At 43.2% G+C, this 288358-nt stretch overlaps 1 protein-coding gene across 1 annotated transcript; it reads right to left on the bottom strand.

The window, feature by feature from the left end:
- Window positions 1-131415: 131415 nt before the first annotated feature.
- LOC124712447 (lysocardiolipin acyltransferase 1-like) lies at window positions 131416-267755 on the bottom strand. The gene is made up of 6 exons (XM_047242742.1): window positions 267558-267755; window positions 207716-207920; window positions 180755-180867; window positions 169817-169967; window positions 168969-169086; window positions 131416-132236 (listed from the first exon to the last, which is right to left on the bottom strand). Exons 1-6 carry the CDS (start codon window positions 267753-267755, stop codon window positions 131699-131701), a joined length of 1323 nt encoding a protein of 440 aa, XP_047098698.1. The 3' UTR covers window positions 131416-131698.
- Window positions 267756-288358: the final 20603 nt, after the last annotated feature.

The following is a 288358-nucleotide window of genomic DNA, read 5'->3' as shown; positions in this document are numbered from 1 at the left end:
TCGATGTGTGTAAATGTCTGATCAGGCTGCCCACAGAATTGGGGTTTTGGGAGCTAGGAATATGGGGTAAAATGTTTTTGGCTTAGCCCGGACCAGGCGTCATTGGTATAGCCATTTGAAAATGTGTCTTACTGTGCATATCCTACAGTGTGTTATGCAAGGTCTGAATGGCGAACCGGAACTGGCGGCCAGGCAAATTGTGCAAATCGGTTAATCCCTTTTGCAAAAAATTTTAATTGGGCTGAAATTAATCCTCAGCGAGTGGCATCGTTTGTATGTGCTCCTTCTAGATTTTACGTGCAAAAACATTCACCCTCGTTCAGATTCTACGTGCAAAAACAGTCGTCTTTAAATATCTCCGGATTGGAGTGAGAGTCCACTGGCATATCTACCTTGGTGTAAGGTATGTTTTAAGCATTTGAAAAAATCTTGTTTCGTTTGGATTTTACCTGCAAGAAACACATTTTCTTCTGGGAGGTTTTGAAGCGCGCTGCTTCTGTAATTTTAAACTTGTGCGATTCAGTTCGAACTTTGCACGAAGGTAGATGAATGGATATAGTCGAAACTAATCTCTTTTATCCACTAATCTTTAGTCGTTGTCGAGATACGCTGGTTTAAAGTCGAGCTAAATGTAGCATGTAAAATTCGTTCTTACGTGAACTGAATGGATGGAAACGATTTAAAGTGAATCAGATTTAAAAGATGCATTCTTACCATAAAAATGAACATTCGCTTTCAAAAATCTGGTTTCATTCGTATTTTACGTGCAAAAGACACGTTTTTGTGAGTTTTTTTACGTGTGCCACTTCTGTGTCGCTTCAAAAGGTAAACAAACAAGTGTAATTAATAATGGACTCTTTGTTTGTGAAAGTTTTATCCGTTTCAGTGATATAGCGGTCTTGATGATTCAGATGGCTCTGAGCACTACGGGACTTAACATCTGAGGTCATCAGTCCCCTAGAACTTAGAACTACTTAAACCTAACTATCCTAAGGACATCACACACAACCATGCCCGAGGCAGTATTCGAACCTGCGACCGTAGCAGTCGCGCGGTTCCGGACTGAAGCGCCTAGAACCGCCCGGCCACCGATGCCGGCAATATAGCGTTCTAAAGTACCACATAAAATACATGTAATACCCGGTTTTACGCTGATCGCACGTGCTGAGACGGTGTAGGCCTAGCAGGTCACGGATGATAACAACAAGTGTATCCTGACGGTAATTATAACACGCATTTGCAAAAATCTTTCATCGTTCGGGTTTGCGAAAAATCACGCGTTTGTGCATGAAATTGTGTTTCGTAGAAATATGTTGGTTTTTAAGCGCTGCATTTGGATAATATTTAGAAAATTGATTATTACAGTTGATCATCGTTTCGTTCTTTATATGTTAAAGATGTTATTCACCAGTACCTCAAAATCATTGAAAAATCTTTGGATGTACAAAACAATGTATGTACTAAACCAGAATTATGCCCACCTTGTACAAAATGATATACCGTTTGATCGAGCATTTAAAGCTTTATCGACGAACACGCAGAAAATTAAACTAACCCTAAAATTGCCGTAAAATAATTGTCAGAGAAAAGGTTACTTTACTTCTAACAAACTGAAAATGTTCTACTACGTTTTCTTCAAAAACTACTGTGTTATCTTATAGCAAACTTATTTTCAGACGAAACAAGCGTCCATTCGTCAACCTTTATACAGGAATGAAAAGTTGGTAGTCTTTGGTCGTGCATACTTCTACATTGTTTTGCAGTTCTTTTGCTTATATTTAGACAGACTACGATGCCCAACTCAAGCAATGTGGGTCGAAAGACAATGAAATGTCGGTTTCGGATCACTCGTCGCTTGAGTCAACAAAAATCTACATCGGCTGCCAATCTACGGAGGTCTAATGCCAAAATTATGGTAGAGCAGAAGTTGAGAACCAGAATGGATAATGCTCTTATCACAGCACAAAACAGGCGAATATGTCCTAGGCAGAGATAGGAATGTATAAGAAGGGAACTAGCTCTCCGACGTATCTGGCAGTGTAAGAATTTAAATCAATACATCTTGACATAGTCGCACCTACTTCCACAGTGCAGTAAACGCTCTTACCTGCAAGGTGTTCGCATACCTGCATCTTGCAATGTATAGACTAAAGTCCCTGATCCAGTGCCCAAAATCCAGCAGATTCTCAAGCCACAGTGAACAATATATAATATTACATGTCTGAAGAGCATACATGTATTAGCTAACCAAGTTTTTCTGAGGACATAAAATTTTTGAGCGTGGATTTGTTCTGGAGGGACGCTAAAATAATTTTTTGGTTTCTAGGTTGGCCAAGGTGCTAATTTTTACCTGAGAGTGCCATTTGTCCCATACCAACCCCCTGCTACATGTATGGTGAGGGGTGTCAGAATAAATAAATAGACACAAGTTTATGTGCTTCTAGAGAGTGGGACGCATGAACAACAGTAAGTATCCGAGGGTGCGGATGCCTTTATAATAGGAAATATTGCAGACTGGGACTGCATACATCCTAAACTTTAATGACACATTATGTTATGTTGCACTACATGACGTAGAACTACTTAAACCTAACTAACCTAAGGACATCACACACATCCCATGCCCGAGGCAGGATTCGAACCTGCGACCGTAGCGGTTGCGCGGTTCCAGACTGTAGCGCCTAGAACCGCTCGGCCACTCCGGCCGGCAGCCTTTCATTCTGATAGTATATGAAAGTGTAGGTGCAGTGCAGTGCAATCACTTCTCTATGTTTCTTACCTTTGAATGAAAGCGTTCTTTTATCCTGAACTTCATGACTTCACGTTCAATATTCCACAGGTGTACAATGCAGACACAATATTCACTAAAATCAGCGATCTTATTCTTTCTATCTATAACAACTACCATATTTCATCCAATATACCACCGATTTAGGTCTAGCGGAGCAATTTTACTTCCTGAGTGAACAACTGTTAAACAAATATGGCTACGAAGTCTTTCGCGACGTATTTCTTGAGTAAAAATCTCTCGGTGTACATGCCGCGTCAATTCAGGATAAAACTCCAAGCTTTCGACCACTACCTCCATGGTCGTCGTCAGGGCTAAAACTGACTGTCGTGAACTAGCGAGGTTCCCACTTTTATATGCAAAGGACGGCTTCTGATTGGCTGGAATACGTCATAGCAGCAGCGATGCACTTCGCAACACTTGGAAGAGTGCACTTGATAAAGAAAAATCGCAGAGAAAAACTTCTCGCACTTTACCTCCTGATTCAAGGGATGGCGCTGCAAGCAACGCGGGATAGCAACTACATCTATGGAAGTAGAGGGCACCACTTCACTACGCGCCATATCGCTGCTGCTATGACGTATTCCAGCCAATCAGAAGCCGTCCTTTGCATATAAAAGTGGGAACCTCGCTTGTTCACTACATTCAGTTTTAGACCTGACGACGACCATGGAGGTAGTGGTCGAAAGCTCGGAGATTTATCCTGATTTGACGCGGCATGTACACCGAGAAATTTTTACTCAGGAAATACGTCGCGAAAGACTTGGTAGCCATATTAGTTTCCTCTACGGGGAGGACATAGCGCGCAGCGTTCGTCACCTGGAGAAGCTGCGCCTGAAACAGTCTCAGTTGCTGAGCAATCTGGCTTTTTTACAACGCTGTCGTGACAAGCAGGTAGTACCGAAGTTTGCAGTCGTCAAACACCACATCAGAAGCGCTGCAGTAAACAGAATTTTACGAAAAACCAGCCATGCTATTGTGAAAGAGAGGATACGTCATACCAGGTATGAACTAGACATGAACGCTCGCCTGTTATTTAGTTGCCATTTATTTCTGGCCAGAGTCCTCTCACCATTGGACTGGGAATGGTTGGATGTGACTTTGACGGCACACCAACGAGCCAATTTAAGCAGGACTACGGCGAAACAGGCTGATAAATTTGAGCGGCTTAAGCGTGATCAAGGAACTACTGGGTCCAACGGCATTCACCACACTGTTATCAACTTCTCTGACAAGGAACTTGATGAAGCTACCACCTCAGCTCTCGGTAAAGGATTGAACTTTGCCCCAGCTCCACGTAAGTTACCGGTGGTTGAGATCGTTAGTGGAGTGGAACAAGCAGTTCGTCATCTTCCTCAAGAAGCAGCGGATGACGTAAGTATTGCTACTAGCCGGATTTTAGCGACATCCAAGCCGCTTAAGTCAAACATCAGCAGAGAGGAGAGACAAGGACTGAAATTGTGGCAGAAGGATGAAGATCTAGTTGTTTTACCTGCTGACAAGGGGAACGCCACGGTAATCCTCAATGCTACAGATTACCACAAGAAAGTTGGATTATTACTGGAGGACAGCACATACCGGATTCTCAGACGGGATCCCACATCGGCGCTCAGCAGGAAGACAAGGGAGCTACTAAAAAACTCTGGCCTCTCCGACGAACCGGTGAAGAACTTACGGCCGAGAGCACCTAGGCCACCAAGACTGTATGGTTTGCCAAAGGTTCATAAGGAGAACGTCCCGTTGAGACCGATGGTTAGCGCTATTGGCTCTCCTACGTACAAGCTTGCAAAGCACTTAACTAAATTGTTGGCGCCTATAGTTGGTCACTGCCCACATCATATTAAGAATTCAAAAATATTTGTTGATATCATAAAACAGATGAAGATAGGCCCAAGTGATATCATGGTCAGCCTCGACGTGGTTTCTCTGTTCACCAAAGTACCTGTGGATGACACATTACAACTGTTGGCTGCTCATTTCTTCTCAGAAATTTTGAAGTTGTTCCGGCATACCTTGACGACCACTTATTTTTTATACAGTCGACATTATTATGAAATGACGGATGGAACAGCCATGGGTTCGCCACTGTCACCAGCAATAGCGAATTTTTTCATGGAGGACTTTGAAGAACGAGCCCTGAGCAGTGCTCACCTCCGCCCATCACGCTTCTACAGATACGTCGACGATACTTTTTTAATCTGGCCACACGGCAGCGACACGCTGCAGCAGTTCGTCGAACATCTGAATGGTGTACATCCAAACATAAAATTTACATTGGAGGTAGAGAAGGAAGGGAAGTTGCCTTTTTTAGATGTGTTGGTGGAGCGAAAGCCGGATGGACGACTGGGCCATTCTGTGTACAGGAAGCCAACCCATACAGACTTATATCTGCATAGCCATAGCTTCCGTCATCCGTCTCAGAAGAGAGCTATGCTGAATACTTTAGTACACAGAGCCAGGACTATTTCCGACAAGGACCACCTCGGCCCCGAGATTAACCATTTGACGACTGTTTTCAAGAGGAATGGTTATTCTGCCGGTGAAATTAAATCAGTATTGTCCAAGAAAGTAAGACACGATGCCGGCCACATACAAGAAGAGAACCAACACATAGCGCGGCTTCCTTTTTGCGGTGCTACAACGAGCAAGATAGCCAGAGTCCTGAAGAGGCAAGGAATAAAACCAGTTTTCCGACCACCTAGGAAAATTAAGGAAATGTTGAGACCAGTCAAAGATAGTCTCGGCTTAAGAGTGCCGGGAATTTATACTATTCCCTGCGAATGCGGCAAGAATTACGTGGGCCAGTCTGTAAGAACCGTTGCCGACCGCTGCATCGAGCACCAGCGCCACCTGAAATAACAGGTATTTGGAAAAATCAGCGGTGCCTGAACATAGCCTGCTTAACAAGCATAAGATTTTATTTGAAGAAACCATCGAATTACTGGGACTCTGTGATCCGGGAAGCAGTCGAAATTAGATTTAGCGATAATAACTTTAATAGAGACAACGGCTATGCACTTAGCAACACTTGGAAGAGTGCACTGGATAAAGAAAAATCGCAGAGAAAAACTTCTCGCACTTTACCTCCTGATTCAAGGGATGGCGCTGCAAGCAACGCGGGATAGCAACTACATCTATGGAAGTAGAGGGCACCACTTCACTACGCGCCGTATCGCTGCTGCTATGACGTATTCCAGCCAATCCGAAGCCGTCCTTTGCATATAAAAGTGGGAACCTTGCTAGTTCACGACAGCCAGTTTTAGCCCTGACGACGACCATGGAGGTAGTGGTCGAAAGCTTGGAGTTTTATCCTGAATTGACGCGGCATGTACACCGAGAGATTTTTACTCAACTGTTAAACTAATTGGCACTGCCATTCGAAGAACCTTCAGGAGTGCAACGATCTTTAATTTCGTCGCCGCCGGTGGATTCACAGTGTCACATACAGTGTTTCAGTCGTTTCTAGCCGCACGTCTGCACTATTTAAACAGTAGTCTGAAAGTTCAACCACCATTTTGCACGTGACGTAATCTTCAAGCGTTTTCTGCGAAAGACACCAGCTGGCATCTGTTGTACAGGGCTATTAAAACGATTCATTCTTTTTCAGAACTCTATACCATCCAAAGTATTGCATGTACAAATATGATTACTGCATGAATAGAACAGTTTGAATTTTGCATTTTACAAATGTATGGGTACCCTTTTGGCCGCACGACACATGTCCAAGCAACAGCCAAGTTCGTTCCATACCTTATGTAGCAATATCCTGTCCACCGCTATCAAAGCAGCATCTCTGAGGTTTTCGAGTGTTCTTGGAGGGCGGGGGGTCCTGGATCTACCCCCAACGGATAAAGTGACTAGGCGTTAGGTTAGGCTACCTGGGAACAATCTTCTCCACTACCCCCAACAATTCAGCGATGCGGAAGTTCATCATTTCGGTAGCGCCGAACATCGATGTTACGATCCGGGGTGACCTGTCTTGTCGGAGGATGAAATCGTCGGTGGCAGCAGTCAGTTGTCGAAACAACCAGGACGGAAGCATATCAAAGTATGTGGTACCCGTCACAGACCACAGTCTTCTCACGGAGCAATAGCCGCCCATACAACTTCGTCTGTGACATTGCACAGAAAAAATTAACCTTCGGCAGATCTCGTTCATGTGCCACAATTTCGTGAGGATGTTCAGTGCTCCACACTATCACATGGTGGCTATTAACCTATAACAAATAAAATTTCATTGTGTAATTATGTTTATCCTTGGATGCAATATGTTAGAGTCGATGGAATTATATTAGGTTGTTCTTCTGTATGAAACAAAGAAGGCTCTCTTAAAGTCCTTGTTATCCACTTCTTCTTCCGTCGCTATAAACGTAAGATCGCCATTTTGCACCTATAAGTTAATTGTGAATAGTAATGTTAATACTGAGTTAACATAAGTTGTTATCTTATAGAACATGCGTCTCGATCATCACTAATTTTTCTGTGCAAATTTATTTTATGTTTCATCAGAATTACTGGAAAATATTTACGTAAGTCTGAGTTGTCCGGCTAATCACCCAGTGTTCCAAGTTTTACGACAGATCGAGGTCAGGTCATATACACATGCCAACGCCTGTTATCTTCTCTGTCCATAGATATACTAAGATTCCACGGGATAAGATCGTCAGGTAACAAATCCTCAATTTTCTTTTCCATCCTTCAGTATATTCGTCTTGTCAGCAACTTGATACATTAAGCTACCGCTGCGATAGCTATCGCACTTATCTGCCGTTGCTATCTTAGGAATTATATGGATTACACTTTTCGGAAAGTCTGATGGTATGTCTCCAGACTCATAGATTCTACAAACCAACTTGAATAGTCGTTTGGAGACTACGTTCCGCAATGATTCCAGAATTTTCGAAGAAATTTTATCTATGCCTTCGTCCTTCTTTGAGTACGAGACTTCCAAAGATCTGTCGAACACTTATTCAAATAATGGATACCCTACGTCTTCCACATCGATTTCCATTTCTTCTCCTATCACGCCATCGGTCAGTTCCTTCCTTACATAGAGTCCTGTCTGCTCTGTTCTCTGCGTTTTGCAATGAAATTCCCGTTGCACTTTGAATGCAGACTCCTTTGGTTTTAATTTCACGAGAGTTGTTTTGAATTTTTTTAGGTACTGTGACAGTTCTTCCGACGTCTATATATTTTTCGACTTCTTCGCTTTTTTCAATGCAGCCATTTCGCCTTGCCTCACCTGCGCTTTCTATTTATTTCGTTCCTATGTGACTTGTATTGCTGTATTGATGTGCTTTGCTGTACTTTCTTGTATTTCTCTCTTCCGTCGATCAATTGAAGTATTTGTTCAGTTACTCAAGTTTTCCTTACAAGTATCTTCCTTGTACGTACATTTATCTGTCCATTTTCTGCGATTCACCGTCAACTGAACTGCCTAGTGTGGTACTCACTATCGCAGTATCTACAGCCTTAGAGAATTTCAAACGCACCTCATCATTCCTCACTTTCAGTATCCCCTTTTTTCCACATTGATACTTCCGGACGGTTCTCTTCACTTCCATCATGCTTTTCATCGTTACTAAGTTGTGATGTGAGCCTATATCTGTTCCTGGGCACGCCTTAGAATCAAATATCTGTTTTCGGAATCTCTGTCTGACCATGGCCGCGCGGGGTAGCCGCGTTGTCTAAGGGCGCCTTGCCATGGTTCGCGCAGCTTCCCCCGTCGGAGGTTTGAGTCCTCCCTCGGGCATGGGTGTGTGTGTTGTCCTTAGAGTAACTTAGTTTAAGTTAGATTAAGTAGTGCGTAACCTTAGACCGATGACCTCAGCGGTTTCCAATCTGACCATGATGTAATCCAGCTGGAATTTTCAGGCCCTTTCTAAGTATACCACCTCCTCCCGTGGTTTTTGAAGAGTGTATTCGTTATTACCATCTGAAATTTAGTGCAGAACGCATTTAGTGTTTCTCCTCTCTCATTTCCATTATTGAGCCAACGTAGACACCAAGATGGGTATGTGAATGGTTGGTGGTGCATTCTCTGTGACAGGTAAACTACCACCAAAGTGCACAAGTGTGATTCGTGTTTAGTGTGGCTACCAGGCCTGGTGTCCGCCTGCTTAGCTGAGTGGTAACGTGCTCGCCTCCCACGTAGCGGGCCCTGGTTCGATTCCCGGCCGGGTTGGAGATTTTCTCCGCTCGTAGACTGGGTGTTGTGTTGCCCTCATCATCATTTCATCTTCATTACTGGCACGCAAGTCGCCCAATGTGACGTCGACTGAAATAAGACTTGCACTCAGTGCTCGAACTTCCTCAGATGGGGCCTCCCGGCCTTTTCATACCAAGTCTGGTAGCATATATAAAGGGCGTGAACAGCGCCAAACGTCGAGTGATCGCTGCGAAGGTCACAGAGATGCTGTGTACACGTGTGAGACAGCGCTATCAGCACCAGACAGACTCTGAAAGAGGCCTTGTTGTGGGCCTCTGTTGGGCAAGCTGGTCGAATCGCGCAATTTCCACATTTGTGGGGCATTTGGAGGCGACAGTAGTCCGATTTTGGACTTTATGGTAAAATAAGGGCGCGTATACTCGTCGTCAAGATTCTGGTCGACCACGTGTCAGCACCATAAGCGAGAATCGCCGTATTGTGCGACACGCACATCATAACCACATCTGCGTTTGCCACCCGAGAAGAAGTAATGGTCTCGCTGCAACATTCTGTGTCATCCCGCACACATTCGCCGGCGCTGTTTAAACCCACTCTCGTAACGTATACAGTCGTGACATCCCAGTGAAAGTTGTTAGTGTCTGACAGGTGAAGACACACTAATGTCCATTCCAGAAAGATACCGATTGCTTGGTAAAGTATCAAGAGACTTGGAGTACCATAGTCCGACTAAAATTACTTGAAAGTTGACATCTGTCGCTTGCTGCTGCAACGTTGCCACGTTCGCTGCCGGCAACCGCTCGGTTACAAGTGACACACAAACACAGTGGGTCACTTCACAAATGCTGTTCAATACTATGCCGTCCGGCTACACCACAGTGGTGTTGTGTGCATTGTATCGCTCAGTGACCGGCGACACCACGGTGGTGTCGTGTGCATAGTATCGCTCACTGACCGGCGACACCACAGTGGTGTCGTGTGCATAGTATCGCTCAGTGACCGGCGACACCACAGTGGTGTCGTGAGCATAGTATCGCTCAGTCACCAGCGACACCAAAGTGGTGTCGTGTGCATAGTATCTCTCAGTGACCGGCGACATCACAGTGGTGTCGTGTGCATAGTATCGCTCAGTGACCGGCGACACCACAGTGGTGTCGTGTGCATAGTATCGCTCAGTGACTGGCGACACCACAGTGGTGTAGTGTGTTTAGTATCGCTCAGTGACCGGCGACACCACAGTGGTGTCGTGTGCATAGTATCGCTCAGTGACCGGCGACACCACAGTGGTGTCGTGTGCATAGTATCGCTCAGTGACCGGCGACACCACAGTGGTGTCGTGTGCATAGTATCGCTCAGTGACCGGCGACACCACAGTGGTGTCGTGTGCATAGTATCGCTCAGTGACCGGCGACACCACAGTGGTGTCGTGTGCATAGTATCGCTCACTGACCGGCGACACCACAGTGGTGTCGTGTACATAGTATCGCTCACTGACCGGCGACACCACAATGGTGTCGTGTGCATAGTATCGCTCACTGACCGACGACACCACAGTGGTGTCGTGTGCATAGTATCGCTCACTGACCGGCGACAACACAGTGGTGTCGTGTGCATAGTATCGCTCAGTGACCGGCGACATCACAGTGGTGTCGTGTGCATAGTATCGCTCAGTGACCAGCGACATCACAGTGGCGTCGTGTGCATAGTATCGCTCAGTGACCGGCGACACCACAGTGGTGTCGTGTGTATAGTATTGCTCAGTGACGGCGACACCGCAGTGGTGTTGTGTGCATAGTATCGCTCAGTGACCGGCGACACCACAGTGGTGTCGTGTCCATAGTATCGCTCAGTGACCGGCGACACCACAGTGGTGTCGTGTGCATAGTATCGCTCAGTGACCGGCGACACCACAGTGGTGTCGTGTGTATAGTATCGCTCAATGACCGGCGACATCACAGTGGTGTCGTGTGTATAGTATCCCTCAGTGACCGGAGACGCCACAGTGGTGTCATGTGCATAGTATCGCTCACTGACCGGCGACACCACAGTGGTGTCGTGTGCATAGTATCGCTCAGTGACCGGCGACACCACAGTGGCGTCGTGTGCATAGTATCGCTCAGTGACCGGCGACACCACAGTGGTGTCGTGTGAATAGTATCGCTCAGTGACCGGCGACACCACAGTGGTGTCATGTGCATAGTATCGCTCACTGACCGGCGACACCACAGTGGTGACGTGTGCATAGTATCGCTCAGTGACTGGCGACACCACGGTGGTGTCGTGTGCATAGTATCGCTCACTGACCGGCGACACCACAGTGGTGTAGTGTGCATAGTATCGCACAGTGACCAGCAACATCACAGTGGTGTCGTGTGCATAGTATCGCTCAGTGACCGGCGACACCAGAGTGGTGTCGTGTGCATAGTATCGCTCACTGACCGGCGACACCACAGTGGTGTCGTGTGTATAGTATCGCTCAGTGACCGGCGACACCACAGTCGTGTCGTGTGCATAGTATCGCTCAGTGACCGGCGACACCACAGTGGTGTCGTGTGCATAGTATCGCTCAATGACCGGCGACACCACAGTGGTGTCGTGTGCATAGTATCGCTCAGTGACCGGCGACACCACAGTGGTGACGTGCGCATAGTATCGCTCAGCGACCGGCGACACCACAGTAGTGTCGTGTGCATAGTATCGCACACTGACCGGCGACACCACAGTGGTGTCGTGTGCACAGTATCGCTCACTGACCGGCGACACCACAGTGCTGTCGTGTGCATAGTATCGCTCACTGACCGGCGACAGTACAGTGGTGTCGTGTGCATAGTATCGCTCAGTGACCGGCGACACCACAGTGGTGTCGTGTGCATCGTACCGCTCAGTGACAGGCGACACCACAGTGGTGTCGTGTGCATAGTATCGCTCAGTGACCGGCGACACCACAGTGGTGTCGTGTGCATAGTATCGCTCAGTGACCGGCGATACCACAGTGGTGACGTGCGCATAGTATCGCTCAGTCACTGGCGACACCACAGTGGTGTCGTGTGCATAGTATCGCTCACTGACCGGCGACACCACAGTGGTGTCGTGTGCACAGTATCGCTCACTGACCGGCGACACCACAGTGGTGTCGTGTGCATAGTATCGCTCACTGACCGGCGACACCACAGTGGTGTCATGTGCATAGTATCGCTCAGTGACCGGCGACACCACAGTAATGTCGTGTGCATAGTATCGCTCAGTGACCGGCGACACCACAGTGGTGTCGTGTGCATAGTATCGCTCACTGACCGGTGTCACCACAGTGGTGTCGTGTGCATAGTATAACGCGGTGACCGGCGACACCACAGTGCTGTCGTGTGCATAGTATCGCTCACTGACCGGCGACACCACAGTGGTGTCGTGTGCATAGTATCGCTCAGTGACCGGCGACACCACAGTGGTGTCGTGTGCATAGTATCGCTCAGTGACCGGCGACACCACAGTGGCGTCGTGTGCATAGTATCGCTCAGTGACCGGCGACACCACAGTGGTGTCGTGTGTATAGAATTGCTCAGTGACCGGCGACATCACAATGGTGTCGTGTGCATAGTATCGCTCAGTGACCGGTGTCACCACAGTGGAGTCGTATGCATAGTATCGCTCAAAGACCGGCGACACCACAGTGGTGTCGTGTGCATAGTATCGCTCAGTGACCGGCGACACCACAGTGGTGCCGTGTGCATAGTATCGCTCAGTGACCGGCGACACCACAGTGGTGTCGTGTGCACAGTATCGCTCAGTGACCGGCGAAGCCACAGTGGTGTCGTGTGCATAGTATCGCTCACTGACCGGCGACACCACAGTGGTGTCGTGTGTATAGTATCGCTCAGTGACCGGCGACATCACAATGGTGTCGTGTGCATAGTATCGCTCAGTGACCGGCGACACCACAGTGGTATCGAGTGCATGGTATCGCTCAGTGACCGGCGACACCACAGTGGTGTCGTGTGCATAGTATTGCTCAGTGACCGGCGACACCACAGTGGTGTCGTGCGCATAGTATCGCTCACTGACCGGCGACATCACAGTGGTGTCGTGTGCATAGTATCGCTCAGTGACCGGCGACACCACAGTGGTGTCGTGTGCATAGTATCGCTCAGTGACCGGTGACACCACAGTGGTGTCGTGTGCATAGTATCGCTCACTGACTGGTGTCACCACAGTGGTGTCGTGTGCATAGTATAACGCGGTGACCGGCGACACCACAGTGCTGTCGTGTGCATAGTATCGCTCAGTGACCGGCGACACCACAGTGGTGTCGTGTGCATAGTATCGCTCAGTGACCAGCGAAACCACAGTGGTGTCCTGTGCATAGTATCGCTCAGTGACCGGCGACACCACAGTGGTGTCGTGTGCATAGTATCGCTCAGTGACCGGCGACACCACAGTGGTGTCGTGTGCATAGGATCGCTCAGTGACCGGCGATACCACAGTGGTGTCGTGTGCATAGTATCGCTCAGTGACCGGCGACACCAAGTGGTGTCGTGTGCATAGTATCGCTCAGTGACCGGCGACACCACAGTGGTGTCGTGTGCATAGTATCGCTCAGTGACCAGCGAAACCACAGTGGTGTCGTGTGCATAGTATCGCTCACTGACCGGCGACACCACAGTGGTGTCTTGTGTATAGTATCGCTCAGTGACCGGCGACATCACAGTGGGGTCGTGTGCATAGTATCGCTCAGTGACCGGCGACACCACAGTGGTGTCGTGTGCATAGTATCGCTCAGTGACTGGCGACACCACAGTGGTGTCGTGTGCATAGTATCGCTCAGTGACCAGCAAAACCACAGTGGTGTCGTGTGCATAGTATCGCTCAGTGACCGGCGACACCACAGTGGTGTCGTGTGCATAGTATCGCTCAGTGACCGGCGACACCACAGTGGTGTCGTGTGCATAGGATCGCTCAGTGACCGGCGACACGACAGTGGTATCGTGTGCATAGTATCGCTCAGTGACCGGCGACACCAAGTGCTGTCGTGTGCATAGTATCGCTCAGTGACCGGCGACACCACAGTGGTGTCGTGTGCATAGTATCGCTCAGTGACCGGTGTCACCACAGTGGAGTCGTGTGCATAGTATCGCTCAGTGACCGGCGACACCACAGTGGTGTCGTGTGCATAGTATCGCTCAGTGACCGGCGACACCACAGTGGTGCCGTGTGCATAGTATCGCTCAGTGACCGGCGACACCACAGTGGTGTCGTGTGCACAGTATCGCTCAGTGACCGGCGAAGCCACAGTGGTGTCGTGTGCATAGTATCGCTCACTGACCGGCGACACCACAGTGGTGTCGTGTGTATAGTATCGCTCAGTGACCGGCGACATCACAATGGTGTCGTGTGCATAGTATCGCTCAGTGACCGGCGACACCACAGTGGTATCGAGTGCATAGTATCGCTCAGTGACCGGCGACACCACAGTGGTGTCGTGTGCATAGTATCGCTCAGAGACCGCGACACCACAGTGGTGTCGCGTGCATAGGATCGCTCAGTGACCGGCGACACCACAGTGGTGTCGTGTGCATAGTATCGCTCAGTGACCGGCGACACCAAGTGGTGTCGTGTGCATAGTATCGCTCAGTGACCGGCGACACCACAGTGGTGTCGTGTGCATAGTATCGCTCAGTGACCGGCGACATCACAGTGGTGTCGTGTGCATAGTATCGCTCAGTGACCGGCGACACCACAGTGGTGTCGTGTGCATAGTATCGCTCAGTGACCGGCGACATCACAGTGGTGTCGTGTGCATAGTATCGCTCAGTGACCGGCGACACCACAGTGGTGTCGTGTGCATAGTATCGCTCAGTGACCGGCGACACCACAGTGGTGTCGTGTGCATAGTATCGCTCAGAGACCGGCGACACCACAGTGGTGTCGCGTGCATAGGATCGCTCAGTGACCGGCGACACCACAGTGGTGTCGTGTGCATAGTATCGCTCAGTGACCGGCGACACCAAGTGGTGTCGTGTGCATAGTGTCGCTCAGTGACCGGCGACACCACAGTGGTGTCGTGTGCATAGTATCGCTCAGTGACCGGCGACACCACAGTGGTGTCGTGTGCATAGTATCGCTCAGTGACCGGCGACACCACAGTGGTGTCGTGTGCATAGGATCGCTCAGTGACCGGCGATACCACAGTGGTGTCGTGTGCATAGTATCGCTCAGTGACCGGCGACACCAAGTGGTGTCGTGTGCATAGTATCGCTCAGTGACCGGCGACACCACAGTGGTGTCGTGTGCATAGTATCGCTCAGTGACCAGCGAAACCACAGTGGTGTCGTGTGCATAGTATCGCTCACTGACCGGCGACACCACAGTGGTGTCTTGTGTATAGTATCGCTCAGTGACCGGCGACATCACAGTGGGGTCGTGTGCATAGTATCGCTCAGTGACCGGCGACACCACAGTGGTGTCGTGTGCATAGTATCGCTCAGTGACTGGCGACACCACAGTGGTGTCGTGTGCATAGTATCGCTCAGTGACCAGCAAAACCACAGTGGTGTCGTGTGCATAGTATCGCTCAGTGACCGGCGACACCACAGTGGTGTCGTGTGCATAGTATCGCTCAGTGACCGGCGACACCACAGTGGTGTCGTGTGCATAGGATCGCTCAGTGACCGGCGACACGACAGTGGTATCGTGTGCATAGTATCGCTCAGTGACCGGCGACACCAAGTGCTGTCGTGTGCATAGTATCGCTCAGTGACCGGCGACACCACAGTGGTGTCGTGTGCATAGTATCGCTCAGTGACCGGTGTCACCACAGTGGAGTCGTGTGCATAGTATCGCTCAGTGACCGGCGACACCACAGTGGTGTCGTGTGCATAGTATCGCTCAGTGACCGGCGACACCACAGTGGTGCCGTGTGCATAGTATCGCTCAGTGACCGGCGACACCACAGTGGTGTCGTGTGCACAGTATCGCTCAGTGACCGGCGAAGCCACAGTGGTGTCGTGTGCATAGTATCGCTCACTGACCGGCGACACCACAGTGGTGTCGTGTGTATAGTATCGCTCAGTGACCGGCGACATCACAATGGTGTCGTGTGCATAGTATCGCTCAGTGACCGGCGACACCACAGTGGTATCGAGTGCATAGTATCGCTCAGTGACCGGCGACACCACAGTGGTGTCGTGTGCATAGTATCGCTCAGAGACCGGCGACACCACAGTGGTGTCGCGTGCATAGGATCGCTCAGTGACCGGCGACACCACAGTGGTGTCGTGTGCATAGTATCGCTCAGTGACCGGCGACACCAAGTGGTGTCGTGTGCATAGTATCGCTCAGTGACCGGCGACACCACAGTGGTGTCGTGTGCATAGTATCGCTCAGTGACCGGCGACATCACAGTGGTGTCGTGTGCATAGTATCGCTCAGTGACCGGCGACACCACAGTGGTGTCGTGTGCGTAGTATCGCTCAGTGACCGGCGACATCACAGTGGTGTCGTGTGCATAGTATCGCTCAGTGACCGGCGACACCACAGTGGTGTCGTGTGCATAGTATCGCTCAGTGACCGGCGACACCACAGTGGTGTCGTGTGCATAGTATCGCTCAGAGACCGGCGACACCACAGTGGTGTCGCGTGCATAGGATCGCTCAGTGACCGGCGACACCACAGTGGTGTCGTGTGCATAGTATCGCTCAGTGACCGGCGACACCAAGTGGTGTCGTGTGCATAGTGTCGCTCAGTGACCGGCGACACCACAGTGGTGTCGTGTGCATAGTATCGCTCAGTGACCGGCGACATCACAGTGGTGTCGTGTGCATAGTATCGCTCAGTGACCGGCGACACCACAGTGGTGTCGTGTGCATAGTATCGCTCAGAGACCGGCGACACCACAGTGGTGTCGCGTGCATAGGATCGCTCAGTGACCGGCGACACCACAGTGGTATCGTGTGCATAGTATCGCTCAGTGACCGGCGACACCAAGTGGTGTCGTGTGCATAGTATCGCTCAGTGACCGGCGACACCACAGTGGTGTCGTGCGCATAGTATCGCTCACTGACCGGTGACATCACAGTGGTGTCGTGTGCATAGTATCGCTCAGTGACCGGCGACACCACAGTGGTGTCGTGTGCATAGTATCGCTCAGTGACCGGTGACACCACAGTGGTGTCGTGTGCATAGTATCGCTCACTGACTGGTGTCACCACAGTGGTGTCGTGTGCATAGTATAACGCGGTGACCGGCGACACCACAGTGCTGTCGTGTGCATAGTATCGCTCAGTGACCGGCGACACCACAGTGGTGTCGTGTGCATAGTATCGCTCAGTGACCAGCGAAACCACAGTGGTGTCCTGTGCATAGTATCGCTCAGTGACCGGCGACACCACAGTGGTGTCGTGTGCATAGTATCGCTCAGTGACCGGCGACACCACAGTGGTGTCGTGTGCATAGGATCGCTCAGTGACCGGCGATACCACAGTGGTGTCGTGTGCATAGTATCGCTCAGTGACCGGCGACACCAAGTGGTGTCGTGTGCATAGTATCGCTCAGTGACCGGCGACACCACAGTGGTGTCGTGTGCATAGTATCGCTCAGTGACCAGCGAAACCACAGTGGTGTCGTGTGCATAGTATCGCTCACTGACCGGCGACACCACAGTGGTGTCTTGTGTATAGTATCGCTCAGTGACCGGCGACATCACAGTGGGGTCGTGTGCATAGTATCGCTCAGTGACCGGCGACACCACAGTGGTGTCGTGTGCATAGTATCGCTCAGTGACCGGCGACACCACAGTGGTGTCGTGTGCATAGTATCGCTCAGTGACCAGCAAAACCACAGTGGTGTCGTGTGCATAGTATCGCTCAGTGACCGGCGACACCACAGTGGTGTCGTGTGCATAGTATCGCTCAGTGACCGGCGACACCACAGTGGTGTCGTGTGCATAGGATCGCTCAGTGACCGGCGACACGACAGTGGTGTCGTGTGCATAGTATCGCTCAGTGACCGGCGACACCAAGTGGTGTCGTGTGAATAGTATCGCTCAGTGACCGGCGACACCACAGTGGTGTCGTGTGCATAGTATCGCTCAGTGACCGGTGTCACCACAGTGGAGTCGTGTGCATAGTATCGCTCAGTGACCGGCGACACCACAGTGGTGTCGTGTGCATAGTATCGCTCAGTGACCAGCAAAACCACAGTGGTGTCGTGTGCATAGTATCGCTCAGTGACCGGCGACACCACAGTGGTGTCGTGTGCATAGTATCGCTCAGTGACCGGCGACACCACAGTGGTGTCGTGTGCATAGGATCGCTCAGTGACCGGCGACACGACAGTGGTGTCGTGTGCATAGTATCGCTCAGTGACCGGCGACACCAAGTGGTGTCGTGTGCATAGTATCGCTCAGTGACCGGCGACACCACAGTGGTGTCGTGTGCATAGTATCGCTCAGAGACCGGCGACACCACAGTGGTGTCGTGTGCATAGGATCGCTCAGTGACCGGCGACACCACAGTGGTGTCGTGTGCATAGTATCGCTCAGTGACCGGCGACACCACAGTGGTGTCGTGTGCATAGTATCGCTCAGTGACCGGTGTCACCACAGTGGAGTCGTGTGCATAGTATCGCTCAGTGACCGGCGACACCACAGTGGTGTCGTGTGCATAGTATCGCTCACTGACCGGCGACACCACAGTGGTGTCTTGTGTATAGTATCGCTCAGTGACCGGCGACATCACAGTGGGGTCGTGTGCATAGTATCGCTCAGTGACCGGCGACACCACAGTGGTGTCGTGTGCATAGTATCGCTCAGTGACCGGCGACACCACAGTGGTGTCGTGTGCATAGTATCGCTCAGTGACCAGCAAAACCACAGTGGTGTCGTGTGCATAGTATCGCTCAGTGACCGGCGACACCACAGTGGTGTCGTGTGCATAGTATCGCTCAGTGACCGGCGACACCACAGTGGTGTCGTGTGCATAGGATCGCTCAGTGACCGGCGACACGACAGTGGTGTCGTGTGCATAGTATCGCTCAGTGACCGGCGACACCAAGTGGTGTCGTGTGCATAGTATCGCTCAGTGACCGGCGACACCACAGTGGTGTCGTGTGCATAGTATCGCTCAGAGACCGGCGACACCACAGTGGTGTCGTGTGCATAGGATCGCTCAGTGACCGGCGACACCACAGTGGTGTCGTGTGCATAGTATCGCTCAGTGACCGGCGACACCACAGTGGTGTCGTGTGCATAGTATCGCTCAGTGACCGGTGTCACCACAGTGGAGTCGTGTGCATAGTATCGCTCAGTGACCGGCGACACCACAGTGGTGTCGTGTGCATAGTATCGCTCAGTGACCGGCGACACCACAGTGGTGCCGTGTGCATAGTATCGCTCAGTGACCGGCGACACCACAGTGGTGTCGTGTGCACAGTATCGCTCAGTGACCGGCGAAGCCACAGTGGTGTCGTGTGCATAGTATCGCTCACTGACCGGCGACACCACAGTGGTGTCGTGTGTATAGTATCGCTCAGTGACCGGCGACATCACAATGGTGTCGTGTGCATAGTATCGCTCAGTGACCGGCGACACCACAGTGGTATCGAGTGCATAGTATCGCTCAGTGACCGGCGACACCACAGTGGTGTCGTGTGCATAGTATCGCTCAGAGACCGGCGACACCACAGTGGTGTCGCGTGCATAGGATCGCTCAGTGACCGGCGACACCACAGTGGTGTCGTGTGCATAGTATCGCTCAGTGACCGGCGACACCAAGTGGTGTCGTGTGCATAGTATCGCTCAGTGACCGGCGACACCACAGTGGTGTCGTGTGCATAGTATCGCTCAGTGACCGGCGACATCACAGTGGTGTCGTGTGCATAGTATCGCTCAGTGACCGGCGACACCACAGTGGTGTCGTGTGCATAGTATCGCTCAGTGACCGGCGACATCACAGTGGTGTCGTGTGCATAGTATCGCTCAGTGACCGGCGACACCACAGTGGTGTCGTGTGCATAGTATCGCTCAGTGACCGGCGACACCACAGTGGTGTCGTGTGCATAGTATCGCTCAGAGACCGGCGACACCACAGTGGTGTCGCGTGCATAGGATCGCTCAGTGACCGGCGACACCACAGTGGTGTCGTGTGCATAGTATCGCTCAGTGACCGGCGACACCAAGTGGTGTCGTGTGCATAGTATCGCTCAGTGACCGGCGACACCACAGTGGTGTCGTGTGCATAGTATCGCTCAGTGACCGGCGACATCACAGTGGTGTCGTGTGCATAGTATCGCTCAGTGACCGGCGACACCACAGTGGTGTCGTGTGCATAGTATCGCTCAGAGACCGGCGACACCACAGTGGTGTCGCGTGCATAGGATCGCTCAGTGACCGGCGACACCACAGTGGTATCGTGTGCATAGTATCGCTCAGTGACCGGCGACACCAAGTGGTGTCGTGTGCATAGTATCGCTCAGTGACCGGCGACACCACAGTGGTGTCGTGCGCATAGTATCGCTCACTGACCGGTGACATCACAGTGGTGTCGTGTGCATAGTATCGCTCAGTGACCGGCGACACCACAGTGGTGTCGTGTGCATAGTATCGCTCAGTGACCGGTGACACCACAGTGGTGTCGTGTGCATAGTATCGCTCACTGACTGGTGTCACCACAGTGGTGTCGTGTGCATAGTATAACGCGGTGACCGGCGACACCACAGTGCTGTCGTGTGCATAGTATCGCTCAGTGACCGGCGACACCACAGTGGTGTCGTGTGCATAGTATCGCTCAGTGACCAGCGAAACCACAGTGGTGTCCTGTGCATAGTATCGCTCAGTGACCGGCGACACCACAGTGGTGTCGTGTGCATAGTATCGCTCAGTGACCGGCGACACCACAGTGGTGTCGTGTGCATAGGATCGCTCAGTGACCGGCGATACCACAGTGGTGTCGTGTGCATAGTATCGCTCAGTGACCGGCGACACCAAGTGGTGTCGTGTGCATAGTATCGCTCAGTGACCGGCGACACCACAGTGGTGTCGTGTGCATAGTATCGCTCAGTGACCAGCGAAACCACAGTGGTGTCGTGTGCATAGTATCGCTCACTGACCGGCGACACCACAGTGGTGTCTTGTGTATAGTATCGCTCAGTGACCGGCGACATCACAGTGGGGTCGTGTGCATAGTATCGCTCAGTGACCGGCGACACCACAGTGGTGTCGTGTGCATAGTATCGCTCAGTGACCGGCGACACCACAGTGGTGTCGTGTGCATAGTATCGCTCAGTGACCAGCAAAACCACAGTGGTGTCGTGTGCATAGTATCGCTCAGTGACCGGCGACACCACAGTGGTGTCGTGTGCATAGTATCGCTCAGTGACCGGCGACACCACAGTGGTGTCGTGTGCATAGGATCGCTCAGTGACCGGCGACACGACAGTGGTGTCGTGTGCATAGTATCGCTCAGTGACCGGCGACACCAAGTGGTGTCGTGTGCATAGTATCGCTCAGTGACCGGCGACACCACAGTGGTGTCGTGTGCATAGTATCGCTCAGAGACCGGCGACACCACAGTGGTGTCGTGTGCATAGGATCGCTCAGTGACCGGCGACACCACAGTGGTGTCGTGTGCATAGGATCGCTCAGTGACCGGCGACACCACAGTGGTGTCGTGTGCATAGTATCGCTCAGAGACCGGCGACACCACAGTGGTGTCGTGTGCATAGGATCGCTCAGTGACCGGCGACACCACAGTGGTGTCGTGTGCATAGTATCGCTCAGTGACCGGCGACACCAAGTGGTGTCGTGTGCATAGTATCGCTCAGTGACCGGCGACACCACAGTGGTGTCGTGTGCATAGTATCGCTCAGTGACCGGTGTCACCACAGTGGAGTCGTGTGCATAGTATCGCTCAGTGACCGGCGACACCACAGTGGTGTCGTGTGCATAGTATCGCTCAGTGACCGGCGACACCACAGTGGTGTCTTGTGTATAGTATCGCTCAGTGACCGGTGCGGTGTAACGACGTATTTTTAGTTTGCGTTTGATATATGTATGACCATGTGCAGACTTCGTCACCCACGTCAGTTACACTCACTTCAAAAATGATTTATATTCTTTTTAAATTGTCATAGAATGGTTCTTGAACGAAACTGTAAAACATCAGTTGAGTCGTGTGCAGAGAATTACATCACTTGGGCCAATTGGTTTTCGTAACTTTTTCGAATTTAAATTTCGTTTGTTTCTCCTCAGAAAATTATATCGACACACGTTATCTTGATCTAATCGATATCAGAATCACACATTAAATAAACTTTTTAGATTCAAAGTTTCGGTGAACGACGTAAGAATTACTAATCTTGTCAAATATATTATTAATCCGTTCACACAATTCTTCATAAATAAATCTTCAAGACACGTGTTTCAACTTTAATAGCATACACTATTTTATTAGCTTCCTACACATACAGATGTGAACTTGAGCGTTGACAGACAGTGACTAACTTTTCAATAAGGTTAAGATCATTATGACGTCATTGTTGTACAAAAAGAGTATAAAAATTCATTTTTAATTTTTTAGAAACACGACGCAACAACTCGGTTCCAGGATCTTCTGTTGCTCCTTGGCTGTCGACCCGCGACGTATAGCGGCCAGCAATTTCCTCTCTGGTCGCGGCAACGAAGATGCTGTCCCCGTTCGTTGCGCCGATCTCTCCGTACATGAAACACATAAAAAAAATACAAAACTTTTAGATAATTCACATTTATTACAAATAATAAGAAAACACATAAACAAAAACTAAATTAAACTTATAGTCACCTGCAAACTGGGCTGACTTGGTGGATGGGTGACGTTTAATTTCGTCCCACTACATACCCCACCCACAAGCTCAGTTTGTCAGGTTTTAACCGGAATTAAAACTGTTCAATATACAATATTTAACTGTTAATACATTTTCCTCACATTTTACGTAACCTCAAGTCCTTGCTATTAGATAGATTTAATCCTTTTAACACGATACCGTTGTGACTATTTGTCATTTACTCTTAATTGTGCTCTTATGGTAATTCGTAACCGAATATAGGGAGATTGCTCCTCTTCAGTTAATAGTTGCTAATAAATACTAATTTAGTACGTTCTTTAACGTTGTACATTAGGACAGAGCGTTCAAATTGTGATAGATTAGTTTCAGTTTCATTTATTTACTAGAGTTATTCTTTCCAAGAATGTATATTACTAATACGTTTCTCACAATAACTAATAGTACTATTTACTTTACGTCATTCTTTTCACTAATGCCTTATTTATGCCTGAGGTCAAGAAGAAATCAAGCAAAACTTCCTTTAGAATCTCGGCACGGCTTTCTTTACCTTCGGACACCTTGTTGGGTAATGGCCATTTATTTAGGAGAAACAAGCGAGAGAGCCCCGTTGGGTGTGTTCTATATTAACACTATTGCAAACCTCTATTAAAGGCACTCTGCTATGTTCTCGTGAGCCATATAGCTCTGGACGCCCATGGTCCCTAAAACTATTAACCATCCCCTTTGGTTCCTACTATCCGAGTAAATTTAAAATACGCAAAATTCCTTTAGACCTAAGAGCAAATTTCTTCCATATAAATCCCCCTTTTGGTTATCTTTCTCTTTTTGAAGTACCAGTAGATTATTGTAGAACACATGTTTAAGCTTTCTGTCATTTATTTAAAATAACACGTAACTATCACGAAAATCTTCACATGAATAAACTATGAACGCTCTTCCGTGTGTAACATATACTAAATATTAACTTATTTAGGAATGAAGAGTTTCATTTGATCAACACTATATAATCCTTTAATTACACCTGATGAAGGTTCCATAAGAAGTAATGCTTTGGGATGTACAATCTTATGTACAACATACGGACCTTCAAAGATAAAGAAGAATTTTCTACATTCCTTATCGATCTTAGAACTTTTAGGATGAGATCGTACTAACACAAGATCTCCTACCTGAAATGAGGGTTCTACAGCCTGTTGATTATAACTTTTAATTCTCCGTTCGGCATTTTTTACAATCTGTTCGCAAACTTTTTCGTCTGGAATATCTTGTTGTATCTCATTTACTGGTGGCCAAGGTAAAGCAGCTAGTAAAGGCTCACCTATAATTCGTTTGCCTAAAATTTCTATAGGTGATAATCCCGTCGTTAGGTGAGGCAATTCATTTAATATCTTTTCGAATTCAGGCATTAGTTTGGCCCACCGAGTATGTTTATGTGCACAATAAGTTCTACATAATCGTCCTAATTCTTTCATGACTCTTTCTACTAAATTACTTTGAGGGTGATATTTCGAAATTAAGATATGTTTGATTCCATATTGTCTTATCATATCTTGAAATCTTTGACTAATAAAGGCACTACCGTTGTCAGACATAAGTCGTTTAGGAATGCCCCAGTTAACAAAGTAATTTCGGGTGAGGCAGCGTATAACGCTTGCTGTATTCGCTCGTTTCAAAGTATATAGTTTCACATGTTTGGACCAACATTCCATTACAACAAACACATATGTTAATCCTCCTGAACTCCGAGGCAGAGGGCCGAAAAAATCTAATGACAGTAGATCCCACAAACCTCGAGGAATTACAGCATATAATTTATAACGCTTGGATTTGTTATTAACTTTAACCTTTTGACAGGTTTCACAAGCCCTAATAATACTTCTCACAATACGTGACATATTTTTGAAATAATAATACTTCATTAGATGTTTAATACATTTATGAATTCCGAAATGCCCGTAACCTTCATGAATATAAGTAATTAACTCGTCCACAACAGTTTCCGGAATGCAGATTTTCCATCTCTGGTGTTCCCTCTGTGCTTTCCAATACAACAAGTCGTTAAAATATAACCACACACCCCGGGTGTTAACTGCTTCGTCCCCATTATTAAGGTTTTGTATAATTCGTAGAATAACATTTTTCTTTCCTTTATGTAATACGGTAATCCACTAATTAGTACTCGCATTAGATGACTTTCAATTAATTTAGCACGGTTTAAATTCCATTCAAAATAATTCCTATAACCTCTCCACCGTTTAGAATATGGAGGAGGGGCTATCAACTCTAAAGTTAAGTGTTGTTGTTTTCGTCTTGACCAATAATTTTGTTTAAACTGCTTAACAAAATCATCCCAATCCCTGAATTCAGTTCTATGCAGTACTGCCCACTCCGCAGCTTCTGCTTCTAAATGTCCTATTACAAATTGAATGCGTTTTTCATTACTCCATTTAGGAGATAATGATGTTTCAAAAGCTTTTATAAAGATTATAGGGTGCAGTTCGCCTCCTGGTTTGAATACAGGAAATCGACTTGCTACATTTGAATTTGTTGTTATGTCATCCCGACATTCTGCGAGAGAAATAGTCGGATTTTGTTTAGCTTGCAGAGACGGAGTTGCATCGGATTGGCTTGCCGTGATTGCTTTATTCATATTGTTGTCGTCTGAGCTAGCAAATTCGATGCGACTGTTGTCTCTGATTATGTTATTACCTCTGCTACCTGAAATGTTCTCGTTATTATTTAATTCCGATAACCGTTTAGTAATTTCCTGTATCCGCATTTCTGTATTGGATACGCGATTAGCTAATATCGATTCTTCACTGTGTTCACGATGTGAACGCTCTGTACCTTCGTCAATATTATTATCTTTGGCAGTCTCAAGATTACTGCATATTTCAGTAATTAAAAATTTCATGTTTTCGATTTCGGTATGGTCCTTTTCTACTTCATGAGTTAATGTCTCTAATTCTACATTATCTATTGAAGAAATCTCTACAGGTTTGGTAGAGACCTCTTTAATAGATTTCAATAATTCTCTGCGAACAGTTTCTGTTTGCATAGAAAATTCATCTCGTAACATATCGTTATTTTTCTGTATTTCATTTACAACTAAGATATTGACACTATCTAGTCTCTCGGTTAAGTCAGTGATATCGTTTCGCATGCGAGCTTTTTCCTCGCGCGATTCCTGGATATGTTCTTCTAACCTTTTACAATTATCGGCAATCTTATTACTAAGTCCTACTAATTTTTCTTGCATTTCAACTTTAGAAGACTCTATTTTATCACTTAATTCTCGACTGGTTTCATTAAGATATTCCTGCAACCTGTCTGTTGATTTTGTTAGCTCCCCTTTAAGTCTAGCAGTAGATTCCTCGTTAGACTGTTTTAATTCCTGTTTTAGTTCCTGTTTCAATCTAGCAGTAGATTCCTCATTAGACTGTTTTAATCTAGCCATAGATTCTTCGTTAGACTGTTTTAATCTAGCAGTAGATTCTTCGTTAGACTGTTTTAATTCCTGTTTTAGTTCCTCTTTTAATCTAACAGTAGATTCCTCGTTAGACTGTTTTAATCTAGCCATAGATTCTTCGTTAGACTGTTTTAATTCCTCTTTTAATCTGGCAGTAGATTCCTCGTTAGACTGTTTTAATTCCTGTCTTAGTTCCTCTTTTAATCTAACAGTAGATTCCTCGTTAGACTGTTTTAATTTAGCGATCGCCCTAAAAAGGGCTCTCATGCTCCTATCGGACATAGATTGCTCTTCGTCTGACATTTCACTTCCCGACATTATTGTAAAATATTAACTATTTACACACGCAGATTTGCAATCAACAATCCTATAAAAGCACACTCCCTATGTACAACACTCCACTTCCAACTTGAAACAAACTCACCGGACACTAATATTGTAATTTGTAGTTCTCGATGATCAGTGTGCTGCTATGGGCTGCAGATGTAACAGCCGTCGATGCAGCCGCTGAGATGCTGCGACCCCGCTTCCGCAACCGGCAGGACGCTGAGTCGAACACCGGAAACGTCGCTGGCTGCAACCACGCCCGGCACCGCCGTAGACAGGCGAAGCCCTCAGCAACACCTCTAATACCAGCCGGAGGAACGCCCCGCAGCTGACGTACTGGGCCTATTAGTTTAGGGAGAAAAAAGGTTGTCGAGGTTTGCAGCGTTCAGCTGCTGCCCAACAGATGCGACTTCTCGTGGAACAACCGCGTGACCGTACTGCTTGGCTGCACTCCGTCAGATGCCCACACCCGCGAAGTCGCCGCTGGCTGGTGAAGGCTCCAAGAAACTCGCGTTGACTTCCGAAGGACTCTTGATTTCTTGTTTCGTACCTGTGTGCCTTAGTTGCACACAAGTCCTGTTTCTAAGGTCGCCACGGTGCGGTGTAACGACGTATTAGGTTTTTCGTTTGATATATGTATGACCATGTGCAGACTTCGTCACCCACGTCAGTTACACTCACTTCAAAAATGATTTATATTCTTTTTAAATTGTCATAGAATGGTTCTTGAACGAAACTGTAAAACATCAGTTGAGTCGTGTGCAGAGAATTACATCACTTGGGCCAATTGGTTTTCGTAACTTTTTCGAATTTAAATTTCGTTTGTTTCTCCTCAGAAAATTATATCGACACACGTTATCTTGATCTAATCGATATCAGAATCACACATTAAATAAACTTTTTAGATTCAAAGTTTCGGTGAACGACGTAAGAATTACTAATCTTGTCAAATATATTATTAATCCGTTCACACAATTCTTCATAAATAAATCTTCAAGACACGTGTTTCAACTTTAATAGCATACACTATTTTATTAGCTTCCTACACATACAGATGTGAACTTGAGCGTTGACAGACAGTGACTAACTTTTCAATAAGGTTAAGATCATTATGACGTCATTGTTGTACAAAAAGAGTATAAAAATTCATTTTTAATTTTTTAGAAACACGACGCAACAACTCGGTTCCAGGATCTTCTGTTGCTCCTTGGCTGTCGACCCGCGACGTATAGCGGCCAGCAATTTCCTCTCTGGTCGCGGCAACGAAGATGCTGTCCCCGTTCGTTGCGCCGATCTCTCCGTACATGAAACACATAAAAAAAATACAAAACTTTTAGATAATTCACATTTATTACAAATAATAAGAAAACACATAAACAAAAACTAAATTAAACTTATAGTCACCTGCAAACTGGGCTGACTTGGTGGATGGGTGACGTTTAATTTCGTCCCACTACACCGGCGGCATCACAGTGGGGTCGTGTGCATAGTATCGCTCAGTGACCGGCGACACCACAGTGGTGTCGTGTGCATAGTATCGCTCAGTGACCGGCGACACCACAGTGGTGTCGTGTGCATAGTATCGCTCAGTGACCAGCGAAACCACAGTGGTGTCGTGTGCATAGTATCGCTCAGTGACCGGCGACACCACAGTGGTGTCGTGTGCATAGTATCGCTCAGTGACCGGCGACACCACAGTGGTGTCGTGTGCATAGGATCGCTCAGTGACCGGCGACACCACAGTGGTGTCGTGTGCATAGTATCGCTCAGTGACCGGCGACACCAAGTGGTGTCGTGTGCATAGTATCGCTCAGTGACCGGCGACACCACAGTGGTGTCGTGTGCATAGTATCGCTCAGTGACCGGTGTCACCACAGTGGAGTCGTGTGCACAGTATCGCTCAGTGACCGGCGACACCACAGTGGTGTCGTGTGCATGATATCGCTCAGTGACCGGCGACACCACAGTGGTGCCGTGTGCATAGTATCGCTCAGTGACAGGCGACACCACAGTGGTGTCGTGTGCACAGTATCGCTCAGTGACCGGCGACACCACAGTGGTGTCGTGTGCATAGTATCGCTCACTGACCGGCGACACCACAGTGGTGTCGTGTGTATAGTATCGCTCGGTGACCGGTGTCACCACAGTGGAGTCGTGTGCATAGTATAACGCGGTGACCGGCGACACCACAGTGCTGTCGTGTGCATAGTATCGCTCAGTGACCGGCGACACCACAGTGGTGTCGTGTGCATAGTATCGCTCAGTGACCGGTGTCACCACAGTGGAGTCGTGTGCATAGTATCGCTCAGTGACCGGCGACACCACAGTGGTGTCGTGTGCATAGTATCGCTCAGTGACCGGCGACACCAAGTGGTGTCGTGTGCATAGTATCGCTCAGTGACCGGCGACACCACAGTGGTGTCGTGTGCATAGTATCGCTCAGTGACCGGCGACACCACAGTGGTGTCGTGTGCATAGTATCGCTCAGTGACCAGCGAAACCACAGTGGTGTCGTGCGCATAGTATCGCTCACTGACCGGCGACACCACAGTGGTGTCGTGCGTATAGTATCGCTCACTGACCGGCGACACCACAGTGGTGTCGTGTGCATAGTATCTCTCAGTGACCGGCGACACCACAGTGGTGTCGTGTGCATAGTATCGCCCAGTGACCGGCGACACCACAGTGGTGTCGTGTGCATAGTATCGCTCACTGACCGGGGACACCACAGTGGAGTCGTGTGCATAGTATCGCTCACTGACCGGCGACACCACAGTGGTGTCGTGTGCATAGTATTGCTCACTGACCGCCGACAACACAGTGGTGTCGTGTGCATAGTATCGCTCACTGACCGGCGACACCACAGTGGAGTCGTGTGCATAGTATCGCTCACTGACCGGCGACACCACAGTGGTGTCGTGTGCATAGTATCGCTCACTGACCGCCGACAACACAGTGGTGTCGTGTGCACAGTATCGCTCAGTGACCGGCGACACCACAGTGGTGTCGTGTGCATAGTATCGCTCAGTGATCGGCGACACCACAGTGGTGTCGTGTGCACAGTATTGCTCACTGACCGGCGACACCACAGTGGTGTCGTGTGCATAGTATCGCTCACTGACCGGGGACACCACAGTGGAGTCGTGTGCATAGTATCGCTCACTGACCAGCGACACCACAGTGGTGTCGTGTGCATAGTATTGCTCACTGACCGCCGACAACACAGTTGTGTCGTGTGCATAGTATCGCTCACTGACCGGCGACACCACAGTGGAGTCGTGTGCATAGTATCGCTCACTGACCGGCGACACCACAGTGGTGTCGTGTGCGTAGTATCGCTCACTGACCGCCGACAACACAGTGGTGTCGTGTGCACAGTATCGCTCACTGACCGGCGACACCACAGTGGTGTCGTGTGCATAGTATCGCTCAGTGATCGGCTACACCACAGTGGTGTCGTGCGCATAGTATCGCTCAGTGACCGGCGACACCACAGTGGTGTCGTGCGCATAGTATCGCTCAGTGACCGGCGACATCACAGTGGTGTCGTGTGCATAGTATTGCTCAGTGACCGGCGACACCACAGTGGTGTCGTGTGCATAGTATCGCTCAGTGACCGGCGACACAACAGTGGTGTCGTGTGCATGGTATCGCTCAGTGACCGGTGTCAACACAGTGGTGTCGTGTGCATAGTATAACGCGGTGACCGGCGACACCACAGTGCTGTCGTGTGCATAGTATCGCTCACTGACCGGCGACACTACAGTGGTGTCGTGTGCATAGTATCGCTCAGTGACCGGCGACACAACAGTGGTGTCGTGTGCATGGTATCGCTCAGTGACCGTTGTCAACACAGTGGTGTCGTGTGCATAGTATAACGCGGTGACCGGCGACACCACAGTGCTGTCGTGTGCATAGTATCGCTCACTGACCGGCGACACCACAGTGGTGTCGTGTGCATAGTATCGCTCAGTGACCGGCGACACCACAGTGGTGTCGTGTGAATAGTATCGCTCAGTGACCGGCGACACCACAGTGGCGTCGTGTGCATAGTATCGCTCAGTGACCGGCGACACCACAGTGGTGTCGTGTGCATAGTATTGCTCACTGACCGCCGACAACACAGTGGTGTCGTGTGCATAGTATCGCTCACTGACCGCCGACAACACAGTGGTGTCGTGTGCACAGTATCGCTCAATGACCGGCGACACCACAGTGGTGTCGTGTGCATAGTATCGCTCAGTGACCGGCGACACCACAGTGGTGTCGTGTGCATAGTATCGCTCAGTGACCGGCGACACCACAGTGGTGTCGTGCGCATAGTATCGCTCAGTGACCGGCGACATCACAGTGGTGTCGTGTGCATAGTATTGCTCAGTGACCGGCGACACCACAGTGGTGTCGTGTGCATAGTATCGCTCAGTGACCGGCGACACAACAGTGGTGTCGTGTGCATGGTATCGCTCAGTGACCGGTGTCAACACAGTGGTGTCGTGTGCATAGTATAACGCGGTGACCGGCGACACCACAGTGCTGTCGTGTGCATAGTTTCGCTCACTGACCGGCGACACCACAGTGGTGTCGTGTGCATAGTATCGCTCAGTGACCGGCGACACCACAGTGGTGTCGTGTGCATAGTATCGCTCAGTGACCGGCGACATCACAGTGGTGTCGTGTGCATAGTATCGCTCACTGACCGCCGACAACACAGTGGTGTCGTGTGCACACTAACGCTCAGTGACCGGCGACACCACAGTGGTGTCGTGTGTATAGTATTGCTCACTGACCGCCGACAACACAGTGGTGTCGTGTGCATAGTATCGCTCACTGACCGGCGACACCACAGTGGAGTCGTGTGCATAGTATCGCTCACTGACCGGCGACACCACAGTGGTGTCGTGTGCATAGTATCGCTCACTGACCGCCAACAACACAGTGGTGTCGTGTGCACAGTATCGCTCAGTGACCGGCGACACCACAGTGGTGTCGTGTGCATAGTATCGCTCAGTGACCGGCGACACCACAGTGGTGTCGTGTGCATAGTATCGCTCAGTGACCGGCGACACCACAGTGCTGTCGTGTGCATAGTATCGCTCAGTGACCGGCGACACCACAGTGGTGTCGTGTGTATAGTATCGATCAGTGACCGGCGACACCACAGTGGTGTCGTGTGCATAGTATCGCTCAGTGACCGGCGACACCACAGTGGTGTCGTGTGCATAGTATCGCTCAGTGACCGGCGACACCAGAGTGGTGTCGTGTGCATAGTATCGCTCACTGACCGGCGACACCACAGTGGTGTCGTGTGCATAGTATCGCTCAGTGACCGGTGTCACCACAGTGGAGTCGTGTGCATAGTATCGCTCAGTGACCGGCGACACCTCAGTGATGTCGTGTGCATAGTATCACTCACTGACCGGCGACACCACAGTGGAGTCGTGTGCATAGTATCGCTCACTGACCGGCGACACCACAGTGGTGTCGTGTGCATAGTATCGCTCACTGACCGCCGACAACACAGTGGTGTCGTGTGCACAGTATCGCTCACTGACCGGCGACACCAGAGTGGTGTCGTGTGCAAAGTATCACTCACTGACCGGCGACACCACAGTGGTGTCGTGTGCATAGTATCGCTCACTGACCGGCGACACCACAGTGGTGTCGTGTGCATAGTATCGCTCACTGACCGCCGACAACACAGTGGTGTCGTGTGCATAGTATCGCTCAGGGACCGGCGACACCACAGTGGTGTCGTGTGCATAGTATCGCTGAGTGATCGGCGACACCACACTGGTGTCCTGTGCATAGTATCGCTCAGTGACCGGCGACACCACAGTGCTGTCGTGTGCATAGTATCGCTCAGTGACCGGCCACACCACAGTGGTGTCGTGTGCATAGTATCGCTCAGTGACCGGCGACACCACAGTGCTGTCGTGTGCATAGTATCGCTCAGTGACCGGCGACACCACAGTGGTATCGTGTGCATAGTATCGCTCAGTGACCGGCGACACCACAGTGGTGTCGTGTGTATAGTATCGCTCAGTGACCGGCGACACCACAGTGGTGTCGTGTGCATAGTATCGCTCAGTGACCGGCGACACCACAGTGGTGTCATATGCATAGTATCGCTCAGTGACTGGCGACACCACAGTGGTTTCGTGTGCATAGTATCGCTCAGTGACCGGCGACACCACAGTGGTGTCGTGTGCATAGTATCGCTCAGTGACCGGCGACACCACAGTGGTGTCGTGTGCATAGTATCGCTCAGTGACCGGCGACACCAAGTGGTGGCGTGTGCATAGTATTGCTCAGTGACCGGCGACACCAAGTGGTGTCGTGTGCATAGTATCGCTCAGTGACCGGCGACACCACAGTGGTGTCGTGTGCATAGTATCGCTCAGTGACCGGCGACACCACAGTGGTGTCGTGTGGATAGTATCGCTTAGTGACCGGCGACACCACAGTGGTGTCGTTTGCATAGTATCGCTCAGTGACCGGCGACACCACAGTGGTGTCGTGTGTATAGTATCGCTCAGTGACTGGCGACAGCACAGTGGTGTCGTGTGCATAGTATCGCTCAGTGACCGGTGTCACCACGGTGGTGTCGTGTGCATAGTATAACGCAGAGACTGGCGACACCACAGTGGTGTCGTGTGCATAGTATCGCTCGCTGACCGGCGACACCACAGTGGTGTCGTGTGCATAGTATTGCTCACTGACCGGCGACACCATAGTGGTGTCGTGTGCATAGTATCGCGCAGAGGCCGGCGACAGCAAATAGTATCTTTCACGTTCTGTTGGCGTTTTGTTTTGGTAACAATAAGTTATACACGTCAACAAGTGTTTTGTTTTTATAAGTCTTTGTGCCCTTTCATCATAGCAGACGAAAGAGACATTAGGATTATTTACTATGAGTGCGCGGACGTCTTGTCTGACGTTCTGGAGGACTTGGCCGATTGGGAAGACGACGTTCGATATCAAAAAAATGAAAGTGAAGCAGAATCGTAAGAAGATAGTGGAATACGTCTAAGAAGAATTCGTTGAACGCTATGGTTGTCAGCTGATTCAAATAAATCAGACAAAGAAGACTTTGATTTACCGAGGACCAATAATAAATTTGAAGCACCCCTGGGTCCAAACATATATCCCAAAGATACACAGAGCGTCGAGGATATCGTAGAATTATATATAGGGATCGATCTATTTTAATATTTTAGCAACGAAACCAACGAGTACTACAGTCAAAATTGCAATAGAAGGAAACTGGATTTTAAAAAATGCCAAATTTGTGGACGTTACAGGACCCGAACTTAGAAAATGGTTTGGGCTTGCTATCCATATGCGAAATGTAAAAAAAGCAAGGATCGATGATTATTGGTCAACGAATCCGTTGATAGATACACTGATATTTCGCAAAACGATGTCCCGCAACCGATTCAGACAAATATTATCATTTTTACATTTTTCCGGCAGCAACAATAAACCGGATAATGCCGACCGGCTTGTCAAAGTGCAATTCGTAATTCATTATTTTTCCGAAAAGTTTAAAGAAACGTTTAATCTAAGTCAAAACATCTCAATTGATGAAGGAATGATGCCATGGCGTTGACGGTTAAATTTTAAAGTTTACAGTCCGTCGAAAATTACGAAATACAGCATACTCATTCGGATGCTGTGTGATTCGAGTACGGGATACATTTCCTCATTCAAGATATATTCCGGCGCTGGACAGCCTTTAGCAAAAACAGTGATGGAAATATTGACACCTTCTGATGGAAAGTAGCATCACCTCTGCATGGATAATTATTATAACAGTGTAGAACTTGCAGAAAAGAAAATTCGAGTTTGTGGGACGATACGGCAAAATGGAAGATTTCCGGAAAATTAAAGCGCGCAAAAGTCAATGTGTTTGAAGCCTGTCATCAACGGGAAGTTGACAAGCGGCCGGCGACAAGCCAAGTAATCTGACTTAGCGCTGCCGGCACAAAGCGAATAAATTTGTACGAGACGTGCGGACGGCAAAGTGTTAATGTGTAATGCAGAGCAATGCTGGAAGTGGCCGCCATGAGGTATGACGGATGCTTTGTCAACTGCTAACTCTGAGTGACCAATGAGTGAACGGTAGCACACGACATATTTTGGAGCCCTGCATTTAAACTCGTGTCCTAAACTAAGCATAAACTCGTGATATGTGTTGTATCCGAGGAAATTGCAATGAACAAACTGCAGCAGAAGGTAAATCACGATCCCATTGTTAACTGCGATTAAGGCTAATCTGTACGAGTAAAATCAAGATAGAAAATGTTCAGTTTCAGCGTCATACAACAAACGGTAATTTCTCGCTATCGTTCATCTGTTACCTCATACTGGCTATACGAACTGCCAATTTACTAAACGGTGAGCAGTCCTCTTTGACACTTGGTTATACATTACAGACTATACTGGCAGATTCGGATTGAAAAAAGAATGATAGGAAGAAAAATATGGGCGAATAACAAATATGACAATGAAAATGTTGTGGCAAAGTATTAGAAATTAAAAGACACATTTAAATCGATCAAATGCATAAAAATAATAATGCGTCTTTTGACTGGATTTAGAAATAAAAAAGTTCGTTGTATTTCATGAGTTTCGAACCTACGACTTGTTACACGTCAGGTTTATGGTCTTATCACCGCACTACGATACTATGACACAATAAGCTGTTACGTTTATGAATTGCACCCTTCAAAAATTTCGCTTCACGTAATTTCATGCGATAATTTTCAAAATGTAAGCCGATGTCTGAGATTATAATACGAGGGCGGTTTGAAAAGTTCTCAGAATGGAATAGAAAAAAAATACTTACATCACTGAAACATTTTTTTATTTCTCAAGGTAGTCTCCTTGTACATCAACGCACTTTGTCCAACGATGTTCCAGTGACTTGATCTCATCTCAAAAATGTGTTTCCTCCAGGTCTGCAAAATAGTTGTCAACTCCGGCTATCAGTCCTTCGTTTGGAGTGAATCTTCGTCCACCAAGAAAAATTTTCAGTTTTGGGAAGAGATGGAAGTGTGACGGAGCCATATCAGATGAATAAGGCGGGTGTGGCAACAGTTCATACCTTATTTCGTGTAATTTTGCCATGGCGACGACACATGTGTGCAGGCGTGCATTGTCTTGATGGAAGATGACTTTCTTCCTTGCTAAAAGTGGCGTTTTTTCGCGTATCTTTTGTTGCAATTTGTCCAGGAGGTTAGCATAGTATTCTCCAGTAATTGCCGGCCGGGGTGGCCGAGCGGTTCTAGGCGCTTCAGTCTGGAACCGCGCGATCGCTACGGTCTCATGTTCGAATCCTGCCACGGGCATGGATGTATGTGATGTCCTTAGGTTAGTAAGTAGTTCTAAGTTCTAGGGGACTGATGACCGCACATGTTGTCCCATAGTGCTCAGAGCCATTTGAACCATTTTTTCTCCAGTAATTGTTTGCCCAGTGGGGAGATAATCTACAGAGTCCCCTTCGCATCCCAGAACACTGATACCATCATGACCTTCCCCGCTGAAGGAATTGTCTTTGGTGGCGGAGAATCAGCATGTTTTCACTGATTTGACTGTTGTTTCGTCTCTGGGGTATAGTAGCGCACCCAAGTTTCATCTGTGGTCAAAAACTGGCGCAAATAATCTTGTTCTTTTCTCCTAAAATGGGCCAAACATTGTTCTGATATGTCCATTCTCATGCGTTTTTGATGCAGAGGCAAGAGTCGCGGCACCCATCTTGCAGATAATTTTTTCATTTCTAATTGTTCAGTTAAGATGTGATATACCCTTTCAGATGACATCTGGCAAGCATAAGCAGTTTCACGCACTTTCAATCAGCGATCCTCCATGACCATTTTGTGCACTTTTGGAATGATTTCTGGAGTTGTGACACATCCTGGCCAACCACTCCGCGGCTCTCCCAACCAAATTTAAAATCATTTGTCCTCTTGGCAACAGTTGAATATGAAGGAGTCCCCCAATGTATTCTGGAAATCGGCACGAATGTCCTTTGCTTTGATACCTTTCTTTACGAAGTACTTAATCACTGCTCGAATCTCGATTTTTTCCATCTTCGTAAATCACTACGCGCGAACAACAACAGAGCCACATCACCGCCAAAACTCTCTTCCAAAAGTACTGAAGTGGCACGTGTTTACAGGCAACAGTCCAATGAGTATCATGTGAATGGTGTCGGCCCACACTTAGCCTTGGTGACAGCTTCCACTCTCGCAGGCATATGTTCAATCAGGTGCTGGAAGGTTTCTTGGCGAATGGCAGCCCATTCTTCATGGAGTGCTGCACTGAGGAGAGGTATCGATGTCGGTCAGTGTTCTGTAGGATTCAGGTCAGGACTCTGTGCAGGCCAGTCCATAACAGGGATGTTATTGTCGTGTAAACACTCCGCTACAGGCCGTGCATTATGAACAGGCGCTCGATCGTGCTGAAAGATGCAACCGCCATCCCCGAATTGCTCTTCAACACTGGGAAGCAATAAGGTGCTTAAAACATCAATGTAGGCCTGTAGTACCACGCAAAACAACAAGGGGTGTGTGCCCCCTCCATGAAAAACACGACCACACCATAACACCACCGCCTCCGAATTTACTGTTGGCACTACACACGCTGGCAGACAATGTTTACCGGCATTCGCCATATCCACACCCTACCACCGGCTCGCCACATTGTGTGCCGTGATTCGTCACTCCACACAACGTTTTCCCACTGTTCAATCGTCCAATGTTTACTCTCCTTACACCAAGCGAGGCGTTGTTTGGCATTTACCGGCGTGATGTGTGGCTTATGAGTAGAAGCTCGACCATGAAATCCAAGTTTTCTCACCTCCCATCTGCTGTCATAGTACTAGCAGTGGATCCTGATGCAGTTTGGAATTCCTGTGTGATGGTCTGGATATTACGCATTACGACCATCTTCAACTGTCGGCTGTCTCTGTCAGTCAACCGACGAGGTCGGCCTGTACGCTTTTGTGCCTTACGTGTCCCTTCACGTGTTCACTTTACTATCACATCGCAAACAGTTGACCTAGGAATGTTTAGCAGTGTGGAAATCTCGCGTACAGATGTATGACACAAGTGATACCCAATCACTGGTCCACGTTTGAAGACCGTGAGTTCCGCGGAGCGCCCCATTCTGCTATCTCGAGATGTCTAATGACTACTGAGGTCGCTGACATGGAGTACCTGGCAGTAGGTGGCAGCACAATGTTTGTTTTTGGGGGTGTCCGGATACTTTTGATCATATAGTGTATCTCTTAAATATTAGACGTAGACAGCTTCAAAAAAATTCAAATGTGTGTGAAATCTTACGGGACTTAACTACTAAGGTCATCAGTCCCTAAGCTTACACACTACTTAACCTAAATTATCCTAAGGACAAACACACACACCAATGCCCGAGGGAGGACTCGAACCTCCGCCGGGACCAGCCGCACAGTCCATGTTTGCAGTGCCTCAGACCGCTCGGCTAATCCCGCGCGGCTAGACAGCTTAATCCTCAGTATATTATTTCTGCGTCTCTTTCATTGCATAATAAATCACTCCTTCCATATTAGTGGAATATTTTGAAGACAAGAGGTAACCTAATAGCGCAAGCACATTTCAAAAACGGTTGTGCTTTTATACGGGAGCGAAAATCGATTGTGGAAGTACAAAACTAGCTGCCAGAAGCGGATTTCCAGAATTGATTTTGAAGTGTTTGCGTGACCAACCCAATTTTTATCGGTAAATCGGTCTGCGAAATCCAGTTTTCAGATGGAGATACTGATGTACTGGATCGTTCGCTACTACCGAGCGAGGTGGCGCAGTGGTTAGCACACTGGACTCGCATTCGGGAGGACGACGGTTCAATCCCGTCTCCGGCCATCCTGATTTAGGTTTTCCGTGATTTCCCTAAATCGTTTCAGGCAAATGCCGGGATGGTTCCTTTGAAAGGGCACGGCCGATTTCCTTCCCAATCCTTCCCTAACCCGAGCTTGCGCTCCGTCTCTAATGACCTCGTTGTCGACGGGACGTTAAACACTAACCACCACCACCACCGTTCGCTTACTTGTAAATGTTGAGCAGCGAAGAAGATACTGGGTACATCCTTTATGGATGAAAAAAGGGAAGAAATATGGCACATTCGACGTAATGAAAGAACCAAACGGGTATCCCGAACGTTTCCAGCACTTTTACAGAATATCTGAAAAGCGTTTCTGTATTGTTGAGCCGTGGTAAAAAATTGCTGTTTTGAAGAGCGCGCCGCAGCGCGTAGTGTGAAGCAGTCGCCCTCCGTTTCTGGCGGTGGCGCCGCTGTGGCAATCGCAGCTTTGGTGTCTCCCTCTGGTGGAAAAGGGGAGAGGTTGCCTGTTCACGTGCATTAAGGGGCGCTATGAGCTCGCCAGTGGCAGTTGGTCAGTCGGAGTGAGGCTGGCTCAGTCTCGCGTCACCAGTTGCTGGTCTGTCTCTCGCTCGCATTTGTGCGGCAGTTAGTGTCTGTCTGTCGTTCGGCGTGCTAGTATGTCTGTCGTTCGGATCAAACTTTAAAGCCGGCAAAATTAGAGTCTTGTCACTCCGCCAGTAACAGAACAGCGAGTGGGCGCCCGGTCGGGGCTGAATTCCTGCATCTGAGTCTGCACGTTAGGCCGCCAGTCTGCTCGAGTTGCCCGGGCAACGGTCGCGCACTGACACACAAAATGACTTGTCCGTCTTGAGCGTCGGCGCATGTGAGGTCGCCACGTCAGGCCAGTGGGCCGCGCCGTATAGCAACGGGTAGTGGCTTCGCGGTCGACACGAGAGCAACAGGAGTCAACCGACGACATCGGACTGGCCGGCGCGAGCTGCGACGCCGTGAGACGGGAGATTGGCGCGCCTTCCTGCGTCCGTTGAAGCGGCTGGCAGCGGACGGTTCGGGAGAGCGTTGGGGGTGCTGCGCCAGGTCTTCACCAGAAATCGCAGTTTATTAGAAGTGACTGGAGATATCTTGTTTCATTTACTTGTTAAAGTCTACTTGTTTCCTTGGTGAGGTCACCAGCCGCTTTGGTTTGGGGTTGTCCGACCATTCTTCACCCGCGGGATGGTGATTATTTATGAATTGGGTGGTCCGTTTTTCCCTTGTGGAGCAGGGGCGGGTTAGAGCAACTTGCGGTTCGGGTTTTTCAGTAATCTCCCTGTCAATCTGCCATACGTTAATAGCTGCCTCTGTCATGTATGTCGGATTCGGTGTTAACGAATTTATTGCTTGATGTGTAACGGCCGATTCCTAAAATATATTTTTATCTTGCCTATCATCTTGAGAGCGGTATATGTGTAATGTAGAGCATGTTTGGCTAACCTTGTATATTTTATGTAAGACTGCATTTCATCGGTTTTTATTTAAATGGTTATTTTAGTATATAAAGTTGCCACCCTTCCACCGTAAGAGCTTTTTTTTTCATTAAGTTGCAACTTCGGTGGCAAGTTAGTCTTTTAATGTTAGTGTTTTGTACCATTTCCATCCCTCCTACAGGGTGCATAGTTTATGTGCTTGTGTGAGTTGTTAAAATTTTTAGTTTAAAGTAATCTGGTATGTTGCAGATTTGCACCAGGGTAGTCTTTCAGAAGCGGTCAGCGGTCAGCGGTCGTGACTATGGCCGTGACGAAAGGGAGCGGCTACGTTCTCAGCTGTCAAAAATTTGTTCTTTGGTTCAAATGGCTCTGAGCACTATGGGACTTAACATCTGTGGTCATCTGTCCCCTAGAACTTAGAACTACTTAAACCTAACTAACCTAAGGACATCACACACATCCATGCCCGATTTGTTCTTTCTGCCTCTGAATAAATTGTAACTTGATATTTAGAGGGTGCTTTCTGATTATAATTTTAAATCCGTTAAAAAAAAAAAAAGGTTTTTAGGAATAAAATTTCCATTTGTTGAAAGAAATTTGATTTGTTTTCATCAGTTACCCACTGGCAACTACATCCACGCTCACACAGTGTGATTAAATGTGTTATGTTATTGATGAATCACTAGTAAATAAAATAAATTCTTAAGAAAAAGTTTTGAAAGTAAATTCACGGTTCAATTGTATTAGACAAATTGAAGGTCAGCGTTCGGAGAAAAGAAACGAAACTGGATGTTGTGATCATAATTTCCGTTTCTCAAATTATTTTCATTTGACGTAAGTCTAAATATCGCAAATTTTGTTAGAGATATTCAAAATATTAGAGCATTTTTTTCCAAAATCTGATCGTCCATAAGTATTTCACTCCCGTAGACCAAAAATTCCTCGTTACAGGGCATAATTTCGTACCATGTGATGGAGATTTTGTCCTTAGAGAGAGGAAAAAAAATCCTTTCACACAGACAACAGGATTCGAGTCATGCTAAAGCCAAGGATAACGGATTCCCTCTGGACAAGATGGAACCAGAGGATCTGAGGGATCTTAGAGCACTGCTCCAAGGGTTGCAGAGGCTCATTCAAAATTACTGAGTTTGTCTGGCTATACATTTCATCTGACAGCCTTACTACAACGAGGGGAAGGAAAAGTCAATATTCGGTAATCGTAAATTTGTCGAAGCATTGCAAAGAACCTGAGAGATAGGGGGAAAAGAAATCTGCCGTTAGATAACATTACAGTTTTTAATATCCCGCGTGATAAAATTCTGCGAATAAAAAGTGCATCTTCAAATAGCTTACGGGTTTGCTTTCGGGTGACGTCGTCGAACACCGCCGATATTTCGACAGGAGCACACCTTGCCATTTTCAAGGCACAAATGCAAGAAAGAAAAAATGTGCAAGCAAAGAGGAGAAACAAGGAAGACACCACACACAGAACAAGTGTCAACACAAACAAAGATAACCAACATTAGAAATATCGATAGTTACTATTAATCAACAGGTGAGGTAGCTCTAATTCTGTCCCTTTGTTTTTTGATGAGAGACAGAGCCGGATTCCAAGCAGCATTTAAACAAAATCCACTATCTCTGTTAATAAGGTTGCTTGATAGTCTGATTTCAACAGCTTCCTTAATAACACTATCGCAATAGCTGGACGTGCACGCCAGAATCTCCGTGTTATTCTGTTCCATAGGATGACCGGTGTCAAGGCAATGTTCTGCAATAGCGGATTTGCTCAGGCGTTGTAAGCGTGTGTGACGCTTATGTTCAATACAGCGGTCTTCCACTGTCCTGATTATCTGACCAATATATGACATGCCACAACTGCAAGGAATACGATAGACCCCAGCCTTACGCAAACCAAGATCATCTTTTACGGACGCCAACAAGGCCTTAATCTTAGAAGGTGGTCGAAAAACACATTTCACATCGTATTTCCGCAAAATACGGCCAATCCTGTTGGAAATGCTTCCTGCGTAGGGAAAAAAGGCCGTAGACTTAGGTGCCACTTCGTTGCTATCGTCACTCACTCGTTGCACAGAAGGCTGATGGTGCAACACACGTTTGATCTGCCTCTCACTATAACCATTCTGACGAAAGGTGACTTCGAGATGTGATAGCTCAGCTGCCAAACTTTCAGGGTCTGAGATAACGTGGGCCCTGTGAACCAAGGTGCGAAGTGCTCCCTCACACTGAGCTGGATGGTGGCAACTATCAGCTCGCAGATACAAGTCAGTGTGGGTAGGCTTCCCACAAACAGAATGTCCCAACGTACCATCAGTCTTCCTTTTGACCAACACATCAAGGAAGGGAAGGCATCCATTCTTTTCCACCTCCATAGGGAACTGAATATTCGGCTGGATTGAATTCACAATAGGTGACAACGGGCTTCCCATTGCAACTCCATCAGTCTGTTCGTAGTACTGACCACTGAATAAAAAGTAAGTGGAAGTCCATGTCGAAACAAATTTGTTAACTTTACACCAAACTTAACCTCAATTAGCTGCAACGAATCAGAGAGAGGAACGCGAGTGAAAAGAGAAACCACATCAAAACTGACTAAAATATCAGAATCATGTTCTGTGTGTGGTGTCTTTCATGTTTCTCCTCTGTGAACCGAGGTATTAAATTTGCTTGCACATTTCTTCTTCCTTGCATTTGTGCCTTGAGAATGGCAGGGTGTGCTCCTGTCGAAATATCGGCGGTGTTCGACGACGTCACCCGGCAGCAAATCCTTAAGTTATTTGAACATTCAATTCGCCGGGAAAAGTTAAGGTCTCAAAAAGTGCATTACTTGACATGCGACAGTTTATTCCATTAGAAAAACGGAATTTCTCTGAGCAAGTGCCGCGTAAATATTGTTCTTGCTCGTTTGTCTGACAAAAGTCGTTGATTGTGGGCAGAAAATATCGGCTAATGATGTCTGCACATGTTTAGTGTTAATTGCAAGAGGAGTAGTGTCAAATTTTCCGTATCTTCTGCTGCTACTTGTGCAGATTGTTATTGCAATAAACGTTATGTGTTTTGAATTGTGCCGTTGAACCTTCTCAAAATGAGGTTTCTGTTTCTGCAACAGAAGAACCAGACTGTTTCAGCACTACAACGTTGCAACTGCGCGGATTCAGCGTTGTTCATACAGAAAATTAAAATAAATAGTTCTATTTTTTTAAAAAAAAATGGCCTTAACCACCATGGGACTTAACATCTGAGGTCATCAGTCCCCTAGACTTAGAACTACTTAAACCTAACTGACCTAAGGACATAACACACATTAATGCCCGAGGCAGGATTCGAACCTGCGACCGTCGCAGCAGCGCCGTTCCATACTGAAGCGCCTAGAACCGCTCGGCCACAGAGGCCGGCATCTTTTTCAAAGAATACTTACGTAATTGGGTAACAATTGTTACAAAAATACGCAAATTGGCTTTTTATCTCACCAGTACGCATGCGATAACATGCGCTAGCTAATATACACATCTAAAAAAGTTTTGTATCACCTCGGTTCCGAGAGTTCCGGAACCTGTACAGAAAATTGGAATAGAGATCAACATCATTCCCGCCCTTTTTATTGCTCATGAAAACCACACATTGCCTGTTGTACCACCATACAAAGAGACCTTCAGAGGTGGTGGTCCAGATTGCTGTACACACCTGTACTTCTAACACACAGTAGCACGTCCTCTTGCATTGATACATGCCTGTATTCGTCGTGGAATACTATCCACTAGCTTATCAAGGCACTGTTTGTCCAGATTGTCTCATTGCTCCACGGCGATTCGGCGTAGATCCCTCAGAGTTGAGGGTCATGTCGTCCATAAACAACCCTTTTCAACCTATCCCAGGCATGTTCGATAGTGTTAATGTCTGGAGAACATGCTGGCCACTCTAGTCAAGCGATGTCGTTATCCTGAAGGAAGTCATTGACAAGGTTTGCACGATGGGGGCGCGAATTGTCGTTCATCAAGACGAATGCCTCGCAAATATGCTGCCGATATGATTGCACAATCAGTCGGAGGATGGCATTCACGTATCGTACAGCCGTTACGGCGCCTGCCATGACCACCAGCGGCGTACGTCGGCCCCACGTAATGCCACCCCAAAACAGCAGGGAACCTCCACGTTGCTGCACTCGCTGGGCAGTGTGTCTGAGGCGTTCAGCCTGACCGGGTTGGCTCCAAACACGTCTCAGACGATTCTCTGGTTCAGGGCATATGCGACAGTCATCGGTAAAGAGAACGAGATGCCAATCCTGAGCAGTCCATTCGGCATGTTGTTGGGCCATCTATACTGCGCTGTATGGTGTCGTGGTTGCAAAGATGGACCTCTCCATGGACGTCGGTAGTGCAGTTGCGCATCATGCAGCCTATTGCGCACAGTTTCAGTCATAACATGAAGTTCTGTGGGTGTACGAAAAGCATTATTCAACATGTTGACGTTGCTGTCAGGATTCCTCCGAGCCATAATCCGCAGGTAATGGTCACCCATTGCAGTAGTAGCCCTTGGGCAGCCTGAGCAAGGCATGTCATCGACAGTTCCTGTCTCTCTGTATCTCCTTCATGTCCGAACAAAATCGCTTTGGTTCACTCCGAGACGCCTGGACACTTCCCCTTGTTGAGAGTCCTTCCTGGCACAAAGTAACAATGCGGATGAGATCGAACGGCGGTACTGACCGTCCAGGCATGGTTGAGCTACAGAGAACACGAGCCGTGTACCTCGTTCCTGGTGGAATGACTGGAACTGATCACTGTCGGACCCCCTCCGTCTAATAGGTGCCGCTTATGCATGGTTGTTTACATCTTTTGGCGTGTTTAGTGACATCTCTGAACAGTAAAGGGACAGCGTCTGTGATACAATATCTATAGTCAACGTCTATCTTCAGAGTTCTGGGAACCAGGGTGATGCAAAACTTTTTTTGATGTGTGTGTGTTTCAAAACTCCGGGCACGAAACCGGGATTGTTCCGTGGCTGGTGATACGAAGGTAGGGTCAAATGTCCTGGGATAGGGATAGCCCTTGGGTCAGAGACTATAGGATACCCAACAGATTATTCGTCTTAGTGTCACTATCCTATAGTACAGGGTAAAAGTATGAATATTACACACTTTCTCCTGCCTAGGCAAATGGAGCAAATCGGTTGGTTCTTTTCACGTTTCATGTGGTCTACTACGGTGGAACTAAAGGAGCTTATGGAGGCACTATTGATGCATGTGCCGTTCCTTAGAAACCCCCCTCCCCCTCTCCGACGCCGTCGCCAGAAAAGGGATGTTTTACTGCTTTTCTCGTTTCAAGACCGAACCGCTGATTCAAGACGGCTATGCGTAGCAAACGGGTGAAATTTTTACGGCATATTTATAGAATCACGACCTCGAACAACCTTGAACATTTTCTTGATATCTTTACCAGTTTCTGAGATGCAGAGGTTCAAAGTTACCCAACTTCTGCACGTAGAAATAATTTTGCACCTCAGACCAGGTTCTGCGTGCACAAAAATTTTGCTTGTACTTCGGTATTACAACGTGGGGTTCCCAGAACCCTCGTGATGATAACGGAGACACTTTACATCATATTTCTCCGTATTACCTACCTTTATTAACGACGTTTTCGAGTCACATCGCATATGACGTGCATATTTTACGTGCTCATGAAGGGTAAATTTAAAAGTCTATATTTCGGAAACAGATAAAAATATCAAGAAATGTGTCGACGCTGTTCGGGCCGGAGGTCTTAGGAATACAACGTAAAAATCACACCTATTTGCTAGACTCAGTTTTAGTACGAAAAAATGGCAAAAGGAAGCTTATGCGATTTATAGGCAACCGCCCATGAACTAATAAAGATTTTTCGAAAACAGGAAGATCACACTTCTATGTAAACGCCTAGAGAATATACCGTTAAGATTTGAGCAATTTGCTGCAGTTATTGACTGTTTAGATTTCGCCTTGCACTTCCTGTCGATCTCATTTTTGAGACATTTGTATTACTTTTTGCCTGCTTCATTTACTGCATTACTTATATTTTCTCCTTTCATCAATTAAATTCAATGCATCTTCTGTTGCCCAAGAATTTCTACTAGCCTTCGTCTTTTTAGCTACTTGACCCTCTGCTGCCTTCACTATTTCATCCCTCAAAGCTACTCATTCTTCTTCTGCTGTGTTTGTTTCCGTCATTCCTGTCAATCGTTCGCTAATGTTCTCGCTGAAACTCTCTACGACCTCTGGTTCGTTAAGTTGACCCAGGTCCCATCTCCTTAAATTCCCACCTTTTTGAAGTTTCTTCAGATTTAATCTACAGTTCATGACCAATAGATTGTGGTCAGAGTCCACATTTGCCCCTGGAAATGTCTTACAATTTAAAACCTGGTTCCTAAATCTCTGTCTTACCATTATATAATCTATCTGAATCCTTCCAGTATCCCCAGCCTCTTCCATGTATACAACCTTTTTTCATGATTCACCACGTAACTTAACCACTATGTGCTCATAACCCCATTGACAAAACTTTTATACGCAGAAGTTGCACATCCTACTACTGTTACATAACAAACCATACTCGGAACAACGTGTTTGGGAGAGAGCCTTTCTGCGGTGCATCGTTGAAACTACATATTTTCTGAATATACACGTATAAATATGAAACAACTCAAGAACGGCATATTATATTCAAAGGTAGTGGCTCCTTTTCACGCTAATCAGTGGTGCGAGAAAGAAAATGTTGTCACAAACTTATGTCATTTTTAACTTTTGTAGCATGGCGTTTTCCCCTTGAGCTCACATTCATAAAGCATGTCGCGTAATTTCAGTAACTGATGACATATATAGCTTACTTCCATGAATTCGGCATCCTTTTAATAACAAACGACGCACTGCGGCACTCGCCACCAAATACGGAAACATCGTGGTATCCATCACGTCCTTTGAGATTAAAATCTAACTTCACACATAGAATAGATTCTAACCTAAGCTAATCTCCTTGATCCGGTCAATAACCGTCGGATGAGGCAGGACGCGTGGGACCATGGTGTCGGCGGATATTATCGGGCAACCTTTGGCGACAGCGTGTGACCACGGTTGTCGGTGCCTTCACTAACTCACTCACTCACTATCCTATCATCAGCTCCTACCAAGTGAAATCAGTACTCATCCCATAAGGCCGTGGTTTTCCGGCCGTCTAGGGTCCAACCGACATGGCCACGAGTCCAGGAGAGGCGCTGCAGGCGATGTCGTCCTCTTAGCAAGTCCAGCCACGACGGTCGTCTACCGCCATAACCCATTAACACCAGATTTCATCGTACTGACCTAACGGATACGTTCGTCGTGTGTCCCACTCACATCCTCATTTCGCACCGCTGCAATTCCAAGAACCGTTCCCTGTGATACTCCTCTGTGTTTTGTGGCTGTCCATTGACAGCTTGGCGCAGCCACAGGAGAGAGGCATACACTGAGGTGAAAACGGTCATGGGGTAGCGACGTGTAGAGACAAAGATGGCGGAAGTATCGTGTACACAAAGTACTGTTCCAGACGTTGCCCCTCAGTCTGCAAGATCCGGGCAGTTGCAGAGGGTGGGCTTACTGGTAGTTGGGAGCTCCAACGTCAGGCGCGTAATGGGGCCCCTTAGGGAAATGGCAGCAAGAGAGGGGAAGAAAACCAATGTGCACTCCGTGTGCATACCGGGGGGAGTCATTCCAGATGTAGAAAGGGTCCTTCCGGATGCCATGAAGGGTACAGGGTGCACCCATCTGCAGGTGGTCGCTCATGTCGGCACCAATGATGTGTGTCGCTATGGATCGGAGGAAATCCTCTCTGGCTTCCGGCGGCTATCTGATTTGGTGAAGACTGCCAGTCTCGCCAGCGGGATGAAAGCAGAGCTCACCATCTGCAGCATCGTCGACAGGACTGACTGCGGACCTTTGGTACAGAGCCGAGTGGAGGGTCTGAATCAGAGGCTGAGACGGTTCTGCGACCGTGTGGGCTGCAGATTCCTCGACTCGCGCCATAGGGTGGTGGGGTTTCGGGTTCCGCTGGATAGGTCAGGAGTCCACTACACGCAACAAGCGGCTACACGGGTAGCAGGGGTTGTGTGGCGTGGGCTGGGCGGTTTTTTAGGTTAGATGGCCTTGGGCAAGTACAGAAAGGGCAACAGCCTCAACGGGTGCGGGGCAAAGTCAGGACATGCGGGGACCAAGCAGCAATCGGTATTGTAATTGTCAACTGTCGAAGCTGCGTTGGTAAAGTACCGGAACTTCAAGCGCTGATAGAAAGCACCGAAGCTGAAATCGTTATAGGTACAGAAAGCTGGCTTAAGCCAGAGATAAATTCTGCCGAAATTTTTACAAAGCTACTGACGGTGTTTAGAAAGGATAGATTGCATGCAACCGGTGGTGGAGTGTTCGTCGCTGTTAGTAGTAGCTTATCCTGTAGTGAAGTAGAAGTGGATAGTTCCTGTGAATCATTATGGGTGGAGGTTACACTAAACAACCGAACTAGGTTAATAATTGGCTCCTTTTACCGACCTCCCGACTCAGCAGCATTAGTAGCAGAACAACTGAGAGAAAATTTGGAATACATTTCACATAAATTTTCTCAGCATGTTATACTCTTAGGTGGAGATTTCAATTTACCAGATATAGACTGGGACACTCAGATGTTTAGGACGGGTGGTAGGGACAGAGCATCGAGTGACATTATACTGAGTGCACTATCCGAAAATTACCTCGAGCAATTAAACAGAGAACCGACTCGTGGAGATAACATCTTGGACCTACTGATAACAAACAGACCCGAACTTTTCGACTCTGTATGTACAGAACAGGGAATCAGTGATCATAAGGCCGTTGCAGCATCCCTGAATATGGAAGTTAATAGGAATATAAAAAGGTTTATCTGTTTAGCAAGAGTAATAGAAGGCAGATTTCAGACTACTTAACAGATCAAAACGAAAATTTCTGTTCCGACACTGACAATGTTGAGTGTTTATGGAAAAAGTTCAAGGCAATCGTAAAACGCGTTTTAGACAGGTACGTGCCGAGTAAAACTGTGAGGGACGGGAAAAACCCACCGTGGTACAACAGCAAAGTTAGGAAACTACTGCAAAAGCAAAGAGAGCTCCACTCCAAGTTTAAACGCAGCCAAAACCTCTCAGACAAACAGAAGCTAAACGATGTCAAAGTTAGCGTAAGGAGGGCTATGCGTGAAGCGTTCATTGAATTCGAAAGTAAAATTCTATGTACCGACTTGACAGAAAATCCTAGGAAGTTCTGGTCTTACGTTAAATCAGTAAGTGGCTCGAAACAGCATATCCAGACACTACGGGATGATGATGGCATTGAAACAGAGGATGACACGCGTAAAGCTGAAATACTAAACACCTTTTTCCAAAGCTGTTTCACAGAGGAAGACCGCACTGCAGTTCCTCCTCTAAATCCTCGCACAAACGAAAAAATGGCTGACATCGAAATAAGTGTCCAAGGAATAGAAAAGCAACTGGAATCACTCAATAGAGGAAAGTCCACTGGACCTGATGGGATACCAATTCGATTCTACACAGAGTACGCGAAAGAACTTGCCCCCCTTCTAACAGCCGTGTACCGCAAGTCTCTAGAGGAACGGAGGGTTCCAAATGATTGGAAAAGAGCACAGGTAGTCCCAGTCTTCAAAAAGGGTCGTCGAGCAGATGCGCAAAACTATAGACCTATATCTCTGACGTCGATCTCTTGTAGAATTTTAGAACATGTTTTTTGCTCGCGTATCATGTCATTTCTGGAAACCCAGAATCTACTATGTACGAATCAATATGGATTCCGGAAACAGCGATCGTGTGAGACCCAACTCGCCTTATTTGTTCATGAGACCCAGAAAATATTAGATACAGGCTCCCAGGTAGATGCTATTTTTCTTGACTTCCGGAAGGCGTTCGATACAGTTCCGCACTGTCGCCTGATAAACAAAGTAAGAGCCTACGGAATATCAGACCAGCTGTGTGGCTGGATTGAAGAGTTTTTAGCAAACAGAACACAGCATGTTGTTATCAATGGAGAGACGTCTACAGACGTTAAAGTAACCTCTGGCGTGCCACAGGGGAGTGTTATGGGACCATTGCTTTTCACAATATATATAAATGACCTAGTAGATAGTGTCGGAAGTTCCATGCGGCTTTTCGCGGATGATGCTGTAGTATACAGAGAAGTTGCAGCATTAGAAAATTGTAGCGAAATGCAGGAAGATCTGCAGCGGATAGGCACTTGGTGCAGGGAGTGGCAACTGACCCTTAACATAGACAAATGTAATGTATTGCGAATACATAGAAAGAAGGATCCTTTATTGTATGATTATATGATAGCGGAACAAACATTGGTAGCAGTTACTTCTGTAAAATATCTGGGAGTATGCGTGCGGAACGATTTGAAGTGGAATGATCATATAAAATTAATTGTTGGTAAGGCGGGTACCAGGTTGAGATTCATTGGGAGAGTGCTTAGAAAATGTAGTCCATCAACAAAGGAGGTGGCTTACAAAACACTCGTTCGACCTATACTTGAGTATTGCTCATCAGTGTGGGATCCGTACCAGATCGGTCTGACGGAGGAGATAGAGAAGATCCAAAGAAGAGCGGCGCGTTTCGTCACAGGGTTATTTGGTAACCGTGATAGCGTTACGGAGATGTTTAATAAACTCAAGTGGCAGGCTCTGCAAGAGAGGCGCTCTGCATCGCGGTGTAGCTTGCTCGCCAGGTTTCGAGAGGGTGCGTTTCTGGATGAGGTATCGAATATATTGCTTCCCCCTACTTATACCTCCCGAGGAGATCACGAATGTAAAATTAGAGAGATTAGAGCGCGCACGGAGGCTTTCAGACAGTCGTTCTTCCCGCGAACCATACGCGACTGGAACAGGAAAGGGAGGTAATGACAGTGGCACGTAAAGTGCCCTCCGCCACACACCGTTGGGTGGCTTGCGGAGTATCAATGTAGATGTAGAAAGTATAAAAGAGCAGTGCATTTGTACTCAGGTGATTCATGTGTAAAGGTTTCCAACGTCATTATGGCTTCAAGACAGGCACTATCACTCAAACGCCCAGAGGGGTCAAAATGACCCTTTTCGGTTTTTAAGTGCTAGCTATGTTTTGAAGAATGATTCAAGTGACATTTACTTTCGTGACATTTATTTATTTGGCATGTACTTTCAAAAATGCTCAAATGTTTGTGAAGTCTTAAGGGACCAAACTGCTGAGGTCATCGGTCCCTAAGCCTACACAAAACTTAACCTAACTTAAGCTAAGGCCAACAGAAACACCCTTGCCCGAGGGAAGACTCTAACCTCCGACGGTGGCAGCCGCCCGGACCGTGGCGAGACCCCCCCCCCCCCCCCCCCCTAGACCGCGCGGGGTAGCCGGTAGCCGCGCGACACTTTCATTCTATTAAAAAGCAGTGCATTTCACGTAACTGATTATCACTTTTTTATTGTTTTAGCTTTAGCGCCCAGAGGGGTCATATTGACCCCTGTAGAAAAAAGCTATGATTTTGTTTATAGTTATGACATACCTTTATCTCATGCATTCTCAAGCCTCGGCTACCTTATTGTGTAGTGCAATAGTTTACTTTCGTTCATATTACTGCCGTATGAAATGAAAACAATGGGCTCGGTTCCTGAGCCGTGGTAAAAATTGCTGTTTTGAACAGCGCGCCGCAGCGCGTAGTGTGAAGCAGTCGCCCTCCGTTTCTGGCGGTGGCGCCGCTGTGGCAATCGCAGCTTTGGTGTCTCCGTCTGAGGGAAAAGGGGAGAGGTTGCCTGTTCACGTGCATTTAAGGGGCGTTATGAGCTCGGCAAAGGGATGGCCCACCGCCGCAAATACAGCTCCCGGAACACTTGCTAGCTCAAATTCGACATAAGAACAGAGTAGCAAAAGAGTGGAAGATCACCAGAAATCAGGCCACCAGGAGGCTGCTCAATCGTCTACAGAGAGAACTGAAGGTAGCGCTCAATGAGCACAGAAACCAGCAATGGCAAAACCACCTCACAGCTCTCAAAGTAGACGATCATACACTATGGCAAGCGACAAACAGTTTACAAAAAGACGCGCTAGGATGCCGCCACTGCATGGCGAGCGGGGACTGGTCTACAGCCATGCTGGAAAGGCCAACGCCCTCGCCGACTCCTTCGAGAAGCAGTTCCAAGCGGCAGAACCCCAGGATGAAGAGCATGAAGAGGTAGTCAGTCGTCAACTGACTGTCTTCCTCAATGCCGAGGAGGATCCAGAGGACGAACCCATACTTTTTGCCCCCGAGGACGTGGCAAGAGTAATCAGGTCCCTCCATACAAAAAAGGCACCAGGGCACGACAGTGTCACTAATCAGTTAGTCAAAAATCTCCCACCCACAGAAATCACACACCTCGCGAACGTCCTCAACGAGATTACTCGATCCTGTGTTTTCCCAGCTTGCTGGAAACATGCGGAAGTGGTCGCGATACACAAACCAGGGAAAGACCCTCTATTCCCGCAGCACTACAGGCCGATTAGCCTCTTGCCAACTCTCAGCAAGATCTATGAGCGCCTCCTGCTAAGACCCATACAAGAACATATTACCAGAGAGCAAATTCTGCCAGATTTCCAATTTGGGTTCCGGCAGAACCACTCTGCCCCACAACAGGTCAGAATGGTTGAATCAGCCACAGAGGGCTTCAACCACAGAGGCTACTGCGGGATAGTGCTACTAGACGTAGCCAAAGCCTTTGATTCAGTATGGCATAGAGGGCTACTCTACAAGTTGTACACACAAGGGTTTCCCGGGAGCATAGTTCAGCTGATTAAGAGCTATCTCACGAATAGGACTTTCTCCGTCAAAGTAGAAACTGCCACCTCCACCAGAAGGCGTATTCGTGCTGGGGTGCGACAGGGATCGGACCTGGGGCCCGTATGGTACAGTTTGTACACTGCGGACACTCCAAAGGCCCCCCTGGTGCACACTGCACAGTACGCTGACGACACAGCCTTCTACACGAGAAACGCGAACAAGGACCTGGTCATCCGTAGGCTACAAAAGGTTTTAGATGACACGGAAACTTGGGCCCGTCGCTGGCGCATCACCATCAACTCTGAGAACACGCAGGCAATGCTGATTACCCGCAGGTTCGGAAGGCGCGAACCTCCTCAACGTCCCCCCCTCCACCTTTACCTAAACGGAACCCAACTCCCCTGGCGCAGAACCGCCAAGTACCTTGGCGTAACCTTGAACTCCCGTCTTACGTGGAAACCCCACATAGACGAGGTCCACAGGAAGGTCTGCGCCAGAATGTCCATCCTATACCCTATCCTGAACACAACCAGCTCCCTTCCCTGCCCAGTAGCAGTAAATGTGTACCAGGCCCTGAACCGGCCAGTAATGGAGTATGCGTGCCCTGTCTGGGGATACGCGGCAAAGCAGCACCTGGACAAACTCCAGAGGCTGCAGAACCGCGCCCTCAGAAGGGCACTGCGTCTACCTCTCGGATTCCCCACAGACGACCTGCACGCCGCAGCCGAAATCTCACTCCTGAGAGAGCGTTTCCAGGATCTAGCAAGGGCCTTCTATGAGGGTTCTTCCAGATCCGGAAACGCACTCATTCACTCCCTAGGTCGGTACGACATGTCCCGCGATAAGCACAAGCGCCCTATGACGATCTTCGACGACTAAGTCGAAGAGAAAATCCCAACACCCAATCCCTAATCCTGTTCCTTCCCACATAACACCAATCTTCTCGCCTACCTCAGGCAAGTACCAGACACACTCACAACAATCATCACATTATCACAGACACCAAAAAAAACTATAGAAAAATCACACACACGCGTTCACAGGGGAGTAAAAGCCGAAAGGCTACAAAGTCCCCCTCACACTTCCCCAAAGAGGGGAAAGTTATAGATGAGAGCAGCTCGGCAGTGCGTCAGTCGAGACGAGTCTGGTCAGTTGGTCAGCTGGCTCAGTGTGGGGCAGTCAGTGTCTGTCGTCCAGAGAGCTAGTATGTGTTAGGCCGCCGGTCTGCTCGAGTTTGTTCAGGCAATGGGCATTGGCGGTTGTATCGATCGGTTGGTAGGTCGCGCACTGGGACACAACATGACTTGTCCGTCTTGAGCGTCGACGCATGTGAGGTCGCCACGTCAGTCCAGTGGGCAGCGCCGTATAGCGAGGGGTAGTGGCTTCGCGGCCGACACGAGAGCAACAGGAGTCAACCCACGACATCAGTCTGGCCAGTGCGAGCTGCGACGCCTTGAGACGGGAGATCGGCGCGCCTTCCTGCGTCCGTCTTAAACGGCTGGCAGCGGACGGTTCTGGAGAGCGTTTTGGGGGTGCTGCGCCAGGTCTTCGCCAGAAATCGCAGTTTATTTAAGGTTAAGTGATTTGTGATATGTTGTATCGTTTACTTGTTAAATTCTACTTGTGTTCTTCGTCAGTCTCTCGTCCCCAGCTTGCTCGTCTGTCTCTCGTCCGCATTTGTTAGGCATTTAGTGTCTGTCTGTCGGTCTGCCGTACGTTAATAGCTGCCTCTGTTATTTTTTTCGGATTCGGTGTTAACTAATTTATTGCTTGACGTGTAACGGCCAAATTCCTGAAATACGTTTTTATCTTGCATATCATCTTGACAGGAGGTACATGTGTAATGTAGAGCATGTTTGTATATTTTATGTAAGACTGCATTTCATGGGTTTTTATTTAAATGGTCATTTTAGTATATAAAGTTGCCACCCTTCCACCGTAAGAGTTTTTTAAATCAGGTTGCACCTTCGGTGGCAAGTTAATTTTCTTTTAATCTTAGTGCTTTTACCATTTTCATCCCACCTACGGAGTGCATAGTGTATGTGCTTGTATGAGTTGTTAATTTTTTTTTTGTTTAAAGTAATCTGGTGTGTTGCAGATCTGCACCAGTGTAGTCTTTCAGAGGTTGTTGTGAGCGGTCGTGACTACGGCCGTGTTAAAAGGGAGCTGCAAGGTTCTCAGCCAGAAAGCTCATACTGTCAAAAAAAAAAAAAAAGAAATTATTATTATTTATACCTCTGAATAAATTGTAACTTGATATTTAGTGGGTGCTTTCTGATTATAATTTTTAAATCTGTTTTTTTAAGAAAGTGTTTTTAGGAATAAAATTTCAATTTGTTGAAAGAAATTTGTTCTCATCAGTTACCCACTGGCAACTACTTCCACGCTCACATAGTGTGATTAAATGTTTTAATGTTCTTGATGAATCGCTAGTAAATAAAGTAAATTCTTTAAGAAAAGGTTTTGAAAGTAAATCCACGGTTCAATTCCCTTGCAAGGATCAGGCTTTGAAAGGTGATTGTGAGCTGAAGATTGAAATGAATCGGAAAGAGCATTTACGAGATGAAGAGATTCTTCTATAAAGAGTTACGGAGTGTGATTCAGATGATAGTGAACTTTTTGCTGACGATTCAGAGGAAGAGCTTTTACGGTAGACATTGAGAGAAGATGAATCATATAATACTAATGATTCTGATTCTTCAGATACAGATAATGGAAGTTTACAGTCTAGTAAGTATATTATTAAATGGCTCTAAGCACTATGGGACTTAACAGCTGAGGTCATCTGTCGCCTAAACTTAGAACTACTTAAACCTAATGACATCACACACATCCATGCCCGAGGCAGGATTCGAACCTGCGACCGTAGCAGCAGCGCGGTTCCGGACTGAAGCGCCTAGAACCGCTCGGCCACAGCGGCCGTCAATATACGAGCAGCTCTTCCCAAGAAAAACTAGGCGCCCTTTCACACAACTCATGGCTTCAAAGCCAGACAAGTATCGGCAAAAATACTGCTTAGCTGTAGATGTTGAGAGCAAGTGTATACCCAATGGTTTCCCTTATCTTGGTAAGGATACTGCACGATCCCAAGACGAAAGGGTTCGAGATGTAGTGATGCGTCTTATGGAACCATTTCTGCGTAAAGGCATAAATGTCACTACAGACAATTACTTAACTTCACTCAAACTAGCCAAAAAATTGAAAGAAAAATCAACCTCCATTGTAGGAACAGCAAAAAAGCAAGAAGAGAAATACCACATGCTCTGAAGTCCTTGAAGAGTCCTCTGTATTCCACAATAGTGTTAAAACGTGATGATATTACCTTGGCAGTCTATCAAGGAAAGAAAGCAAAAAATGTGCTAGTAATGTATTCCCTTCGTCCTAGTGTTACCATAAATACAAATGAGAAAAAATCTCCACAAACTGTATGTTATTACAACAAAACAGATTTGGGGTTGACATAGTAGACAAAATGGCGAGCCAGTATTTAGTCAAGGCTTCCTCAAGAAGATGGCCAGTGCAATCCTACAATATCATTGACTTAGAAGGAATAAATGCGTATGTAGAACTTAGAGCTGTTACTGGGAAGAAGATCAAAAAAGACATTTTATTCAGCAGCTTGCAGATGAACTACACTCTGAGTATGTGAAGAGTCGCTTTCGTCGCATGACCACAGACAAGTATGAAAAGCATGAAAATGAAGGTGAAGACGAAATGCCACAGAAGCGCCGTAAATGTCAAATTCTCAAATTCTGCAAAGGTAATAAAGCTATTTCCAAGTGCAGTGTTTGTAAGAAGATGGTTTGTGGAAAATGTACAAAGGAAACTGAATACAAATGTGCCATTTGTGTACAACAATGAAGTACCTGAAATTTCTGTCCTCATGAAAAGTTCAATTTTTTATGAATTTGGAACAAAGAAAAGCCTGTCACTTGCTTACACTTGTCTGGGTGTTAGCAGGTTAGTGAAATTTATTTATACGTTAATAAATAATATAATTTGTGTCTGTTCTCTTTATTCACAACTCTTCGTCTGAAATGGCTATAAATCTTCCAAACATTAAAATATAATAAGTGCTTAAAATTTCGAAATAATAATACAGAACACTTTTTTTAAATGATAGGGGTCAAAATGACCACTCTGGGCGTTCGAGGGGGCAGGCAAAGTCTGCGTGTCCGAGTGTTAACAGACGTTGAACGCAGAATGGTCGATGAGCTAGATGCATGGTACATTCCATCTCCGAAATCATTAGGGAATTCAGTATTCCGAGAGTTACACTGTCAAGAGTCAGCTGAGAATACCAAATTTCGAGCATTACCTCTCAACAAGGACAAAGCAATGTTAGGTTTAAGTAGTTCGAAGTCTAGGGGACTGATAACCTCATATGTTTAAGTCCCATAGTGTTTAGAGCCAGCTCCTGTAGCACGGGGCTGGAACTATTTAAGGAGCGCCAGGCAGAACAATCGGGACAGAAACCAGACTGTCGCCGTGTGTTTTAATTGTGCCTGTCTATTTCCTAAGTGTTTTTAATCAGCATCGCTGATCGCTCTGTTTTTTATGTTTTCTTCACAACTTTTTCGCCATGTACCAGTTTTAAAACCACCGTTTTATCACGTATCTTTATTGTTATATTTCCTCATTATGTTTTTTAACTTTTATCTGTAGGCTGCAGAAAAAGAAAAGAATCGGGCAGTTTCAACTTGAACAGCGATATGCTAAGACGATTATTTCGAAACGTATCACGGACAATGACTGCAACTTGTCTGACATGTTTACTGTGGGTATATAGGGCGTGAAGTGTATAGCGACGCGACTTCGATGACTGAAGTGTTATTGTCGACCGTTTACCGTCTAACAAACTTATGTTATCATAGCATACGAAAATGCCCAAGGATGGAAAGAGAAAGTGCCACTTTTTGGATGATTATACAAAAGCGTGGTCTTTTGTTAAGAAAGGACGTACGGATCAGGAACCGTTGTGTAAGATTTGAATTCTATTAAAACAATTTGTTGACGCCGAAGACAAGTCACCTAAAATTATTTAAGATTTGTTCAGTAGTCCGGTCAGTGAGATTTGCTTCACGTTTCTGCAGTTAAACTTGGAGAAGAGCAAAGCCTCGATAGCTGAAGTAAGAAATATATTAATGAGCACCAAAGATATCTGAAGGAAGGAAAGACTGCCAATTTTATTGGCATTGCAAACCAAGATGTATTTGTACAAATTCAAGAATGAGAACCGTCACCAAGGAACACCTAGCTTGATTTCTAAATTGGAGGAAGAGGCAATGGCTTTCTGTACCGTAGCATTTAATTACTTACAGAAATGAGGTATTTCTATTAATAAATATTAAGTATTTGATAGAATGACGCTATATGAAATCCCGTATTGAATGGTGGTTGAAAACAGTATTGTATATCTGACTAAAAGTGTTGTGAAGTTTTCAGGCGGCAATTGTTTTCAAGAATGTATGTATGTGAAGAGCTTTTTAAAAACTAAGAGTGACTCGGAAGAATGGAAGTGTTAACACTCCGTGGGAAAAAGGTGGATTTACTTTCTTAGGAAAACCGAAAATCGTCAACGGATATGGCAACTGCTAAATTTACGCGAGTATTTGTTTTCTACTCCCGCACGCAACGCCACTTTCGAAGGAGTACTTTCGCTAACATCGGGCCAGTGGTCTGTTGAACGAAATCGACTGCTGCCAGGGACTGTGGAATCAATCTTACAGTGCCAGTTCAACTACAAGCTAACTTGCACATAGCTTTTGCTGAAAAAGGTGAAATCTTCCGAAAAATATGTTGTACCAACTATTTCTGCCGCAACAAGTCCCATGTAATTGTATTCTAAATAAGACGTAATTATTTTACAGAATTTGTTTACTTCATTTCTACGGCCCCATCTCAGAGTGTCCCTATGAGATCCCAACTGTATATGACACCTGTAATCATTCCGCTATTTGGCCATTACGTATAGTCTGTGCTAATGGGTAGAAGGTGAAGTTGGAGAACTTTATTTTTCGTGTCATTTTGTCCGTTTTCAAGCGCTACAAGCATATAAAGGCATGTTATGTAGACACCCCTCCCCCCCCCCCCCCCCATGAACCATGGACCTTGCCTATGGTGGGGAGGCTTGCGTGCCTCAACGATACAGATAGCCGTACCGTAGGTGCAACCACAACGAAGGGGTATCTGTTGAGAGGCCAGACAAACGTGTGGTTCCTGAAGAGGGGCAGCAGCCTTTTCAGTAGTTGCAGGGGCAACAGTCTCGATGATTGACTGATCTGGCCTTGTAACACTGACCAAAACGGCCTTGCTGTGGTGGTACTGCGACGGCTGAAAGCAAGGGGAAACTACAGCCGTAATTTTTCCCGAGGGCAGGTAGGATAGAAAATTTAAAAGGGAAATGGATAGGTTAAAGTTAGATATAGTGGGAATTAGTGAAGTTCAGTGGCAGGAGGAACAAGACTTCTGATCAGGTGAATACAGGGTTATAAAACAAAATCAAATAGGAGTAATGCAGGAGAAGGTTTAACAATGAATAAAAAAGTAGGAGTGACTAGTGAACGCATTATTGTGGCCAAGATAGACACGAAGCCCACGTCTACTACAGTAGTACAAGTTTATATGCCAACTAGCTCTGCAGATGACGAAGAAATTGATGAAATGTATGATGAGATACAAGAAATTATTCAGATAGTGAAGGGAGAGGAAAATTTAATAGTCATGGGAGACTGGAATTCGATAGTAGGAAAAGGGAGAGAAGGAATCATAGTAGGTGAAAATGGTTTGGGGGTAAGAAATGAAAGATGAAGCCGCCTGGTAGAATTTTGCACAGAGCATAACTTAATCATAGCTAACACTTGGTCCAAGAATCATGAAAGAAGGTTGTATACAAGGAAGAATCCTGGAGATACTAGAAGGTATCAGATAGATTATATAATGGTAAGACAGAGATTTCGGAACCAAGTTTCAAAATGTAAGACATTTCCAGGGGCAGATGTGGACTCCGACCGCAATCTATTGGTTATGAACTGTAGATTAAAACTGAAGAAACTGCGAAAAGGTGGGAATTTAAGGAGATGGGTCCTGGATAAACTGACTAAACCAGAGGTTGTACAGAGTTTCAGGGAGAGCATAAGGGAACAATTGACAGGAATGGGGGAAGGAAATATAGTAGAACAAGAATGGGTAGCTTTGAGGGATGAAGTAGTGAAGGCAGCAGAGGATGAAGCATGTAAAAAGACGAGGGCTAGTAGAAATCCTTGGGTAACAGAAGAAATACTGAATTTTATTGATGAAAGGAGAAAATATAAAAATGCAGGCAAAAAGGAATACAAACGTCTCAAAAATGAGATCGACAGAAAGTGCAAAATGGCTAAGCGGGATGGCTAAAATGTAAGGATGTGGAGGCATATATCACTAGGGGTAAGATAGATACTGCCTACAGGAAAATTAAAGAGACCTTTGGAGAAAAGAGAACCACTTGCATGAATATCAAGAGCTCAGATGGAAACCCAGTTCTAAGCAAAGAAGGGAAAGCAGAAAGGTGGAAGGAGTATATAGGGGGTCTATACAAGGGCGATGTACTTGAGGACAATACTATGGAAATGGAAGAGGACGTAGATGAAGATAAAATGGGAGATATGATGCGTGAAGAGTTTGACAGAGCCCTGAATGCCTGAGTCGAAACAAGGCCCCGGGAGTAGACAACATTTCATTAGAATTTCTGACAGCCTTTGGAGAGCCAGTCCTGACAAAACTCTACCAGGCGAAATACCTTCAGACTTCAAGAAGAATATAATAATTCCAATCCAAAAGAAAGCAGGTGTTGACAGATGTGAAAATTACCGAACTACCAGTTTAATAAGTGACAGCTGCAAAATACTAACACGAATTCTTTACAGACGGTTGGAAAAATTGGTAGAAGCCGACCTCGGGGTAGATCACTTTGGATTCCGTAGAAACGTTGGAACACATGAGGCAATACTGGCCCTACGACTTATCTTAGACGATAGATTAACGAAAGGCAAACCTACGTTTCTAGCATTTGTAGACTGAGAGAATGCTTATGACAATGTCGACTGGAATACTATCTTTCAAATTCTGAAGGTGGCAGGTGTAAAATACAGGGAGCGAGAGGCTATTTAGGTTTGTACAGAAACCAGATGGCAGTTATAAGCGTCGAGGGACATGAAAAGGAAGGAGTAGTTGGGAAGGGAGTGAAACAGGGTTGTAGACTCTCCCCGATGTTATTCAATCTGTATGTTGAGCAAGGAGTAAAGGAAACAAAAGAAAAATTCGGATTAGGAATTGAAATCCATGGAGAAGAAACAAAAAGCTTGGAGGTTCGCCGATGACATTGTAATTCTGTCAGATACAGCAAAGGACTTGGAAGAGCAGTTGAACGGAATGGGCAGTGTCTTGAAAGGAGGGTATAAGATGAACATCAACAAAAGCAAAACGTGGATAATGGAATGTAGTCGAATTAAGTCGGTTGATGCTGGGGGAATTAGATTAGGAAATGAGACACTTAAAGTAGTAAAAGAATTTTGCTATTTGGGGACCAAAATAACTGATGATGGTCGAAGTAGAGCGGATATAAAATGTAGGCTGGCAACGGCAAGTAAAGTGTTTCTGAAGAAGAGAAATTTGTTAAGATCGAGTATAGATTTAAGCGTCAGGAAGTCGTTTCTGAAAGTATTTGTATGGAGTGTAGCCATGTATGCAAGTGAAACATGGACGATAAATAGATTGGACAAGAAGAGAATAGAAGCTTTCGAAATATGGTGCTTCAGAAGAATGCTGAAGATCAGATGGGTAGATCACATAACTAATGAGGAGGTACTGAATAGAATTAGGGAGAAGAGGAGTTTGTGGCACAACTTGACTAGAAGAAGGGATCAGTTGGTAGGACATGTTCTGAGGCATCAAGGGATGAGGAATTTAGTATTGGAGGGCAGCGTGGAGGATAAAAATCGGAGACCAAGAAAAGAATACACTAAGCAGATTCAGAAGGATGTAGGTTGCAGTAGGTACTTGGAGATGAAGAAGCTTGTGCAGGATAGTGTAGGATGGAGAGCTGCCTTAAACCAGTCTCTGGACTAAAGACCACAACAACATGTAGACACAGGAAGCAGATGAGCTACCTTCTATTTCTACTGTATATTACGAGTAAATTTCCTTTAATTTCCGTCTATGCCCACAATTTTTTTTTTTTACAGATTACCGGTTTCGGTCTTTAATGACCATCAGCAGATCTGTCTCATAAAATCAAAGTCCCAATGCACTGCAGCCATAGTGGCATAGTGAACTATTAAATGCGGAATCAGATCTGTCTCATAAAATCAAAGTACTATGCCACTATGGCTGCAGTGCATTAGGACTTTGATTTTATGAGACAGATCTGATGATGGTCATTAAAGACCGAAACCGGTAATCTGTTAAACAACAAAAAAGAAAAAAAAATGTGACCATAGACGGAAATTAAAGGAAACTTATTATATATACGGGTTTAAAATGGCTCTGAGAACTATGGGACTTAACATCTGAGGTCATCAGTCCCCTAGAACTTAGAACTACTTAAACCTAACTAACCTAAGGACATCACACACATCCATGCCCGAGGCAGGATTCGAACCTGCGACCGTAGCGGTCGCGCGGTTCCAGACTGAAGTGCCTAGAACCGCTCGGTCACACCGGCCGGCTACATATACGGGTCACTGTGTTTTTTCGCGACGATGTCGCAGCTTGTGATACGAGTAAACTGTTGTTAAGTTTTTAATTTATTACTGTTACCATAATTTTCTTTCTGTTTCCTTATTTCATAGAAATGGCGGTCAAACCGTTCATCTTTTAAAGAAAATGAAGCACTGTACTACGTTACTACTTTACTCCGTAAAAATAGTTGCAGACTAGGGTTGGTGCCAATCTTCAACACGACGGATTTCTGGCGACGCGACGACAGGCAGAGATGGCTGCAGAGGCCAGGTGGGGGCACGTCTTGGACGCTGCAAGTGCACGCATACTTACGTCGTGTGTTTTTTGCTCGTTTCTGTCGCCGCTGCTATTAAAAGAGCACTGATCGTTTCTCCTATTTTCTATAATAACGCAATATTTCAAACCAATGCAAATTGTACGGATATAAATTACTAACTTTTTTATTTAATTATATTTTTTTATTTTTTTTTCTTAAAAAAAAAGGCAACGGCCTTGCCGCAGTGGCTACACCGGTTCCCGTGAGATCACCAGAGTTAAGCGCTGTCGGGCGTGGTCGGCACTTGGATGGGTGACCATCCAGGCCGGCATGCGCTGTTGCCATTTTTCAGGTGCACTCAGCGTCGTGATGCCAACTGAGGAGCTACTCGACCGAATAGTAGCGGCTTTGGCCAAGAATACCATCATAACGACCGGAAGAGCAGTGTGCTGACCCCACGCCCCTCCTATCCGCATCCTCCACTGAGGATGACCTGGCGGTCGGATGGTCCAGGTAGGCCACTTGTGGCCTGAAGACGGAGTGAGTGCTTTTTTTTTTTTAAAAAAAAGGTTTATTTAAAAAGTGAGATTTTAAATCTGCTGCTGCAGCTACGTGATATTTAGTTTTTTTTTTACTCTACCATTAGTAAAAAATAAAACACCTGTTAAAACCGAGACCAAACAAATATCGCAAAAAAGCGGTTATCCGGAACTGAAATACCGGTATCGGTTTTAGGCGGGCGGTTTTTCCCATCCCTACTTCCCCTCCGCTTCTACAGGGCTATTACAAATGATTGAAGCGATTTCATAAATTCACTGTAGCTCCATTCATTGACATATGGTCACGACACACTACAGATACGTAGAAAAGCTCATAAAATTTTGTTCAGCTGAGGCCGCACTTCAAGTTTCTGCCGCCAGAGCGCTCGAGAGCGCAGTGAGACAAAATGGCGACACGAGCCGAGAAAGCGTATGTCGTGCTTGAAATGCACTCACATCAGTCAGTCATAGCAGTGCAACGACACTTCAGGACGAAGTTCAACAAAGATCCACCAACTGCTAACTCCATTCGGCGATGGTATGCACAGTTTAAAGCTTCTGGATGCCTCTGAAAGGGGAAATCAACGGGTCTGCCTGCAGTGAGCGAAAAACGGTTGAACGCGTGCGGGCAAGTTTCACGCGTAGCCCGCGGAAGTCGACGAATAAAGCAAGCAGGGAGCTAAACGTACCACAGCCGACGGTTTGGAAAATCTTACGGAAAAGGCTAAAGCAGAACCCTTACCGTTTACAATTGCTACAAGCCCTGACACCTGATGACAAAGTCAAACGCTTTGAATTTTCGGCGCTGTTGCAACAGCTCATGGAAGAGGATGCGTTCAGAGCGAAACTTGTTTTCAGTGATGAAGCAACATTTTTTCTTAATGGTGAAGTGAACAGACACAATGTGCGAATCTGGGCGGTAGAGAATCCTCACGCATTCGTGCAGCAAATTCGCAATTCACCAAAAGTTAACGTGTTTTGTGCAATCTCACGGTTTAAAGTTTACGGCCCCTTTTTCTTCTGCAAAAAAAATGTTACAGGACACGTGTATCTGGACATGCTGGAAAATTGGCTCATGCCACAACTGGAGACCGACAGCGCCGACTTCTCCTTTCAACAGGATGGTGCTCCACCGCACTTCCATCACGATGTACGACATTTCTTAAACAGGAGATTGGAAAACCGATGGATCGGTCGTGGTGGAGATCATGATCAGCAATTCATGTCGTGGCCTCCACGCTCTCCCGACTTAACCCCAAGCGATTTCTTTCTGTGGGGTTATGTGAAAGATTCAGTGTTTAAACCTCCTCTACCAAGAAACGTGCCAGAACTGCGAGCTCGCATCAACGATGCTTTCGAACTCATTGATGGAGACATGCTGCGCCGAGTGTGGGAGGAACTTGATTATCGGCTTGATGTCTGCCGAATCACTAAAGGGGCACATATCGAACACTTGTGAATGCCTAAAAAAACTTTTTGAGTTTTTGTATGTGTGTGCAAAGCATTGTGAAAATATCTCAAATAATAAAGTTGTTGTAGAGCTGTGAAATCGCTTCAATCATTTGTAATAACCCTGTATATATCTCGTCGCCGACGGGCCGTCGCGTCGAGCCCTTAACCGCGGTCGCTCTTCTGCCAGCGGGCCTGACGCGCGAGTGTCGACACACGGCGGCGGGCTGCGTGGCGCAGCTGCACGTTGGCGCGTGCAGGGTGACCCGAGCACCTGTCAGCGGCCGGCTCCACCAGGGCAGCCTCGTCATCGTACGCGGATGCCCGTTTTTCCCAAACAGTGGAAACTCCAGGTAGGAATGTGAACAGTGTAGGGCAAGACAGACTGCTGCCTACGGTAAAGGAGACACGTCGAGTCGCAGACAGGCGCGGCACAGTCAGTGCCAGCAGAGCTGCGCCCCGTCCAGGAATAGGCGGGGCAGGGGGGCGCAGCGCCAGTAGGCAGGCTCCCTGACTGCGTGGGCGGCAGGCGCGTACGTCGGCCCATCTGCAGTCTTCCTCAAACGAATTAAACTACGCGTTAAAAAATTTGATTGTCGCGCGTCTGATAGCTTTATTCGTCAGTCCCGTGATCAACTGCTTATCATTTCGTTAATGGTTATAGCTACCGCAATATTTCAAAATTGAGCAAGCTACTGGAAGAACAGTTTGCAACAAAAAAAATAGAGGTCGCGATGAATCTGCGTTTGGTCCAAGTTATGTCATAAGTTGCTGCATACCAAATGTACGATGGTCATTGAATAATTAAACAGACAAATTGGTCTGGATAAAAAAACTGTTAGTAGGGCAAGTTTGACACTTTTATGGCTATAAGTTGGCATCACTGGGATGAGCCCTGATCAGCTGACGTATCAACATTGTTTTGTTTACAGCCTCAAAAATACATTTCAAGATGGCGAGTCTGCTTGAAACGTCCACATTAGTTGAACAACGTTCTCTTATTCGTTTTTTACTTGCTGAAGGTGAGAAACCTGTGAACATATACTGCAGAATGTCTCAAGCTTATGGTGAAGGCAGTGTGAATTGTGCAAATTTTCACAAGTCGGTAGAGCAGTTCAAAAATGATCGCGACTCAGTGACTGACGAACATCATTCTAGCTGACCAGCCGCAGATTCAACTCCCTCACTTGAAAGTCGAATTGATGACATTATTTGTGCCGACCACCGTGTGATTGTGGAAATGATAGTTGATAAGGTTCAAGTTAACACTGGTGTAGTTCATAATGTTATCTGTAACAAGCTAAAGAACAGCAAAACATGTGCAACGTGGGACACAAAGGAGTTGACGTGGCTACACAAGGAAACAAGGTTGAGAGTGTGCACAGAGCTGAACGAACGTTATGAAAGATAAAGTGAGCACTTCCTCAACAAAATTTTAACTTGTGATGAAACTTGGGTTCACTGTTATGAGCCAGAATCAGCGGAAGCACACCAACACACCTGTCAAGAAAAAATTCAAAACCCAAGTATCGGCAGTAAAAGCCATGTTCACGGTGTTTTGGGGTGCTGAAGGTCCAGTTTTTTGTGATTATCTCGAAGACCAGCGTACAATAAACAGCCAATACTACTCGGATTTGCTTTTAAACAAGGTGAAGCCACCCATTAGGTATAAATGTCGTCAAGCTCAGGGGTGATTCTTCAGCAAGACAACGCACGTCCTCATATTGCTCAATTAACCCGTGAAAAAATCGACAGATTGGGCCTCATCCCCCTTGCAGTCCTGATTTAGCACCGAGTCATTTCCATTTGTTTGGTGCACTGAAGGAGGCATGACGTGGGAAGAGGTTCCAGGACTACGAGGAAGTGAAAAAGTTTGTGGGAAATTGGTTTAAACGTCAACAAAAAGAGTTCTTTGCAGCCGGAATAAAAAATCTTGCAGCCCGTTGAAACAAGTGCATAAATATTCAAGTAGATTATTTTGAAAAGTAGAAAAAGTATTGTTTTGTAAAAATAAACGCTTTTTCCTCCAGACCAATTTGTCTCTTTAATTATCGAATGACCCTCATAGTTAACATATTGCACTATTCTTAAAACTTGGTGCGAAACCTACAACTCACTCCATTCTCGAGAAAATGGATCACATATACAGCACTCTGTTCCTCTCGTGTGCCCAGATGATAAAGCGAGAATGAAGTATTCGTAGTACCCTAGTATCTCATACGGTTTGAGATATTGGTACGATATTTTGGAAAATGACAGCATGCAAAGAGAAGAGTAGGATGCCATATACTTAATATGCGTAGCTTCCTGATTTAGAGCTATAAAATACAACTAACTACAGATTTTTTCAATGGAAAATTTAATTTTTTAAGGGTCATTGACAGTTGGTGAAACAGGAATTGTTACAGATTCCTAGAAACCAGAACAACTTTTCGACACACGGCTCTGACATCCACAATAGGATTCATAAACATTGTAAGAATTGTGGGATGTCTGTATAGAGTATTTGCTCACGTATCTCCAAGAAAATGGTGAGCACCACTTCATCTACTTTACAGTAGGTGGTGTATCTGTGGATGCCTACTGACCTATATTGAAGAAATACAGAGCAACTGCGGCACGACAAGTGTGAACTACCAAAGTGTTGTGGGATAACCTCCTGCCACGTCTCGTGAGTTAACCGGAGGGTAATTTTCGACACTGTCGGAGATAGTTACAGAATTGATGATGAAAATATAACAATTTCGTACCTCTACCACTTTTCGATCTCATGCTTGAGAAACTAGAGCATATGAATGTAATGTGAATCTATTTCCTAACGTAAAACTTTTTGCTTGTAGTAGGGCTAATATGCCTTTGATATTGGCACTTCGTGACCTATATTATGTCGTGTTATTTGTGTAAATGAGGTAGATGCCAAAACAGTCTCACTTATTTTGCGTGTGTCACTATTGCTACAATGTTAAAAAGGCGTATTTCGTTTTATCTAGCAGACAGTGACAAAATGGACGCAATCAATTCGAGAAACCACATCAATCTCGGGCACTATTCATATTAACAGCTTTTTCAGTATTAGACAACGCCATTTTGATTTTTCACGTAGCAAAACGTTTGACGAACTTTGAGCAGGTACTTCTTTCGCAGAAAGGCAAGCCGTGTAAAGCAGTGACAAGGTTAGAGACAGAAAAAATTGCTGGGACGTAAGGATTGAAGAAATGTATACCGTCTTGCTTGTCTTCACTGGCTTTACGTTTCCTATATTTTATCTTGTCACACAAAAGGGAAAATTACTAGCTAATAGACAATAATGATTGGAAATTTTCTGAAGAATTCTTAGTCTCCCGGTCACATAATCCCATCCAGTATTAGTTGTGAGGTTATTTTAAAAAAAATATATACACGTTTCAATTCTACGGAGCGAAATACAGTGACCTGCGTTAGAAGAATGGCGTGTGAAGAGGCGTGGCATTGCACTTTGGCACACTTAAGTCTACATACATACATTCGGCTTTTGACTTTTCCATCCATTACTGTTCTTTCCATTGCCTCTTTTCTTTGGAATGTGACGATAATATTTTAACAGATTTTGCCTGACAAGTCTTGTTTTGATGGTGAGCTGCCGCAGGAGGGATTCATTAGTTCGATGTGCTGTCCACGGTATTCGAAGTAATCTTCTACAGTATCGTATTTCCAAAGCACCAATCCTGTGATGACCTGCCGTCTTATCGTCCAAGTTCCTGTTGCGTAAGTCACGATAGGAAAGATTAGGACTACGGCGAGCCTTGTCTTAGCAGAGATAGAGGCTCCCTTCCACACGCGAGCAAGTTTTGCTGCAGCATTTCTCGTAATGGATAAGCGCCCGCGAATCTCAGGTTTGCAGTCTCCAGTGTCGGTGACAACACATCCTAAAATACTCGTAGCAACTGAAGACCTGGTAACCAGCGACGTTTGTGACGTCAGATCTGTCGTCATTAGGACCATCTACAATCATCACTTTGGTCTTTACATTGTTGATTTCAAGACCTAACTAACCTTAACATGGTGGTAATCAGTAGATGCTCGTCTGTTAATTATCAGAGAGTCATCTGTTTACCTGAGATTAATTTATCTGCCCTACAAAGATGACATTATACAACCTTCAAGAACATACATTATAATGTGCTCACTATATGCATAGAATAATAGTGGAGAGAGAATACAAACTTGTCTCACACCCGCATTAATAGAAAAGATGTCTGAGAATGTGTTACTGATTCTTACTGCCCCTGTGTTCGTAAAGTGCAGTTGCTGGATCAGGTATTCCATCTCAATGAGGATAGTCCATAGCTTCGACCATTTCACCTTGTCAAAAGCTTCCTTGTAATCCACGACGCACATCATATTGTGTTAGATTCCCTCGCCTTCTATACAAGCTGTTAGAAGTTTAAGATATTCTCGCCGGTTCCCTTGCCTGGAATAAAGCCACTGATACTGATGTAGGTAAGAAGGTATTTAGCTTCTCGTTCAATACTGTATAGTAAGCATGAAAGCACGATTTTACTGCCGTGGGAGATAAGGGCCACCGTTCTATAGTTTGCGCAGTCAAGTGCAGAACCTTTCTTGAACAGTGGTATGAAAATGGAGTTGCACCATTGGTATGGGTAGTTTCCAGACATCCAGAGGATGAAACGTTTACAGATACGTTTAAAATATGTATTTAAAAGATGAATTTTGATGTTGTTCACAAAGCATCTTTGTTTAAATTAAAATCAAACAATTAAGCGAGTAAAGCAATACATACATATAGATTATAATCAAAAATACAAGGAAAAAAGAAAAAGACGTAAAACACAACATAAACATAAATACAAACCATACATGAAACTAACAAACAATGAATGTTAAGCGCAACTTGTTCATTGATGTACTGACAGCAACTAACTCTCTTGCTTGTACTTTCGGTGCCGCATCAACAATTAGTTTCTGACAAAAGGAGACCTATGTTTATTTATTTATTTTTCCCTTATAGAGTCCGCTTTCATTCTCACCTTTTATACATTTACTTACTAGCTGAGAAATCCGGCGTTGCCTGGGTATTTATTTACACAAATCAACCCCTCCTCCCTCATCTCTCTGTCCATATGCTCCTTCCCCCTTTTCTGTCCATCACCTCTTACTTCCTCTCTCTGTCCATCTCCTCCTTTCCCGTCTCTCTATCCACCTACTCCTCCCCTTATCTACCTATCCCTCTGTCTTTATAGTCCATAGCTTTGACCATTTCACCTTGTCAAAAGCTTCCTTGTAATCCACAATGCACATCGTATTATGCTATATTCCCTTGCCTCCTCTTTCTGTCTATCCCTCCCATCCCTGTCTATTACCTCAACCTCTCTCTTTCCATCTCTCTATCAACTTCTTCCATCCCCCACTCTCTGTCCTTCTCCTCCTACCCCTCTCTCTGTGCACCTCCTCCTTTCCTGTCTCTTTCTCAACCTCCTCCTTTCCCCCCTTCTTCTGTCCATCCTCCTTTTCTCTCCACCCCCCCCCTTCCCCTTCCCTGTCCTTTTCCTGCTCCCCCTCTATCTGTTGACCTCCTCCTCCCACATTTCACTGTCTGTCTCTTCCTCCCCCCGTCCCTGTCCATCTCCTACTCTTTCCTTTCTCTGTCCCCCTCTCCGATCTCTCTGTACCCTTCCCCCTCCCCAATCTCTGCCCATCTCCTCCTGTGCACCTTGTCTCTACTACAGGAAGTATGGATCCTCTCATCACTCGTCCACTTGAGTGCGAGTGGCGTGTCAATAGTATGTCTAGGGGTCCTGTACAGGGTAGACAAGGACCAGGGAGGACTCTGGGTGTTATACCGACCCCTCTAACTAATAATTTCAAAGTGCTGGCTTTCACTGAAACTGAAACAGTCAGTGGGACTCACTTCGTCTAATGGGAAACATGCTTTGTCCTCCATCACGAGCAGGCTGACGCAAAATAGTAAGGGGGGGGGGGGGCTCATTAATCATCGCTAGTCCACATGGCGAATAATAGCACCCTTTGGGAAATGGCAGCAAGTGACAGGGAAGGACACCAGATGCACTCAGTGTGTATGGCTGAGGGCCTCATTCAACATTCATTCCAGCAGCCATTGAGGGAACACATGCTGAACGAAGAGAGCAAATGAGTAAAGAGTTCGTTGACTATCATAACAGAATCTTGTAAAACGATCTTTCACAAAACCCAAAGAAATTCTGGTCGTATGTAAAGGTTGTTAGTAGTACCAAAATAAGTGTCGAGTCTCTCATGGATGAGACACGAACTAAAATTTAGTGTAGCAAAGTAAAAGCTAAAATACGACGTTCTAAATGTTCCTTTACAACGGAAAACCCAGGAGAACTGCCCCATTGTAATCCTCAAACCACTAAAAAGACGAATGTATTAAATGTTGGCGTCAGTAGATTGAGAAAAAGTTGAAGTTGCTGAAACTGAACAGAGACCTATGGCCCGATGAAATCCGTATCAGATTCCCTTGTTTTAGCTATAGCCTGTCGAAGATCACTCGAACAGCTGTTGGAAGAAAGCACAGGTCAGATCTGTTAAGAAGAAGGGTAGTAGAAGTGATCCACAAGACTGACGCCCAATGTTCTTGACATCGATTTGTTGTAAAATCTTAGAACGTACTCTGAGTTCAAACGTAATGATACATATCGAACAAAATGATCTGCTCCATGCCAACCAGCATGGCTTTCGAAACTATTGACGACGTGAAATCCAACTTCCATTTTGCTCACGTGATCTAATGGTAGCTCTGGATTAAGGCAGTCAGGTAAATGCAATATTTCTTGATTTCCAGAAAGCATTTGAGTCAGTACTACATGTACGCTTATTATCAAAAGCAACATCGTATGGTGTGTGAAGCGTAACTTGCGATTGGAATGGTGATTTTCTGCTAGAGATCACACAGCATCTTATCTTGAACGAGAAGTCTTCGAGAGATGAAGAGGTAACTCAGGATGCACCCCAGGGATGTATGTTGGGACCCCTGCTGTTTATGTTGCATATTAATCTACATCTACGTGTACGGACATACTCTGCAACCTTCGGTTCATGGCACAAAAACACTAGGGAAAAGCCACTGATAATAAGGCTCCGCATTGGCCCTAATTTCTCGCATCTTATCTTCATGGTGGACACTGGCGGCAGTAGAATCGATCTGCAGTTGGCCTCAAATGCCGGTTCTCATATTTCCTCAATATTGCCTCGCGAGAAGAGCGTCGCCTTCCCTCGACGGATTCGCACTTTGGGTTCACGAAGCATATACGTAATACTTCCGTGTTGGCCGGACCTATCGGTAACAAATCTAGCAACACTCCTTTGAACTGCTTCGATGCCTTCCTTTAATCTGAGTTGGTGGGGATCACAAACATTTGAGCAATACTTACGAATGGGTAGCATTATTCTCCTCTACGCCGTCTCCTTTATAGACGAACTATACTTTCCCAAAGTTCTCCCCAAAAAAGAAAAAAACGAGTTCCCTACTTCCAACCTGACGTGCTGCATCCATTTCATATCGCTTTTCAGCATTACGCCAAAGTGTTTAATCGATGCGACTGTGTCAAGCATAATATGAATAACGCTCTTTTCGAGCGTTGCAGGATTGTTTCTCCTACTAATCTGCATTAACTTACATTCTTCTGCACTTGGAGCAAGCTGCCACTCATCATTCCAACTAGAAACTCTGTACCTCAATTTGTATCCTCCTACAGTCTCTTAACGAAGACACCTTCCTATACATCACGACGTCATCAGTAAACAACGATAAATTGCTGTTAACCCCATCTGTAAGCTCATTTGTGCACAGTCTTATAGTGAATAAGGGCGGTCCTATCAGACTTCCCTGGGGCGTCCCTTGTCTCTGATGAACACTGGTCGTCGAGGACAAAGTGCTGGCTTCTATTACTGAAAACATTTTCGAGCCACTCGCACATGTGGGAAACTAAATCGAATGCTCGGATCTTCGACAACTGTCTGCAGTGCGCCTCCGTGTCAAAACTTCCTGGAAACGTAGGAACGTGGAATTTGCCTATTGCCCTCCATCCATGGTTCGTAGGATATCAGAAGAGAAAAGGGCAAGTTGACTTTAGCACGAGTGGTGCTCTCTCAATTTGTTCTCATTTGTGGACAGAAGCTTTTCTATTTCACGGAAATTTATTATATTCGAACTCAGAATGTGTTCAAGAAATCTGCAGTAAGTTGATGTTATGGATATTGGTCTGTAATCACGCGGGTCCGTTCTTTTACCTTTCTGATATACAGGAGTCAACTGCGCTTTTTTCAGTCGCTTCGGACTTTGCACTGGGCGAGAGATTCGCGATGAACGCAGGTTAAGTAAGGGGCCAATGCCGCAGTATATTCCGTCTGGACTTGGCGACGTACTTTCAGTTGCTACTCTGCGCCACGGATGCGCCACTCCATGCAGGACTGTGTGCGATGGTCAAACGGCGGTATGTCTGTACACTCCTTCTACGTGAATGATTTCTTAAAAGCGAAATCTGAAACTTGAGCTTACCTTGAAAATGGGAAGATAGCTCTTCTACTGCCACCGCAGACTGGTAGGCGAACTGGGTATAAGTCCTCGACCCACTTAATGATTTTGCGTACGATCATAATTTTTTCGGGTTCTCGGCAAGATCTAGGTACGGTATGACGGTGGAGGTTGTTGTAGGCTTCGCGCATTGATCTTCTACTGACTTTTCCCTGTATACATTTGCGCAATCTGTTTTCAACTGAGAGTGTAACAATGTCTGTTTCCTCAGAATTTTCCGAATTTGATTACTATTCCACGGAGGGCCTTTTTCACTCCCAATCCTCTTTCTTCGGACATGCGTCTCCAGAGCGCGATTTACAATCAGTTTATACTTTGCCCGTAATTCCTTTCCGGCCGTCATCTTAGAACTTTATGGCATAACGGACAATATTAATAGTAACCTCACACTTTTTGCAGATGATGCAGTTATCTACAGTAAAGTACTGTCTGAAAGAAGCTCCACAAATATTCAGTTAGATCTTGACAAGACTTTGTGGTATCACCGCCAGACACCACACTTGCTAGGTGGTAGCCTTTAAATCGGCCGCGGTCCGTTAGTAGACGTCGGACCCGCGTGTCGCCACTGTCAGTGATTGCAGACCGAGCGCCGCCACACGGCAGGTCTAGAGAGACTCCCTAGCACTCGCCCCAGTTGTACAGCCGATTTTCCTAGCGTTGGTTCACTGTCTACATACGCTCTCATTTGCAGAGACGACAGTTTAGCATAGCCTTCAGCTATGTCATTTGCTACGACCTAGCAAGGCGCTAAATTGTTACTATAATTCATATCTTCAAGAATGTATTCTGAACAGATAATATTGTGATCATATACCGTCAAGAGCGACGTTCATCATTAATGGATTAAAGTTAAGTATCAAACTAATTACGTCCGCTTTCTGAATTCTCATTCCTTGTCATGTTCCAGACCTCACGTCAGTACAGTTCTTCCCTCCTCACGCTAGCCTGCGTGAGCTAAAACGCGTGCATTTCGGCCTCCCCTCGTAACACGGTGTTGGCTCTTCTGCTAACACAAAGGACTTCAGTGTCAAATATTAAGAAACGTAACATTGTGCACTCCTCAAAAAAAAAAAAAAAAAAAAAGGAAACGCAGTACCCTATCAGTATAATATCAACCAGCAGAGAACTGCTCGTGTCGGAGCACGAAAAAGGTGATTATGTTAGTCTTTAAAAGACTGAAGGAAAACAAGGGAAGCAGCCACCTCAACCCTCATCTCGACCCCCTCACCAAAAATTTTATCACGTGAACCTGTCCGCACTCTTCTAATACAGAACGTTCCACATCCTTTTACCCAGCCTCTCTTTGCAGATAAGCCTTCGTACGTCTCTCACTGTCTCCTTTTTCTGCCACTGATTCACAGTATATACCACTGCTGCTGTCTCCTTTTGTCTTTCTTTCCCATTTCCATTGTCTCCATCATACCTCGGCAGCTGAAAAATCACGGAGGAGAGGTCCAGCTCATCTTTTTCCTTACACCCCCGTATTTAAAATTTCGGTCCAAAATGCGCCCTCCCCTTTAGTTGCATGTTAAAGTTGTCGGTCTGGGAGGGTTAAGCATCCCCGCAGCCCCAAGTGTATGAATGGTCTCCACTCATCTGTACTTTTAATTTCCACTGTCTCCTCTCTCTTTTGCTCCCACAGCTTCTGTCACTATCCATCCGTCTTTCTCTTTTACTGCCACTGTCTCTTGCTGACCTTCAATACACCTTCTCCCTTTGTCTCCCACTGCTGTTGTCCTCGTCTGCCCCTCTGTCTCTTTCACTGCCACTTTCATCATCACCGTTCCTCTTTGTTTTTCTGTCACTGGCACTGTCTCCTCTCTCTTCCACCGTCGCTGTATTCTGCTGCAGCACATAAAAGCGCGAATGTGTTCGCGTGCCAAAATGTTTCGTAAGGAAGGCAGCTGGTTCCCCTGTTCTCTTTCAGTCTCTTCAAGAGACTGTGCTCCGACAGGAGCATTTTTCCGCCGGTTCCCTTCTTTTCCATGTTACAGCAGGGTGTCTTGCTTATTAGAAGGAATTTTACACGATAGTAATGTTTTGACTATTTATATACTTCGACACATTTGTATATTTAGTAGCGCCGACTGTAGTGCGGGAGTACATAAAATGTACTGTCTTACTGAAAATAATCTACCGTATGTGAAACAGTTGATAAATACTGGAGTTGGTCACCTTCCGTCCGACTTTCAAAATAACAAAGCTTGCCAGTGGCAGCGTCGCCATCTCAGACTCTGCAGTGCGCCTACACAATACTCAAAATGTACACACGTCAGCTTCCCCTCCAGAAGCGAGAAACTCCATAATACAGAAATAAAGAGAAATGTCAGTATGTGAGGGTATAACAGTTCCTACGTAGCAACCTTAAAAATCTATAGCAGTATCGCTGACGAAAACACTTTGTAACAAATAAATAAAGAAGTATTATATTGGGGATGTTGCTAGTCTCCAACAGAGCGCGTCCCCAGGTGACGTATAGGGGGATACTCACCAGATATGGTGGGTACAGGGAAAATAAAATACCCAGAGTGGTCCGAAACTAATAACAAGGACACGGCGGATCCACATGTCAGTGGCGGCTGATAAAATATACCTCATGGCTAACAACCTTTAGAGTTAACTTCGTCACCCACTTGGAGGGACCCATATACACACTCGTTGGACGCAACATGAAGAGAAATATCAACAGAAGTAATATGCCAGGTGGTAACCAATCCACTCCAGTCATGATGGGGCAAGCAGGTCATCGGATTCTGGGGATCCTGCACCTTCATGTTCTCCACCACTACTGATCGCACATAAACAAGAACAGAAGAAAGTAACATCACTTACCTAGCTACAGTCAACATGAACTCCCTGTTAAAGGTTGGTAAACTCAAACACACCCTTGATGTCTTGAGAAGTATAACATCAGGATAGCGGCATTACAAGAGACTTGGTTCCCAGATGAGGATGCAATTGAATCCCAAGGATACCGGATCTGTAAAGGAAAACCAAGTGATGAAGACTGTTCCATACCTGGGTACTGGCTTTGCTGTACATCATAGAATGGTCGACCATGTTTTAGAATTCACATCCCCCAAAGGCGGAACCTCCTCCTTATCATTGAGGTACCGCAGTGGAGCATACACAATAATTAACTTCCATCCACCTACAAATGGCACCAATAAGAAAGATCTGGAGGTAGTACAATACTACTGGAACACCCTTGAAGAGACCCTAAACAAGATCCCTAACCACCACATCATCATACTCATGGGTGACTTCAATGTACAAGTTGGCAAACAAAAGAAGTACTGCAGGATAGTAGGCGGCTACCCAGCCCACAAAATGACAAACAGTAATGGCGAGCGCCTCATAGACCTTTGTGACAACTACGACCCGGTCCTAAAATCAACTGCGTTCAGGCGACTACCAAGGAAGGCCATGATCTGGAGGAATCCAAATTACATGCTGAGTGAATTTCAGATAGACCATGTGATTATTGACAGGAGACGCCACAAGGAAATAAAAAAGATCAAGGTACTGAGAGCAGCAAATGTCGACTCTGATCACTGTCTCTCCCTAGTTAAGACCTTCAACCTTTGAGAAGAGCTCACAATACCCCAAAGGTTTCGAGAATACCAAATACTGCGACTTCCAGACCACTCTTGAGAAGGACACACAGAAACAAGCGTGGCCTACTATTCAAAAGGCTCTACTGGATGCCGCTCATGAAACTATACCTGCTTCATCAAAAAATGGTTCAAATGGCTCTGAGCACTATGGGACTTAACATCTGTGGTCATCAGTCCCCTAGAACTTAGAACTACTTAAACCTAACTAACCTAAGGACATCACACACATCCATGCCCGAGACAGGATTCGAACCTGAGACCGTAGCAGTCACGCGGTTCCGGACTGAGCGACTAGAACCGCACGGCCACCGCGGCCGGCCCTGCTTCATCGAACAAAGCCAACCACGCTTGATGGACCACAGAATGTGATCACGCTATGGAGAAAAGGCATAGAGCCTCGATCAATTGGAATCGGAGCAAAGATAAGCCCAACCATAAGGCTTCCATAGTGCAAAGAAAAACAACAGCGAGCATCATCCACAAAACTAAGAGGAACTACAACAGATCTCAAATACTACAGGCAGAAGAAGACTTCAAGAAAAACAATTCAAGAGATCTCTACAAGCTACTCAAGAAGCAGACTACTTCACACACAGCCCCAACCCTACATCTCAGAGGACCAGTGGGAAACTCCAAATGAATAACAGGAACTGCACAAAAACCTTCTCAATGGAGAACAACCGAAAGAGGCTTCCGCCGAGCCTGCTGTCAGGAATCAGAACTACATACCACCCAACAGGGAGAAGTAGAGAAGACCATCAAAGACCTTAAGAACATCAAGGCACCAGGTGAAGATGGTACAGTTGCAGAAATGTGGAAGCACATAGATGACCAGTCCCTGCAGATTATTACCCACATCATTCAGGACATTTAGAGAATAGAGGTCTTGCCAGAGGGATGGATCTCAGCCGTGATCCATCCACTATACAAGAAAGAGAGTAAGTATGGTCTCAAGAACTGCAGAGGCTTGTTGCTTATAAGATACAAGATCTTCTCTAAAGCCCCACAAAATAGTCACCAAACAGCTAGACTTCCAACTAGGTGAATACCAGGCTGGTTTCCGTGCAGGTAGGTCCTGCACAGAACAGATTCAAAACCTCAAGACCATCCTCTCATATAGGAGCTGAGAGGGACACCCCTGGGTAGAAATTATGGTAGACTTCCAAGAGGCATATGACTCAATAGAGCGACAGACCCTCTTCTCTACCATGTAGGAACTAGTCCTCGATGGGAAGACTACCAGACTGGTCCAAGCTGCTCTGAAGAACACCACTTCCAAAGTCAAGTTCAGGAGTGAACTCTCTGCAAGCTTTTTCATCCAGACAGGAGTCAGGCAAGGGGATGGCCTCTCTTGCATCCTCTTCAACTGTGTTCTGGAGAAAATCATTAGAGAATGGACTTCCACATTGTCACCAGAAGCAGTACTGAAGCTTGGGTACAAGAAAGACCACCTCAGTGTACCCTGTCTAGTCTTTGCTGATGATCTTACCCTATTGGCAAACAGTATGGAGGAGGCTACACAGCAACTACAGAGCCTCTACAGTATTGTGGCAGAAAACGGCTTGACGGTCAACTTATAGAAGACTGAGTTCATGAGCAATATCAAGCAGGCTTCTTCTACAATCCCACAAGTCAAGTACTTGGGAGAATGGATCTCAGCAAGCGAGAGCGAATCGTTGACCATAGACGCCAGGTGCACCAAGTTAGAGAGGACCTATCATTCCTGTAAGAAGATCTATACCTCTAAGTACCTATCCAAGAACATTAAGCTGAAGCACCACAACTCGATAGTAAAACCCTGTGAACTCTGTGCCTTTGCATGCCTCTTGATGAATCGAATGGTCCACTCAGGAAACCAAAAGAGAAGAAGATCCTGAGGAGAATACTAGGACCCATAAGAGAGGAAGACAGTACCTACAGAATCAGGCACAATAACGAGCTCTAAGAAGATCAGGAAGACGTAGTCACATGACCCGCCTGAGTCACTCCAGGCTCACCAACAGGATCCTCACAGTGACAAGTAGGGGAAAGGCGGCCAAAGCCAAGTGGATCATCTCTGTTAAATCAGAGGAACTGCAGATCCCATTAAAGACAACCGAGAACCGAACTCAGTACCGGCAGGCCATCCTGCAGGGAGTCTTCCCACTGTCTCTCACAAGGAAGTGTACAGGCACCACAAGGCCTAAGTGGTTGGATGAGAGGAAGCAGGCTCACAGCCAGGAGATGAAGGCATACTGGGCCAAGAAAAAGCAGAAGACCCTAGCTGAGAGTTACTATGAGCCCCGTGCTCTCTAGTAGGCCGAAACGAATTGAAAAAAGAAGTATTATATGAATCACCCCTCACATGCCGTAGTTTTTGAATCCAGACATTAAAAAGCGTTCACAAGTGGAAAGATCTATGCAATCTTTCCCCTCACCACTCTTTTTTATGCACTCTCCTTTAGATCTGCCATTAATACCATTTCATTTCTACGTTTGAGTTTTCCCTCATTTCCTTTCGTTTCTCGGTGTGGAAGCCATAATCAATTTAGTGCGATTCTAAGTGCACTTGGGACCTCTGTGGTTACCTAATGCACTAGAAATGTGCCACCAATTACTGCAACCACCTGAAGCGGGTAATAATTTACTGTTAGAAAACAGTTTACTGCAGAAACAAAAAGAATATTTGCACTTTTTGAATAAATTAACTATTTTCTCTGAACAATTCCACCATTTCATTAAGTGTAACTGTAATGTTTTAGAAGCAAAGTGACGTTTACTATCTATCTTAGGACAGGTGTCAAATTCGGTTATTTCTTCTGGAGGGCCTCTTTTGACTATGGTTGTCCTAACAAAATCGTCTGTTTTGTCAGGCCATTCTGCGGAGTCTGAATCAACTACATAACTTCTACTCTGAGTGACAGATACACAGCTGTTACACTAAGCTGGAACAGTTTTGCATTCATTTAAGAACTCGTACACAACGTCCAATTTACCTTGTGACATTGAAGGTCCATCTTCACCCACAAAGGCTTACACTGATTTATGTCTGTATCTGCATTCGCGCATGGATTAACTTGATCAAAATGTCCTTTGGTTTGAAAAAAATTATCTACGGAAATTTCAATTTTTTAATCTAAATTTTCTCATTCAGCTTATCTTTTCCTATATTGACAGCCTGAGAGGCGCTTGCTGCCGTCAGACATTGTAAAAGCCTATAACATTCGCAATATAGCTTGACGAAAACACGACACGTCACTGTGAGAAAGCGTGTTCACATTAACCTGGACACTGTTAACTCAATGAAGAAATATTAACTTTTAACACAATCGTGGTTGTTGTCTTTACTGAACGGCCTACAACACGAATAATATTACGTTTACCGAAAGCTTACTAATATTATAGTATAACTTTGGACTGTATGCCAGATATTTCTGGTGTTAAGCAAATGATAATAGCCCGTTACGTTAATGTGAATTCTACTGTTGTTGACACTTGCGATATAAATGTTAGTTACCATTTTCTTGGCTTTGTACCTCTAAGAGAGACATTTGGTTTGGGGCTTACAGAGGTAGTCTTATAACAGTTGGAGGAAATGGAAATACCTTTGGGAGACACGAAGGCCAAGGCTATATGATGGTTCTAAAATAAAAGGCAAGAATATACGAATGAGAAAGCAAATTTTATATACAAATCCTGAGGCACTCTGTGTTCCCTGCAATAGTTATTGCCTACATCTATGTGTTAATGATGCTGCAAAGGCATCAGAATACGCAGTTTCATTCTTTTGTTTGGTGATAAAAATTTATGTTTTCTTTTCCGCGTCTAGGCGATGCTGGGCGGTCTTGAATTGTGACTTGTCTGTCCTAACGTTGAAGCCATGTAGTACGAGATGGGAGAGTAGAGGTCACGGAGTTGCAACACAGGGCTGGTCTCTGATGGACTGGTTGAAATAGGCGAAGTCGAATATACGGACAGAATTTGTTGCACATATGGCCGGCAGTTTGGCAGAGCTCATCCGTGATTTTACGTTCCTGTGTACAGTGGCGATATGGCATGATAATACTACTCCATGCTAATTTCATCGGCAAAAACCTACAAAATATTATCACAGATATAACGAAAGTTACTGACTTGCTCGAAAAGGCAACAGAGTATTTCACAAAGTGCAGATAGGACCTCAAATTCCGAGGTCACACACATAGGAAGTGGCAACCCAACTCGACCGTAGGTGGTACCACGCACATGCCAAAGAGAGGCGAAATAAGAAACAGTCCCAGTGTGTGGCAGAATGTGACAAAATGAAGATCCAGAAATGCAGTACAGAATAGATTTTTAAAGTACTAGATGTTACAATATGTGCTTTCAGTCAGAGATTTCAACAGCTTAAACGTCACAGTGAGCTGTCTGATTTTTTGTACGACATTAGTAGAATTAAAGACATTTCACTTGGCGTCCTAAGTGACAAGTGTTTCAAACAGTGCGACAGTTTCAGTCATGGACAGGCTAGGGACATCAATCTTTAAAGATAAACGTGAATTGGTCTCAACGTCGGTAAAAGCATGGAAGCACACCAACCGAAACTTTTGAATCTCATACAAGGGTACGGCTTTCCGCCCAACGTACGTGCAGCCATGCGAACATTGCTAGCACAACCGGAGACGGTGGCGAGTGGAGAAAGACTTTTTTTCGAAGTTTAATCTGACTGAAACGTACCTGAGGCTAACAGTGGGCCAGGCGTGACTGTGTCGGTGGGTTGTGGTGTCGACTGAACGTGAGCTAGGTGAATGTCTGGCTTTCAACGACGTCATACATGAGTTCGCCGATACCAAAGCAAGAAAAGTATCTGTAACACAAGTCAAGTGAGCAAACGCACGTTTATCATTAACTTCAGTTTTTATTTATTTCTGTACAAGCGGTGATCAAAAGTTATTGCAGCGTATATGCAAATAATTGGGGGAAGTGGCAACAAAACGACTATTCACGTTGGTGTGTAGAATATATGAGTCTGGCGATATACCATCTGACTTTCGGAAAAGCATCATCCACACAATTCCGAAGACGGCAAGAGCTGACAAGTGCGAGAATTATCGCACAATCAGCTTAACAGCTCATGCATCGAAGCTGCTTACAAGAATAATATACAGAAGAATGGAAAAATGCGCTAGGTGACGATCAGTTTGGCTTTAGGAAAAGTAAAGGGACGAGAGAGGCAATTCTGACGTTACGGCTAATAATGGAAGCAAGGCTAAAGAAAAATCAAGACACTTTCATAGGATTTGTCGACCTGGAAAAAGCGTTCGACAATATAAAATGGTGCAAGCTGTTCGAGATTCTGAAAAAAGTAGGGGTAAGCTATAGGGAGAGACGGGTCATATACAATATGTACAACAACCAAGAGGGAATAATAAGAGTGGACTATCAAGAACGAAGTGCTCGTATTAAGAAGGGTGTAAGACAAGGCTGTAGCCTTTCGCCCCTACTCTTCAATCCGTACATCGAGGAAGCAATGAAGGAAATAAAAGAAAGGTTCAGGAGTGGAATTAAAATACAAGGTGAAAGGATATCAATGATACGATTCGCTGATGACATTGCTATCCTGAGTGAAAGTGAAGAAGAATTAAATGATCTGCTGAACGGAATGAACAGTCTAATGAGTACACATATGGTTTTAGAGTAAATCGGAGAAAGACCAAGGTAATGAGAAGTAGTAGAAATGAGAACAGCGAGAAACTTAACATCAGGATTGATGGTCACGAAGTCAATGAAGGTAAGGAATTCTGCTACCTAGGCAGTAAAATAACCAATGACGGACGGGGCAAGGAGGACATCAAAAGCAGACTCGCTATGGCAAAAAAGGCATTTCTGGCCAAGAGAAGTCTACTAATATCAAATACTGGCCTTAATTTGAGGAAGAAATTTCTGAGGATGTGCGTCTGGAGTACAGCATTGTATGGTAGTGAAACATGGACTGTGGGAAAACCGGAACAGAAGAGAATCGAAGCATTTGAGATGTGGTGCTATAGACGAATGTTGAAAATTAGGTGGACTGATAAGGTAAGGAATGAGGAGGTTCTACGCAGAATCGGATAGGACATCTGATAAGACATGAGGGAATGACTTCCATGGTACTAGAGGGAGCTGTAGAGGGCAAAAACTGTAGAGGAAGACAGAGATTGGAATACGTCAAGCAAATAATTGAGGACGTAGGTTGCAAGTGCTACTCTGAGATGAAGAGGTTAGCACAGGAAAGGAATTCGTGGCGGGCCGCATCAAACCAGTCAGTAGACTGATGACAAAAAAAAAAAAAAAATGCAATGTAGCGCATCTTCGATGTGGGCATATATGCACCGACATATAGGCAAGGGATTAGTTAAGCCGGTATTACACTATCAAATTTCTTTGTCAAAGATTTGATCAAAGATGTGATCAAATATTCGTCAAATATATTTGACAAAGATCTTTGACGTGGCGATAAAAGGGGTATTACACAGTCATCATATTTTCGCCAAAGTTCAAGATGGCTGACAACAATAACTTGTTATTAACCGCAGCAGTTGCATGTACCACAATTGCACTGTATGCACCTGCAGAAGAGAAGCGGGGGAAAAAAGGAAACGTACCTGGGTGAAGCCGTGGGTTTTACGACGACACAATAAAAGCATTCAACAAAACTTGTTACGTGAGCTTATAGTGGAGAACGTCAAGTCGTACATCAATTACTTATGAATGCATGAGCATACATTTCTGTATGTGCTCAGTGAAGTGTATCCTCATATCACAAAGCACAATACTCACTTAAGATCTACTATATCTGCAGAAGACAGTCTCCCTGTAACACTCCGATTCCTTGCTGCAGGAGAGGGTTAGGTTAGGCCAGGTCTCCAATTTTCCTAATCTATTTTTGTATTCAGGGTGCCTTACGTTGTAAAGCGCCTCATCAGCTTTATACATCTCTATTAATTTTGTATTTGTCGTTACACACCAATTGTGTTTACCGGCAATGTATATGAAAACACTACAGATGACAGACGCTGCAGCGACGTGGTAACATGTCACATTGCAGTGAACAGAAGACAAGCGACTTCTTTGATCAAATCTACAGAGAGGCCCTAGATTTGATCAAATATTTGACGACATTTGACAAAGTTCCCTATTACATCATCAAATTTCTTTGACAAAGATATTGGAGAAAAAATACCGGCCTTAGGCATTCGTGTCTTTCCGATGTGCGTGTGGTAAATCCGGATGCCGGAACTATGACGATGTTATTTAGTAAAAGATGGGAGAGTACGGTTGACGCAGGTGTAGCATAAGAGTGGTCTCTGATGGACTAGTTGTAATAAGCGAGGTCGAAAATACAGACAGATTGGTTGGTCCAAACAGGACCAACGTGCTGTTAGTGTTTTCTTGCCTGCCAACAGACAAACACCAGTGGGCAATCATCTGAGAATGAAGAATGTGTACGAGGCAGCACGTCTGTTACAAACCACCTTTGTGGAATGGTGCTCCAAGTTCCATGGTGCTTCGTGATAATGCACGTCCCCATACCGCAAATGTCGTAAGGCAGGAGGTACACCAACTCAAGCATCTGCCCTATACTCTTGACCACTACCCACGAGATTATGACGCCCTCGGTCCCTTAAAGAAGGCCTCGAAGGATCGACGCTTCGTGTCGAACGAGGGTGCGCAGCAGGCAGTGACGGACTTCTTCAAGCGGCAGGACACAGTGCCTGGACAAACTGGTATCTTCAGCCTAGTGGTATGATCGACTCAATGCTCACAGCGGTTTTGCCTGGTCGGTATATCGATTCTGGACTAAAGCATTACGTGGACAGAACCACGTAATTTCAGGTAAATTTTACGTCACAAAAACGACGAAAAGGACAAAAATATGCACTTATCTATTTATTTACTATAAATAACTTCAAATTTAAATAAATTATGTAAATGAATTTTTTGAAACGTAATTATTATTACATAAATAATATTTAAAAGATATAGAGGCAGGCAGCCTGTGACTGATTGCGATCGATTGTATTACGTTTTCTTGTTTTGTTTTAGAAAGTAAATGAAGAGCGTTCCTGCTCGATCTCTCTCTCCCTTGTCTGTTAGCCTCTGTATTGACAGAACGCACTACACATGCGTTCCTTGCGTACCAGTTACTAATCTTTTTTTTGTGTATACAAATGTGATGTAAGTATCATGAAGTAGCTATAGATCCACTTGCAGTCAAATTAGTGTAAACTAGTTAAGCCTCATGTGTTCTCATTTTAACAGTTCTCCTAATACGTATATGATACACTATGTGATCAAAAGTATCCGGACACCTGACTGAAAATGACTTACATGTTCGTGGCGTCCTCCATCGCTAATGCTGGAATTCAATATGGTGTCGGCCCACCCTTAGCCTTGATAACACCTCCCACTCTGGCAGACATACGTTCAGTCAGGTGCCGGGAGGTTTCTCGGGGAATGGCAGCCCATTCTTCACCGAGTGCTGCACTGAGGAGAGGTATCGATGTCGGTCGATGAGGCCTGGCACGAAGTCGGCGTTCCAAAACATCCCAAAGGTGTTCTATAGGATTCAGGTCAAGACTCTGTGCAGGCCTGCAGGCCAGTCCATTACAGGGACGTTATTGTCGTGTAACCACTCCGCCACAGGCCGTGCATTATGAACAGGTGCTCGATCGTGTTGAAAGATGCACTCGCCATCCCCGAATTGCTCTTCAACAGTGGGAAGCAAGAACGTACTTACAACATCAATGTAGACCTGTGCTGTGATAGTGCCACGCAAAACAACAACGGGTGCAAGCCCCCTCCATGAAAAACACGACCACACAATAACACCACCGCCTCCGAATTATACTGTTGGCACTACACACGGTGGCAGATGACGTTCACCGGGCATTCGCCATACCTACAACCCGTCATCGGATCGCCACATTGTGTACCGTAATTCGTCACTCCACAAAACATTTTTCCACTGTTCAATCGTCCAATGTTTACGCACCTTACACCAAGCGAGGCGTCGTTTGGAAATTACCGGCCTGATGTGCGACTTATGAACAGCTGCTCTACCACGAAACCCAATTTTTCTCACCTTCCGCCTAACTGTCATAGTACTTGCAGTGGATCCCGATGCAGTTTGGAATTCCTGTGTGATGGTCTGGATAGATGTCTGCCTATTACACAGCCGGCCGAAGTGGCCGTGCGGTTAAAGGCGCTGCAGTCTGGAACCGCAAGACCGCTACGGTCGCAGGTTCGAATCCTGCCTCGGGCATGGATGTTTGTGATGTCCTTAGATTAGTTAGGTTTAACTAGATCTAAGTTCTAGGGGACTAATGACCTCAGCAGTTGAGTCCCATAGTGCTCAGAGCAATTTGAACCATTTGAACCTATTACACATTACGACCCTCTTCAACTGCCGCCGGTCTCTGTCAGTCAACAGATGAGGTAGGGCTGTGGGCTTTTGTGCTGTATGTGACACTTCACGTTTCCACTCCCCTATCATATCGGAAACAGTGGACTTAGGGATATTTAGAAGTGTGGAAATCTCGCGTACAGACGTAAGACACAAGTCACACCCAATCACCTGACCTCGCTCGAAGTCCGTGAGTTCCGCGGAGCGCCCCATTCCGCTCTCTCACGATGTCTAATATGGTCGCTTATATGGATTACCTGGCAGCAGGTGGCAGCACAATGCACCTAATATTATGAAAAACGTATGTTTTTGGGGGTGTCCAGATACTTCCGATCACATAGGGTATGTGTAATGTTCTAATGCTTTATTGTTACAGGCAACGGCCATTACGAACTTAACGAATCGTGGTGTGGAGGCGTTATGACCGAATACATTTAGTGTACAGTCATTTATTCATTCGCGACTTGCTACAGCGTCCCTGAAATTAATTGCCGATCATCACGAAGCATTTTGCAAACTTGAATGCAAGCGCGGAACCTTAAATGATCTGGCCACGCTCTCCAAGCTATGATTCCGTTTCACCCGTAAATAACACATATCGGCCCAGCAAAACTGATAGTGGTATTTCTAAATTTTGTACCATTTTCCTAGAGGTCAGTTTGGCCACTAACAAAGGTGCCTGCACCATCAACAATGGCCGTCTGCTCCCGTACACTTTAACAGTTTTCTTTCCAGTGATTAACTTTCTATTTAAAGCCAGATTATCACACATTTCAGTAATCTTCAGTAAGCAGACACGTCAACTGTAGGACCTTCGAACGGAAACTTTTTGATCTCCTCTTATACACTGAGGCAACAGCGGTCGTGGGATAGCTTCTAATATCTTACCGGACCTTCTCTTGCCCAGGGTAGTGCAGCAACTCGACGTGGCAGGGACTGGATAAGCTGTTGGAACTCCCCTGCGTAAATATTGAGCCATGCTGATTCTATAGCCGTCCATAGCTGCATAAAGTATTGCTGGTATAGGATTATGTGCAGGAATTGACCTCTCAGTTACGTACCGTAGATGTTCAATGGGATTCGTGGATAGTCAAACCGTTTGCTCGAATGGTTCAGAATATTCTTCGAATGAATCGTGAACAACTGTCGCCCATTGGTATGGCGCAGTGTCAACTGTAAAAATTCCATCATTGTTTGGGAACATGAGGGCCATGAATGGTTGCAAGTGGTCCCCAAGTAACTGAACGTATCCATTTCCAGTCAACGATCGCTTCAGTTGGAACAGAGGACCCAGTCTGTTCCATCTAATATCAGCCCACCCATTACGACATCACTAGCAGCTTGCACAGTGCCTTTTTGACAACTTGGACCCATGGGTTCGTGGGACTGCGCCACAACCGAACCTTACAATCAGCCCTTATCATCTGAAATCGGGACTCACCGTACATTGACCGGTTTTCTAGACGTCTAGTGTCAAACCGATATGGTTATGAGACCACAAAAGGTGCTGCAGACGATATTGTGCTCCAAGCGGAGGCACAAGCTGCTCATCTGCTGCCATAGTACAGTTTTAGACATAAAAACTGACCGCTGGCCAGTCGCCACAGAGACTAAGTCCGAGTCGTTCACTTAAGGTGGCCAAAAAAACCGACCGCCCCTGACAACTTTAGGTCCGGCCATCTGCACGATCGGGCAACACTGTAAGATGCGGAAGTGTCAAGAGGAAGTGTTGTCTACTTGCGAGATATTGTCGGATTGTATGGGCCCGTCGTCTAGTGGTAATCGTCGTGCATTCCAAACTTATAGTCTCCTGTTCGGGTCCAAATGTTTTTTATTTTTTATTTATTTTTTTATTTTTTTAACCACATTTCGGCCCTCGTCTAAAGTTATGAGTCTGATTGAACATCGAAGATAATTCGCTTCACATTCTACCCACCAGCAATAGCAAGTACTTCCAGAAACAGTTCTGCATCATAGCTCGCGGCTGCGTCGCGATCAGTACAGCTTACGCTCGAGCGTTTCCTCGCGCTCCAGCGACTACCGACCACCGGCCAGACGCCACCCGCCGCCTGAAATCCGGCGCCGCCCATGTGAACGCGGCGCGACGCGGTCAGTGTATGTATCAACTGTCATTTTCGAATCTGAAGTTCTAGTTATCATCTTGCAGTTAAGCATTGGATTTTGCATTCTTGAAAATCATGAACTACGGTTAAGTGTTGTAAAATTGAGTCGCAAGTGGAAAAAGGTGTAACATCTGCAACACAATATTTACTTTTGGTATGGTAGAGGGGTGAATGCAGAGGATGCAGCTAGAAAGATTTGAACTGTGTGTGGAGCGAGTGCTTTTGGCAAAAATACGCCAGAAAAAGATATTCTTGTTTCAACAATGATCGTTCTGGCATGAATTATTTTCCACATTATGGAAGTCTAGACTACTGATATATGTGAAGGATTACCATTTAGCCATCTTGCAATATTTGCCTTTAACAGGACAAGTTCAGAAGTCTGGTGTAGGAGTACTGCATGCTCTAATTCGAAACACAAAAATCAACGGAGTGACTATTGTTGAACGTCATCAGGTCCCTCACTGAGCATTCCTATGCAGTACTGCTACTGGTGACGAGTTATGATGCCTTTATCCTTAACTTTCTAGGAAGAAATGAAAGGCTGAGCCCCACCAAAGGACGTAAACTCGAGCAAAGAGTAATGTGAACATAATATTTTACATCTGATAGCTCCCAAGGGGTGTGTGCATCACAGCTGTAATTTGTTACCAACAACTGAGACACTTTTCGGTCGCAGTGTAAGAAAATCGACCGACAAAACTACATCACGTGTGCTACTGCATGATAATGCACTCTGTTGATACAGAAACAAAACTATCCAGGAGATTGATAGGAAAGTCATCTCACAGGCACTTGTATTGATAGGGAAGTCCTCTCTCAAGCACTTGTCCCTCTCATCATATATTCGTAAAATGTTACCTTTCCCGCCCTTTATCGATCAACCGTCAAGGTAATTCATTTCTAGACGAAAATGCTCTTCAAACTACTCTGGTTTAATGACATCGTTAGAACCAGTAGGTTTCTACGGGCATAGAATTTGTTAACTACTTTAGCTTTGTCAGATTGTTTTAGATATCGTGAAAGAAAATCCTGCTGCCGATTAATTTCACTTTGATGATTACTATTGCGTTCAGTAAACTAATGGAAAATACAATTAAAATATTCACTGTACTAATACCAATTAAACTCAGCTTACTACAGAAACATCACGACGGCAATCTATCTTAATAAAGCATTAAGTATCTGTAAGACGATTGTGCCTATTTTAACACGAATTAGTAGGATATTACCGACTTTTGACTTCGGAAAGGTCTGTATTTACTTCATGACCTGTTGTAATTCGCAAGTATTATGAAAATGTGTCAGTTCGTAGATAAAATTGTGTGTTCACAACAACAAAAAATATGTCGGCAAAAACAAAAGTGGCATTATGAATTTTGCAGTATCGTAAGGTTTTCGCTCTGACACTAAGGGGTACTAAAAGTAGCAAGACGAATTCTGCTCAAGCGTTGTCTTACGATTCCCTTATTGAGTTCGTATCTGCCTGCTTGCAGCTCTGCTACAAAAGAATTAAAAATCTGGCTTTCAGAGAGCCTCGAAAGGCGAACGGAAGCAGCTTGCCAAGCATGTTACCTCGGAGCTGGTTTTTTACTAAAGAGCGTAGACATCATTTTGAGGTTGAATTGTTGGCAAATGTCAGTCAGACGTGTGCCGTTGGTGGAAGTGTTTCGGTATGTTGAATTTTTCTAGAGGTTTTTTCTGTCCCAAATTCAGCGTTGAAGTTACCCGTTAGTATTTTCACGTCATCTTGGTGAATTTTGCTCATGGTTTTTTCGAGTGTGTTCCAGAAATTTTTGACATTTTCTGTGTTTTTTTTGGGGGGGGGGCGTGTGCATTGATGTGTGTATATTTTTTATTGGGGCTCTGAACGAGCATAGTCATAAGTCGATTTTTGATGGGTGTGATTTCTTTGACAGAGTTGATGATAGCGGTGTTCGAGAAATGCCATCCCGAAGATTGGTACGCCTTCCGCTACCTTTGGTGTGTTTTGCTCTTGAAGATGCGTTAGTTTCCGTATGCGAGGATTCATTGTCAGTTAGTCGTGGTTCTTGAAGAGCAAGGATGTGAATTTTTTGTCGGTCGATTTCTTATGAGAGATTATTTTGTTTTCGTGTTTGGATCAATGTATCGAAGTTTAGTTTTCAAATGCATGTTTTCTGCTTCTAGGGAAATTTACTAGCGATCTCCGATATTCTCTGCCATGCTAGCCTGGACTCCCCAGAATCCGAATATCCAGCTGCCTCCTGTCGACAGGCGGGTTGTGTACCACCTGGGGTAAAGTTGACTTTGCCTGCACAGTTCATGTTTGCTTGTGTTTCATTGGTTTGGGCTGAGTGATACCAGGACCGGACAGGACCAGAGGGTGTTGAAGCCTTTGGAAGAAAATATTTTCAGCCAAGCTCATTGAGCTGTTACCAGAGTACCGGTGATTTTCACTCAGACGTGTCTATATTTTGGGTTTAACGGGTTGAGTAGCCATTCAAGATTGTGTTAGTATTTGGTTCACCCCAAGTATTTGATTTCCTCGGTACCACACATATGTGAGCGGTTTTCCCCTGCCCGCCACACGGGATTATTATTATTATCATTATTATTATTATTATTATTATTATTATTATTATGTCATGAGCAAATCCGATATGGTGTATCTTCCCACCACTGAAATAGATGTGTATTGTTCTATTCAATATTTCCATCACATAAATATGGGTTATAATTACATTACATTGCTGCTAGCAGACATATTCCTCACTTTATCGTAGACAGTTGCTACCTGTTACTCCATCAAAGGAATTTTTGTGCTTAGCGTTGTTGCAATACAGACGTTCAAATTATCCGATTTCTGTAATTTCATTTCGATACCTGATTCAGCCAGTCAGTCTTAATGTGGGTATCCGACTACGGCTCTCATCATATGATAGACTGGGTAAACCACATTCTTAATCGGACTGTTGAACCTAGATCACTTACCTATGACATGGCCTGAATTCTTAAACTCTATGTAAAATACTAATACAACGTGGTTATTACAAATACGTTATTTAAATACAAATATACGAAGTAACGAGACAACAGTTTATTTACAGGAGCAGAGCCCCATCCATCAGAGCAGAGCAGAGCAAGATTGGTTTCAGGGCCAAGAGAGGATAAAGCTGTTGCCGTTTGTTCCACGATCACCGAACATCAACCAGATAGAGAATATGTGGGTAGAGGTAACAAGGTCATTTCCATGTGGACCTACAAATGCAAGCGACCTTTAGACGAATATAGACAACGTATGGGGGAAGTAAACCATTACGCTACATTATCGACGACTTAATGAAATCAATGCCCCTACGCCCTCGAGAAATCTTACTTAATGATGGTGGATGGGTTGGTTACTAAAAGTATACTCGTCCACAAATCCCATGTGGACAATTATCTGACAATCGGTCAAGCTTTGCTTTGTTAGAGCGCTTTAGCATACAAGTCCATTTACTTTCAGTCTCCTCCTTATAATTCTTGCAATGCAAGGTAATTGAAAAATCTCATCCACTCGATGCCAACTGAGGAATAGATTGATGCATGTGTTGTTCAACACACAGCAGTCGTCACCCTCACTGGAGCAGTGACTGTGTGTGTGTGTGTGTGTGTGTGTGTGTGTGTGTGTGTGTGTGTGTGTGTGTTTTCGTGTTCACGCACAATCTGAATCAGTACTATTAACATTAGAGAGACAACCAACAATAAATGTTGCATCAGATATGACTGAAAAGTATTTTAATGCGATGGGAAGTTACAAACTGAATTTTTACCCAACCTACGTCCTGCATATTACGTTAAGTAAGTAAGATGTATTAACTCCATAATATCTTCAGCAGAGACAGTGCGCTCTTGTTGCCGCGGTTCGCGACAAGTGCAGCGTTTAGCAGTGCCCAATGCCGCCGCGATTTGTTTATGTTGGCTGCGCGTGGACACTGCAGCAGACGCTTCGCCATACAAAAAAAGAAATCACCTTGGCTCTGACTGCAGTCAGCGGACATCACTGCCTGCATGTTCTTACAGTAACAAACGTGAGACTCTACTCACAGGTGCCATGGAGGAATTGGAACGGATATCATGTCATTAGTCATCAGAGTATTAACCAGTGATGATTTGTCCACTCTATTTGAATCCCAAGAAAATAGGAAACTTCTCACAAAGGAATGTGAGGTGATATCAAACTTTATCCAACGAACATAAATTAACTGCAGAGCTTTCATGCTCGCATTAGTAGCACACAAGTAAATATTATGTCTTGGAAGCGTATATTTCATTTCCTCTTCTCATATCAACGCCCTTGTTTTAGTGAGAAAATAAACACGAAAAACTATAGTTCCTGAGAAGCATATAAGTAATTTCCTCTTCTCATATCATAACTTTTGTTTTAGTATGAAGTAAAAAAATAAACAGTCTAGGGTTCTGAAGCATAATATGACACCAGATTCTTATCGTAGGCGCTATCAGAAACGCACGAGGCAGGGAGCTGTCCATTCTTTTGTCCAACAGTCTGTTTCCTTTCATGCATTACTACCGCTCGAAGATTCTTATTTAAGGACTTGCGTGCATCAAGTTATTCGCAGAAGAAGCCTTATGTTATTATGCTAATTACGGTATGGAAAAAATGCAACAAAGACGAGTTCCCCTAGAGCAGTGAGGATATTTGCACATGTCTGTATTCAGCAATGACTGACAGCTGCCTCAACACTTCACAGAATCCATGCGGCAGGCAACACAACTGTGCGTGCACTTCAGACTTCGCTTTCCGACTCGTATTCAATGCAGAATGAGGTGTTATTAAGGTAGTCGAGCGTTCTAGCAATTACACTTCGGTAATTCCCATATGAGTATTCCGATAGCCAAAATAACCCGTTAGTGTGAAACCATCGGGAACTGCATTAATATCAAACTGCAAGAACTTGAGACAATGCGTGGACTCTTCGCTGGGTAACCTATTACTATTATTTAGGATTCCCTCCGTCCTAGGCGTAATGCAAATGGAATTTCACATTCATGAGGCGCTTTCTGCTGTTCTTGACAAACATCAGCAACTCATAATCACTGCGAGTTACAACTGTGTGATGATAATGGTACAGGTTTTCAGAGGGTGTGATGGTGTTATGCTGTCAAACTGCTTACAGTAACGTTAATAGTAGCGCACATAATTTAGCGCTGTCTACCTACTTAAGTAAAGATAGTGTGGTGGCGTCGTCGCTTCTTTTTATTTGGCATCAGCTTGAGTAATCCGATTTAACGAAGATAGTACTCCATTCGTATGACTACAGAGAACATCGTGCGGGTCTTACATTAATTCTGCAGTGAATTGCTTAACAAATATTACCCTCAGCTATGCAGCTGGAATGTATGACTCAATACACAGGTACCCTTTGTTGCACTTGGTTAAGTGACCAGTTCGCAGCAATCCTGCTTCTACTGTTCGTAAATACTTGTATACTGACCATTCGTTATTTGACTAAATATGCGCTACAATCTGATTCGCAAGTATATGACATGGGTTAGCGCCGTCACAAAGGGTTACAACTGTGTGATGATAATGGTACAGGTTTTCAGAGGGTGTGATGGTGTTATGCTGTCAAACTGCGACCGGGCTTCGAACCTGGACCTCCTGCTTACTAGGCAGACGTGCTGACCACTGCACTATTTTCTTAAAATAAATTGATGGCAAGACAAATGTTCTCAAATCACCTCTATTGCCTCAAAAAACAATTGCATCTTACATATCGCAGGACCGACGTCCACACTGTTACAGCGCGTTGCAATACAGCAACGACGCCATATGAAAATTTTTGACCGACCGGGCGTCGAACCTGGACCTCCTTACTAGGCAGACGTGCTGACCACTGCACTATTTTCTTAAAAAAAAAAAAAGTTTGAGAAGACTTTCAGCACCAGGTAGGCGGAGGCAAAGAGGGCAGGGGTCGAAGATTCGAAGCCTGGCCTCAATGCCTCCCCCATACCCGTCACTGAGTAGCTGCATTATTCCCATGTATTCCGTGTTTGTTCCCATATTTGCCTTAAATTGTAGAACAAAATTGAAGTAGTAATTAAGGTAAAATATATTACAGATTGCCGCTTCCAATGGCGTGCGTTCATTTTAGAACATAATTCTTAACAGGCAAAAGGGTGACGGAAGAATACATAACAAACATTCATTCAGAAACATATTCACAATTTACGTTATTATGCACTGGATGCATACGAGGTCTGTAAGAAAGCCATATATTTTTCAACAAATGAAAGAAATTTCGGAGCCGGAGGGGTTTTGCCAAATTAGAACAGTTCTGATTTTATAACCAACATAAAAGAAGATTCCAGGAATAAAAAAAAGTGAAAGAATAGTATTCTGCTTCTAATCAATAAAATTGTCCACCTCTTTGTAGCCCACATAAAGCAATAGAAAAAAAGTTTTGAAACCATTCCTTATATTTGTTATTCTTCTTCGACTTAAAATGTTCTTCTGCAATATAAAACACGTACTCTTCTAAGTTCGAAGTTTTGTTTGTTAACACGTAAAACACAATCTGTCCCAGAAGCCACGAATAACTGTTACTCTTTGCGGACGGGTAAGATTTCCAGTTGGGTTGTAAAGCTTCAGTTATTGGTATATGACTTTCTGCGGTTCTGTTGATAAGTGCTAATTTCTTCCTAGTCCAGTTCCAAATCCTGATTCTATTTTCACGTAAGAACATGTGCACTACAGTTTCTACAAGCCGACATTTGTCGCAGTATGGAGATGGTCTCAATTTGATTTTCCGCTGTGGGTATGGTTTCGTTTACAACGTCGTACCATACCACATTGACTCTAGTTGATAGAATTTTACTGTTGATATTTTTCCAGACGTTCATCCAGTTTTAGTAGGTTAATTTACCTGAACTGGGTTGTGCAGACGATGTCTGGTAATATAATCAGAGACGGCTCCAGTGTTGGTTTGTGCTTGTGGAAGTCTTACGTAGTTCCAATCGACATAGTACTTTCGGACGTAACTAGGCTGGCATCTATATGTGCTACATTGACAGGAGCGTTCCTATCCCCAGGATATAACGAGAGAAACAGAAGTTTCCTGATGCCTGTCTTAGTGGCATGTATTAGTTTAAAAGCACTAGTCAGAAACAGTGCGTCACATCTAGATTTAACGTCTTTAATTCCAAGTCCTCCGTTTTGCCTCTGCAAAGTATCCGTGTGGAAGGATACTTTGAAGATATTGTGTTTCCACACATACCAACACGCTGCAACTGGTATTTTATGTGTGGTGACCTGTGGTATCTGTAATACTGCTGCGACATGAAACGGTACCCCCCCCCCCCCCCCGGGCCTTTCTGTATAATTATACAGGATGTTTCAGGAGGAATAGTAAATATTGTAGGAGGAGCATATAAGGTAGTGGGTTAAATTTGTATAATTATTAAGATTTGGAAATAAAAATTTTTAAAAAAATATTGTAGGAGGTGGTAGTATAGACAGATTGCAGAAAATGTGCCATATAATATGTGTCCAATTTTTATTGAGTGCATATAGCTGGGTTCAATGCATTTTCGTGTCGTATGTTGGTCCTTACAGGACCCAGTTGTCTACACTTCCTTGTAAATGAGCTTCCAGCGTTATTGGAAGAGGTTCCTTTGACTACAAGAATGCGTATGTTCCTTCTGCATGACGGAGCTCCTGGACATTCTGGTCGTCAGGTGACCAGTTGTCCAAACCTAACATTTCCCAGAAGATGGATCAGTAGATATGAGCACTTTTCTTGGCCATCAAGGTCCCCGGACCTTATCTCTTTGGATTTTTACCCGCGGGGATGGTTAAAGGCGAAGTCTACAAAGAAAAAGTAAACCCAAGAGCCGATTAGATCGTTCGTATTATGAATAGTGCAGCCCTCATAGAAGAATGCAAAGACGGCCTCATAAGAACTACACGTGGTGTTATCAAGAGAAGTTAAATGTGCATTGAGGTTGGAGAGGGAATTTTCGAAAATCAACTTTGAACGTCCTCATTTGCTTTTGCTTTGGTAGGGTTACGTACTAACAGCTGTATCTCCGCACTCAATAAAAGGTGCACGCATTTATATGGAATTTTTTATGCAATTCGTATGTACTACCACCTGCTAAAATATCTACTGTTCCTCCTGAAATTTCCTGTATATGGATACATGTGGTGTGTCTGTTCTTTCGAAAGAAAAGACACTACGAATACGTGTTCGAACCTGGTCAGGCACAAATTTTCATCTGACGCCGTTGTTCTATTTTAACTGCCATGACAGCCTGTACATCTGTCCTTCGATATTTAATTAACAATGCTGTCTATTTCCATTCGTAGTGTCTGTTCTTTCGGAAATGCCCGAAAGAACACACACACACACACATTTTTATCTTAAATACTATTGGGAAAATGCTTGGCAACTCAGTGATAGTGCCGGACTGGAGTTTTGGTTCAAATGGCTCTGAGCACTATGGGACTTAACATCTGTGGTCATCAGTCCCCTAGAACTTACAACTACTTAAACCTAACTAACCTAAGGACATCACACACATCCATGCCCGAGGCAGGATTCGAACCTGCGACCGTAGCAGTCACGCGGTTCCAGACTGAAGCGCCTAGAACCGCTCGGCCACATCGGCTGGCGACTGGAGTTGTATCAACCTACCTAGATGGCAACCTACCTAGATGGCACTAGATATAGTTGTAATTTTCTGAACAATTCCTGTTTAATAAGTGACAGCGATAGTGTCTCTCATCGATTACTTTGTCGGAAACCTGCTTCTTTCTGCCTTAACCTATACTGCAGCAGTGAATGTTCACATTCTTGATACCTTACTGGACGTGCTACGGCAACTGTAGCCAAAGATTCAAATCCCGCAGGAAAAGTATGTTTCAAGTCAGATGGTTTTGCTCCTTCCCTACTGTCATTGGAAACGATAACAACGAAATTAAGTATAGGAAACCTACGAAACCCTTGAGTTCTTACTGCGGTGCCATGCAGATGAAAAAAGTAGTTTTTCATAATTTTCATACGGCGGATGGAATTTGTCAGATTCCACTAATTATGACTGCATTATTAACTGTTGGTTCACAGGCGCTTTTCTACCGCTTATTGTAACTGTTTTTTTAATTTAATGCTGGAAGAATAGAAACATCTGATTTTCGCCATATCGAATATTCGAATTCACCTTAAGTTTTCACGTTTCGAGCAAAGGCAGAATATCCGCCAGAAAAGCTGACAAGAAGAAGTCAGGCCATGCCTGTCTTCTGGCGGATGTGCCAATGACAGTGATCTCAATAACAATATTGTACAGCAAAGATACGTTGCCACCACAATCACAGGAGAAGGTCCAAAATTGTGAATCGCGTCTGGTGAATACGCTTTCAATGTTTCCGACCGATTAAGACAGTAAAACACAAATAATTGTCGCAGTTATTAATTTATGACATTTAGTTTGCACTCAGTGCATCGATGTATTACAAGTAATTACACTCTAGCCCCTAAACCTAGTTACAGAAATGCGAATAAGACTCATTGACATATAATGAGGAAATGCGGCCTTTGCCACCCGCAACTTTGAGACGAAGCTATAGTCACTTCCGAGGTCACGCACAGCACACATCAGCTGATATCCTTCCTGGCAGTATAACTGAAACTTGGCAACAGAGCAGACGAGTTACTTCCCAGATGGCACAGAACTATCCTGTTAGAATCACTTGATATTATCATGACATTTCAAATTGAATAGTGTGATTGATTTTCTCTTGAGATATGGCATAAAGATGTCAGTTAATGCTTTTCAGTCAATGAAAGTACTTCCACACAGGAAATTCAACTACTCTCGTCTCTTATGTTGCGATTTATCTGCCATAGCGGCTACTGGGCCAATAAGTAAGTCGAAGACACCGCACCTACTCGCTAGCTCCTAGGTAATGCCGGCACGGTAGCTCAGCGTGTTCGGCCAGAGGGCTGGCTGCCCTCTGTAGTAAAAAAGAACTGAGCTAATCGATCAACAACGAACTCAAACGGATGTCTTACGACGTCCGCCCCGAGCAGATGGAACGAATTAAAGCGAACAAAATGAGGTTAAAAAAAAAATGTAACGTGCTTGTCTGTCCGATTCACGCTGCCTTTGTTCGCCTTTCGAGACTCGCTGAAAGCCAGATTTGTAATTCTCTTGTAGCAGAGCTACAAGCGGGCAGATACAAACTCAATAAGGGAATCGTAAGACAACGCTCGATCAAAATTCGTCTTGCTACTTTTAGTACCCCTTAGTTTTAGAGCGAAAACCTTACGGTACTGCAAATTTCATAATGCCACTTTTGTTTTTGCCGGCATATTTTTTGTTGTTGTGAATACATGATTTATCTATGAACTGACACATTTTCATAATACTTGCGAATGATAACAGGACATGAAGTAAATACAGACCTTTTCGAAGTCAAAAGTCGGTAATATCCTACTAATTCGTGTTAAATAGGCACAATCGTCTTACAGATACTTAAAGCTTTATTAAGATAGATTGCCGTCTTGATGTTTCTGTAGTAAGCTGAATTTAATTTGTATTAGTACAGAGAATATTTTAATTGCGTTTTCCATTAGTTTACTGAACGTAACAGTAATCATCAAAGAGAAATTAATCGGCAGCAGGATTTTCTTTCACGATATCTAAAACAATCGGACAATGCTAAAGTAGCTAACAAATTCTACGCCTGTAGAAACCTATTGGTTCTAATGATGTCATTAAACCAGTGTAGTTTGAAGACCATTATCGTCTAGAATTGAATTACCTTGACGGTTGATCGATCAAGAGTGGGAAAGGTAACATTTTACGAGTATATGATGAGAGGGACAAGTGCTTGAGAGAGGACTTCCCTGTTAATACAAGTGCCTGAGAGACGACTTTCCTATCAATCTCCTGGATAGTTTTGTTACTGCATTATCATGCAGTAGCACACGTGATGTAGTTTTGTCGGTCGATTTTCTTACACTGCGACCGAAATGTGTCTCAGTTGTTGGCAAAAAATTCCAGATGTGATGCACACGCCCTTGGGACAGCATTCGTAGCGCAAAACACATTTTTGGAGCTATCAGATGTAAAATATTATGTTCACACTACTCTTTGCTCGAGTTTACTTCTTTTGGTGTTTTGGTGGGGCTCAGTCTTTCATTTCTCCCTAGGAAGTTAAGGATAAAGGCATCATAACTCGCCACCAGTAGCAGTACTGCATAGGAATGCTCAGTGAGGGACCTGATGACGTTCAACAATAGTCACTCCGTTGATTTTTGTTGTTTCGATTAGAGCATGCAGTACTCCTACACCAGACTTCTGAACTTGTCCTGTTAAAGACAAATATTGCATGATGGCTAAATGGTAATCCCTCACATATATCAGTAGTCTAGACTTCCACAATGTGGAAAATAATTCATGCCAGAACGATCATTGTTGAAACAAGAATATCTTTTTCTGGCGTATTTTTCCCAAAAGCACTGGCTCCACACACAGTTAAAATCTTTCTAGCTGCATCCTCTGCATTCACCCCTCTATCATACCAAAAGTAAATATTGTGTTGCAGATGTTACACCTTTTTCCACTTGCGACTCAATTTTACAACACTTAACCGTAGTTCATGATTTTCAAGAATGCAAAATCCAATGCTTAACTGCAAGATGATAACTAGAACTTCAGATTCGAAAATGCCAGTTGATACATACACTGATAGCGCCGCGCCGCGTTCACATGGGCGGCGCCGGATTTCAGGCGGGGGGTGGCGTCTGGCCGGTTTTTTTTTTTTTTAATCTCATTTTTTGTTCGCTTTTGTTCGTCGCATCTGCTCGGGGCGGACGTCGTTAAGACATCCATTGAAGTTCGTTGTTGATCGATGAACTCAGTTTTTTTATTACAGAGGGCGGCTAACCCTCTGACCAAGCACGCTGAGCTACTGTGCCGGCGTCAACTAGACCACGGGCTCATACAATCCGACAACATCTCGGAAGTAGACAGCACTTCTTTCTGACACTTCCTCATATTACAGAGTTGCCAGATCGTGCAGATGGCCGGACTTGGCGTTGTCAGGGGCGGTCGGTTTTATTGGCCACCTTAAGTGAAAGACTCAAGTCTCTGTGGCGGCCGGCCGGCGGTCAGTTTTTACGTCTAAGACTGTACACTAACGCCAAATTTTGCCTCACTGTCGGAACAGATAAGTTCATTGTATGTCCCACATTGATTTCTGCTGTTATTTCACACATTATATCTTGTATGTAGCAGTGACAACTCCAAGCAAACGCGGCTGCTCTCGATCGTTAAGTGAAGGTCATTGGCCCTGTGCTGTCCATGGTGCGAAGTATTGCCTGAAATATGGTGTTCTCGGCACACTCTTAAGACTGTCGATCTCAGAATTTGGATGTCCTTCCGAAATGGAATGTCTCATGCATCTGGCTCCAGGAACAGTTCTGCTTCAAAGTCTATTAATTGCGATCGTGCGCCCATAATCATTTGGGAAACCTTTTCACGTGTATCACCTGAGTACAAATGACAGCTTCGCCAGTGCACCGCCCTTTTATACCTTGTGTAAATGATACTACTGCCATCTGTATATGTGCATATCGCTATACAGTGACTTTTGTCACCTGAGTCTAGATCGTGCCTTTTCATTCATTTATTTAAAAAAGATTTGTTGTAGGATAGGTCTATTTTTTTGTCCAACAGCTAAATAGATTGCCGAACGTCACCCACCTGTGCAAATGGCTCTGAGCACTATGGGACTTAACATCTATGGTCATCAGTCCCCTAGAACTTAGAACTACTTAAACCTAACTAACCTAAGGACAGCACACAACACCCAGCCATCACGAAGCAGAGAAAATCCCTGACCCCACCGGGAATCGAACCCGGGAACCCGGGCGTGGGAAGTGAGAACGCTACCGCACGACCACGAGATGCGGGCGCCTGTGCAAACACATTGCTGAAGGTGGGATATTTACATTCTATAGTTTGTTTACTTTTTCTTGTTCCCTCAGACTTATAGCTCTGCTCGTATCTGGTTGACTGAACTTGGAACGTTTTGTAGTCTCACAGCCTCTGCCAACGTATGCGATACACCTTTGTTCAGCACTGCAGTTAACAGTTGTCAGTGTGCAGTGAACACATGTGCATTTGTTTTTTTTTTGTCTTTGTGATGTGCAGTACTAGGGTAACAGGGTACGAGCGCATTTTGTTTGTGCGGGTTGCATACATTAAGGGGCATACAACATTCAAGGGCAAATCTATTGTTATGCTAATTCATTTATGATTCCCTGAGGGCTGATTTATGACACCCTGCAGATAATCTGTCCTTCTGAGAAACACCCCACCGATCCCCCTCCCTCTCCACCTCGTTCACCTCTGGGAAATTACCAACACCTCCCTCTCGCCTTGTTATCAAATTAATAGGCTAATTAACTAAATTCATCAATTAGTTACCCTCTCCCCTGCAGGAAATCTCCCAGACTTACTTTCCCCTTCCCCAACCCCCATCGGAAAATTTGTGGGAAAAAAATTGTTCTGTGCTGAGCTGCTGCAGAGATAGGACATAGGGTAATTTATAGTCTTTATTTTGGGTGCTACCCTGCTGGAAAGTGAGGGAAAAGCACAGTCTGTCCCCTCCCCCCACCTGGAGAAATGGTGGGAAACGTTCACTCCGTACTGAGCTGTTTGACTGGAAGGTGCAAGTATTACCTTCTCCAGGAACTAGACGTCCTAATTACGTAATTACAATACTGCAGATTGGACATGTTGTCGTGTTGGAAAATTTCCGTGTGTGTTCTCACCTTGACGTAGAGGGATCGACTGAGCTAGTGCACAACGCGACCGCCAGAGAATGTCATCCCCCCCCCCCCCTATCCCTCGCCCCCACACCTCACCACAACTCCCAGAAAATATTGGTAGGAAAAAATCTCACTCTGTGCTGCAGAGAAAGGATCTAGCAACACAAAATTCAAATCAGTGTCAGTAATATATTTATGCATATTCTTTATTTAATCAGTTTGTGCACGACACGTCTCCTCCACTTGGGTAGAGCTCACATCTGCACCTCCCACCCCTGTGTCCCCTGGTCCGGCCGGTGTGGCCGAGCGGTTCTACGCGCTTCAGTCTGGAGCAGCGCGACCGCTACGGTCGCAGGTTCGAATCCTGCGTCAGGCATGGATGTGTGTGATGTCCTTAGGTTAGTTAGGTTTAAGTAGTTCTAAGTTCTACGGGACTGATGACCTCAGATGTTGAGTCCCATAGTGCGCGGAGCCATTTTTTTGTCCCCTGGTGCAATAACTAAGTACCGAGGAATGGAGTGAAGTGTAGTATAGTAGCCACTATTTAGAGTCTTCCTCTTGTGTGTCCAGACACCGCCACGGAGATCAAAAACCGCCCAAATGTCCTAATTACAGCTCACGATACTAAATGCCGACGCCCATACACCGGATCTCTGCCTTCTTTGGTCTCGCAGCCCCAAACAAAGCATCAAGTGGCGGCACTGCGTTGATCGGAAAATTCCAGACTCGCTTCCTGTCTCTGCTTCTCTCAAGAGGCTACTTGCTGTTCGTGTGTGTGAACCGACATCTAGAACCATGCAGATGGAGGTTTTCATCTCTCCTCAGACTGCTGTGTTGCTACTGGCTACTGCTGAAATCCGAGGGGGAACTGACGCAATTTCGATATCAAAAATAGACGGAAATAGTCCATTTGTACTACTCTATCAATTGTTTAACAATTTACAAGAGTCAAATAGATCACTTAAAACACTCATCACCACCTTACCATCATACTTCTTCGCAATAAAAACATACTTTGAATGGTTGAGGATCACACACAAATAGAAGAAAAGTTTCACTCTAGAGCAGAGTGTGCGCTGATATGAAACTTCCTGGCAGATTAAAACTGTGTGCCCGACCGGCACTCGAACTCGGGGCCTTTGCCTTTCGCGGGCAAGTGCTCTACCAACTGAGCTACCCAAGCTGGACTCACGCCCCGTCCTCACACCTTTACTTCTGCCAGTACCTCGTCTGCTGCCTTCCAAACTTTACAGAAGCTCTTCTGCGAACCTTGCAGAACTAGCACTCCTGAAAGAAAGGATACTGCGGAGACATGGCTTAGCCACAGCCTGAGGGATGTTTCCAGAATGAGATTTTCACTCTGCAGCGGAGTGTGCGCTGGTATGAAACTTCCTGGCAGATGAAAACTGTGTGCCGGACCGAGACTCGAACTCGGGACCTGCCAGGAAGTTTCATATCAGCGCACACTCCGCTGTAGAGTGAGAATTTCATTCTAGAAACATCCCCCAGGCTGTGGCTAAGCCATGTCTCCGCAATATCCTTTCTTCCATGAGTGCTAGTTCTGCAAGGTTCGGAGGAGAGCTTCTGAGAAGTTCGGAAGGTAGGAGACGGGGCACTGGCGGAATTAAAACCTGTGAGGACGGGGCGTGTGTCGTGCTTGGGTAGCTCAGTCGGTAGAGCACTTGCCCACGAACGGCAAAGGTCCCGAGTTCGAGTCTCGGTCGGGCACACAGTTTTAATCTGCCAGGAAGTTTCATCACACACAAATATTTTGGGAAACGAGTAATTAAGTTTCCGCCACAAATATATCGCAGAGCTAAATATATCCGCAGTCTTGTGTGCATCAATGTTTGACAATAGAAACACCCTCATCCACCACAACGTTTCCTCTGAACATATACGGTGAAAAACTCGTAGCGATCTCACACACACACACACACACACACACACACACACACACACACACACACTCGTGACAGCGAAGGGCGCGCCGTCCACCGACTGCTGAGAGCCTCGCTCGCGCCGCACACCGCCACGTGGCGTCGGCCATCCACCAGCAGCCACGCACTGGCTGCCATACCGAGCGCTCACAAGTCGGAGAGACTGCCAGCGAGTAGTCAACCGATCTGTCACATGATACTTCCTCACTTTCGAACTGTCTTAAAGTAACCAAACGCTTCGTCACATATGAAGTCTCTTAAGGTAGCAGCACAGAGAAGTTGTAAATATAAGGTTTATACTACGTGTCAGTAATAAATTCGGTAATATAGCTGGTTTAATAATGACTCTCGTGTCTCCCTGTGTAGGCGAGAGATTGAAACTTCGTTAAAAGATCTCGCCACGGCGAAAAAACGCCTGGTTAACGCTCCCACTGCCAAATCGTGTCTGTGGTACTCTAGCCCTCACTTTCACCCGCCAAAAAAAATGGTTCAAACGGCTCTGAGCACTATGGGGCTTAACTGCTGCGGTCATCAATCCCCTAGAACTTAGAACAGCTTAAATCTAACTAACATAAGGACATCACACACATCCATGGCCGAGGCAGGATTCGAAGCTGCGACCGTAGCGGTCGCGCGGTTCCAGACTAAAGTGCCTAGAACCGCTCGGCCACACCGGCCGGCTTCACCCGCCCAGCCGCACATCATTGGTAATAGGCTAATTAATGAAACTGGTCGTGAGAGTCACTTGACTTGTTGATTAAATTTTTTTTTTCATTCTGTTGAATTACTCTCTCCAGGTAGCTAAAATAGGAATCCCTGGAGGGAAGATGATGTTCTTTTCGAGGACGCTATTGAGAACCAACATTTGAAGCTGGCCACAGAAGGATTCTACCACCGCCAACATACATTTCGCATACGAACTATGAAGATAAGAATCAAGAAATTACCACTTATAAGAAGGCATATAAGTAGTATTTTTTCCTCGCTTTATTTGCGGATGTCATTCCATCCGTTTATAAGCACACAAACCTCACGCAAAAAAGGTTATCTATTATTTAATAAAAGACGGAAGGTGTGCAACTGATTTTCCCGCAGCAGTCACTTCGCAAGAGGCATGTGAGAGGCTCTAATAGGCCCCGAGTTCGAGTCTCGGTCGGGCACACAGTTTTCATCTGCCAGGAAGTTTCATATCAGCGCACACTCCGCTACAGAGTGAAAATCTCATTCTGGAAACATCCCTCAGGCTGTGGCTAAGCCATGTCTCCGCAGTATCCTTTCTTTCAGGAGTGCTAGTTCTGCAGAGTTCGGAGGAGAGCTTCTGTAAAGTTTGGAAGGTAGGAGAAGAGATACTGGCAGGAGTAAAGCTGTGAGGACGGGGCGTGAGTCGTGCTTCGGTAGCTCAGATGGTAGAGCACTTGCCCGCGAAAGGCAAAGGCCCCGAGTTCGAGTCTCGGTCGGGCACACAGTTTTCATCTGCCAGGAAGTTTCATATCAGCGCACACTCCGCTGCAGAGTGAAAATCTCATTCTGGAAACATCCCTCAGGCTGTGGCTAAGCCATGTCTCCGCAGTATCCTTTCTTTCAGGAGTGCTAGTTCTGCAGAGTTCGGAGGAGAGCTTCTGTAAAGTTTGGAAGGTAGGAGACGAGATACTGGCAGGAGTAAAGCTGTGAGGACGGGGCGTGAGTCGTGCTTCGGTAGCTCAGATGGTAGAGCACTTGCCCGCGAAAGGCAAAGGTCCCGAGTTCGAGTCTCGGTCGGGCACACAGTTTTCATCTGCCAGGAAGTTTCATATCAGCGCACACTCCGCTGCAGAGTGAAAATCTCATTCTGGAAACATCCCTCAGGCTGTGGCTAAGCCATGTCTCCGCAGTATCCTTTCTTTCAGGAGTGCTAGTTCTGCAGAGTTCGGAGGAGAGCTTCTGTAAAGTTTGGAAGGTAGGAGACGAGATACTGGCAGGAGTAAAGCTGTGAGGACGGGGCGTGAGTCGTGCTTCGGTAGCTCAGATGGTAGAGCACTTGCCCGCGAAAGGCAAAGGCCCCGAGTTCGAGTCTCGGTCGGGCACACAGTTTTCATCTGCCAGGAAGTTTCATATCAGCGCACACTCCGCTGCAGAGTGAAAATCTCATTCTGGAAACATCCCTCAGGCTGTGGCTAAGCCATGTCTCCGCAGTATCCTTTCTTTCGGAAGTGCTAGTTCTGCAGATTTCGCAGGAGAGCTTCTGTAAAGTTTGGAAGGTAGGAGAAGTGATACTGGCAGGAGTAAAGCTGTGAGGACGGGGCGTGAGTCGTGCTTCGGTAGCTCAGATGGTAGAGCACTTGCCCGCGAAAAGCAAAGGCCCCGAGTTCGAGTCTCGGTCGGGCACACAGTTTTCATCTGCCAGGAAGTTTCATATCAGCGCACACTCCGCTGCAGAGTGAAAATCTCATTCTGGAAACATCCCTCAGGCTGTGGCTAAGCCATGTCTCCGCAGTATCCTTTCTTTCAGGAGTGCTAGTTCTGCAGAGTTCGGAGGAGAGCTTCTGTAAAGTTTGGAAGGTAGGAGACGAGATACTGGCAGGAGTAAAGCTGTGAGGACGGGGCGTGAGTCGTGCTTCGGTAGCTCAGATGGTAGAGCACTTGCCCGCGAAAGGCAAAGGCCCCGAGTTCGAGTCTCGGTCGGGCACACAGTTTTCATCTGCCAGGAAGTTTCATATCAGCGCACACTCCGCTGCAGAGTGAAAATCTCATTCTGGAAACATCCCTCAGGCTGTGGCTAAGCCATGTCTCCGCAGTATCCTTTCTTTCAGGAGTGCTAGTTCTGCAGAGTTCGGAGGAGAGCTTCTGTAAAGTTTGGAAGGTAGGAGACGAGATACTGGCAGGAGTAAAGCTGTGAGGACGGGGCGTGAGTCGTGCTTCGGTAGCTCAGATGGTAGAGCACTTGCCCGCGAAAGGCAAAGGCCCCGAGTTCGAGTCTCGGTCGGGCACACAGTTTTAATCTGCCAGGAAATTTCATATCAGCGCACACTCCGCTGCAGAGTGAAAATCTCATTCTGGCTCTAATAAGATTGCCCACAACACTCAGAAGAAGCGGTATGGAGCCCACCTCTCACTCCCCCTTCCTTCAGAGTACCGCCCAGAAGCCATATTCTCACGAAACTTCCACTTCTTCGATATCTAGCATTCGAATCCACAGGATTTCAAGGACTGAGACATGTCCCCCACCAAGTTAGAGTCGCCTGCGAATTCTCCCGAAATCCCATCACGTTCCGACAGCACTACCCCATCAGTTAGAATGCTGCCTACCCCTCCACCCGACAATGAGAAGGTAGAGAGCTATCACAACGAGAAAAATAGTACACTAACGTACAGAAAGAAATTCACAATAACGCACTCGTCATTTCCTGATCTCCTTTATTGTATTCCTGTGATTACGACGTTAGAAATACGACACTCAAACGGTGTCAAAGAATTCGTTGACGACACAGTCTCTCTCTCTCTCTCTCTCTCTCTCTCTCTCTCTCTCTCTCTCTCTTTCTGCCCACAGAAGAAAAAACATATGACTGGCGCATAATGGAGCTCCAGACGGAAGGAATTTAAAACAATTTACGTAAATCACTTTTACTGCCAGCTGTGTAGAATTGTAATAGCGTTTGGATTCCACGTCAAGAAGGTGCTGGGAAGAGGGAAATGATCATAGAACATGAGCACACACACCTTTAAGGCTAGGCAGTTCTGCACTTAAGCATGCTATAATGTTAAAGCAGTGTGGTTTCTGATATATTAGTCGTATGGAGTGAACGCTGTTACTACTCCAACGTCAGAAATATATTTCCAGCAGATGACTTACATTCATTCTGCAAGTTTTCTATCCCACTCACTATAATGAGAAACATTAAGATCGTAAAACTACTGCCTGCTGCAGCAAAGGAAAAGAAAAACACAGGTCCTTTGTTATTCATGCACTATGTAGCTTTCTGGAATGGTTCAGAAATTATGCTATGCTCCAATCAGTCCAATAAAAAGATCGTCAGCAACGTTAAATGGATGAAACAATGACGTCTTATGAGGAAATACGCAAACGCATAGCTGCGGTGCCTGGCATGTGAAATTACATGTCATGCTGGTCTAACTCCACGAAAAGAACACAGTCTCGTCCACACACGACATCTGTCAAGCAAATGTATGCAGAGATTTCAGTACATCACAGACTAACTTAGAATCACTACAGTTATGAAACTGAAGTCTCGATTTATTTCCAAGATGTGGCAGGGGAATGGGGCACTTCACATACATCTTCGTTCGCCTAGAGGAGCGTGCCGGAATAAGGTTTCCGTTGGTTTGGTGGACATGCTTCATCGCACATGCGGTGGAAGTCCTCTGCTGACTGCGGTATGGAGAGGTTTCCTGTTAACGATTGCAGGTAGATAGCTCTCTGAGCCACGCTGTACAGAACACATAATTGCATACGAGTCGAACGCAGATTATGCCACACAACTGATACACCCCGAGAGAACAACGGATAAAACGTTTAAATGTGTGATAAATGGCCTGCCGCAACATCTCCCTCTCTCCAGAATGCATCATCAGTCTACCATTAAATCATACCTCGTTACAACCCCTCTTAGCCGGTTACTCCATCTACTTTCTATCATCCTTTAACGCAGATCGATGTCAACTTAGAGACAGATGGTTCTCTTTTTCAGGAAAGCGTCAAAGACAGCAGTCAACTTCTATGTGTCCCTATTACCTCAATAAACATACAACTGAATGCTGTTAAAAACCATGCAGGGACTGTTATGCAAGGTATTTGTTAGTTGACAGAGTGTAGTTGTGATTAGTACAGAGTAGAGTGAAGTGCATTGTAAATACTGTTTGATAGAGTTTAAATCATGTAACCAGCCTTGTACAGTGTCAAATATACGATCCTTTCTGCAGTTGTACGAGGGCTATCCACAAAGTAAATTACGTTTTGGAATTAAAAATAAATAAAGTATTGGAAATTTCTTTTATTATATACAGAAGAAAGCCATACTTCAATACTACTTTTCTACATAGTTGCCATTTAAATTAAGGCACTTATCGTAGCGATGGACGAGCTTGGAAATTCCTTCGTCGTAAAATTCGGCCGCCTGCGCCTTCAACCACGTGGTTACCTCTTCTTGAAGCTGTGCGTCGTCGTCAAAACGCTGCATAGCCAACCACTTCCTCATTGCTGGGAATAAGTGGAAGTCGCTCGGTGCCAGGTCGGGACTGTACGGCGGATGAGGAAACAACTCCCACTTAAAAGATTCGAGAACTTCACTAGTGGCATTTGCCGTGTGGGCCCGGGCGTGTCGAGAATCAGCAAGATCTTTGAGCCCAACTTTCCCCTGCGCTTGTTTTGTATTGCTGTTCTGAGGTTGTGCACAGTTTGGCAATACCTTTGAGAGTTTATTGTAGTGCCTCTTTCCAGGAAATCCACAAAAATCGTATTTCTACCGGGTTACTGATTAACCACGTGGTTGAAGGCGCAGGCGGTCGAATTTTACGACGAATGAATTTCCAAGCTCGTCCATCGCTAGTGCCTTAATTTAAATGGCAACTATGTAGAAAAGTAGTATTTAAATGTGGCTTTCATCTGTATATAATAAAAAAAATTTCCAATACTTTATTTATTTTTAATTCCAAAAAGTAATGTATATTGCAACCCCCAAGATGGTAATACTATGCTTTAGGGCTAAGGACATTTTATGAAAGTCTATAATGTGGTTGCCGATAACTGTGAAGTGACACCTGGGCTTGTGATCCGACATATATAAATATATTACTCTACATTTTGTGGTCGTCCAAGATACCCAATCTATTGCAGCCGTCTTATCGCTGTCCACGAAAAGTCACTGTTTCCCTAGATCCTCGTGCTTCCAAGCCAACTTTTTCCAGTATTTCTCTTGTTGTCGCATACTCGTTCCCACGTACAAGAATTTTTCTATATCAAGTAGACATGTCATTACTTTGTCATCCTCCCTCAATTCCCCAATATTTTGGCGTATTTTCCCTCAGTTTACGCATATTTTCCGTCAATTTTCGTAATTTTATCGATTTTATGTCACTTCTGCTCATGTGATCATGACATCGTTTTTGGCCACGTATTTGCAGCAGAGTGGTGGTCAGAGGAACTAGAGGTCCTCATTAGAGAAAAACGAAATGCGTTCCTTCAGTGGTTGAATGATAAATCAGAAGAAACAAGGTCAATATACAAGGAAAAGAAGAATGAAGTGACGAAAAAAATAAGGATGGCAAAAAATGAAGCATGGGAAAGAACATGTGCCAAGGTGAATAGCAAATTAGGATTTGGGAGAGCAAAAGAAGCATGGTCAGTATTGAAAGGGCTTCGACAGGATACAAAAAGCAAAACTAATCTCCAACTGATAACACAAAAGGAATGGGAAGAGTATTTCCAAAAATTATTAAATGAGGACAGAGAAGAATATCTAGAAGAAGGAACAGGGGAAGATAAAGGACATGAAGATGATGAGATCCATATTTTAGAAAGTGAAGTACTTCAGGCGTTGAGAACAGGAAAGAATGGTAAATCACCGGGACCAGGCAATATCAATCTGGAGTGTCTGAAATATGGTGGTGACAAAATTGTGAAACTGATAACACAGCTCTTCAACAAAATGATACATGGAGATTCAATACCCAACGAAATGAAGCTAGGTTACATTAATACAATATTTAAGAAAGGGGATAGCAAAATTTGTTCAAACTATCGAGGAATTTGTGTTACAAACACATTAATGAGAATTTTTGCGAAAGTAATTAAAAACAAACTGGAAAAAAATTTTAGAACCCAAGAAGAACAATGTGGATTCACGGCTGGGAGATCATGTGTAGACCATATTTTCACATTACGACAGATTTTGGAGAAACATAGGGAAAAATCAAAAAGTATAGGATTAATTTTCATAGATCTAGAAAAAGCGTATGATACTGTTCCAAGAAAATTACTTTGGAGAGCACTACATATGGCAAACATAAACCCTTCCTTGATTAAAATAATACAACAGATGTATAAATATAACATTTGCCAAGTGAAAGTTGGTAATAAACTTTCACAGAAATTTAGAACAAGCAAAGGCCTTTTACAGGGCTGTCCCATGTCACCATCATTATTTAAAATCTATATAGATATTAGCCTTAGAACATGGTCTCGTAAATGTAATAGTATGGGATTAGAAATAAGAGATGGAGTTTACCTACATCATTTATTATTTGCTGATGATCAAGTAGTCGTAGCACAAGATGGGGAGGATGCTAACTATATGTGCAATCAACTAGCAGTAGCATACAAAACTTGGGGTTTGAAGATTAATTACCAAAAAACAGAATACTTGACTAATGATTCAGATGAGCTATACATTGAAGGAAAGAATATCAAAAAGATAAACACTTTCTGTTATTTGGGATCCATTTTAGAAATCGAGGGAAAATCAGAATCAGAAATCAATAAAAGAATTAGTAGCAGACGGAGGGTCATTGGGATGCTTAACTCAGTCTTATGGAGCAGGAATGTAATGAGCAGAACTAAAAAATTAATATACAAATCCATATTAGAGAGTGTGGTTCTGTATGGAACGGAGACCTGGACAATTAACATGAAGCACATTAAAAAATTACAAGCTCTAGAGATGGACTTTTGGAGAAGATCGGCAAGAATCTCCAGGAAAGAAAAGATAAGGAACACCGAAGTAATAAGGAGAAGGGAAATAAAAGAAAGAATATATGACGTAATGGATAGGAAGAAATTACAGTGGTACGGGCATGTACGACGAATGGAGGAAGCCAGAATACCAAAATTGATACTGGAGTGGTAACCGGAGGGGAGAAGAAGAAGAGGACGACCTGTGACCACCTGGCTCCAAAATGTACAGCACGCAATGAGGAGAATGGGCGCAGAGGAAGAGGACACGCAAGATCGAAACACATGGAGAAATATTTTGAGAGTATAGTTTAAGAATGTTTATTGTTTGTATTGTCATTTCCAGGTAAATTATTATGTTGGAGATAAGCCTCTGTAATGAGGAAAGGCTCAAAATAATAATAATTCTAAAATTGCTTCTAAATGTAGTACAATCGTCAACACCTAGCGCAGCTGCGCTTTTTTCTAAATGTTTGTGCGCCTGTATCGGCTTCATATGGAGCCCCCATGGCATGAAGTAGTCTTGGGATAGGATCCGGGTAGAGCTCATAGGTGGACCCACCACGTGTTATGTCAGGGATGCGATTGAGGGTGGAATGACCAAGTATTATGTCCGGGATAGGGTTTGAAGGTGGATCTGGATCCACTATGTGTTGTGGCCGGGTAGGATTCAGCAGTGGATCCAGCTGGGTTAGTGTTCAAAAGTGGATCTACCATAAGTTATGACTGAGATATGGTTCGAAGGTGAATTCATCACGCATTATGACTGGGAAAGGATTCAAAGGTGAATATACTCGCTATATGTCCGGGTTGATGTCTGAAGTTGGATTCAGAGTAGTCTGGGAGTCCCACATGTGAAACTGGTTCAAACACACACAACTGATCTATTGCCTTAACATTTCTCACCATAGTGAGTGGGATAGAAAACTTGCAGGGTGAGTGTATGTCATTTGTTGGAAATATATTTTCTGCATTGGAGTATTAACAGCTTTTCATTCCACGCAATTAATAGATCAGAAACAACACTGCTTTAACGTTATGGCATGCTTACGTGCAGAACTGTGTAGCCTTAGAAGTGTATCTTTATGTTCTACAATCATTTCTCTCTTCCCACTACCTTCTTGGCATAGAATCCAAACGCTATTACAATTTAAATGATAGCAAAAGTGATTTACGTCAAATGTTTCAAACTCCTTCCATCTGAAGCTCCATTGTGTGTAAATCATACGTTTCTTTTTCTTCCTAATCGTCTGTTATATCACCAAAATATTCTCAAATGTATCAGGCTCATATCTGCTACACACTAATAAGGAGTGCTAAACTCCTCGGCATGCAAACATCTAGAGAGATCATGTGTAATTCGATGGGTGACGTGAGTAAGATTGGTACGGAACGGTCTTCACAGAATGGCAGTTACAATATTGGAATGAGAATACTGGTCCATATCGCTAGCGTCAGTCGGTACAAGATTGGAACACAGTTATCGTCTTTGCGAAAGCAAAATATCGAGATGTATTGAGCATGTGGAGCTCACTCTGTTCCTTCATGAGACGTGGAATGTAGTGAGTATCGTACCATCCTACTTCTAGTGAGTTCCAAATTAAATCGGAGATTGTTGCAGGGAAGGTTGGTTAACGACAGAGGATGAGTTACGAGATGCGTAGAGAGAGACCATCTGGAGTTTTGCTCAGGGTCCATAGCCAATAAGTTCAACGAAGGTGCAGCTTATTTTGAAATAGAGGGCAACGTGCTAGATCTTAGAATTTCCGACTTCAACCTATTAGTGTGCCAATACTTAGAGATTCCCGTCCACATAGTAACAAAATCTTACTGAATTTATAAAGTGTTTTGGCTAAGGAACGTGATGAATAAAAACAGTATTTTTGCCATGTAGTGTAGGCATTGCAACAGGGTTTGCAATATGTCCGCCTGTATGTTACGTTCGCAAAGCAATGGAGGGGATGGTTTAGCAATGATACAAAAATCGTCCTGCAATGTCATTGGCTGATAGCATCGCGAGATCGACGTGCGATGTTTTATTGAATCGACAACTCGTCGAGAGTGGTGGTTTGGAATCCGAGTAATTGAGTAAAATGCGCTGAAATTACGGAAAACCTGGTAAAATTACGAAAATTGATGGAAAATACGTGAAATTGATGAAAATGCAACAACAATGTGTAGGGATGAGGGTACACTCCTGGAAATGGAAAAAAGAACACATTGACACCGGTGTTGCAGACCCACCATACTTGCTCCGGACACTGCGAGAGGGCTGCACAAGCAATGATCACACGCACGGCACAGCGGACACACCAGGAACCGCGGTGTTGGCCGTCGAATGGCGCTAGCTGCGCAGCATTTGTGCACCGCCGCCGTCAGTGTCAGCCAGTTTGCCGTGGCACACGGAGCTCCATCGCAGTCTTTAACACTGGTGGCATGCCGCGACAGCGTGGACGTGAACCGTATGTGCAGTTGACGGACTTTGAGCGAGGGCGTATAGTGGGCATGCGGGAGGCCGGGTGGACGTACCGCCGAATTGCTCAACACGTGGGGCGTGAGGTCTCCACAGTACATCGATGTTGTCGCCAGTGGTCGGCGGAAGGTGCACGTGCCCGTCGACCTGGGACCGGACCGCAGCGACGCACGGATGCACGCCAAGACCGTAGGATCCTACGCAGTGCCGTAGGGGACCGCACCGCCACTTCCCAGCAAATTAGGGACACTGTTGCTCCTGGGGTATCGGCGAGGACCATTCGCAACCGTCTCCATGAAGCTGGGCTACGGTCCCGCACACCGTTAGGCCGTCTTCCGCTCACGCCCCAACATCGTGCAGCCCGCCTCCAGTGGTGTCGCGACAGGCGTGAATGGAGGGACGAATGGAGACGTGTCGTCTTCAGCGATGAGAGTCGCTTCTGCCTTGGTGCCAATGATGGTCGTATGCGTGTTTGGCGCCGTGCAGGTGAGCGCCACAATCACGACTGCATACGACCGAGGCACACAGGGCCAACACCCGGCATCATGGTGTGGGGAGCGATCTCCTACACTGGCCGTACACCACTGGTGATCGTCGAGGGGACACTGAATAGTGCACGGTACATCCAAACCGTCATCGAACCCATCGTTCTACCATTCCTAGACCGGCAAGGGAACTTGCTGTTCCAACAGGACAATGCACGTCCGCATGTATCCCGTGCCACCCAACGTGCTCTAGAAGGTGTAAGTCAACTACCCTGGCCAGCAAGATCTCCGGATCTGTCCCCCATTGAGCATGTTTGGGACTGGATGAAGCGTCGTCTCACGCGGTCTGCACGTCCAGCACGAACGCTGGTCCAACTGAGGCGCCAGGTGGAAATGGCATGGCAAGCCGTTCCACAGGACTACATCCAGCATCTCTACGATCGTCTCCATGGGAGAATAGCAGCCTGCATTGCTGCGAAAGGTGGATATACACTGTACTAGTGCCGACATTGTGCATGCTCTGTTGCCTGTGTCTATGTGCCTGTGGTTCTGTCAGTGTGATTATGTGATGTATCTGACCCCAGGAATGTGTCAATAAAGTTTCCCCTTCCTGGGACAATGAATTCACGGTGTTCTTATTTCAATTTCCAGGAGTGTATTTACATGCTGCCCTGGTTGTATGGAAAGCATTCCATTCTTCCACCCGTTGGATTGACAACTTATGATGCATACTATCTGTGCTCTATGGGTGGAAGTCCTGCAGAATACCCCTTGTTCCACATGTGCTTATGCATTGTAAACCATAAAAATGAATGATGCAATGTCGAAAGATTTGGTCAGGATGACTACCACCCAGCACACAGAAGAGAGGGACGTGCTGATAGGGAGTTCTCTACCGGGTGACGTCAACGAAGATTTTATAGTTGGTAGTGTTACTCCGTTGGATGTTATAAAAATAGCGAGGGGAGACAGAGAGAGGGGGGGGGGGGAGGTAGAGAGGGGCTGTGCTGTCTCTGACACCATTCACTGTCGCATTTCTAAAGTAATTCTCATAGGAATACGATGAAATAGATCCGGACATGTACATGGACATATTTATAGACGTCATTCCATATCGATCTCCGCCCCGATAGCTGAGTGGTCAGCCTGAAGTATTACAGTCCTCCGGGCTTGGGTTCGATTCCCGGCTAGGTCGGGTATTTTCTCCACTCAGAGACTGGGTGTTGTGCTGTCTTCATCATCATTTCATCCCCATCCAGCGCGCAGATCGCCCAATGTGGCGTCGAATGTAATAAGACCTGCACCAAGGCGGCCGGACCTGCCCCGCAATTCCATTTTTCCATTCCATATCGATGAATTGTAGGTGTTGCTCTTCTGAATTTCTTAGTGTAGTCTGTGTATACTCTGCACAGTTGTGAACTTCCTCTTTTCTCTGCTTCGTGATGACTGGGTGTTGTGTGATGTCCTTAGGTTAGTTAGGTTTAAGTAGTTCTAGGTTCTAGGGGACTGCTGACCATAGATGTTAAGTCCCATAGTGCTCAGAGCCATTTTTGTGAACTTCCTCCTTTACGTCACTGTGTTACTATTCTCGTCGTGATAGCTCTGTACATAGTCATTGACGGGTGAAGGACTAGACGGGCTTCTAACTAATGGAACCGTGCTGTCGGAGCGTGATGGGATTTCGGGAGAATTAACAGTGGACTTGGCGGCCGACACCTCCTTTCCATGGGAATCAACGCTATACATCGAAGACTGGAAGATTCGTGGGAATACGGCAGGTAGGCGATACTCTGACGAAAGAGGAGTTGCGAGGTGACTTCTATACCGTTCTTATAACTGTTGTGGGCAAACATATTACAGCCTCTCACATACATCTGACGAGATGGCTACAAGACGATTGAGGAGTTGGAGCGGTTATCAGGCGTTTTTTCGTTTTGGCTAGACCCTTTAACGAAATTTCAATCTCCCACCTACACAGGGAGAGACGACATTTGTAATTAAAAAACCGAATTTATTATTGAGAGTAGTATAAACCTGATATTTATAACTTCTCTGTGCTGCTACCTTAAGAGACTTCATACATGAGTTCGAAAGTGAGGAAGTATCATGTGACAGAGGTAGATAGGTTGACTACTCGCTGGCAGTCGCTCTGACCTCTCGCTTGGTAGGCGAGCGTGTGGCTGCTGGTGGATCGGCGTGCAGCTGCCGGGTGAGGCTGCGCGACGACGCCATGTTCAGGTGAGCGGAGTGACTGCGGCTCTCACCAGTCGATGTCATGAGTGGTCTCCACTCTGAAGAATGGTTTGATGCAGCTTTCCATGCTACTATATCCTGTGTAAGCCACTTCATCTACGAGGAACTACGAGAGCTATCCACAAAGTACATTACGTTTTCGTTTGTGTCCGTTAGGGGCGGGGCTAGCGCGGCCATCTTGGTGTCATGGCATTCCGCCGCTCAGTCGGCATCCTGCCGTGCTAGTGAGAGGTTCGTGCTGTACTCCGTTGAGTTACTGTGACAGTTTGAAATGTCAGCGTTAATTGAAAATGACGCGAAGTGTGAAGTGCGTGCTGTAATAAGTTTTCTGACTGCAAAAAAACTGTACACCGATAGAAATCTATCGGCAGCTTTGTGAAGTGTATGGGGACAACATAATCACTGAAGGTGGAGTACGTCAATGGGTCATAAAATATAAAAATGGCCGAAATAACATTCACGACGAAGAGCGAAGTGGAAGACCCAGCATAGTGACTGCCGAACTTGTCGAAAAAGTCGATGCCGCGGTCCATGAAAGCCGTAATTTCACAATAACGGAACTCTCTATGAGTTTTCCACAAATTTCACGAAGTTTGTTGCACGAAATCATTACCGAAAAGCTTGGTTACCACAAGTTTTGTGCAAGATGGATACCAAAAATCTTGACAGAGATTCACAAAAATCAGCAAATGGCTGCAGCATTAATGTTTTTGGATGCTTACGAGAAAGATGGCGACTCATTACTTGATCGCATCGTTACTGGTGATGAAACATGGGTTAAGCATGTGAACTGCGAGACAAAATTGCAGTCAATGCAGTGGGGGCACACCAATTCCCCCCAAAAACCCAAGAAATGCATGCAGACAATGTCGGCAAGGAAGGTGATGGCGACTGTCTTTTGGGACAGAAAAGGTGTGATTTTTGCGGATTTCCTGGAAAGAGGCACTACAATAAACTCTCAAAGGTATTGCCAAACTCTGCACAACCTCAGAACAGCAATACAAGACAAGCGCAGGGGAAAGTTGGGCTCAAAGATCTTGCTGATTCACGACAACGCCTGGGCCCACACAGCAAATGCTACTCGTGAAGTTCTCGAATCTTTTAAGTGGGAGTTGTTTCCTCATCCGCCGTACAGTCCCGACCTGGCATCCAGCGACTTCCACTTATTCCCAGCAATGAAGAAGTGGTTGGGTATGCAGTGTTTTAATGACGAAGCACAGCTTCAAGAAGAGGTAACCACGTGGTTGAAGCCGCAAGCAGCCGAATTTTATGATGAAGGAATTTCCAAGCTCGTCCATCGCTACGATAAGTGCCTTAATTTAAATGGCAACTATGTAGAAAAGTAGTATTGATGTGTGGCTTTCATCTGTATATAATAAAAAAAAAATTCCAATACTTTATTTATTTTTAATTCCAAAACGTAATTTAGTTTGTGGATAGCCCTCGTACTACAACCTACACCCTTCTGATTCTGCTTACTGTATTCATCTCTTGGTCTCCCTCTACAATTTTTACCATCTCCCCCCCCCCCCCCAGCTTCCCTCCAGTACTAAATTAGTGATACCCTCATGGCTCAGAATGTGTCCTACCAACTGATCCCTTCTTGCACCACAAATTTCTTTTCTCACCAATTCTACTCAGTACCTCCTCATTAGTTACGTGATGCATCCATCTAATCTTCTAAATTCTACTGTAGCACCACATTTCGAAAACTTACATTCTCTTTCTCTCTAAATTGTTTATCGTTCATGGAAATTGGAAATTTGTGGTAAGATCCTAAGGGATCAAACTGCTGAGGTCATCGGTCCCTAAGCTTACAACGCTAAGGACACACACACACACACACACACACACACACACACACACACACACACACACACACACGAGGGAGCACTCGAACCTCCGACCAGAGGAGCCACGTGAACCATGCGAGGCGTCCGAGACCACGCGGTTATCCCGCACGGCTATGCTATCGATCATGTTTCCCTTCCATACACCCCAGATAAATACTTTCAGAAAATCTATATTTGATGTTAACTAGTTTCTCTTCTTCAGAAATGCTTTTCTTTCCATTGCCAATTTACATTTTATATCCTCTCTACTTCAAACATCAGTTGTATTGCTACCCAAATAGCAAAATTCATCTAGTACTTTAAGTATCTTATTTCCTAATCTAATTCCCTCAGCATCAACTCTATTTAATTCAGTTACATTCCATATCCTCATTTTGCTTTTGTTGATGTTCATTTTATACCCTCCTTTCAAGACACTGTATCCTGTTCCACTGCTCTTCCAACTACTTTGCTGTGTCTGACAGAATTACAATGTCATGGGCAACCCTCAAAGATTTTATTTTTTCTCTCTGGACTTTAATTCCTGCTCCAATATTTTTTTTGTTTGCTTTACTGCTCGCTCCCTATACAGTTTGAATAACATCGGGGACAGGCTACAACCCTGTCTCACTCCCATCTCAACCACTGCCTTCCTTTCAAGCCCCTAGACTCTCATGACTGCCAACTGGTTTCTGTATAAATTGTAAATAGCTTTTCACTCCCTTATTTTACCCTTGACACATTTAGAATTTTAAAGAGATTATTGCAGTCAACATTGTGAGAAGCTTGCTCTAAATCTACATATGCTATAAATGTATGTAGGGTCAGTATTGCCCCACCTGTTCCTACATTTCTGTCTGCATGTGTACATCATGAAACGTTTGGATCAAGGCAGTCAGGTAGATGCAGTATTTCTTGGTTTCCAGTAGGCAGTTGACACAATGATGCATCTACAGCTATCATCAAAAGTGCAATTGTATGAATAGCAAGTGAAATTTGCGACTGGATTGATATGGCTCAAGGGAACATGAGGAGCAGAGAAAGAATGGCATAGCCTACACTTCTAGAGGGATAGTGACTGGGGGAATGTTTACTTATTTCTCGCCCAGCACTGGCAACTCAAAGACATGCTGCATCATGCCGATCACCAGCTTTGGCATAAATGAGGCACAGGAGTAACAGGGAATTATAAAAGCAGATTACAGAAACATTCATGTTCAAAGAGTCTCATTACATTACTTTTCTCAATTGGCAGGAATCAGAAACAGAGGACAATCAACATGAAATGCTTTGATTTGTGTACCCTTCTTTCTGTAATCTTACCTACTATACTATAGTACACTGTGCTATGCTACAGAGCCTTATTACATCCTTTTGCTCATCTAAAAGCTCTCTCTCAGTTTGCATAGTTACCCCAAAATATAACCCTATATGACATAACTTTTTTTTTTTTTTTTTTTTTTTTGCACTGACTCATTCCAAGAAAGTGTGATACACTTGTGTGGTGTCACCCAAAGAATGAGGTCCCATGTCAAGGTAGTACCTCACAATGAACCCACAAGTAAGGACAGCCACTGCCTGACACAGCAGGAGTGACAGACATCGTTGTACACACACCCTCACCCTCAAGAAGTTCCAGAGCCACCACTGCCGGAAGATTGCTTATGTCAGTGCACAGTGCACTCAGCCCCAGTCTGCAGTCATCACTTACGATAACAGTGTCAGCTTACTTCAGATCCAGTTGTGTGATTTCTATTAGGAGTCAAAACTGTATATCGAAATTTATGCCAGTTGCACACTGAGATGAGTCTATCATTCTGTATTGTGTCATGTGATAAGTTACAGTGTTCAGTGACAAAAAAATGAAATGATTGTATGGCATTGCTGGCAGGGAGGCCCATCTGGGGAAGTTCAGCTGCCGAGTGCGAGTCTTATTGCAGTCGATGCCACACTGGGTGACTCGCGTGCTGGTGACGGGGTTGAAGTGATGATGAAAACAACAGTCCACAAGTGCAGAAAATCTCCAACCTGACTGAGAATCGAACCCAGACCTGCTGCATGGGAGGCAAGCACGTAACTACTCAGCTAAGCAGGTGGACTGATCAGTGAGAATAAGAAACACGCAGACATTCCTGTGGACATGGATTGTTTCCAAGTTAAGTCTTAAGATTGTTTAAGTTTTAATAAAATGATCTAATATTATGTGTGTGTTATAGTTTCCACTCCAGAAGTGAATCTAAGTTAACTAGAACTAACTACACTGCCAATGGGAACATCTCAATTTGTTTCTCTGTCCAGCACTACAAGTTGTGTAACTGAAATTTATTATAACTATATCTTCCTTCCATCTCCTTTAAATGTTGGACATCTGTCATATGTTGGACATCTCTCTTAAAACCATGATCAGATATTGGTCACCCATTCTAGAATATTGCTTAAGTGTGTGGAAGCATAACCAAACAGGACTAACAGGGGATAGTGAACATATACAGAGAAGGGCAGCATGGATGGTCACAGGAATGTTTGACAGTTGTCACAGAGATTCTGAAGAAACTGAACTAGCTGACTGTTGAAGACAGACGTAAGCTACCCCAAGAAAGCCCACTTAGAAAATTTCTAGAACTGGCTTTAGGGATATACTACAACCTCCTTACATATTGCTACTGTATAGATTGCGAGAAAAGTATTATATTAATTGCAGCATGTATAGACACATTTAAACAATCATTTCCCCCACACTTCATATTTGAATGGAACCAGAAAAACCCTAATAACTGATACAATGGGATGTACCCTCTGCCATGCACTTCACAGTTGTTTGCAGACTATAGGAAAATAATGTAAGCACACGTTTACTCCAATAGCAATGGTCCAGCTTAAAGAAAGGATGTGTCAAATGACATGTTTACATATACAGGGTGTAACGAGATTAAGTCCAGATATTTCTATTGGAGAATGGGGATGAAGCACTGAACAATATTAGATCAGTATTTATGTCATTTACAGACAATAATCACAGCTATTACAAGTCATGTGTTTTTAAGTTGGATAGTACCTCAAAGTGCATGTCGTGAAAGCAAGCCATTAATGCTTATTTTCCTCTGAGCGTCAGCTTGTAAGAGCATTGCTTGCAGAAGGCAACGATCTGGCTATGAATTAGGACACATTGGTTAATCTATCAAAATGGTTCAGTGTGATCCTTCCTAATATGCTACAATCATTCTGCATGTTAAGTTACAGTGAGCATTGTTACTTCAGAGAAAATATGAATGTGTGCACCCCATAGAGGTGGCTTAATAGCAGACAGTAACTTTTCCCTACAGTTCATAGTCTAAAACTGTTTCAGATCTGCACAAACACACACAGAGGCTGCCCTCAATTTGAAAGAAAATAAAATTTAATCTGTAGTAGTGGGAAATCTTATGTAACTTTTACTATTTTACAATATCCACTTGCCAACAGCCTCTGTCTCAGGTTATCCAAATCAAAGTAATAGTCATAAATGATGCTCGAGGACAATGCGAGTCAATGAATTTTCACTTTTATCAATTTGGCAGCTGTGTGTACCTGAACAAAGGAAACGGAAAGAGGACTAACCATGCAGGGAAGGTGTAAAGAAAGATCTTCCAATTGAAATTACATTTATTTCTAATATTTTATGTTCAGAAGATGGTTCTTCAAGCATCTATTAGTACTACAATTTACTGACTCATGTTACTGACCAGAGTAAAACTCTGATTATTATAAGAAATATTAATTGACTACAATTTACAGTTATCATCCAAGTGCTATTGCCAGCAACTCACCTGGATGCTTCCACAGTACAAAAGTAAGTTATATCAGGAGTAGGAAAAGATAAGTTCATTTTACAGAGTGATTACTGTTTACAATAGAGCACAGTTCTCCACAGCTTAGTCAAAGATATTCTATATATACATTCACTTTAATTAATTAAAATGTGATTAAAATGTGTGTATTGGTACTATAAAACTCACATATTTACATTGTCTTAATGCTACTGTCATATATTGAGAAATCTGGTGGCTCTGAAAAATGTTCACTATACAGTTTAATATAACAGGAATTAGTTACAAATTCTTGCATGTTTTGAGCAAGAATGGAAAATTTACCTAGAAAATATTTGGCACATTGAATTCACATTCAGCTTCTCCCTTCACCTGGAAGAAGTTATTATACTTATGTTTAACCATTAAATATCAACATCTCATTTGTTACTGCTATCACTCTTTACAATACATGACAGTGAAAGATGTCAACATAATTACTGAATGTAACACATAAAATAAACCTGGCTCATTCGGTTAAAAATGTGTAACATATTATAGAATGAGGTGGACTGAAGTCTGGTAGGTTGGCAGCATTGTCATGTTTATGAATGAAAAAGAAACAGAGACAGAGAAAGCACCATCGTAAGCTCCGGTACCCATATAAGTTAATTACTGATATTCACCAGCTCTATACATAATTAAATGTGGACTAGCAATTTAATTAAACAATGCTGTCAGTTTTTCAATAACAATGTGTAGGTTTCTGCCATCTTTGTAAGTTTCAGTAAAAGCTGTCTAGATACATGACTATTTCACGATGTTTCGATACTAACCAACATTACATTTACTGTCGCAAACAGCCATCTTCAGTGGCATGTACCTACTACTTACCCAGTGACACTCATTAGCTTACACATTAATGTTGCTTGTTAGCCCTATGATCACTTGTTGAAAATTCATTGAACTTTTTTTAATGATGTAAGTTGGTAGACGGACATTGACATTTTTTATTGATGGCAATTTTTACTCAATTTTTTAATGGGCAATATTGTCAAAGAGCACACTCCACTGTGACTCAGTGCTGATTCTGCGACGGCCACTGTTTGGCTGAGACAACATAGTGTGCCATGTGCTTTAAGCCACAATATGGATTGTCAGTTGTCACCACATAATCTGCCCAAGACAATGCGCACCCATATCATCATCACAATTTGCGCTAAAGGGCTACTTTCCCACCTCAGTTGCATCTATTGTCTTTCTCTCAAAAGGCACTGGTCCCTCAGGTGGTACACAAGTTTTCTGGCACTGCAGTGACTGTGTTTTCATTGTGATTTCTGCCACTGTCGATTTACTACGTGCCTGAGACACACGTGCCTTTCTCGCTACATTAGGCATATGTTTCAGCTCACCCCCTATCGCCATTGTATACCAATTCACAGATATTGTATTGCTAGACCACAGTTTTGTGCAGCCTGTTGACAGCACCTTTTGAGGAGTTGATCACATCTCAGTGTATGTTGTTAGTTTGTACACTGGCCTGAAGCCTATTGGCAGGAAGTCTTTCTGACATGTCCATTGCCTCTCTGAATCTGCGATGAGGAGACTGTTGTTCTGTCTTCTACTTGCTGTTGGCTTTATTTTATACTGGCACAATATTGTGCATTATTGTTTAATGTACCCTCTGGTTCAGAAAGTACAATACAGTTTCCATTCTATCATGATGTTTCCAATGTTCTTTGTTTTCCCTCTTTGAAACTACGTATTGTCACCACGTATAATCACAGATTCAATCAGCCATCTCTGAAAACTCAATCTCTGAGGTAAAATAAATTTTCTGCTAACTTCCTTTGTAGACTTGAAGTACAGTATGTGTGATAAAAACTATGAAGTTATGGGAGATGGTGGTGGTGGTGGTGGTTGGGATGTTTAAGGGGGACTAAACAGCTAAGGTCATCAGTCCCCCATTCCAAAAACAGGCGAGACATAAAGTCGCGGAGCAGATAAAACCCCAAGGGGAAGGAGACCCCCCCCCCCCCCCCAGGCACTAAAGAACACAAATTAGGCAACGAACACTACAGAAAAGAAGAGTACAGATGAACACCAGACAGAAAGAAATAGAAGAAAAGAAGATGGCCAGAGACTGGTTGACTGACCACAAGAACAAAAAAAGGGAAAAAGTCAACCATCCGACGACACACCAAAACAGCAACAAATATTGAGAGATGCGAGGACAAAAGACACAGAAAGGGAAAGGTGCAGGACCCCCCTAAATGGAACCATAGAAAGGACTACCACGGATAAAATGTAAAACATTTTCAGCCATGGAGGCATCGTCACATAAAATCAAAGGCAAAGTGCCCGGGAGATTAAAAGACTGCCGGAGGGTGCGCAGTCGGGGACACTCCAATAAAATGTGGGCGACCGTCAGCCGGGACCCACACCGACACAGGGGGGGATCCTCCTGACGCAAAAGATGGCCGTGCGTCAGGTAGGTATGGCCGATGTGCAGCCGAAACAAGATTACAGAGTCCCTGTGAGAAGGCCGCAGGGAGGAGCGCCACACATCGGTCGTCTCCTTGACAGCCCGCAGTGTGTTCGGGGCTGTCATGCCACGCCACTCAACAGACCACCTCCCAAGCACCTTACGGCGCAACACCAGCTGCTGATCACGAGCCGTAAGGCCGATCTCCAAAGCTGGGGCGTCGATTGCCCCTTTGGCCAGCCTGTCAACACGTTCGTTCCCCGGGATGCCAACGTGACCTGGCGTCCAAACAAAGACCACCGAACGACCAGAGCGGGTAATGGTGGAAACAGACTCCCGAATAGAAGACACCAGAGGAGAAGAGGGATAGCAGCGGTCGATGGCCTGGAGGCTGCTCAAGGAGTCACTGCAGATGATGATGGACGTACCTGAGCAGGAACGCGTATGCTCAAGAGCGCGCAATATGGCCACCAGCTCTGCAGTAAAAATACTGCAGCCAGCCAGCAAGGAGCGCTGTTCAACATGGGCAGTGTGAGTAAAAGCGTAGGCAGTGCGACCATCAACCAGGAAACCATCAGTGTAGACAGTCTCACAGCCCGGAAATGAGGCGAGGAGCGCAAGAAAACGGCGACGGAGGGCCACAGGTGGAACCGAGTCCTTGGGTCCCTGTGCCAAGTCCAGACGGACGGACGGCCAGGGAAAACACCAGGGAGGCGTAGGTGTACGGACCCGGAAGGGAGGCAGAAGAGGGAATGAGCCCAGTTCCGACAGCAGGGACTGGACGCGGACAGCTATGGAAAGCCCAGACTGAGGTCGCCGTTCTGGCAGATGGAGGACCATGGCAGGGAAAAGCAGGCGAAGATTGGGATGGCCGGCGAGCAATGCACGTGGACAGCATAGTCAGCGAGCAGTCGATGGCGGCGAATCCGCACCGGGGGAACCCCGGCCTCCACCAGTAGACTACCCACGGGGCTTGTACGGAAAGCGCCAGTTGCAAGCCGAGCCCCACAGTGGTGTATGGGGTCTAACATCGTCAACACTGAGGGTGACGCAGACCCATAGGCCAGGCTCCCATAATCAAGCCTGGACTGCACAAGGGCTCTGAACAATCGCAACAGCATGCAGTTATGGGAGAGTTAGCACCATTAGTTCCTTTTGTCGTCCACAGTATCGAAGCAACTTCTGCCTAGCAGCATGTTTATCAATATTGTAAAAGAAATATTTATTGGCAACACACTCATTGTCCTTGGCATTTTGCTCTCATTCTGTAATTTTTGCAGCACTGATTTAATTTCATGGCTACCTCAAAGTATACACTGAGTACTGTCAGAGTTATGTGGCAGAAATAATGTATTGTTGTACCCTGTTGAATAACTTTAGACACGTTGGCTTTCATGTTTAACAACTGACTGAAGGAGAGAATTTTTTTAGTTTAGTATAAAACTGTAAATTGTTTGGCATTGTTGGACCAGCATTTCTTCTGGTCTTACTCTGCGCATAGCCAGACATAAGAAAGAGACTTATTATTATGCAGAGAAATTGGGTAAGCTGTCATCCTCCACACTTCTAGAGCAGTTTTTTTCTTTTTTTATAAGAGTCTAACAAAATTAACTAACTTTTTCACCAAAAGAAAAAACTTAACAGTGACCAAATAAATTAACATCCTAAATAATGTTGTTACTTAAAACTAAGATAGTGAATAAAAACATTTTAATAAAGCTTGCATTTTTCCTCTTTATAAACACACACACACACACACACACACACACACACACACACACACACACACACAGAGTCACTTTCATTTCATTTAAAAATTGACTGACACTTACATACTATTGAAAATGACACTGCAATAATTACAGTTCATTTCTGAAGCAGTAAAACTTCATAGGGCAATTCTCTTCTTCAATTCCTTGACTTGGTCCAGCATATATATATATTTACTTACATTATTGCAACAATAAGTTTCCATTTAAACTTCTTTATTGCTCAGAACTTGAACTAATTTCACAGACTAACCTGAATAAATATGATTTAATTTAAAAAAATATTACCATAGTTGCAGCTCTGAACTATAACTACTATATAGTATATACCTAATCACAACCTCTACAAATGTTATGACTTACATGTACATTGAAATAAATGTAGATATTGAAACAAATTTCTTAATAAAAGCACAAATTCTGATATTGAACAATTTTCAAACGACACTGGACCACATATGCTGATGTGTATTCCACATGATACAAGACAACTGAATTTGAGGAGTCTATAAAACTACTCAGTTGCTGACCACTGTGTTCCACCACAAAAATAGATGACGTGATTTACAACAATTATATCATTACTGGAGATGTGTATATCCAGGGTGTGAAATAAATAAGCATAGTAGCATGGAGTTACAGTAATCTAAGTTTCCAGAAACCTACTGTGAAATTCTGAAAACAGAACTTCTACACCTGTGTACACAATACATTAAAATGCAGTGTAGTATGGTATAGAAACATTATGTACTATTACCAGTATAATAATTTCTACAATTTTGCTGGAGTTAGATGGGTATACTGCTTTACAATAACCAAATGTTTTACATTTACACGTGGACTAGTTATTTTTATTGTGATCACTGCATGAAAGCATATTGTCATTTAACTAAGATACATGAATGAAAATTTTTTAAATAACATGATTCCAGCTTCTGTACTTTTGTTAGAAAACTATGTACTGAGTAAGGACATTAATAGCTATTTTAAATAATTCAACTTCTTATGTGAAAAACAAGTAATAGCATGCTCAAATTAAAATCAAACCCAGAGAGAAACTTGCGAGCAAAGACAAAGAATCTGTGCATCAATCTTCACTATTCAAATTATCGCAGACTGCATGAAAATATTAAGTGACCAGCTTCAGCTTAAATAATACATGTATTGTCATCAAAAAATGTGAAAAAATAGGAACGCAGATGTGCTTGTTACAGGATTGACATAAACTGTTGCACTGACTATTTTGTACATAATGTTGCAAATTGTTTTTCATGCTTCTTATGGAGATTAAAACTTTTTTATAGCAATACTTTTCACAACAAAACGGCACAGATCTACATACTTTTTTCCCACACTGTGTACTAAATATTTACTATTAACATTCCTTTTAATACAGTATATGTTATGTACATGCAATGTGAAGTGCTTTTGGAAACTAATTAAACAAAGTCAGTTGTTCCATCCTCAACAGCATACATCAGTATGGAACTGGATATAATGCTGGGTTTGCCTTGAGTTTGTATGGATACTTATTTTTTGTAACTGGAATGTTGTTTGTAAACTACTTTTGCTTTCCTAAGCAGTTACAGTGCAGTATCTAGCAGAGCTATTCCTAGATACAAGGAAATAGATTACGTAAGTTACTTCATATTAGCCCACCCAGCCAGCCGTGCGGTCTAACGTGCTGCTTCCCTAGTGGGAAGGCGTGCCGGTCCCTGGCACAAATCCGCCCAGTGGATTAGTGTCAAGGTTCAGTGTGCCAATCAGCCCGTAGATGGTTTTTAAGGCAGTTTTCCATCAACCTCACCGAATGCAGGCTCGTTCCACTTTATTCCGCCTCAGTTACACTGTATCAGCAATTGCTGAGCAAACAGTTTCCATGTATGTGTACACCATAATTACTCTATCAAGCAAAAGGTTTGGTGTGGGGCAGTGGTGGGTTGGGTGGACTGCTGTAGCCTGTTGTGGGGCTGTGAACCACAGAGGGCTATGGCAGGACAAAGCCTCCCTGTCATTTCTAGGTCCCTGGTTTCATATATACATACATACTTCATATTTTATGGGTCATGTATGTGGAAAAAATTTAAAAACTGTGTGACCATTTGGGCAGACCTAGAAAAGATGCATTTGTATTTGAAATATGTGTGTCTTTTTCATACATTACAATAGTATGAATGAAAGATCTAGTATTATCAACAATAATGTGACAGAGTTGCTGCTTGAGTAATATCTGCATGCTGTTAGGGTCCTGATTTATTTGAAAAATTCACTACAGATGCAGAGAAATGACTAAGTAATAAAGGTTGTCAACACTGCCTGATTCAAACAGAATGCACGTTTTATGTGGGGACCATCTGAAAACAGGATTGGGGTGACATTCCCCATTGCTTTGCAAGTAGTTAATAGCATACAATTTTAACAGCTGTGTTGCAGTGAGATATAGATTACCAAATTTCGCCACTGAGCAGCACTTTTGAAGCCTTTGTAATTGATCAGCACCTTTGTAATGCATGGGTTTTAACTGTTTCCAACAACTGGATCTGCGAGGATATTAACAGGATCTCTGTACAGCTTCATAGAAATGTGGAAATTTCATCCACAAGCATCCAACATTGTACGTGTCTCATTGCTTGCTATAGCACATCCTACTTGAGGCAGTGAACTTCCATATGCACAGAATGCTATTTATTCAACAACATTGTGAAAGTAATTTTTCTTATGTAGACTTATTTTTTTTAAAAAAAAGATGAAAATCATTGCTGCTGGGAATGTAACATTTATGATGAGCTACGATGCATATTTTCATTTGGAAGGTTGTACAGGTTTACAATACTGTCAGTTGTGGGCAATGAAGGATCCATGAGAATTAGTGATCTCTCCATAGCTTTTTGGTTACAGTGTGGTGCAGTGCTTCAGTTTTGAGAACTACTGTTGCTTTTCATTTTTTAATTATTTTTTAATTTTATGCATCTATTTCTAATTTATTGTTTGAAGAGCTAGGGTACTACAGCTGTTGAGCATTAAATGTCAAAATATAAAGCACATTTTTGAACACGTACATTCAGAGATTACTGGACAACATGAGATAAATATGCTGTCAACAAAATGTAGCCATAATCTTCAATACAAATATTCACTTCATGTTGTTTGGCACATGTTCCTACAACATGTAATATCATGCTTCAATGCTGTTCCTAAGACTCCACACTACATGAATCTACCGATCTGCAGTTTCCCTTCATGGGTCTACATTAAACCTAAAACTGAGATTCGCCAAACTCATATGATCTTAAAATTTCATTTCCTGAAGACATTACAGCTGCTTCAGAAGAAATATAAGCAAAGCAATCCAGAACATTGAGGAAATGGTCTGGAAATGTATACGAGATGGACAGTATCTTCTCAGTATAACCTATGAAGTAACAAAGATACAGAACAGTCGATTGATACTTGTCAGTAGATGGACTTACAACATTACTGATACACACTTATAATAGTACGAAAAACTATCATAGCTTGTGGAATCATTAGTTCCTTTTATGGATTGGACAAAGGGATATGTTGGGGGAGTTTAGAAAGGAGTGGTAGGTCACCTCGATGCCAGACAAACTCTGCTTGTCCCGTCAACAGGTGCACCCTTCGTCCTTTACACAATCTCCACAATTGAGTAAGTAAATGCGCATCTCTGAAACTTCACACGAAGCCACTTAAGGCACTGTTGTTTTTAAAGATCATGGTTTGCCACCTAAGAACCATGATAAGCTTACAGCCATTAAGGTTCCAAGTTTATTTTTTATTTTTAGATGTTTTTCCATCACCGCACTCAGTGTCTAACTTCCTTAATGCTCACAACAGCCGAGTGTCTCTCTCTCTCTCTCTCTCTCTCTCTCTCTCTCTCTCTCTCTCTCTCTCTCTCTCTCTCTCTCCTCTCATCCTGCACTCGATTTCTAACCCTTCCCAGCCTATTCCTCTCCCTCACTGAGGAACAAACTGATACTTCTAAAAGTTAAGATAGTTTCTTTTACTTTTTTAATTTGTGTCTATTGGCGGTACTGAAATCCTCACCTATTGTGGCTAAGTACTGTCCAGTCATTCTGCTTCCCTGTAACTTTATAATTTCCACAAGTAACTTTCACTTTTGCCACAATATAATCTTATGTAACTAAATTTGTTATAAACTATTTTGCTGCAAAGTCTATAAGGTTATAATATGATACCTGCTTAAAAAACATACTTCTTTTCTACAACAATCAGAAAGCTACTGAAGGGTAGTCAGTGATAAAATATTATTGCTGCAACATATGAATTTTTGTCGTACATCAGTTTGAGATTACATCCACAGAAAACTCATATGAGTACGGTATACACTAAGAATATTGTGTCATTTCAGCATGAGCATTTCAGAATCTATGAACCTATTTGTTAGTGTCATAAAACTCTTTTAAAAGTAATTACTGAAATGACTCACAGATGTCTTTGAGTTTTTATCACCAGAAAATATTGTTCTTTATTGCTGCCGTAAGAAAAAAATTCCATGTCAATTAGCAAAAAGAATTTTTTTCTTTTGTTTTTGTATTTCATGTCCAGCACCGGCAGTATGTTTTTCTGGCAAATTTGCACCCTTTTTGTGAAGAAATGAAGAGATGAATGAAATTTTGTTGCCCTCAAAGTGCATCTTTAAAAAGAAACAGTAAACATAGCTGTTTAAAATGCCGTAAGACACCTTTTCAGAGACAGGGAGTGTGCCAGTAGTTTTATTCTCTATGAGATGGTAATATCAGTTCTGTTTACACACCTCTGTTTTTCCATTCTTCATACGATGCTGAATAGACTGTCCCAAGATGCGTCGCTTAAAATGAAAGAAACGGATCTCGAGTAGGTGTGCACCCTCAGAGAATGTCGATATCGTGAAGAACAGGAGAACATTCCACAAGGCCCACCATCGAACTATTGATGAGAATGCGAGAGCTGCCACCAGCAGCAGTGACAGCAGCGTCCAGAAGGCGAGTGCGAGGTACAGAGCGTTGCTGTGAAGGACCGGCCCTTTCAAATTACTGTGCTCTGGTGCAGCTGGAGTACACGACAGGGATTTCGAGGGAGAACTGTCGAGCGGCTCGAGGCCAGAATAGTCAGGAGATGGCAAAACCGGTGTCGTACCGGAACCTGGCGGTGATGCGCCCACAGGGGTGGTAGCCCGGGAGAAGCTGCCGCCTCTCGTGTGGAAGTCTCGCAGGAGGTTCTCTTTGTTCTGCCACACCCTGGACAGCCACTGCCGCAACTCAGGATCACCCGTCGGCAGGTCAGAGACAGGGTACCTGTCACACAAAAGCATTCCATTATCATTATTACATTATTATTACTGGTGTTCTTTTCCTTGCATAAATGTCCTACATTACTTGACCACTTTTCATCTGTATTTCACTTATGGACAAGGCTACACTCGGTACAAATGCCTTCAGAAAATAATTCCTCACACACAAATTAGTATTTGATGTTAACAAGTCAAACCTTTTCAGAAACCTTGTTATTGCTGTTGCCAGTAAGCATTTTATATCCCCTCAAGCTCAGCCATCATCAGTTACTTAGTTGCCCAAATAGCAAAAGTCATCTGCTACCTTTTTTGTGTCATTTCCTAATCTACAATAATTTCCTAAGCATCACCTGATATGAGTCAACTATATTCCACTACCCTTATTTTACTTGTGTTAAAGTCCAAGTTGCAACCTCTTTTCCACACACTGTCCACTGTATTCAACTGCGCTTTTAAGTCTTTACCGTCAATGAAAGTTACAATACCATTGAAAAACCTCAAAAGTTTTTATTTCTTCTTCCTGACATTTAATATCCTTACCAAATTTCATCTCAGTCTCTTTTACTGCTTGCTCAATGTACCTATGTACTATCATAAGCCTTCTCTAATCTACAAATACTACACTGAAGAGCCAAAGAAACTGGTACACCTGCCTAATATCGGGTAGGGCCCCTGTGAGCTCACAGAAGTGCCACAACATGACGTGGAATGGACTCAGATAATGTCTGAAATAGTGCTGAAGGGAACTGACACTACGAATCCTCCAGGGCTGCCCATAAATCCGTAGAAGTACGAGGGGGTGGAGATCTCATCTGAACAGTACATTGCAGCGCATCCCTGATATGCTCAATAGTTTTCATATCTGGGGAGTTTGGTAGCCAGCAGAAGTGTTTAAACTCAGAAGAGTACTCCTGGAACCACTCTGTAGCAATTCTGGGGGTGTGGGGTGTTACATTGTCCTGCTGGAATTGCCCAAGTCCGTCAGAATGCACAATGGACATGAATGGATGAGGGTGATGAGACAGGATGATTATGTATGTGTCACCTGCCAGAATCATATCTACACATACCCCACACCATTACAGTCTTCACCAGCTTGAACAGTCCGCTATTGACATGCAGGGTCCATGGATTCATGAGGTTGTCTCCATATCCATACAAGTCTATCTGCTTGATACAATTTGAAATGGGAATCGTCCAACCAGGCAACAGTCCAATATCGGTGTTGATGGGCTGATGTGAGGTGTAAAGCGTTGTGTCATGCAGTCATCAAGGGTACATGAGTCGGCCTTCAGTTCCGAAAGCCCATATTGATCATGTTTCGTTGAATGGTTTGCATGCTGACACTTGCTGATGACCCAGCATTGATTGAAATCTGCAGCAATTTGCAGAGGGGTTGCACTTCTGTCGCATTGAACAATTCTCTTCAGTTGTCATTGGTCCCATTCTTGCAGAATCTTTTTCTGGCCACAGCAATGTTGGAGATTTGATGTTTTGCAGGATCCCGATATTCACGATATACTTGTGAAATCCCCACTTCATCACTACTTCAGAGATGCTGTGTCCCATCGCTTGTGCACCAACTATGACACCACGTTCGAACTCACTTAAATCTTGATAACCTGTCATTGTAGCAGTAGTAACTGATATAAAAACTGTGCCAGACACTTATCTTATATATTCTTTGCCGACTGCAGTGCCATGTTCTGCCTGTTACATATCTCTGTATTTGAATACACATGCCTCTACCAATTTCTTTGACACTTCAGTGTGTAAACATATGTTTGCTTTCCTTTAACCTATCTTCTAAGAAGACCGAGCAAAGTGGCACAGTGGTTAGCACACTGCACTAGCATTCAGGACGACGAGAGTTCGAACCTACATCCAGCCACCCAGATTTAGGGTTTCTGTTGATTTTCCTTAATCTCTCCAGGCAAAGCTGGAATGGTTCCTTTGAAAGGGCATGGCTGATTTCCTTTCTTATCCTAAACACAATCCAAGCGTGTGCTCTGTCTCTAATGAGCTCAATGTCAATATGATGTTAAACCCAATCTTCGTTCCTTCTTTCTTTTTATCATCTAAGGTATGTGATAGAGTCAGTATTGCCTTTGTGACTGTACATTTCTCCAGAAGCCAAACTGATCTTCCTCAGCATAAGGGAATTTCATCTCTCAAAGCTACCTATTGATCTTCTCTTTTATTCCTTTCACCTGTTTCAGTCAGCAATTGCTTAATGCTCATACTGAAACTTTGGACAACCTCTGGTTCTTTCAATTTATCCAGGTCTTGTCTCCTTAATTTCCTATCTTTCTGCAATTTTTTCAGTTTTAATTTACAGTTCATAACCAGAGTCCATATCTGCCCTTGCAAACATTTAGCGATTTGAAATCTTATTTCTAAATTTCTCCCTTACCATTATATAATTAATCTGAAATCTAATAGTGTCTTCAGGTTTCTTCCATCTATCTAAACTTCTTTCATGAGTCTTAAATCAAATGTTAGCAATGATTAAATTATACTCCATGCAAAATTTTACCCTGTGACTTCTCCTTTCATTCATTTCATCCAGTCCATGTTCTGCTACTATTTTTCCTTCCCTTCTTTTTCCTACTGTCGAATTTCAGTCCACTATCATAATTAAATTTCCTGCTCCCTTACATATTTCAATAATTGTTTTTATCTCATAATACATTAATACATTCTCTCCATCTCTTCATCATCTGTGGAGGCAATCTCTCTCTCTCTCTCTCTCTCTCTCTCTCTCTCTCTCTCTCTCTCACACACACACACACACACACACACACACACACATAACTTCTTGTTCATATATTTTACAGAAGTAGACAAAAGTGATTGCCTTTGCCTGTTAACATGTAACTTGACCTGGCGATACTCCCGAAAGCTTCACTTCACGATGGGACTTACAGAACACAATATGTCAATGAGTGGGTGTGTATATACGAGGAAGAAATTATATCTGAAAATATGTATAATGTTAGTCTCTTTAAACTAAGAACATTTGCCCCAATTTTATGAGATATTTGTGCTATACTGCTTTGATTATGGATGGACAGTTTATGGCTGCAGTAGGCCATCTTAAGATGGGGATTTGGTTGGTGACATGAGGAGACGGGACAAGTCTGACCCCCAGCCTCTGTACTGAGCCCAGGGAAACACTGCTTTCATTTGATGGCAAATCCTAATAATGCATCATGTATGCAGCCTACTCTCCATCCCACAACCACCTGGCACACTGTACCATTGCTTGCCCTCCAATGGGGTGACTGTTCAGAAATAGGCTGTGCATAATGAAGCCATTCAGTATTCAATTGCGGCAGGACTTAGTAGCTCTCTATACAGACCGTATTTACATGTTCCACTGAGATTTGAGTAATCTACCACCTTGGTTAATATGGAGACCCAGAACTAGTTTAGATTTATCAGGGTCAAAAAGAATTTCACTCCAGGCTGTGTTTTTATATCAGTAGTTTACAGAATTTTATCCGAGCACTGTGACTGTGTGGCCATTTACACTGGTGGGTGTAAGCAGGGTAATTCCATTGGCAGTGCTTGTTATTTCCAGACTGCACTCTCAAGATTCACTTACCTGGTACATTCACAGTGTATGACGCTGAATTATATATGATCTTGAGTGCAATAGAGCAGATGCATTGTCTTCAGGCTACCAAATTGTTCATCTGAACTGACACCTGAAGTGCACTTCAGGCTATCATTCACATGTATCCAATGGAAAAGTATCTTCAGCTGATCCATTTCACCCTTTTCCCTTTACAGGAGCAGGGCAAGGAGGTGTCATTCTGCTGGGTACCAGGACATGTGGGCATTGAGGGTAATGGAGCAGCAGATGACACAGCTAAGTATACCTACTTGGAAAATATGATTTCTGAATGTGATGTCCTGTATCATGGAGACAAAGGATTATGTGTCTGTGGGAGGACAGGTGTTTATGGTTAAGGAACAAGACTGCAGCCAGTGAAACCAATGACTTGGCTGTGGTGTTTCTCCTTCTGGCCACTGCAGCAGGAGGAAATACTCGTAACATGCCTCCGAATAGGGCACTGTCCTCTGAAGCACACATTCCTCGTCTGGTAGAAGGATCCACCAGCACGCAGTGCTTGTCCTGTATTACATTTTAACAGGATGTGTTTAATACCAAGCATAAGGGATGTAACCACCTTACCAGCTGACCTGCCATCTATTTTAGGATGTGACGAATCGAATGTGCCCCATGTTTTAAGATTGTGTGTGATGTCTGCTCTTCTCAGTGGGATCTTAGGTAGCAGATTTTAACATATTTCCAGGGTGGTCGCTAGTTGCTCAACCAGGCACAGCCCCTCTTACACTACTTTAATGTCGTGTAGCTACAGTTGGTGTATTTTAATCACAAATTGTGCTGAGGCACACATCTCTTGGTGTTGTGTGTAGGAATGTGAATGCGAGTGAAAGACAGTGTTCCATGGTGACTGAGGATTACATTTTATATTTTACCATTTGTTACATACTTTTCACAAAACAAGACCACATTCCATAAAAACATGGGAGAACTGCCGTAAGTCAGTAACATCTTGCCACAATATTTCGGCACAAAGTCTTTTGGCCATCTTCAGGTGAGTGCAGATGTGTATACAGTTGTCTTAAAATTGGACAAAGGAAATTCTACAGTTTTTATGACAAAGGATGATTACGTCAAGTTCACAATGGCTAGGCACACAGTTCCAAAGTGACTATCTTAAAAATGCAATTCTTCTTTTCCATTTTTGAGCCTTGGGTGCATAAATCGTATTGGAACCTTATAATGAGACTGTACCTATGTAATTCAATAGTACTGTACATGGTGACACAGCCACAATCAATTGTGCATCACTATGCATCACCTACTCCTGGTATATTTCATAGTTTTGGCAATGTATATTTTTCCAAATAAAGATTACTGATTACATTCAATGTTTGGAGACCTATATTTTTATATCACTTTATTTACTATATTTTATTCTGAAAATCTCTAAAAATGATCTAAGTAAATGTAATTATATAGTGATATGGTTATAATAGAGGGAAACATTCCACGTAGGAAAAATATATCTAAAAACAAAGATGATGTGACTTACTAAATGAAAGTGCTGGCAGGTCGACAGACACGAATGGACACAGGCAGACAGTGTTTGTTGGTAATGAGGATCACCCTGTGGCTAAACATGCCTTGGTGCACGGCCAGCACATCTTGGCACAGTGTTACACCGTCCGGGTTATCTGGATACTTCCCACCAACACCAACCTATCCGAACTCCGGAGATGGGAACTTGCTCTTCAATATATCCTCTCTTCCCGTTACCCACCAGGCCTCAATCTCCACTAATTTCAAGTTGCCGCCACTCATACCTCACCTGTCATTCAACATCATCTTTGCCTCTGCACTTCCGCCTCGACTGACATCTCTGCCCAAACTCTTTGTCTTTAAATATGTCTGCTTGTGTCTGTATATGTGTGGATGGAGATATGTGTGTGTGTGTGTGCGCGTGAGTGTATACCCGTCCTTTTTTCCCCCTAAGGTAAGTCTTTCCGCTCCCGGGATTGGAATGACTCCTTACCCTCTCCCTTAAAACCCACTTCCTTTCGTATTTCCCTCTCCTTCCCTCTTTCCAGATGAGGCAACAGTGTGTTGCGAAAGCTTGAATTGTGTGTGTATGTTTGTGTTTGTTTGTGTGTCTATCGACCTGCCAGCACTTTCATTTGGTAAGTCACATCAGCTTTGTTTTTAGATATAATTATATAGTGATGTATTTATTCTAGATAAATATTATCTGTGATTAAGAATCGATCTGAATCATACTCTGTGAACTTCCAATATAAATGTATCTTTGGATTATGTTTACCCTGCGGTGAGTAGCAGTGGTAGTAGTTGGTTGTGAGATGTGAGGGAGGTGTAGCAAAGCAAGATGGACCCATTCCTATTTTGTTTGGTTATTTCTTCATCTTTCATTTCACCCTCTTTGGGGTACAGTAGATCAATAATTTTTTGGTGTGTTGTTCTTTTCTCAGTGCCCAATATTTCTTTATTCTTTCTGATCTTCTTTTGCTCTCTTTTTCCAAGATCAAGTTTTTGGGTTTTTGTAACAATATTATGAGAAGGAAAGTTGCTACTTGCCATATAGCAGAGATGCTGAGTCACAGAGAGGTTCAACAAAAAGATTTTCACACTAACATCTTTTTGTTGTGCCTACCTGCGACGCAGTATCTCTGCTACATGGTGAGTAGCAACTTTCCTTCTCATAATACTGTTACATTCTAGCCTGGATTTTACATTATCTGATTTTTGGGTTTTTGTGCAGATTTGTCTTGGAGCCTTAGATTTTCATCTTTATTTATTAATTTAGCTGTTCGATTGATTAGTGATTTTTCTGAAATCTTTAGTTCTACTAGGTTTCTCTCAGTTTCTTTAGACCCGTTGGGTTTTGTTTCATGGTTATGGATAAAGCTGAAGGTCTGTTTGGTTAATCTGTTAGATTTCATTTTCTGAGACGATGTCCATAAAAATTTATCTCCCTTTTTTGCATTGTATCTAAAGTTTTTCAATTGTCTTGGAGAGAGTTTCATTTTTGATTATACTATCTTATCATCATGGAATTTTGGTCCCATTATTTTCGCTAAAATTTTTCTTTCCTTTATCTCAAGTTTCTCCATGTGGCCTTTGAAGTTCATGTGAAGTATTTCTGCTGCATGCAATGCTTCTGGCTTAACAACTGTCTTGTAATGTGTAATTGTGGATCCTACGAAGGGGATTTTTTGTTGTGTGTATCTTTTGTTAGCTGGAAGGCCAGTTCAAGTTTATTTTTCTGGATTACATTGCTTTGTTGTCCTCAGCAATCCAGTCCATTCCCCAAGATATTTAAATTCTTTCACTACTTCAACCTTTTGTTCTTGGACTTCTGAGGTGTTTATGCGAGTTCTTGATGTTTGTTATGAATTTAGTTAGTTTGAAGGAGTTTGAAGACCTATTTTAGCTGTTTGTTTCTTTAATTCAAAGATTTATTCCTATGTTTCTTTCACTGTGTTGGCGAACAGTGCCATATCATCTGCAAAGGCAGTGTAGTTTACTTTAAGGTTCTCCTTTTTGCAACCCAATCTTATACCACTCTTTATATTTGTGTTCCATTGTCTGGCTACTTTCTCAAGTGCACAACTGAACAGCAATGGTGAGAGCCTATCCCCCTGTCACAACCCCATTTTTATTTTGAAGCTTCTGATGGTTCACACATGAATTTAACTTTTCAAAAATGTATCTGTAAGGATTGCTTTTATGATATTTATTGTTTTCTTATCCAAACCCATTTCCTCCAGGACTGCTAATAGAGGTTGTCTGTCAATTGGATCACATGCTTTTTTGAAATGAATGAAGGAGATTTCACATGTCTTTGCCCTTGATTTTTTGTACGTCATAATGTTTTTAAGGTTTTATATATAAAATCAAAGATGAGGTGACTTACCGAACGAAAGCGCTGGCAGGTCGATAGACACACAAACAAACACAAACATACACACAAAATTCAAGCTTTCGCAACAAACTGTTGCCTCATCAGGAAAGAGGGAAGGAGAGGGGAAGACGAAAGGAAGTGGGTTTTAAGGGAGAGGGTAAGGAGTCATTCCAATCCCGGGAGCGGAAAGACTTACCTTAGGGGGAAAAAAGGACAGGTATACACTCGCACACACGCACATATCCATCCACACATACAGACACAAGCAGACATATTTAAAGACCTATCTTTAAGACTTTCTTGTGGGTAGGGTGAATCAGAGCTGTTCTCCATTCTGTGGAGATCTCCTTTCCAGATTTGATTGAAAACGCATTGAAGGAATGTAATTCCTTTTTTTGTCAGCTTTTTTTCTGTATTTTGGCCAATATTTGTTTTTTATGGATTTTCAGTTCTGAAATTACTTTTTGTAGTTCTTCAGTCACTGGCTGTTCTGAATCCGGCTTCTCCCTGTTATTTAGGATGGATTGAAATTTTTCAAGGATGGATTCACAATTCAGGAGGTTCTCAAAATAGCCTGCTAGTTTCTTACAATTTTCCATGTTATTGAGCGATGGTCAGCATCTCCACCATATGGTGAGTAACAACTTTCCTTCTCATAATACTGTTACATTCCATCCTGGATTTTCCATCGATTGATCAATGGTGTGGTGTTGTGAATAAGAAGAGGGACAGTGAAATAGGACAATTAACAATGGTTACTGATTAATTTTAATATAAAAGTGCCACACATACTGTTAATCAGAGTGAGACTTGTAGGTTAGTTAGGCCATACTATACAGTGACTATTGTAGTATAATTAGAAGGTGCAGTATGTGCATACCTGATAGAGATTTTAGTTATCAATGAATATCCTGACTGAAGGAATTATGTTGCAATTTTGTCGCAAAGAAAAAGATTAACATATTGTTGTTAAACACTTACAAGAGATGGGAAACCTGTCGGTGAGACCAAATCCCATTTATTTTTTAAGATAACGAGCTACAACAACAGCAACTATGGCATCAAATTGAAAGATGAGTACTGTTTTCACTATTGATGTTCAACAACAAACAGTGTTAGCAAAAAGTGTATTAGGTTCCTTTTCCTGCAGTTAACCTTAAACAATCCTCTGTCTGGAAATTATTGACAGAGCTGTTCATGAATTTTATTTTGTGAGTTATTTAACAAAATTTCAATTATAGGCCTGACTTAGGGTTTCAATACAATCTTTTTTAACTTCTTAGCAAGTTATCATCAGACACTTTGTTTAAAAACAAAGGAAAATGAGGAAAGTAAAATACTAGGGAACTAAATTACAAAATCAAACCAGTTTTTACACATAGTTACATGTATTTGAATACTTTACATAGTAACTCATCAAAGTACAGCTGAACAAGCCAGGAGATATTAACATATGTGCACTCTGATTCATGGAACTTAAGGCGACAGCCAGCTGCATAATACAAGGATTCCAAAAAAAACTCTTCTGATTTCACAAGGTAATATCTTCCGTGTGCATGAAGGTAGAAATCTTGGATAGCTATTACCTTGCACACTGAACTGAAAAGTTTACCGGGGTGCCAGTTGTGCGATGCCATTTCGTCTGGTTGCCGGCAGAATCTCCCTGAGGCTGCGAGCTTACTTACTCATTTCTATGTTAATTACCCAGTGTCCAATGAGTTGAGATGCTGGTAACACAGCAAAACAAACTGTTTTGTGTTCTGTGTTCTGAGAGGTGAAATTCAGTTACAAATATGCAGCATGATTTTTGTTAAAATTATAGCACTGTATCTTTTACAGCATAAGCAGCAAATGTGTCTCGTACTCCACCGTTGGGCTCTAAGGTCACCCAGTTTCACTGAATGTGATTTTTCCTTTATTCTTCATTCTGGGAGTTTGTGAAATACTTCCTCTATATGTCTCCACTACTATACAATTGGGCATACAGTGACACTGTGGAACACTCCCGATTACAAATATGTCAAATGTTATTAACAGAAACAGCAGCCTAACTTTAATGTTGATGTGGCTGAGGCCTAACTGATAAATGCTGATAGAATTTAGCTGCTTCAGCAGTCTTTTCTAATCAGGCTGTGGTGGCTCAATAATGTTCATACGAGGGTTGACTAAAAGTAATGCCTCCATCTTGGTAACTCTTCAACAGTTGGCAGCACTGGTATGTGGCAGGTACTGGCTTGTTTTGTAGCCTCTTCTCCTGTACAGCTCCAGTTGGTGGGAAGCCGATTTAAGCAACGTGCAGTCATTGAATTCTTGACAGCAGAAGGTGTCACCCCAAAGGAGGTTCATCAGAGAATGAAAGCAGTTTATGGTGAATGTGTTGATGTGAGTACTGTGCGTCATTGGGTGAGTAACTTTAAAGATGTTGAGGTGGGAAAATCAGACCTGCATGACAAACAGAGTTGGACATTCTGTGACTGCAACCACCGAGTTCCACAAGCACAACGTTGACAGATTAATTCAGGATGATCGCCGTATCACTTGGAGAGAAACTGCAAGCACCATCAGCATTTCACAAGAACATGTGGGTCACATTATTGCTTTGCTTGGATATCGGAAAATCTGTGCATGATGGGTAACCCGGATACTGACTCCTGAAATGAAAGTGCACAGGCTTGAAATTTGCCAGGAACTCCTCTCGCATTGTGAGAATGAAGGTGATGCCTTTCTTCATTCAATTGTGACAGGAGACGAAACACAGGTAAACCATTATGGCCCAGAGACAAAATATCAGTCTATGGAATATTGACACAAAGACTCGCCTCAGAAAAAGAAATTCAAGACGCAGCCCGCAGCCCTCAGCTGGAAAAATCATGGCCACAGTGTTCTGGGATGCAGATGGTGTTATCCATGTTGATTTCCTTGATAGTGGAACAACAACAATTCCAGAGTGTTATACCACAATGCTGTGAACTCTGAAACGATGGCTAACAAGGGTCCGAAAGGAAAAGGGAAATGTTTTCCTGCAGAATGACAATGCCAAAACACATACTTCACATGCCACCACAGCAGAACTTCAGAGACTGAATCTTACCACCATATGGCATCCTCCATAGAGTCCAGATTTAGCACAGTCTGATTTCCTTCTGTTCCCAATAATGAAAGGCAATCTGCGGGGACATCATTATGCTTGTGATGAAGATGTTGAGAGAACTGTAAGATTGTGGTTGCAGAAAAAGAGTGTTGACTTCTTGCATGACGGCTTCAGAAAAGTTGTTCATCATTGGCAGAAATGTATCCAATGGGCTGGTGATTATGTGGAATAGTGAATATTGTTAATTAAAGATCACATTCTAAGGATTATTTCTGTGATTTATTAAAATGTTCCCATCTGACACAACTGATGAAGGTGGAGGCATTACTTTTCATTCAACCCTCATACAATGATAAAAGGGTTTTGCAGTTATCAACACCAAGATGTTTTACACTGTTTGATTTATATATTCCATTTAGATACTGTATGAGGCAGACACTACTTTTATCTCACACTTTTAATTATGGTTAATCTCATCACAGATCAGAAATCTTGGTTTTACATGACACGCTGTAACAATGGTGAACACAGACAATCCTCACTGCAATCCAAAATGTGGCTAGCACAGTTGACACAAACACAGATATAAAGCACACTGTAAATCTTTATAAAACACTTGTCAGAAATATCATTTGTAACGAATCAGTAATTTTTTGCTGAGGATCAACTATGCCAGTGCGGATTCACTCAGCCAGTATGACATGACATGTAGTCCACGGCTTCGCCTGGACTTGGACACCAAACTCAAACTTCCATGAGACTCCACTCACTCAGTGCTGGTGGTGCTTTACAGTCAATTTTGCTACCATCGACCTCTCTGAGGCAAAATGTGCTTATCATTGGGTACGAGATCGTAGACCCCTTACAACTGCCTGATGACAGCAGTGAATGCAATAACTCCAGAAGTACTTCTAAAAGTAAAGGATGAGTTTGGCTACCATCCAGATGTTTGTCGTGTGTCTGATGGAGGACACACAAAATGACAAAAGCAGATGCCAGACTGAGATTCATTGGAAGAATCCTAAGGAAATGCAATCCGAAAACAAACTGTAATTGTAAAAACTACCTTGTGGTTGTATGTGCATGCACATAGAAGGTATACCCTTACTGAATCAGATGGTTCTTTTGCAAGTAGAAAAATTATAGTCATTAAAATTGATCCCAGATGAGGTTCACACTTCTCAAAGTAAATACTTACAAAACATCTGGTGTCAGTAAGCTAGACATTAACAAGAAGGCACCCTACAGGCATCAGTGAGTGACAAACAGGTCACCAGCAGTTCCAAGAGCACATTATACAGTGTGTGTGAAACAACTATTGCACTGATGTAGTATTAGACAACTGCAATCCAGAAGAAATAGGAAAAAGAAGAGTGACATAATAACTGACCTATGCTTTTAAACAAGGGCTTTGTTATGAAAATTGAAGACTTGTTTGTTTAATTATTCCTGTATCTAAATGACATCATTAAGTAATGCAACGACAGGTATCTGTGCATTCAACTTTGTAGTTTTTTAGAATTTGAACCAAGAGCTGTTTTATTAGTATCTAGATTGTAATGTAGTCTAAAGAGGACCTGTTTCTTTGGTCTATGTGAAATTTCAGACAGACACCACATTGTATCTTACACTGAATCCTGTGTTTCTGTTGATTTCCACTATGGACGGCCACTCTCATTTTAATGTTAAGGAAAGAATGAGGAGTCTGTACAGATTCTGTCCTGCATCAGTCAGTTCAACAAACTGATTCATTTGAGTTTTCCTTCTGTCATTTACACCTCTTGTCAACCTCTTAATTAATTCTGGCTGCCATTCCATGGCATTCTTTGCATTATCACCATTAATAATTGTTATAAAATATCAAGCTTCAGATGGTACTTAGACGGTGAGTCTGTGTATCATGGACCACTGATTTGCCCAATTTATTATGATGGATCCACAGACGACTGATTAATGATAGCATCTGAACAGATTGGCTTGTTTTAGACACCAAAGCAGTATTTATTACCTTCTTTGAGTATGATACAGTAAGATCTAAGGAATTAACACTTATTTTCTTCTATTTCTAATGCCAATTCAATTTTATGGGTAAATGCATTCAACTTCTCAGTAGCCGCCATTGATCTGTATATGGTAGCATCTGACTGTATCATAGACATACAGTAAAACCTCATTTTTATGTTCCCGCATTTTATGTTTTCCTGCTTTTTACATTCATTCAGTCCTATTCTCCCAATACAATGCTTTCCTATCATCAGCAATTCCACATTACAACATTTCCCGCATTTTAAGTTTTCTCTGACACTATCATGATTCTTAACATTGATTTTCATAGACTTCTGCAAAAAGTGCATTGCATTCCTGTTCAAAGTCAACCTTGGAATAAAGTAGAAAATGTAGAGTATATACAAAGTTATTGATCACGTAGCATAGCAAAAGTAAGCAACATTTTCATTGTTGGTGTTGGGTTGTGACTGCTTGTATTGTGCGCAATGTTTGGAACAGTGGGAAAGCACGCAAAATCACAGTCCTGATGATAATCATTATCTCATGATAGCAACCTTCCTTCTGCTCATTGTGTGTTATTACAAAGCTTTGATTTAATTTCAGTCATTTGTACAAATAATCACTGCTTTTTAAGATGGCCATCTCTATAATTGGCTTCCACAAATCTTTATTACTTTCATCTACATCTACATCTACATCCATACTCCGCAAGCCACCTGACAGTGTGTGGCGGAGGGTACCTTGAGTACCTCTATCGGTTCTCCCTTCTATTCCAGTCTCTTACTGTTCATGGAAAGAAGGATTGTCGGTAGGCCTCTCTGTGGGCTCTAATCTCTCTGATTTTATTCTCATGGTCTCTTCACGAGATATACATAGGAGAAAGCAATATACTGCTTGACTCCTCGGTGAAGGTATGTTCTCGAAACTTCAACAAAAGCCCATATCGAGCTACTGAGCATCTCTCCTGCAGAGTCTTCCACTGGAGTTTATCTATCATCTCCATAACGTTTTCGCAATTACTAAATGATCCTGTAACAAAGTGCGCTGCTCTCCATTGGATCTTCTCTATCTCTTCTATAAACCCTATCTGGTACGGATCCCACACTGCTGAGCAGTATTCAAGCAGTGGGCGAACAAGCATACTGTAACCTACTTCCTTTGTTTTCGGATTGCAATTCCTTAGGATTCTTACAATGAATCTCAGTCTGGCGTCTGCTTTACCGACGATCAACTTTATATGATCATTCCATTTTATATCACTCCTAATGCGTACTCCCAGATAATTTATGGAATTAACTGCTTCCAGTTGCTGACCTGCTATATTTTAGCTAAATGATATGGGATCTTTCTTTCTATGTATTTGCAGCACATTACACTTGTCTACATTGAGATTCAATTGCCATTCCCTGTACCATGCGTCAATTCGCTGCAGATCCTCCTGCATTTCAGTACAATTTTCCATTGTTACAACCTCTCGATATACCACAGCATCATCTGCAAAAAGCCTCAGTGAACTTCTGATATCATCCACAAGGTCATTTATGTATATTGTGAATAGCAACGGTCCTACGACACTCCCCTGCAGCACACCTGAAATCACTCTTACTTTGGAAGACTTCTCTCCATTGAGAATGACATGCTGTGTTCTGTTATCTAGGAACTCTTCAATCCAATCACACAATTGGTCTGATAGTCCATATGTTCTTACTTTGTTCATTAAATGACTGTGGGGAACTGTATCGAATGCCTTGCAGAAGTCAAGAAACACGGCATCTACCTGGGAACCTGTGTCTATGACCCTCTGAGTATTGTGGATGAATAGCGTGAGCTGAGTTTCACACGACCATCTTTTTCAAAACCCATGCTGGTTCCTACAGAGTAGATTTCTAGCTTCCAGAAAAGTCATCATACTTGAACATAATACGTGTTCCAAAATTCTACAACTGATCGACATTAGAGATATAGGTCTATAGTTCTGCACATCTGTTCGACGTCCCTTCTTGAAAACGGGGATGACGTGTGCCCTTTTCCAATCCTTTGGAACACCAGGCTCTTCTAGATACCTACGGTACACCGCTGCAAGAAGGGGGCAAGTTCCTTCGCGTACTCTGTGTAAAATCGAACTGGTATCCCATCAGGACCAGTGGCCTTTCCTCTTTTGAGCGATTTTAATTGTTTCTCTATCCCTCTGTCATCTATTTCGATATCTACCATTTTGTCATCTGTGCGACAATCTAGAGAAGGAACTACAGTGCAATCTTCCTCTGTGAAACAGCTTTGGAAAAAGACATTGAATGAAATTCACTAATCTGTACTAAGTGCATAGTCTGAGGTTGTGGTATGACCTGATGTCAGGCATAAACATTACTCCTCAAGATGTGCATGACAACATTTTCTGCCTTCTTTCTCACCCAGGATATTCCTGAACTGAGGGACTGCTTTGTCAGCAACAAGCTGTAGATTTTGTGCTTATTACTCTCTGTTTACAAAGACTGTTTTAGCCAGTATTGTCTGACAAGTTTTATTTACTGTAATTTTACAATGATTATCAATAATAAGTCTCACATTAGAACACAAATATTCTTTTAATGTGATTTCATAAACGAGTAGAGCTAATTGCTGTTAGAAAGAAACAAAAACAATTAGTTACTTCAGATTTTTTTAAACCAAGAAAATTTAAATTGTTTTAATTTCATATTTTGAATAGTATAAAGAGACTGACATGTTCATTTGCAGTTATGTTTAGTATGCTTTCCTGTATTTTACACTTTCCTTTATTTTACAATTTTCTAGGCCAGTCCACTTAAAGGTTTTACTGTATCTATAACTGCAAATTAGTTTAGTGCTTTTGTCCTCAATCTCTGGGTATTCTCTCAGGAATTTATCTTCCTATTCATTCACAAAAGTTTGGTCACTATGCTTGGCTGGTAGCTGCCCACAGCGAGACCTGCACTTTGTTGATAAAGCCTGTTATCAGAAGTTAAGCACATCTACATTTACACAGATACTCTGCAACCTACCATATGGTGCAGGTGGAGTGTACCATGTACCGCACTACTAGTCATTTCCTTTCCTGTTTCACTCACAAATAGAGCAAGGGAAAAACGACTGTCTATATGCCTCCATATGAGCCCTAATTCCTCTTATCTTATCTTTGCGGTCTTTACACACAATGTATGTTGGTGGCAGTAGAATCGTTTGGCAGTCAGCTTCAAATGCTGGCTCTCTAAATTTTCTCAACAGTGTTTCTGAAAAGAATGTCACTTTCCCTGCAGGGATTCCCATTTGAGCATTTGAGTTCCCAAAGCAGCTCTGTAGCACTTAGGTTGTTTGAACCTACCAGTAAGAAATCTAGCAGCCTGCCTCTGAATTGCTTCAATGTCTTCCTTCAATCCATCCTGGTACAAATCCCAAACACTCGAGCAGCACTCAAGAATAGGTCACACCAGCAACCTATATGTAGTTTCCTTTACAAGTGAACCACTCTCATATTGCTTTGCAACATTACTCCCAGATATTCAAACAACTTGCCTGTGTTAAGCAGAGCAAAAGCAATACTGTGTCTGAACATTGCAGGCTTGATCTTCCTACTCATCTACATTAACCCACATTTTTCCAGATTTAGGGCTAGCTGCGATTCATCACATCAACTGGAATTTTTGTCTAAGTTATCTTGTATCTTCCTACAGTTACTCAACTTTGACACCTTACCGTACACCACGGCATCATCAACAAACAACTGCAGATTGCTGCCCACCCTGTCTGCCAAATCATTTATGTATGCAGAGAACAACAGGGGTCCTACTATCACACTTCCCTGGGGCACTCCTGACGATATCCTTGTGTCTGATGAATACTTGCTATTTAGCACAATATATTGGGTTCTATTACTTAAGAAGTTTTTGAGGCACTCATATATCTGTGAACTTATTCCATATGCTCGTACCTTCATTAACAGCCTGCAATGAGGCACCATGTCAAATGCTTTCTGGAAACCTAGAAATATGCAATCTGCCTGTTGCCCTTCATCCATAGTTCAGAGTACATCATGTGAGAAATGGGCAAGCTGAGTTTTGCAAGACTGATGCTTCCTAAAACCATGCTGATTCATGGAAATAAGCTTCTCAGGCTCAAGAAAGTTTACTATATTTGAACTGAGAGTATGTTCAAGGATCCTGCAGCGAACAGAAGTTAGGGACATTGGTCTGTAATTTTATGGGCCCATTCTTTTAACTTTCTTATAAACTGAAGTCACTTGTGCCTTTTTCCAGTCACTTCAGACTGTGCTGGTCGAGAGATTCACAGCAAATGCAAGCTAGGTAAGGAGCTAATGCCATAGAGCACTCTTCATAAAACTGAACTGGAATCCCATTCGAACATGGTAATTCATTTACTTTCAAATAATTCAGTTATTTCTCTATGCCAGGGATGGTTATTACTGTCATCCATACAGGAGTCTGTCAGATGGTCAAATGACACAATGTTTGAACGTTTCTCCTGTGTGAATGATTTCTTGAATGTGAAATTTAAAACTTTGGCTTTCTTTTTGCTATCTTCAACTGCCATACCAGACTGGTCAACTTTACATAAGGCCAGAATTTCCTCAGTATCTCTGCCAGGTCTCTTCATAACATGTGACAGTGGTAGTTGTTGCATGCTTTGCACATAGATCTTTTCACAAACACTGGAATCTCTACTAACCATCGCTTGCCATTTGTGCATTCACTTTTGAACCGAGAGTGCAACAGCCTCTGCTTCCTCAGTATCCTCCAAATTCCAGTATTAAACCGTGGTGGGCCTTTTCCATCCTTTATCCACTTACTAGGCAAATAAACTCTCCAGACCATGACTTACAGTCTGCTTAAACTTTGCTCATAATTCCTCTACATTCATCTTACTGCAACAAGGTGATAGTAATAACTGCTTATTTACTCTATCTAACAGAAACCCTCTTCTAACCTCCTTGACTGATTTATTAAATTTCAGAGTCATAGTTACTACAATGACAACATGATTGTTAGTCTCCGTTTCTATACTCACTCACATTGTCGATAAGGTCCGGTCTATTTTTAGCTACAAGGTCTAAGATATTTTCATTGCCTGTGAGCTGCCAAGCTAGCTGCTCAAGACAATTTTCATAAAACATGTTCAAAACTATTTCGCATGACTGTCTGTCTGTAGCCCTCATGAAGAATCCATAGAATCTCACTCTATACTCGCCACGTTAAAGTCACCTCCAACTAGTATTGAAGGGTCTCAATATTTACACATTGTTGACCATAGACTTTCTTTGAATGACTCTAGAACTGTCATTACAGAATCAGGTGGCTGTTAAAAACATCCAACAACTAACATGGTTTCTGATACACCTCTTATATGTGACCACGTAAGTTCACTATCACGTTTAACCTCGAAGTCACTAGAGATGTAAATTCAACTACATACCTAGGAATTACACTTAGGAACAACTTAAATTAGAAGGAATGCATAGAAAATGTTGTTGGGGAAGGCTCACCAAAGACTGCATTTTATTGGCAGGACACTTAGAAAATGTAACAGATCTACTAAAAAGACTGCCTACACTATGCTTGCCCATCCTCTTCTAGAATACTGCTGGGCAGTGAGGGATCCTTGCCAGATAGGACTGACTGACAGAATACATTGAGAAAGTTCAAAGAAGGGCAGCATGTTTTGTATTATCATGAAACAGGAGGGAGAGTCTCACTGAAATGACACAGGATTTGGGTTGAACATCATTAAAACAGCATATTCTTGACCTACATAGAGAGAAACGATCACCATGCTAAAATATGGGAAATCAGAGCTCGCACCGAAAGATACAGCTGCTCATTTTTTCCGCGTGCTGTACGAGATTGGAATAACAGAGAATTATTGTGAAGGTGGTTCGATGAACCCTCTGCCAGGCACTTAAATGTGATTTGCAGACTATCCACATAGATGTAGATGTAAAGACTATATGTTTTTCAACTGCAAAGAACACTCCCCCTGTAATCTGTCTATTTGATAAACGTTCCACAATTTCTTAAATATCTCAGAGCTTTCCACTTTGGGCTTCAGCCCGCTCTCGATCCCAAGAATAATGTGAGCTTGAAAACCTTCCTGGAGAGCAGTAAATAAAGAAACTTTGTTAAGAGTACTTTGACAGTTTACTGATAAAATTGTGACAGAGGAAGTGTCTTTATTCTGAACAATGTTTGACTTCCCTTGCTGCATAACAACTGGCAAGTGTTCATCAGAGCACCTCAAAGTAGTTCCTAGTCTAAAATACTCTCATGTGCACTCCACAAGTACTCTGATACCCTACTAGCTGCTTCCTTTGTGTAGTGCACCCCTGACCTATCAAGAGGTGTCCTACAAAGCCCTACACAATAACGCAGCCAAGACTATCACAGAGTTGATGAAGCCTTTGGTTTAGACCATCCACTTGGCTCCAAACTAAAAGACTACAATCAACTCTGGGAACAATGATGCAAATTGCGAGCGCTGCTGGCATCCCACGCACAAGGCCAGCATTCTTCAACACCTTCGCAAGGCTAGCCGTCTCCAACATCTCCGCCAGCTGCTGCACAAACTGAGCACCACCTCCGAACCCAAGCGAAAGGCATCATTGGTGCCAACATGTGACATAAAATGCAGACGACTGCACTCTGCATGCTCGATAGCCGCAGGCAAGGCCACCTCCACATCTCAGATGAGGCCTCCCAGCAGACATTGCTCCTTGAATGAGATTTTCACTCTGCAGTGGAATGTGCACTGATTCTGGAAACATCCCTCAGACTGTGGCTAAGCCATGTCTCCGCAATATCCTCTCTTCCAGGAGTGCTAGTTCTGCAATGTTCGCTGAAGGGGTTCTGTGGAGTTTGGAAGGTAGGAGACAAGGTCCTGGCAGAATTGAAGCTGTGAGGATGGGTTGTGAGTTGTGAGCCGTGTTTGGGTAGCTCAGTTAGAAGAGCACTTGTCTGTGAAAGGCAAAGGTCCTAAGTTCGAATCTTGGTCTGGCACACAGTTGTAATCTGCCAGGATATTTAGGTGCATAATTGTTTGTGGAATATGTTAATGAAACTGAAAATTTAACTGGTAAAAATATTATGAAATTGAGATGTGACAATGGGAAGCAATATTTAAATTCAGATTATCAATTTAGAAGACAGAAACAAGTAATTTTAAATGCATTTCATCCCTATGGACATGAATTAAATGGTACAGCTGAAAGATACAACAGGTCGATTATGGATATGTCAAGTTGCTTGTTAGCTGAAGCAAGAGTAGATATCAGATTTTGGCCTGAAGTACTTTGTATGGCTGCGTACTTGAAAAACAGAACTTTGGCTAATACCGTTGAAAAGAAAACGCTTTATGAGATATTGCTTGGGATAAAAATATATAAAATTGTATGGAAGTGGTGTTTTTGTACATATACCAGAACAACTGGTAAAGTCAAAGTGGAATTCAAAGCAGGCTTGGGAATTTTAATGGGTTATAGTGAAGTTGGATATAGAGTATTGATTAACAGTAAAGTTATCATTGTATCATTGCCAGACATGTTGATATTGTGAAAGAGGACATCAGGATTAATGACTAAAGGACTCACATTGAGAGATATTAGTGCAAAATCACAGACTGTGAATCTGTAAATGAGCAAATGGAAGAAAAGGGTACTAAGGGAATTCAAGCCCGCCCGGCTAGCCGTGCGATCTAATGCACTGCTTCCCGAGCGGGAAGGTGTGCCCGTCCCTGGCACGAATCCGCCTAGCGGATTAGTGTTGAGGTCCGTTATGATGGCCAGCCTTGGATGGTTTTTAAGGCAGTTTTCCATCTGCCTTGGTGAATGCAGGCTGCTTCCATGTTTTTCACTTCAGTTACACTGTCAGCGATTGCTGTGCAAACACTGCCTCCACCTACATGTACACCATAATTTCTCTACCATGCAAACATTGGGGGTTACACGCATCTGGAACAAGACATTCTCAGTGGGGTCCACTGGGGGCCGAACCACACAAAAACCCTGGATTCGCTGTGGGGCAGCAGTGGGGTAGGTGAATTGCTGTAGCCTGTTGTGGGGTTTGTGTACCACTGAGGGCTATGGCAGGGACAAAGCCTCTCTATCATTTCTAGGTTCCTAGTTCAAAACATACATACATACATACATACATACATACACACAAGGGGGTTCAAGATGGTCCAGAAAACTCTGAGGAGCCAATGAGTCAAAAGTTTGGAAACAAACAGTGAATAAGAAAATTAAATGTTTTAAATACAAGTAAAACTTGGGAACTAGAAATGAACTGAGTGAATCTAAATATCCTTGACATAAAGTGAGTTTTTACAAGGAAATTGGGTAACATTTATGAATCAAATTTAGTTGTAAGAGGATTTCAACAAAAAGAAACTGAGCATAGCAATTATTCACTAGTTGATAACGATGCAAAACAGTGAAACTTTTTTTGTATTTTTGTGATACTGTTGTCAAACAGGCTTAATTAAATGGATGTACAGTCTGCATATCTAAATGGTAAAGTTTTCTCAGAAACTTGTATAAAGCAACCACCAGGATACGAAGATGAAATAGGAACATTTAGTACTTTATTTAAGGCATTATATTGTGTGAGAGAAAGTCTTAGAGCAAAGTATTATTGTTTGTATAAATATGACTACTGACTTTATGATATGATAATTGCAAATTATGTGATCTATATAATTGTATTTGTTTATGATAACAGTACAGGGAGAAAACAAGAAATCAATAATTTAACATCCAAGTGATTTCAATTGAAATATTTAGTTCAAGTAAAGAATTATTTTGGGGTAAGTACTGACTACAATTATGCAAAGAGTGTAATGACTCTTAGGAAAGATAGAATCTCTAATTAAGAAATATCAGATTGGACATTCAATTGCACAGTACACTAACAAATGTTAATTTGAAATTAGCAGTTACGGCATAAATTATATGAGTGGATTTCAAAATGTTACAATGATATTCACTTTAGGTACACTTTGTGAGAACTGAAATATTTGTATCAAACCTACTGTTTGCATCAGACTATGTAACTAAATTATCTGGACATATAATCCATTGGAAATCTAAGAAAAAAAAGAGTGTGTGACAAAACCTACTTTTGCCAAATATGTAGCATTGTCCCAAACTGTCACTGAGGTTAAGTTACCCTAAGGTGACAAAAGTCATGGGATACCTTCTAATATCATGGCAGACCACCTTTTGCCCAGCGTAGTGCAGTAACTCAACATGGCACGGACTCAACAAGCTATTGGAAGTTCACTGCGATAGTATTGAGTCGTGCTGCCATTGAAGCCATCCATAATTTCGAAAACATAGCTAATGCAGGATTTTATGCACAAAATGACTTTTCAATTATGTGCTATAAATGTTTGATAGAATTCATGTTGGGTGACCTGGGTGGACAATCATTCATTCAAACTGTCGAGAATGTTCTTCAAATCAATTGCAAACAATTATGGCCCAGGGACATGGCGCATTGTCGTCCATACAAATTCCATGTTGTTTGAGAACATGAAGTCTATAAATGCCTGCAAATTGTCTCCAAGTAGCCAAACATAACCATTTCCAATCAATTATCAGTTCTGTTTGACCAGAGACCTAATCCACTCCATGTAAACACAGTCCACACAATTACGGAGTCATCACAAGCTTGCGCACTGCCTTTTGACAACTTGAGTCTATAGCTTCAAGGGTCTGCAACATGCTCAGACCTTACCATCAGCTCTTACTACTGGAAAACAGGACTCATCTGACCAGGCCATAGTGTCGAGTCATCTATGGTCCATCCAATATGGTCAAGAGCACAGGAGAGGCACTGCAGGCAATGTTGTGCTTTTAGCAAAGGGACTCATGTTGGTCATCTCTTGCCATAGCTCATTAATAACAAATGCCACACTGTCCTAATGGCTTTGTTTGTCATACTTCCAATATTGATTTCCGTGGTTATTTCACACATGGCTGCTTGTCTGTTAGCACTGACAACTCTATGCAAATGTAGCTGCTCTCTATCACTAAGTGAAGGCTGATAGCCACTGCATAGACTGTGGTGATAAGTAGTGCCTGAAACTTTGTATTCTTGGCACAATCTTCACACTGTGGTCTCAGAATACTGAATTCCCTAATGATTTCAAAATTGGAATGCCCCATGATTCTAACTCAACTACCATTCTGCATTCAAAGTCTGTTAATTCCCATTGTGTGCCAATAACCACACTGTAAACCTTTTTACATGAATGACCTGAGTACAAATGACAGCTCTGCCAGTGTACTTCCCTTTTATACTTGTGTACACAATACTATTGCTGTCTGTACACGTGCACATCGCTACCCTACGACTTTTGCTACCTCAGTGTAATTTTAGATGAATACTTTTGAGGCAAAGTCTGATGAGTCTGTTAAAGTATATGTAGACAAATTGGGGGCAGACAGTATTGTTAGATACGGTAACTTTACATAACATTTAAAGTATCTAGAAGAACACTACCAGTTTGTGAATGAATGTTATATGAATGGAATCATCAACAAATGTCAAATAGATGCAGAAAACAATAGCAAGGATAAATCTTAAAATTTGAAGAACTGGTGAATGTACTTTGGTTGTGATACAAATGTAGCAGTGCATGTTGGAGTGTGGTACATTTATAGTGTTGGTATCAACAGTGTCAAGAGGGCTCTCAACAATGTGCACAGGTATGTACAACAGTCAATTCTGTGCCATGAATGTGTGCATTGTGTGAAGAAAATGTACACTGAGGGGTGACCTTGAAATTCAGTTAGCAATGTGAAAAAGTTATATAATTAATTTTTGTTTATTTGCAGATACATATCTCCCTCCAGTTGTGGCAGACACTGAAGCACCCAAACAGCAGTACCACAGCACACTGTTGTAGGAGTCAAACCAGAATAGCGCAGCCCATCAATAATATGAAATATTCCACAGTAATTTTCTTTCTGCTTTTGACGAGAAATGATGCCCAAATAATCCATTTTGACACAGTGGCAGTGTATAGCGATAGTGCATGATTGTATGAACAGTGGTTAGGTGGCACAATCATATAAATCTCAGTTATAAAGAATGAAATGTCAAACTATATCTCTGTGAAACTGCGGGAATCACAAGATTTTGAATCCTTGCTGCTCAAAGACTGGCCTGCCACAGTTGAGGCAGTCAGTCATGGATCAGTTTTCAATAACTCACACAACATTTCCAACACATAAAGCTTACTGGATGCTGGGTCTTACAAGCAACTGTACCGTTTTGAAAAGCTTTACGAACCAAGGCAGCAGTGGAAATGTTGCTACTGCATCAGCCCAACCTGGGTGACTTCTTTAGCTGCATAACCACTGTGGATGAGTGTTGGGTGTATCAGATATCAGTATGACTCTGACAGAAAGAAGCAAAGCAAGCAACGGAAACATTTGGATTCACCACCACTGGAAAAGGTAAAGACCCAGCCAGTATAGGATGATGCAGAGGGTTTTGTGGAGCCGCCATGGTGTGCTGTTAACAAATTACAGTCGTAAATGGCAAAGTATTAGGTAGGTTCATAAGATTTTTGTTTTGCATGCTGGTATTCTCATTGCTACAGTTTTATTTATTGATTGTCATTTTTTTATTTGCAGTTCACCGTTGCTACTTGAGTTTACATATTGTCATTTGGAGATAGTGAGAAGAGCTGTGGACAGTAGAAAATGGAGTGCAATGAGGAGAAATGGGAAGGTTTCTGACATATTCTTCTGTTGGAGTTCTAATATAGAGCTGACAGCAGCGGAGGCAGACAGAATCATTTACGCCATGTACCAGGATAATGGCACTGGGCAAAGCACTGCAAGAAAATTGTTTTCTCGTTTTAAGGAGGATTGTTTTGACATTAGTAAATCTGTACATTCAGGAAGACCTTTGGGGTTTGATGAAGATCATTTAAATGCATTAATCCACAATGATTCACATCAGTATACTAGAGAACTGGCAGATGTGATGCAATATAGTCATTCCACCACCATGTGACATTTGCAAGCAGTGGTGAAGGTTCAAAAATTGGGTGTATGTGTACTGCTTGCTCTAACAAAAATCAGCAGGTAGCCACATATGCATTTCTGCTTGCATGCCATCAGTTGGCTCACGAACAATATCAACCATTCCTATCCCGTATCAAAATCGGCGATGAGAAATGCTGTCTCTATCTTACTACAAGAAAAAGAAAGAATAATTGAGGCAAAACAAAGAAGGAACACCCCATAGATAGACCTGCATGCATCCATAAAAGATAATGCTTGGATCTGGTGAAACAGCGATGGCGTGGTGTACTACTGATTGCTACCCCAAGGTGTAACCATCACTGCTGACGTTTATTGTCAACAACTGAGATGTCTTACAGATGCAACACAAGATGGTCAACCAGTAAGACAGCATGAAGTTATGCTATTCCATGATGATGCCCACCTACATTTTGCTAGGCTATCAAAAACACTATGCAGGAGTTGTCTTGGAGAAGTCATTCTACACCCTCCTTATTTAACTGATCTCACACCTAAAGTTTTCACCTTTTCCACTCTTCACCGGATCAACCTGCAAGGAACTTTCTTTACGGATGAAAATGTGTACCAAACATGGCTCTACAAGTTCTTCACCTTGAAATCATGTGATTTCTACAGTCACAGAATCGAAAAGTTACCCCAGTGCTGACAGACTGTTGTAAACAGTGGAGGAAAAGATATTATTGATGACTAAAGTCTCTGTTATGTGTATCTGTTGTGTTTATTAAACTTATGGAAAAATGCTATGATCTTATGCAGCAACCCAGTAACAGAGGAACATCCAATTGATATCTCCATATGAAGTAACTGGAGGCTGTGGTTCAGGAAGCTGTCAGGGGTGTTGCTGCTCCACATAATTCTGCATGGGATAGTCACACATGCTGCTCCTTTGGGCTGCCAGATTTTACCTCCCACATCATATCCTCCTGACATACTTGTTCCTCTTTCCTCAGATGAACAATACATTGTGTAGCCAGGATGATCTTCAAGGTGGGGCGTTGCTGAATGCCCAGAGTGCAAAATTTTGCACCATGTAAGACATCATCAGGAAACTGTTGCAGTGAAAGGTGAATATTCACCAAATGACTGACACTTGCAACAAATATCATGGCAACAGCTTGACTTGTTTGAGGAGACAATTAAATCTTTATTACTGTCTCTCCTGTGGGTCTTTCCTCCTCTGGACTGTAATATACCCTTTGCATTTCTTTATCTAAAATTATGTTAATGTTAACAGTTTTTACATTTCTGTTGCTTTATAAAGCAATGGGCATAATAATTTGCAAAAGAAATTAATTTAGAAGTGTATCAAAGAGTATATATGACAATTATGAAACTCAAATGAAGAAATTCCCTTTATTCATTTACAGAGGAGAATTCAATAGACTTGATTTTTATTCTTCTTCTTCCGCTGATTAGGATTTGCCCTGTTCTATACATGTATGTACTGGATCATCTGTTATCCCTTTCCTTGAGTGGTCATCCAGGCAGTCATTTCTGATGCGGGCAGTCCCTGTTTACAAATTGTAATGAGTCTTCTGGGGTCCATCCATTCTATACAGTCCCTCCAATTTCTTTTCTTTGTCGTCATCCATTCATTTATGGCCTGCATTCCACACTATTTTCTCACTGATACATTTGTTCTCTAATTCAATATGATTACTACTTATATCTGCTTTAGTACCTTCATTTGCACTACCGTTAACTTTTGTTGTATTTTTTTTGTTTCCACTGTAGTTTCTGCTGATTGATAAAGATAAATAAAAGGTCTATAAAAGTATCTAATACAGGATTCAGTGACTGTAAAGCTTTATCAGTGACCAACACCACTGAAGGACAAGAAAGCAACAACATACTTAAGGTCAAACATAAACCACTTTAATTCATTACTGTACAATGACGATTGGTTTGATATCTATGAAACACATAGTCTGGATACAAAATTCAACATATTTCTAGAAAAACTGATACAGCATTTAGACACAATCTTCCGACTAATGATTTAAGATGCAGTGTCTGGATTACTAAAGGAAAGAACTTCTTGCCAGAAAAAAAAACAACTGCACTAAATCTGCAACGAAAATAGTGTCACAGCAGATTTGCATACTCACCACACAACACGCACAAAAATTTTAACAGAAGGTCATAAAACAGGCAAAATAATGCACAATGATAGGTATATAAAAATACTACAAGTAAAGTAAAGTAAAGTAAAAGCTGTATGGAACATAATAAAAAAGGGAACAGGCAAAAGTAAGAAAACCAATGAGAATACTGTCTTGTTATGTGACAATAAAAAGATTTCAGAGCCAAGTGAAACAGCAAATATATGCAACAGCTACTTCACTTGAATAGCTGAAAATGTAATTAAAACTGATTTTGTTATTAATCAGCAGGCAGCAGAAAACAAAATCAATGACTACACTTTATAATGTTTGTGGATCATGTTAGTAGGAATGAAACAATCAAGGCTGTTAAAGATTTAAAAACAACATACTTAGCAGGAACTGATGGTATATCGAGCAGAATCTTACAGCTCTCCCTTCAAAATATTACTGGCCCCCTCACGCATATATGTAATTGCTCGTTAGAGATGGGCATCTTTCCTGATCAGCTGAAAATGTCCTAAGTTATTCCAACATTCAAAGCTGGTGACAAAGGCAAAGAGCCCCATTACAGTTACATCCTGTTTTTCAAAAGTATTGAAGAAAATAATGTACAATAAGTTAATGAAGTTTGTTAACAAAAATGGACTATCAGACAGTTCTCAACATGGTTTCTGAAGTAAGAAATCAACTGAGATGGCAATGTATAACTACTGTTTTAAAGGGCATTGATGGAAAACAGCAGACAGGAAGTATGTTTATAGACTTAACTAAAGCTTTCTATATGATAAACCACAGAACACTTCTAAACAAGCTTGAATACTATGGCAATAGGGGATTAGCAAATGAATGGATTTGTTCTATTCTCAGAGACAATAAGCAAAAAGTGCATTAGACATATAGATGGAAAGTCACAAATAGTCTCAGAATACACCATAATAATGGCCAATCAACTTTGGGGTACCTCAAGGGTCAGTAATGGGACCTTTTCTGTTCGTGGTATGTATATCAATGATCTGGATGTGCATGCTGAACCAAACAAAGTGATGACACAGCAATACTAGTAAAAGCAGTAAAAAATAATGACATCCACCATGAATAAACTTTGTTACAAATCAACTAAGTAAATTGTCGAGCAATGTGTGCTCCCTGACGCTGTTGGATAAGCAGCTGCAGCAGCAAGTCGTATACCCCTAGCTTACTTATTTGTTACACAGTTTAATTCTTAATTTCTTTGTGTGTTTCTGGGTACTTGCATTGTTTAATTCATAAATTTCGGGCGTATTATAGTATTTGAGAGTTGTAGCATCGCGCTTTAGTGTTTACTTTGTAGATTCTTACTTAAATTGCGTGTGAGTTTCGTATAGGTGGTGTAATTTCGAGTTTTAGTTACTGTAATCGTAAATTCAGGCAGATTTTTGTGCAGTCGTTAGGCATTTGTACAGGTTAGTTAATACATTCTTTGCGTGTTTCCCTTGTGTTATCTAGGCACGAACTCGTGTTTCAGTAACTGTTGTTCAACATCGATTAGAATGGACAGGGACTGTGATTGCTGTGTTCAGATGAGGGCTGAGTTGGCATCCCTTTGCTCAAAACTGCAAGCGGCGCTGACTTCGGTCGCGCAGCTTGAGGATTTTGCCTATGGGCACCACTATGGGAGCCGGACGTGGGTATCACAGGGATGTCAACCTCGTCCCGTCTGTCCCCAGATCGGTCTGCCGCTGTGGTTGCCCCGGCTGCTGCCCACAGTGTGGCCGAGCCCTCGCCTGTGGTTGACTGGGAGGTCGTTCCAAGGCGTGGCAGGCAGCGAAAGACATTCCCGGAGGCTGATCAGAAAGCCTCCCCAGTGCGTCTGACAAACAGGTTTCAGGCACTGTCTCTGGCTGAGCCAGATGCAGCTGCCTGCCCTGTTTCAGAGGATGATTCTCAGCCTTCAAGGTCCGGGAAATCACAGAGAGTGGGCTTATTGGTAGTTGGGAGCTCCAATCTTAGGCGTGTAATGGGGCCCCTTAGGGATGTGGCAGCTAAGGAGGGGAAGAAATCCAGTGTGCACTCCGTGTGCATTCCAGGTGGAGTCATTCCTGATGTGGAAAGGGTCCTTCCGGATGCCATGAAGAGCACAGGGTGCAGCCAGCTGCAGGTGGTGGCACATGTTGGCACTAATGACGTGTGTCACTTTGGATCTGAGGAAATTCTCTCTGAATTCCAGCGCCTATCTGATTTGGTGAAGGCTGCCAGTCTTGCTTACGAGATGAAGGCAGAGCTCACCATCTGCAGCATCGTTGACAGAACCGACTGTGGACCTTTGGTGCAGAGCCGGGTGGAGGGTCTGAATCAGAGGCTCAGACGGTTTTGCGACCGTGTTGGCTGCAGATTCCTTGACTTGCGCCATAGGGTGGTGGGGTTTCGGGTGCATGGCAAATACAGGACGTGCTTGGATCAAGGAACAGTCGGAATTGTAGTTGTAAATTGTTGTAGTTGTGCTGGGAAAGTCCCTGAGCTTCAAGCGCTAATAGAAAGCACGGAAGCTGAAATTGTTATAGGTACAGAAAGCTGGCTAAAGCCTGAAACAAGTTCTGCAGAAATTTTTACGAAGTCTCAGACGGTGTTCAGGAAAGATAGATTAGGCAGAATTGGTCGTGGAGCGTTTGTGTCTGTCAGTAGTGGTTTATCTTGTAGTGAAGTTGAAGTAGATATTCCGTGTGAATTGGTATGGGTAGAGGTTATACTTAACAGCCGAACTAAGTTAATAATTGGCTCCTTCTACTGACCCCCAGACTCCAATGATATAGTTGCTGAACAGTTCAAAGAAAATTTGAGTCTCATAACAAATAAATTGCCCACTCATACGGTTATAGTTGGTGGGGACTTCAACCTTCCCTCGATATGTTGGCAAAAATACTTGCTCAAAACCGGTGGTAGGCACTAAACATCTTCCGAGATTGTCCTAAATGCTTTCTCCGAAAATTATTTAGAGCAGTTAGTCCACGAACTCACGCAAATTGTAAATGGTTGCGAAAACACACTTGACCTCTTAGCCACAAACAATCCAGAGCTGACAGAGAGCATCATGACTGATACAGGGATTAATGATCACAAGGTCATTGTAGCTAGGCTCAATACCGTTTCTTCCAAATCCACCAGAAACAAACGCAAAATAATTTTATTTAAAAAAGCGGATAAAGTGTCACTAGAAGCCTTCCTAAGAGACAATCTCCATTCCTTCCGAACTGACTATGCAAATGTAGACGAGATGTGGCTCAAATTCTAAGATATAGTAGCAACAGCAATTGAGAGATTCATACCGCATAAATTGGTAAGAGATGGAACTGATCCCCCGTGGTACACAAAACAGGTCCGAACGCTGTTGCAGAGGCAACGGAAAAAGCATGCGAAGTTCAGAAGAACGTGAAATCCCGAAGATTGGTTAAAATTTACAGATGCGCGAAATTTGGCACGGACTTCAATGCGAGATGCCTTTAATAGGTTCCACAACGAAACATTGTCTCGAAATTTGGTAGAAAATCCAAAGAAATTCTGGTCGTATGTAAAGTACACAAGCGGCAAGACGCAGTCAATACCTTCGCTTCGCAGTGCCGGTGGCACTATTACCGACGACTGTGCCGCTAAAGCGGAGTTATTGAATGCAGTTTTCCAAAATTCCTTCACCAGGGAAGACGAATGGAATATTTGAGAATTTGAAACACGAACAGCTGCTAGCATGAGTATCTTAGAAGTAGATACCTTAGGGGTTGCGAAGCAACTCAAATCGCTTGATACGGGCAAGTCTTCAGGTCCAGATTGTATACCGATTAGGTTCCTTTCAGATTATGCTGATACAATAGCTCCCTACTTAGCAATCATATACAACCTCTCGCTCACCAATAGATCTGTACCTGCAGATTGGAAAATTGCGCAGCTCGGATCAGTGTTTAAGAAGGGTAGTAGGAGTAATCCATCGAACTACAGACCTACATCATTGACGTCGGTTTTCAGTAGGGTTTTGGAGCATATACTGTATTCAAACATTATGAATCACCTCGAAGGGAACGATCTATTGATACATAATCAGCATGGTTTCAGAAAACATCATTCTTGTGCAACGCAGCTAGCTCTTTATTCGCACGAAGTAACGGCCGCTATCGACAGGGGATCTCAAGTTGATTCCGTATTTCTAGATTTCTGGAAAGCTTTTGACACCGTTCCTCACAAGTGACTTGTAATCAAGCTGCAGGCCTATGGGGTATCGTCTCAGTTGTGCGACTGGATTCGTTATTTCCTGTCAGAAAGGTCGCAGTTTGTAGTAATAGATAGCAAATCATCGAGTAAAACTGAAGTGATATCAGGTGTTCCCCAGGGAAGCGTCCTGGGACCTCTGCTGTTCCTGATCTATATAAATGACCTGGGTGACAATCTGAGCAGTTCACTTAGGTTGTTCGCAGATGATGCAGTAATTTACCGTTTAGTAAGGTCATCCGAAGACCAGTATCAGTTGCAAAGCCATTTAGAAAAGATTGCTGTATGGTGTGGCAGGTGGCAGTTGACGCTAAATAACGAAAAGTGTGAGGTGATCCACATGAGTTCCAAAAGAAATCCGTTGGAATTCGATTACTCGATAAATAGTACAATTCTCAGGGCTGTCAATTCAACTAAGTACCTGGGTGTTAAAATTACGAACAACTTCAGTTGGAAAGACCACATAGATTATATTGTGGGGAAAGTGAGCCAAAGGTTGTGTTTCATTGGCAGGACACTAAGAAGATGCAACAAGTCCACTAAAGAGAGCTTACACTACACTCATTCGTCCTCTGTTAGAATATTGCTGTGCGGTGTTCGATCCTTACCAGGTGGGATTGACGGAGGACATCCAAAGGGTGCAAAAAAGGGCAGCTTGTTTTGTATTATCACGTAATAGGGGAGAGAGTGTGGCAGATATGATACGCGAATTGGTATGGAAGTCATTAAAGCAAAGACGTTTTTCGTCGCGGCGAGATCTATTTACGAAATTTCGGTCACAAACTCTCTCTTCCGAATGCGAAAATATTTTGCTGAGCCCAACCTACATAGGTAGGAATGATCATCAAAATAAAATAAGAGGAATCAGAGCTCAAACAGAAAGGTTTAGGTGTTCGTTTTTCCCACGCGCTGTTCGGGAGTGGAATGGTAGAGAGAGAGTATGATTGTGGTTCGATGAATCCTCTGCCAAGCACTTAAATGTGAATTGCAGAGTAGTCATGTAGATGTAGATGTAGATGTAGATGTAGATGTAGATGTATCAGCTTATAATAATAAAGAGGAAACCAGTAGCACTAAATTTCCATAGCTGTCGAAACAATACATTGCATTATCCAGATATCACCATCAACTAACAACCCATTGTGAATAAAGAAATAACAAAATTTATTGGCATTTTGGATTTAAAGTGACCTAAAATAGGACAAACTTTTGAACACATTAATGCTGCAGTCAGTACAGGCTGGTATCTTTTAAGGGCTCTAAAAGGACACTTAAGTGAACAGACCCTAAAGCCTGCCTATTATGCATATCTGCATACATATTTAAAATATGGACTCATGTTCTAGGGATATTCACCAGCACCTCTAGGGATCTTCAAAATCCAAAAACAAGGCATTAGGATTATTACAGGAAGCATATCTAGACAGTCATGTAAACTGATATTTAAAACACAAAGCGCTATCATTACTATGCATGTTTATTCTTGATGCACTAATGTATATTGAACAATTATAACTGGAAATTATAATAATAATAGGGAAAAATGTGATTTACATAATCACAACACTAGATAAAAAGATAACTTTCTTTTGTTCCCAGACAATACAAGTCTGCAACAGAAAGGTGGGAATAAAACAATTCAACAAGTTGCGAAGTGATATAAAATGGATCCTAAAATATTAATTCTTTTGAAAGATCTGCTAGAGAATATCTGTCTTCTATTCAGTAAACAAATACTTGAACTATAACAAATGTACGGATCTGTAACTTTGTAACATACACTGAAGAGCCAAAGAAACTGGTAGATTTGCCTAATGTTATGCAGGGTCCCTGTGAGCACGCAGAAGTGCTGCAACATGACTTGGCATGCAATCGCCCAAGTAGCGCTGGAGGGAACTGACACCATGAATCCCACAGGGCTGTCCATAAATCCATAGGAGTACGAGGGGGTGGAGATCTCTTCTGAACAGCACATTTCAATGCATCCCAGATGTTTGGGGAGCTTGCTGGACAGCAGAAGTGTTTAAACACAGAAGAGTGTTTCTGGAGCCACTCTGTAGTACTTGTGGAGGTTTGGGGTGTTGCATTGTCCTGTTAGAATTGCCCAAGTCTGTCGGAATTCAGAATGGACATGAATGGATGCGGGTGATCAGACAGGATGCTCAAGTGCATGTCACCTATCACAGTCTTGCCTAGACATATCAGAGGTCCCATATCACTCCAACTGCACACATCCCACATCATTACAGAGCCTCCACCAGCTTGAACAATCACCTGCTATAGATTCATGAGGTTGTTTCTATACCTGTACACATTCATGTGCTCGATACAATTGAAAATGAGACTCACCTGACCAGCCAACATGTTTCTAGTAATCGACAGTCCAAAGTTGGTGTTGATGGGCTGAGGCAAGGTGTAAAGCTCTGTGTCATGCAGTCATCAAAGATACATCAAAGGCCTTTGGCTCCAAAAGCCTATACTGATGATGTTTCATTGAGCAGTTCGCACACTGACACTTGTTGATGGCCCAATATTGAAATCTGCTGCAATTTGCAGAAGGGTTACACTTCTGTTATGCTGAATGATTCTCTTCAGTCGTCTTTGCTCCTGTTCTTGCAGGAACTTTTTGTGGCTGCTGCGATGGTGGAGATTGGATGTTTTACCAGATTCCTGTCACACTCGTCAAATGGTCATATGGGAAAATCCCCTTTTCATCATTACCTCAGAGATGCTGTGTCCAATCGCTTGTGCACCGACTATAACATCACATTCGGACTTGCTTAGATCTTGATAACCTACCACTGTAGCACCAGTAATTGATCTAACACCTGCACCAGACACTTGTTGCTTTATATAAGCACTGTCGACCTCAGCAGCGTGTTCTGCCTGTTTACATATCTCTATATTTGAATACCCACGCCTATACCAGTTTCTTTGGCGCTTCAGTGTATAAGACATAGATCTCTACATCTTGAAAACTGTTCTCTGTAATGACTAGAGTTAAGGACACTGTACTCCATAAATTAATAAAAGACTAAATAAATAAATAAAACAAATAAATATGTCATAACAGGATGCACCATTGTTTTATATATTTTTATTTTCCCATCAGTTGTCATTAATTTGTTTCACCATATGCTATTTGCAGGCATCTGGCTATCATTACTGCCTTTGTCGCTTGGTTTTTAACTTCCATGCTTAGACCTTTATAGCTGTTGATAACAGTTCCTAGAGTGTCAAAAGCTCATCTCTTAGATAAGTTGTGTCATATTATTGTAGAAATGGTAAAAGGAGAGAAGGCAAAAATGTATAGGTATATCTTAGCACACAGTGGTCAGAAACCAGTGTTGAACAGTTGTTTGAATGGTGTAACATAATAGAGGATGTGAAAATACGAGAGAAAATCTTACTGGAACATAATGATGAGGGAATAAAAACACTATGAACAGTGAAAAAGAATTCAGACACTTATGGATGCAGTTTCTAAGACGAAATTAGCAGTCTGATGATGCATTTTATTGTTTTGAAAAACAATAATATTTTGTTTTCTTCATACATTTTTTTTAACACAGCCATTCAATTTTGGTGTGTTCACTGTAGAGGTAAAATGTAAAAAAGGTAATGTCATAAACTATTGCCCAATCTCCCTTTTAAGAATCTTTTCAAAAATCCTTGAGAAACACATGCAGAGAATAACTGCTGATCATCTTAGCTTCCACAACAATAGTTGATTTGGATTTGAATCTTGTCTGTCTACTGAACAAGCAATATTTTCTTTTAACAATAAATTTTTGGGAGACCTTAACAAAAAGTTTCTGGTATGTATCTTTTGTGGTCTCTTGAAAATCTTCACTTGTGTAAATCATCAAATTCCTTTGAAAAAGGCAGAATATTATAGTTTAAGGTGTACTGTCAGTTCATGACTTCAGTCATATATAAAGAACTGAAATTAGAGTATAATGCTGAATGGCTCACCTGGAGACCCTGCCTCATCTGAGTGGAACACCTTAAGTTGTAGTGTTCCACAAGTCTCTTTTCTAGGTCCACTGGTGTTTTGTATTTTCTGTTAATTACCTCCCACTTTGTTTTGATACAAAGAGCAAATTTATCCTTTTTACAGATGATGCTACAATACTCTGTGATGAATGTGCAGATATCAATCTCAAACAAGATATTAATCTCAAAAAAAAAAAAAAAAAAAAAAAAAAAAAAAAAAAAAAAAAAAAAAAAAAAAAAAAACTGCAAGCAAAAGTTTTCACTGAAAGTTTGAACAGGTTCTCTTCAAATGCTCTCTTATTCATTGTTGACAGAAGTCATTATATGAGGTTCAATATCGTGCACAACAAAGAAACCCTGAAGAAATTAACCTTAAATGTAGAGAGCACCTAACACGGAGAGCTGAGGACACCAAATTCCTGGATACTTACTTAATATGACAGGAAAGTGGTCAACCGCACATCTTTCATATTTTTGAAAGCCTTAGCTAAACAATATGTGTACTGCGGGTTATTGCTTCAGTGGCTAGACAGATAACATTAAGGCTTCCTGCTCTGGCTACTTTTGTTAATTAGTGTAGTATGCAATTATATTCTGGAGAAACCATCACTAAAAGGTGTATATGATTTGCTAAAAGAGAGAGGGTGGGGGGAGATAGATAGATAGATAGATAGATAGATAGATAGAGAGAGAGAGAGAGAGAGAGAGAGATGTCAGACTAACGAATGTAATGAATAGTGTCCCTAATAGGTTCTCTTGCCAGAGTAGTTGAGGCTTGGTTCGAAGAATGGGGAGTCTTACCACCACGTCACAGTATACTTTTCCCTTGTTGACTTTTGTCCTACCACTAATAACTTTCCTCTCTAAAAAGACAATAGCAATTATCATTCCTAGAATACAAAAGCCAAAAACAGTGTTAAAAAGTTTTTATCTGGCTTAAAAAGAAGCTTATTACTTCAGCATTAAGTTGTTTAATGACCTCCTACCACATACTAAATGTTGTCATAAACAATTGTCCAAATTCAAATAAATTCTCAAAGAGTAACTAATAGAGAAATCTTTTTATATGGGTGATAAATTTCTGAGACAAAATGAATATCACTGCTACACTTACAGTTGTTTCACTAACTAGTATGAATTAATTTTATGTTACAAATTCTATTTTAAACATGACTGTGATGCACCACTTGACAACAGTATAGATGATGATGTCTGCATTCTGTGTTTCATATTTTATGTTTTCTGAGCAATATGTTAAGTTCAAACTATTACCATTCTTATATTGAGTACCGTCAATTACATACGAAAACTTTGATTTTTGTATCCCTGTATTTATTTAGCATAAAACTACTTCCTGCCTATATGACTCATCTCTTCACAATGAAACAAAATTTTCTGTTATTTGAGTACGTGCTGTTTATTTGATATCTCATTTTCACTGTCTCTTTTATTGCCATGCAAGTTATATTTAAACTTTGTACAATGTAACACATTCTGTATCCTTGTGATTCACTTTGCTACCACTACTTGGACTGTGTGTGCAAATCATGGCATGGTGTTGAGAGTAACTTGTGATTTATGTGACTAATTGAAATATTTTTTATGAAACACTCAAATGCTCTTATATGGCATTTTTGAGGAAGACATAAGGTTATTGCGAAGAACTAAGGTAGTGAAGAGTAACTACTCACTACTTCTCTATAATAAAAAAAAAGATCATTCTACACACCTTTTGACATGAAAATGAACTTCATGAGGGAAATTTCCCTTCAAGAGATCTGTCTCTTGTTGTGGTACAGAACATGGGTAGCCTACAGTCATGTCATACACTGCATCCAGGTGGCCATCTGAAATGTTGGCATAAACAAACTTATTATAACCACTGCAGAAAGTTGCTCAGAAGGGACATTTGTGTGAATCAAGTGAAGGGTTTTGTAGTGATTACATATAGTCATATGAAATGACTGCAGTCAGAATCCCATTGGTTTACAATACTGAGACACAAATAAGAAATAAAAATTAAGCCATGTTTATTACAGCTAAAATGCCCTACTTACTACAAAAATATTTTTCAACTTACTGAGTATTCATTAATTTTATTCTATATTCTGAGTCGATGCTCTCTTGGAAATTCCAAGGGTTCTCTCAAATGTATATGAGCAGTTCATTCTGCCGATTAAAGATATCTAGTGTGGGTTTTTTGTTCAAACAGGCTTTTAAGGATCTCCTAACACACTTTGATTTGATAAACATGTTTGTAACTCATAATATGAACATTCATAAAGAATGGCAACATTTTTGTACCACATGATGGTCTGAATGACCAACACCAATGTGAAACTAACATTACTCAATACCCTATTTGCTAAATGGTTTATAGAATGTTTCATGTCTTCCACAATGACACTTGTCTTCTAGAAATATGAATTTCTTTTGGAACAGAATCCTCTGGCACCTCCCACTTTACAGCAGCACAGAACGAGCTCCTTTATAATGTAGGACTTAGCTTATGATCTTTGTTTGGCAGATCCTTGTACATAAAATACAAAACTAGAAAATGTAAGTCCAACAACTCACTGTATCTCATTCGCTGGGCCAGGAATGTGAATCCAGTGGTCTTGGGATGCAGCACATACTGATAATGTGGCAGTCCGTGGCTGTCTGCATAGTTGTGACTACGCTGCCTACTACCTTCTGTGAGATCTGTGCCTTCCGGAAACAGCAGAACCTGTCCAATCAGTACAGTAATCTTTCATATGAAATATTTTCACAAATAAATATGGAAAACAGTACTGGTTACATGACTTAAACTCATTTGGAAACATTTCTGTCATTCCTTAGAAGGACAAAAAACACACACACACACACACACACACACACACACACACACAGAGAGAGAGAGAGAGAGAGAGAGAGAGAGAGAGAGAGAGAGAGAGAGAGAGAGAGAGAGAGAGGGAGGGAGGGAGGGGGGGGGAGAGAGAGAGAGAGAGAGAGAGAGAGAGAGAGAGAGAGAGAGAGGGGGGGGGGAGAGAGAGAGAGAGAGAGAGAGAGAGAGAGAGAGAGAGAGAGGGGGGGGGAGAGAGAGAGAGAGAGAGAGAGAGAGAGGGGGGGGGGGGGCAGGCTTATTTGCAATAAAGAGCTTGAATAATAAGGTGCCTTTGCTCAGTAGTCACACATATTTAGCTAGATTGTAAAAGGTGGATATGAAGAGAAAAGAATTAGCTTAGTTCAGCACTTACACTACTTACTGTTTATGGAATTCTTACCTGAATCCACGTCTACAGATACACAAAGTATTTATTTGGGAAAAAGTGAACTGTAAAAATATCCTGTGAAGTAGATAAACACAAGTCTAGTAGAGGTCTCACTAAAGATCTTGTATCGTTTACACTACCCTACTAGCACTTTTAGTTCTCTGTGGCATTTATTACTAATAACATAAATCAGTTTAAGATCAACTATGATTTCCACAGCCATTATAAAAGACACAAAAATAAATGTCATGTGCACTTAGTTTTTGCGCCTACAGTTCTGAATAGGGCTCTGTAAACAACAGTAAAGGCAAATACGGCTGAGTCAAAAAGGTTTTTAGAACTTTCAAATGATAAGAAATTGATTGAGATAACTTACAGAATCAGCAAATATATTATCACATCAAGTTTCACATAAAAGTCTCAGGTATCATCTTGATTTGATATGACTATCAAAGGTAATGTGTCAAACATTCCACTGGTAATCAATTTCTTCCCATGCTATCAACACAATGTATATAAGAAAAAAATTAAATCTGTATGCCACGAACAGCTCAATACATGACCATGGAACGAAATCCAGACAGTGTTTACATCTAAACAGAGGAAACAAGTCAAAAACTCTGAGTAGTGTATTATACTATGGGATAAAATTGTAAAACAGGCTCCCACAGGAAATAAATGATGTGAATGATCCCACCTCCATTAGTCAAAGCCTAAAAAATATTTACTAAGTAATAGCCACTGCACTGTAAAAAAATATTTAAAATAATTACAGACTAAATTAATGTTCATAATCATTGTACTGTGTTACAATTTATGATATGATTAGAAAAGTAGAGCTAGGTAAAGGAGCTATAAATGTTGTAAGGGGAACGTTTATTTAGTAAGAAAAATTGGACAAACATTTGACAACAGCAATACAATGTATATTGTTCTATGTATGAATAAATCAATCAATCAACACGTGATTTATTGTGTCTCCATGAACAATCTGTCCCAACAAAGTTCTTCTGCTAAGGGTAAATTATAAGCCTACTTGGAGTTGAAAGTAGTCATTTTAAGTGTGTGCTACTGGCATTCCTCGTGGCAGAATGGACACTGATGCACTATGTGAATCAAACTTGAGGTTGTTTGCTACAAAATGACACACCTACTGATACTGTATGTTACCTCAATAAATTGTTATATCATTCCAAAGTTGTAAAGTCCTTTTTGACTCACCTTGTAGAATGATCGTTCAGTAAGAGTTGTCAATGAGGGCACAGAACTATGTTTCCAACTTTGCTGTGTTTGAGGTGATAAGTTCTAGGTGTTAATGATAATGGCAGTGGCATGAAAAATGGCATAGACTCAACAAGAACATCTTATGGAATTTACACACAGAAAGGTTGATGGTACAGTGCAGGAATGCTTTACAAACAAATTTGACAAGTCTGTACTACACAGTAAGTGCACAAGACATGTATGATGTAACTTGAGGCTACAGTTTTTTCTGTGGACAATGAACATGCTGATGATTGATTGTGGATGTCAATGTTAAGGATATGAACTGATATGAATGTCATTGAAAGACAACCAGTCACACCAAATTGCAAACATTAGGTATGCCACAATATGATACATCTTACAAAAGGACCTAAGACCTGAGGCACGCAAGTTGTAGCTATTACAAGTTCTACGACCATGATACACACAACACACCTTGACATTTTCATTAAAATGCAACAGTACTTTAAAAAAGATGGAAGCGGCAATAAGATTGTGCCAGTGATGAAACATTTTTCCACCTCTGTGGAGAAATAAATCATCATAATGTGTAAGTAATGCATTCACACAGTCTTCCGCAGGAGGCTACAATATCAGTTATGCGTACCTTAATGCACTGGTTCAGGACCAATGGACTCATCATAAATCCTGAAAAAATTGTGGCAGTTAACTTGCACACCACACAAAACCTCCATCCTGCAAACCCTGTTCTCACTATTGAAGGAAAAAAATGTGTCAAAGGTCAGTTATACAAAATTTCTAGGCATTCACATTGAGGCAGATCTGAAGCGGGAGATGCACCTAAACAATTTAAATAAGAGACTGAATTCACTAGTGTATGCTATTAGGACCCTTACTCACAATACAAGCTCCTCATCAGTGCTGACAATGTACCATTGTAGTATACACTTGCTACTTATGTATGGAATAATTTTTTGTGGGAATTCCACAAATTCTACAAAAACTTTTAAAATATGGAAAAAGATTATGAGGGTGGTAAGAAAAGCTAAATGCAAGGATTCTTGTAGACTCCTTTTTAAAACTGTCAAGATATTGCTGCTGCCTTGTTTATATATATACAAAATACTAATTTTCACAAAAAGAGGGCATCTTAAGAAAGAAAAACCTTTTCAGACACAACTATGATATACACACATATGAAACTAGGCAGAAGATGAACCTACACATGAACACAGTAAATACAAACTTATGCAAAAGAGGAGTGTATCTTACTGGAGTTATGTTATATAACCATTTGCCTTCTTTCCTAAAATGCATACCAACATTAAATGCATTTAAAATAAAGTTAAAACAGTTCTTGCTTGACCACTGCTTCTATTCTTTGTCTGAATGTAAGGAACATCATAATAAGTAAACCTCATTTACCAAATTTTACTAATTGCCAATTCATAATATAGTTTACATTGTGCTTATCATGTCACCTCACTTAATAACTGCTATTATCACATGTAGAAGCAAAGTAGTACATGAACATACATTATTATGCATTTTGATTACGTCAACAATGTAGTCAAAATGACTACTGTATTGTAAATTATCTACGCTTACCACTGTCTTATGTCACATGTACTAAAATAATTCTTGGACAAAAAACAATAAACACTTCATGCATGTTTGGAGATGATGACAGACATTCATTCACTGATTCCATAAATCCCATGGAGATGGAGAGCTTTCAGAGGCAAACTGAATTACACATTGACATGTAGAAGCAGCCACTGCAAGCAGTTTCTGTTGAGTTGCACTAACAACAAATTATAACCAGTGCAATGCACCATGAATGAATTATGCCAATGGGACAGAAATTGGTAGATGTGATGTACATGTACAGATAAATAGATGACTACAATTTCAGAAAAGTTGGATGATTTACTGAAGAGAAAGAGCTTCACAAAGAAAGAGCAAGTCATCAATGCATTGGTGCAACTTCTCTCCTATGCAAGCAGTTATTCACCTTGGGATTGATTGATAGTTTTGCTGCATGTCCTCCTGACAGATATTATGCTGAATTCTGTCACATTGGTGGTGCGTTAGATCATCAAAATCCCAAGATTGGAGTCTTTCATCATGGAGGGCCTCATCCATAATGCTACAAATGTTCTCAGTTGGGGAGATATCTGGCGACATTGCTGGTCAAGGTAGGATTTAGCAAGTGAAAAGAGAAGCAGTAAAAACTTTCTCCATGTACAGGCATGCTTTATATTGCTGAAATGTAAGTAGTAATGAAACATCCCCACCAATCAGATTTAGCTATGAAAGGAAAAATACAATTCAAAGGTAGAATTTCACAAAATCCTAAATACTGGCTCAGTTATACAATTCAGTTGAGACAAAACGTCTGACAGAGGAATCTGGGTAATTTAGGAGGGGAAACAAGATAGGAACAGGTGTGGGATGATTTTGAGAAAACTAAACAATAGTTAACAAGAGAAATACTTGATAGTTACAAGTTTATTTACAGGTTGCATATGGGTAAATATTAACTATTCTGTAATTTCCAGTTCAACATATACATCTGCATATATACTCCACAAGCCACCACATGGTGCATGTCACAGGGTACTCTGTACTACTACTACTACTACTACTACTTACTACTAGTCATTTCCTTTCCTGTTCCCACTTATAAACCAGAGAGAGGGAAAATGACTTGTCTACATGCGTCTGTATAATCCATAATCTACCTTTGTGGTCCTTACGGGAAATGTACACTGACAGCAGTAAAATTGTTCTGCAACCAGCCTCAAACAGTAATTCCCTAAATTTTCTCAATAATGCTCCTTGAAAAGAACATTGCCTTCCCTCCAATGACTCCCATTTGAGTTCCCCAAGCATCTCCATAATACTCATGTGTTGTTTGAACTAACTGGGAACAAATCTAACAAACAACCTCTGAATTGCTTCAATGTCTTTCTTTAGTCTAACATGGTGTGGATCCCAAACACTCAAGTACACAACAATTGGTCCATTAGTGTCCTATATGTGGTCTCCTTTACAGATGAATCACACTTTCATAAAATTCTTCCAAAAAACTAAAATCAACCATTCGCCTTCCCTACTACAATCCTTACATGCTTCAGCACATTCCTTTTCATATTGCTTTGCAACATAATGCCTAGATATTTAATCAATGTGCATGTATCAAGTAGCACGTTACTGATGCTGTATTCAAACATTACATGTTTGTGTGTTTTTTTTTTTTTTCCCTACCACTTTGAATTACCTTGCATTTTTCTTCATTTATAGCTAGCTACTATTCATCACACCAACTAGAAATTTTGCCTGAGTAATCCAGTATCTTCCTAAAGTAACTCAATGCAGGTACTTTCCATATGCCACTGCATCACCAGCAAGCAATCAGAGATTGCCTGCTCACCCTATTGGCCAGATAAATTATGTATATAAAGACAACAGTGGTCCTGTCACACTTCCCTGGGGGCACTCTTGATATCCTTGTCTCTGATGAACAGTTACCATCGAGAACAACATACTGCAGTCTGTTAATTAACAAGTCTTTGAGCCACTCATATATCTGGGTGCCTATTTCATATTTCATATGCTTGTACCTTTATGAACAGTCAGCAGTGTGGCAGTATGTCAAATGTTTTATGGAAATCTTTGAATGTGGAATCCACAGTTGCCCTTCACCCATATTTGGCAGAATATCATGTGAGAAAAGGGCAAGCTGAGTTTTGCATGAACAATGCTTTCTGTGGACAGAGTGTATATCACCCACAGAATAGTTTGGAAATTTGCTGATAGTCAGCACTAGTTGCAAACATGGCGAGTTCAGGTGCGGAGCAAGCTCTCTGTGTGTTGGAGTTTGACAACAGCTGCTCAATGGATATTTAGAACCAAGTATGGCAAGAATCACACCAACAAGGAAGGCCATTTACCACTGACACAAACAAATTTGTTATGTCAGGTTGCTTCCCCAGCAAAGAGAAGCAGTCATCCCAGTGTGGGAGAAGTGAATGTGGAACATGTACAAGAGACATTCATAAGGAGTCCAAAGAAATTGGTGCGTTGTCTTCCCGGTGAACTCGAAATGGCTCCAATGACAGTGTGGAAATTCCTGCAACAGAAGCTGTCTATGAAACCATTTCAAGTTGGAGCTAGTACAGAAACTCAATGATGACAACAAAGACGAGTGTTTTGAGTTTTGTTCGCAGTTGCAACAACTGACTGAGGATGGGGATGGCATTGTTGATTACTTAATTTTTAGCGACAAAGCCACTTTTCACACTAATGGGAAAGTGAACAGGCATAATTGTGGAATCTGGGGTACAAAGTATCCACACGAATCCATTGAATTTGAGCATGATTCACCTAAGGCAAATGTTTTTTGTGCCCTGTCACATCGAAAACTGTACAGACCATTCTTCTTCACCAAGAACACTGTCACTGGATATTCCTACTTGGACACGTTGCAGCAATGGCTGATGTCTCAAACACAATCGGACTCTCTGTTTCATGTTTCAGCAGGATGGGGCTCCACCCTATTTTCATCGTTCATGGTACCTGAACACAGAGCTGCCGCATGAATGGATCGGCTGTGCTACTGAAGAGGACAGCTGTTTGATGAAATGGCCTCCCTGATCACCAACCTCACTCCGTGCGACTTTTTTCTGTGGGGACACGTTTAAAGATCTGGTTTATGTACCGCTTCTTCCACTTGATGTAGCAAAGGTACAGGAGAATATGGGAAGCGACTGCCACAGTTGATGATCCCATGCTATGATGGGTATGGCAAGAATTCAATTACTGTACTGACATCTGCCGGGTCACTCATGGTTCGCATATTGAATGTATGTAAAATTTTTCAGAGTTCCTCTTCAAAATGCAATATGTATGACATCTGTACAATGTTTAGTTCTTGTGCAATAAATAATTTAAAGTATTCCTGGACTTTATGTGCACCCTGTATGTGCAACAATTCTGCAGCAAACTGATGTCAAAGATATTGATCTGTAATAATGCAGGTCCATTCTTTTACCATACTTACATACAGGCGTCACCTTGTGCTTTTCTCCAGTCACTTGGGACTTTGCTCTGGGTAAGAGATTTGCAATAAATGCAGGGCTACATAAGGGGCCAGTGCTGTAGAGCACTCTTTGTAAAACCAAATTGGGATTCTATAAAGGATGTTAGAAGTATATGTGGAAACATAACTAACACACCTAAGTAATGAGATTCAGAAATAGAGAATGGTAAATTAAACATGGTGTCAACATAGTATCACTATATAATAGAGACAATGAAGTGCAAAGCACTAGATTCTGCTTATATCATGAGCAGGAAGAAAGTTAATTAATGTAGATTTTTTTTCTGAGTTTGTACTTTCTCCAAGTTTGAGTTTGTACTTTCTCCTACTTAAGAAAAAAGCAATATATTTATTAGATAGTTAACAATTATGAAACGGATGGATTTGTACTTATCATAAAGATGACACACTGAGTAGAAGCCAGGCAAGCTGTCAGCCAAAGTCTTCTTCATAAAAGAAAGGATAACACACAAGCAGTCACACCACACACACATGTGACAGTTATCTCCATCTGGTCTTACTGGGCTGCAAATTTTGGTGAGCAGAGAACAGTTGAGCGGATTGGGGGGGGGGGGGGGGGGTGAGAAGAGCACTATCTGACAGAGAATGTAGGGTCTGTGTGTTGTGCCTATGTGCAACTCAATGTGTCATCTTCACAATGAGTAGCAATCTATCCTTTTCATAATAATTGATATTCCAACCTGGACTTTCCATTGTTTGATATTTATCAGATAGGTTTCTTGCATTATCACCAAAGTGTTATATTTTTTATGTCCACACATGTACTACATTAACAGCCATTACTTGTACTTTGTATGTCACTTTACAAGGGGCAGATTAAGCCAGCACTGGGCACCTAGAAAGTGCTTTAGAGAGGTCTTTGGTTTGTTTTACGCCTCAAAGTTTAGGATATAAAATAAAACAACACTTTACTTTAGTGTCAAAATGATATGTACATTTTCTTGTGTTGTTATCATCATACAACCATTTAAAACAAAAATTCTTTTCACACCATTAGAAAATACAACATTTTTCATACAGATTCGTTTCATTTAATTTGTGCAAAATAATAAAGCTGTCACGGTGATTGAAATGAGACAATCAAGAATCAGAAATTAAATGTAAGAAAAAAATTATATTTATAAGTAAATTAAATGTATAAAAATAAGGAACACAATCATTTCAATAATGGTTTCCTAAAAATCACCACTTTGTAACTACTGAACATGCACGCTTTAGTTTACGAGCCTAGAGCCTTATCCATTATGCTACAGAGCTAGTGGGGAAACTCATGTTGTTTTTAAAGGTTTAGTGCCTCACAAGAACTTATTTTTGTCAAAATTTTGTAGATGATGGTGCACCAGAATGGATAGCTGCATGGTGTGAAACCTGGCACCCAATGCTATATTACTATGTGAGTGGTTCCAAAAAGTCAGTATGGTGTCACAGTGGCAAATATTTACCAAATTCAAAAGTAAATCAGTTGTAACAATAACATTTTATCATCATATTATATGCCAATAACTGATATGTGCATTGTTATATATGTTGCACATATGTACTACTTTTTTATCCATACCTGTTCTTAAACAGTAGTATTATATCCTATTAGTCCACAGTGGCTAACAAAGAAGCAACGACACAACAGAAATGCAGGAACTATGAAACCATAACATGTTATACAACAATAATCCACCAACAGACTTCACTCTTTCGGCTCATAACAAAAGTATTGTAAGAAAAAAGACATATTGCATATTGTAGAAAGAATGAATGAATGAATGTAATAGTAGACTTACAAAAATAAATACAGCAGCCATTAATTACTTTTTTATTGGTAATCAATACAACCCCATTCTAACTGACTGAGTACTTACAACCAGCTTGGATAACATTAGGGAATTCCCCTTTAAGGCCAATAGTGTTGTAAGCTTATGACACATGATATATGGTATTGCAGGCGTTCACTTTTAAATATGAGCTAAAATCTTACTACTTATCATTGATTTAGATACGACCATCTTTTCACTGGATGGCAGGTAGAATACCATTCATACTGTATTTTATGGACTATAAGAGATACTTTTTTCTTTGAAAAATTGCCTCCAAAATTCAGGTGTATCATATACTCAAAATTAATGTAAAAATTTACAGTGCTTGATTTAAAATTCCAGCCAATCTTAAAAATGGTCATATATGCGACACCGTGGGGAACCTATCTCTATCTGGCAACCTGAATTCAGCTGACAGTAGCAGTGCACCGACACAACAAATATGAGTTGTAGGTTCACAAGGTTGCTTACACTGTCCATCAAAAATGCAGAACACTGTCTAGCCTATGATGCGTCATTTTAGTCTACAGTGCCAGTGAACTTAAATTGAAAGTGATTTGTGTTATCAGTAATAGTACACCATTTTTGTTAGTAGCAAGCTTCATAATCAAAAGAAATAAAAGGTATACATATGATGCAGGCTCTAAATTGAAAGTAGTAATACATGCAGAAGAACATGGAAACAGAGCAGCTGAGTAGCATTTCAGCCCTCTACCAACAGGAAAAACCATTCATAATTGGCAGGATAGTAAAGAAGAACTGAAAAAAATTAGGACTAAATATGCAAAACTAGAAGATGACTTACTGAATTGGATTCAAGGACACCATAAAAAATGGCATTGAATTAATACAAAAATGATTCAAATACATGCTCATAAGCTAGAGGTACAGTGGAACTTAACAGACTTTCAGGGTGGAGTTGATTGGTGCTACAGGTTTATGGAGCATCATGGACTTAGCATGTGAACCAAAACAAAAATATCTCAGAAAATGCCACAAGAGTATGAAGAGAAAATATTGTCTTTCTATCACTTTATTTTTCTACTTTGAAAGAAAACCACTGTGGGACTAAGCCAAATTGTGAATGTGGATGAAACTCCTCTGACTTTTGATGTGCTGAGTTAACAGGACTGTTGCCATGAAAGACGCTAAAACTGCAAGTATAAAAAGCAGTTGACATGAAAAAATCCACTACACTGTTGTCTTTTCATGTTGTGCTGACGATACTAAACTCAATCCAATGATCATTTTCAAGTGCAAAACAGTGTCAAAATCTTCTGAAGTACCACCAGGTGTTGTTCATGTGCATGACAAGGGTTGGATGGACGGGGTTGGTCTGAAATTATGGATTAAAAGAGTGTGGGAGAGAAGGAAAGGTGCTTTATTGAAGAAGAGTTCTCTTCTTGTGCTAGATCAGTTTAGTAGCCATATGAAAAATTCTGTGGAAGAGAAACTGAGACAGGGAAATACAGAGCTTGCTGTTATTCCAGGAGGACTTACTACACAATTGCAACCTCTTGATGTCTCAATAAACAAACTATTTAAAGTGTATTCTAGTGATAAATGGAACAAATGGATGATGGATGAAACCCAAAATGAATTCACACTGAAGGTAGTTTTAAAATGACCTACAATCAAATAAGTGTGACAGTGGATAAAACAGTCACGGTCTAGAGTGAGAGAAGACATTATTGTTAAAAATCTTTCAAGAAGTATGCATAAGTAATACTATAAACGGCAGTGAAGACCATCTTATATATGAAGACGACAGCTATGATGATGATGAAGAGGAAGAAGAAGGAAGTTCAGATACGATTTTCAGGTATTTTAAAAATCAGTTCAGTTCTATAAAGTACAATTTTTTTTTTCAGTGTGGCTTTGTAATCTAATAATAAAAATGGTAAAAAATGTTATTTTTTAAAATTTTTTAAAAATTAAAGTGTCTTGTAGTCTGTAAAATATGATAGGTAACTTGACAGGTTTTTTTGCGCCCAGACACGGGGCCCCATAATGTGTGAAGTCCATAGCATTTACTAACTCTTGCTATGTGGCTAATCCAGCTCTGCACATCACAAAGAGTTAAAGCTGATGACTGTACCTGACAAGTGTGGTTGATGTCATGGAGGTAGTCCAAAACTGTGGCCAGCAGCTGCTGGTCTTTCTCCCAGCACCGGTGTATGAACATAAAACATGTTAGCTGCATTACCCATCCTTAAACAAGATAAATGAACGATTTGTAACTAACCATAAGTGAAAATGTTTTACATTAAATTAAACAGCACACAATAAATTAGCTATAGCTTCTACCATAATTTCCTGCAATACACTATTTTTTAAATAGGTGAAATGAACAAATAGTAAGATAACAATGCAAAAAAATATTACCAGTATTATACAAATAACATTGTCTTGTACTCTTCCATTGTTGTTTTATGATTGCAAGACAATAAGTATTTGTTAATTTATGATTCCTGGAGAGAGAGAGGGGGGTGGGGGGGAGGGGGTGGGGGGAAGCACCAGATTCCAAATTAGAAGCACAATCCAACAATGAGGCAGCTGTCTAGGAGATAATTCGTAATCGAATAAGTGTTTTGCTGGGATGGGATCTGATGTAACTGCACTGTTTAGAGCTCTGAATGGATCATTATTGAGGGGTTAACACTTTTACATGGCAACAGAGTGATAAAATGAAAGTTTGTGTAATCATTGTTTAATTAAACAATGATTGACATTATATGAGATAACTTTATTTTATTGTTGTTTAATTAAACTAAGGTTAAACTGTGATTTTGCTCATACATGTTTACCTCGGTAACATTTAGGCAGGTATTCTTTACATGTGTACAAAGTGCACTGTGTGCCCACTCAAAAATCGGTGCGGCCACTCGAGGTTTAATAAATATTTAAAGTTATTGATTACATTACATTAGATGTGTTGTTCACTCCATAGCCTAATACTGAGCCGGCCATTGTAGCAGAGCGGTTCTAGGCACTTCAGTCCAGAACTGCGCGACTGTCACGGTCACAGGTTCGAATCCTGCCTCGGGCATGGATGTGTGTTATGTCCTTAGATTAGTTAGGTTTAAGTAGTTCTAAGTTCTAGGGGACTGATGACCTCAGATGTTAAGTCCCATTGTGCTCAGAGCCATTTGAACCTAATAGTGATGTTATCCTCTCAGTTGTGAAAAATGTCATAAATACATCACACGGAACACAGACTGATGAACTGACATATTATGACCACTGTCCACCCCAAGATAGAATGCTACATGTGGAATTACAGACATATGACACAATAAAGAAAGTACGTACGTGGAGCAGATACATATGTGGAATCATTCTAGCGATGATACAGGCCACAAATGGGGGAATCTACTGATGTAAGCAACTTTTTTTATGACCAGAAGCAAGGGAATGAGTGTTTCAGAAATGGCAAAGTTGAATGGCTGCCTGTGTATTACTGTTGTGAGTGTCTAGAGAAAGTGGTTGAGGGACAGTGAAACCATGAGTAGGTGATAAGGCATTAGACATCCACATCTCATCACAGAATGTGTAAGTCAGGCTTAGTCACTCTATACAGCAGAATAGGTGACAAATTGTGGCAGATCTGATAACAGAGAACAATGCCAGTGCAAACATGCTGTTTCAGAGCACACCATACAGTGCACTTTGTCGATCACGGGGCTCCACAGCAGACGACCCCTATACATTCTCACACTGATGCGACTTTATCAGTTACATTGCAATGGGCACAGAATCACTGAGAATGGATGGTGGATCAATGGAATCATGTGATCTGTTTCTTTTTGTGCCAGGTCGATGGTCATTTCTGGATACACCATCATCCAGGTGGATGGCTGCTCAAAACATGTACTGTGCTATGTTCACAGGACAGAGGAGACCGCCCTCCTGGGATTCTGTGGGACTCATGGTAGTAATCAAAGGCACTATGACAGGTATGCAATACACAAATGTTATTCCTGGCCACCTGCATCTCTTCATGCTCAATGTCCCCCGTGACCCATGACAGTGAAGGCATCTTCGAGCAGGATAAATGTCTGTGTCACAAAACTTGGACTAAGCTACAGTGGTTTGAGAAGCACAATAACGAAGTCATGTCTCGGATACTGGGGCAGGTTACAGAGTATTTAGGTTCACTATGTAGAGGCTTTACTAAGGAAGATACCGTGGTTATTGTGGGTGGGCCGGGCAACAGTATTGACAGAGATCCGGGGTAAAGCATAGAGTGTGACCTGGCAAAGATTGCATCAACATCGAGTCGTACCAGTGTTGGGTTTGTGTTGGTTCTGGAGTGCCACGACCGACCTCATTTGAGCTCTTCTGTCAGGAGAGTTAATTTGGAGTTGGAACGGCTACTTGGATCTGGTGCAGGGTCACACATTGGTGTGGTTCCTGTTGATTCACTCTGTAGGTGGCACTATACTAGGCATTGCCTACACCTCAACAAGAAAGGGAAGGGTAAACTGGCTGGGCTGATAGCAGGTAATTTAATGGGGGGAGGAACTACATCTCATGGTGGAAACTCTTTTTTTTGTGTAAGATCAGTGTCCAGTGGGAAACCCAGCCAGGCAAGTACTAAAGATGTTAAAAAAGTTCAAGATACTCACAAAAGTAAAGTGAAAAATAATGTTAGTATATTTCATCAAAATATTGGGGGATTGAAGAATAAAATTGATGAACTTCTGCTTTGTTTAGAAGATAAAGAAACTGAGAATGTAATAGATGTACTATGCCTGTCTGAGCATCACATTGTCACTGATATGCAAAAGGTTAGCATCAATGGGTACAAATTAGCTGCACATGTAAGTAGAGATAATATGATGAGAGGAGGAGTATGTCAAAAGCTTCCACAGTGTAAAAAATTTAGAAACTAAAAAATTTTGTGTTGAGCAACATATGGAAGCATGTGCCACTGAACTTAAACAAAATGATGGCACTTTCATAATTGTAAGTGTATAGGTCCCCCTCAGGGAATTTCCAGCTATTTCTCGAAAACTTGGATGTTTTGTTGTACTATCTGTCAGACAGGGGGAAGCAAATTATCATTTGTGGGGATTTCAAGGGCGCAAAACTGCTATGGTCATTAGCGCCCGGTCTGTGACTTAGGAAACAGTAAAAACCGAAAATGAAAAACAGCAGCAATGGGAACAAAACTCAAAAAATTGGAGAAACTAAAAGCAGAAGGAAGGCTTAAAAATCCACTACAGAAAGGGGTTGGTTGTCCCCAAAAAAAAAGCTTCAAATGACTGACGTCATTTCACTGGCACTAATGAACTCGAGAACGCGATCAGCCGAGCGCGTGTCATCTGCTAAAATTGACAATATATCAGGCGACAGCTGTATACGGGCGCGTAACGGAGTAAAATAGGGGCACTCAATTAAAAGGTGTCTTACCGTCCACAGCTGAGAGCAGTGGGGACAGAGCGGGGGAGGATCGCCGCTTAAAAGATGTTGATGGCTAAAAAGACAGTGCCCCATCTGGAGTCTAGTTAAAATTACCTCCTCCCGACGACGCGTTCGGGAGGAAGAGGTCCAAGCACAAGGAAGAGCTTTCACGTCCCGCAACTTATTATGGGGAAGTGTTGACCAATGTGCATGCCATAAAAGAACAACACGACGACATAAAACGCTCCGTAGATCGGCGAAGGGAATCGATTGAATAGCTGGCCGAAGAAGAGAGACTGCAGCCTTGGCTGCAATATCGGCCGCCTGATTCCCACCGATACGAACGTGTCCCGGGAGCCAGAGGAACGCCACCAAGGCGCCCCCCCAGGTGGAGCAAGCGCAGACAGTCCTGAATCCGGTGGACCAGAGGGTGCACAGGGTAAAGAGCTTGGAGACTGAGGAGAGAGCTGAGAGAATCTGAGCAGATAACATACTGTATCCGCTGATGGCGGCGGATGTAGTGGACAGCCTGAAGAACACCGTAAAGCTCCGCAGTATAAACCGAACACTGGTCGGGAAGCCGAAATTGATTTGGGGTGTCGTCAACAATATAGGCACTCCCTACACCTAACGATGTTTTCGAGCCATCAGTGTAAATATATGTGGCTTCCTTCATTTGTGCACATAGAGCAGCAAATGCCTGACGATAAACAAGAGAAGGGGTACCATCCTTGGGAAATTGACAAAGGTCACGGAGCAGGCAGATCCGGGGACAGAGCCAAGGCGGTGCTGTACCCCAAGTTGTCAAGGAGGATTTAGGAAAGTGGAAGGAAAGAGAATGGAGCAGTTGACGGAAGCGGACTCCCAGTGGTAGTAGGGAGGAGGGGCGGCCTGCATACCCTACATCAAAGGAGGCGTCGAAAAAAATGTCATGGGCTGGATTAGCAGGCATGGAAGACAGATGGCTAGCATAACGACTCAGAAGGACTGCTCGCCGATTGGACAGCGGAGGTTCAGCAGTCTCAGCATAAAGGCTTTCCACAGGGCTGGTGTAAAAAGCTCCAGACACTAAACGTAATCCACGGTGGTGGATAGAGTCGAGACGCCGAAGAATAGACGGCCGAGCAGACGAGTAAACTATGCTCCCATAGTCCAATTTCAAGTGCACTAAGGCGCGATAGAGGTGGAGAAGGACCACTCGGTCCGCTCCCCAGGAGGTACCATTCAGGACACGGAGGGTGTTGAGGGATCGCAGACAGCGAGCCAAAAGATAGGAAACGTGGGAGGACCAGCACAGTTTTCTGTCAAACATAAGACCCAAGAATTTAGCGACGTCCGAAAACGGAAGGTTGACAGGTCCTAGATGTAAGAAGGGTGGAAGAAACTCCTTACATCGCCAAAAATTAACACAAACGGTCTTACTGGGAGAAAAACGGAAGCCGGTTTCCGTGCTCCAAGAGTAGAAGCGATCGAGACATCCTTGAAGACGTCGTTCAAGAAGGCTGGTCCGTTGAGAGCTGTAGTAGATCGCAAAATCGTCCACAAAGAGGGAGCCCGAGACATCAGGAAGGAGACAATCCATAATTGGATTTATGGCAATAGCAAACAGTACAACACTTAGCATGGAGCCCTGGGGTACCCCGTTTTCTTGGGAGAAAGTACGGGAGAGAGTAGTGTTCACCCGCACTCGAAATGTGCGCTCTGCCATAAATTCGCGAAGAAAAAGGGGCAGCCGACCTCGAAAGCCCCAAGAGAACAGTGTGCGGAGAATGCCTGTCCTCCAACAGGTATCGTATGCTCTCTCCAGATCAAAAAATATTGCTACTGTTTGGCGTTTCCGGAGAAAATTTTTCATGATATGAGTGGAGAGAGAAACAAGATGGTCAACTGCAGAACGATGCTTTCGGAAACCGCATTGGACAGGTGTTAAAAGACTGCGGGACTCCAGCCACCAAGCTAAAGGGCAATTCACCATACGCTCCAAAACCTTACATACACTACTCGTGAGAGAAATGGGGCGATAGCTAGAGGGGAGATGTTTGTCCTTTCCAGGTTTCGGAACAGGAACCTTCCCGCCATCGTCTGGGAAAAGTACTGTCGGCCCAAATTCGATTATAAATGCGAAGGAGGTAACGCAGACTATGGGTTGATAAATGCAGCAACATTTGGATGTGGATACCATCTGGTCCTGGGGCGGAGGAGCGAGAAGAATAGAGTGTATGTTGGAGTTCCCGCATGGAGAAAACAGTATTATAGCTTTCGCGATTTTGAGAGAAGAAAGCAAGAGGTTGCACTTCCGCTGCACGTTTCTTCGGGAGAAACGCTGGCGGGTAATTTGAAGAGCTCGAAATCTCAGCAAAGTGTTTACCCAAGGAGTTCGAAATTGCGACGGGGTCCACTAACATATCACGCGCGACAGTGAGCCCAGAGACCGGGGAGAAACTAGGCGCGCCTGATAACCGTCGAATCCGACTCCAAACTTCCGAGGAGAGAGTGAAGGTGTTAAATGAGCTAATAAAGAATTTCCAGCTTGCCTTCTTGCTATCGCAGATGATGCGACTGCATCGCGCACGGAACTGCTTATAGCGGATACAGTTGGCCAAAGTAGGATGGTGTCTGAAAACGCGAAGAGCACGTCGCCGCTCACGTATTGCGTCACGGCACGCCTCATTCCACCGAGGAACTGGGGGGTGCTGGGACAATTCGGAGGTGCGTGGTATTGAACGTTCCGCAGCTGTAAGAATAACGTCGGTAATATGTGTGACCTCATCGTCGACGCTAGGAAAGTGACGGTCATCGAATGTCGCTAGAGACGAAAAAAGTGTCCAATCAGCTTGGGCAAACTTCCAGCATCGCGGGCGCATATAGGGCAGTTGAGGCTGCAGTCTAAGGACACATGGAAAGTGATCACTCGAGTGTGTATCATCAAGGGCGAAACATTCGAAGCGACGAGCTAGCGGAACAGTACCGACCGAAAGGTCCCAATGAGAGAAATTTGTCGTGGAGGCAGACAAAAATGTAGGGACCCCAGTGTTGAGGCAAACTAGATCCGCTTGGTGGAAGACGTCTAGCAATAGTGAGCCACGTGGACAAGGATGTGGAGATCCCCAAAGCGGGTGGTGGACATTGAAGTCCCCAACCAGCAAATAGGGGGGTGGAAGCTGACCAAGAAGATGAAGGAGATCAGCTTGTGCCATTGGTGTGGACGATGGAATGTATACAGTACAAAGAGAAAAGGTATATCCAGAAAGGGAAAGACTGACAGCGACAGCTTGGAAGGAAGTGTTTAAGTGGATTGGGTGATAATGGAGAGTATCATGGAGAATAATCATGAGTCCTCCATAGGCTGGAGTGCCTTCAACAGAGGGGAGATCAAATTGGACAGACTGAAAATGGGCGAGAACAAAGCGGTCGTGGGGCAGCAGCTTTGTTTCCTGAAGACAGAAGATAACCGGCGAGTAGGATCGTAAGAGGATCGACAATTCATCCTGATTGGCTCGAATGCTGTGGATATTCCAGTGGATAATGGACATAGGGTGAACAGAAAATGGAGGAATGTGACCAAGGTTGCCGTCAACTCAACGACTGCTCAGAGCTTGCGACCGACAGCATGGAATGGCATTCAGCTGAAGGCAGAAGATCCTGATCCATAGGTTGTTCAGGAGCAGCTCCTACCACCAGCGATCGGCTGGTTGATCGGCCGCCAACAGTGCGCCTCGGCGACACAGAAGACGGCCGAGGGCGATTTCCGCCAGGTGGTGCTGTAGATGAGACACGCCTTGGCGGAGTAGGAGATGAACCGGGTTTCTTATTGGCCTTCTTGGAAATATGATGTTTAAATGAACGAGGAGCCGATGGTTGTGAAGTTGGGGTACGTAAAAAATCTTCACGAGTATGCTCTTTTTACGAAGTCTTGGTGTCTGACTTTTGGGCTCGAGATTTAGCAGAACCCGATGAAGGGTGAGCCGTAGAGTGGGCAGGCGAAAGTGGTGAGGTTGAACGGGCGATCTTTGCGCTGGCCGATCTGACAACCGTGGCACTAAAGGTGAGGTCGCAAGTCTGCATGGCCGCCTCCTTTGTTGGCTGAGGAGAAGCAAGGACAGTGCTGTATTTTCCTGTCTGAGGCACGGTGGGCTGTCGACTGGCGAATAATTTTCGAGCAGCAAAGGTCGACACTTTTTCCTTCACTCTGATTTCCTGGATGATCTTTTCGTCCTTAAAAATGGGGCAATCTCGAGAGGAAGCAGCGTGGTCACCCATACAGTTGATGCGGCGAGGGGATGGAGGTGGACAAGCACCCTCATGGGCATCCTTGCCACACGTAACACATTTGGCCGGATTGGAACAGGACTGGCTAGTGTGATTGAACCGACTGGCTAGTGTGATTGAACCGCTGACACCGACAGCAACGCGTAGGGTTTGGGACGTAAGGGCGAATGGAAATTACCTCATAGCCTGCTTTGATTTTCAATGGGAGCTGAACTTTGTCAAATGTCAAGAAGACAGTGCGGGTTGGAATGATGTTCGTGTCAACCCATTTCATAACCCTATGAACAGCCGTTATGCCCTGGTCAGACAGGTAGTGCTGAATTTCGTTGTCAGACAATCCATCGAGGGAGCGTGTATAAACGACTCCACGTGAGGAATTTAAAGTACGGTGTGGTTCCACCCGGACAGGAAAGGTGTGGAGAAGTGAAGTACGCAGCAATTTTTGTGCCTGGAGGGCACTGACTGTTTCTAACAACAAGGTGCCATTCCATAATCTGGAACAAGACTTTACAGGACCTGCAATTGCATCGACACCTCTCTGAATAATGAAAGGGTTGACCGTGGAGAAGTCGTGACCTTCATCAGACCGAGGAACAACAAGGAACTGTGGCAACGATGGAAGAACTGTCTGTGGCTGAGACTCAGTGAACTTACGCTTGTGAGCAGACATAGTGGAAGGAAGAATCCCCCACGATTACTGGCGTTTCCGATGGCACGCTCCTCCCTTGTGGGGGCCCTTTCTGAGGGCACCCCCGCCTTAGGTGATTGTTCACACCTCAGGTCACACCTCCCGACAAACGAACGGAGGGACCAATCGGCACTTTCGGAAGGTATCAGCTCGGGTAATCACCCCTCCCTGGGCCTGGCCATTACCAGGGGGTACGTATGTGTCCTACCTGTCTACTCGGGGCGGGGAATTACGCGTTACCCCATCACTGGCTACACATGAAAATGCTTGGGTCGGCCTTCAGACACGCACAGGGACAAAGAAAGAGAAAGGGAAAAACAAAGAAAGGGAAAGGAAAGAAGAGAGGTCTCAAACGCCGCAGCGGAGAAAAGGGTAAAGAGAAGAGGTAAGGAAAAGAGAAGGACAAAGGAAGGATGAAAACATACAAGCAGAGAAGGCGAAGAATGCGTTAAATTTACAAGCATCCGTCTCCGGACGTAGGCACAAACCATACTCCCAGAGGGGGAGAAAGGGAAGGAAAGAGCCAGAGGTGAGGGGAGGGGGGCGAAGATGGGGGATAGGGAAGGATGCGGAAAAGGAAGGTATGCAGCCCGGAAAGGAAGGAGGGCCACATTAGCTCGGAGTCCCGTGCTCGCTACGCACGTATCCACAAAAGAGTTGTGGACCGCCTGGGGGTGATTTCAATGTTGATTCCCTGAAAGAGTATAATAGGAAGAATGACCTTGTAGTATTACTCAGTTCATTCAATTTGAGCTCCGTCATTGATTTTCCTACTTGGATAACAAAGAACAGCAGTACACTGATAGATAACTTTTTTATAGACCAAGATAAGGTTAAGGACATAAATGCTTATCCTGTTGAGAATGGTCTTTCAGATCATGGTTCACGACATAGCTCCATGCAATATATCAAATCAGACTTTCAAAGCAGTGCGTTCAATTAACAATATAAATATTGCAAACTTTAGGGAAAACCTACAGCAGCTAGACTAGGATGAAGTGTATAAGGAACATGATGCAAATTTGAAATATAACTTATTTCACGATACATTTTTAAGGGTATTTGAAAATTGTTTTCCCAAGAAAATAGTTAAACATAATTCCAAGAAAACTTATAAAAAAACCTTGGCTAACTAAAGGAATTAGAATATCTTGCAACCGTAAAAGAGAACTGTATCTACCAGCAAGAGGGAGTACTGACCCCAAAATTGTTCAATATTATAAAAACTATTGTGCGGTACTAAGAAAAGTTATTAGAAAGTCCAGAAGCATGTGTATCATGTCTGAGATCAGTATCTCTGATAATAAAATTAAAGCAATTTGGAATATTATTGAAAGGGAAACAGGGCAACCAAGAGCACAGGAAGACTTTAGTGCCATAAAACTCAATGACAAGTGTACTAACAAACAATCAGAAATTGAAAATATTTTCAATAATCATTTTTTAAATGTTGTGGAGAAAATAGGATCTAGATCTTCACTAGAAGAAGCAAGGCTGCTAATAGAAGGGGCCATACCTGTGCAGTTTGAAACAATTGTAATTCCACCAACCTCCCTCTCTGAAATCAGTAAAATAATAAACTCACTGAAAAGTAAATGCTCTTACGGAATTGATGGCATTTTCAGCAAGGCACTTAAAGCTTGTTCCCCACAGATAAGTAGGATTCTCAGATAAGTAGGATTCTCAGCCACGTATGTAATAGCTCTTTGGAGCAGGGTGTTTTCCCCGATAGACTGAAATATGCCATTGTAAAACCATTGCATAGAAAGGGGGATATGTCGGTTGTCAAAAACTACTGCCCAATCTCTCTTCTGACAGCTCTATCAAAAATTTTTGAGAAAGTAATGTATTCAAGAGTAGCCTCCCATATTTGTAAAAATAAAGTACTAACAAAATGTCACTTTGGTTTTCAGAAAGGCTTTTCAACAAAAAATGTTATATACGCCTTCACTGATCAAATATTAAATGCTCTGAATAACTGGACACCACCCATTGGTATTTTTTGTGATCTCTCAAAGGCCTTTGATTGTGTAAATCATGGAATTCTTTTAGATAAGCTAAATCATTATGGTTTGAGTGGGGCAGTGTGCAAATGGTTTAATTCATACTTAACTGGAAGAATGCAGAAAGTTGAAATAAGTGGTTCATGTAATGTTAAAACAACAGCTGATTCCTGAAACTGGGGGGGGCTAATCAAGTACGGGGTCCCACAGGGTTCGGTCTTAGGTCCTTTACTGTTCTTGATATACATTAATGACTTACCAATCCACATTGATGAAGATGCAAAGTTAGCTCTTTTAGCTGATGATACAAGTATAGTAATAACATCCAAAAACCAAGAACTAAGTGATGTAATTGTAAATTATGTTTTTCACAAAATTATTAAGTGGTTCTCAGCAAACAGACTCTCTTTAAATTTTGATAAAACTCAGTATATACAGTTCCGTACAGTAAATGGCACAACTCCAGTAATAAATATAGACTTTGAACAGAAGTCTGTAGCTAAGGTAGAATTTTCTAAATTTTTAGGTGTGTCCATTGATGAGAGGTTAAACTGGAAGCAACACATTGATGGTCTGCTGAAACATCAGTTCAGCTACGTATGCTATTAGGGCTATTGCAAATTTTGGTGATAAGAATCTCAATAAATTAGCTTATTACGCCTACTTTCATTCACTGCTTTCGTATGGCATCATATTCTGGGGTAATTCATCGTTGAGTAGAAAAGTATTCATTGCTCAAAAACGTGTAATCAGAATAATTGCTGGAGCCCACCCACGGTCATCCTGCAGACATCTATTTAAGGATCTAGGGATCCTCACAGTAACCTCACAGTATATATATTCACTTATGAAATTTGTTGTTAATAGTCCAACCCAGTTCAAAAGTAATAGCAGTGTGCATAGCTATAACACCAGGAGAAAGGATGATCTTCACTATGCAGGGTTAAATCTGACTTTGGCACAGAAAGGGGTACATTATGCTGCCACAAAAGTCTTTGGTCACCTACCAAACAGCATCAAAAGCCTAACAGATAGCTAACTAACATTTAAAAATAAATTAAAAGAATTTCTAGATGACAACTCCTTCTACTCATTGGCTGAAATTTTAGATATAAATTAAGGGGAAAAAAACAACAACAACTTAAACATTAGTGTCATGCAATATTTTGTGTAATGTAGTATCTTGTACAGACATCTTTTATTAACCTGACACGTTCCACATCATTACAAAGTGTCGTATTCATGATCTATGGAACAAGTATTGATCTAATCTAATCTAATCTAATTAGCTCGACCTGAGCCCAACAGAATGTGTGTGTGACACTGTCGAGCAGCAGCTCCGTGCCCACAAACTACTGACCTAAAATTTATGATTGAGCAATGTCTGGTGTCAAATACCTCCACAAACCTACCGAGGACTTGACGAATATGTGTGTACAGATTTGCTACAGTATTGTATTCCCAAAATGGACCAATAAAGCCTGTGGTCAAAATGTGTTGGCTCATTGGTTTGATTTGTGCAAGTTATTTTGAATAACTTATCCCTTCATTCAACTTAACCTCACTGAATTAGTCTTCAACATTATAACATAAAGCTGCAATGTCAATAGTGGACCTGTTGTGTTATTAATTGTACTGTATTAGGTAGTTGATGTTGTCTGTTGGTGCAAAGGCCTAACAGCAAGAAAATTATTATTTTCATATGGAAAAAGTCAAAAGAATACATCTGATTTTTATTTCCTGAGTAATACAATAGTTGCAATACATAGTGCTCAAATAGTTAATAAGCTATTACAGCCCAGAATTGTCACAGGGAAAAAGACCAATAATGTGAATCATATTACTTTATGCAGAATGGACAAAAAATAAAATATTATGACTGCTCGTTTCATGTGCCATAATCCTTAATGTTTGTGTCAAGTGCTGTCAATTGCTAAGAGACTCATAATTGAAGTAAAAGGAGGTGGCCACCAATAAGTCACACATTCTCCTTTTAAATCGCTCGCCGGCCATAGACAAACTTTGTTTTGCTGCTAGCAAATTACAGAAAATGTATGTTGTTGCTCTGAAGACTAATTTCAAATGCTCTTTTAAATGTGCCAGTTTGCTGCCCAATGTCTCCTATATATGCTGAGTAGCAATCTATCCAATTCATATTTGTCAGTTTATATTTTATTTACTTATTTTGGCCATAAGAATCATATGGTGCACGTTGTACAAAATATACAGGTAAAGACATGTACATAAAAAATACAAAAATGTGGAAGAGAAATAGGGTTAGATAATATAATAAAATATGTGGCTCAGCCCAACAAAAAATTATGTAACTTGACTTTCGGACTCATGCAATACAATTTACAAGTACTATAACATTCAAAGTAATAAGAATTATAATGCTAACAGTAAGTATAATAAATGTTCAAGTAAAGTTAAAACAAACTAGCCATTAGCTATTCCTAAAGTTAAAAAAAGAGTGCATAAGCAAAATGTTTTCAATTTTATTCTGAAATGGTTTGACAAACTGGTACGGGTAATTTATTGTAGAGCATATTGCCCATGTTTCTTACCCTAACTAGATTCTTGGTCATCTCACAAGCCAAAAAGTTACCAGACATCTAGTTTGGGTAAAAAATGTGGTTAGTGTGCTTTAAAATAAATCACCTCTAGCAGTCATGAAAACAGTAAACATTAGGAAGAAAACTAACAACATTTTATTTGTACAATCTTTTCATTTAGTTGATGAATATATGAAGGCCAATTTGTGTTAACTCTGTTTGAACCATTTTTATATTTTATATTATAATTCACATTACTTTGAGTGGTACTTTGTTTAGAAGTGTATAATTCTGACACATAAGTTACATAATTTTTGTTGAGCTATGCTATATAACTTTAATACACCTAGCTTATTGTTACTGTACTTTTGTTGTTCCTGAATAACAGATATTTCTTAGACCACAGAACTTTGTACTCTTAAGTCACTCTGAAGATTATTGTTGTTTCTGGTATCAAATTTTTGAACTGAGACATAGCTGAAAAGGGAAATATGTTGTTCATAACAAATATAAGTTTATATTTTTAGAAATCATACACAACAAACCATCACCAATTTCAATAAAATTTTTGCACTAAACAAAGCAGTGCAAAATTTGAGCTGAAAATATAAAAGTAAAAGATTTTAGGTATACTTTAGTAGGAGGCTGCAACAAATGTTGTGCAAGCTCTATCATGGTTTTGCCCAATACTAAGACTGCTTAGAACAGAAACAAATAGCAATAAAAACAAGATACTGAAGCACACCACTTTGTGCTATGCACATAACTGTGTTATTCATCATTTTCATGCTACATCAGGTGAAACTGAGCAAAAAGACCAAGCACAACAATTTTTTTTTACCAATTTGTGACTTAAATAATTTTTCATCTTGGTAAATGTATTCAGTGTGCTTCATTAAATCTGCAGAGACACTACTTGCTATCAGTTCTATCAAACTTCAAAAATACTTTGAAGAGCAAAAGAAATTGGTACACCTGCCTAATATTGTGTAGAGCTCCTGCAAGCACGCAGAAGTGCTGCAACATGATGTGTTCCAAGAGCCACTCTGTAGCAATTGTCGATATATGGGGTGTTGCATTGTCCTGCTTCATCCCCTACCTTCCAAACTTCAGGGAAGTTCTCCTACAAGGAAGTTCCAAGTCCGCTGGAATGCACAATGGCCGAGTGGATGCAGGTGATCAGACAGGACGCTTACATGTGTTTCACTATCAGAGCCATATCTAGACATATCAGGGGCCCCACACCATTACAGAGACTCTAACAGCTTGGACAGTCCCCTGCTGACATGCAGGGTCCTTGGATTCATGAGGTTGTCTCCATTCTCAAACACATCCATCCACTCAATACAATTTGAAATGAGACTCGTCCGACCAGGCAACACGTTTCCAGTCAACAGCCCAATGTCAGTGTTGACAGGCCCAGGCAAGGCGTAAAGCTTTGTGTCGTGCAGTCACTGAGGGTACACGAGTGGGCCTTCAGCTCTGAAAGCCCTTATCAATGATGTTTCATTGAATGGTTCGCACGCTGACACTTGCTGATGGCCTAGCATTGAAATCTACAGCAATTTGTGGAAGGGTTGGATTTCTGTCACATTGAACGATTCTCTTCAGTTTGGTCCCATTCTTGCAGGATCTTTTTCCAGCTGCAGCGATGTTGGAGATCTGACGTTTTACCAGATACCTGGTGTTCACTGTACACTCATGAAATGATTGTAAGGGAAAATCCTCACTTCATCGCTACCTCGGAGATGCTATGGCCAATCGCTCATGTGCCAATTATAACACCACATTCAAACTCACTTAAATCTTGATAACCTGCCATTGTAGCAGTAGTAACTGATCTAACACCTGCACCAGATACTTGTTGTATTCTGCCTGTTTACATACCTCTGTATTTGAATATGCATGCCTATATCAGTTTCTTCAGCATTTCAATGTAATTTGTATGTATTCTAGAAAATATTAATATGTAAACATAACATAAAAATGAAACCTCCAGAAACAGCATGGAGGTTGATTCCGGAATGATTTTTCTGTCTGCGGTGAAGGATGTGCCAATTTAAAACTTCCTAGGACATTGAAACTGTGTGGCAGATGGGGTCTCAAACATGAGACATACACGTTGCCTGGGCAAGTGCTCTACCGACAAAGCTATCCAAGCATGACCCACAGCTTTACTTCATCCCCTACTTTCCAAACTTCAGGGAAGTTCTCCTACCAGGAAGTTCCAAGTTGGCACACACTCCACAGCAGAGTGACAACTCATTCTGGAAATTATCCCCCAGGCTGTGGTTAAGCCACACCTCTGCACTACTCTTTCTTCCAGGAGTAATAGTCCAGCAAGTTTCACAGGAGAACTACTGTGAAGTTTCGAATGTCGGAGACGAGGAACTGGTGGAAATGAAACTGTGATGGTGAGTCGTGAGTCGTTCTTCAATAACTCAGCCAGTAGAACACTTGCTCACAAAAGGCTAAGGTTTGAGATTTGAGTCCTAGTCTGGCACATAGGTTTATCTGGCAGGAAGTTTTGAATCTGTGCAGACCACATTCTTCTGCAGAGTGAAAATTCATTATGATATCATTAAAACATTTTGTACCAAATTTGTGCACACCATGATGTTTTTTAAGGAAATGAGAAGGGCCTTCTTCCATAAACCATGCTTCTTGGTAAGGGGGGGAGAGCTTGGCTGACTGTACTGCATGTACAGCCACATCAGAGGGGTAGCTGTGGGGAGGCCACACAAACGTCATTCATGAAGAAGAACAGTAACCTTTCCAATAGTTGCAGGGGCAACAGGCTGAGTGATCCACTGATCTGGCCTTGAACATTAGCCCTCACAGCCTTTCAATGTTGGTACTGAGAACAGCTGCAAGCAGCCATTATATTTCCTGATAAGCTGTAGCTCTACTGTGTGGGTTAATGATAATGGCATCCTCGTGGCTAAAATAGTACTCCATTTTTCAAACAGGGGTAATGCAGGAGTACATGTAATGATGAATAAGACAACAGGAATATGGATAAACTACTGTGAATAGCATAGGGAATGTATTATAATAGCCAAGATAGCCATAAAGCCAATACCCACTACATTAGTGGAGATTTATAGGCTTACAAGATTAACAAATGGCAAAGAGATTGGAAGAATGTGTCCTAAGATAAAAGAAATCATTCACATACTTAAGGGAGATTTCCAGAATGAGATTTTCACTCTGCAGCAGAGTGTGAGCTGATATGAAACTTCCTGGCAGATTAAAACTGTGTGCCCGACCGAGACTCGAACTCGGGACCTTTGCCTTTCGCGGGCAAGTGCTCTACCATCTGAGCTACCGAAGCACGATTCACGCCCAGTACTCACAGTTTGGAAGGTAGGAGATGAGATACTGGCAGAAGTGAAGCTGTGAGTACTAGGCATGAGTCGTGCTTCGGTAGCTCAGATGGTAGAGCACTTGCCCGCGAAAGGCAAAGGTCCCGAGTTCGAGTCTCGGTCGGGCACACAGTTTTAATCTGCCAGGAAGTTTCACTTAAGGGAGATGAAAATTAAATATGACTGGAGAAGAAATTCAATAGTACGAAAATGATGAGAAGGAAAAGTTGCAAGATAATATGAACTGCAAGAAAGAGATGAAGGATGAGAAGGAAAAACAGCAAGGAAATTTGAACTGCAATAAAGGGATGAAAAGGTCAGATTTTGCACTGAGCACAATTTAATTTGAATAAGTATTACTTTACTGATTATGAACTACAGATTAAAACGGGAATTCATTGTCACTGAATGTAAATTAAAAGTTAGGGAGTCTTGTGAAGGTAACACTGAATGCAAATTTAAATGTCAGGAACTCTTGTGAAGGTATTTGTATGGCGTGTAGCCTTAAATGGAATTGAAATATGGGCAGTAAACAGTTGGTAGGATATTCCTTATGTCAGGGCATGATGAGGGATAGTCAAACCCTGGCGGAAAATGTGATTCAGTCAACCCAGACCCGTGTGGTTCAGAGTCATGAGGGGAGTGCTCCATTGTGGCCAGGCAGTGGCAATGTGAGAGGCGGTGGGTGACTGGAGAGACAAGGCACATGGAGGAGGGGCGGAGGTAATTTTGGTCTTGAAGGCCTCAGTGTGACACATGATATATTTGGAGAGGAGAGGGACTGCTCGTTTATAGTAACGCGATGGTCAAGGGGGACTAGGCTGTACGGAAGGGACTTCTTGTTATGGATAGGGTGGCAGCTGTTGAAGTGGAGGTATTGCTGGTGGTTAGTAGGTCTGATATGGATGGAGGTAGTGATGTAGCCTTCTTTGGGATGGAGGTCAACATCAAGAAAGGTGGCTTGTTGGGTTGACGAGGACGTGAAATGGATGGGGGAGAAGAAGTTGGGGAATGTGGATAGGACATCCTCACCCTCGATCCAGATCGCAAAGATGTCATCAAATAATCTGAGCGATGTGAGGGGTTTCGGATTCTGGATTGTTGGGAAAGACTCCTCTAGGTGGTCCATGAATAGAATGGCATAGGTTCCCTTTGTAAAATCATGAGTTTGTTGTAGGTGATGTCTTCCAAGGGAAGTCATTGTGGATGAGGAACAGCCACGGTGACGAGGAAGGAGGTTGTTGCTTTGGTGTTAGTTAGTGTTAGGAAAGGTAGTGTTTGAGATTGGCGAAGCAATCTGCATTTGGGATTCAGCGTAGAGTGAGGTGACATCAACAATGTTGATAAGAGTGCTGTGTGGTAAAGGAACAAGAAACACAGATAGTTAGTGGACGAAATGGTTGGTGTCAGAGGGTAGAGTGAGGTGACATCAACAATGTTGATAAGAGTGCTGTGTGGTAAAGGAACAAGAAACACAGATAGTTAGTGGACGAAATGGTTGGTGTCAGAGGGTAGGCTACATAACAGCAGAGATTCTATCAGTGGGGGCAAAGTAACCAGCAACAATGGGGTGTCCTGTATGGTTGGGTTTATGGACTTTAGGAATCCTGTAGAAGATAGGAGTGTGGGGACTGATAAGAATGAGGAGAGAGATAGACTCAGGGGAGAGGTTCTGGAATGGGGTCACTGTCTAAGGTATTCTGGGTGAATGAATCTGACAGATTGTTCAACCAGGTAATCCCTGTGTTTCCAAACGACAGTGGTGGAACCTTTGTTGGCAGGTTGGATTGTAAGGTTGGGAACAGTTTTTAGTTGTTGGTTTGTAGTTCTTTCTATGGATGTAAAGTTTGTTTCCTTGTTGAGGGAATTGGGGAGTCATGGTAGGGCAAGATTTGAGGTTAAGAGATTCTGGAATATTAATAGGGGTGATCTAGTGAGAGTGGATTATGGATTATGGTTCGGAGGAGGAGTGAACATAGTCAGTCATGGTTCAACATTGGTTTTGTTTCGAGTCTGATTTGCAGGATTGGTGGCAAAAAAGTGTCTCCACTGCAGGGACTAGGACGACAGAAGGTCTTCATGAGGTCCAGCATAACTGAATTTGGGAGTTTAGTGAAAGGTAAGGCTTTTGGAAAGGACTGAGACTTCTGTGGGACTAAGGCTTTTGGAGGAAAGATTCAAGAGTGTGGTTTGGATCTGTTTAAGTCCTGGATTCTGTATGGTGGTGGGAGCGAATTTCTCAGGGTGTGGTAAATGAAGTTGGTCCGTGAGGTAGGACGATTTGGTATTGCACATGTATTTAACAGGATAAGAACTGGATCTTTCTAATGGATACTTATAAGTCACTATCCATTTTCCATGATATTCAAAATCCTCCATGCCATCCGTACCAAACCTGCCAACCACCAGGAATACCTCCACTTTGACAGCTGCCATGAATTCCATAACAAAAAGCCTTTTACATACAGCATAGCCATCTGTAGTGATGAGCAGTACCTATCCAAATACACCAAGAGTAACAATGAGGCCTTCAGAGACTGAAATTACTCTCCCACCCTTGTACAGATGCCGATCTCCAAGACCTTGCCTTTCCAGTCACCTACCACCTCCCACATTGCCTCAATTCAACCCAGGACGGGAGCAACTGTTTCACATTCTCCATCAGGGTTTTCACTATCTCTCAACATGCCCTGAGATGAGGAATATCTCATGCAATATAGTATCCATCCCTTCCACAGGGGTATTCTGCTGCCCACCAGACCTACGCAATATCCTTGCCGGACCCTTTTCCAATCCTGCTCCCATCTCCTTGCCTCCTATCCCCTTCGCTCATGGCTCATATCCCTGCAATAGACCTAGATGCAGGATCAGTTCCATACATCCTTTCACCCCCTTCTACTCCTCTCCAGTCACAGGCATCACCTATCCCATCAAAGGCAGGGCTACCTGTGAAACCAGTCATGTAACTACAAACTGAGCTGCAACCACACTGTGCTGTTTTCTGTGCAGGCTTGGTAACCAATAAGCTGTCTGTCTGCATGAATAGCCATTGGCAAACTGTGACCAAGAGACAGCTGGACCACCCAGTTGATGAGTACGCTGCCCATACAACCTCTTCCACCTCAATGACTGCTTCAGAGCCTGCACCATCTGGATCCTTCCTAAGAACACCAGCTTTTCTAAACTGCACAGGTGCATAACATCCCTGCAATACATCCTACATTGTTGTAACCGCCATGATCTCAACCTTCACTAGTCTCTGCCCTCCACCATCTATCCCCTTCCTTGCTCCCACTCCAGTACTACACAGCTTTGTATTCCACCAACACACCCGCTAGTCTTTTCCCCTCATCTCCTTTTCTTCTTGCCCATTCCACTTTCATTCCTCTCAATCCTGTCATACTTCCCGACTGCATCTAGCACCCCTATCCTGTCACCACAGCTTCCCGCCACACTCCCACAAGCAGTACTACACCTTCCCCCATGCCTACCCTGTCATCCCTCACCCTCCCAAATTCAGCCTCCTCGTTATCACCACCATCCATGGATTGCCTCTCCCTTGAGATGCAGTTGCCATGTACTGTCTCAGCATCCATAGACGGTGGTCATGTGTGTTGTAACTGCAACTGGGTCATGGGGTTGACATGACGGAACAACAACGCAAACGAGAGAGGACGGACACAACCAACAAAGGACCTTACAAACAACAACAAGATTGAAACAACAGAGTCACAAGAAAACTTAACTAGACAACCACGTCCACGCGTACACGGAACAATGAAGTAAATACGCTGTCTAAGGTGATGTGATATGTCAAGAGATGGACGCAAAGATTAGACTGACTGGCTGAGCGAGAGGCAGGCGCTTAAATATATGATGGAGAGCGCCACTTTTGGCTGCTGGGACCACGTGTTCCACTGTGGCGCCCTCACATTAAACGTGGGCCAGGAGGTACGTACCACCACGCCTTATGGCGCGACGGTGCAGAGACCTCTGGTGGTCTTCAATGTCCGTGCCATCTGGTGCGGATTCAAATTCCGTGGCGCACGGAACCAGAATGTTGTTGTGAGTTCTGATTATGTAAATATGTGACTGTTCTCTGTTTCTAAAGAAGACCTTCTGGCTGATTTCTCCATTGACAAAAGATTCCAGACTAGTCCTCCATTCAGATATCCAGAAAGGGACTGACAATCCGGAATGACCATGAGAAAAATATTGACTCTTCAATAATGAGGCTCAATGAAGTGAAATGGAAAGAAGACACGGTTTTTGGGTCAAATGATTACAGGGTAATATCAACAGCAGCAGAAAAACCTACAACTGGAGTACAATTCAACAGACACAAAGGTATGACAGAGAGCGACTTAACTGTGAACAGTTCACTGATAGTGTTGTTCTCATTAGAACTGACAGCAAACTAACACAAGCAACAACAGTTCTGAGATCACAAGCATAAGATGAAGTGACAGAGAAAGATATGAGGCTACTGAAAGGGTAATTCAGTACATAAAGGGAGATGAAAATGTAATAATTATGGAGGACTGGAACACGGTTGCAGAAGAAGCAGTAGAAGATGGGGTTATGGGATGATATGGACTTGGTAGAAGGAATGAGAGAGGACAAAAACTAATCGAGTTCTGCAATAAATTTCAGTTGGTAACAGCGGATATTCTGTTCAGGAATCCGAAGAGAAGGAACTATACTTGGGAAAGGGCCAGAGATACAGGAAGATTCCATTTACTTACACTACATTACAGTCAGGCAGAGATTCTGAAATCATATTGGATTTTAAGTCATACTCAGGAGCAGATATAGACTCAGGTTACAGTGTAATAATGACTAAAAGTAGGCTGATGTTTAAGACACAAGTTAGAAAGAATCACTGCACAAGAGGTGGGGTGCAGAAGTACTAAGGAATCAGCAGACACGCTTCAAGTTCTCCCAAGCTATAGAATCTGTGATAATGAGTAACTCAGTAGGCAGTTCTGTTGAAGACACATGGACATCTCACAAAAGGGTAGTCACTCAAGTGGAAGAGAAAAATATAGATACCAGGAAAGAAACTGTGAAGAAACCATGAGCATTTAGGATAGACATAAATAGGAAATGCACAGAAGCTAAGGTGAAATAACTGCATGAAATGAAAAAGAAATGATTGTAATAAGGACTGACTCAGTATACAAAAAAGTCAAAAGAACCTTGAATGAAATTAAGAACAAGAGTGGCAGTACTGAGAGTGCAATAGGAATTCCAATGATAAACACAGAGCAGAGAGCAGACATGTGCAAAGAGTGTACTGAAGTCCAAGACTTGTCTGATGATGTGATAAAAGAAGAAACAAGAGTCAACAGGAAAGACTTAGGGGATCCAGTATTGGAGTCAGGATTTAAAAGAGCTTTGGGTGACTTAATATCAACTGGGTAGATAAAACTCCATTGAAGTTCCTAAAGTCATTGATGGAAATGGCAACAAAATGACTATTCATGTTGGCATGGAGAATGTATGACACTCACAACGTACCATCTGACTTTTTCCAAACATCATCCATACTGTCCCAAGGACAGCAAGGGTAGATAAATGCAAGAACTAGTGCACAATTAGCTTAACAGCTTCAAGTTACTGACAAGAATAAAATACAGAAGAATGGAAAAGAAAACTGAGGATGTGTTATATCAATTTGGCTTCAGGAATTCTGCTACCTAGGCAACAAAATAATCATTGTCAAGCAAGCAAGAAGGACATAAAAAGTGGACTAGCATTTGCAATAAGAGGCGTCTACTGGTATCAAATATAGGTCTTAATTTGAGGAAGAACTTTCAGAGAGTGTATGTCTGGTGCACAGGATCATATGGCAGTGTGGTTCATGACTGGAGAACATGCTGGCCACTCTAGCTGAGGGATGTCATAATCCTGAAGGAAGTCATTCACAAGATGTGCACAACGGGGGCATGAATTGTCATCCATGAAGACGAATGCCTCGCCAATATGCTGCCAATATGGTTGCGCTATCGGTTGGTGGATGGCATTCACGTATCATACAGCCATTATGGCACCTTCCGTGACCACCAGCAGCACGTCAGCCCCACATAACACCACCCCAAAACAGCAGGGAATGTCCACCTTGCTGCAATCGCTGGACAGTGTATCTAAGGTGTTCAGTCTGAGTGAGTTGCCTCCAAACATGTCTCCGACTATTGTCTGGTTAAAGGCATGTGCAACACTTATCGGTGAAGAGAACGTGATGCCGAATTGTTTTGCCTTTTCTATATGCTTTTTCAGTTTCTTCATATGTTTCATGAAGCCATTTCACTTTAGCTTCAACGTACTTCCCACTTGTTTTTAAAATGATTTGTATTTCTGTATGTCACTGAACATTTTTGTACTTCCTTCTCTTGTCCATAGTTTCCTTGCAGTTACCTGTCTTGTTCCTATGTTTTTCTTTCCAACATCCGTTATTGTCCTTTTTAGAGAGATCCATTCCTCCTCAACTGAACTGCCTACTGAGCTATTCATTATCACAGTATTTATAGCGTCAGAGAACTTCAAGTGTACCTCTTCATTCCTTTGCACTTCAGTACTCCAATTCTTTGGGTATTACATTAAAAACATATAGTGTGTCTCCGCAGGAAATATACTCCATAACCAAAAATGTGCCATGATTACCTTTCCATTGGCCAGAGATTCCAGATGAGTCATCTACACAAATCTCCAGAACATGACTACCAAGAAAATATTATCAAACAAAAAAAAGAGTGAGTGAAAAACTAACGGAAGTGTAACATTCAGTGAGGCTGAGCATGATATGTCAGAGATACAAATATGTAATGGAACTAGAAAGCCTGAAAAGGCTGAAACTAGATGTAGAAGTAGCCAGTGAAGTGAAATGTAAAGCAGATAAAGATGTCTGGTCACATGAATGTAGCATAGTATCAAGAGGACCAGAAAATGGCATTATTAATGTGCAAAGAGTGGGTTACAGTGAGCAGTAAGTGGCAGTATTATTCTTATCACAATCAAAACCGAAGTGATGACAATAGCAATAGTTCAATTATTCATGCTGACATTACAAGCAGATGAAGTCAAGACAGACAGTATATGTAAGGAAATTAAATAAGTAGTTCAGAATTTAAATGGTGATGAAAAATTAATAATCCTAGGTGATTGGAATGCTGTAGCAGAGGAATGAACAAAAGGTAGAGTTACAGGAGAAAATTCCTCAATAATAGGAGTGAAAGAGGCGAGTGAATCGTTATGCAATATATTTCAGCTAGTAATAGTAAATATAGCACTCACAAATCACAACAGGAAGTATACATGGGGTAGGCCAGAAGACATACCAGATGGATTACTTCTTGGTGAGACAGATATCCTCAAAGCAGATATTGGACTGTGAGGTACATCCAGAAAACTTTCGATATAGATTATGATTAGAACATAATATTGATGAAGAATAGGCTTAAGTTTAAGAGAATCATCAAGAAGAATCAGCAGACAGCAGCAGAAGGAAATACAAAAATGATCGATAAAAGAAAGAAACAGGGCAATATAAATAACTTGGAAATTAATTGTATAGGAACTGCAAGAAAACAAAGTGCAATTGCTGAAAGATAAATATTTAAAATGTGAAAATAAAGGATAGATCCAACATACAGTAAAGTCAAAAGCTTATAGAGAATTTAAAAACACAGGCATCAACATTAAGAGCGCAAAAGGGATTCCACTGGGAAGTACCAAAGACAGAGTGGATAGCGGGAAACAATACATTAAGGGTCTCTAAAGGGCGGGAGGGGGGGGGGGGGGGGTCATAGCACAAGATAATTTTATAAGAGATGAAATGGGAAGAAATTTGAACTCAGGGAACAGGGTGACAAAGTCAGAGTTCAACAAACAGCTACGTCTACATTTGTTCTCTGAAAGCCCCTTACGAAACCCAGCAAAAGGTACTTTGTGTACCATTGCTTGTTTCCCCTTTTTCCTGTTCAGTCGCAAACAGTGAGTGGGAAGAATGATTGCTGGGAAACCTCTGAATAGGCTCGAAACACACAGGCTCTTCGTGAGGTATACGTAGGGGGAAACAACATGTTGGTTGACTTTGCTACGAATGTAGGCCTGCACTCTCAGAATACTGACAGTAAACCAGACCGTGATGCAGGCTGCCTCTCTTGAAGCGTCCGCCAGTGGTTCAAAAATGGCTCTGAGCACTATGGGACTCAACATCTGAGGTCATCAGTCCCCTAGAACTACTTAAACCTAACTAACCTAAGGACATCACACACAACCATGCCCGAGGCAGGATTCGAACCTGCGACCGTTGCAGTCGCGCGGTTACAGACTGAAGCGCCTAGAACCGCTCGGTCACACCGGCCGGCCCGCCAGTGGTGTTGGCTGGGATCTCTGTGACGTTTTCGTGCTACCTAAATTAACTACCGAAACATGCTGCTCGTCTTCTCTCTTCCCTCCATTGAGCCATTTGAGTCACTTTTTTATTCCTTTGCCACTTATTTCGATACATGCCATTTTGTCATTCGCATGGCAATTTGTAGGAGGAAGTACAATGCGGTATTCATCGGTGAAACAGTTTTGGAAAAAAGCCTTTTCTTTGCTGTCCTCCGTTTCAGTGTCATTCTGTTCGCAGGGTGCCTGAACACGTGGCTTTGATCCATTTACTGATTTAACACAAATTGTAAAGCCGATAGATAGAATTTTACTTTTGAATTCGTTGAACGCTTCACACATGACCCTCCTCATGCTAATACTGACTTTGTTTAGTTTTTTTTTGTTTTGTTTTTTGTCTGTAAGCCTCTAGCTATGTTTGCTTTGATCACAGCTTTCTAATATGTCTGCCGAACCACAGCGGGTCTTTTCCATCCCTCACCACTTTGCTCGGCACATAATGGTCTGAAGCGTGTTGTACAATGCTCCTGAACTCTGTCCATTGATGTTCGACATTGTCAGTTCTGGAAATGAAAGTTTTAATGTTGATCTGTCAGTTAATTCGAATTTTTTTCGCTTTTGCTTAACCGAAAGATCGTTCTTTTCTTTGTGTTCCTATTTACAGCTGTAATCAGTGATGTTGTGACGACCTTACTAACACTGACTCCTTGTTCTACGCTGAGTCGAAAAGCTCGGATCTGTTTATCATCTGCAGGTTTAGATATTACCTTTACGAGTTCTCTGATTAACTGCTCAAGGTAGTTTTCGGATAAGCCACGCAGAACAATTTCACACGATTGTCTGTCCCCGCTAAGCGCCCTAATCACACGAGTCTTTCAGTCTATAGCTGGTGATTTGAAATCTCCACCTAAAACTATAACATGATCATGAAATCGACGTGAAATATACTCCAAGTTTCCTCTCAAATGTTCCTCAACAATGGCTGCTGAGGAAGGGTGTCTATAAAAGCATCCAACGATCACGTTTGATCCACCTTTAATAGATCACGTTTGATCCACCTTTAATACTTCTCTTTACACAAATATTTCGCATTCTGAATATTACGTATATTTCATGGCCAAAACACGCCCCCACCATCGGCGTTCAACCTATATTTGCGATATACATTCCAATCAGAGTTTAGAATTTCATTGCTATTAATATTTGGTTCCAACCAGCTTTCTGTCCTCAGAACTATCTGAGACTAGTTGTAGGACTATTCCGTAGATGGTCCTATAGTTACCTAACAGTATATCAACATCTGATCTGCTATGACGAATAATACCCTTGGTGGAATTAGAATGTATCTTATTGGGCCTCTGTAGCGATTCCTGTACCCTCAAAAACCCACGTGTGCACGCCACACACACACTTCTACCCTAGTAGATGCTTACTGCATGTAGTAGACACCTGACCTATTGCGGGTGGTCACACATTTCTCTACCCTGTAGCGGCAGTTGAGAAATTCATTTCCAATATCGTCACAGAATCAGCAAAATCTCCAGTTTAATCCTTCCACCCAACCTCGAATCACAGGACCTCAATCGATTCTGGGGACAGTGATACGAAATGATACCTCAGCTCCCACCCCTATAACGAGGCTAGTTGTCTTCACCAAATAAGCCAGCCTCCTTTAGGAATCAAGGACAGCATCTGAACCCAGGAGGAAGGTGTCATTCATGCTGACATGGTCCACACATTGTGGACTGGTGCAAAGGCCTCCTCCAAATCTCGGATGAGACCCCCGGGCAATCAAACAGAACGGACAGTAGTCACCTTTCCCGAACTACCTGTTATTTTCCTGAGCAGCTCCGTCACCAAACTAGTATTAGAACACTCTATGACAAGCAATCCCACCCTCTGCACTTGTCCAGACCTATTAGGAATATTGGCCATAACCCAACAGACGAGGTATCCCATGTTGGCTCAGACGTGCAAACCTTTGGAAGGTTTGCAATTTAACAAGGCTGATTAAAATTCAGGGTAGAAGATCTCAACGACAAGATTCATTGATGACGTCCTATTCACCAGATTTGGCAGTTTCGCAGTTCCATCTACTTTCACGCTCGAAAAAGGTTTCAGTACAATACATGGAATTTAAGCAGATTGGTACATAGTACAGCTTCCAGAATCGTAATTTAGTGATGGAAGCACCTAATCGCAGAATTTAATTTCATTCCAATAACTTTTGGAAATGGTCAAGGTTGTGTGAAATTGAATTACACTTCACTAAAACGTCTTACAAAATACTGCTTGTCTAAGTACATAAACTCAATGTAAAAGACCCTACAAGTAATAGCCATTCACACAAGCATATGTAAATGCACATATGATACCTACCGGGTCCTGGGATGTGCCTGATGGGATCCTTGAGCACTATCTTGAGGCGGTGTGCAGCTGGCTGGCTGGCGTGGAACATGGCAGCCCACAGGAAGTTCCAGTCAGTGCGCGTGCGGTGGTTCATCACCAGCAAACCGTGTTCCGCTGCACGAACCGCATCACCCGTCACCACGATCCGCACTCCCAGCACACACTCCATCAGAGCCTGTACCAGAAAGAAATGGTTTATCCCCACAGCACGTGTAGCACACACTACAAGAAATCTGAGACAATTCACACGTGACGGTTCACTGGCAGCAGACCGTGCTCTGCAGCGTGTGACTTGTCACCGAGATCTACACTTGCAGGACACTCTCCACCAGTGTCTGCCTCAGCTGCAGGCTGGTAGATAAAGCAGACTTAGAGGCAGAACTTTGCTATCACTCACAGGCTACAGCCTCGCTACTGATGCTCTCAATCCTGTATTGTGATGGGTCTGACTGGCTGGAGGTGAGAGATGACTCGCTGCAGTCAGTAAGCCCAGCTACCTACCCACAGTACAGCACTTTCCAAACAATGTATTCGTGAAAGCCCAGCAAACAGATTTAACACAGTAAGACTCCCACACATCATGCATGGATGGAATGCACCATATATGCTGACAAGAGGACTGTCCATAATTTTGCTGGGGCCTTACTCTCTATTTCATGAGACAACTCACAATTCTTTAACTCGTGTCTGAATTTTCTTCTGGTTCCTGAAATCTCATGAATCAAAATGTAGCCCTCTCCAAGTCTACCCAATAGCATGCATTGCCTTGCAGAGTGGGAGTGGAGAGAGGGAGGCGTTTAGGATGGCTTCTGGCAACCACTGGGCATCGTCAGTTGGTTCTCGGTGGTTTCTTATGATCACCTAGTGCAGAGTACTTTCCCTTCTATGACTCAGACACGTAAAATAAAACTGCACACAAAAATGTTTCACAAAATCACAGGTTGATGGGATACATAACTTTCTTCCCATAACGAAATGATTTTATGGTATTTGGAAGAGCACCCAACAAAATTAAAAGAGAACGATTGGTAAATCATGGAATATTGGTTATATTTCATTAGCTGAGCGTTCTGCGAGTGGGAGGAACGCCCCTCCAACATGCAGGCCCTAACCAGTGCGTGGTACTCATACGAACAGTATTCAGGTTTTTGAAGTTTTTGTACATTTACTGTAATTTTTACTGTCTTACAATTCATCACGTTTCCATTGTTTTTATAGTTAAATGAAAAAAATTTTTGTTGCGTGCAGTGCTATTTTATTTAAGTGTGTGTGGGTGCCAGGGTCCATGTTGTCTTACACCACATACCGTACAGCAACAGAATCCCACAATAGATTTCTCAGATGATAATGGTACTTAGTCAAACGTCATTCTGGTTATAGACACGCAGTGTTCTCTTACTGATTTGCCTAAAACAACCGCCTACACTGATTGGTTCTGTGGGGAAATTATGAAAACTTTCAGAAAAAAATTGGCCTCATTTGCTTAATATCCCCACTGTCAATCTAACTGCAGTACCAGTACTACTCCACGTTTTGATCTCTGGTTTACTGTTCCGATAGTTATTACACAGTAAACTTCCAGTAAGGACTGACGAGATACGTTTGAAGTTCTCTAACGCTATAGATACTGCAATAAGGAATAGCGCAGTAGGCAGTACAGTTGAAGAGGAATGGACATCTCTAAAAAGGGCCATCACAGAAGCTGGGAAGGAAAACATAGGTACAAAGAAGGTAGCTGCGAAGAAACCATGGGTAACAGACGAAATACTTCAGTTGATTGATGAAAGGCGGAAGTACAAACACGTTCCGGGAAAATCGGGAATACAAAAATACAAGTCGCTAAGGAATGAAATAAATAGGAAGTGCAGGGAAGCTAAGACGAAATGGCTGCAGGAAAAATGTGAAGACATCGAAAAAGATATGATTGTCGGAAGGACAGACTCAGCATACAGGAAAGTCAAAACAACCTTTGGTGACATTAAAAGCAACGGTGGTAACATTAAGAGTGCAACGGGAACTCCACTGTTAAATGCAGAGCAGAGAGCAGATAGGTGGAAAGAATACATTGAAAGTCTGTATGAGGGTGAAGATTTGTCTGATGTGATAGAAGAAGAAACAGGAGTCGATTTAGAAGAGATAGGGGATCCAGTATTAGAATCGGAATTTAAAAGAGCTTTGGAGGACTTACGGTCAAATAAGGCAGAAGGGATAGATAGCATTCCATCAGAATTCCTGAAATCATTGGGGGAAGTGGCAACAAAACGACTATTCACGTTGGTGTGTAGAATATATGAGTCTGGCGATATACCATCTGACCTTCGCAAAAGCATCATCCACACAATTCCGAAGACGGCAAGAGCTGACAAGTGCGAGAATTATCGTACAATCAGCTTAACAGCTCATGCATCGAATCTGCTTACAAGAATAATATACAGAAGAATGGAAATGAAAATGAAAATTGAGAATGCGCTAGGTGACGATCAGTTTGGCTTTAGGAAAAGTAAAGGGAAGAGAGAGGCAATTCTGACGTTACGGCTAATAATGGAAGCAAGGCTAAAGAAAAATCAAGACACTTTCATAGGATTTGTCGACCTGGAAAAAGCGTTCGACAATATAAAATGGTGCAAGCTGTTCGAGATTCTGAAAAAAGTAGGGGTAAGCTATAGGGAGAGACGGGCCATATACAATATGTACAACAACCAAGAGGGAATAATAAGAGTGGACGATCAAGAACGAAGTGCTCGTATTAAGAAGGGTGTAAGACAAGGCTGTAGCCTTTCGCCCCTACTCTTCAATCTGTACATCGAGGAAGCAATGATGGAAATAAAAGAAAGGTTCAGGAGTGGAATTAAAATACAAGGTGAAAGGATATCAATGATACGATTCGCTGATGACATTGCTATCCTGAGTGAAAGTGAAGAAGAATCTGCTGAACGGAATGAACAGTCTAATGTGTGCATATATGGTTTGAGAGTAAATCGGAGAAAGACGACGGTAATGAGAAGTAGTAGAAATGAGAACAGCGAGAAACTTAATATCAGGATTGATGGTCACGAAGTCAATGAAGTTAAGGAATTCTGCTACCTAGGCAGTAAAATAACCAATGACGGACAGAGCAAGGAGGACATCAAAAGCAGACTCGCTATGGCAAAAAAGGCATTTCTGGCCAAGAGAAGTCTACTAATATCAAATACCGGCCTTAATTTGAGGAAGAAATTTCTGAGGATGTACGTCTGGAGTACAGCATGTGAAACATGGACTGTGGGAAAACCGGAACAGGAGAGAATCGAAGCATTTGAGATGTGGTGCTATAGACGAATGTTGAGAATTAGGTGGACTGATAAGGTAAGGAATGCGGAGGTTCTACGCAAAATCGGAGAGGAAAGGAATATGTGGAAAACACTGATAAGGAGAAGGGACAGGATGATAGGACATCTGCTAAGACATGAAGGAATGACTTCCATGGTACTAGAGGGAGTTTTAGAGGGCAAAAACTGTAGAGGAAGACAGAGATTGGAATACGTCAAGCAAATAATTGAGGACGTAGGTTGCAAGTGCTACTCTGAGATGAAGTGGTTAGCACAGGAAAGGAATTCGTGGCGGGCCGCATCAAACCAGTCAGTAGACTGATGAAAAAAAAAAAAAAAAAAAAAAAAAAAAAAAAAAAAAAAAAAAGCTGAAATGTCCTCATGCCTTAAAACCACCACTTGCTGCCTGTTTTCTAGGTAAGATCTTATCCACTGATTTGGGTTTCCTCGGACACCTTTTTGATCTCATCTACTACCGATCCTATCTGTATCATATTTTGGAGACAGTATTTACATACAGTATACCACTGAATGTGCCTGCGAAATTATATCACTGTATGACAAATAGTTCAGGAGATATGACGTCATAAATACTGAGATGTGTGAGAAACTGCCGTACCGAGATTGTCGTTTTATTTTATTAGATTTTTTACTGCCAACTCTGCTCGCAACCGATTTCGGACAAACTGTCCACTGAATGTACCTGCATAATTATATCATCCACCACGCATAGTCCAGGAGTTACGACGTCATAAACTTTGAGCTGCATTAAAAGGAAACTGTGGATCGAAATACGTGACAGATACACGTGAGATACGTGCACAAATATGTGTGAAATATGGGAGGGAGGAGGGAATGGACAGAAAGGGAAGAGGAGGAGATGGACAGAGAAAGGAAAGAGAAGGATATGGACAGAGAGAGGCGGAGAAGGAAATGGACAGATGGAAGAGGAGCACAGAGAAAGAAGGAGGAGGAGACAGAGGCGCTGAGGAGGGGGGGAGGAGATGGATTAGAGGGGAGGAAGAGACGGACAGAGAGAGGAGGTAGGGGAAGGAGGACAGAGAGAAGGGGAAGGACGAGACGAATAAAGAGAGGGGCTAGGAGGAGATGAACAGAGAAAGGGGCAGCAGGAGATGGCTAGAGGGTGGAGGCAAGACGACACAGAGAAGAGGTCTGAGGGGATGGGCAAAGAGAGGGGGAAGGAGGGGACGGACTACAAGGCTGAAATAAATACATACCCTGGCGATGCTGGGTACTCAGCTAGTGCTCTACAACAACGAAACTCACATTGGATGTGCCACACGGAGGCATCTACATCCGTACTCCGCAAGCCACCTGACGGTATGTGGCGGAGGGTACCTTGAGTACCTCTATCGGTTCTCCCTTCTATTCCAGTCTCGTATTGTTCGTGGAAAGAAGGATTGTCGGTATGCCTCTGTGTGGGCTCTAATCTCTCTGATTTTATCCTTATGGTCTCTTCGCGAGATATACGTAGGAGGGAGCAGTATACTGCTTGACTCCTCGGTGAAGGTATGTTCTCGAAACTTCACCAAAAGCCCGTACAGAGCTACTGAGCGTCTCTCCTGCAGAGTCTTCCACTGGAGTATATCTATCATCTCCGTAACGCTTTCGCGATTACTAAATGATCCTGTAACGAAGCCCTCTGCTCTCCGTTGGATCTTCTCTATCTCTCCTATCAACCATACCGGGTACGGATCCCACACCAGTGAGCAGTATTCAAGCAGTGGGCGAACAAGTGTGCTGTAACCTACTTCATTTGATTTTGGACTGCATTTCCATAGGATTCTTCCAATGAATCTCAGTCTGGCACCTGCTTTACCGACGATTAATTTTATATGGTCATTCCATTTTAAATCACTCCTAATGCCTACTCCCAGATAATTTATGGAATTAACTGCTTCCAATTGCTGACCAGCTATATTGTAGCTAAATGATAAAGGATCTTTCTTTCTATGTATTCGCAGCACATTACACTTCTCTACATTGAGATTCAATTACCATTCCCTGCACCATGCGTCAATTCGTTGCAGATCCTCCTGCATTTCAGTACAATTTTCCATTGTTACAACCTCTCGATATACTACAGCATCATCCGCAAAAAGGCTCAGTGAACTTCCGATGTTATCCACAAGGTCATTTATATATATGTATATATTGTGAATAGCAACGGTCCTATGACACTCCCCTGCGGCACACCTGAAGTCAGTCGTACTTCAGTAGAGTTCTCTCCATTGAGAATGACATGCTGCGTTCTGTTATCTAGAAACTCTCCAATCCAATCACACAATTGGTCTGATAGTCCATATGCTCTTACTTCGTTGATTAAACGACTAAGGATGATAGGACATCTACGGTTTTCGACGTTTATAAACAACCTAGCTGTTAACCATAGCTCCACTCACGTATCACTATTTTTGTTATAACGAGTGATGGTGAGTACATAAGGTATTGTACGTGTGATAACGTCAGATATCACGCGTCTGCCCGGTAGGGGAAGTGCACTCCGTGATGTGCACCACGCCCCCCTTCCCACCCGCCCCGACGCACGACGCGGCGGCACAGGCAGTGGGACGTGGACACAAGCGCACGTCTATGCACTGTCGTACTGAAGTAGCTACACGTTACACAACTTGTACAATATGCAAGAAATGTAATAATTTTTAAATTGCATATGTGCACTAATGTAAAAAAAATATGTTCCATTCCAACTTCACTCCATTAGAGGTCCCTTTTATTTATTTTATTTTATTTTTTAACTTTTTAAAGTTGTCTATGATCCCCCTCAGAATAAAGCTATCGCTATGGGTTTCTTTATACTGGATGGTCCATTGATCGTGACCGGGCCAAATATCTCACGAAATAAGCGTCAAACGAAAAAACTACAAAGAACGAAACTCGTCTAGCTCGAAGGGGGAAACCAGATGGCGCTATGGTTGGCACGCTAGATGGCGCTCCCATAGGTCAAACGGATAGCAACTGCGTTTTTTTTAAAATAGGAACCCCCATTTTTTATTACATATTCATGTAGTACGTTAAGAAATATGAATGTTTTAGTTGGACCACTTTTTTCGCTTTGTGATGGATGGCGCTGTAATAGTCACAAACGTATGTGTACGTGGTATCACGTATCATTGCGCCAGTGCGGACGGTATTTGCTTCGTGATACATTACCGGTGTTAAAATGGATCGTTTACCAATTGCGGGAAAGGTCGATATCGTGTTGATGTATGGCTACTTTGATCAAAATGGTCAACGGGCGTGTGCTATGTATGCTACTCCGTATCCTGGACGATATCATCCAAATGTCTGGACCGTTCGCCGGATAGTTACGTTATTTAAGGAAAAAATGGTTCAAATTGCTCTGAGCACTATAGGACTTCACTTCTGAGGTCATCAGTCCCCTAGAACTTAGAACTACTTAAACCTAACTAACCTAAGGACATCACACACTTCCATGCCCGAGGCAGGATTCGAACCTGCGACCGTAGCGGTCGCGCGGCTCCAGACTGTAGCGCCTAGAACCGCGCGGCCACACCAGCCGGCAAACAGGAAGTGTTCAGCCACATGTGAAACGTCAACAACGACCTCAACAAATGATGAGGCCCAAGTAGGTGTCTTAGCTGCTGTCGCGGCTAATCCGCACATCAGTAGCAGACAAATTGCGCGAGAATCGGGAATCTCGAAAACGTCGGTGTTGAGAATGCTACATCAACATCGACTGCGCCCGTACCATATTTCTATGCACCAGGAATTGCATGGCGACGACTCTGAACGTCGTGTACAGCTCTGTCACTGGGCACATGGAAAATTACGGGACGATGACAGATTTTTTGCACGCGTTCTATTTAGCGATGAAGCGTCATTCACCAACAGCAATAAAGTAAACTGGCATAATATGCACTATTGGGCAACGGAAAATCGGCGATGGTTGCGACAAGTGGAACATCAGCGACCTTGGCGGGTTAATGTATGGTGCGGCATTATGGAGGGAAGGTTAATTGGCTCACATTTTATCGACGGCAATCTAAATAGTGCATTGTATGCTGATATCTGAAAGTATTCGTATGGAGTGTAGCCATGTATGGAAGTGAAACATGGACGATAAATAGTTTGGACAAGAAGAGAATAGAAGCTTTCGAAATGTGGTGCTACAGAAGAATGCTGAAGATTAGATGGGTAGATCACATAACTAATGAGGAAGTATTGAATAGGATTGGGGAGAAGAGAAGTTTGTGGCACAACTTGACCAGAAGAAGGGATCGGTTGGTAGGACATGTTCTGAGGCATCAAGGGATCACCAATTTAGTATTGGAGGGCAGCGTGGAGGGTAAAAATCGTAGAGGGAGACCAAGAGATGAATACCATAAGCAGATTCAGAAGGATGTAGGTTGCAGTAGGTACTGGGAGATGAAAAAGCTTGCACAGGATAGAGTAGCATGGAGAGCTGCATCAAACCAGTCTCAGGACTGAAGACCACAACAACAACAACAACATGCTGATATCCTCCGTAATGTTCTATCTATGTTACTACAAGATGTTTCACTGCATGACAGAATGGCGATGTACTTGCAACATGATGGATGTCCGGCACATAGCTCGCGTGCGGTTGAAGCGGTATTGAATAGCATATTTCATGACAGGTTGATTGGTAGTCGAAGCAGGTTCACCGGGTCTGACGTCCCCGGATTTCTTTCTGTGGGTAAAGTTGAAGGATATTTGCTATCGTGATCTCCCGACAACGCCTGACAACACGCGTCAGAGCATTGTCAATGCATGTGCGAACATTACGGAAGGCGAACTACTCGCTGTTGAGAGGAATGTCGTTACACGTATTGCCAAATGCACTGAGGTTGACGGACATCATTTTGAGCGTTTATTGCATTAATGTGGTATTTAGAGGTAATCATGCTGTAACAGCATGCGTTCTCAGAAATGGTAAGTTCACAAAGGTACATGTATCACATTTGAACAACCGAAATAAAATGTTCAAACGTACCTACGTTCTGTATTTTAATTTAAAAAAACCTACCTGTTACCAAATGTTCGTCTAAAATTGTGACCCATATGTTTGTGACTATTACAGCGCCATCTATCACAAAGCAAAAAAGGTGGTGCAACTAAAACATTCATATTTCTTTACGTACTACACGGATATGTAATAAAAAATGGGGGTTCCTATTAAAAAAAAAGCGCAGTTGATATCCGTTTGACCTATGGCAGCGCCATCTAGCGGGCCAACCATAGCGCCATCTGGTTTTCCCCTTAAAGCGAGACAAGTTTCGTTCTTTGCAATTTTTTCGTTTGACGCTTATTACGTGAGATATTTGGCCCGGTCACGACCAATGGACCACCCTGTATATAACTTTAGTCAATTTTTTTTTTTATTTTATAAAATAACAGCTACTTTCGGATGAATAACAGCACTGAAGTATGGATTAAACATGCGGGGGACTTTGTAAGCATTGTATTCATTAGGTTGAATCATGTTGTATAGAATATGTGCTGGCGTAAGATGTCGCCAGAACAGCAGGCGGCAAAGAGGTTCCCTGTAGAGCGATCATAGGCACCGCAGGAGAGCGGCCAACGACAGACACAAAGCAACCCGCCGCCTTCCCCTCTCGACGGCCAGTATTTGGATCGCCACCGCGGACCGGAGGGCCCAGCCAGCCAGTCAGTCAGCCAGTGAGTCGACGAGTCGAGTCGTCAGTCGCAGTGAGCTCAGCCTCTAGCTCCGAGTCAGTCAGTACCTGGCGAGCGGAGTAGCGTACGTAGCGGACTTGTACTTCACCAGCAGTGAGGCTAACGTGGACTATTACGGAGAGCTTGTACCACACGGACTAGCGCAAGTTAAGTAGCTTTCTCATTCTTATGAATAAAGAACCCTGCCAATATATGCGTGCAGTTTGTGTTATACACTACTGGCCATTAAAGTTGCTACACCACGAAGATGAAGTCCTACAGACGCGAAATTTAACCGACAGGAAGAAGATGCTGTGATTGAAAATGATTAGCTTTTCAGAGCATTCACACAAGGTTGGCGCCGGTGGCGACACCTACAACGTGCTGACATGAGGAAAGTTTCCAGCCGATTTCTCATACACAAACAGCAGTTGACCGGCGTTGCCTGGTGAAACGTTGTTGTGATGCCTCGTGTAAGGAGGAGAAATGCGTACCATCACGTTTCCGACTTTGATAAAGGTCGAATTGTGGCCTATCACGATTGTGGTTTATCGTTTCGCGACATTGCTGCTCGCGTTGGTTGAGATCCAACGGCTGTTAGCAGACTATGGAATCGGTGGGTTCAGGAGAGCAATACGGAACGCCGTGCTGGATCCCAACGGCCTCGTATCACTGGCAGTCGAGATGACAGGCATCTTATCCGCATGGCTGTAACGTCTCGATCCCTGAGTCAACAGTTGGGACGTTTGCAAGACAACAACCATCTGCACGAACAGTTCCACGACGTTTGCACCAACAGGGACTATCAGCTCGGAGACCGTGGCTGCGGTTACCCTTGACGCTGCATCACAGACAGGAGCGCCTGCGATGGTGTACTCAACGACGAACCTGTGTGCACAAATGGCAAAACGTCATTTTTTCGGATGAATCCAGGTTCTGTTGACAGCATCATGATGGTCGCATCCGTGTTTGTCGACATCGCGGTGAACGCACATTGGAAGCGTGTATTCGTCATCGCCATACTGGCGTATCACCCGGCGTGATTGTATGAGGTACCATTGGTTACACGTCTCTGTCACCTCTTGTTCGCATTGACGGCACTTTGAACAGTGGACGTTACATTTCAGATGTGTTACGACCCGTGGCTCTACCCTTCATTCGATCCCTGCGAAACCCTACATTTCAGCAGGATAACGCACGACCGCATGTTGCAGGTCCTGCACGGGCTTTTCTGGATACAGAAAATGTTAGACTGCTGCCCTGGGCAGCACATTTTCCAGATCTCTTACCAATTGCAAACGTCTGGTCAATGGTGGCAGAGCAACTGGCTCGTCACAATACGCCAGTCACTACCCTTGATGAACTGTGGTATTGTGTTGAAGCCGCATGGGCAGCTGTACCTGCACACGCCATCCAAGCTCTGCTTGACTCAATGCCCAGGCGTATCAAGGCCGTTATTACGGCCAGAGGTGGTTGTTCTGGGTACATATTTCTCATGATCTATGCACCCAAATTGCGTGAAAATGTAATCACATGTCAGTTCTAGTATAATATATTTGTCCAATGAATACCCGTTTATCATCTGCATTTCTGCTTGGTGTAGCAATTTTAATGGCCAGTAGTGTAGAATGAGGATACTGGCCACCAAACAACATCCTCACCTCTCTTCCCATAGTACAAGCCTACAGTGACAACGAGACGATACAAAAGCATTTTGACAACAATAATAAGTCCAACAGCAGGAGAGAAATTATTTTTTAAAACAGTAAATATTTTTCCATAATTCGCGTAATATTCCTCACATCAGTAAACATCGTTTGTCCTTTGTCAGCATTCAAACTATCTCCGTACCAGATTTCACCAGCAATGGTTCAGTAGTTAAGTCGAGAAAAGGTAATGGAGAAACAGGTTTTCGCATTCAAGACATTGGTGTGTATTTATCGGGAGTGATCAGCAGCACTGTAAGATTACTCGCTGACTACAGTGTTGTGTACACGAAAGGGTCGTCGTTTGACGGCTGTGACAAGCTGCAGAACGCACTGGGCGAAATTTACAGTTTGTTTAATGAATGGCAGCTCTATTACATGTGAGTAAATGTAAGCTAATAGCTGTAACAGAGGGGAAGAACCCGACAGTAACTGATTGCAACACTGCTGGTGAACAACTTGAGCACATAACACCGTGTGGGTATTTATGGGGAATACTAACAATAGGAAGTTATATGGAAAGAGAGTACCATGTAAAATCCGTGCAACGGAAGATGTATGGTAGACTTAGATTGCTTGAACACGTTTTGTGAAAATGAAGTGTATCTCTAAAGCAAATATCACACAAAACTATGGGGCAGCCAATTCGAGAATATTGTTCCAATGTTTGGATGCCTTTTCAAGTAGGCACAACAGCAAACATCGGAGGATTTCAGACACAAATGTTCACGAAACTTAAATGGGAAACCTTGGAAGAAAGACGACGTGCCTCATGAGAAACCCTGTTACGTAAATTGAGAGAACCTGTACTCATGGGGACGGTACGAACAATACCCAGGTAGCAATGATTGAACAAATTGCTGTATCACATCTACTCCGACGCGGATGGCAGAGTCTCCGTCTCCTTTGGCGAGAAGGTCACTAACACTCTGTAAGTCCACAGCTGGCAACTCCCAGTGTCGCCCAGTCAGAAGTGGGTGGCCACTCTTGAGTGAGAACGCTGACGACGGAATCCTTGCAGAATCGATCCCTGCCCAGGGTAACTCACCCTGCGCAAACTAGTCTGGTCTTGTGCGAGCGCCAGCCTTGTGCTCGGATACAGCTGGGACTATTTTCAGTCACGTGTCTTGTGAAAGAGAATAGGTCCGTGTGGCCACGACCTTCGGGTCGCCTCATTGAGGACGGTCGGAGTATGGCCGTCTGTCTTCCAGAAAATTGTCCCCTGTGTGTCAGGCTTCTCTGAAGCACTGTTGGCCGGCCGAAGTGGCCGTGCGGTTAAAGGCGCTGCAGTCTGGAACCGCAAGACCGCTACGGTCGCAGGTTCGAATCCTGCCTCGGGCATGGATGTTTGTGATGTCATTAGGTTAGTTAGTTTTAACTAGTTCTAAGTTCTAGGGGACTAATGACCTCAGCAGTTGAGTCCCATAGTGCTCAGAGCCATTTCATTTGAAGCACTGTTGTCATGTTGGCTGTTGGCACTGCAGGCGTCATGCCTCTGTACAGCCGAAGATAACTGTACGACAGTTACGCTGCCAGCAACGTGTAGAGGTCGTGAGAAAAAGATGAGAAAGATTAGGATACATACAGTGGCAAACTCATATCAATATAACAAATGCGAGAGTGTGTTTATCTGTTACATTTTCGCAAGGAAACCACTGAACCGATTTTGATGAAATTTGATATGCAGATAACTTGAACCGAGGATGTATATAGGTCACTTTACAAAGCGAAAAAGAGAAAAAAATGAACCACTGACTGCGTGACGCAGGGAATGGAACATCTATTATTTACATCAGTGAAAGTAAATCACATAAAAACCCGGATATATATTAAATGGCCTACCTTTGACTGCATTACGCCAAAAAAGGGACCATAAACTTTAGCATTTGACATATCAATTTCAGCTTTATATGGCTACCCTTTCCTCCGGAAAGGTGGTCTAATAGACAGACAAAATAAGGCATAAAATTTTTTATGTGATACAATTAAAAATTAGGAATTTTAAATTTTTTTCTTTTACTTTTATTATGAAACCGTGCTTCTTGTCAAGTTTCCTAATTCTAGGCTAACGGGAAGTATTCTGTAGGCTACGATGAGTGAGTTTATGGTTATCAAAATATGTGTCATAAATGGCTATATCTTTCGATTGTATTAGTTTGGAAGCTTAAAATTTTTACGCCACCAGGAGACCATGTATTTAAATCAATTTCAACAAAAGGTGCACCCATTCCTGAGAAAAAGGGGTCCTTAACAGAATGACAGGCAGAAAAGTGTTCGGTTCAGTTTTTAGTAACTGAGGTGCAGAACTGTAAAAACTATTAAATATGTGCGTAACTCACACGTTGTGTAATGTATAGCTCCTGCAATAGCATGATTCATAGATCCACACTCCTGTCTCCGTAGCACGGTGCATTGGAAGGGGGAGATCACAAATTACTACTGATACGTGAATGTAGCTGCTGCAGGTAAGAGCTGTAAGTGACTGAATCTTACAACTTCTTGATGCAATAATTTTCCAACAGCCGTATGTATTGTAGAAATTTATTTTATTTTTCAACTTCTATGTGCTACCAGTTTCGGCATTACACTGATGCCATCTTGAGGCCCTTGTACAATGAGTAGAAGAAATGTACTACTATAAAAATTATAAAAAACACAGAACATACGTTAACAATTGACAGGTATCATGTTAACTATGTAAGTGGCTCAAAGAGATATATTGTATATCATAAGACTATATGTAACATTAGAGCACATATGCTTCTGCCTATGTCATGCTGTTGTTAATAGTTTTCACTGTTTTACCCAAATAAAGCATGATATATGAACATATGTATACGCTGTTATTCATAAAACCGTAACACACAGTTGTAATAGGCCATGCAACATCAGATGTACTGCATACATTCGTATGTCCAATGGAACAGTGGAAGAATTTTCTTAAATAAATAATTAACTAATATAAATAACAATAAAATAAATTGAAATACAAGAAAATGTGACAACCATGTCAGAATACATAGTTACTTATATGTGGTCTAGGTCGTATTATGTGTGGTACGACAAACAGCTGCCGCAATATTAACGATAAAAAGTATAAAAGAGTTTGTCTTAAAACCCAGTTGCATTCACGAAGTAAACTAATGCAATCGTACTATAAAATCATCAAACATCCGGTCATCGTAAACACTTCATTGGGACCCTTATGTAGGACCACCCCACATTGTGCTGAGTGGATTAATGCAACGCCAGTAGCTGGCTCATACAGTCATGGTTGTTGTTGTTGTGGTCTTCAGTCCTGAGACTGGTTTGATGCAGCTCTCCATGCTACTCTATCCTGTGCAAGCTTTTTCATCTCCCAGTACCTACTGCAACCTACATCCTTCTGAATCTGCTTAGTGTATTCATCTCTTGGTCTCCCTCTACGATTTTTACCCTCCACGCTGCCCTCCAATACTAAATTGGTGATCCCTTGATGCCTCAGAACATGTCCTACCAACCGATCCCTTCTTCTGGTCAAGTTGTGCCACAAACTTCTCTTCTCCCCAATCCTATTCAATACTTCCTCATTAGTTATGTGATCTACCCATCTAATCTTCAGCATTCTTCTGTAGCACCACATTTCGAAAGCTTCTATTCTCTTCTTGTCCAAACTATTTATCGTCCATGTTTCACTTCCATACATGGCTACACTCCATACGAATACTTTCAGAAATGACTTCCTGACACTTAAATCAATACTGGATGTTAACAAATTTCTCTTCTTCAGAAACGCTTTCCTTGCCATTGCCAGCCTACATTTTATATCCTCTCTACTTCGACCATCATCAGTTATTTTGCTCCCCAAATAGCAAAACTCCTTTACTACTTTAAGTGCCTCATTTCCTAATCTAATTCCCTCAGCATCACCCGACTTAATTAGACTACATTCCATTATCCTTGTTTTGCTTTTGTTGATGTTCATCTTATATCCTCCTTTCAAGACACTGTCCATTCCATTCAACTGCTCTTCCAAGTCCTTTGCTGTCTCTGACAGAATTACAATGTCATCGGCGAACCTCAAAGTTTTTATTTCTTCTCCATGAATTTTAATACCTACTCCGAATATTTCTTTTGTTTCCTTTACTGCTTGCTCAATATACAGATTGAACAACATCGGGGAGAGGCTACAACCCTGTCTTACTCCCTTCCCAACCACTGCTTCCCTTTCATGTCCCTCGACTCTTATAACTGCCATCTGGTTTCTGTACAAATTGTAAATAGCTTTTCGCTCCCTGTATTTTACCCCTGCCACCTTTAGAGTTTGAAAGAGAGTATTCCAGTCAACATTGTCAAAAGCTTTCTCTAAGTCTACAAATGCTAGAAACGTAGGTTTGCCTTTCCTTAATCTTTCTTCTAAGATAAGTCGTAAGGTCAGTATTGCCTCACGTGTTCCAGTGTTTCTACGGAATCCAAACTGATCTTCCCCGAGGTTGGCTTCTACTAGTTTTTCCATTCGTCTGTAAAGAATTCGTGTTAGTATTTTGCAGCTGTGACTTATTAAGCTGATAGTTCGGTAATTTTCACATCTGTCAACACCTGCTTTCTTTGGGATTGGAATTATTATATTCTTCTTGAAGTCTGAGGGTATTTCGCCTGTTTCATACATCTTGCTCACCAGATGGTAGAGTTTTGTCAGGACTGGCTCTCCCACGGCCGTCAGTAGTTCCAATGGAATATTGTCTACTCCGGGGGCCTTGTTTCGACTCAGGTCTTTCAGTGCTCTGTCAAACTCTTCACGCAGTATCATATCTCCCATTTCATCTTCATCTACATCCTCTTCCATTTCCATAATATTGTCCTCAAGTACATCGCCCTTGTATAGACCCTCTATATACTCCTTCCACCTTTCTGCTTTCCCTTCTTTGCTTAGAACTGGGTTTCCATCTGAGCTCTTGATATTTATACAAGTCGTTCTCTTATCTCCAAAGGTCTCTTTAATTTTCCTGTAGGCGGTATCTATCTTACCCCTAGTGAGATAGGCCTCTACATCCTTACATTTGTCCTCTAGCCATCCCTGCTTAGCCATTTTGCACTTCCTGTCGATCTCATTTTTGAGACGTTTGTATTCCTTTTTGCCTGTTTCACTTACTGCATTTTTATATTTTCTCCTTTCATCAATTAAATTCAATATTTCTTCTGTTACCCAAGGATTTCTACTAGCCCTCGTCTTTTTACCTACTTGATCCTCTGCTGCCTTCACTACTTCATCCCTCAAAGCTACCCATTCTTCTTCTACTGTATTTATTTCCCCCATTCCTGTCAATTGCTCCCTTATGCTCTCCCTGAATCTCTGTACAACCTCTGGTTCTTTTAGTTTATCCAGGTCCCATCTCCTTAAATTCCCACCTTTTTGCAGTTTCTTCAGTTTTAATCTACAGGTCATAACCAATAGATTGTGGTCAGAGTCCACATCTGCCCCTGGAAATGTCTTACAATTTAAAACCTGGTTCCTAAATCTCTGTCTTACCATTATATAATCTATCTGATACCTTTTAGTATCTCCAGGGTTCTTCCATGTATACAACCTTCTTTCATGATTCTTAAACAAAGTGTTAGTTATGATTATGTTGTGCTCTGTGCAAAATTCGACCAGGCGGCTTCCTCTTTCATTTCTGTCCCCCAATCCATATTCACCTACTATGTTTCCTTCTCTCCCTTTTCCTACACTCGAATTCCAGTCACCCATGACTATTAAATTTTCGTCTCCCTTCACAATCTGAATAATTTCTTTTATTTCATCATACATTTCTTCAATTTCTTCGTCATCTGCAGAGCTAGTTGGCATATAAACTTGTACTACTGTAGTAGGCGTGGGCTTCGTATCTATCTTGGCCACAATAATGCGTTCACTATGCTGTTTGTAGTAGCTTACCCGCATTCCTATTTTCCTATTCATTATTAAACCTACTCCTGCATTACCCCTATTTGATTTTGTGTTTATAACCCTGTAGTCACCTGACCAGAAGTCTTGTTCCTCCTGCCACCGAACTTCACTAATTCCCACTATATCTAACTTCAACCTATCCATTTCCCTTTTTAAATTTTCTAACCTACCTCCCCGATTAAGGGATCTGACATTCCACGCTCCGATCCGTAGAACGCCAGTTTTCTTTCTCCTGATAACGACATCCTCTTGAGTAGTCATGGTTACAAAGAAGATTTTCAATCTCCGTATATCAAAAAATTTCTGTCTCCCTACATATATATACACGGAGATTGAAAAATAGCGTATACGTATGTTCATATATCATACTTTATTTCAGTAAAACAGTGAAAACTTAACAACAGCATGACATAGGCAGAAGCATATGTCCTCTAATGTTACATATAGTTTTATGATATACAATATATCTCTTTGAGCCACTTAAATACTTAACATGATACCTGTCAATTGTTAACGTATGTTCTGTGTTTTTTACCATTTTTATAGTAGTACATTTCTTCTACTCATTGTACAAGGGCCTCAAGATGGCACCAATGTAATGCCGAAACTGGTAGCACATAGAAGTTCATAAAATAAAATAAATTTCCACAATACATATGGCTGTTGGTAAATTATTGTATCAAGAAGTTCATGCCAGCCGTCGTCCTACGATCAATAACGGATCAACGAGGATTGAATCTTACAAAGTGTTTATGTACACTATGTGATCAAAAGTATCCGGACACCTGGCTGAAAATTTACAAGTTCATGGCGCCCTCGTTCGGTAATGCTGGAATTCAGCATGGTGTTGGCCCACCCTTAGCCACGATGACAGCTTCCACTCTCGCAGGCATGCGTTCAATCAGGTGCTGGAAGGTTTTTTTGGAGAATCGCAGCCACATTCTTCACAGAGTACTGCACTGAGGAGAGGTGTCGATGTCAGTCGGTGGCTCGACATCGGCGTCGCAAAACATCCCAAAGGTGTTCTGTGGGATTCAAGTGAGGACCGTGCGCAGGCCAGTCCATTACAGGGTTGTTATTGTAATGTAATCACTCCGCCACAGGCCGTGCATTATGAACAGGTGTTCCAGTGTTGAAAGATGCAATCGCCATCCCCGAATTGCTGTTCAACAGTGGGAAGCAAGAAGGTGCTTAAAACATCAATGTCGGCTTGTGCTGTGATAGTGCCACGCAATCCCTCTCCATGAAAAACACCACCGCCTCCGAATTTTAAAAAATGATGTGAAATCTTATGGGACTTAACTGCTAAGATCATCAGTCCCTAAGCTTACACTCTACTTAACCTAAATTATCCTAAGGACAAACACACACACCCATGCCCGAGGGAGGACTCGAACCTCCGCCGGGACCAGCCGCACAGTCCATGACTGCAGCACCTGAGACCGCTCGGCTAACCCCGCGCGGCTCCGAATTTCATTGATGACACTATACACGCTGGCGGGTGACGTTAACCTGGCATTCGCCATACCCACACCCTGCCATCGGATCGCCACATTGTGTACCGTGATTCGTCAGTCCACACAACGTTTTTCCACTGTACAATCGTCCAATGTTTTACGCTCCTTACATTAAGCGAGGCGCCGTTTGGCATTTACCGGCGTGATGTGTGGCTTATGAGCAGTCGCTCGACTACGAAATCCAAGTTTTCTCACCTCCCGCCTGTCACAGTGCTTGCAGTGTATCCTGATGCAGTTTGGGATTCGTGTGTGGTGGCCTGGATAGATGTCTGCCTATTACACATTACGACACTCTTCAACAGTCGGCGGTCTCTGTCATTCAACAGACGAGGTCGGCCTGTACGCGTTTGTGCTGTACATGTCCCTTTACGTTTCCACTTCACTGTCACATAAGAAACAGAGGACCTAGGTATGTTTAGGAGTGTGGAAATCTCGCGAATAGACGTATGGCACAAGTGACACCCAAACACCTGACCATGTTCGAAGTCCGTGAGTTTTGCGGAGTACCCCTTCTACTCTCTCACGATGTCTAATGAGTACTGATGCCGCTGATACGCAGTACCTGGCAGAAGGAGGCAGCACAATGCACCTAATATGAAAAACTTATGTTTTTGGGAGTGTTTGGGTACTTTTGATGAGATAGTGTAGATCGAAGTTGAACCGATCCGTTCGAAATTATTGTAGTTGTTGCTATTTGTATAATTTGTTCAGAAAACATTTGTAAAAGAAGTATTTAGTTATGTATGAAATTCTTTGAATGTAAATGAACGATATCTGTAAAATCATTGAGTTGGATCTGCTTCTATTATCTATTTACTGATTCGAATCAGTAGTTGTCACAGAGTGGACACGAGTAGTAGACATGTAGTTGTTGCCGGCCGAAGTGGCTGTGCGGTTCTAGGCGCTACAGTCTGGAACCGTGCGACTGCTACGGTCGCAGGTTCGAATCCTGCCTCTGGCATGAATGTTAGGTTTAAGTAGTTCTAAGTTCTAGGGGACTGATGACCTCAGTCCCATAGTGCTCAGAGCCATTTGAACCATGCAGTTGTTACAACGTGTGTGTTCAAAAAAAGTTGATTGTATCAGAATGGAAATTCATATGGTCATCAAACTATCATGTAACATGAAGAAAATAAGTGGAATGATGGATAAATTTAATCATGCAGTGTCCAAATGGCAAACGTAAACAGACCTGCCCGTAACGCCTGGAACCAAGTGTTGCTTTCAGCAAGCCACGTTTTCAGCGAGCCTTATTATCGACGAGAAGCTGCAAGGACCAGATGATTGCATTTAATTTTTTTTTCCAAAGTAATTGAGGGGAGGTTCACGGTAAGATGCAGACGTGGGCTGGCCGATCGTCGGCACAAGTAGATGGAGCACGTGTGCCAGGATGGGCTCTCGTGCGCAGGCGACATAAAATAACACCAGGGTGAGGCGCGGACGGTCAGCAGCAGCCACCCCCTACAGTACGGTGGCGCAGGGTTAATTTTGGAGGCTCCCTCCAGCGCAGGTCGCTGACATTCACGCACTGCCGTCTCAGGGGCGCTGAGCGTGAAGTGCCGTCCGTGGCGCGGCCAGTGCGCCTAAGGCTATCCTCACATGGGACTAGGCAGCCAACGTTGACGTGGGCGCAGACGCCAAATGCACCGACGGAAAAAATAATCGCGACACCGGGAACGAGTTGTGCGACGTAAACGAAAGGCGTGTTTCTACGTCTGAAAGATGATGTCTATTGAAATTTCGCGCCAGTCGCGCAACAGTGCAGCTAGTAGACAAACTATGAGAATGTAAATCGGGTTTGCTTTAAATATTCGCTGTAACGGTCGTGAGCGTTAGTTACCTTTGAGGCTGAACGTGGTGAACTGACATCACTCAAGAATGTCTCTATGGCGAGAAAGACGCCATTATCAACACCTCACTGAGTTTTCTGTCGTGTAATAGGGCTACGAGAAGCTAGATGTTGCAGAAAGACTTGCCAGGACTGTAACCAATATACAGGACTACTGGCAGCGGTGATCGCACGTATGTACGGTCACAAGACGACAGGGCTTCAGACGGCCAATTAGCAGTACTGAGAGGGGAGACTGTGGCGTTCAGTGTATGGGTCTGTCGCATCGTACTGCATCACAGTGACACAACGGACTGTTATAAATCGGCTCCAAGCCAGACGCCCTGTAGCGTACATTCCATTGACCTCAAACCACCGCCACCTACGACTTCAGTTGTGTCAAAAGAGAGCTCATTGGAAGGCAGGCTGAAGATCTGTTATGTTTCCTGAGGAAAGGTGATTCTGCCTCGGTGCCAGTGTTGGCCGTGTGTTGGTTAGGAGGAGTCCAGTTGGGGCCTACAACCAACCTTTCTGTGTACTAGGCACACTCGAGCTAAACCTGCAGTTATGGTATGGGGTGCTATTTCGCATGACAGCAGTAGCATTCTCGTGACTATCCAACATACCCTGACTGTAAATCTACGTCACTCTGATGATGTTGTGCTGCCGTTCAGGAACAGAATTCTAGGGATATTTTCTAACAGGATAACGCATACCCAGATACCGCTATTGCAACTCATCATACTGCACTATGTGTCGACATGTCTTCGCCTGGTCGCTCACCAGATCTGTCCTCAGCCGAGCAGATGTGGATCATCGGACGACAATGCATGTATTCGACACTGTGGCAGTTACATCGGTTATTAGCCAGTATTTCACATTTGCAATGACTCATCTCGCGCTTACATTAACTTGTTACCTTGCAATGTTAATAAATTAAATATGTTAGCAAAACAAATGTATTCCCGAAATTTCAAAACCCTACGTTAATTATGTTTTGGTGTTGCGATTTCTTCTTTCCTCAGTGTACAAGCTATCGAGACACAGCACCTGTATCACACGGGACCAGTTAGTTAGCGCGCTGTTTAAGAAAATGGACGCATATAAAATTCCCACTTTAGCTCTACTGAAACTCACATTTCCTCCCTTGTCCACATCCTATCCATCTTCTTTTGTGTGTTGTGTACGTAAATAAAATCTCAATAGCCAGAATATGTTCTAAGACAAAAAAGGAAAATTTCATGTCCAGTAGATAAAGACATCACCATTATAAAAGTTCACAAAATGAGACAAACTCATTCCCGAGAGAGAGCACACTTATACAGTAACGGAAAAAAATTGCAACACAAAAAAAAATAATTATTTTAGAATAATGAAATTATGGGGATACATTTGCCTAGAATGAGATATTCACTCTGCAGCGGAGTGTGCGCTGATGTGAAACTTCCTGGCAGATTAAAACTGTGTGCCCGACCGAGACTCGAACTCGGGACCTTTGCCTTTCGCGGGCAAGTGCTCTACCAACTGAGCTACCGAAGCACGACCCACGCCCGGTACTCACAGCTTTACTTCTGCCAGTACCTCGTCTCCTACCTTCCAAACTTTACAGAAGCTCTCCTGCGAACCTTGCAGAACTAGCACTCCTGAAAGAAAGGATATTGCGGAGACATGGCTTAGCCACAGCCTGGGGGATGTTTCCAGAATGAGATATTCACTCTGCAGCGGAGTGTGCGCTGATGTGAAACTTCCTGGCAGATTAAAACTGTGTGCCCGACCGAGACTCGAACTCGGGACCTTTGCCTTTCGCGGGCAAGTGCTCTACCAACTGAGCTACCGAAGCACGACTCACGCCCGGTACTCACAGCTTTACTTCTGCCAGTACCTCGTCTCCTACCTTCCAAACTTTACAGAAGCTCTCCTGCGAACCTTGCAGAACTAGCACTCCTGAAAGAAAGGATATTGCGGAGACATGGCTTAGCCACAGCCTGGGGGATGTTTCCAGAATGAGATATTCACTCTGCAGCGGAGTGTGCGCTGATGTGAAACTTCCTGGCAGATTAAAACTGTGTGCCCGACCGAGACTCGAACTCGGGACCTTTGCCTTTCGCGGGCAAGTGCTCTACCAACTGAGCTACCGAAGCACGACCCACGCCCGGTACTCACAGCTTTACTTCTGCCAGTACCCGAGTTCGAGTCTCGGTCGGGCACACAGTTTTAATCTGCCAGGAAGTTTTACATTTGCCTAGTTTAATACCATAACCCTTTGGGATCCTATATACTTTTACCAGTCTCATTCCCACTCTCCTGAAGGGGGCATATGTGTAATATCAATATGATGCTTTCATTTTGTCTCTTCTGGATATCTGGACCCGAATACACTGCTGCTTTTGCAGCCCATTAATAATTTGCATAGATTTAAGCTATTGTTTTGACACTGTTTACATTGGGCCTCACCAATATGCAGAGTGAAGGAAACATGTTGTACTAAAATTCATGTACCATCACAATTTGTACATTATACAAACTTCAGGCATATATTGGGAATAATTTTGCTATTGTACTCATGGAGTAATTAACGATTAAAGTTTCAATATTTCTAGTCATCCAAAGACAGCTATTGTTATGTTTTCAAACTAAAAACCAAATTGTATCCGCAATATAAATATGAGATGATAATTTTTCAATCAGAATTAAGCATGTTAATGTTTTAATTGGTGTTGGTAAATGGAATTGTAATTAGGACTATATAGAAATGTAAAGTTTTACTCATACAAAATTTAATTAATTTAATCTCGGGCTTTCATTCAATAGAACTGATCACTCTGTTCACCTGAAAATGATAGGATGATTATCTTTTAAGTAAGGAAAATAATTTATGTAAATTAACGTAATATTTTGTTATAATGATAAAACATGTAATTTATAGTCTTGATAGAAACAAATTCTTTCCTGCCTTTGTGTGGATAACTCACTTTTATTTCATGTAAATTTCAATGTAATTTTGGAAGATGTATGTAAAAGTTTGAATTGTTAAACCTAAAAATTTAATATGTAACTATGTCAGTAATTGTTTAAAATCATGTAAACAGAGGCGATTTATACGTCGCCATATCTCAATTGGAGTTCAATTCGATGTCAGTCATGAGACAGCTTTACATGTAGTTCGCCGCCGAACATCTAGCGTGTGAAATAAAACTCGTTGTGAGCACTAATTCCGGGAGATTTTTTCTACCATTGCATGATTCCTGAGTGGCAATGCAGTTACATCGCGATGAACCTACAGCAGCATTAAGAAGCAGCACCCTTGGTTACACAAGATACGTAATATTTATTTGGTGGAGGATGTCCATTAACAGTCAGAGTGTTGAATGCAAACACGCAAACGGGTTGTACAGGTGCCGGATGTCAGTCTATGGAATGAAGCTCTACACTTAATGCACTTGTTTGTTCAATACAGGGTCGGTTAACGCTGTTTGTGGACAACTCTGGAGTTGTCATCCGATGATGTCCCATACCTGCTCGACTGGAGACAGATCTGGTGATCGAGCAGACCAAGGCAACACATCGACACACACTGGATTACAACTGCGGTAAGGAGGTGCACGTTATCCTGTTACAAAACACCCCCTGGAATGCTGTTCACGAATGGCATCACAAAAGGTCGAATCAGCACATTGACATACAGATTTGCATTCAGAGTGCGTGGCATAACAACGAAAGTGTTCCTGCTGTCACACGAAATCACACCTCAGGTGTAGATCGAGTGTGTCTAGCAAGCAGACAGGTTGCTTGCAGGCCCTCAACTGGCCCCCTACCCAAAACACGGCCACCACTGACGCCAAGGTACAACCAGCTTTCATCAGATCTTCTCCATGCTGCCCTCCAATGTGCTCTCATTTGAAATCACGCACGGCGCAGATGGACGTGGTATGGGTTCAGGGGAATAAACACTACCGGATGTCTGACTCGGAGCTATCCTTGACGTAACCGATTTGTAACAGTCTGTTGTGTCACAAGGGTGCCAGCTGATGCTCACACGGCTGTTGCAGATGCCATGTGATGCGCCGGGGTCATACGCCGAACACGACGGCCTTCCCTCTTTGTCCGTGTTATGTTGCCATCTGGGGACAGTCTTCATGGGACCTTACACTGTTGTCACCACTGCTCTCACGAATCACGCACAGTGCCTGCATCCCTGCCAGATCTTACTGCAGTACCACAGAAAGAACATTCGGTTTCTCGTAGCCCTATTACACGACCTCGTTCAAACTAAGTGACGTGCGATATGGTTACTTTGAGGACTTCAGCATTACAGCGTGTATTTAAACAAAATATGATTTGTATCCTCATATTGGCGCTACTAGCGTTGCTCTTATGCGACTAGAGCGAAATCTGAATGGACATCATCTTTCAGATTTATAAACACGACTGTCAACTTTCGTTTATGTTGGAAACTGAATGTTCTTTCTTAGTGTTGTGATTTTTTTTCCATCAGCGCCTTCACGCTAGAGAACTTGGCAATGCTTCGCAATTCTAAATATATGTAGGAATTGTAAACACATCAAAAAACTTTTGCATCATCTCGTTTCCGAGAGTTTAGGAAGCTGTACAGAAAATTGGAATAGAGCTCAACATAAACACCATTTCCGCCCTTTTTGTTGCTCATGGAAACCACACATTGCATGTTGTACCGCCATACAGCGAGACCTTCAGAGGTGGTGGTCCAGAGTGCTGTACACACCGGTACCTTTAATACCCAGTAGCACGTCACCTTGCTTCGATGCATGCCTGTATTCGTCGTGGCATACTATCCGTAAGTTCATCAATGCATCGTTCTTCTAGATTGTCCCACTCCTCAGCGGTGATTCGGTGTAGATCCCTCAGATTGATTGGTGGGTCACGTCGTCCAAAAACAGCCATCTAACCCAGGCATGTTCGATAGGGTTCATGCCTGAAGGAAGTCACTCACAAGATGTGCACGGTGGGAGCGCGAATTATCGTCATGAATGCCTCGCCAATATGCTGCAAATATGACTGCACTATCGGTCGGAGGACGGCATTCACGTATCGTACAGCCGTTACGGCGCCTTCCATGACCACCAGCGGCGTACGTCGGCCCCACATAATGCCACCCCTAAACAGCAGAGAACCTCAGGCATCCAGCCTGACCGGGTTGCCTCCAAACACGTATCCTACGATTGTCTGGTTAAACGTATATGTGACACCATCGATAAAGAGAACGTGGTGCCAATCCTAAGCGGTCCATTCGGCATGTTGTTGGGACCATCTGTACCGTGTTGCACGGTGTCGTGGTTGCAAAGATGGACCTCGCCATGGACGTCGGGAGTGAAGTTGCGCATCATGCAGCCTACTGCGCACAGTTTGAGTCGTAACACGGCGGCCTGAGCGAGGTATGTCATCGACAGTTCCTTTCTCTCTGTATGTCCTGCATGTCCGAACAACATCGCTTTGGTTTACTCCGAGAGGCCTGGACAATTCCCTTGTTGAGAGCCCTTCTTGGTACAAAGAAACAATGCGGACACGATCGAACGACGGTATTTACGTCTAGGCATGGATGAACTACAGACAACACGAGCCTTGTACCTCCTTCCTGCTGGAATGGCTGGAACTGATCGGCTGTCGGACTCCCTCCGTCTAATAGGCGCTGCTCATGCATGGTTGTTTAGGTCTTTGAGAGGGATTAGTGACACCTCTGAACAGTCAAAGGGACTGTGTCTGTGAGACAATATCCACAGTCAACGTCTATCTCAGGAGTTCTGGAAACCGGGGTGATATAAAACATCTTTGATGTGTATATTTCAACCAGAAAGGGATTGGAATTAAAGGATGTAGAAAAAGCGTTGAGAGGGCGCATTGTCAAAGGCGTTCTGAATGGCTAACCTGTTCAAACCTCTACGCTCCCTCCGGATCACACAACAGAGAAAAGTTTTTCAGCGATGAACTCCCGAATTTTCTGAGACAGGCAAATGACGACATCGTCATCGCAGGAGATTATAACTGCGTTTTAAGGGCGATGGATTCAAAAGGCAGAACATCCTATGCTCCCCTGCAAAATATCATTGGGTGTCTGAGCACGAAATATGTAGTTTAGGGGCTTATTATTACACATACTCACTACACGTACATCTCGACAGTAGCAGCATCAAAGCTTGACAGAATGTACATCTCAACGGGAATAATTTTGCAAGATTAAGACGTAGTCTATGTCAGTTTTTCCGACCATCACGGTTGGGTGGTTAGTTTGGGGGAGGGGACCAAACAGTGAGGTCATCGGTCCCATCGGATTAGGGAAGGATGGGGAAGTAAATCCGCCGTGCCCCTTCAAAGCAATCATCCCGGCTTTTGCCTGAAGCTATTTAGGCAAATCGCAGAAGATCTAAATCAGGATGGCCGGACACGGGTTTGAACCGTCGTCCTCCCGAATGTGAGTTCAGTGAGCTAACCACTGCACCACCTCGTTCGATCAGACTATCACGCTGTAATTGTTAAAAGTAAACGGTCTACCTCGTCCCAAAATTTGCTGAAGATACTGGAAAATAAATTGTAACCTGCTCCACATAACATGGGTAAATATGGAGTTCACTGTTCGCTAAAAATTCTGGGTTAACAAGAAACATTTCTCCCATAACGCGATTGAATGTTGGGAGAACATTGTAAAATCCAGTGTTCGGAAATTATTTACAAATGTCGCAAACTGGTTTAACGAAACGAGGAGAAATGACATCGGTGCCACAGTATCACTCGTCAACTGCAGGCAAAAGTAGACAACGGGGAAGACCCAGCAAGCTATTTTAAATGGATTCAAAAAGAAAAGTGTAGAACTGCAGAAAAGTGAACTAGAAGGGAAATTATCATCTGGAAGGGTTACGGGCATATAGAAGATGAGAAATGGAGTCTTTATCACCTCACAAGAAAACGAAAAAGGTGCAAACAGAGATATATTAATACCGTACTGTCTATATTAGTCGGGAAGAGATCAAAGAACATTTCCAAGGACTGTTACTATTATAATTACAGAACCCAAAGACACCACAAAGGTGTCAGAAATAATTGATGATTATAAAGAAACAGCAGTGGCAACGATAAACAATGATAAAACACAGCTACTGTGTCTAAATGAAAGTGCTCACTCCATGCCACACCCCTTCTCCGAATGTCTTCAAGCGGAAGTGCTGAGACTGAATTTAAGGCAAAACCTAAACGAGTGAATTGACGCCAATTCCAAAGGAGTGGTGGAAAAAGTAAGAATGCCGTGACAGCGAACAATACAAGAAAATTAAACATTATTCAAAGGATTGAATGTGTAATCATACTGGCCCTTTCCAAAATGTGTCAAGTTGCACAAATCATACTCATCGACAGAAAATGTGTAGCACAAATTATAAAGTACTCTGGCTGGTTTATTTGGAAAGGTACGTTGTTTCGGGTAGCTGGGGATCAACTGACGAAAGCACCTAGCGAAGGCGGCGTGGCTCTAACAGAGTGTGAGGGAAAATGTTCAGCCCTTGTAGTGAAAAATCTCATACGTACCCTCAAATTATCAGCTAGTCGGCCGGACTTACTAAAAGCAGGTGGGGATATCGTGACAGAAAATAGAGATGACAGAAGGATGCCGCAAATATAATTCGTGCCTTGCAAACCGTAACATATGATTTAGAGATGACTCTAAATGTAAGATTCTATACGTCAAAGAAGATAACCAAAACTGTTGGGATAAAACTCGATGCCCCCAGCAAACCAGATAAAACACAAAGACTTAAACTGGAAGACAGTCTGGTAAAATTTTGCAGACAAATCCTTAAGTTAAAGATTGGCTAAGCAGCTTACTTTTTTACAAACAATTTGATCCCGACAGAAGCTCGACGCCACAGAATATAACCAGTCATCAGTACAGCCAATATTGCGCAATATTTGGCACTGCCATACGCCGAACGGTACGTTGCTCCACAATTGCAGGTTTATGCAAAAGGATAAAGTTTAAAAACACCACAAATTAATGTGTATGGACGTAAAGGCGTTTTCAGAATCCAAACAAGAACACTCACATGGTTCACATATTTCTTCATAAACTTCATCTTGAACGAGGGAGGAGAGTCTATACATGACCCGAAACAACAATTCAAGAACAGAGAAATGAGGTTAGCATTACACGTCTCGATGTTGGGTTCCCGTGTTGAGTTGCCGTCTTGGTCGGATTTTTTCTGCACGTGTCTGGATGTGCACGTTATCATCATTTTATCACCATCGACGTGAACGTCAAGAGCGCAGCCGTGGATAACAAAATACATTGTTATACAATTCTCAGTGTTTAATCCATGCCACTGCGTAGCTCCAGACTAATATTACAAATGCGAAATTAGCTCAGTCCGTTACGTTTTCACTAATAAACCGCTGAGCCGACATCCATGACATTTGGCTTAATATAGCTTGATCCTAGATGAAGAAGACAGACTACTTTACAAAGTGTGTAATACAAGATATTTATTGATTCGAAGAATATTACACAAATTAAGAAAAAAAAATATTTACTCACCGAAAAAGCTATTACTCTTTCACTTTTGAACTGTATTATATTTGTCAAAAAGCTTTTATTGGCTGATATCTTACACGTAATGCGTTTCAATGTAATCAGTACAACGCTTATTCAATTCTCAGCGTGAGTAATCCGTAGTTCCATACTAGTACCAGTATTATTAATTGTGAAAGTAACTCACTCTCTTACGTATTGGCGACTCTCCCGCTGAACCGATTCCGATGGTGTTTGGTACTGAGTTAGCTTGAACTCTGAGGAAGAACAGAGTCTACTTTAGAAAATTTTACCTTTCTGAGTTGCCGTATTGTTATCTTTTAACATACGGTATACGTGAGTGGTATGCAGAAGACGCGGCTGTTAGTGTTTATAGATAATTCCGAGACAGTGGAAATCGAATGTTATTGTGCGCGTGGTTCATAATATCGAGTTCCTACAGCACGTGGCGTAGTTGGAGGGTTTTGGTGGAGACACATCAACAAAATCGGACGGTAAGCCCGAGAACCGTATTTAAAACTGTTACTATAAGCCCGCAAACGCTAAGCCTCATTTAGCGCACAGTTCTAAGAGAGCTGACGTTGCGGAAGTTACTCGAATCTAATAAACCTCAGGGCAGTCTCAGGAAGAAGTTAGATGAAGGTCATGAGGGCTTAAGAGCTACAGAGATTTTAGAACGGTCACCAGCGCGTCGCATTTTAGACGCTTACAGCTTCCAAGATGCTTGAAAAGTCACAACGTCGGAATCAATTTAATAAAGGCTGTACAACAAACAGTGAGTCTGTAATGGGACATCCTCCTCTAGCATTACCTGCCCTCAATAGCAGTTGTCGACACCAGTATCACTTTTCGAATTTTGGACAGATCAATATTATCTCAGTTGCTTTTCTGAAAACTTTCATATAATTTTATACACAGTACGTTATATTTCAAGCAAAAATTTATGAAAAGGAATCACTTTATAAAATATTTTAGTCCCTATGTAATAATCGATAAGCACTAGTTCTGAATGTACGGTTACAATTACTTTTTTAAAAAACATTTGAAATTAAGAATTTTTGGCAGAATTTTCATTTCTATTGTTAATTACGCCATCCTGTACTGATTACTATATATATTTCTGGATTCATTTATGAAATAATAATAGAAATGAAAGCTAGTAGAAATTAATTTGTTAAGAAAAATTGGAAACCCTTTGCAGTATTGTTATTTCAGCAGAGTGCGGGAGTCGTAAGCATGCCTCTGAGGTGATCGGACGTATTTTTGTATTTATGTGCGAACAACGTAGTTTCGGCTATGTTAATGTGAAAAATCAAGAGATGTATAATACTCTAAAATGTGAGAAAATATATTCACGTAAAAACAAAAATTCTGCAGCAACAATCTTCAAATTTATTTCAGTCCAACCGTGAGGACCTAAAACGTGAGAGAACTGCAGTCAACTCAACATGACAAGCTAAGTAAACTAGAAAGTTTATTGCAATCTTCGCACCTCTCAAATCTTCCTAAAAGACCTTGCTTATTGTTCAGTGTGGACGATAGATGGAAGTAGGAACGTGGGAGGCTTTCAGTGAGGCTGCATTTGATAATGATCTACTAACTGAATATGTTTATCGTAATTTGTCATCATAGGGGGACCGATCAAAAATGTAGGCACCATAATGCATTAAAATGGAAGGGAGATACGACTGGTATATGTTGCAATGTTGGCGAAATCTCTCATGCAGTACTAGGTTAGACTGCCAAACTCGTCAAAACTCTATTTCTACATGAATCTAATGAATCGAAGCAATTTTTAAATATCATTAGAAAATATAAATCATCGTTTGAGGTTCGACATGCAGAAAAATAATAAAAACGCTTTCACTATGTACCTACACACCGGCACAGAGATGTTTCTTACTCATACGCCTCTACACCACTATGTACAAGACATGTAAGTAGGCTGTTTATGTTTTCTTATTGGCAACGTTACGTAGCGGTCTGTGTGAGAATCACTGGCTGTGCTGTGTGCAGTCTGTGGCTGGTTTGCATTGTTGTCTGCCATTGTAGTGTTGGGCAGCGGCAGCTGGATGTGAACAGCGCGTAGCGTTGCGCAGTTGGGAGGCGAGCCGCCAGCAGTGGTGGATGTGGGGAGAGAGATGGCGGAGTTTTGTAATTTGTCATGAACTGCTATATATATTATGACTATTAAGGTAAATACATTGTTTGTTCTCTATTAAAATCTTTCATTTGCTAACTATGCCTATCAGTAGTTAGTGCCTTCCATAGTTTGAATCTTTTATTTAGCTGGCAGTAGTGGCGCTCGCTGTATTGCAGTAGTTCGAGTAACCAAGATTTTTGTGAGGTAAGCGATTTGTGAAATGCATAGGTTAATGTTAGTCAGGGCCATTCTTTTGTAGGGATTTCAGAAAGTCAGATTGCGTTGCGCTAAAAAATATTGTGTGTCAGTTTAAACACAGTCATGTATAAATTGTTCAAAGTGGACGTTTCATATGTCGACCCTTAGCCGAGGATACCTCACTGGAATCTTCTGATTTTTTCTTGTAGTTTGTGCAATTAGTGTAGCTATTGTTTATTGATAGCGCGTAATCATAGAGAGAATTTCCTTTGTAGTTGTAGTTTTTCATTGTTGTACAGTAAAACAGTTGTGGCATGCATGTAGATTTGCACAAAGTATTTCGCAGCTGCAATTTGCTAGATATTATTTTCAGTGCTATGTTAATGTGTTCTCTTATTTTTGCTCTTCAAATTGTGTTTTTCTGTGTTATCGTGTGAAATATTGTGACAATAATGGCGTGTGAAAAACGTAATACTAGGCTACAAAGTAAACTGAGAAATAATAGTGACGACGAGCGTAGCTTATCACCACCACTGTGTAATGAATTAACAGACATTCAAGGTGGTAATTTGGTAATGGTGCATAGGGAAATGGAGCGGGTTGCAAATAATGGTGTACACAGTGAAACAATTACTGAACATGGAAGTATTATCGATCGATCGGTCGGCAACAGCTCGCCTCAGGAATCCGAAATGACAGGAAACAATCTCGCAAATACTGTAGATTCAGGTTTTGGGTGCTCACCGTTTTCTCAAATACGTCAAGACACATTTTCTGCTTGTCAAAATGTGAATGCTGCCGGTGAAAATGCACTGCCGAAAAGCATAGAGGAACAGATTCCAGACACTAATACATTATTATTGCAATTAATGCAACAAATGAAACAAAATCAGAGACTAACACAGCAACAGTTAGACACAGTGGAACAAAATCTCGAAAAGTTAGACTCATTGGAACAAACTCTTGAACAAACACGTGAAGATTTAACTACTGAGTTACATAACATTGAATCGAAATGTCAAAAAGTCTGTAATGACGTAAAAACTCAAATTTGTGAGCATTTTCAACCTATTTTTTCGCGGCATGAAAATGCATTACAGAATCACGAAGCAGCCATAAAAGAACTGCAAATTATTGTTCATGAAAATCATGAGACCTTGCAAGCTAAAATTGACTCAGTTACATCTACCGATTCGGTTACGCAACTTGCAAAAACTCAGGAAAACTTAAAGGACACAGTAAAAAGACACATGGAGGAAATTAGTACATTATCAGAGAAAGTAGTTGAACTTTCAGATCAGCTAAATAATTTATCTACGAAGGTAGATGATAATCTGAATGACACAAAACCGGTAGTCTTTAATGAGACAGAAGAGTGCGAACAAATTAGGAAACTGAAACAAAATCTGAATTAAATTAATACGCAACACCAAAGAGAAATCCGGGAAGTACAAGATCAGCTGACACAGGTAATACAACAATTACGTATTTCAGAGGACACTCGCGCTCCAACACGGGAAGAGGGACTTAGAAATACCGAAAAGCCGCAAGATAATAACACAGGGCATTTCGGAAGTTATGAAAGAAATTGGCAATGTGAACCGAACTTTGAAATGGAATGGCCGACACGACCTAACAATGACCGATGTGCGACTCGCCGACATGATGATTTTGACTATAAGCTGTTCATTACTACACATAAATTCAAAACGTTTAAGAATTCTGCCAACGACATTCATCCACAAGCATGGCTCCATCAATTCTGTCATTGTTTTCCTCCCAACTGGTCGTTAGAACACAGTTAAGAATTTATGTGTGGCTATTTAGAGAATGAACCAGCTGTAAGAATGCGATCGGTCATTCACGATTGTCACAGTGAAGGAGAATTTTATCATGCCTTCCTCTCAGCTTATTGGTCTCAAGCTACACAAGACCGAGTAAAACATAGCATCATAATGATGAAACATTTCGAACAATCTGAATTTTCCAGTCTTGTGAAATATTTTGAAGACATGTTACACAAGAATCAGTATCTTTCAAACCCATACAGCCCCTCAGAACTCATCCGCATTTGCTTAATCAAACTGCCTGAACATTTACGACATATTATTTTAGCAGGACGTTGCAAAGACGACATTGAAGCTTTTCAAGGACTCTTACAAGAATTAGAAATTGACACTGACAATCGCGGGATGCGAAAACAGGAAAACAACAATTACAGGTCACATCCGTCGCAATTCCGCGAAGAAAGAAATAATAACTGGACACGACAAGGCTATTCTCACAACACACATCGTGACCAAAACAGACACCACCCGTATGACAACCGTTGGCAGAGTAGTAATAATTACAGGGAAAGATCACCTCTCCGCGGTAGTGACTATCACAGAGACAATCAGAGAAACAGACAATTTGGGAACCAAAATAATTATTATCAAGTGAGACAGAATAACTTTAGACGCAACGGTCCAGCGTGCAGTTACGATTCAGGGAGAAATTCTCCATCACGTGACCGACAAGAAAGGAACTATGATATCTACCGACAGACGATATGATCGTAACGACAGACCTTAATTGCATCAGAACTGGCGGGATTCTAACAGAGCTGGGCCCTCTCGCCAAGGCGAATTTGTAGAAGTTAGGTCTCCTAATCCCAATAACAACGCGCGCCAACAAAGAGACAGACAATGACTTACGCCGCAGGCACCCACGTGCGCCGGCTGGCTCAGAGAAAAATAACATAGAAGCTAACCTTGAGAAAAATTCCAGTATTCTTTACCGACGTATACTGCATGATAATTGCGTTCAAGCTGAAACTCTGAGTACTTTGAAGAGTAAAAGATTGTACCACATTTCAAATGTAAAACCGTTTATTGAAAGATAATCTGCCTTTTAACTTAGTCTTTGCCATAAAATTTTTCACTTTACATCACTAGTATGTTTTGTCAGACTTAAGAAACTGTTAACATGCAACAATGTTTGAAGTTAAATATCCAGTCAAGAACCAAGAGAACTTATTTAAACAGAAATTACGATTGCATTGTTATAGTGAACAGATGACACAGTGTTGTATTTCTACATTCTTGCTTGTTAGTTGCACGATTACGTAACAACTATCAGTCTCACATACTTAGAACATATACCGGCACTGCTAATGAGATTTTCATGCAACATTTTGGTTTACTTGAAAAGACATTCTTTATTTGAAGTACTTTCTGTGGGATTAAAGATGACTTAGCACTTGGTTTCTTTGACAGCTACACAATTATATCACGACGCTACTAATGTGTGACACAATTTACATTGTTGCTTTTGCGGTGTATCTGTTTTATATCTGCACAGTTTTTCTGAATTCTTCTGGAAAGTAAAACATGTTTTAGTAGTAACTTTTGTGGTATAGCTACAATGAGACAGCCTTTTCCGTAGCACAACAATACGTTACAGCACAGTACTTTCTTCATCACGGCAATAAGCGTAATAACTAAAATATCTATACGGAAAGCATTTCACTTTTGTTTATCATGAGGTAAGTACATTGACTTCTGCAGAACTTAGCTTTCGGAGGACGATATCTACGACACTTCCACAGAGATTATCTTACAGCAAGACGCACATTTAGCGCTACAGGACACGTATTTGAGTGATCAATTTCGCACTTAAAACATGCATTTTTTAAGATATTTTAAGTACAATGATACAAGGGTTTTCCGTAATATATTTCATTCCATTGCTGTAATCTGTAACACCTCAGGGTATAATTACATTAATCCTCAGGGGGGTACATGCTTACTTTGTGTACCATGTGTTTGGCAAGCACAAGGAGCCCTAGCTAATATGGTATTTGCTTATACAACTTTACACATCGGTACCATATTTCTCTAAGACAGAATTACACAGCTATCTGATCATTTAACTGAGAGACAAACTTTTTTTTTTTTACTACATCAGTGACACATGTTTACGCAATTACACAGTTGGATAATTTCATACTTATGAAATTGTATTTTGTCTGTACTTTGTGAACTGTTCATATTTTTTTTTGGAGCCATTGTGATATTATGAGAGCTTTGAATGATATATTTGGTATGGGATCACGATTTTTAAGGTACGTTTGAGGTAGATGACACTATTGAAATGAGCAGAGAATTTTTTTTAGGTTTTGAAATTATTGGAGGAAGCTACGACGATTTTGAGATTTGACTGAGGTGTTATGATGTTATTTTTACGACGACGATGTGTATTATGTTGTTGAGGAATGTTTATTATGCTACGTATTTCTCATGATGAAATATTGAAGAAGTGTCGATGAATATGTATATGTACAATGAGGTAAGGAATAATGAGTAGTGGTTAGGGACTCTGATTTGTGGAACAGGATGTTGGAAACCAAGAATCGTACTTTAAGAGTTATGAAATGTGTGTAAATGCTTGAATGTACCACAATGCCGACGAAAATTTTTTGGACGCTGTTATATTTATAGGATTTTGTTTCTACAGATTTGTAACCCAAATTCTTGACCTGTGAAATCTTTTTATACGAGACTGTCACTGTGGCGGAAACTGCCGTCGTAAATATTTCAGCAAGAAAGGTAAGTGACCTTGGCATAATGCGTCTTTGGCGCCCAGCTGAGAGGTAGACGTCTGACAAAAGAAGGCCATTAGGTGCAAAAAAAAAGGAAGAGCCCATTATCCTTGCTATTGACATTCCTTTGTAGAAAGCATCGCAAAAACGACATGGTCAAACTTGAAAACACATGATTACACTGTGGAGCTCTTAATTTATGATATTTACTAAAATGCCTAATGAAACGATGAGAAACATTTCATGGCTATTGTCTTGCGAATTGAGAGAAACGCCATATGGCTTGCTTTATGTATATATTTGCTCATTTCGTTTAATATCTAGTTTCTAGCTGCACTGCAGCATTGGTTAAAATAAAATTTTATAGATGTACTAATATAAATATTTTCTGTCTACAGATCGAGTAAATAATAATTTTTTAAAAAAAATGAGGGAGCACAAAAAAGACATTTACCTTCACAGGAACTGCATTCATAATTTTCTTTTCAAGTGCTTGGTAATTTATTTTTGTAGAAATAGTTGTGGTGCACCACTTTAATTACTTAGACATTAAGATGTGATTATACATTTCCCTTATCTGCATTGTTATCTTTAGTGTACTATTTTTTCTGCTTGAGCTATGTCATGTTTAGGTATTTCATTTTCTGCTGCTGTTACTGAATTTGAATTTGTGTTACTCTGCTAAGCCAGTTTACTACTGATTTATTTTTCTTGTTTGCTGCGCATTGCCTCATATTAGTTGTAATGTTGAATTGCTTCGTAATTTAGATTTACTGTATCTTGCTTTGCAAATTTGAATTTTTTCTTCCTTGCTGTTTGTGTTACTTGTTTTGTGCTGCTGCATTGCCTCGTCCCTTAGTTTAGCATCTGAGCTCAGTAGATTTAAGTTAGCTTAAGAGGGGGTAGCCTATAAGAGAATGAGTTGCGATGAATTTGAAGAAATGCACTGAGAGGCTATAGGAGAAAAGTACAGAAAGCAGGTATAGATAGGACTTTTGTAAATAATGAAGAACGAAGGGAGATCTCCGAGAAGTAAAGAAAGTTTTGTTTGCAAAATACTGCAGTACAACAAACCCTGTCCTTTCCTTTCGTATTATTCCGCTATATGTTTGTGTACCCTTGTGTATTTGTGTTCATCCTGTCTTTATGTGTTTAGCTAATACGATTTATGTTGTAGAATTTTTCTAGTACTAAGCTATATTCAATATGAGGAGGAATTCTGTTATCCTCAAATATAAGTTGCATTAATAATATGTTATTTTCTTTGTAAAGTTCTTTACAATTCTGTTCTGTTTCAATGTTCATGTGTGAAATTAATGTTTCGAAAACTATTCTCATTATTTTATATATTTACTTATGTCATAATTCCTGTAACTCTGATGGATATGTTATTTCGATTCTTTTGTAAAGCCTGTACTACAAATGTTATCTGTATTGTTATGTTCTTTAGTGATGTATTTTGTACCTTTGTTATTGTATTCTCATGTTATAATATTGTAATTGACACCAGTTCTTCAAATTAAGTATCATTTCACTGCACACGTTTCTGTTGGTCATAGTATATGGACAATATGCGAGAAGTAGGGACTGATAGTGTTTTCACATGTGTTAATAATTCAGCAAGGGACTGGATAACAGCATTGCTGGTTCTAAGGACATGTCAAACAAATTTTTTTTTGTGAGTGCACAAGTGGTGGTTTATGGACTTGCTATATTCTCCGCAAGACTCTTCGATGGTGATTGTGCACCTGCACAGTCGCAACAGATGGCTGCTGGCCGTCTCTACAAGGACTACAGTGGGTCTACATCTTTGATGACCCAACAATACCATTATTTCTACAAGGACTACAGTGGGTCTGCATCTTTGATGACCCAACAATACCATTATTTCTACAAGGACTACAGTGGGTCTGCATCTTTGATGACCCAACAATACCATTATTTGTACAAGGACTACAGTGGGTCTGCATCTTTGATGACCCAACAATACTATTACTTCTACAAGGACTACAGTGGGTCTACACTTTTGCTGACTCACCAGTACCATTATTTCTACAAGGACTGCAGTGGGTCTGCACCTATGGTGGCCCACCAATACCATACTCTCTACCAGGACTACAGTGGGTCTGCTCTGTGATGACCTACCTACCAATATTCTTCAAAACGTCGAATGACTCTGCTGTGGGTTTGCTCTGTTGTGGCCAATTACCTGTCAGCATGTCAAGAGTCAGCACTGTCTTTCCGTTGGAAGGACAACACTACTTCTTCAAGACTGCATGGAAATCCACTGCTTCCGTGTCCATTGTCTTTTACTGCTCAGACTTTGAGAAAAGAAACGGCAGTTTCACTGTGATGAATGATCAGAACTGTCTTATGGACTGAGAGAAAATTTTAGCTTTTGACCAACATTGTATTAATAAGTGTGTGCATTTGATATTTTTCTTACTGTAATTATGAAAATTTTTTTCAAATCTGTATTGGCCAGTGCCCAAAACAATTTGTAAAATTTTTTGTGGGGAGCATGGGGGCTATTTAAGTAGGCTGTTTATGTTTTCTTATTGGCAACGTTACGTAGCGGTCTGTGTGAGAATCACTGGCTGTGCTGTGTGCAGTCTGTGGCTGGTTTGCATTGTTGTCTGCCATTGTAGTGTTGGGCAGCGGCAGCTGGATGTGAAAAGCGCATAGCGTTGCGCAGTTGGAGGTGAGCCGCCAGCAGTGGTGGATGTGGGGAGAGAGATGGCGGAGTTTTGTAATTTGTCATGAACTGCTATATATATTATGACTATTAAGGTAAATACATTGTTTGTTCTCTATTAAAATCTTTCATTTGCTAACTATGCCTATCAGTAGTTAGTGCCTTCCATAGTTTGAATCTTTTATTTAGCTGGCAGTAGTGGCGCTCGCTGTATTGCAGTAGTTCGAGTAACCAAGATTTTTGTGAGGTAAGCGATTTGTGAAATGCATAGGTTAATGTTAGTCAGGGCCATTCTTTTGTAGGGATTTCAGAAAGTCAGATTGCGTTGCGCTAAAAAATATTGTGTGTCAGTTTAAACACAGTAATGTATAAATTGTTCAAAGGGGACGTTTCAGACATACCATAAAATTACCAGCTTGCTTACTGACCCATCACTCATCATAACAAAACTACTGATACGCGAGCGAAGCAGCGGGTAACTGCTAGTATGTGCATATTATATACATTAAAATGTGTAGGCTATGCCCGTCCGAATTTTCATTAGCGTATAGTGTGGAAAAGTGAAGTAAATCGATCAAGTACTTTTCGGGATTTTTGGTAAAAACGTTAAACAACAACTTGCCTTCATATAATAGTGTAAATGTAGATAACATTGAACATTACCGAAAATATTTCAATTAATTTCATAACGAAGCTCACAACTTTTTTGGAAACTCGAAGAAGAGGTAAAATACTAACGCACTACGTCTTACTATTTTCCATAACCGAGCACCTCTACCAACTACAGTATCCAAATGACGTTGCATTTAGCACTACGATCTCCTGAAGCCTCTAGTCCCCGACATGTTATTAGCTGACATTTAATTATTATTTATTATAATAAATGCTACCAAGAACGAAGCGTTTTTGAAAATCTTCGACGAGCCGTTGCCTTAAAACGCGCATTTTCGTAACACGATGTTGTTGTTGTTGTTGTGGTCCTAAGACCGGTTTGATCGAGCTCTCCATGCTACTCTATCCTGTACAAGCTTCTTCATCTTCCAGTACATACTGCAGCCTACATCCTTCTGAATCTGCTTAGTGTATTCATCTCTTGGTCTCCCTCTACGATTTTTACCCCCCACGCTGCCCTCCAATACTAAATTGGTGATCACTCGATGTCTCTGAACATGTCCTACCAACCGATCCCTTCTTCTCGTCAAGTTGTGCCACAAGCTTCTCTTCTCCCCAATTCTATTCAATACCTCCTCATTAGTTATGTGATCTACCCATCTAATCTTCTGCATTCTTCTGTAGCACCACATTTCGAAAGCTTCTATTCTCTTCTTGTCCAAACTATTTATCGTCCATGTTTCACTTCCATAAATGGCTACATTCCATACAATTACTTTTCAGAAACGACGTCCTGACATTTACATCTATACTCGATGTTAACAAATTTTATTCTTCAGAAACGCTTTCCTTGCCATTGCCAGTCTACATTTTATATTCTCTCTACTTCGACCATCATCAGTTATTTTGCTCCCCAAATAGCAAAACTCCTTTATTACTTTAAGTATCTCATTTCCTAATCTAATTCCCTCAGCATCACCCGACTTAAATTGACTACATTCCATTATCCTCGTTTTGCTTTTGTTGTTGTTCATCTTATACCCTCCTTTCAAGACACTGTTCATTCCGTTTAACTGCTCTTCCAAGTCATGACAATGTCATCAGCGAACCTCAAAGTTTTTATTTCTGCTCCATGGATTTTAATATCTACTCCGAACTTTTCTTTTGTTTCCTTTATTGCTTGCTCAATATACAGATTGAATAACATCGGGGATAGGCTACAACCCTGTCTCACTCCCTTCCCAACCACTGCTTCCCTTTCATACCCCCTCGACTCTTATAACTGCCATCTGGTTTCTGTACAAATTGTAAATAGACTTTCGCTCCCTGTATTTTACCCCTGCCATCTTCAGAATTTGAAAGAGTATTCCAATCAACATTGTCAAAAGCTTTCTCTAAGCCTACAAATGCTAGAAACGTAGGTTTGCCTTTCCTTAATCTTTCTTTTAAGATAAGTCGTAGGGTCAGTATTGCCTCACGTGTTTCAATATTTCTACAGAAACCAAACTGATCTTCCCCGAGGTCAGCTTCTACCAGTTTTTCCATTCGTCTGTAAAGAATTCGCGTTAGTATTTTGCAGCTGTAACTTATTAAACTGATTGTTCGGGTAAATTTAACATCTGTCGACACCTGCTTTCTTTGGGATTGGAATTATTATATTCTTCTTGAAGTCTGAGGGTATTTCGACTGTCTCATACATCTCGCTCACCAGATGGTAAAGTTTTATCGGGACTGGCTCTCCCAAGGCCATCAGTAGTTCTAATGGAATGCTGTCTACTTCGGGGGCTTTGTTTCGGCTCAGGTCTTTCAGTGCTCTGTCAAACTCTTCACGAAGTATCATATCTCCCATTTCATCTACATCCTCTTCCATTTCCATACCATTGTCCTCAAGTACGCCCTTGTATAGACCCTCTATATACTCCTTCCACCTTTCTGCTTTCCCTTCTTTGCTTAGAACTGGGTTTCCATCTGAGCTCTTGATATTCATGCAAGGGGTTCTCTTTTCTCCAAAGGTCTCTTTAATTTTCCTTGAGGCAGTATCTATCATACCCCTAGTGAGATAAGCCTCTACATCCTTACATTTGTCCTCTAGCCATCCCTGCTTAGCCATTTTGCACTTCCTGTCAATATCATTTTTGAGACGTTTGTATTCCTTTTTGCGTGCTTCATTTACTGCATTTTCATATTTTCTCCTTTCATCAATTAAATTCAATATTTCTTCTGTTACCCAAGGGTTTCTTCTAGCCCTCGTCTTTTTACTTATTTGATCCTCCGCTACCTTCACTATTTCATCCCTCAAAGCTACCCATTCTTCTTCTGCTGCATTTCTTTCCCCCATTCCTGTCAATTGTTCCCTTATGATCTCCCTGAAACTCTGTACAACCTCTGGTTCTTTCAGTTTATCCAAGTCCCATCTCCTTAAATTCCCTCCTTTTTGCAGTTTCTTCAGTTTTAATCTACAGTTCATAATCAATATATTGTGGTCAGAGTTCACATCTGCCCCCTAGAAATGTCTTACAATTTAAAACCTGGTTCCTAAATCTCTGTCTTAAAATGGTTCAAATGGCTCTGAGCACTATGGGACTTAACTTCTCAGGTCATCAGTCCCCTAGAACTTAGAACTACTTAAACCTAACTAACCTAAGGACATCACACACATCCATGCCCGAGGCAGGATTTGAACCTGCGACCGTAGGGGTCGCGCGGTTCCAGACTGTAACGCCTTTAACCGCTTGGCCACACCGGCCGACAATCTCTGTCTTACCATTATATAATCTATCTGATACTTTTTAGTATCTCCAGGGTTCTTCCATGTATACAACCTTCTTTCATGATTCTTGAACCAAGTGTTAGCTATAAGTAAGTTATGCTCAGTGCAAAATTCTACCAGGCGGCTTCCTCTTTCATTTCTTAGCCCCAATCCATATTCACCTACTATGTTTCCTTCTCTCCCTTTTCCTACTCTCGAATTCCAATCACCCATGACTATTAAAAATGCTGTTTGTAGTAGCTTACCCGTACTCCTATTTTTTTATTCATTATTAAACCAACTCCTGCATTACCCCTATTTGATTTTGTATTTATAACCCTTTATTCACCTGACCAAAAGTCTTGTTCCTCCTGCCACCGAACTTCACTAATTCCCACTATATCTAACTTTGGCCTATCCATTTCCCTTTTTAAATTTTCTAACCTACCTGCCCGATTAAGGGATCTGACATTCCACGGTCTGATCCATAGAAGCCAGTTTTCTTACTCCTGATAACGATAATAATTAAATACGAAAACTCGTTGACCACCTATATGATGTTATTACATAAATCTCAGAGATCCTCAATGTGCTAGTGCATTATAACAGCATATGTTCATATGATGTCATAATACAAGACACACCAAATGTGTGTTTTAACTAAAAACGACAAACACAATACGACGCCTCATACAGTCTGCTTGTGACGTAGAGCGCGTCTATGCCTCTTTTCTTTAAATGCACGCTTTAACGGCCATAAGCGTCAGTAACCTTTGAGACTGGTTCAAAATGGCTCTGAGCACTATGGGACTTAAGATCTGTGGTCATCAGTCCCCTAGAACTTAGAACAACTTAAACCTAACTAACCTAAGGACATCACACATATCCATGCCCGAGGCAGGATTCGAACCTGCGACCGTAGCGGTCACGCGGTTCCAGACTGAAGCGCCTAGAACCGCACGGCCACACCGGCCGGCTTTGAGACTGGACTTAGTGAGTTAAAGTTCGTCAAGAATGCCTTGAAGATCTCTATACCACAACGTCAACACCTCACTGAGTTCGAACGAGGGCTGTGAGAAACTGGACGTCCCTTCGGTGATATTGGAGAAAGACTTGGCAGGAATGTAGCCACTGAACATTATTCCTGGAAGCTGTGGTCACGAGACTCTAAGGTCGTGAGAAGACCGGGCTCCAAACAGCAACATAGCATTACCAAAAGGGAAGAGCACCGTGTTCGGCGTATTTCTCTGGTGCCTCATACGGCACAAGTCTGAGAAGCAATTGAGACCACCGTGACTGAACGAACTTTTATTAATCGTTTACAAAAAGGGCAGCACCGAGCCAGACGCCCTGTTGCGTGTATTCCACTGACCCCGAACGACGGCGATTTGAGACCTGCGTGGTGTCAAGAGAGAGCACATTGGAGGGCAGGGTGGAGGTCTGTTGTGTTGTCTGATGATTTCTGGTGCTACCTCGGTGCCTCTGATGGCAATGTTGTGCGTTCAAGACACAACAGTCCCACACCTGCAGTTATCGTCAGGGGTACGATTTCGTGTAACTCGTGATTACCCCACACATCCCGATTGAAAATTTCTACGTCAATCTGATGATTCGATCTGTTGGGCTGCCATTCATGAACAGCATTCTGGGGGATGTTTCCTAACAGGATAATGCTCGCCTAGATACCCAACAAGTTCTACAGTGTGTCGACACGTTGCCTTGGCGTGCTCCATCACCAGGTCTATCTCCAACTGAGCACATATGGGACATCATCGGACGAAAACTCCAGCATTATCTGCAAACAGCATTAACTGTTCCTGAATTGACGAACCAAGTGCATTAAGCGTAGAACTCCGTCCCACATATTGACATCCTGCACCCGTACAACACAATGGATGTACATTTGCATGTTTTCATTCAACATGTTGGCTGTTACAGCGGTATTAATGTTCCAGCATTTCACACTAGCAATGGTGTATTTCACGCATACATTAACCAGCGATCTTGCAAAGTTAATCATTTAAATATGCAACCTAGACAAAAGCATACCCAAAGTGGTTCGAATCTAGAGAGTGGAAAAATATTTACTGCCGGTATTTGTGTGACAAGGGGAGGAGAGGTGGGAGTGTAATGTTCCTGATAAACTGACTGCACTAAGGTCCTGGTTTAAACATCAAACCTCCCCGCAATGTGTCATGAAGTGAGGGCATGTGACACTTGATGAAAATCCGTTCGACGGATGGGAACATTAAGCTTGGCGGCCCCCTTGGTGCTATTTGCGAAGCGTAGGATATGTGCCAGCATTGGTTTTTTACCTTCTCCCTTCTCTTATCATCATCATCATCATCATCATCATCATCATTATTATACAATACAAACAATACATACACGTACTATTACAGTGTAATGGAGCAGGTTGTAAATAAGTAAAGAACAGTATGTTGTGTGGACGCTGAGTGTTCATTAGATACGAAACTATCGTCAGAACCGCCACAGGGAAGTGTCATGGGATCCGCTTTGTTCTCCATATACGTAAGTGATGTAACAGATCGGCTGTTTGCTGATGACAATGTACTGTATGGAACGGTGTCTATGTTGAGTGACTGTACGAGGGTAGAGGGTGACTCGGGCCAGAATTTCTATTTGGTACGATGAGCGGAAGTTTGCTCTAAATGTGGAAGAATGTAAGCTGATGGAAATGAGCAGGAAAAACAATCGCGTAATGTTCGATCACAGTATCAGTGGGGTGTTGCTTGATACATTCACGTCTATTACAAAGGAAATGGAAATAGCACGTCGTTAGCAGTGAATGCGACTTAGAATGACTTCGGTTCATCGCGAGAATTCTAGGAAAGCGTGGCTCATCTATTAAAAAAACCAGGTGGGCTGCTAGATTGATACAGGCAGGTTCGATCAATAGGCAAGTATTAGACAAATGCTCCGCGAACCCAAATGGCCATCCCTGGAGGTAAGAAAGCGTTCTTCTCGCAAAGCACTGCCCAGAAAGTTTAGAGAAGGTAGCCAAAGAACAATATAACTTTATTAGTCTTCTAAACAAATACAGTAAAAGTTTTTTAGAAGATACGAGCCATATCGTTTATGCTAGATTAGTCACTGGCGTTCCCTGGTCTGCTGTACTACGGTATCAGCGACGTAACTGGAGATGTTCGTACGTGGACGTAGTCCGCGGTTCATACAGTGATGACTCGGCAGTTTGAACAAAGTATGCGAGACAGGAGAGCCAGCACGTGGCCAGTGTAATGCCCCGAGTGTACTGTGAGCTCTGTGAATGGAACTCTGACTGAATGACCGCTTGCACGGCCGGCGCTAATCCCACAGAAATGTCAGCTATGAACTCCCGATGCTGACTGCCTGGAGACCGGTTATTTTTTCTTCGGGTGGTTGTGTGCTGAATAGCTAACACTTAAGTGGCTGGACTTTCTGGGTGACAGGTAAATGGGTAATTCATTCTTTATTTAAGCGTAAGAAGGGCTGTGGGCTCGGTGAGGTCCTTGAGCCTTTCTGGGGTGGGGGTTGAGACAATATGACATGTGGGTTGATTTCATTTATTCAGTGTTTCATTGAGGCGCCTTGACGATAGCTCGATGTAGCCGGATGCAGTGAATGTGCAGGGGCGACTGTCCACTTGTAGTCCAGTGTCCTCTAGAAGACCTCAAAGCGTCCACTTGTTCAAATGTTTGCGCGTGTTGGGGGTGATGATAAGTTCCTGAACAGTCGGCATGTCGAGTTCCTAGAGCAAATCACGAACCCTAAGGATGAGCTGAAGGCACGGATTTTATAATACCTGAAGTAATTTGATGTTGGATGCATTTGCTGTTCCCTAGTTGGAGCACCAATGTAACATGGACAGAAAAACTATGGCTTTACACACACATCAAAAAAAGTTTTGCATCACCTCGGTTCCGAGAGTTCCGGAACCTGTACAGAAAATCGGAATAGAGATCAACATAAATTTCATTTTCACCCTTTTTATTGCTCATGAAAACCACTCATTCCGTGTTGTACCACCATACAGCGAGACCTTCAGAGGTGGTGGTCCAGATTGCTGTACACACCGCTACCTCTAATACCCAGTACACGTCCTCTCGCATTGATGTATGCCTGTATTCGTCGTGGCATGGTATCGGCAAGTTCATGAAGGCACTGTTGGTCCAGATTGTCCCACTCCTCAACGGCGATTCGGCGTAGATCCCTCAGAGTGGTTGGTGGGTCTTGTTGTCCATAAACAGCCCTTTTCAATCTGTCCCAGGCATGTTCGATAGGGTCATGTCTGGAGAACATGCTGGCCACTCTAGTCGAGATGTCGTTATCCCGAAGGAAGTCATACACAAGATGTGCACGATGGGGGCGCGAATTGCCGTCCATGAAGACGATGCTTCGCCAGTATGCTGCCGAAATGGTTGCACGCAGTATCGGTCGGAGGATGGCATTCACATCGTTAAGTCGTTACGGCGCCTTCCATGACCACCAGCGGCGTACGTCAGCCTCACATAATACCACCCCAAAACAGCAGGGAACCTCCACCTTGCGGCACTCGCTGGACAGTGTGTCTAAGGCGTTCAGTCTGATCGGGTTGCCTCCAAACACGTTCTCCGACGATTGTCTGGTTGAAGGCATATGCGACACTTATCGGTGAAGAGATCGTGGTGCCAAACCCGAGCGGTCCATTCGGCATGTTGTTCGGCCCATTCGAACCGCGCTGCACGGTGTCGTGGTTTGCAAAGATGGACCTCGCCATGGACGTCGGGAGTGAAGTTGCACATCATGCAGCCTATTGCGCACAGTTTGAGTCGTAACACTACGTGCTGTGGTCTGCACGAAAAGCGTTATTGAACATGGTGGGCGTTGCTGTCAGGGTTCCTCCGGGCCATAATCCGTAGGTAGCGGTCATCCACTGCAGTATTAACCCGTGGTCGGCCTGAGCGAGGCAGGTTATCGGCAGTTCTTATCCCTCTGTATTTCCTCCATGTCCGAACAACATCGTTTTGGTTCACTCTGAGACGCCTGGACACTTCCCTTGTTGAGAGCCCTTCCTGGCACAAAGTGACAATGAGGACGCGATCGAACCGCTGTAGGCATCGTTGACCTACAGACAACACGAGCCGTGTACCTCCTCCTTGGTGTAAGACTGGAACTGATTGGCTGTCGGACCCCGTCCATATAATAAGCAGTGCTCATGCATGTTTGTTTACATTATTTGGGCGGGTTTAATGACATCTCTGAACAGTCAAAGGGACTGTGTGATACAACGTCCATAGTCAACGTCTATATTCAGGAGTTCTGGGAACTGGGGTGATTGAAAACTTTTTTTGATGTGTGTAGATGCAGAGTTTTGTACAGACGTGTATGCTGGCCAAGATCGTAGATCTATCCAAGGATTTTCGTTCTCTTCTCAATTAGGTGGAGTTTGAACAGGAGCTTGCTGTCGAGATGCACACTTAGGTACTTTTGGCACGGTTTGTTGAGATGATTTTCATTCTGCTCAATACTAGCCTCTGCCAAAGATCGGGTCTGCCTCATGTAAACATTACGATCCTCGTTTCTTCTGTGTTGAGTCGAATGAGTTGGTCGGCTGCTCCGTTGGTGACTAGGTTGAGATGGAGCTGCATTCTGTTGATGATGAGGTTAACCCGTCTAGTGCTGGTGAGCAGGGCTGTATCGTCCATCCCAATCACTCTTCTCAGTAACGATGCCTCCGATTATGGAATGGGAGTAGTCTCTCCAACATCATCAACGGGATGGAGCACCCCACCGCATTTATCTTCAAGAATCTGTCCATTGATCAATGAAACTATAGCCAAATTTCGAACGACGCCCTGGCCATCATCTTTTGTCTCAAAAAATTTGATGATTACGTATGCGATAGAAAATACACATTGCTATCTGACCATAAGCCACTTTTACCACTTTTCCTGGGCTCCACATCCATGCCCACCAAGAAGGCTCACAGCCTACAGTGGTGGGTACTATTTTTATCTTAATAATTATGACATTCAATTGTGTCCACCACATAACACGCTACGTCGATCTTCAGAGACCTAGAATGTGATGAGGATCTAGAAGCATGTTTCCGTTTAGACAGCAAGGCACAAGAAGCAATAGGCAGCCTCCTACTTTATGCAACACTGGTGGCCACACACTCCACAGATGGCCTAGTCTTCAGGGAACTTCATCTGGCGTGGTGGAGGTGGCCCTCATTCCACAAACACTCCAGGAATACTGGCCAGAAGGCAACAGCTTTTTACCTCTCACGCTGTGTTGCTCCTGCAGGTGACAACCACCAGGCCAGGGTGGTTATTTCGAGGTCACTATGACAACGGTGGCTTTACTCCACGAGCGGGACAAGGGGAAGGTCCTTACCAAAAGGTTGGCTTGTCAGCTCATACTGGCAGGCCCGCAGTGCCTCCATCACGGATATGGTTGCGGCTTGCACCACCTGCCAGAGCAAGCAGGCTGCACCACATCATTGATTCTTCCCATGGTCAGATACTACTGCATCATAGTAGAGACTACACCTGAAATTTGGTGGACCGTTTCTGGGTCATATCTGGCTTATACCCATTGACGCACTGCAGGTTTTCCCTATGTCTCCTATGTGTCGAACATCTCATCCCGTCAAATCATTCACAGCCATTTATTTTAGCGGTAGGGCACTCAGAGACCTTGGTAACTTACAATCCGCAACAGTTCACTTCAGCTGAATTTGCTTCACTTTATGACAAGTATATCATACAATTAATATACAGGGTGAACATTAATATAACCGACAAACTGCAGGGATGGATTCCAGACTGTGAATGGAGGAAAAAAGCTCCACAAACATGTGTGTGGAAATAGACGTGATTGCAACGATAACAAATCGTCCTGGCACACAGTACAGAGCTGCATCGCACCCACGTCACACAACACGTTCAAAGTGGCCTCCACGGACAGCAGATGATGGGGATAGTAGCGGTTATCCTGTAGTAGAAGACACATAATCGTATTTTGGCTTACACTATGTTGGCGGGCAACTTGCCTGGAGCTTGTATTAGTTCGTCTCAATATCCTATCTCCTCCAGATCTGTTGCACGTACAGCCCCCCACCTTTCTGCATGTTCGTCTGTCTGAAAATAACCATGATCACTCAAACGCCCAAGAAGGGTTTGAAATGTTGTGTGATGTGTTGTAAGGTGTCAGGCAAATCCAACACCTTCCATGAAAACCCTGACATGATAAGCAAACCCAGTAGTATGTCACATAGCTCCGAATAAATCGTGACATTAAATTAACCAAAGTAATACGAGTAACGAGTGAGCAAATGGAATACCACAGACTAACACAAGAATGCCTAAATGCATGTCATACCTTCCCACCGTGAGGCAGACGCAGTTCCGAGGGGAGAACCGTGTTAAGCTGGAAGGCCCTACGATAAGGGACGGACGGACACCCACGTCACCAGCTAACCGCTAGGGCCACACCACCCGCAAGTTTTAGCGTGAGACTTTTTCGCGTCTCTGTTACGTTAGGACCACCCCCCAGCCCATGTTAAAAGCTAGAGCCCTCCAGAAGAACAGTATAGATCTTACGATAACCCTAAAAGGACCACACCAGCTGCAAGTGTTAGCGTGACACACTTTCGCGTCTGTGTTACCTTGCAAACTTTAAAAACATTGCCCCACCACGAAAAGTATAACGTTTCTCATTGGATAGACAGAATTTCTGTAGGCGGAGCTTAAGGTTAACATTGAGACCCTGATTGGTCAAATGAAAACACAGCCAGATAGTTTTTTTTTAAACCAACTTCGGTAAATTGTAGTAAGGAGAAGTTAGGACAGTTTTGCTTCCGAGAGGGCGAGCTGGACGGAGCTGCGCCGGCCGCCGCCCCCTGACAAACACCGACAAGATAATGAACGCACGCGATGACGCATTTTTGAGCGCATAAGGCTTCACTCAGAACTGCAGAAGTCTCATCTGTTACATCCCCTTTACATAATACTAGTGTCGATCGTCAATTAAAGCTCATGGTGTTCACATTTGCCACTTGAAGTAAAAATCTGAAAAGCGATAATTTTTCTGTTATGTAGTTATTGAGAAGCCACATCAGCCACTGTAATTTACGACAAGTTAGATAAGTAATTAAAGATAATTTAGGGTCACTGTAGACCATTTTGATAGTTTTCTCTCTTGTGAAACTTAATTTAAACCTAGATTATAGATGTGATATGGCATAGGTCATCCTTCGATCCATTGTAGAACTTGGAAACCCATTCAGGGAATATTCGTTCACATTCTTGTTGAACTCAGTTGGTTTTTACCATCCTGTATTAAAACATTTCCTTTTATCAATAGTGCAATTTATAAACGATATTTTGTGAGTAGAATAAAATTTCCAATGGTAAACTTAACTGGGAGTGCAGTGGAGCTGACGCTGAAATCATTAAGTATTTGGTTATATCATCGCTAGTCTCACTGAACACTTCTGAACTCTACATGTCATGTGTGGTCTGACGTCTCCTTACCAGCAACAGGTCCCAGGTTCAAACTAGTCAATTCCCTAAAAAACACGCTCAGAGCATCGTTGCGCGAAAGTGGTAGGGAGACACGATATAGAACAGGCAGACACCACGCAGAATGTTTAGAGTGTTGGACGTGTGTGAGAGTGCTTGTTTGGGTATAACTGTGCTGCCTCTCGACCGTTTCGATCTGTTGTCATACACAAACACTATCCTGGCTTGTTCCCGACACGTATGCCGGACCATTGCGCTACTTACAGTATTCTGCGTCAATCACACAACCTGCAACACACAAGGAACATACGGCATGTGGTCAAAGGAAGTCATTCGTCAGAGCCATCTACTGTGGCAATGATGGATTTCCAGACATTTGGTCATAGGACCTTTTTTCCTTCATTTCCAGTCAGGAATTCGTCCCTGCAGTTTGTCCGTTTTATTAATGTCATCCTGCATACAACACCTTTCCATGCAGTTTCTAATAGCCTTCCAGTACGATTTGCCAGCACATTTAAGAATCATATATTAAAATCTTCCAAGTTCCATATCATTCCACTCCGCAAGAGGGAGCCTCACCAGCAGAAAAATTACTTGTTGGACCCCATGGATCACAAATACAATCATCCATCTGTCAGTCAATCAGCAAACATCGTGAAAAACTTATCACCTTTATACGCTTCGAAATCCTTTTTGGGCCCTCGCATTTTCTCACATATGTCAACAGTAGCTCCCTGGAAAAGTAATAAAATCCCTCGAAAGGGCTATGGCGGAAGTCACACTGAAGAATGGCACGGTGTTCCAGAAACATGTCAACCAAAACGCCACAAAGGCAAAATCCAAAATACAAAATGGTTACATCTCATTCTTTTTGCAGAGACGGAGACTCAGGAGAAGTCACAACGAGTCAGCACACAGTCGTCTCAGCTGCAGCCATCAACCAGTTCTGCAGGCCGGCCTGTACCTGCAGAACTGACGCCGATGGAGGTCGATGTCATTCGACAATCTTCCTTGCCAACCGTCGAGGACGCACAGCAGCACAGGAAGATACACTATGTGATCAAAAGTATCCGGACACCCCCAAAAACATAAGTTTTTCATATTAGGTGCATTGTGCTGCCACTTACTACCAGGTACTTCATATCAACGACCTCAGTAGTCGTTAGACATTGTCAGAGAGCAGAATGGGGCGTTCCGCGGAACTCACGGACTTCCAGTGTGGTCACGTGATTGGGTGTCACTTATGTCATATGTCTGTACCCGAGATTTCCACACTCCTAAACATCCCTAGGTCCACTGTTTCCGATGTCATAGTGAAGTGGAATCGTCAAGAGACATGTACAGCACAAAAGCGTACAGGCCGACCTCGTCTGTTGACTGATAGATACCACCGACAGTATAACAGGGTCGTAATGTGTAATAGGCAGGCATCTATGCAGACAATCACACAGGAATTCCAAACTGCATCAGGATCCACTGCAAGTACTATGACAGGCGGGAGGTGAGAAAACTTGGATTTTATGGTCGAGCGGCTCCTCATAAGCCACAAATCACGCTGGGAAATGCCAAATGACGCCTCGCTTGGTGAAAGGAGCGTAAACATTGGGCGATTGAACAGTGGAAAAACGTTGTGTGGAGTGACGAAGTGGGCATGGCGAATGTCCAGTGAGAGTCATCTGGCAGCGTGTGTAGTGCCAACAGTAAAATTCGGAGGCAGTGGTGTTATGTTGTGGTCGTGTTTTTCATGGAGGGGGCTTGCACCCGTTGTTTTGCGTGGCACTTTCACAGCACAGGCCTACATTGATGATTTAAGCACCTTCTTGCTTCCCACTGTTGAAGAGCAATTCGGGGATGGTGATTGCATCTTTCAACACAATCGAGCACTTATTCATAATGCACGGCCTGTGGCGGAGGGGTTACACGAGAGTAACATCCTTGTAATGGACTGGCCTGCACAGTCCTGACCTAAATCCAACAGACCATCTTTGGGATGTTTTGGAACGCCGAATTCATGCCAGGTTTCGCCCGACATCGATGCCTCTCCTCAGTGCAGCACTCTGAAGAATGGGCTGCCATTCCCTAAGAAGAAGCTGTTGACAAACCTGTCTTCGTTGGTGTGGATGTCGTAAAACCTGGCTCAAATTACTCTTGTAGTACACTAACTGTAGATTGTTGCAATGGAACAGCAACAAAAGAACTTAAAGCTTTTGTGGAACTTTGTCCGTTGATGGAAGAACTGAACGTTTAGTTGAACTTTGTTTAAAGACAGTCTCAAGGAGACCTAGCATTTTTATTTTGTGTTGTTAACTTGTTTATAAACCTGGCCTTCAGCCAGTGACTCACTTGTCAATTTTCTATTATCATCCGTCCGAGTAGAAGAATAGTGTTTCTTGGTTTTGTTAATAATCTTTGTGAAGGCTCCTCGACTGTTTGTGTCGCGTAAGGTGAATTCTTCATTTACGATGAAAACATTTACTCAGCGTTCAGGAAAACGATGGATCAGTGGTACTTCCTTTGCGAACTTAAGTTTTGGTAGGTGATTCACCTTTACGTACACTTCCACTATCACGATGAGAGCACTGTAGCTCCACGGCGGCAGGAAAGAGAAGTTGCGTGCCAACCAACCCCTTAACCTCGTTATCCCGTACTGCACAACTGGTTGCCCGTTTCGCAGAAGCTGCAAGCGTTGTTCGTGTAGCATCTGGTTGTTTTCAACGTGTTAGACAATCATTGGCGTGCAGATGCCAGTTGGGCATTAATATGAATGAATAACATTTTCAGCAACGTCTCTAAAACAATATTCATCACTCGGCAGAGTCGGCAGCTCGTGGTCCAGTGGCTAGCGTTGCTGCCTCTGGATCACGGAGTCCCGGGTTCAATTCCTGGCCGAGTCGGGGATATTCTCTGCCTGGTGACTGGGCGTTTGTGCTGACATCATCATCATCATCATCATCATCATCATCATTCCTGACAGTGGCTGGATTGTATTGCGTAAAACGTTGGACTGTGTAAAAAATGGGACTTGGTACGGGTGGTGATGACTGCGCAGCTGAGCGCCCCACAAACCAAACATCACCATCATCACTCAGCAGTTTGAACATTGTGTCTGAAAAACCTTACATCAAAACCTTCACGAACCTCAGGCGAAAAAGTTGCACCTGCGACATTTTTGTCACGTTAGGTTCAAATGGCTCTGAGCGCTATGGGACTTAACATCTGAGGTCATCAGTCCCCTAACTAACCTAAGGACGTCACACACATCCATGCCCTTGGCAGGATTCGAACCTGCAGTTCCGCGGTTCCGGGCTGAAGCGCCTAGAACCGCTCGGCCACCACGGCCGGCTGTCACGTAAGGAAGTGTTTCTTTTATCTCCTCTAAACATTCTAAGATTCTGTACACGTAGATTTTTTTACATTCTATATGTCAATGGTTTACGTGTCTGGTGCAACCCTTGGATCCATCGTTGCGGAGTCTAGTGATCGTGCAGTGGCAGCTTTTCTAGTTGAGAAGATGTGAATGCCTGACGTGGTCAACATCTCATCATCAAGTCTCTAGCCCCTATCGTATCAACTTAACAGCTTGTTGTAGAATGTTCACTCCTGTTATATGATGCAATTTGGAATTGACAGTTATCGGACTGATCCGAACTCCCGCAGAATCGTCTTAACCAATAAGTTGTGCGATGTAGTAAAGACAGAGCGACAAATCCTCGAAAAATTGTTTCTAGTTACAGAACGAAACTACTTAAATAATAATTGACTGCGCGAGCCAACAATTATGGCAATATAAATGGGTCAACAAACAAAGCAACGAATACAGAATATGATATCACCAGGAAAACAAAATAATATTTAAATCTATTGATATGGTGACGAAACGAGAAGAAGATGTAAACTTCACAACAGAATACCTAAATTCTGATCAATCTTTCCGGTAGGCTCCAGCACAAAAACTTATAAACAACATCATGTATGGGAAATATTAACCGGAAAAGAAGAAGGTAAAGTCAATATTCGTAACACTTACCATTGAATTTCCTGTAAGGCTAGTGTGCACTCGTTTTCTCGCATGGATAATAGCATGTATTGTGTTTACGTATTTAACAATCACGAAACTTATTCGTCTTTGCAGTAGAAACCGAAACGCCAGATATTGTGCAGTAGAATATACTGTGAATAAGTTATATGCTAGACAAATTAGACGATGAATTACAGATTTCCTTCAACTCAAGAAAGTAAATGGGAAAAGTACCACTTTTCAGCTAGGCTAGTGATTTTATAATAGAGTAGTTACTGTTTTCTGGAAATTATTTTAAATGATTAATTATGTCGCTTTATGCCCTTAACATGCTCTTTCTCTTGAAATTCAGTATTCTTACACAAAAACGGAAATGCAATTTAAATAATTTGTTAGTCCGCTAAAACGACCCATTCGAGTGATGTGATGCCTGTGACGTCACTGGCTGTCTTCTACTGTAGTAATGCTAATACACAGTGATGTCTTGTTTTGGAATATACGTTTCGGAGAATAGGTTACAAATGATGTGTGGTACCGTATTGTACAAATACATCTGCAAAAACTTCGGAAAAGTCTTTTTGAGCATTCCAGAGAATCAGAAGATGCACAGAATGTGGCTGCACTGCACCGGCAAATTGCCACCACGTCGACACACAAGTTTACTAACTTAATTAACTCAGAAGCTAACATTAACTTGCCTCCGAGATACGTTCTTCCACTGTAACGAAGGATGGCGTCATTCAGCGAAATTAAGCTCCCTCTGAACATTGTCGTTTTGCACAACAACACGTCAGTTGTTCGAGCGGTAGACAGTCGAATTTTACGAGTTAGAGTCCACAGGTCGCTAGTTCTAATCTAACCCGAAAGAACATTTTAACTTATTTGTAAAACGACTCGATAGTCCTCTCATAATGCTAACCAAATCACAATCAGAAAACCACCATGAAACTTCCTGACAGATTAAAACTGTGTGCAGGACCGAGACTCGAACTCGGGACTTTTGCCTTTCGCGGGCAAGTGCTCTACCAAATGAGCTACCCAAGCACGACACAATATTATTCTGTTTTTGATCGGTATGGTAGTTTTCTCCAGGCTGTGACTAAGCCATGTCTCCACAATATCCTTTCTTCCGAGAGTGCTAGTTCTGTAAGGTTCGCAGGAGAGCTTCTGTAAAGTTAGGTAGGAGACGGGGTACTGGCAGAAGTAAAGCTGTGAGGACGGGGTGTGTTTTCCTTGCTGTTTAAATGCGCTTATAGTTGCAGTCGCTGTTCACGCACGCTACGTTCAAGAAATTTCTTGTTAATGTGACCACACACTTTTTGCTGTATGAGAAACAATGTTTTTATCTTTGTGTTGTCCAACTAGAATCTTCTTCATTGTTTAAACTTTTGTCGTTTCAACATCTTGCACAAAGATGAAGTACGTCTGCTTTAGACGTCAACGTTAGTTTACACTCACAAACGTCACAGCCCTTTGTAATATTAGTAATTTTCGCGTCACAAAATTAATATAGCTCAATAGTAAACGCCTGATAGCCTAAAGTTATCGAATAATTGTAAAGTAAAAGAAATGAACCTTCGCATAGCAGTGACGGAGTCTACTATTCTTTATCTTTGCCGTTCTTGCGCGGTGCCTGTAAATCTTTATGTACATGTATCGATTAATGGTATAAAAAAGAATTCTGTTGTTTCAAGACAAATGAGGCTTTTGGCACCTCACCTTTTACTGTTTGTATTCTATGAAAGGCGGACGCGGACTTGCTGCGTTCAGCAACTGTATTTTATATTTTATGTGAAAATAGTGAGTGAATATACTAATTGTTTTTTTCTTTTTCAATCAGAAAACATGTAGTTTCTTGTAACTGATTACGAACAGACAGCATCAAGGGGCATTTTGACTGTTATGCATAAAGTATTTAACCACAATGGTCATCTATTGTAATTTAATATGAAAAGGTACGTAGCATCAAAAAAAAAAAGTGTGTTACAGATAAGTGTGCTTATTTTAGTAAATTAACCTTGATGATTTCTATCTCCTCATTCACTCAATTGATAATTATTTTGTGTTAGTTCATCACCAGAAATTACGATCACGCCGCATGAGGCAGAAGGAACATTATCGTTTTCCTATTATTTCTGAGCCAATTTTTTTTTCAATTGTATAGTGTTGCATTTCTTCAAAAGCCCATAAATCTTCTGGTCCCTTAGTGTTGTTCCGGGTATGACTACATCGCGAATATAAAAATGCACAGAAATGATAATGCTTCTCTTCGTCAGGTATTTAATGCTCAACGTATGTTATTATAGTGGTGTAATCAATTCCTGATTCTATTGCCAAGTGGCCCACCAAAATATCCAATTTTTCCACATTTTTTTTAAAAAAATATAAAATAACAATTCTTTTTCTTTTTGCCCCCCCCCCTCCCCCCCAAGAGCAACGTTACACCTTACGTTTGCGTCATCTGCATGTTACACACACTTTATATCTTTCCGTATGAGCCGTGCAGTTGTAGGCGCTTCAGTCTGGAACCGCGTGACCGCTACGGTCGCAGGTTCGAATCCTGCCTCGGGCATGGATGTTTGTGATGTCCTTAGGTTAGTTAGGTTTAACTAGTTCTAAGTTCTAGGGGACTAATGACCTTAGCAGTTAAGTCCCATAGTGCTCAGAGCCATTTGAACCATTAAGTCCCATAGTGCTCAGAGCCATTTGAACCATCTCCGTATGACCTCATTACCCGACACCTCGTCGTACTGTGGGCGTATAGTGACATTGTCACTACTAGTAATGCTTTCCAAAAAGGTGAATCGTTTGTTCGCAAAGTAAATGCGTTTATCCTCTGTTGCCCATTTCTCAGTATGAAGCTATGTATAATGTATGTATAATACGTCCCACAATCGAAAGAACTGCTACAATCAGTTCTTGCCGCTATTTTCGTATTTCACGTAAAACCTTTAAAAACACATGACCGTCCTTGGATTCCAATATGTGACCTCTTTCTCTGCAGTCGGATGCGTTATCCGTTGCGACACCGAACGCCTGTTAGAAGCAGGTTGTCTGCTGAGTGTGTTCTACAGGTAAAATCAGCACTAAGTTGTGCTAGAATAATTTTATTGTGCTTTGGATCGTACCTCATAATTGACAGTCTACAATCTACTTATTATATACGGACCCATTTGCAAAAGTTGTACAGTTACTTAGCTCTGAGCGAGTTAAAAGATGTCGCAGAATGTCCGTCGTTGCACATATCGCCGTTCTAAATGGATAGAGCATAAACGCATATACTTTCGCATGGCTTCCTGTATCACTGTTCACAAAATTCCTTTCTTTGTTACTTAAAAGTTGTAACTGCGTTTTCCATCACTAAATAGTTGAACTGTTTTCAGAAAAAGTATGCAAAAACCTCGTAACTTCGGCTAACGCTCCTATAACAGACGTATAACTTTGACTTACTCCTAGCCTGTGACATCACCCGAACATGAGCCAACACCATGGCGTTTCCGATAACGTGACCAGATCCAGATATTTAATGATTTTTAAGCTTTAAATACATAAAAGTAACAGATATTTTGTGAGAACATTGACAGTAAATGCCATTTAAATGTTGTAATCAATCACATTAAAAACCATCTGTGAACATTTTTAACATAGGAAAATAACCTAGTGTTTGATTACATTCTTTATTTGTGACTCGAGATAAAGACTTATTGATATCAGGAATAAAACAGTACTCTATTATTAGAAACGATGCAGTCACAGTAGGCAGGATACATCCTTACGCATGGATCCAATATTCAGGGCGACTTTGATAAATGGGGAAGAAGTGCAGGAAATGATACCAGAGAGCAGAAAAAGTCATACAAACACACGGCCAGAAATGCATGGTGTCTATACTACGAAGTATTACTAAGTCACGGTGCCTATAAAGTGCAATGACGTGATGTAAGGAGATCACCACCAGACAAGCAGTTCCAAGTGAGCTCGATGGGCCTCTAAACATGCATGGACAATACGCAGCAGCAAGTGGCACCCACCTCCGAATGCGCTACCCTGCAACTGAGAGAAGTCACAGACTGCACGAATGCACTGCATCAGTGCCTGCATATCTGGAGTGGGACCTCCAAACGCAACTTGTTTCAGGTGCCCCAGCGGGCTAACATTTTAAGGTTGGTTGCGTTGTTTTGGGGGAAGAGACCAAGCTGCGAGGTCAACGGTCTCATCGGTTTAGGGAAGGACGTGGAAGGAAGTCGGCCGTGCCCTTTGAAAGGAACCATCCCGGCATTTTCCTGGAGCGATATAGAGAAATCACGGAAAACCTAAATCAGGATGACCGGACGTGGGATTGAACCGTTGTCCTCCCGAATGCGAGTCCAGTGTGCTAACCATTGCGCCACCTCGCTCGGTTTTAAGGGTTAGTGTCTAGCGACCAGGTGGTACATCCAACTGGATCACTTCGTCCGATCCATCATACAGGATAGGTGTTGTGAGATGCCTCCGCAGAGAAATGTGGAAGTGAGCTGTAGCACCGTCACGTAGAAACCACATTATGCCAATTACCGAGGAAGACACGTCTTCCAGCAGGGGTTGCTGGGTCACCTGTACGAAGAGCAGATATGGTTCGCACGTGACGCGTAGTGGAAGGACGGTTGGCCCCACGAGCTGCTCCCAATAAACACCACTCACACACTGGTGCTAAACCGGTGCCGACGGTTCGTTACCAAAGTACCGAGACGATCCTCTGTAGCCTACATGGGGATATGGTGAAGGTCGAAACCTCCGCTGTCAAAGGTCTTTTATCTCAACCTGCAAGGGGGTGTGCCTGCCCAGCTAGCCGCGCCGACTAACGCGCTGCTTCTCATGTGAGAAAGCGTGCCGGTCCCCGGCACCAATCCGCCCGACGGATTGGTGTCGATGTCTGGTGTGCCGGCCAGCCTGTGGATGGTTTTCAAGGCGGTTTTCCATCTGCCTCGGCGAATGCAGACTGTTTCCCTTCATTCCGCCTCAGTTATACTATGTCGGCGATTGATGTGCAAACAGTGTGGCCACGTACGCGTACACCATAATTAGAAATTCTTCCAATCCATATGCGGCATACAACAAACCAGTGCTTAACAGTATTAGTTAAAAACAGTCTTAGTTGCAATTTTAGTTTTTTTATTTTTCAACTACGTGTTTCGCCTTATTTAGGCATCTTCAGGTTATCTTAATTTGATATTTCTTAGGATCTAAAGGATCCTTCTAAGAAATACCCAATTAAGATAACCTGAAGATGCCTAAATAAGGCGAAACGCGTAGTTGAAAAATAAACTAAAATTGCAACCAAGAATGTTTTTAATCAAAATATCCACAGGTATGCTGCCGGTCTATAGTGTCCAACGGGCACAATATTTCGGCGATCATACATGTCGCCATCATCAGGTGAACTGATGGGCTGAACTCTTGTTTTTAACCTATACACCATAATTACTGTACCACGCAAACATTTGGGGTTACACTTGCCTGGTGTGAGACGTTCCCGGGCGGGTCCACTGGGTGCCGAACCGCACAATAACCGTGGGTTCAGTGTGGGGCGGCGGTGGGGTGGGTGGACTGCTGTGTCCTATTGTGGGGCTACGGCGGGACGAAGCCCCTGCGTCGTTTCTAGGTCCTCGGTTCAATACACAAGGGGGTGTACCTTTGCATTTCCTGTCGTATGTCCATATGACCTCTCTTGCTCCTTACCCTCGGGGGACCATTTCCCGCAGTTGTGATTCGAGAGTTGTGCTGATCACTTACCGTCGGGTAGAGCTCCCACATGGAGAAGACGACGTCGGTGATGGTGCGGTAGAGCTTCTGGTGCAGGAGGGCGAGCGGCAGCAGCGGGCAGAAGATGAAGAGGAATCCGGCGCAGATGCTGCTGTACCAGAGAGCCACGAAGCACAGGCCGCGGCAGAGGCGCGCCGCCGCCTGCCCAGCCGCCCACACTCCCTGCATGGCGGGCCGCGCCGCAGCGCCTCAGCCTCAGGGGAAACACGTCTCCTGTGGGACACCACCAAACATCACCGCCTGCCCAGCCGCCCACACACCCTGCATGCCGCGCCGCGCCGCAGCGCCTCAGCCTCAGGGGAAACACGTCTCCTGTGGGACACCACCAAACATCACCGCCGCCCAGCCACCACCCTCACACCTGCTGCACTGTGCTGGAGAGCCTCAGCACCAGGGCGAACACGCCTCCTGTGGGACAGCGCACCACAGGATCATGCTACCTTACACTCATTTGATTGCAGGAACAATTCTGAGCTTAACGTTTCAGCTTCAAGTGTTGGAGAGATCATCAGACACTATAACGACTAAGAAATTAGTTACACTCTCGACCGAGCTCAGCGAGTAAACTACATCTGAGGAGGTACACAGTGCACCGTGTAGGCTCGTCGCATCCAGTGTGTCTGGCCTCAACCCTGTATACATTTACAACATGGAAGATTACGAGCATCTGCCTAATACTGTGTCGCTCCTTCGTTCCTGGAACACTGTACAGCAGCGATTCTGCATGTCTTGGATTCCACAAATCTTCATTAGGTTTTTGGAGATGAGTGGTACCAGATGTCTATGCAGAGGTTTTGTGGTTCCTTCAAATTACGGACCAGTGCTTTCTAGGCGTGGAACTGCAGCCCAGTAGCATGCAAGATTTTTCCGTTGATTTTGGATCGGGATCAATTGCTTCCCTAGCACTATAGTGCTCCCCAGCTACTATAACAACACTCTGGTCTTGTGACACAGCCAGATACTATGACGTAAAATACAATCACTTTTGGGTAAGACATCAATCATTAAAGAGAGCTGGTAGTCGCAGTAATGTTTACATTGGCGACACCTGTTTCTCTCCCGATTTGTGTTGAAAAGATGCGGATTTTGTTGTGAGACAAATGGAACTGTCCCATTTCAGGCCCTATAGTTTCAGCAAGTCCCGATAGATCGCGGCGCTATACGTAAACATTAAAATGGCAGAGACCTACCATTGAGTTTCGTTTGACTTAAAACCAGAGCATTACTGATATTCAAAGGCACTTTCAGAATGTCTACAGAGACCTGGCAGTGAGAAAAAGCACATTGAGTCGTTGGGCGAGGCGTCGGTCATCATCGCAACGAGATTGCGCAAACTGTACTATCTCCCGCTTGCCAGCCAGCCGCACAAAGCCGACTCCTGCAATGTGTTCGTCGCCACACAAATGTAAATAAACTTCTCCTTCACCGCGACAACGCCTCACACAAGTCAGCACCCCCAAGTGGAGATCACAGAACTCCATCGAACTGTTCTTCCTCGTCCACCCTAGAGCCTGGACATCGTACCTTCCAACTACCACGGTTTGACCCAATAAAGAACGCACTCCGCGGGAGGCAGTACACGGATGATGTGGAGGTTATCGATGCAGGACGACATTGGCTCTGATGTCGACCAGTAGAGTGCTACTGTGCAGGCAAACAGGCCCTCCCAGAAAGGAACGTAAGGTCATCGCGCTGAACGGAATGTGTTGCATTACACAATGGATACCCCATGTTATAATGACGACGTCATTGGCTCGACACGGGAACATGCAGTCTCCTGTGGAACTCCATGTTCGACAACGAGTGCTGAACGCTGTGCTCCGGAATGCCTACGCCTGCACCAGCACCATCCTCTCTTGCCACATCTCAAACAGATGGTCGCCTATCCTGCTTTATGGAGCGAGCGACCTTCCGTCCAACGATCACGTTCTGTGATGCGCTGTTGACATCTTAGACTCTATAGTGTACTCGTGGTTTCATCATCCTTCAACCACATTTCCGTAAATGCTCACCCATCAGCTTCACCTTTTCCGAGATGCTAGTTCCTAGTCAGTAGTCGATAACGTAAGTCATTTGTCAGTGGATTTCCCCATTTGAGCCTCGTATCGTCGCTAGGTCGACTCCCCATTCGCCTCTTCCACTTACATAGTTTCCTTACTGCACCACATGACCGCTACCTCACCAGGAGGTGGACAGTGCTCGTAATGTTCTAATTCAGTAGCGTGTATTCACAATCCGCCTGCACCGAGCACCGTTGGCAATCGAGAAACGCCACCGCCTCTTGCAGTGTTCGTCGCCTGCTATCAGCATATCCTGATGTGTATCACAGTTCCACGGTCCGAGCGACCTGTTTGCACGCTTGAACCCACCGCTAAAAGAGCTAAAATTGTTGGGTGCCGGATTCTCTGCCCCCTGCACAGACGAAGTTGCTCGCTCACCTTTTGTTGTTGACGAGCGTTCAGTTCACAACTGATTCACTGGAGCTTCGCCTGCCCGCCCACTGTAACAATGTGCAAAACACCTGTTGTCGACATTTCGTTGCCCGCAGGGGATTTTTCCCGTTGCTCCTCGACACAGTGGGACGTGAAAAGCCCAGGGTCTACACGACTTTGGAAGTGGCGTGTACGATACGGCAGAGATAAAGTAAGATGCAGGCACGCGTCTTGCCCATTCCTCTCTAATGGCCAGAGCGAAGTCTGGTCGGGTCCCAGTAACGTGCAGCACCTGAAAACCAAACTTCGACAGGTCATACAGAGAACACGAACAACCATTGGCCTAATAAGGGAGTGACAACAATGGAAACTTGTGCCGCACCGGGACTCGAACCCCGATTTCCCATTTCAACAATAAGCAGTCGCCTTAACCGTTTCAGATATCCGTGCAGTATGGGAGGATGTCGACTGTTCCAGAATACGTTTTGTGAAGAATAACTACGATCGATTTAATTATGGTTCACAGTAAGGTAAACTTTGTTGAAATAAAAGTAACTGTACAATTAGCAAGTGTAGCGTCTGCAGGCGTTGTCAGTAAAATTTTTCCTACTAGAATATAATGAAGAACAACACGTGCATTTTCATGAAATATTACAACAGCTTGACATATACACTAATTTGATTCAGTGTGTTGACAGTATCATATACAGTATGTACATTTCTGAACATGTGACATTATACGTTTAAGAAGACATCTGCTACACAATACGAATTAAGTTTCTGTAATACGCTTTTTGTACCCCATATAGATGTATGGCCAAGGTATAAGGATTTATAACAGCCCTAATTTTGAAGGCGTCTGAAAGTGAGAAATTAATCTGTGAAACCGGTAAGAGGTAATAAAAATATATTTGCAGTTGATGACTGAATTTTACTCTGAAAAGGAATTAAATCACATTTCTTGTTGGTGCACCTTATTCTTTACCGAGGTGCTGATTGCTGATTAATGCCGATTGATAAATGCAATGAAACAGAAATCAGCTTCTGAAGCTCCAACGCATGAAAAAGATCCTCAACATGGAGGCGAACATACAAATTGAGCAGGAAAACACTGACGACTGTAGTAAGGCTTGATTCAGCCGACTTTACAGACAGCTTCGACAAGGTGGGACTGGGCACATGGGTGAGTATAACGGTAATTTGTGGAGTGCCCCAGGCGAGTGTTATACAACACTTATGTTTACAATATCTACAGGGTGAATCACCTAAAACTAGCACCGCGTGTAATGCGGACATGGAAACTGCTATTATTGTGCGGTTTTCACAGAACGAATTATTAGTCAGGGGCTCGTATTGTTAGCCAATCCACAGAATGTAATAATGCTTAGAAAGAGTATTTTTTTGTAGAGACACACACTTTTTTAAATGGAACAATGCCTATTGACATTAACAACCTGAAAGTAGGATAATTTAGAATGTCAGTGGTGTTTGTTGCAGGATTCTAGTACGAGTCGTTTACAAGATTCCATATTTTGAAAAGTACCCCCTTTTCATCCTGCCGACCCCTTCATAGAATATTTGCCTTCGTACTGTAATGGACCTGCTCAGCACGCCTCCTTCCTGGCGAAGTACTGTAGCTGACGATACTACACAGGTGAAAGTAATGACACTCGCGACACGCTATTAATATAACGCTTATTGCTTCTCGTTATCGCTTAAAAGACAAAATTATAATTACGATGTGAAACGTTTAACAACAGTAGTAAACTGTGTTGGACTCTTTGCATGTAAAGGTCGATGTATACACACATCTCTGTACCGCGACTAATGTATCCGCAGCACTTGTTGATCTGTGCCGGTGACAAGCAGAAGTCTGGCCGCGCCGTGGTTCGGCTGTGGCTGTTATCACGGCGTCACTGGCTGGACACACTAATCCAGTGCTGTTCAGTTAAAATGGAGTGAAATGGGCGCAAGCGTGCGAGCTGTGTTATGAGTACTGTGAAGTGAACAAATGAAGACAAATTTAAAAAATTGACGTAAAGTCACAATTCCTCCATCGTTATTACATTTCACCGTATGTAACATCTTGTAGGAAGCGAGATGATCGAAATAGTCAACCGGCCGAATATAAACCTGCATCAGTCAGATCTAAAGGTAAGTACTGTATGTGATTTTTAAGAGCCACTTTGTCATTTTGTATTATCACGCAAATGGTCACATTGTTATTACACGCCTATACTTGCTATGTGAGTTGGTTTTGCTAATATTGATGCCAACGCAGCGAGGAGGGCTATTAAATTATCGACCGCCAGATTAAGTATTTAACAAAAATAAATAATTTATGCTGCGAAGAAATTAGGAGACTGCGTAACTCAACGAAAGAATTTATAGCCATAATTCATAAAATCCACTCAATAACATTAACAGAAAAAAAGAGATATTTTCCACTGTTAGCATAATCTTAAAATATAAGAGCAAAATTATGGATAAATGGACATTTGCCCATAGCTCTTAAATATTAAGTGTCGTAGTACGAAAATACACAGTTACCTTAGAAAATATAACACGAATTATACTGGATTAAACAATAATAATAACTTCGTGTGGACGCCACATCGGTCACTTGAATGTGCCTAACCAACCGGGGAAAGGGGACCTGCAGTTTAACGTGGAACACGAGTCACGTGTTGCTCCTGGCGACATTATCGATATTCGGTTGTGCGTTTGCGTCGTTAAAACCATCTTCAATTATGTATGAATATGGGAATGCAAGTATGAAATGTTTGGCTTCGGCCCTGAGTCTGGGATATTGGTATTATAATCTCTTCACCAAAAGTATACGGTTTGCCTTTCTTTGGCATGTTAAGAGAAGTGCTGTGGCATGTCTTCAAATATACACACATCAAAAAAAGTTTTGCATCACTCCAGTTCCCAGAACTCCTGAAGATAGACGTTGACTGAGGTTATTGTATCACACACACAGTCGCTTTGACTGTTCAGAGATGTCACTAAATCCCCGCAAATATGTAAACAACCATGCATGAGCATCGTCTATTTGACGGAGGAGGTCCGACATCCTATCAGTTCCAGTCATTCCACCAGGAAGGAGGTACACGGCTCTTGTTGTCTGTAGTTCAACCATGCCTAGACGGTCAATACCATGGTTAGATTGCGCCTGCATTGTTACTTTGTAGCAAGAAGGGCTCTCAACAAGGGAAGTGTCCAGGCGTCTCGGAGTGAACCAAAGCGACGTTGTTCAGACATGGAGGAGATACAGAGAGACAGGAACTGTCGATGGCATGCCTAGCTAGGCCGCCCAAGGGCTACTACTGCAGTGGATGACAGTTACCTACGGATTATGGCTCGGGGGGACCTTGACAGCAACGCCACCATGTCGAATAATGCTTTTCGTGCACCCACGGGACGTCGTGTCACGACTCAAACTGCGCGCAATAGGCTGCGTGATGCGCAACTTCACTCCCGAGGTCCATGGCAAGGTCCATCTATGGAACCACTGGGCAGTGCGGTATAGATGGGCCCAACAACATGCCGAATGGATCGCTCAGGATTGGCATCACGTTCTGTTCACCGATGAGAGTCGCGTATGCCTTCAACCAGACAATCGTCGGGGACGTGTTTCGAGGCAGCACAGCCAGGCTGAACGCCTTAGGCACATTGTCCAGCGAGTACAGGAAGGTGGTTCCCTAATGTTTCCGGGTGGCATTTTATGGAGCCGACGTACGCCGCTGATCATGGAAGGGGCCGTAACGGCTGTACGATACGTGAATGTCACCTACCGAACGATAGTGCAACCGTATCAGCAGCATATTAGCGAGGCATTTGTCTTCATGGACGAAAATTCGTGGCCCCATCCTACACAACTTGTGAATGACTTCCTTCAGGATAACGACATCGCTCGACTAGAGTGGCCAGCATGTTCTCCAGACATCAGCCCTATCGGACATGCCTGCGATAGACTGAAAAGGCCTTTTTGTGGACGACGTGACCCACCAACCAATCTGAGGGATCTAGGCCGAATAGCCGTTGAGGAGTGGGACAATCTGGATAGTATGCCACAACGAATACAGGCACGCATCAATGCAAGAGGACGTGCCACTGGGTATTAGAGGTACCGGTGTGTACAGCAATCTGGATCACCACCTCTGAAGGTCTCACTGTATGGTGGTACAACATGCAATGTGTGGTTTTCATGAGCAATAAAAAGGGCAGAAATAGTGTTTATGTTGAGCTCTATTCCAGTTTTCTGTACAGGTTCCTAAACTCTAGGAACCGAGATGATGCAAAACTTTTTTTTTATTTGTAAATATTCAAATTTGGTCAGTATTTTGAAATACTCAAAATTTTTGCTTCTGTTATTGAAGTGGATCCTTTTCAAGTGGTCTTTCATTTTCACTGGCTTCATACACTATAAGATCAAAAGTATCCATGTAACGCCGGAAATGCATATCCTCCTATTTTCATCTATTGTACTATTATTTTTTTCCTTGTTTTGTTACCTCAAGATATGACATTTCTGTCTCTTTATATATTGTAATTGTTTTACTGTTTGTATATATATATTTATGCACTCATGTCGATGTATAATTGGTTTGTTTCGTAAATATTATTTGTATTTTTACGCTGGGTCTTGCCTAGGGAAAACTGCTATCGAACGATTACATCGATAGGTCGTGTGAAGAATCAATGTGTGTAGGATCTTTGGGAGTGTTAACTCTGCCGCGTGGGGCGCGGGCAGTGGGAGTCTGGCTGGAGTAGCGAGTGGAGCAGGTGTGTTATGTGACGCTCCCGCGAGTTGCCGCGCTTTCGGGGTTTGGCAGCATGTAATTGCGCTCGACTCGCGATGATAGTTTCTGACATGGTGTCGCGGACGGGAAGCATTAGCTGGCGCACATCAAGAGCCCGTTTCGCCTGGTGACCGTGTCGAGAAGAAGGCGCGCCAACATCCAGCTTCTGCAACAGCGACGGCCGACAATGAGTGACTGTCGCCACCTCCTCGATCGACGGCTTCAAACCTTCAATCAACCAACAAGGAAGACTAAAAGCACGTAAAGTTTCAGAACTGTATGGCAGACCTCAGCTTTTCAAATTGTTCCATTTGCCTCGGAAAATTACAGCAACTTAGCATGAACCTTTGTTGCTCATTGTCCCAATTGCATTGCCAAGCAGGGTCCCTTCCTTTTCCGAAATGAACCCGAGTGTCGTTGAAATTCAAACGCCAGCATTAAAATAATATAATTAGATTTCACTGCTTTAATTTCAAAGTTCAGTAGCTGGCTACAATATTTAGGTTACACGAGCACAAATTTAGAGTGCGAGTTTTGTTAGCATATTTTAGCTTACCTGTGACTGCAGCTCAGCTTGGTACGTACTAAATTTTACTATTGTTAATAGTTCAGAATCATTTAGTTCAAGTTCAAAGTTAATTCTCTTATTTCTAAATTGCGTAGATTAAAGTAGCTTTTGAAATGATTGTTGAGGTAGTCCAAGACTAACCTTATTTTTCTGAATGTCGATGTGCTTCAGAAAGAAAGCTCACTATTAACTTCAGTCACTAAATTAACTTTCGATTTTCCGGTTTTATTAATTCTTTTGCTAAATTAAGTCAGAGGGTAGCGAAATTTATTACTTCTGACAAACTTTCAGTTTTCACACTACACGTGTCAACCTTCAGTTGCCACGCTTCTAGTGTTAATTATATGTGTAATAACCTTTCTTTTTCAGTTACTATAGTAATTGTCCTTAGGACTGGCGACCGTGATTTCCCCCAAATCTCAAATATCTAATTACCGCTAGTTAATTGTTAACGTAACGGCCGCACATTTACTTTCTTCATTAACTTTACCCCTTTTCAAAATTAATTTCCACCAGTTTCATTTGCATTTTTCCTTTCATTTAGATGTAACCCTTTCCTCCCTCTTTACCGACAGATTAACTTCGGTGACGATTGCTTTTCCAAAATTCCCATTAGGTACACGCGGTTTCATTTTTCACTGTCATTAAGGTCGATAAGTGAGGGGGAGGTTACATCCAGACACCAGCCGAAACAGACTTACAGGTTCATGGTGCCCTCCTTAGGTATTGCTGGAATTCAGTATAGTGTTGGCCCATGACAGCTGATGACAGCTTCCACTCTCGCAGGCATACGTTCAGTCAGGTGCTGGAAGGTTTCTTGGGGAATGGCAGACCATTCTTCGCGCAGTGCTACACTGAGGACAGGTTTCGATGTCGGTCGGTGAGTCCTGGCACGAAGTCGCCGTTCCAAAACATCCCAAAGGTGGTTCAAAATGGCTCTGAGCACTATGGGACTTAACATCTATGGTCATCAGTCCCCTAGAACTTAGAACTACTTAAACCTAACTAGCCTAAGGACAGCACACAACACCCAGTCATCACGAGGTAGAGAAAATCCCTGACCCCGCCGGGAATCGAACCCGGGAACCCGGGCGCGGGAAGCGAGAACACTACCGCACGACCACGAGCTGCGGACCCAAAAGGTGGTCTATAGGATTCAGGTCATGGTTGTGCGCAGGCCAGTCCATTACAGGGATGTTATTTTCATGTAACCACTCCGCCACAGGCCTTGCATTATGATGTTGGAACACGCAATCGCCATCTCCGAACTGATCTTCAAGAGTGGGAAGCAAGAAGGTGCTTAAAAACATCAATGTAGGCCTGTGCTGTAATAGTTACACGCAAAACAACAAGGGTGCAACCCTCCTCCATGAAAAACACGACCACACCATAACACCACCGTCTCCGAATTTTACTGTTGCCACTACACACGCTGGCTAATGACGTTCACCGGGCATTCGTCATATCCACACCCTTCCATTGAATCACCACAATGTGTACCGTGATTTGTCACGTCACACAACGTTTTTTCACTGTTCAATCGTCCTTTGTTAACGCTCCTTACACCAATCGAGGCTTCGTTTGGCATTTACCAGCGTGATGTGTGACCATGAAATCCAAGATTTCTCACCTCCCGCCTAACTGCCATAGTACTTCCAGTGGATCCTGATGCAGTTTGGAATTCCTGTGTGATGGTCTGGACAGATGTCTACCTATTACACATTACGACACTCTTCAATTGTCGGCTGTCTCTGTGAGTCAACAGACGAGGTCGGCCTGTACGCTTTTCTTGCTGTACGTGTCCCTTCACGTTTCCACTTCACTATCGCATCGGAAACAGTGGGCCTAGGGATGTTTAGCAGGACACCAGGACTGACTCAGCATATAGGAAAGTCAGAACGACGTTTGGTGAAATTAAAAATAAGGATGGTAACAATAAGAGTCAATGAGAATTCCACTGTTAAATGCGAAATAGAGTGGATAGGTGGAAATCGTATACTAAAGGCCTCTGATGGGAAAGATTTTTCCGATGTGATGGAAGAAGGAACGGGAGTTGATATAGAAGGGATAGGGATCCAGTATTAGAATTTAAAAGAGCTTTGGAAGACTTAAGATCAAATAAAACAGAATGGATGGGTAAAATTCCGTCAGAGTTTCTAAAATCGTTGGCAAAGTGGCAACAAAACGTCTACTCACGTTGGTGTGTAAAATGTATAAGTCGATATAGCATCAAACTTCCGGAAAAATATCCTCCACACAATTCCGGAGACTGTAAGAGCTGACAAGTGCGAGAATTACCGGACAATTAGCTTAACAACTCACACATCCAAGCTGCTGACAAGAACAAAGAATGGAAAAGAAAACTGAGGATGTGTTAGATGACAATCAGTTGGGCTTTAGGAAATGTAAGGGCACCACAAAGCCAGTTCTGACGTTTTGGTTGATAATAGAAGCAAGACAAACGAAAAAAATCAGAACACGTTCGAAGGATTTGGCGACCTGGAAAAAGCGTTCGACAATGTGCAATGGTTCAAGACGTTCGAAATCTGAAGAAAATAGGGGTAAGCTACAGGGAGAGACGGCTAATATACAACATGTATAAGAGCCAAGAGGGGGATAGTATGAGTGGAAGACGAAGAACGAAGTGATCGGATCCAAACGGGTGTAAGACAGGGATGCAGTCTGTCGTCCCTACTACTCAATCTATACATCGAAGAAACAATGACAGAAATAAAAGAAAGGTTCAAGAGTGGAATTAAAATTGAATGTGAACGTATATCAGTGATTAGTATTCGCAGATGACATTGCTATTCTACGTGAAAGTGAAGAAGCCCTACATGATTTGCTCAATGGAGGGAACACTCTAATGAGCACAGAATACGGACTGAGAGTATATAGAAGAAAGATGGAAGTATTGATAAGTAGGAGAAATGAGAGTACGTGTGGAACACACTACTGTATGGTAGTAATACATGGACTGTAAACAGGAAAAGAAGAGAATTGAAGCGTTTGAGATGTGATGCTACAGAAGAATGTTGAAAATTAGGTGGACTGATAAGATAAGGAACGAGGACGTTCTCCGGAGAATCGGCGAGAAGGGATAGAATGGTAGGACACGTGTTAAGAGGGAATGACTTCCATGGTACCAGAGGGAACTGTAGAGGGTAAAAATTGTGGAGGAAGACATCCAGCAAATAATTGCGGACGCAGTTGCATCTGCTACTCTGAGATGAAGAGGTTGGCAAACAAGAAGAATTCGTAGAGGACGGCATCAATGCGATAAGTAGAGTAGCAGAAAAAAAAAGGGGAGAAGCTAACTTCAAGTGACAACTGAATGCCGCAGACACTGATAAAATGACGTGCGACTCCAACATTATTCACACAAAGGGACAAAAAAGGACGTGTAGGGCGTTTGCAAAGGAAACAATCACATTTTCTTGTCATCCACGAATTGCTACATTAACTAAAAAAAAGGATTCCTGGATATCGAGAAGGCCTTTGACCGGGTGCCACACAGTCTCATCTGGCTAGCACTTCGACAGCATGATGTGCCAGAGCAGATTATTAACTGTGTGCAGTTACTTTATGCACAGCCATGAAGTTATGCCCGTACAACCTCAGGACTGTCCAAGAACTTCCCCATCACAGTTGGCACCCACCAAGGTTCTCCATTATCACCACTTCTGTTCATTCTCGTAATGGACACCGTGACAGCTGGTCTGCACCGGCCATTACCATGGACCCTACTTAATGCTGACGACGTGATGCTGGCAGCAGAAAACAAGCTTGATCTGCAGAGCCTGTAAGTAGGCTGTTTAGTTTTTTTATATTGGTAACGCCACGTAGCGCTCGGTATGAAAATCACTGGCTGTGCTGTGTGCATTCTGTGGCTGGTTTGCATTGTTGTTTGGTATTGTAGTGTTGGGCAGCTGGATGTTAACACCGCGTAGCGTTGCGCAGTTGGAGATGTCGCTAGCAGTGGTGGATGTGTGGAGAGAGATAGCGGAGTTTTGAGAACGGATGATCTGGACGTGTGTCCATCAGAGACAGTAAATTTGTAAGACTGGATGTCATGAACTGATAATATATATATATATATATATATATATATATATATATATTATGACTTTTGAACACTATTAAGGTAAATACATTGTTTGTTCTTTATCAAAATCTTTCAAAAAAATGGTTCAAATGGCTCTGAGCACTATGGAACTTAACAGCTAAGGTCATCAGTCTCCTAGAACCTAGAACTACTTAAACCTAACTAACCTAAGGACATCACCCACATCCATGCCCGAAGCAGGATTCGAACCTGCGACCGTAGCGGTCTCGCGGTTCCAGACAGACGCGTCTAGAACCGCACTGTTGAAAAGCAAATAATGTAAGAGGTTTATCAGCACAGTCATGCATACATTTTTCTAAGGGGACGTTTCAAGCCTAACTCAAGAATGGAGTGACCGGTTGGCTTAACACGATTTGCGGCTTAATTTGAAGAAAACCGAGTACATGACATCAGACAGACATGAAATGGGAACCATCACGATTAATGGTGAAAATCTGACTGGTGTGAGTAAGTATCTTGGTTCCACGATCACCGTTGACGGCCGACTCACCGAAGAGGTCAACACCAGAACTCAGGCAGCCTGGATGAAGTGGCGAACAACAGCCGGAGTCACTTGCGACCGCAGGATGAAAGATAATTTAAAATCAAAAATACATCGGACTGTCATACGACCAGTCGCCTTGTATGGTTGTGAGTGCTGGCCGACTACAGTTGAGACAGAATGCCGCCTAAGTGTAAGGGAAAGGAAGATGCTAAGGTGAACAGCGGGCCTCACTAAGTTAGATCACGTTTCTAATGACAGCATTAGAAAACAGTTTGGTGTTGCACCGATCCAGGACAAGATGCGTGAGATTCGTCTTCGTCTTTGGGCATGTTTTACGGGACGGAGATGACTATTGCCAAGGCGGGTTACTTGAAGTCCCAAAGTAGACCCAAAGGACGACCTAAGTAACGTTGGGCTGATACAATTCCTAAAGATCTTAAATGCGTGAACATCCACCCAGACGTAGCCCGTGATAGAGTGAAATGGAGACAACGGACCCATGTAGCGGACCCCCAGGCACGCGGGACAAACACTGAAGGAAAAGAAGAAGTAATGATTTCCTATGTAAACACTCTGTCATCATTGTTGTGCCTTTTGAATCTCCCGCATATGTAATATCTGTTAGTTGGTTAGCTGATTTAGGGGACCAAACGGCGAGGTCATCGGTCCCATCGGATTTATGGAGGATGAGAAAAAAAGTCGGCCGTCCCCATTTCAAAGGAACCATAACGGCAGTAATATCTGTGTTTGCGACATCCAGCTGTCACCTGAAGATTTCCTAACAAGCCGAAAGACGGTTAGTGGCCGATAAAATATAATTTTACTAAATATTAGGAAGTATTTCCAATCTAATATCCTCTAGGAATATCTGTACCGCGCGATTTAAGGTGGAACGACGGCATAAACCAGGCTTTGGAAAAGATAGCAGCCGAAGTGACCTTATCTTTAGAAAGTGTAAATCACCACTTACAGATCCGTTGCTGGACAAAATGCACATTAGTCTCGGTCAGTATGGACTACTAGTAAGCTAGATTAAGGCAGGAATATGAGAAGATGCCAAAACGACCCGCGTAATTCGTCACACGTTTATTTAGGCGGCACTCGAGTACTATATCTATGTTCGATAAAGTCATCTCGTAAAAAATAAAAGCAAAGACTTCTGCGCCACGGAGAGTGTTACTCTCGTAAGACCGAGTCGAGAAACGCTTGGCTCTCTCCGAAACACATCTTTTCTGGTGTCCGCTCCTGTGTAAAACACGTATTTCGGCTTATGGAGGTTGGTATCGAGAGCCTTACGGTTACAGCAGAGATACTGAAAGTATATCATCTTGTACAGAAACCATACTGCAGTTACAAGATCCGAAGGAAACGAAAGGAAAGCTGTAGTTGAGAAGGGTGTGAGCAAGCAGCAAACAAAACCGTGAGACAAAATTAAAGTTCAAGAAAAAGAAAACATTTTGACCTTTCTCGACGGCGTCGTAATTTTGCCACAGACGGAAAAGGGCCCATAATAACTTAGGAACGGTGTAGATAGATCTCTGAAGAAACGTTACAAGAGAGAGATCAATACAAGGATAGTGGACTCTAGTGGAATTAAATCAAGTTAAGCTGAGATAATAAGATTAGGAAATGAGGCACTAAGAATAGCAGATGAATGTTGTTACACTATGTGATCAAAAGCATCCGGACACCTGGCTGAAAATGACTTACAAGTTCGTGGCGTCCTCCATCGGTAATGCTGGAATTCAGTATGGTGTTGGCCCACCCTTAGCCTTGAGGTGTTCTGTAGGACTCAGGTCAGGATTCTGTGCAGGCGAGTCCAATTCAGGGATATTATCGTCGTGTAACCACTCGTGCATTATTAACAGGTGCTCGATCGTGTTGAAAGATGGAATCGCCATCCCCGAACTGCTCTTCAACAGTGGGAATCAAGAATGCGCTTAAAACATCAGTGTGGACGTATGCTGTGATAGAGCCACGCAAAACAACAAGAGCTACAAGCCCCCTCCATGAAAAACACCACCACACCATAACAGCACCGCCTCCGAATTTTACAGTTGGCACTACACACGTTGGCACATGACGTTCACCGGGCATTCTCCATACCCACAACGTTCCATCGGATCGTCACATTGTGTACCGTGATTCGCCACTCCACACAACGTTTTTCCACTGTTCAGTTGTCCAATGTTTACGCTCCTGACACCAAGCGAGGCGTCATTTGGCATTTACCGACGTGATGTGTGACCTATGGGCAGTAGCTCGACCATGAAATTCAAGTTTCCTCACCTCCTGCCTAACTATCATAGTACTTGCACTGGATCCTGATGCAGATTTGAATTCCTGTGTGGTGGTCTGGATAGATGTATGCCTATTACACATTACGAACCTCTTTTAACTGTCGGCGGTCTGTCAGTCAACAGACGACGTCGGCCTGTACGCTTTTGTGCTGTACGTGTCCCTTCACGTTTCCACTTCACTATCACATCGGAAACAGTGGAGCTAGGGATGTTTAGAAGTGTGGAAATCTCGTGAACAGACGTATGACACAAGTGACACCCAAATCACCTAACCACGTTCCAAGTCCGTGAGTTCCGCGGACCACCCCATTCTGCTCTCTCACGATGTCTAATGACTATGAGGTCGCTGATATGGAGTACCTGGCAGTACATGGCAGCGCAAGGCACTTAATATAAAAAAACGTATGTTTTGGGGGTGTCCGGATACTTTTGATCACGTAGTGTATTTCGGCAGCAACATAACTAACGATGGCCGAAGTAAAAAGTACGTATAATGTAGACTGTCAAATGCAGGAAACGTTTTCTGAAGAAGAGAAATTTGTTACCGTCGAATCTAAATTCATATGTTAGGAGGTCTTCTCTGAAGGTACGTATATGTCCGGATTGTAGCTTTCGATGGAAACGTGGATGATGAACCGTTCAAACAAGCAGGGAACAGAAGCTTTTTAAATATGCTGATGCAGAAGAAAGCTGAAAGTTGGATGAAGATGTACTTAATCAAATTCCAGAGAAAATAGCTTTACGGCATAATCTGGGCAAATCACGGGATCAGTTGATATCGCATATAGTGTGGCATGAATGAGTGCTGTAATGGAGGCGAGAGCGGTGGGTATAACTTATTGAGGGGACCAAAGTAAATGTATTACTATGGATTTAGTGTACAGTGATCTTGAGACACGACCTCCTGGATGCTCATCGGTGTGCATTCACAAAAAAATCACTACTATGGAATCCATCTCACGTTGCTCTCATATCATACCCTGAAAGGCATGGAGCAAGTCAGTCAGGTACATGCAATATTTCTCGGTTTGTGGAAAGCGTTTACTCAGTACCACGGATACGATTGTTATAGAAAGTTCTACGGTACGGGGAACCAAGCTAAATCTGTGACTGGACTAAGAATTTCAGGTAGGGAGGATGTAGCACAGTTGCTGCAGGCCGAATTAAATGTTAATGCGGCACGCGGTTTTCGGACTGATTTATAACAACATGCTTCAAGGAATAACAGACGGATCCAAGAACGTCAACTAACGTTAAGGGCTTCTCAGGAGTGTAGTTTTCTTTCTCAGTAACAAATAAAAATAGTAATAAGGACAGTAACATTTTAAGATGTACGTAATTTTAATTGACGTCAGTGAATTTGGACTCGAGCTAAATAAAGTTGGCACCGTGCCTCGGGAGGAAAGGGGTAAGTAGGGCGGCTGCTGCAGGAGTAGGGGATGTAGAGGGGGAACGTTTTCTTGTTTGTTCACAGCACCGACAAATCAGCTTTTATAGTGTAAATTTTGAAACGGAAGTCAAAGGGGTTCGAGAATGCGTATTACGGTCATCTTCAATATTTGTAACAAAGAATATGATATTACACTGGGGCTGTTGCAATACGACGCAATGAGCAGCAGAGAAACCACATTCAAAACATTTAGTAAGCATTTGTGATTGTGTCTCATTTTAAGAAAGGAAGACTAGAGTTTAAGGTCGCGTCGACATCAAGGTCATTAGAAACGAATGCCACGTTCCAATTAAGAAAGGATGGACAAGGATATCGGAGGTACTGTTTCAAAGGAACCATCCCGGTATTTGTCTTAAACGATTCAGAGAAATTATCAGGACGAGGATTTGAACCGTTGTCCACCCGAAAGCGAGTACAAGGTGCTACTCATATTGCGTAATGCATTTAAGTACAATTACTATTGTAAATCAGTTAATCATCCGTTCGCACAGCGAACACGACGATACTGCGTCAGACAATTACAGTGTCACAGACTTGGTGTTACGTGGGGTACGATCTGAAACACAAGAGTCGACGGGAGGTGAAGCGGATGGTGCCGACTTAACGATCGGTATTGTGGGGACCGGCGCCAACTTATCGTGCTCTTACTGTAGCCTAGCCGGTCTGCTGGCGCCTCGTAACGTACTGATTTACGTAAGTTATCAACTAATTGTAAGATCGGTACTCATGCGGCCCCAGGTGCCGCTTAGTGGCACTGGAGCAAAAAATGGTTCTGAGCACTATGGGACTTAACATCTGAGGTCATCAGTCCCCTAGAACTCAGAACTACTTAAACCTAAGGACATCACAGACATCCATGCCCGAGGCACGATTCCAACCTGCGACCGTAGCAGTCCCGCGGTCCCGGACTGCAGCGACTAGAACCGCACGATCACAGCGGCCAGCAGGGTGCAAAAAAGTTTTGACGACCACTGATGGAGCGTCACCTTGGATGGAATGTGATCGGCAGTTGTAGACGTAACGTCAGGTTAACACTAACCTCGGACTTCCCGCATGTGGCGCAGTTATCTGTAATGATTTACAAGGGCGTGCTGAAAAGGAATGCCTCCGATTTTCTATGCCAAAATTCTTAAAGATTCTTAAATAAAACATATGTTACACTACTGGCCATTAAAATTGCTACACCAAGAAGAAATGCAGATGATAAACGGGTATTCAAAATATATTATACTAGAACTGAGATGTGATTACATTTTCATGCAATTTGGGTGCATAGATGCTGAGAAATCAGTACCCAAAACTACCACCTCTGGCCGTAATAACGGCCTTGATACGCCTGGGCATTGAGTCAAACAGAGCTTGGATGGCGAGTACAGGTACAGCTGCCCATGCAGCTTCAACACCATACGACACTTCATCAAGAGAAGTGACTGGCGTATTGTGACGAGCCAGTTGCTCGGCCACCATTGACCAGACATTTTCAATTGGTGAGAGATCTGGAGAATGTCCTGGCCAGGGCAGCAGTCGAACATTTTCTGTATCCAAAAAGGTCCGTACAGGACCTGTAACATGCGGTCGTGCATTATCCTGCTGAAATGTAGGGTTTCGCATGGATCAAATGAAGGGTAGAGCCACATCTGAAATGTAACGTCCACTGTTCAAAGTGCCGTCAATGCGAACAAGAGATGACCGAGACGTGTAACCAATGGCACCCAAATACCATCACGCCGGGTGATACGCCAGTATGGCGATGACGAATACACGCTTCCAATGTGCGTTCACCGCGATGTCGCCAAACACCGATGCGACCGTAATGATACTGTAAACAGAACCTGGATTCATCCGTAAATGACATTTTGCCATTCGTGCACCCAGGTTCGTCGTTGAGTACACCATCACTGGCGCTCCTGTCTGTGATGCAGCGTCAAGGGTAACGGCAGCCACGGTCTCAGAGCTGATAGTCCATGCTGCTGCAAACGTCGTCGAACTGTTCGTGCAGATGGTTGTTGTCTTGCAAACGTCCCCATCTGTTGACTCAGGGATCGAGACGTGGCTGCACGATCCGTTACAGCCATGCGGATACGATGCCTTTCATCTCGACTGCTAGTGATACGAGGCCGTTGGGATCCAGCACGGCGTTCCGTATTACCCTCCTGAACCCACCGATTCCATATTCTGCTAACAGTCATTGGATCTCGACCAACGCGAGCAGCAATGTCACGATACGATAAGCCGCAATTGCGATAGGCTACAATCCGACCTTTATCAAAGTCTGAAACGTGATGGTACGCATTTCTCCTCCTTACACGAGGCATCGCAACAACGTTTCACCAGGCAACGCCGGTCAACTGCTGTTTGTGTATGAGAAATCGGTTGGAAAGTTTCCTCATGTCAGCACGTTGTAGGTGTCGCCACCGGCGCCAACCTTGTGTGAATGCTCTGAAAAGCTAATCATTTGCATCTCACAGCATCTTCTTCCTGTCGGATAAATTTCGCGTCTGTAGCTCGTCATCTTGGTGGTGTAGCAATTTTAATGGCCAGTAGTGTATTAAGATTTTAGATCTTTATTCCTCGTGTCTATATATTTGTAGCACTCTGCTGCTAGAGGGCTCCGAGTGGAGGTGTGAACGTAACTGTGTCGGTGCGTGAGAAACAGCGTGCTGCAACCGAGTTTAGAATCGGAAAATTTGGACCACACGAGGAGTAGCCTCTCCTTCAGCATGACAATGCCGGAGCACATACGAGAGCTGCGACGTCTACAACAATCCGACGCCTCGGGTTCACTTTGATCAGCCATCCTCAATACAGCCCGGACTTTGTCGCACCTGATTTTCATCTGTTTCTAAACCTTCGACGACTTCACTTTGATAGTGATGAAGCGGTGCAAGCAGAAGCGAAGTAGTGGCTCCGTCAACGAAGTGACACATTCTACAGTGACGGTATCAACGAACAGGTCTCTCATTGGAAGAAATGTGTTCGCCACCAGGGTGACTATGTTAAGAATTAAATATGTTGACATGAAGAATAAAGACGTTAAATGTTAGTAACGTCTGTTTTATTTAAAAAGCGTTCAGAGTCTTCACACCAAAAACTCGGGCCGCGCGGGGTAGCCGTGCGATTTAAGGCGTCTTGTCACGGTTCACGCGGGTCTCCCCGTCGAAGGTTCGAGTCCTCCTTCGTGCATGGGTGTGTGTGTTGTCCATAGCGTAAGTTTTAACTAAAAATTAAATTCCTCCAGCTGGACTCAAGATTTTTTTAAATTTAATTCGCTACTAGTTTCGGTGCTGCGTCAACGCCATCTTCAGGCCCATATACTTTGATGAAGTCAGTTGTGTGTGGCTCAGTCTGGAAGTCCGCGGTGAGATCAACATAAGTTCCACATGGATGGCGGCCAGAAACTAGTGTGAAGTTTGGGCTTGAACTTCGCACTAGCTATTGCCCTCCATTCATCTCGCCGCGGACTTCTACACTGAGCCACACACAACTTACTTCATCAAAGTATACGGGCCTGAAGATGGCGTTGACGGAACGCCGAAACTAGTGGCGAAGTAAATAAAAAATATTAACTACAGCTGGAATTTCATTTTTAACCATAATTAGACCAGCTGTGTCCCACCTTCACCCAGTTTAAATATGGATGTACGAAGACAGCGTAAGTTAGTTTAAGTTAGATGAAGCAGTGCGTAAACCCAGGGACCGATGACTTCAGCAGTTTGGTCCCATAGCCCTTGCCACAGATTTTCAATTTCCAAAAATTCAGAGGCGTTACTTTTCAGCACGCCCTCCTGCTACGTGATAATAGCTTCACAAATGTTCAGCCGGATCTTGAAATGATTTCAAAGTGTTCCAAAAACTGACAACTTGTTTTGAGTGTTCATAGACGTAAAATTGTGCACTTCACGCAGAAAAGTACTACCCTATCGTTACGGCATCAATGAGTCTCGCTTGGAATCAGTCGATACATGGGTGTAACAATTTTTAGAAACATGAAATAGAGCGATCACAGCCGGCCGAAGTGGCCGTGCGGTTAAAGGCGCTGCAGTCTGGAGCCGCAAGACCGCTACGGTCGCAGGTTCGAATCCTGCCTCGGGCATGGATGTTTGTGATGTCCTTAGGTTAGTTAGATTTAACTAGTTCTAAGTTCTAGGGGACTAATGACCTCAGCAGTTGAGTCCCATAGTGCTCAGAGCCATTTGAACCATTTGAGAGCGATCACATACCTCGAGTACTAGTTAATGCAGGTAAATAGGCAAATGCAATCAGTCTACAAAGGACTAGCGCATCGTATCTTAGAATACTGCTCAGATATCTAGAACCCGTACCAAATAGGAGTAATGATCGTGTAACGGTAGCTCCAATAATCACAGGTTTGTTTGACCCATGTCAAGGAGAATACTGAAGAGATAGAACTGACAGAGGGTCAAAGACAGGCGCAAACTATCGGTACAGGACCCGGTTACGAAATTTCAAGAGCCTGGTTTGAGTGATAAACTCATCTACAGAGCTCCATCGAACCAGTGTGCGGACTGAAGATGGAAAAAACAGCGTAGTACGTACCGCAGAGCGCACGTTTGCTTGTGCAGAAGAGTTGTGCAGGGTGTTCCCG

This window comes from Schistocerca piceifrons, chromosome 8, assembly GCF_021461385.2.
Source record: "Schistocerca piceifrons isolate TAMUIC-IGC-003096 chromosome 8, iqSchPice1.1, whole genome shotgun sequence".
NCBI classification, from domain to species: Eukaryota; Metazoa; Arthropoda; class Insecta; order Orthoptera; family Acrididae; genus Schistocerca; species Schistocerca piceifrons.
This window is presented reverse-complemented; position numbering and strand designations above follow the sequence as displayed.

Bases quoted from the DNA above. Each gene is read 5' to 3' on its own strand.
- LOC124712447 (XM_047242742.1), bottom strand. From the start codon at position 267,755: ATGCAGGGAGTGTGGGCGGCTGGGCAGGCGGCGGCGCGCCTCTGCCGC. The intron at 180,868-207,715 runs GTAGGTATCATA...ATCTTGTTTAAG, and splicing joins CAGGCACATCCCAGGACCCG to GATGGGTAATGCAGCTAACA. The intron at 169,968-180,754 runs GTACAGTCATCA...CTGATTGGACAG, and splicing joins ACATCAACCACACTTGTCAG to GTTCTGCTGTTTCCGGAAGG.